The 260,256-nt window shown below is 47.9% G+C and overlaps 42 protein-coding genes, 2 long non-coding RNA genes and 3 pseudogenes across 61 annotated transcripts; 22 read left to right on the top strand and 25 right to left on the bottom strand.

The window, feature by feature from the left end:
• Positions 1-39,898: 39,898 nt before the first annotated feature.
• Positions 39,899-45,190, top strand: LOC100826009 (serine/threonine-protein kinase BSK5). Its single transcript, XM_003563401.4, has 10 exons — positions 39,899-40,289; positions 40,892-41,118; positions 41,214-41,349; positions 41,822-41,955; positions 42,068-42,173; positions 42,334-42,419; positions 42,678-42,866; positions 43,155-43,319; positions 43,924-44,037; positions 44,598-45,190. The coding sequence occupies exons 1-10, from the start codon at positions 40,223-40,225 to the stop codon at positions 44,850-44,852; spliced, it is 1,479 nt and encodes a 492-aa protein (XP_003563449.1). The 5' UTR covers positions 39,899-40,222; the 3' UTR covers positions 44,853-45,190.
• Positions 45,191-45,572: 382 nt separating this feature from the next.
• LOC100823138 (mitochondrial import inner membrane translocase subunit TIM10) lies at positions 45,573-48,065 on the bottom strand. Its single transcript, XM_003563392.4, has 6 exons — positions 47,916-48,065; positions 47,737-47,798; positions 47,570-47,622; positions 46,675-46,713; positions 46,329-46,398; positions 45,573-45,885 (listed from the first exon to the last, which is right to left on the bottom strand). The coding sequence occupies exons 2-6, from the start codon at positions 47,776-47,778 to the stop codon at positions 45,838-45,840; spliced, it is 252 nt and encodes an 83-aa protein (XP_003563440.1). The 5' UTR covers positions 47,779-47,798; positions 47,916-48,065; the 3' UTR covers positions 45,573-45,837.
• A 115-nt stretch (positions 48,066-48,180) lies between these two features.
• Positions 48,181-51,269, top strand: LOC100820982 (transcription termination/antitermination protein NusG). The gene is made up of 6 exons (XM_003563385.4): positions 48,181-48,605; positions 48,948-49,126; positions 49,593-49,914; positions 50,005-50,087; positions 50,778-50,923; positions 51,026-51,269. The coding sequence occupies exons 1-4, from the start codon at positions 48,213-48,215 to the stop codon at positions 50,083-50,085; spliced, it is 975 nt and encodes a 324-aa protein (XP_003563433.1). The 5' UTR covers positions 48,181-48,212; the 3' UTR covers positions 50,086-50,087; positions 50,778-50,923; positions 51,026-51,269.
• Positions 51,270-51,748: 479 nt separating this feature from the next.
• On the bottom strand, positions 51,749-53,715 carry LOC100834963 (protein GRAVITROPIC IN THE LIGHT 1). Its single transcript, XM_003559181.4, has one exon. It carries the CDS (start codon positions 53,597-53,599, stop codon positions 52,115-52,117), a length of 1,485 nt encoding a protein of 494 aa, XP_003559229.1. The 5' UTR covers positions 53,600-53,715; the 3' UTR covers positions 51,749-52,114.
• Positions 53,716-55,000: 1,285 nt separating this feature from the next.
• On the top strand, positions 55,001-62,372 carry LOC100842013 (protein DEFECTIVE IN EXINE FORMATION 1). The gene is made up of 13 exons (XM_003563369.4): positions 55,001-55,338; positions 56,989-57,099; positions 57,486-57,568; positions 57,779-57,896; positions 57,969-58,180; positions 58,628-59,115; positions 59,200-59,270; positions 59,753-60,009; positions 60,328-60,509; positions 60,856-61,139; positions 61,241-61,358; positions 61,504-61,686; positions 61,778-62,372. Exons 1-13 carry the CDS (start codon positions 55,196-55,198, stop codon positions 62,090-62,092), a joined length of 2,565 nt encoding a protein of 854 aa, XP_003563417.1. The 5' UTR covers positions 55,001-55,195; the 3' UTR covers positions 62,093-62,372.
• A 138-nt stretch (positions 62,373-62,510) lies between these two features.
• Positions 62,511-64,734, bottom strand: LOC100834657 (calmodulin-binding receptor-like cytoplasmic kinase 2). Of its 3 annotated transcripts, XM_010229170.3 has the most exons (5): positions 64,197-64,734; positions 63,910-64,073; positions 63,647-63,815; positions 63,148-63,530; positions 62,511-63,047 (listed from the first exon to the last, which is right to left on the bottom strand). In XM_010229170.3, the coding sequence occupies exons 1-5, from the start codon at positions 64,648-64,650 to the stop codon at positions 62,778-62,780; spliced, it is 1,440 nt and encodes a 479-aa protein (XP_010227472.1). In that variant the 5' UTR covers positions 64,651-64,734; the 3' UTR covers positions 62,511-62,777. The 3 variants fall into 3 exon arrangements, with proteins under 3 accessions (XP_010227472.1, XP_014752443.1, XP_014752444.1); XM_014896957.2 differs by having other exon boundaries at positions 62,511-63,530; XM_014896958.2 differs by having other exon boundaries at positions 62,511-63,530; positions 63,910-64,070.
• LOC106865849 lies at positions 63,292-65,019 on the top strand. 3 transcript variants are annotated; one of them, XR_002961276.1, is made up of 3 exons: positions 63,316-63,456; positions 63,602-64,483; positions 64,557-65,019. It is a non-coding gene; the product is annotated as an uncharacterized LOC106865849 (long non-coding RNA). The 3 variants fall into 3 exon arrangements; XR_001405243.2 differs by having other exon boundaries at positions 63,292-63,456; positions 63,562-65,019; XR_001405242.2 differs by having other exon boundaries at positions 63,301-63,456; positions 63,602-65,019.
• A 2,714-nt stretch (positions 65,020-67,733) lies between these two features.
• Positions 67,734-70,657, top strand: LOC100834355 (L-type lectin-domain containing receptor kinase IX.1). Its single transcript, XM_024457587.1, has 2 exons — positions 67,734-69,054; positions 69,534-70,657. Exons 1-2 carry the CDS (start codon positions 67,734-67,736, stop codon positions 70,505-70,507), a joined length of 2,295 nt encoding a protein of 764 aa, XP_024313355.1. The 3' UTR covers positions 70,508-70,657.
• Positions 70,658-73,546: 2,889 nt separating this feature from the next.
• LOC100834050 (GDP-mannose transporter GONST1) lies at positions 73,547-77,177 on the top strand. The gene is made up of 10 exons (XM_003559178.4): positions 73,547-73,924; positions 74,029-74,248; positions 74,363-74,552; positions 74,743-74,882; positions 75,031-75,160; positions 75,292-75,390; positions 75,601-75,755; positions 76,180-76,296; positions 76,403-76,500; positions 76,598-77,177. The coding sequence occupies exons 2-10, from the start codon at positions 74,040-74,042 to the stop codon at positions 76,645-76,647; spliced, it is 1,188 nt and encodes a 395-aa protein (XP_003559226.1). The 5' UTR covers positions 73,547-73,924; positions 74,029-74,039; the 3' UTR covers positions 76,648-77,177.
• A 181-nt stretch (positions 77,178-77,358) lies between these two features.
• Positions 77,359-78,082, bottom strand: LOC100828672. The gene has a single exon (XM_003563330.4). It carries the CDS (start codon positions 77,871-77,873, stop codon positions 77,544-77,546), a length of 330 nt encoding a protein of 109 aa, XP_003563378.1. The 5' UTR covers positions 77,874-78,082; the 3' UTR covers positions 77,359-77,543.
• Positions 78,083-79,285: 1,203 nt separating this feature from the next.
• LOC104581938 (AT-rich interactive domain-containing protein 1) lies at positions 79,286-82,960 on the top strand. The gene is made up of 3 exons (XM_010231127.3): positions 79,286-79,773; positions 81,330-82,036; positions 82,544-82,960. Exons 1-3 carry the CDS (start codon positions 79,417-79,419, stop codon positions 82,554-82,556), a joined length of 1,077 nt encoding a protein of 358 aa, XP_010229429.1. The 5' UTR covers positions 79,286-79,416; the 3' UTR covers positions 82,557-82,960.
• A 4,082-nt stretch (positions 82,961-87,042) lies between these two features.
• Positions 87,043-90,457, top strand: LOC100821183 (annotated as a pseudogene).
• Positions 90,458-93,783: 3,326 nt separating this feature from the next.
• LOC100833739 lies at positions 93,784-96,041 on the top strand. Of its 10 annotated transcripts, XM_014901650.2 has the most exons (4): positions 93,784-94,940; positions 95,008-95,160; positions 95,231-95,417; positions 95,796-96,041. In XM_014901650.2, the coding sequence occupies exons 1-2, from the start codon at positions 93,849-93,851 to the stop codon at positions 95,128-95,130; spliced, it is 1,215 nt and encodes a 404-aa protein (XP_014757136.1). In that variant the 5' UTR covers positions 93,784-93,848; the 3' UTR covers positions 95,131-95,160; positions 95,231-95,417; positions 95,796-96,041. The 10 variants fall into 10 exon arrangements, with proteins under 10 accessions (XP_014757136.1, XP_014757134.1, XP_014757140.1 ...); XM_014901648.2 differs by lacking the exon at positions 95,231-95,417; XM_014901654.2 differs by lacking the exon at positions 95,231-95,417 and having other exon boundaries at positions 95,765-96,041.
• A 1,153-nt stretch (positions 96,042-97,194) lies between these two features.
• Positions 97,195-99,720, bottom strand: LOC100826519 (methyltransferase-like protein 23). The gene is made up of 7 exons (XM_003563237.4): positions 99,561-99,720; positions 99,403-99,482; positions 98,388-98,521; positions 98,022-98,164; positions 97,868-97,939; positions 97,681-97,785; positions 97,195-97,593 (listed from the first exon to the last, which is right to left on the bottom strand). The coding sequence occupies exons 1-7, from the start codon at positions 99,643-99,645 to the stop codon at positions 97,439-97,441; spliced, it is 774 nt and encodes a 257-aa protein (XP_003563285.1). The 5' UTR covers positions 99,646-99,720; the 3' UTR covers positions 97,195-97,438.
• A 1,477-nt stretch (positions 99,721-101,197) lies between these two features.
• On the bottom strand, positions 101,198-102,361 carry LOC104581507. Its single transcript, XM_010229153.3, has 2 exons — positions 102,125-102,361; positions 101,198-101,982 (listed from the first exon to the last, which is right to left on the bottom strand). The coding sequence occupies exon 2, from the start codon at positions 101,980-101,982 to the stop codon at positions 101,371-101,373; it is 612 nt and encodes a 203-aa protein (XP_010227455.1). The 5' UTR covers positions 102,125-102,361; the 3' UTR covers positions 101,198-101,370.
• A 343-nt stretch (positions 102,362-102,704) lies between these two features.
• On the top strand, positions 102,705-112,775 carry LOC100832621 (zinc finger CCCH domain-containing protein 25). 3 transcript variants are annotated; one of them, XM_024458049.1, is made up of 7 exons: positions 102,705-102,914; positions 106,478-106,529; positions 106,891-108,215; positions 108,337-108,446; positions 108,578-108,765; positions 109,454-109,711; positions 112,085-112,775. In XM_024458049.1, exons 3-7 carry the CDS (start codon positions 108,043-108,045, stop codon positions 112,511-112,513), a joined length of 1,158 nt encoding a protein of 385 aa, XP_024313817.1. In that variant the 5' UTR covers positions 102,705-102,914; positions 106,478-106,529; positions 106,891-108,042; the 3' UTR covers positions 112,514-112,775. The 3 variants fall into 3 exon arrangements, with proteins under 3 accessions (XP_024313817.1, XP_003563222.1, XP_024313816.1); XM_003563174.4 differs by lacking the exon at positions 106,478-106,529 and having other exon boundaries at positions 107,786-108,215; XM_024458048.1 differs by lacking the exon at positions 102,705-102,914 and having other exon boundaries at positions 105,988-106,529; positions 112,085-112,761.
• Positions 103,296-106,368, bottom strand: LOC100833121 (probable L-type lectin-domain containing receptor kinase S.5). The gene is made up of 2 exons (XM_010229141.3): positions 104,992-106,368; positions 103,296-104,781 (listed from the first exon to the last, which is right to left on the bottom strand). Exons 1-2 carry the CDS (start codon positions 106,331-106,333, stop codon positions 103,862-103,864), a joined length of 2,262 nt encoding a protein of 753 aa, XP_010227443.3. The 5' UTR covers positions 106,334-106,368; the 3' UTR covers positions 103,296-103,861.
• On the top strand, positions 109,718-111,873 carry LOC112270192. Its single transcript, XR_002962575.1, has 2 exons — positions 109,718-110,458; positions 110,541-111,873. It is a non-coding gene; the product is annotated as an uncharacterized LOC112270192 (long non-coding RNA).
• An 801-nt stretch (positions 112,776-113,576) lies between the features above and the next one.
• Positions 113,577-118,829, bottom strand: LOC100832810 (anthranilate synthase alpha subunit 1, chloroplastic). The gene is made up of 11 exons (XM_003559174.4): positions 118,530-118,829; positions 118,211-118,404; positions 117,904-118,093; positions 117,216-117,367; positions 116,440-116,555; positions 116,093-116,339; positions 115,831-115,887; positions 115,004-115,156; positions 114,621-114,701; positions 114,300-114,386; positions 113,577-114,090 (listed from the first exon to the last, which is right to left on the bottom strand). The coding sequence occupies exons 1-11, from the start codon at positions 118,762-118,764 to the stop codon at positions 113,752-113,754; spliced, it is 1,851 nt and encodes a 616-aa protein (XP_003559222.1). The 5' UTR covers positions 118,765-118,829; the 3' UTR covers positions 113,577-113,751.
• Positions 118,830-122,574: 3,745 nt separating this feature from the next.
• LOC100825386 (non-specific phospholipase C1) lies at positions 122,575-125,810 on the top strand. The gene is made up of 3 exons (XM_003563151.2): positions 122,575-123,839; positions 124,552-124,728; positions 125,043-125,810. Exons 1-3 carry the CDS (start codon positions 122,708-122,710, stop codon positions 125,357-125,359), a joined length of 1,626 nt encoding a protein of 541 aa, XP_003563199.1. The 5' UTR covers positions 122,575-122,707; the 3' UTR covers positions 125,360-125,810.
• Positions 125,811-129,814: 4,004 nt separating this feature from the next.
• LOC104581937 lies at positions 129,815-131,149 on the top strand. The gene is made up of 2 exons (XM_010231125.3): positions 129,815-129,839; positions 129,980-131,149. The coding sequence occupies exon 2, from the start codon at positions 130,012-130,014 to the stop codon at positions 131,035-131,037; it is 1,026 nt and encodes a 341-aa protein (XP_010229427.1). The 5' UTR covers positions 129,815-129,839; positions 129,980-130,011; the 3' UTR covers positions 131,038-131,149.
• A 1,515-nt stretch (positions 131,150-132,664) lies between these two features.
• Positions 132,665-134,708, bottom strand: LOC100832498 (annotated as a pseudogene).
• Positions 134,709-144,132: 9,424 nt separating this feature from the next.
• On the bottom strand, positions 144,133-145,298 carry LOC112269979. The gene has a single exon (XM_024457555.1). It carries the CDS (start codon positions 145,201-145,203, stop codon positions 144,220-144,222), a length of 984 nt encoding a protein of 327 aa, XP_024313323.1. The 5' UTR covers positions 145,204-145,298; the 3' UTR covers positions 144,133-144,219.
• Positions 145,299-147,002: 1,704 nt separating this feature from the next.
• LOC100822205 (50S ribosomal protein L18, chloroplastic) lies at positions 147,003-149,710 on the top strand. Its single transcript, XM_003563309.4, has 3 exons — positions 147,003-147,275; positions 148,287-148,448; positions 149,369-149,710. The coding sequence occupies exons 1-3, from the start codon at positions 147,078-147,080 to the stop codon at positions 149,516-149,518; spliced, it is 510 nt and encodes a 169-aa protein (XP_003563357.1). The 5' UTR covers positions 147,003-147,077; the 3' UTR covers positions 149,519-149,710.
• A 3,852-nt stretch (positions 149,711-153,562) lies between these two features.
• On the top strand, positions 153,563-155,783 carry LOC100831892 (mannan endo-1,4-beta-mannosidase 3). Its single transcript, XM_010229124.3, has 3 exons — positions 153,563-154,229; positions 154,340-154,540; positions 154,629-155,783. The coding sequence occupies exons 1-3, from the start codon at positions 153,900-153,902 to the stop codon at positions 155,508-155,510; spliced, it is 1,413 nt and encodes a 470-aa protein (XP_010227426.1). The 5' UTR covers positions 153,563-153,899; the 3' UTR covers positions 155,511-155,783.
• Positions 155,784-158,402: 2,619 nt separating this feature from the next.
• LOC104581499 (cation/H(+) antiporter 19) lies at positions 158,403-160,962 on the top strand. Its single transcript, XM_010229119.2, has one exon. The coding sequence runs from the start codon at positions 158,656-158,658 to the stop codon at positions 160,936-160,938; it is 2,283 nt and encodes a 760-aa protein (XP_010227421.1). The 5' UTR covers positions 158,403-158,655; the 3' UTR covers positions 160,939-160,962.
• Positions 160,963-165,971: 5,009 nt separating this feature from the next.
• Positions 165,972-167,099, bottom strand: LOC100831283. Its single transcript, XM_014896456.2, has 2 exons — positions 166,833-167,099; positions 165,972-166,795 (listed from the first exon to the last, which is right to left on the bottom strand). Exon 2 carries the CDS (start codon positions 166,752-166,754, stop codon positions 166,362-166,364), a length of 393 nt encoding a protein of 130 aa, XP_014751942.1. The 5' UTR covers positions 166,755-166,795; positions 166,833-167,099; the 3' UTR covers positions 165,972-166,361.
• A 2,654-nt stretch (positions 167,100-169,753) lies between these two features.
• On the bottom strand, positions 169,754-171,261 carry LOC100830666. Its single transcript, XM_010229104.3, has one exon. The coding sequence runs from the start codon at positions 170,679-170,681 to the stop codon at positions 170,319-170,321; it is 363 nt and encodes a 120-aa protein (XP_010227406.1). The 5' UTR covers positions 170,682-171,261; the 3' UTR covers positions 169,754-170,318.
• A 4,086-nt stretch (positions 171,262-175,347) lies between these two features.
• On the bottom strand, positions 175,348-182,938 carry LOC100823441 (DEAD-box ATP-dependent RNA helicase 3, chloroplastic). Its single transcript, XM_003563144.4, has 10 exons — positions 182,485-182,938; positions 181,292-181,425; positions 180,786-181,197; positions 179,976-180,074; positions 179,148-179,372; positions 178,109-178,486; positions 177,696-177,839; positions 177,016-177,111; positions 176,295-176,683; positions 175,348-175,878 (listed from the first exon to the last, which is right to left on the bottom strand). The coding sequence occupies exons 1-10, from the start codon at positions 182,845-182,847 to the stop codon at positions 175,809-175,811; spliced, it is 2,310 nt and encodes a 769-aa protein (XP_003563192.1). The 5' UTR covers positions 182,848-182,938; the 3' UTR covers positions 175,348-175,808.
• A 3,093-nt stretch (positions 182,939-186,031) lies between these two features.
• Positions 186,032-189,129, top strand: LOC100825079 (transmembrane protein 184A). Its single transcript, XM_003563233.4, has 6 exons — positions 186,032-186,379; positions 187,164-187,237; positions 187,479-187,628; positions 187,764-188,049; positions 188,217-188,450; positions 188,601-189,129. Exons 1-6 carry the CDS (start codon positions 186,227-186,229, stop codon positions 188,916-188,918), a joined length of 1,215 nt encoding a protein of 404 aa, XP_003563281.1. The 5' UTR covers positions 186,032-186,226; the 3' UTR covers positions 188,919-189,129.
• A 309-nt stretch (positions 189,130-189,438) lies between these two features.
• On the bottom strand, positions 189,439-192,195 carry LOC100829071 (SPX domain-containing protein 4). The gene is made up of 3 exons (XM_003563246.4): positions 191,832-192,195; positions 190,297-190,456; positions 189,439-190,212 (listed from the first exon to the last, which is right to left on the bottom strand). Exons 1-3 carry the CDS (start codon positions 192,114-192,116, stop codon positions 189,683-189,685), a joined length of 975 nt encoding a protein of 324 aa, XP_003563294.1. The 5' UTR covers positions 192,117-192,195; the 3' UTR covers positions 189,439-189,682.
• Positions 192,196-193,337: 1,142 nt separating this feature from the next.
• LOC100844150 (methyltransferase-like protein 23) lies at positions 193,338-196,025 on the top strand. Its single transcript, XM_003563210.4, has 7 exons — positions 193,338-193,483; positions 193,578-193,666; positions 194,629-194,762; positions 195,057-195,199; positions 195,278-195,349; positions 195,431-195,535; positions 195,624-196,025. The coding sequence occupies exons 1-7, from the start codon at positions 193,408-193,410 to the stop codon at positions 195,776-195,778; spliced, it is 774 nt and encodes a 257-aa protein (XP_003563258.1). The 5' UTR covers positions 193,338-193,407; the 3' UTR covers positions 195,779-196,025.
• Positions 196,026-197,871: 1,846 nt separating this feature from the next.
• On the bottom strand, positions 197,872-201,374 carry LOC100830360. Of its 2 annotated transcripts, XR_002961787.1 has the most exons (4): positions 199,996-201,374; positions 199,736-199,783; positions 199,067-199,191; positions 198,361-198,378 (listed from the first exon to the last, which is right to left on the bottom strand). XR_002961787.1 is itself a non-coding variant. In XM_010229082.3 (3 exons), the coding sequence occupies exons 1-3, from the start codon at positions 201,264-201,266 to the stop codon at positions 198,350-198,352; spliced, it is 1,425 nt and encodes a 474-aa protein (XP_010227384.1). In that variant the 5' UTR covers positions 201,267-201,365; the 3' UTR covers positions 197,872-198,349. The 2 variants fall into 2 exon arrangements, 1 of the variants encoding a protein (XP_010227384.1); XM_010229082.3 differs by lacking the exon at positions 199,736-199,783 and having other exon boundaries at positions 197,872-198,378; positions 199,996-201,365.
• A 1,545-nt stretch (positions 201,375-202,919) lies between these two features.
• Positions 202,920-206,120, bottom strand: LOC100830053. The gene is made up of 3 exons (XM_010231123.3): positions 204,712-206,120; positions 203,787-204,025; positions 202,920-203,393 (listed from the first exon to the last, which is right to left on the bottom strand). Exons 1-3 carry the CDS (start codon positions 206,061-206,063, stop codon positions 203,362-203,364), a joined length of 1,623 nt encoding a protein of 540 aa, XP_010229425.1. The 5' UTR covers positions 206,064-206,120; the 3' UTR covers positions 202,920-203,361.
• A 4,877-nt stretch (positions 206,121-210,997) lies between these two features.
• Positions 210,998-213,790, top strand: LOC100837153 (probable acylpyruvase FAHD2, mitochondrial). Of its 2 annotated transcripts, none has more exons than XM_010229078.3 (7): positions 210,998-211,206; positions 211,314-211,488; positions 212,268-212,320; positions 212,638-212,700; positions 213,067-213,117; positions 213,206-213,323; positions 213,391-213,533. In XM_010229078.3, exons 1-7 carry the CDS (start codon positions 211,102-211,104, stop codon positions 213,402-213,404), a joined length of 579 nt encoding a protein of 192 aa, XP_010227380.1. In that variant the 5' UTR covers positions 210,998-211,101; the 3' UTR covers positions 213,405-213,533. The 2 variants fall into 2 exon arrangements, with proteins under 2 accessions (XP_010227380.1, XP_003563236.1); XM_003563188.4 differs by having other exon boundaries at positions 211,004-211,206; positions 213,407-213,790.
• Positions 213,791-213,896: 106 nt separating this feature from the next.
• LOC100841009 lies at positions 213,897-220,983 on the bottom strand. Its single transcript, XM_014897537.2, has 7 exons — positions 220,324-220,983; positions 218,239-218,666; positions 217,907-218,146; positions 216,179-216,674; positions 215,909-216,091; positions 214,915-215,147; positions 213,897-214,349 (listed from the first exon to the last, which is right to left on the bottom strand). The coding sequence occupies exons 1-7, from the start codon at positions 220,657-220,659 to the stop codon at positions 214,064-214,066; spliced, it is 2,202 nt and encodes a 733-aa protein (XP_014753023.2). The 5' UTR covers positions 220,660-220,983; the 3' UTR covers positions 213,897-214,063.
• Positions 220,984-223,261: 2,278 nt separating this feature from the next.
• LOC104581935 (pectinesterase inhibitor 10-like) lies at positions 223,262-223,957 on the bottom strand. The gene has a single exon (XM_010231121.1). The coding sequence runs from the start codon at positions 223,955-223,957 to the stop codon at positions 223,262-223,264; it is 696 nt and encodes a 231-aa protein (XP_010229423.1).
• A 3,166-nt stretch (positions 223,958-227,123) lies between these two features.
• On the bottom strand, positions 227,124-228,065 carry LOC100836227. Its single transcript, XM_003563269.3, has one exon. The coding sequence runs from the start codon at positions 228,004-228,006 to the stop codon at positions 227,362-227,364; it is 645 nt and encodes a 214-aa protein (XP_003563317.1). The 5' UTR covers positions 228,007-228,065; the 3' UTR covers positions 227,124-227,361.
• Positions 228,066-229,347: 1,282 nt separating this feature from the next.
• On the bottom strand, positions 229,348-230,233 carry LOC100829742 (cell number regulator 10). The gene is made up of 2 exons (XM_003559167.4): positions 230,037-230,233; positions 229,348-229,950 (listed from the first exon to the last, which is right to left on the bottom strand). The coding sequence occupies exons 1-2, from the start codon at positions 230,146-230,148 to the stop codon at positions 229,574-229,576; spliced, it is 489 nt and encodes a 162-aa protein (XP_003559215.1). The 5' UTR covers positions 230,149-230,233; the 3' UTR covers positions 229,348-229,573.
• A 3,252-nt stretch (positions 230,234-233,485) lies between these two features.
• On the bottom strand, positions 233,486-234,226 carry LOC100829432. The gene has a single exon (XM_003559166.3). It carries the CDS (start codon positions 234,161-234,163, stop codon positions 233,486-233,488), a length of 678 nt encoding a protein of 225 aa, XP_003559214.1. The 5' UTR covers positions 234,164-234,226.
• Positions 234,227-235,264: 1,038 nt separating this feature from the next.
• Positions 235,265-236,235, bottom strand: LOC100829136 (cell wall / vacuolar inhibitor of fructosidase 2). The gene has a single exon (XM_003559165.4). The coding sequence runs from the start codon at positions 236,136-236,138 to the stop codon at positions 235,503-235,505; it is 636 nt and encodes a 211-aa protein (XP_003559213.2). The 5' UTR covers positions 236,139-236,235; the 3' UTR covers positions 235,265-235,502.
• A 925-nt stretch (positions 236,236-237,160) lies between these two features.
• Positions 237,161-239,642, top strand: LOC100828835 (annotated as a pseudogene).
• Positions 239,643-239,819: 177 nt separating this feature from the next.
• LOC100828236 (pectinesterase inhibitor 3) lies at positions 239,820-240,819 on the bottom strand. Its single transcript, XM_003559162.4, has one exon. The coding sequence runs from the start codon at positions 240,781-240,783 to the stop codon at positions 240,091-240,093; it is 693 nt and encodes a 230-aa protein (XP_003559210.4). The 5' UTR covers positions 240,784-240,819; the 3' UTR covers positions 239,820-240,090.
• Positions 240,820-240,953: 134 nt separating this feature from the next.
• On the bottom strand, positions 240,954-246,147 carry LOC100831215. The gene is made up of 7 exons (XM_003563170.4): positions 245,718-246,147; positions 244,468-244,659; positions 244,086-244,358; positions 243,411-243,513; positions 242,869-242,987; positions 242,304-242,459; positions 240,954-241,658 (listed from the first exon to the last, which is right to left on the bottom strand). The coding sequence occupies exons 1-7, from the start codon at positions 246,051-246,053 to the stop codon at positions 241,062-241,064; spliced, it is 1,776 nt and encodes a 591-aa protein (XP_003563218.1). The 5' UTR covers positions 246,054-246,147; the 3' UTR covers positions 240,954-241,061.
• A 2,496-nt stretch (positions 246,148-248,643) lies between these two features.
• LOC100827931 lies at positions 248,644-250,553 on the top strand. Its single transcript, XM_003559161.3, has 4 exons — positions 248,644-249,091; positions 249,196-249,247; positions 249,333-249,400; positions 249,873-250,553. The coding sequence occupies exons 1-4, from the start codon at positions 248,966-248,968 to the stop codon at positions 250,449-250,451; spliced, it is 825 nt and encodes a 274-aa protein (XP_003559209.1). The 5' UTR covers positions 248,644-248,965; the 3' UTR covers positions 250,452-250,553.
• A 151-nt stretch (positions 250,554-250,704) lies between these two features.
• LOC100846788 (pumilio homolog 24) lies at positions 250,705-255,806 on the bottom strand. The gene is made up of 17 exons (XM_003563135.4): positions 255,525-255,806; positions 255,359-255,412; positions 254,889-254,950; positions 254,729-254,810; positions 254,515-254,638; positions 254,310-254,393; positions 254,052-254,166; positions 253,727-253,877; positions 253,389-253,601; positions 253,080-253,151; positions 252,857-252,907; positions 252,707-252,757; positions 252,509-252,616; positions 252,268-252,432; positions 251,833-251,907; positions 251,244-251,482; positions 250,705-251,117 (listed from the first exon to the last, which is right to left on the bottom strand). Exons 1-17 carry the CDS (start codon positions 255,723-255,725, stop codon positions 250,985-250,987), a joined length of 1,980 nt encoding a protein of 659 aa, XP_003563183.1. The 5' UTR covers positions 255,726-255,806; the 3' UTR covers positions 250,705-250,984.
• Positions 255,807-258,471: 2,665 nt separating this feature from the next.
• LOC100837762 (GATA transcription factor 16) lies at positions 258,472-259,845 on the top strand. Its single transcript, XM_003563274.4, has 3 exons — positions 258,472-258,855; positions 258,944-259,057; positions 259,184-259,845. Exons 1-3 carry the CDS (start codon positions 258,835-258,837, stop codon positions 259,487-259,489), a joined length of 441 nt encoding a protein of 146 aa, XP_003563322.1. The 5' UTR covers positions 258,472-258,834; the 3' UTR covers positions 259,490-259,845.
• The last annotated feature ends 411 nt before the right edge of the window (positions 259,846-260,256 follow it).

The following is a 260,256-nucleotide window of genomic DNA, read 5'->3' as shown; positions in this document are numbered from 1 at the left end:
CTAGATGTACTAATAGATTAATTAAAGAGACAACGCAAATGTATTCTGACCCAAACTATCAATATCAGCTACTACGTAAATAACGGCAAGAGAATTTTTTTAGTGTACCTTCTTGATTCTGCATGTGGACAGCATCTCAGTATGCCTTACAGGTTCTTCAAGAAAGGTTGATTCTGCAAGTACGGCGAGCTTGTCGCGAATCACTTCACCTTTTGAGGCCATTAAAAATCCTTCTGTAATTTGACGCCCTATAGCTACTACCGGTTTAGATAAATCATCTTTACAGCAAATATCAAATGGACGAATGCCACGGAAATCCCTCTCAAGACTGATGATAGCAATATTAGTATTTAAATGGTAGAATACCAATGTCCCCTTGGCATGTTGTGTCGGGGTGATGACCCCGAGTAGGGTCATAACGGCACTACTCTAGCCGAGATAACGAAGGCAAGGCTGGCATAAACAAGTATGCCGGCATCGCGGAGTATGACTAACGCTAAGCCGGCATACCCGGTGTATGCCGGTGCAGCTAACTTGATTTATGAGTTTGCAGGACAACGATGAGCACGTGGGTCTTGGTAGTAGCCGAGATCCCTCAACGGTCTTATCCTGGCCGCGCGATGCGGTGTAAAGTGGGGCCATCATCACTCCAGGAAAAGCGATCAACGCCTGTAGGCCGGTGCCAGGCGACCACGCAAAAGAAACACCGAAAGGGAATTTATGACGGAAGTCGGCAGAGGATAGCTGTACCCGTTGCCGGCTGGCAGAAAAAGTAAAGTTGCTTTGTCTCCTGCGGTGCTGCCAGGAGGGAACCAAGCCGCATGCCCAGTGGAGCCCAAGGAAGATGACGTTATACTCGGCCCACATGGCAGTGTACCATGTGCGGCCTATAAATAGAACCTTACCCCTTGGTGGGAAAGCGACAGAGGATCCTAGGGTTTTTTCCCCTTCTTCTTCTTCTTCTTCCCCAAGAATACAGCTCAAGGAGCACCATTGTAGAACTTCTTTATCCCGGCTAATGCAACAAAGCAGGAGTAGGAGTCTTACCTCTACAAGAGGGCTCCGAACCTGGGTAGATCCGGGTGTTCTTGCATGTTTTGTGCGTGTTCTTCTTCACGTCCTCCCTCCTCCGGATCCACTGTCGTCCATCGGCCCCAAGTTAAGCCATCCTATGGCATCTGCCGTGACACCACCACGACAGTTGGCGCCCACCGTGGGGCCAGCAGCGGCGCTGGCTGGAGTTTTCATTCGGACGGGAAGCTTCGTCGTCACCGGAGAACGCGTGGTCTCCGGTTTGGTCCAGAGATTCGGCTCTCTGGGCTTCATCGACAACAACGCGGGTTGCTTCAATGGCGCGCCGCTCCCCTGCGCTGGCCGCTTCATCGACTTCGGCATGCACGAGGTTTATGTGGCTATTGACCGCCCTTGCAGATACCCGGAGCAGGCGGTGATGGCCGAAGATCCACCCGCCATCTGCACGGTTCGCGGCCGGCACGCCGACTGCTCCGCTAACCGTGTGGAGGTTTTGGTGACCGCTCACGGTGCTGATACGGGAAGGGACGCCACAGGAAGTGGCGCAGTCCCAGCCAAGTCCGGCAGAACGGCGAAACTTCCCTTGGAGAAGCCGGAGAACGTCGCTGCTCAAGTCGGCGCATCGGCCCTGCCGCCGAAACCGACTCAGATCCAGGCCTCCATCGAGCGGCTGACCACGCCGGTAACGTCAAACGTTAACCCGGCTCAGCTACAGGCAGATTTGGAGGTGGAAAGGCAAAAGCTGCTAAAGGAAGCGGTTGACGTCGCCAACGCCCAGCAGCAGCTCGAGATCTCCCTTCGTGAGTATAACAAAGCTCACGGTCTTAGTTCTACTGCGTTTACTAACCCTAGCAGTCGGGGAAGTCCGTAACCGTGGCAAGAACTTAAATGCCGAGATGACAAGAGATGGCAGGGGTGTGCCAGCTGTGTCGGCAAGTTTTGCCTCGGCACTAAAGCCGAAATACAATACCCCTATCAAAAACCTCCGGGCCGCCGAGGCTGCAGCTGAGGAGTTGCCGAATCTCACGGGAGAGGCACTTTGGCAGCAGCAATTGCGCGGGAAAGAGCTGCTCCAAACGGCAAACGAGCAGAACGAGGCATACATGAGAATGCACGGCAAAGCCGGTGCATCGCAGGTCATTCACTCGGCAGCAGACGCCGGTGTCCGGGTTGACAAACAAGGACCCTCACCTGGTGGCAAATGGGACAAGAGTGTCAATTCAGGCCGGGATAAACAGCTTGAACATTGTGATCCAGCCTTGGCTGAGAGGCAAATGGTCAGGAGGATTGATGATAGCCAAAGCGGTCTGCGTCCCGGCGGTAATCGCCGAGATCAGCATGAGCGTTACTCGTTCGATCATGGACACCGACCTCGGGGTCCGGCACCCAATACTGCTGCAAGACAGCAGGGTGTCGGGCGCAACCCACTATACCGAGATGAGGATCGCCGATATGATCGTCACGATGACGGATACTCGGCCTTGGCTGACGAGGGTTATATCAGGCGAGAACGCGACAACCTCGGCCTGCTCGGCGGCAGAGTCGGCAACAGGCAGGTATCACCTCTGGACGCTCGGCATCGACTTGATCGAATATATCTGTCCAAACTCCTGGAAGAGCAAGGTCCTCCGGGACCGCGTTGCTTTGCGAACCGAATCATGAGGGAAAGACCAACCCCGGGTTTTCAACTGCCCAGGGGCACGAGAACGTATGACAGCAGTACTAAGCCAGAAGATTGGTTGGAAGATTATGTCACGGCGGTAAGTGTGGCAGGTGGCAATCGCAGATGGGCGGTGCGTTACGTACCCCAGATGCTTGTAGGACCGGCAATGATATGGCTGAACAACTTGCCCGAGAGCAGCATCAACTGCTGGATTGACTTTGAGGAAGCCTTTGTCAGCAACTTCACCAGCATTGCACTTACAAGAGGCCGAATCGTCCTCAGCAGTTGTCCATGTGCAAGCAGAGAGACAACGAGACTGACCGGGATTACCTGACCAGGTGGAACAATCTCCGCAACTCCTATGAAGGAGTAGTGGAATCGCAGGCCATACCATGGTTTGCCCAGGGATGTCGGCACGGCAGCATGCTGTGGCAGAAGTTGCAAAGAGAGATGCCGGCCACTCTATCTGAAATGATCAGGATAGTCGACATGTACGCGCTTGGCGATCCGACTCAGCCATCGCTGATGTCGGCAGAACCGCAAAGGGAGCAGCCGGTGTACAATCCCGCTGGGGCGTTCCGAAGGAATGATCATCAAGATCATCGCAACAAGAGAAGGGATGATAGGCCGGATTATCGGTATGGGCCAGCCCATGTCGCCGAAGTTCAGGATCAGCCAGATGCTGGCTTTAGTCAGCGTCAGAAGACGGAAAATCAGCAGTGGGCCAAGAAGGGAGAACATAAGAAACCCTGGCAAGATAAGCCGAAGTAGACTTTCGAAGTTATGTTGGATCAGGCTTGTTGTTTTCACACGACTAACCCCAACAAGCCGGCAAACCACACAACCCGGCAATGCAGCTGGATGCAGCGGGCCAAGAAGGGTGAGGCAAGTCGTTTACCCCCACCTCCACCCCTCACAGGCACAAACGCACAGGTCCAAGGACCCCCTCAGGCAAAGAATGCGGTCAACCAGGTGGAGGGATAGGAAATCTCAGGGTATGCCGGGAGAAACGAGTACAAGGAGTCTCACCAGAGCTACATGATTTTCATCACTGAGCCCACTGACAAGCAAAGTCAGCGCAGGCGAGAAATGGAAGTCAATGCTGTTATGCCGGCGGTTCCGAAATTCATGTATTGGTCGAGCAGGAGGTCAACTGGAACCGGGCAGACCATCCCAAGGTGATGCCCAACCCTGGAGGATATGCCCTGGTGGTCGATCCGACGCTCATTGGGCCCGACATTAACGTCAAGTTCACTCGGGTTCTCATTGACAACGGGAGCAGCATCAATATTCTATATCGGGACAAGATGCTTAAGCTCGGCATTACAGATAACATGCTTGAGCCTAGCCAGACTACCTTTCATGGTATCGTGCCAGGAGTGTCTTGTGCCCCGGTAGGCAAGATCCGCGTGGATGTCTTGTTCGGCACCAGGGAGAACTGTCGGACCGAGACCGTAGTGTTCGAGGTGGTGGACCTTAGCAGCCCGTACCATGCACTGTTGGGTAGGCCAGCACTCGCCAAGTTCATGGCTACTACCCACATTGGTTATCTAAAGATGAAGATGCTGGGACCAAATGGTACCATAACTATCACGGGCAACTACAAACGCTCAATGGAATGCGCGGCGGCCGGGTCTGCTTTGGCCGAGTCGCTAGTCATCGCTGGCGAGAAAAAGAAATTCTAGGAAGCTGTGGCAATGGCACAGGCGGCACAAGTCGGTCTGCCGGCAATGACCAATCCTCATTGAAGCGTAGCTTTTCAGGCAGCCAGAGAGACAAAGAAGGTACAGGTCGACAGCAAGTTCCCGGACCACACCGTCATCATTGGTGCCGGCTTAGGGGAGAAATAGGAAGGCGAACTCAGCAGCTTCCTCCGTAAGAATCGGGATATCTTTGCATGGTCAACTCAAGACCTGCCGGGTGTGCCGAGGGAGTTAGCTGAGCACTCATTACATGTCAGACCAGATGCGAGACCGGTGAAGCAGCCCCTTCGACGCTTCGCGGACGACAGAAGGAAAGTCATATCGGAAGAGGTATCTCGGCTTCTAGCTGCCGGCTTTATCATGGAGGTGTTGCATCCAGACTGGCTGGCAAACCCGGTCATGGTCGAGAAGAAGAAAGACGACACAACTGCTGCCAAGGTATGGCGCATGTGTATCGACTACACCAGCCTGAACAAGGCATGTCCCAAAGACCCATTTCCGTTACCTCGGATCGATCAAGTACCTCGGACCCGTTTCCTGGTGTCAAGCCGAGGAATAGAAACGAACCACGTGAAAATTGCTGCTATAGAAAGAATGAAACTGCCGAAGTGCCTCAAAAATGTGCAGAAATTTACAGGATGCCTAGCGTCACTAAGTCGTTTCATGAGTCGTCTTGGTGAAAAAGTTATGCCCATATACCAGCTGATGAAGAAAACCGACAAATTTGTGTGGACACCACAGGCAGACCTAGCTTTCCAGGAGCTGAACAAAATGATTGCTACGGCACCAATATTGACCTCTCCGATGGAGAAGGAGCCAATGTTGTTATACATCACGGCAACCAACCGAGTTGTCAGCGCCGTCATTGTGGTGGAAAGAGTTGAAGATGGCAAATCGGTGCAAAGAGCGGTGTACTACTTAAGCGAGGTGCGGTCATCGTCCAAGCAGAACTATCCACATTATCGGAAAATGGCGTACGGTGTTTATGTGGCGGCAAAGAAGCTAAAGCATTACTTTGAGGCACATCAGATCCGAGTTATATGCAAGGCACCTGTCTCGGAAATCATGAGTAACAAAGACGCGAGCGGCCGAGTCGCAAAATGGGTTGTCGAGTTAGCGTCCTATGCGCTGCAGTACGATAGACGAGATGCCGTGAAGTCTCAAGCTTTGGCAGATTTTTTAGTGGACTGGGCCGAGATGGAGTATGAGCCACCGCCCCCGAAACCAATTACTGGAAGATGCATTTTGATCGCTCTAAGATGAAAAGTGGGCTTGGTGCCGACATAGTTCTGACCTCGCCAAAGCGCGACCAACTTAAATATGTATTGCAGATTCACTTCGCAGTATCCAACAATGTTGCCGAGTATGAGGCACTTGTGCATGGGTTAAAAATGGCGAAAGAAATTGGAATCCGCCGGATCCAATGTTTTGGTGATTCCGATCTAGTCGTCCAACAAGCTTTCGGCAACTGGGACACATTGGATGCCAACATGGCGCTGTACCGGTTCCATGTTCAGAAGATCAGTGGCCATTTTGAAGGATGCGAATTTCATCACATACCTCGGGTAGAAAATGAAGCAGTCGACACATTGTCGAAACTCGGTTCAACACGACAAGCCATTCCGGCTGGGGTGGCACTAGAGCATTTACGAAAGCCATCTATCAAACCATCGCCAGAATCGGAGTCTATATTTATCCCGACGAGTTCAGAACTCGGCGCCGCTCCCATGGACATTGATAGTGGCAGCGGTTCCGGTAACCCGGGGACTGAGCGCCTTAACTCAGCAGAAACAATGGCAGTTGAGCCAATGGAGATGGACGAGCCGGATGAGCCAATCTTCACCACTCGTCCTGTGCCGGCCTGGGCGCAACCGATAATGTCCTACCTCAAAGATGGGAGTCTCCCGGAAGAGGAACTGTTGGCAAGGCAAATCCAGAGAAGAGCGAAAGCATACACCATCATCAATGGTGAGCTTTAGAAAAGGAGCATTACTAACGTCCTAAGCGATGCGTCGAGCCGGAAGAAGGGCAGGAGATACTCCGGGATATTCACCAAGGAGAGTGTGGCCATCATGCATCTTCAAGAACGCTAGTGGGCAAGGCTTTCCGCCATGATTTTTACTGGCCGAGTGCATTACAGGAAGTGGAAGACATAGTCAGGAAGTCCAACGGTTGCCAGAGATATGCCAGCAAGATCCATATGCCGGCTTCGGAGCTCAAGACTATTCCAATTACTTGGCCGTTCGCTGTCTGGTGTTTGGATATGGTAGGACCGTTCAAACGGGCGCGAGGAGGCATGACGCATGTCCTGGTCATGGTTGACAAATTCACCAAATGGATTGAGGTCAAGCCGATAAAGAAGTGTGACGGCAAAACTGCGGTGTCATTCCTAAAGGATATCATCTTGAGATATGCGTACCCGCACAGTATCATCACGGATAATGGAACGAACTTCGCGGAGGGACCTTTCGCGTGGTTCTGTGCTGAAAAGAAAATCCGGCTGGATGTTGCTTCCGTGGCACATCCTCAGTCCAATGGGCAAGTTGAAAGGGCAAACGGCATGGTTTTGTCCGGCATAAAACCCCGGCTAATCGAACCATTGGAGCGCACTCCCGGATGCTGGATAGATGAACTCCCGGCTGTGCTATGTAGTCTCAGGACGACTCCCAATCGCTCTACGGGCTACACGCGATTTTTCCTTGTATACGGAGCGGAGGCTGTCCTACCAGCCGACATTGAACATGACTCTCAACGAGTAACCATGTATACGGAGGCCGAGGTGAAAGAGGCCCGAGAAAATGATGTTGACCTGCTCGAAGAAGCACGGAAATTGGCTCTATCTCAGTCGGCCATCTACGAACAACACCTAAGGCGTTATCACAGCCGAAAGGTCAACCCGCGAGTTTTCCGGGAAGGAGATCTTGTCCTCCGACTTGTGCAACGCACAGCCGGCATGCACAAGTTATCACCTCCATGGGAATGACCCTTCATTGTGAGCAAAGCACTCCACAATGATTCTTACTATCTTATAGATGCACAAGATCCTAAGGCGAACATGATGGATCGGTCGGGAGAGGAGACCAAGAGACCATGGAATGTAGCGTTGCTCCGTCCGTTCTATACGTGAAAGCTGAGTATTTGTATCGTTGTTTCCTTATGTTGAATGTTACAATTAAGACAATGAAATTATTTGCCAGGTTCTTAAAAGAAACTCGGGGACTTCTGTGTCATTTAAATGCTTTGTTAAAATTTTATTTTGTTTGCGTAATCTTATGTCGGTCTAGTACTGTATCGGTATTGATAAAACCCCTCTATGACTTTGCTGTTGTCCGCAACCCGGCTTCATGGCAAGCTAGAGATGGGTGTAAGATAACCGAGCACACGAAAGCTGATTACGGAAACAAGCAAAGAGGCGATCCGAGATACATATTATCTTAATTCGGCCTTTCCTTTTAACTCGGTTATCGCCGAGCGAACTCTTCGAGTTACCTTTTTCGAAAGAGTGGTTTTACGACTTTGCGATTCATACGTCGAACGCCGACAAGGCAGACAAAAAAACCAAAGCTGTAAAATTTGACTAAAAGAAAAACTGAACTCAGGGACTCGGTCGGGGATTCAACAAGCAAAAGACTTCATTAAATTAAAACCAGGGTGTCTTACAAGCAGAAATATCCGGATTACATATGCGCCCGGCATTCCGGGGATCTAATTTTTTCTAAGATTTCCTAGTGACTAAGCTACGAGGAGACGGAGGGGTTGGCGCCGGAACTCGGCGCAGCATTCCCGGTGGAGGCCGACTCCACAACATCTTCCTTGGCCGCAGCTTCCTCCTCTTCACCGTCGGTCATCTCGGCGTCAGCTTCAAAGCTCGGCCCCTCCACAAACGTATGCACGTCGGCATACTGGATGAAGGAGTAAGCCCGCTCCTTACGCTTCGCCACCAGCTCCGGGTCCGTGAGGTAGCGAGAGTAGGCACGCATCGATTGCAGCACGTCAAGGTTGATGCCGTCGTACCTTGATAGTACGAACGACAACGCCTCGTTGGCATCGATGCGAGCGGCCGACTCCCACCAGTCGCTTAGCCGGGACTCCGTCTCTAACAAGCGTTTCGCTAGAGTCGGGATGTCCGTCGGAGCTTCTTCTCCCGGCCATAGCGCGCGGAAGGCCCGGATGACGGAGTTCAGCATGTCAACGCCGAACGACTTGAGCGGTCTAACCCGGCAAGCGATGCTCACCAGGTAGTCTTCCAAGTTGTACCCGAACGACTCCCCCGCCGCTGTTGCCGGCTCCCTCTTCCGACGGGCGACCCTCACGGCCTCTTGAGCATGCTGAAGGGATGTGTGGAAGAACTCTGGGAGAGACAAAAATGGAAGTGAGTCTCGGCACATTGTACTCAGACAAGGAATCGGATGAGGAATTTAAGTCGAGAAAACTTACTCGTCAACATGTTGTCGATCTTGACGAGTTCACGATGGACGACCTTGAACAATGCGATCTTCTCGGCATCCTCCAAATCCGCAACAGTGGCGCGGGTCTCTAGCTAGGCAGCTAAGTCTTTGCCCTTCTTCACCTCGCCTTCCAGTCGGGTTTTCTCCTCGGTTTGGGAAGAGAGGGCCGAGGTGAGTTGATTCACCTCGGTTCGGTGCGCTTCGACCTGTGCTGCGACCTGCACCTGCAGCCGGGTCACCTCCTCCCGGTGCAGTTCGGCCTGCCGAGTCTTCTCATCTAGTTGACAGACATATATTACAGAGCTTGATATCTAATATGGATGGAACCCGGGATACAAACGACGAATTACCTTGGACTTCGGCGACGCGCTTCAATAGCTCCGCTACTTGGGCGTTGTCCCTGGCTGTGAACAGGAGAAGGTGTTAGTTCTCGCAGAGCATTGATACTCGGACAAAAATTATTTTCTGGTCAGAGATACTTACCCTGGCTTTCGCGCTCCGTTTTGAGCTCCTCGTGCTCTGCCTCCAAATTCTTATACTTTGCTAGCAAAGTCTTGAAGATGGCGGTGCGCTTGTTCATACAGAGCTGCAAAACAGTGGTTCACAGTGAGGGTTACTGCAAAAGGAGGTTCATGCCCTGTATCTCGGGGAATAAACGTTTGAGGTATTCTAAGCTTCAGGCCGACTATTCTAAACCCGGCCTGAATCTCGGGGAATAAGTGTTTGAAGTATTCTAAGCTTCAGGCCGACTATTCAAAACCCGGCCTGAATCTCGGGGAACAAGTGTTTGAAGTATTCTAAGCTTCAGGCCGACTATTCTAAACCCGGCCTGAATCTCAGGGAATAAGTGTTTGAAGGATTCTAAGCTTCAGGCCGACTATTCTAAACCAGGCCAGAATCTCGGGGTGTCGTCGCTCGGTGCTCCGACACCGGGGGCGTGCAGCCACGTCCCCCTTTTAGGTTCAGTAGGGGCGTCTGGGGCAGAGACCCGGTTATCGCCGGCACGGCCGATGAGGCCCTACGGGGCCGGTGAGACCAAGTGCCAAGAGGGCGCGCCAGTACCAGAACAAATGCACACCCGTTTTTTACCCAGGTTCGGGCCACCCGGAGGTGTAAAACCCTACGTCCTTCCTGTCTGAACTGATATTGATTGCGGATCAAGTGTTTACAAGTTTTGTTGCCGGGCCAGTTCCCGGGCTTCCTCTCAATGTCTAAGTACTCCTTACTATTCTCTGCTTGCTGTCCACTGGAACCAACTGACCAACTCACTATCCTACCAACTGTCTGACTCGCCAACTGTCTAAAAAAGCCCCCTTGACCGTTGGCATGGGTCCTCCTTTTATACACAAGGGGATGCCACATGTGCCACGGTGCATGGGTTACAAGTGTCCAACGGGGAGGCACGCAACTCTCCCCGGTGAGCTGGTGGCATGCTTGGTTGCCACCTCCGCTGCTAGGGGCCTAAGACCCTAGGGTAGGATTGGACAACCACTGTTTCTTGGATCGGACGGGTAACTACCCGTCGGTCGGCTCGTTTACTGAGCCGCGCGCCTTACTCCTTGCCTTGGTGGGACCGCGCGTTCCGCGCCCGCCACGCGCCCGCGCGGCGCTGTCCACTGGGCCCCACGACCCGAGGCGGGGGCACGCGTCCGGGAGCCCCCAGTCCCCGCAAGTCGACCCGGGAAGCACCCGGGCCCAGCGCACCCGGGAACCTCCTCCCGGGAAGCAGCTTCCCGAGAGGTGCCCAAGCGGGAATATTCCCCGAAGCCCCGCTAGCCCCTTTCGGGCTGGTAGCTTGCCGGGAAGCACGTCGGCGCTCCCCGGGATGAGACCTTCCCAAGAACCCGGGGGAGGGTCCCACGCGTCACACAGCGGTGGTACCCCAGGTGCCACTGGTGCGACAGTAGCCCCCGGGCGTGGGCCGCCATCACCTGTTCCCGGAAGGGTCTCCCTCTAGTTGGTTGCCGGGCTACGCCCTTAACCGACGCGTGGGCCCCCGATCAGTTGCGGGCCCGCGTCCCTTCGCTGCCCCGTGTACGGCGCCGCTAAAAGCGGAGCAATGAGCGCGAGATTTCCGCCCTAACTCCCCCCCCCCAAATAGGGTAGTTAAGGCCACTCCGCGCATTACTCCCAGTGATTAGGAGTTATCCCCGCGCACCCGTAGGGTACGGAACCGGCCGTTACCAAATGACCGGGCGTCATAAAGCCTCCACTGTTGCCAACAAGGGAACAACACTTTGCCCTTTCGCCTCCATCCTCTTCTGCATCTCGCATCCCTGCGCTCCTGCCAGCTTCCGCCCTCGCTCCCCATGACGCCCACCACCACCAGGAAGGGGAAAGAGGTCCAGTCTTCGAAGAAGCCCGCGACCAGCAAGACCGAGGCGGCACTCAAAGCGGCCGCCGCCAAGGACCAGAAGAGGCGGGAGATGCGCGCCACAGTCGCCTTCTTCCGCCCCGGCTATAACGGCGAGGCGCTGCGGAAGCTCCGGCACGCCGTCGCCTCCAACTTCAACGAGCACGGGAGACGCGGATCTTCCCAGCGGGCGTCGAACACCAGGATAACGACTTCCGGGTGTTTGCACGCTTCCTCCTCTGCGGCATGGTGCCGCCCTTCTCTCTGTTCCTCCACGCGCTGATGGAGTCCTATCAGTTGCGGGTGGCGCAGCTCCACCCCACCTCGGTCTTCCTCCTCGCCACCTTCCAGTTCCTCTGCGAGGCGTTCGTGGGGGTGATGCCGTCGGTGGGGCTCTTCCGCCATTACTTCTACCCGCGCATCGACAACGCGAAGGCAATGTCGTCGGGGGTGGTTTTCCGCGCCCGCGACCAGATGAAGTCGGAGTTCATCGTTCGGTCGGGGAAGAAGATCGAAAAAGAGTGGCAGGGCGACTGGTGCTGGGTCCGAGTGGAGGACGCCCAGGAGTTCATCCAGCCGCCGACGGAGTTGCCGGTACCCCAGAACGGTTGGCAGGATAGGTACCACCGTGACGCCGACCTCCTCCCCATCGTGGAGAAGATCAAGGCGCTGCGGCTAGCGGGGCTCACCGATGTCGACGTGGCGCGCACCTTCGTCCATCGGCGCATAACTCCGCTGCAGCTACGTTCCAAGCCCGCGTGGATGTACACGGGCTCCGGGAACAGGACACGCCTCCAGGCGGACGGCATGGACTTGGAGTCCCTCGGGATATGGGTGCGGGGGATCTCCGGCGAGATCTTCCAGTCGACGGAGTTCCCGCCGGGGGTGTCCGCTCTCCATGCTAGCGTCAGGGCGCTCAGCGATATCGTCGGCGCCTTCCCGCCCTGCAACGAGTGGGGGCTGATGGACGACACCCCCACCCGGGTCCCGCACGCTCCCCCGCAAGCACCCCGCGGGAAGCAGGTGCTCGAGGAGAGCAAGGGCGGGTCCGAGCCCAGCTGGCCCTCCCTCCGGTCGCTGGACGACGAGGCGGGACAGGTGGCTGCGTCCCTGGAAGTCGTCGCCGTGGAGGACGACGACGAGGGAAGCAGCGACAGCGCGCCCCTGATCGTGAGAAGGTCGTGGGCGTTCGCGGCGGCCGCAGCCACCTCCTCAACAGCGACTTCCGCCCCGGCAGGGGCCCCCAACCAAGCGGCGGCCGCCGCGCCTGATGTGCCCGTCGGTACCCCAACGACGGGCGCGGCAACAGGGGCCGCAAGCCCGCCCCTGCCTTGGCGGTGGCCGCCAGCTCCGCAGCGGGAACCGGTCTCGGGGTGCCTGTCGGGACCCCGGCAACGCCAGCACCCGCAGGGGTCCCCGGCGCCCCGGCGACAGCTTTCGCCCCGGTAACGGGGGCCTCCGCGAGCTTGGCGCCCGGCGCCGCGGCGGCATCGCCATCGACACCCGAAGCTCTGCGGGTCACGACGACACCGCGGGCGCCCACGGCGCCGCCTGCTCGGGGGGTCTTCCGGGGTATCGCGCTCCGGTGCAACCCTCCGAAGTCCTCCTCGCCGGCGGGCGCCAGCAAGAGGGCGAGGAGCGATTCCCCGCCCGGCACACCAAGCAAGAGGACGCGCGCTGACACCGGCGGCGCCATGGATCCCGCTGCCGCGGGGGCCAGCAGCGGCGCAGGCACGTCCCTTGGTGACCCAACCCCAACTGAGACAGGGCCGGCACCGGGTATGTCTTCGTTGATTCTCTGTAACGCAATTCCTGTTAGCCAAACTCACGAACATACCTTCTCTTTCTGCAGCGAGCGGCAGCTCGCCCGCGGCGAGACCCTTGGACGCTCCCGCTGGCGCAGGCGAGGTAGGGGAGGTTGCCTTGGCAAGCCCGACGGCCACACAAGGTAACCGCCCCAGTCACCTTTGTTCGCCTTCAATAGCTCCAACCATCGCCGACCCTCATGCTTCTTCATGGTTGCAGGCACAAGTGCACCCGCGCCTGGAATAGGCACGGCCGTGGTCGACCCCGACTCGGCCGTCAGGACCGCGGGGGCGGAGGTGGAGTCGGAAACGGCTCCCACGTCCGGCCCCGCTGCGACGGACACAGCGGCAGCAGTGGGGACGGCCGCCGCCGCCGCGGCACCTGGCGACGCGCCCGAAGCCGTGGACGTGGCCGGCTCGGGCTCACCCGTCGTCAAACGGGAGGCAACCCCCGCCGGAAGCAGGGAGCCCTCTCCAACCCAGGTGTCCCGGAACCTAGGCGCGGGGGAAGTTGCCAGGGAAGGACGGCAAGACCCCCGGGAGCAAGTTGTCGACCCCGCGCCTAGCTCCACTTTGGCAGCAGGGGCTTCATCATCCTCGGGGGCTCTCCCCGGCACCGACCTCGGCACCCTCGCCGGGGTCGCTTGGAATCCTCTTATCTGGGATCCGAGCGTTTTCGAGCGGGGGCACCGGTTCCTGGACACCGTCCGGGACCAGAAGTTCGCCTTCGTCACCTCCTACAACGAGGTGAGGGAGTGCCACACCGCCGCCAAAAATCAACTCGGCGAGGTGCGGGAGGCTATGGAGAGAGAGCGGCGCGAACTCTCCCGGCTGCGCGAGGAGGCGCGCCTCGCCGAAGAGGAGGCGCGGCTGGCCCGGCAAGCCCTGGAGGCTGCTCGGGAGCCGGTAGTCCCGGAGACCGAGCTCCGTCGACAACTGGAGGTCCAGCGCACGGAGCTCCAAGGAAGGCTCGACACGATGGCGGCAACTCTCGAAGCGTCCCGGAAGGAGCATGCCGAGGTGCTCGCGACGGCCCAGGCGCGGCTGGACGAGAAGAGCGAGCTGATCGCCAACTACCGCGGCGAAATCCAAGGCCTCCGCGTCCTGCTGGAGGTGCAGGTCAAGGCTGCCGAGGACGCGGCGAGAGCGGCGGCTCAGCACGGGGCCGAGCTCAACTCCGTCAAAGGCAAAGCGGCCGGGCTTGAGGACGAGTTGGCCGCCGTCCTGGAAGAGCTCGCCAAGGCCGGCGAGGTCAACGTGACCCAGGCCTTAGAGCTTGTGAAGCTGGAGGGCCGCGTCAGCAAGGCCAAGAAGGCCGCACAAGATGCCCGACTCCATCACGGCACGCTGATCGGGCAGCGGCAGCTCGAGACGGAGAAGCTGGCGAAGATCGCCGAGTCGCTGCGCGACTTGCTGCCCAAGTTCGAGCTGCAGGCGGCGGAGGTGGATGGCACAGACGTCACGACGCTGATCCCCTTCATCTCCGACTTGTTGGAGAAGCTCGGGGCGCTCGATGTCTAGATCGCCAAGTATGGCGCCAACGAAGTCGCCAACTGCGCCCGGGAGGTTGCCAGGACAATCCTCCCGCGGATTCATCTCCGGGACCCGGAATTTCCCTTCGAGTCCCTGCTGGACGCTTGGTCCGACAGCGAGGACGAGCCCACGCACACCCAAGCAGTGCGCGAGTTCGTCGACGAGGTCGTCGAGCGGATGCAGATGAAGCCGGAGCCTGATCCCCCCGTCGAACTCCCGGCCGAAGACGGCGACAGCTAGTTGCCGCAGCCCCCAGCTATACTCGTTGCTTGCACTGTACCTCCTTCTTATTTGCTTTTCCTGCAAGTATGGCGCTTAGCGCCGTTTGGACAATGACCTTTTGATTAGTCCATGTAACCATTCGACACTTGGTCAATCAAGCTTGTTAGTTTGCTCAATTTTTGTCCTTTATTCCCGAGGCCGCCTCGCGGGGTGGTTCCCTTAGCCTTTGCATGTATGGCCTTGTGTTGCCGGGGACTCGCGCGCTCCATCTTTGACCAGACCAGGGACACGGGACAGACCCGCAGCGCCGACCTAGGGCCAAGCGGCAGGCGGCAAGTCACACCTCTTGCGGGGTAACCACTCCAAGCCGTGTCCATCCGGGGCGGACCCGGGAGCCGCACGGGGAGCGCACTCCCCCCGCAGGCGTCCTACTCACACCCCGGCCACACGCAGGTTTCGGGACCACACTCCGGCAAAGCAGCGTTAACTCTTAGTTAAGTAAACTTTTTGACAAGTTCGTTGTTTCTGATGCTGTCCAGCGGGGTGGCCCCTTTTAGCCTTTGCGTATCTTGCCTTGTGTTGCGGGGGGACTCGCGCACGCCTCACCCTTGACCAGACCAGGGACCCGGGACGGGCCCGCGGTGCCGATCTGGGGCCAAGCGGTAGCGGGGAGCCACTCCGCTTGCGCGGTAACCACTCCAAGCCGTGTCCTCCCGGGGCGGACCCGGGAGCCACACGGGGAGCGCACTCCCCCCGCAAGCGTCCCTTTTAACACTCCGGCTACGCGCGGGATTCGGGGCCGCACCCAGCGGGACAGTGCTCAGTTTCGTTCAGCTCTTAGCGAATTCAGCGTTCATGTTCAGATACTTAGCTTTTCCGTTCGGTCCAATGTTTCGCGATGCTCAGCGGTAGAGTGCAGACGGGGCACTACCTCGGTAGGAAACCATCTTGGGTACCTGTTCAAGGGAAACGATCTCGGAGGGAGGCGGCAGGAGCGAGGGGGCAGGATCGCAGCCGGCGGCAACCGCCGCCGACGATGCTACCACCACGCTCACGCGGCAACTCTCGCCTTCACGGGCGGACCCTGGATTTCAAGGACGAACCCTGGCTTAGGAGGACTCCGCCCCGAGAGCAGCCGCGAGACGGCTATAACGTCCTCGCCGCCGGCTTCGCCCCACCCCGAACGGCGGGCATGGGTGGCGAGGAAGTTATAGCCTCCCAGCGACACCTCCCGCAACTGGGGAGACCTGGGTTTTCTCTGGGGAACTCGCCCCAAGGGAGGCGACGACCTTGTTACCCGGGAGCAAAACTGCTCGAGGCCGCGGCAAGGACGCGGTGATGGGCCAGAACGGGCGACGAGCGCCGGCACCGGTGCCATCACAGTGTCCTCGCACCGACCCACGCCCGGAAAAGGCTCTCTCAAAGAGAATGCGGCCGGGTCTCTACGATAGTGCACCAGTCGGCACAAGGCACGGATGGCATGCACTACCATAGAGTCTCCGCGGCAGCCCCTGCTCCTTGCGGAGGTGTCCTACGGAGGGCAGCGACAAGGGCACTGTGGCAATGCACCCTGTCGGCGCCGGACGCTGATGGGATGCACCACCATAGTGCCTCTGCGGCGACCCTCGTCCAGGAACCGCCCCCTTGAGGGAGCGCAGCAGGGGCACAACGGTCGTGCACCCGTCAGCGCGGGACGCCGATGGCATGCACTACCATCGTGCCTCTGTGGCGCCCCTCAGGGTGGGCTCGATGGGGTGATGCAGCAGGGGCGCGATGGCAGCGCACCCGCCGGCGCCGGCGCCGGCGGGAAGCACCACCTCCGCGCCTCCGTTGCACCACCTGCCTTCACAGCTCCGAACCCGGCTTCGCTCTGAGCCGTTCCATGGTTGGGGCGCGCCTTTTATAGACGCGGGAGGGAGGCTTGCCACCGCGCGCGACGGATCCGCGCGGCACCGTGTCGCCCTTTCCCTCGAATGCGGCGCAGTTTCCGCCGCCATGCTTACCTGGTAACCGCGGCACACGTGGCGGCAACCTGTCAACTCAGAAGCCTCGGAGTGCGGTGAACCCCTTGTGTTGCGGTCCTCCCTCACCACAAGGCACCGGTGTATGGTGCGACCCGCGGGCAGTTCACAGGCACCACAGTGTACAAGATTCCTCCCTTTCCTGCAGGTTAGACTCTTACCAGATCGGAGGTGCTGCAAAAAAATTCAAAACTTACGAAAACAAGTAAGGAAACTTATGAAAACAAGTAACACAGGTAAATCAGATAAATCTCTCCTGCTTCCCAGCCCCCGGCACAAAGGGGTCGATGCCAAACTTGGATGTGAGCATTTCCTTTCCCAGGCGCAGCGACTACGCGGTGCATGCTGCGGGAGGCCGAGCAACTGCACGCCTAGCGATGCACGTTGCGGGAAGCCCGCCAACGGCACGACCAGTGATGCATGTTGCGGGAAACCCACCAACGGCATGTCCAGTGATGCACGTTGCGGGAAGCCCGCCAACGGCATGGCCCGTGCCGGAACGATCCTGCGCGGGTTTTCGTTTCGGGGCCACGGCAGCCCCTTGCTCACAACCAAGCATGGAAAGACATCTTTGTGCACTTAAAGCAGGAGGCAAGAGGGGGGAAAACACGGGAATGAACAAGGCAAAACCAAAGCTTAGGGGTGAAACACTTATCTTTATTCACGATTAACTAGCGGTTTACACACGGGGGCTGCCCGGTTACACTAGTTCGAGAGGTATGCATCGGAGGCATCACCTGAGGGTCGGGCTCTGCCGCTTCACGGGCAGAACTTGTGCAAGTGTTCAATATTCCAGCTATTGGGCACCGGCAAGCCGTCTTCGGTTTCCAGGCGGACAGCCCCCGGCCTGGTCACCTGCACTACCCGGAAGGGCCCCTCCCATTTCAGAGTCAACTTGTTCCCGACCTTCGTTCCTTGTATCCGGCGCAGGACAAGGTCTCCGTTCTCGAGCCCCCGGGGACGGACTCGTCTGTCGTGATAACGACAGAGTCTCTGCTGGTAGCGCGCGGCTCGCACAGCAGCCCAGCATGGGTCCTCCTTTTATACCCAAAGGGATGCCACATGTGCCACGGTGCATGGGCTACAAGTGTCCAACGGGGAGGCACGCAACTCTCCCCGGTGAGCTGGTGGCATGCATGGGTGCCACCTCCGCTGCTAGGGGCCTAAGACCTTAGGGTAGGATTGGACAACCACTGTTCCTTGGATCGGACGGGTAACTACCCGTCGGTCGGCTCGTTTACTGAGCCGCGCGCCTTACTCCTTGCCTTGGTGGGACCGCGCGTTCCGCGCCCGCCACGCGCCCGCGACCCGAGGCGGGGGCACGCGTCCGGGAGCCCCCAGTCCCCGCAAGTCGACCCGGGAAGCACCCGGGCCCAGCGCACCCGGGAACCTCCTCCCGGGAAGCAGCTTCCCGGAAGGTGCCCAAGCGGGAATATTCCCCGAAGCCCGCCTAGCCCCTTTCGGGCTGGTAGCTTGCCGGGAAGCACGTCGGCGCTCCCCGGGATGAGACCTTCCCGGGAACCCGGGGGAGGGGCCCACGCATCGTGCAACGGTGGTACCCTGGGTGCCACTGGTGCGACACGGGGAATAGGTGTTTGAAATTCTTCAGGACAAGCTTCATGCCGACTATTTCCTACTCGCCCTAAACCTCGGAGACTAGGAATATGGATACTATGCTGAATTTCGAAGTTGAAGTTTTATGAAGGATTGTTCATACCTCTGTGGCTCGGCCGGCTTCGAATAGAGCCACCCGGGCTTGGTACATCCGGGCCAAGATTGACTCTGGAGTTGCTGCGGGCGAAGGTCCCACCAGCGGGCTTTGCCGAGCCGACTGCAAGGTGTTCGAAGTCACCTCGTAGTGGTCGGCGCTATTCCAGTCCATGACAGATTGGCCCAACGAACCCCAGCTGTGCCCGCTGGTCGTCCGAAGGGGCACCTCTTGCGGCCTGCCAGAAGGCCGCGGGGCAACGGAACACTGGGCTGCCGGCCCTGCTGCAGGAGCAGGGCTTTTGGCCTTCTTGGCCTGGGCGGCAGTAGGTTGGGCGTCCGCCGACCGTGATGGAGACGGAGGCGGCGTCGGGGTTGGCAGAGGCCCTTGAGGTCCTGGAGGACCCGCAGCCGGCTACTGCGGTGTCTCCGCAGCTGATGGCTCCTGTGACGTCTCGACTGCAGTCGAGGTAGGAGCGGTCTCGGTAGCGGCCTCGCCTAGCGAGACCCCGGCCGCAGGAGTCTCGGTCTCGCCGACGACCGCGGTGTTGGCACTTGGGCCGACATCCTGGGCGGGAGATGTCAGGTTCCAGGCAGCCTCAGTCCCACCTGCTGCCGGGTTGGAAACCTCGGCGCGGGAGGCGGGAGCCGCCGGAATCTCGGATGCGATACACATCCGAGACTGCATGGCCGTTAAAGCCTCCCTGCAGAAATAAAAAGCTCAGTTTTCTTCCGGTAATAAGAACCATACCCGACGATCCGGGGTTTCGGCTTAGGACCACATGCGCGGTTTTCTTCCGCTTCACGTTCTGCGGAAGACTCTTCTCGGCGGGGCGCTTTGTAACCGCGCGCCTCTCCCGAACCGAAGCAACGACAGCAGCCGGTTCTGGCGCCTTAGCGGCATGCTCATCCGAGTCAGCTATTTCAGGGATAAGGAAGGAATAAGCGTTTTGAGTACGAGAATTATAACAGTTACGAGAAGATGGTAGAGACTCTTACGTTCCGTACGACGAGGTCCGGCATGAGCAATCGGCATGAAGTCCTTCGAGTCCGGATCTTCATGGTCAACGGTCAGGCGCGGGGCTGCAAAGCGTTTGTCCGGGGATTTCCCGTCTTCATTCTCTTGACGAGCGAACCTCTACAGAGAAAACTTAGGTGCCGCCGAGTTAATTCAAAACGAGGCCGGTATAATCTTATGTCGGACGAGAGTAGAAGTTACATTTAAACGAGGAACTTAGCGGGGGCGCTCGGTGCTTCCGGTTGTATGCCGGCATACCCTAGCTCCACTGCTCCGGCAGGCTGGTCTTTGCGATCGCTATGACTCGGCGCCGGACGTCAACCTGGTCAAGCCGGACTGTTGATACTTGGTCCGGGTCGAGTTGACCGCTGTAGAAGCACATTTTGTGCAACCGGCGCTGGAGCAGGCACAGCCGCCGGTACACAAAAGTTGGCGGGAGATCGTCGGCCGTCATGCCCTCCTCCTTGAGCTCGAGGATGACGGCGTGAATTTCGTTGACCTCCGGATTGCTCTCCTTCGGGTCGAAGGACCAATTCCTCTTCTCTTCCGGGGGGGGCGACTTCGAACCCCGGCAAGTTGATCTTGTCGGCCGGAGAGAAGTTTTTGACATAGAAAAAGCTCTTGAGCCACTTTTTACATGACTCAAGACCTTGGATCCTTGGGAAGGCCGAGTTACGGCGAGGGACGACGATGGCGGCACCGCATTGGGTCATCGGTTTTGCGGCGCCGGGATTATCTTTGTCTAGGAGAACCTGTGGCCGGAACATGGAGTACCGGGACCACAGGTCAACGGATGGCCAGAGGCCGAGATAACCCTCACAACAAGTGACGAAGGCTGAGAGGGTGAGAATGGCATTCGCCGGGAGATGATGCGGCTGGAGGCCAAAGAAATCGAGGAAAGTGCGGAAGAAATCGCTATCCGGAAGAGCGAAGCTGCGCTCAAAATGAGAGAGGAAGACGACGCACTCACCGTCTTCTGGAGTCGGAACGATTTCCTTGCCGGGAACCCAGCACAGGACCTCCTCCGGGACTCGTCGGGAGCGGCGGAGCCACTCGATGTCCGCCGAGGTCACATCGGAGCCTTCCCAGGCGGCGCGCTCGGAGCTGGTCCTCTCCTCCGCCTGAGCAGCATGGTCAACGGCCGGAGCACGAGAAGAAGATGCCATGAAAGGAAAGTAGATCTAGGGTTTGGGGGTTTCGGTGAAGATGGTGCTTGCGCAAGGCTCGCGCAGGCAAGCGAGTGCGGCGGAGGCCTAAGTGGTTGCGGGCAAAGCAGTGGCGGCTACAAGCTCGGAGGCAAGAAACCGCGGCGGCAGAGTTGTTCGGAGCGGGCAGACGGCGAAGTGCGCGAGGAGCAGAGAAGAGCGAAAGGGCGAAGAGAGCGAGGACTGCGAAGGGTTTTCCGCCCACGCCTCCTCCTCCTTTTATACCCGAGCCGCAGTAATGGGGTGCGCGTTTCCCGTGCAATCCCTTTAGTGGCTAACGGGAAGATTGTCTGCGATTTGGGCAGTTATGTCCGTCAAGGCACATGCTCGGTTGCTGCGCGGCGTGCCGCCGAGAATCTCGCAAGATCCGGAGATTGTGTGTGCGCATGGAAACCGAAGCCCGATCGTTAAAGGCTCTGTCGGCTTTATTGCTCGACGCGACGGCACGCTCGCACCAGAAAGCGCGATGGCAGTGACTCAAACCTTATCCTCCCGTTGCTGGCGATTATGTCGGCAAAAGTGAGCCTTAAATCGTCGGTCGTGAAGAGGAAAGAATCTCGGCTGTGAGCAGGATAAGTATGACAACCCAGAGTCCCGGATCAAATTGATCTCGACTAGGAGAACCTGAGGAAATCTCGGCATCCTTCTTGGCTGGATTCGGCCAAGCGTTGATGGTCTGTCTACGGAAAACTGTCGCAGCCCGACATCTTTCTATGTCGGACCACAACAGCTTCGGGGACTAGTGTCGGGGGGATGACCCCGGGTAGGGTCATAACGGCACTACTCTAGCCGAGATAACGAAGGCAAGGCCGGCATAGACAAGTACGCCGACATCGCAGAGTATGACTAACGCTAAGCCGGCATACCGGGTGTATGCCGGTGCGGCTAACTTGCTTTATGAGTTTGCATGACAACGATGAGCACGTGGGTCTTGTTAGTAGCCGAGATCCCTCAACGGTCTTATCCTGGCCGCGCGATGCGGTGTAAAGCGGGGCCATCATCACTCCAGGAAAAGCGGTCAGCGCCTGTACGCCGGTGCCAGGCGACCACGCAAAAGAAGCACCGAAAGAGAATCTATGACGGAAGCCGGCAGAGGATAGGTGTACCCGCTGCCGGCTGGCAGAAAAAGTAAAGTTGCTTTGTCCCCTGCGGTGCTGCCAGGAGGGAACCAAGCCGCGTGCCCAGTGGAGCCCAAGGAAGATGACGTTATACTCGACCCACATGGCAGTGTACCATGTGCGGCCTATAAATAGAACCTTACCCCTCGGTGGGAAAGTGACAGAGGATCCTAGGGTTTCTTCTTCTTCTTCTTCTTCTTCTTCCCCGAGAATACTGCTCAAGGAGCACCATTGTAAAGCTTCTCTATCCCGGCTAATGCAACAAAGCGGGAGTAAGAGTCTTATCTCTACAAGAGGGTTCCGAACCTGGGTAGATCCGGGTGTTCTTGCGTGTTTTGTGCGTGTTCTTCTTCACGTCCTCCCTCCTCCGGATCCACTGTCGTCCATTGGCCCCAAGTTAAACCATCATATGGCATCTGCTGTGACACCACCACGACATGTTTTGGTGGCAGAAACACCTCAATCCGCAATAACAAAAGTCAGCTCAACTAACCATCATCTAACTTGAAAGGAAAAAAGAAAATGGTTAGCAGGATCAACTGTTAGGTTGTTATCAATCTCGAAGTGCTCATCATGACTTCTAACCAAACTGGCTGAGGTGAGAATGACAGGCTGCATGCCTTCTATTCCAGGCCACTTTATAAGCAAGCCTGTGCATGCAAAAGACCTGACACTTCCTACACATTATAACATCAGTCATTAGTTAGTCGAGATCAAATACTAGCACATGAAAGAAACGAGCATACAACTACAAAAAATAAATACCATTGAATGAAAGAACTTTGACAACACTTTGGGATATTTTTGTAACAACGTTTCTTGGAAGTAGCGACCAAACATACTCCTCAGAATATTGAACCTCGAAAGGATACTCTTTCCAAGCAAGTAATTGACCAAACTCCTCCTCAAATGTATTGAGCAATTTCCCATTGACTGGTTAAAGAAAAAAGTGCAGAAATTAGTTATATAAAACTGCAAAACGGAGAGCTCAGCAAGACTGAAGGCAACGACTTACATTCAAGCACGAGTGGTGGTGGCATGGGATAGCCAAGACTTTCTCGCCGTTTAACTATTCTCCAGAATCCTGATACAAGGTTATCAATATTAGTTCTCAGAGGATATATATAGTGATACCATCCAGGCATCCACAAAATATTCTGGGCGCAATAATCAACAGGTAACATTCACACCTGACGGGATTATGCTTGATACACCTGCAGGCAAGGAAAATCCACGGAAGTCCATAGTTTTAGGGCTGCCATAGAACACGCTATATTTGTTATGATAAATAAACACAGCAAAACAGTCTTTCTTTATCACTTTGAAGTAATATTTTAGAAAGACAAAAAAAGACTTCGTTGTTCAGACCAATATACCATCCTAAATATGAAGCAAGAGGACTAATTTAGCAACATGGTATGTATTGATGCAGGTATCTACCAGGTAAAGGTAGCAAGAACCACATTGCTATCAGTCGACAGTTTACTGTGTGAAAAAATTTCAGCTCCAATCATATTAGTATATTTTCGCCAAAAATCATATTATAGTATCCAAAAGTGGCTTACCTTACAAGGGGAAAGTGGAACGGGAAAGGAGGTTTCAAACAAATATACATAAAGATGAAGCTCGTAAAGAAGAATACATACGTGAGTATCTGAAAATGCACCAAGCGTTCACGAAGGGCCGTCAGTGGTAGGAACAAGGAACTTCCAGCAGTATCAATATTAAGGTGGAGCCCAAGAAACTTCCCATCATGATCGACGAATGGCCCTCCAAGTGCAGCCTAGAACGAAGTTAAGTGGTACAGATTACAAGGGTACAATGGCAAAAGGAAACTCCACCAATATCATAACTCAGCTACTTGTTTCAATCCGTCCATCATGCCAAAAAAGTAAGAAAGCGATCAATAGTGTACCTCTGTGATTTGTGTGCAGCCTGCACGACCGTCTCCAGTCAAAAGCCCAGACGTTACCATCAAACGGCCGAATTCGAAGGCACGAGCAGCAGCGATTATCTTATCATTAGAAGGCAGAGGTGCCTGAAGGTCCAAATCTACAGGACAGACTGAATTCCGGGTCCCACAGGATGTGACAAGAGCAATATCTTTATCATGTAGTCCCAAGAATCCATCCATATGTGTATTATCAGGAAGGCACACGTCGATCTGCAGTGATAAAAGCATTACACCAGCACAGAATGATCACAATTAGCTTGAATGAAAACAAAGAATCAAAATGGAATTATAATGATTAGCAGTACCAACCCTCAATTTATCATCTAAATTTCTGTTCTTATTATATTCCACAACCAAACGTGTTGAAGTTACAAATCTTGTTAGCCTTAGTTCAGTTGTGCCAGGTGGTACAGCTACGCCTGAGATTGCAAATAACATCTTATCTCCTGCACAAGATCGTGAATCCAATCAATAACAACAACAAGTACATGCAAATTTGGGGATGCATAAACATAAAGCAGTAGGATCACCATCAAACAAAGCAAGAGAGACGACAATAGCAGACAAATCTGGAGTGATGTCCTTGGTGACCCCGATTGCTTGAAGTGCTTTATCAGGAGAGCCTGAATTGCCGAACTCTTTCTCTTGGAATGGAGTGCTTGAAACAACTGGATCGGGATGCTCTAAGCTGAAAAGTCGTGCTGCCCAAGCATCATCAGCAGCCTTAGCCGCTAAACATTGCTTTGCCACTAATCAGACAACATAACACACTGCAACTGTGAGTATTATTTTTGAGTTAAATGCGCAAGAAAAGGAAGAATAATAATAAGTTGAAACCAGTGACTCACCTTCTGTCGTCTTATCTATTGTTTTCTGAAGCCTAGCACAAATGCTTCTTCTGCCATCACTTCCACTGGAAAGCAAATACTCCCTTTTCCTCCTTCTAGCTATAGCTCTCTCGTCCCTACTCAACCCTCCCGTGCAATCAACCATTTGTCTTCATTGTCCTGTGAAGCAGAAAGAACATGTAAACGCTTAGCAGTGCAACTAAGGTGATCGTTACATAGGAACTACAGTAGATCGTTACTTATTATTTTCCCACATTCATTCATAGTACTATTAAATTGTATGTGTTGATGGGGAAAATTGACCTAGTCTTCAGTATATCCAAACACCCGGTGTTGTATAAAAAATCAGGAAGTGGACAAATTTTCAGCAGCCAGTTCACAGCAGCCTGTTAAGATTGCGAGAGTGGATCAAGCCAGCAAGCCCAACTGGTCATTTAGAATGAAAAAAAGAGTAGGAACGAAACAAGGAACCTCAATTACATGCCTCGATATTATACTAACCTAAAGGTTGTTTACAGACTGAAATAGTGTCCCGCCGAAAATTGGTGAAGTAAATTGCAGCTGGGATTAGAGAGGAGGTGCGTGGACTATGATGGATAAAACATGGATATATATACACGATATGGGATCGACTGTAGTTGGAGCACACACAAAATTATACTGTCTTCGAGCCACAAAGGGAACATAACTGACTCCAGTTAGATGTACACTCCCGACGAGGAAGAAGGGGAAAAAAAAGAAGCGATTTCTGGGTCACAGAGTTTGATCGGGAGCACTATTGCAACTACCACTGCAGAACAGTAAGAGAAATAGAAAATAGATACTTGCATCGTCCCCAGACCCCAGTGATTCCGTGCGCCGAATGTGCCGGGCGAGATGAGATGGTGCAGGCGAATCGACAATGGATTTGGGGGTTTTAGGGTTGAGCGGAGCCTTCCCTTTGCGAAGGGTCCCGGTGGCCCGGGGAGTAATCTATTACTAGTTAGGTGCTCCTGCGTTGCAACTGAATCAAAATATTTGAAAAAAAAGACTAAGAATAAAGTTCATACAATTGGTATCTCATCTCAGTATCGATATGGTAACATCTCTGTATCTGAATTATCGTATGGAATATAGAATCAAAATCTTGCACTACATCAATTCTTCAAGCATTCGCTGATAAGCACGGTTGTGCTAATACAAACATACATGTGAAAAGCACTTAGAACATCTCATTGCAATAATAAATTCCAAATACTTGAAGAGAGCATAATTGTCTTTAACAAATATTGAAACAGACCATAGCTATCTATTTTGACTACCTATGTCGTGCCGGCTAACAAGATGACATACCAAGCGGTGCGTGCATCCTCTAAATCATCATTTTGCACTTGAAACGAAGCTAAAATTATCAAAATCATCGTAGGGTTCTCTTAGTTTGAAGAATAGGTTTAGGGTTTCGTGGCGTCTAAGCCTCCACCTCTCCTCTATTTATATACTCAGATAGGTCAATACAATTACAATACGATACGGGTACGTAACCACACGTATACGTAATGGAGTCCGTTTCTAACACACCCCCTCAATCTAAACTATTACATACAAGATTTAGATTGGACTTGAAATGGTCTAGCATCTGTCGAGTCGCTGGCTTTGTGAACACATCAGCCAGCTGGTCATTGGAGGAGATGAACCGAACCTCGAGTGCACCTGCAGCAACCCGCTCTCGCACAAAGTGGAAGTCGATCTCAATGTGCTTCGTTCGAGCATGGAAGACAGGATTCGCCGTGAGGTACGTGGCCCCTAAGTTATCACACCAAAGAATGGGTGTACGCTACTGAGTAACGCCGAGCTCCTTGAACAACGAATCTACCCAGATAGCTTCAGCAGCGCCGTTTGCCAGTGCCTTGTATTCAGCCTCGGTACTCGATCTTGAGACTGTAGGTTGCTTCTTCAAACTCCAAGAAATCAAGTTCGGTCCAACAAACACAGCAAAACCACTCGTGGATCGACGATCGTCCACGCACCCGGCCCAGTCAGCATCAGTGAATATGCTAATGCCAGTGAAAGGGGATCTACGAAACTGCAAGCATGTATGCAACGTTCCCTTCACGTATCGCAGAATACGCTTTACTGCCTCCCAATGAACATCAGTGGGCTGTGAAAGAAACTGACACACCTTGTTCACAGCGAACGAGATATCCGGTCTGGTGAGTGTCAAGTACTGTAAACCACCAACAATGCTTCGGTACCTGAAAGAATCCTCGGTGCCAAGCAACGTGCCAGTACTTCGCGACAAACTCTCTGACAGCGGCAATGGTGTGGGAGTGGACTTGCAATTCTCCATGTTAACTCTATGAAGAAGATCCAACGCATACTTCCATTGAGTGACGGTCATCCCCCCTGAATTGTAAGACGCTTCCAATCCAAGAAAGTACTCTAACTTGCCCATATCCTTGATAGGAAAAGTAGCAGCCAACGACTTGACCAGACCATCAATAGCAACCGATGGGGAGCCAGCAATAACAATATCATCAACATAGACCAGCATATAGATCTGAACTCCTTCCCGCGAGAAGCTGAACAAGGACGTATCAGCTTTGGAGGACTCAAAACCAAGCTGCAGGAGGAGCTGACTGAGGCATGCATACCATGCACGGGGTGACTGCTTCAGACCATACAAAGAACGCTGAAGTTTGCAACCATGAGAGGGAAAACGATCCTCCTCGAAGCCAGGGGGCTGCTGCATGTAAACATCCTCTGATAGGAAACCATGGAGGAAGGCATTGCTGACATCAATCTGTCGTAGACACCAATCTCGAGAAACAGCGAGAGAGAGAACCAGGCGAACCGTAGCAGGCTTCACAACCGGGCTAAACGTGTCACCATAATCAATGCCATGCTGCTGAGTGAAGCCGCGAGAAACCAAACGAGCTTTATGCTTGTCAATGCTACCATCCGACCGATGCTTGGTCTTGAAGATCCATTTACTGCCAACAATATTGATGCCGAGGGGTCGCGGTACGAGGACCCATGTTCTAGTATCACGGAGGGCAGCGATCTCGTCCGCCATAGCAGCACGCCAGGTGGGCTCATCCAGTGCATCACGATGTGACGTCGGTGCAGCAAAGAAGGCTCGACGACGGGGATCATAACGAACCGTCCCGTCCGTGTACGTCTTCTCCTTCCGCGTGGCGTCGCGGTTACACGTCACCATCGGGTGAGCAACGGCAAGGATGTCGGGCGACCCAGCCAGAGGTGCCGCGACCGGTGACACAGCAGCAGGCGACACGGGCTGGGCCGAAGAGGCGGGCGACGCAGAAGCATCGGACGCCGGGGGCGACGCGGCCGCCAGCGATGTCGTGGGCTGGCCCAGCACAGAAGGGGCCGCAACGCCAGCAGGCGCGGGGGCTGGCGACGTGGGTGCGAGCGCGTGCCCCGAGGCATGCACGCCATGCACGTCGAGCGGCCGAGGGCTGGCCGCGCCGGGCACGTCAATCACCTGCACAGGAAGAACTTCGCCTACCACGGGCGGATCAGCGGACAGGTAAGTCAAGTCATAATTTCGCATAGGTACACTCGTAACCGGTTCATTAGAAGGAAAAGCGATGGAATCTGCAAGAGTGGACACATCAACAGAAACACCGGGTGTAGCACAAGGAAACACGGATTCATCGAAAACGATATCACATGAGATATAGATTCTACCCGTAGTGCGATCTAAACACTTGTACCCCTTATGCATGGGACTATATCCGAGGAAAACACACATCTTAGAACGAAAATCTAGTTTGTGTGAGTTATATTTGCGGAGACTCGGCCAACATGCGCATCCAAAGACGCAGAGAAAATCATAGTTCGGCTGAACATGAAGCAAGCGAGAGATCGGTGTATCTTTATTGAGAACCGGAGTTGGCATGCGATTTATCAAATAGCAAGCCGTCAAGAACGCTTCATCCCAATAATGAAGGGGAAGCGAGGAGTGTGCAAGCAGGGCAAGCCCTGTTTTGACTATATGTCGATGTTTACGCTCAGCGACCCCATTCTGCTGAGACGTATGTGGACACGAGACACGGTGAACAATACCCGTGCGCTGGAAGTAGCGATTGAGACGATGATACTCACCCCCCCAATCGGACTGAATGGCCTTGATTTTAGTATTCAGAAGGCATTCAACATAAGCCTGGAAAGCATAAAATACTTGTTCAACGTCAGACTTGTGTTTAAGAAGATAAATCCAAGTGAATCGAGAATAATCATCTATGAAACTAACATAGTACTGGTACCCCCCCGGAGGACGTACGTGCTTTACCCCAAACATCAGAATGAACAAGTTCAAGAGGGGCAGTAGAAACACGAGAAGAAGCACGATAAGATAGTTGGCGGCTCTTGGCACGCTGACAAGCATCACAAACCAAAGATGAATTATCCGAAGTACACGAAAGCTCGTGAGTTTTAACTACGGACTGAACTACATTATTTGTAGGATAACCAAGACGTTGATGCCACCGGGATGACGTGACAGAACTAGCGGAGGCATGACGCGACGACGATGATGCGCGAGCGAACGGGATGGGATAGAGACCTCCCCGCTTCTACCGGCCAGCAGGATTCTCCTCGTTACCTTGTCCTTAACAAAGAAAAAGTGACGGTGAAACTCAACAAACACGTCATTATCCCAGACAAGACAATAAACGGAGAGGATATTTTTGCTAAGATTACGAAGATGAAGGACATTGTGCAATTTGAGAGATGAACCGGTTAAAGTCGAATGACCAATATGCGAAATAGACAAACCTGCACCATTGGCCACCTGGACCTGATCCTTGCCTCCGTAACGCTCATGGACGTGGAGGCGCTCAAGGTCGCTCGTCAGATGATCCGTAGCCCCGGAGTCCATGAACCAGGGCGGGATCGAGTTGGAGGTCGTGGTGGCGGCATTCCCCGCGCGTGAATTATCTGCGCGGTAGTCCTGGTCGAAGCGGCTGCGGCACTCGTACGCTTCGTGACCCCAGTAGCCACATATCTGGCAGCGCGGCCTCCACTTCTTGCCGTTACCGCCCCCGTTGTTGCGGCCGTTGCCGCCGTTGCGGCCATTGCCGTCGTTGCCGCCATTGCAGCCATCCTGGCGGCCTCCTCCGCCGTTGCCTCCATAGTTGCCGCCATTAGGGCGGCCCTGCCCTTGCTGGCCACCATTGCCAGGAGGACGATTCCCTCCACCTTGATGCGGTGGAGGATACTCTAGCGCACGCTGGCAGCCAAGGTTGCCGTATGGGGCGCCGTATCCACGTTGGGCGGCGTTGGCCGAGGAGGACCACCCGCGCTCGGCCTGAGCCTGCTAAGCCTGGAGAGACTCGTACGAGAGGATGGCGGAGTAGAACTCGTCGTATGGGATCAACTTGTTGCCGAAGGTGAGCGTGGCAGCGATGGAGTTGTACGCAGACCCTAGCCCGATGACGATGTAATCGACGAGCTCGTCGTTGGTGACGGGGGACCCGGCAGCTGCCATGGCATCCGTGAAGGACTTCATCTTGTGCATCTACGCGGCGGCGGAGAGATCCTCCTTACGCGTGGAGGACAGTTGATGGCGGATGTGGCGCACGTTGGCGCGACTCTGGGCACCGTTCATGTTGTGGATGCTGTTCCACACCGCAGCAGCGGTCTTGCAACCGAGGAGCTGGTTGGCAATGTCGAGCTCCATGGAGCCGAGAAGATAGCCGATGACCTTGCGATCGGCAGACCACCAGCGCGCGTACTCCAGATTCGCGACGATGATGGCCTTGTCCCCCTCTCCTTGGGTGATGGTCTTCTCGGGCGCCGCGACGGTCTCGTCAAGATGATGGTGAAGGCCGGCGCCGGCGAGGTTGGGGAGAAGGAGGCCCTTCCATAGGGCAAAGTTGCCCGCCTCCAGGCGGACGGAGACCGCCGAAAACACCACCTGAGATCCGACGGAGGTGGAGGCGGTCGACGACGAGGCGATGGCCCCCATGGACTGGGAGAGGGAGAGGGCGGAAAACGACATCGCGGCCGCGGAGGAGAGGACTCTCGGCGGCGGCGGACAGATCGCGCGGCGGCGGCGGAAGGAACTCGCGGCGGCGGCGGCTAGGCTCTGATACCAAGTTTGAAGAATAGGTTTAGGGTTTCGTGGGGTCTAAGCCTCCACCTCTCGTCTATTTATATACTCAGATAGGTCAATACAATTACAATACGATATGGGTACGTAACCACACGTATACGTAATGGAGTCCGTTTCTAACACTCTTAATTGCTAGGGCAGCCAGCATTCTGTAGCTTAAGCATCAGTTCCTCAATTATGAAAGTTTTTGAAATTTGTATGAAACAACTCCAAACTGCGGTTATATTAAATATCTCACCAAGCAGTTCTTTCCTAAGTGGGCATCTAAAACTTCCTCTGATATTAATTAGAACCAATAACACCAGAGGTCACCGAGTTCAAAGTATTTTCTAACATAACTCACCTTTAAATTTAATTGGTAGATAACCAGTGCCATATAAAGCATTTGTTCTCTATTAACCTTAGGTACCATTAAGACAGAGTCACGACTGCACAACAGTAGTATTTTCAACTCTTTTCATCATCATTGACGCCAACATTCAAAGGTAAAACCTTGCAGATTCATCAACTTGATCTAATAGATATTCCTTGTAGATTTAATTAGATACCTGAGCTCACCACAGTAGCAGTCTAACAATATACCAATAGGAGTTCTGCAAGCAATGACTGGATTTTCTTCAAGTGTGGCTAGACGCTGATAGAGAACAAGCAGAACTGTCCATATCAGTTGGACAGTATGACAAAAATAGAGAACGAATAACATTCCTGAGGTGGCAACAACTAATTTAAAAGAAGTTTAGATTAATTATTATTCTCAGTTGCATTATCTGTTCTCTCTACTTGTTTCTCTCTCCTTTGTCAGAAGTTTAGGTTCTTATACTAAATTGGTAAAAATCAAGTATTCTCATATGTTCAGGTTAAAGTACCAACTCCTGGTCTGTAGCTACGCAACATGCATTTGTTTGGCCCTAAAAAAAATCTGAACAAAAAAAAAGGTGCTTGAACCTAAATCTGAACTACACCAGTACTCAGAAACTAAATCACACATAAGCATTAATAAGACCATATATATATAAGTATACTCTGAATGGGATCTTCTGTTGTCAATGTTTCTAATTTCGATCTTGGAATACTCTGAACAATCACCAAATCTAGGCATCATCAGTACAACCAGCCATAAGAACAGAGAAAAGATTTTCTTTTGTCCGGCAACAGCAACACAATTGCAATGCAATCTGTTTTTATCACCGTAGGAAGTGACAGCTGAATCCTCTCCAAAGACGGCAGTGATGGAATTCGCCGTTCAGTTAATTAGCACAATGGAACTCTCTGAATCGTCGTGGAGTTGGCTGGTTTGTGTGGGGGAGGATCATCAAAAGAGGACTGACTGACCTAGTGGCGAGGACCTTGTCGCCGACGGTGAAATTGCTGGTCTGCTCGGCGGAGGAGCCGGAGAAGATGGCCTCGATGTAGGTGCTGCCGTCGGGCCCTTGGCAGACTTGATCCTTTTAGGGCTTGAGGATATCCACCTTGTATTCCTCCTCCCGTCCCCCGCCTCCCGACTTGAAAGGGGTCTAATCGCTGAACTGCCACAGATTACAAGTGGCCCGTCGGATAGGTGTTCGGGTTGGCTTAAAGTCGAATTGGTAACGCACAAGTATATGGCTGCAAGAAGTCGTTGAGGCCAAGTAGAGATGAACAAGGGCTCGCTCGCGCAGCCGCAGTAGACGGGCCAGGGCCAATAGCCCATCAGACTTGAGGCTACCATTGCTAATCTTTCTTGTTTTGGATCGTGATGGGCCTATGGCACATAGATGTCGGCCCAATCACCTGATTCCAGCCCATTCTGAAATGCTGCAGTCCTTCGTTCGTCTCTTTCTTTTCCATGTACAGGAAACAGCCCATTCTCATCTGTCTCTCCACCTTCTTCTTCTTCTTTTCATGCTTTCAGACTTGAGGCTGCAATTTGCATTTTGTTTCTTCAGAGTTCGTACTCCACCTCGTAGGCTGTAGGCGGGGGACAAACCAAAACCCAACACGCCATCCACAATCCACACGCATGCTCGACGGAGTACTCTAGTACGTGAAAACTAGCTAGGCGGGGCGCTGCGTTCAGTACCAGATGATTACGCACGTACTACTCGCTACCAGATCATCATCTGGCACATGATGATGACGGCCGATTACTCTAGCGACCGACCGATAGACGCTGGATTTACAGCTCAGAAAGAAAAAGAAGAGGCAGTAGAAGCTGGCTGGCCGGCCGGAGGCGCGACACGAGAGACGACAGCATGTGGGGGCGTACGTTGTGTTGCCGCGCCCCCCGCCGCGACGGAAGCCGGAGACCTTTTTTTCTACTCCCCGCTTTTGCTCCATTCCTGTCCCGGCCTTCACACTGATCCGCGGGACACTGATCGACTAGTTTAATCAAGTGTCATGTCGACTTTTCTCCAGAAGCAATCTAACGTATACTTTTATGTATATATGTGAATGCCAATTGTGCATCTTTCACGACATGAGCATCTTCCTTTTGGCTTTTCCAGTGAGCATACTCGCTTTTCTCGCTCCCTGATGGGATGGGATTTAACATGACATAGTTAAGCACGATCGAGAATCTGACCCCTTTCTAGCTTAGCTGCTTGAGAGACAGGTTATATGTCATGAATTGGTTTATTTGTGCGTTGCACGCGATGACGCGTTGGGCTGCCTGGCTGGCTGGCTGGCCGTCTTGGTGTGTGTAAGGGCGATGATTTGGAAGATGCACCAGCGACTGGCATATGCATGCTTTTAATTAGGTTGTCCTCAATTCTCGCAGGATTTAAGAACACCGGAGTATGGAAAGACGGATTTGTAACGTACGTCATGCGGACCTACAATTTGAGGTTTGAACCTGCGTCAAATTTGATTTGATTGCATCATAGTAGTATAAAAACAAGTAGTCGAAGAAAAAAATCTTTCCAAGTGGCAATGTTTTCCCTATTAACCGAACAAGTGTTCGTCGGATCAAAGCGACCGTGTCCAGCAATTCGTGGCTAGTCCATTGTCAACTCTCGAAGTCGCCGTAGAAACCGCCAGACATCACACGACTACTGCTGCTCTCGTGAGTACTCCAATACATGAGCAGAGAGGGGAGTATATGCAAAACAAAAAAGGGTGGTGGCGTAATTGGCTAGTAGCGCGCAGGTTTCAATCGTGTAAAGAAGTCTCGTGACGCTCTATCCGGTGCCATGGACGGAGTATTAAGGCGTCGTCTCCTCCGACAGCGACGCTGCTGACACGACGACACTGGCAAGCGTGCGGCTCACTGTTGCCATGGCGTCCGGATTCCGTGAGCCTGCCTGCACAGACAGAACAATTCCTAGGAAAGGAAGAAAGGAAGGGATATATGCAGCGTGCACCCCAGTCCGTACCGTGCCCCGCCGGCCGGCCGGAAGAAACGATCGAAGAGAATCAGATATCGCCCCAACAGCTACCTAGCTAGTACTGTATAGATCACCAACACCTCTGCTCTGGCCGCGTCTCACGAGCCGAGATCTCACACCTTGGAGTAAAATACTTGCAGTGGTAGCGGTGCAGGGCGGCCTCGGACAAGAGAGAATATCCGGCGCAGGGAAGGGCTGAGGCCCCCTTTTGAGTCTTCTAGGACAGCTTCTGAGTTCCAGGCAGCTGAAATTCAAAATAAGAGAAAATTTCTTAACAGCTGTTAGGAGAAACCCAACCCAAATCACGTGTAAAATGGGCTTCCACGAAAAACTGGTCTCTGACCAGTTTCTATGGCTTCTCCTCACACTAGTTTCAAACTTACCCCCACGGCACACCATATTTACGATCAAAATGCCACAGCCAAGTTTTCCCTCGCGAATCGTTTTTCCCAGATGCGAGCAACCCCTCGCGAGCAGAAACACACCGCGCCCCTGCCGCCGCCCCTCCTCCCCCACCCCGCCTCCTCCCCAACGTCGGCCGCCCCGATTCCTCCCCACCTTCAGTCGCTCCACCTCCTCTCCCCCGCGTCGCCACCCCTCCCTCCGTTTGGTGAATTTTCCTCACCCCACCACCGCCCCGCCTCCTCTCCCCCGCCCCACCGCCGGTCGCCCGCTGCTATCCCCTCCTCTCCTCTCCAAGTTTGCTGAATTTTCTGGGGTTTGGTGAAGTTTGCTATCCACTACATTAATTTGCTGAAGTTTGGTGAATTTGTGGTTCATTTGCTGAATTTTCTGGAGTATTATCACAACTGCTTCTAACTGCAATTTGTTCGGGATCCTTAGCGTTCCGATCTGTTTTGGTGGTGTCCAGGATTGCTACTTGTGGTAGTATTTGGATTCTTATCACAACTGATTCTTTCTGTAATCAGATATTTATCGATGTGTTTTTCCATTATGATGGACTAGAACAATTTGGATTGTATAGAGTAAAATTTGCATAATTGTTGTACGAGTACCGTAATATACCACTTTATTTTGGTCCGAATTCGACAATAAGTCATCGTTCTAAAAGCCACAAAAAGACTCATGGTAGTTTCTCTGGACAGCAGCTTCTCTCGAAGGGCGCCTGATACACATACACGCCACCGGACGGCCAGGGAGCGCATGGTACGTCTGCGTCGCCCGCGGCGCCGTCTGCCGTGTGGATTGGAATTTTCCCACAGCCATCATTGCGGCTGCCGGCCCGGGGTTTCTCCAACTTCCGAGGCGGGTGCGAGCGTGCGTCGCGTCGTCATATTCGCTGGCTTTGTCCGGCCGTCTGCCGCCCCGTACGTGCAGTGCGGACGGACGGACGGACAGACTGGACACTGCAGCATGCGCAGGCAGACAGAAGGACGGACGCTGCTGTGCCCGCCGTGGCAAAACCCAGCGGGCACTCGGCGGGACAGGGCCAGGCAGCTGAGCCGAGGGACCAAACCCAACCAAGGCCACCGGCGCAGAGCAAGCAAAAGCACTGTAGTGCTGCTAGTAATTTCCACGAATGCATGACACCGGCGCACCTACCTCGGCCGAATTAAGGCCGTGCGTGCGTGCGTGCGTGCGCGCGCGGGAGCTGGGGACGGAACGGAACGGAAAGAGGTGCACGCAAGGCCAACGCGGCATTAACTCGCGTGCTTTGCTTCGCCCTTGTGTGATGAGGGGACGAGAGACAGGTCAGGTCGAATTGAAGGGAGGCACGGCGACGGCATGCAAACGCAACGGTGTCCGGCGACGCCATGCCCATCCCGTGCGTGCCGTGTTTAGTAGACAAGCTAGGCGCACGCACGCACGGCACGGGGCAGGGCAGGGCGGCGTGCACGTGAGCCGGACGGACGGGGCACATCATTTACGACGCCAGCGACATCCCCGGTGTGGGTGATGTTGGCGCGTGACGTACTGACGTGCGTCCCGTCGTACGTACGTACGTACTGGAGTAGGAGTACTCCGCTTTACTTGCGTCCGTCCTCCGGACAAAGCCGAGCAGAGCAGAGCAGAGAGGCAGAGATCCACAGACAGAGCAGACCAGAGCAGCGGAAGGGAAGGGAAGGAGGCAAAAGATCTCACCGTCCCGTCGTCGTGGATCGCCGTGCCTGCGTGCGTGCGGGTGCATGGCCAATGGGGAAAAGGAAAAGAAAAAGAGGCTACGCTATCTATCTATCTAGCCCCGGGTGTCCCCTCCCTTGTGCCGTCTCGAGCGCCGTGCCGCTGTTCGTCGTGCACCCGTGCGTGCTTCTGCGCATGATTACTCTTCTTCTAGGGTGGCGCACGCACGGCCGGCCGGCCGGCTCGGGCTCGAATCACACCCATCGTCGGTTCTGCAGCTAGCACACACACTGTCACGCTGACTTTGTTTTCCCCCCTGAACAAGCAGCTACGCACTGCTCCGTGGACGCGTAAATTTTCAGCACACGGCTACTATTACACGAGTCTCGTTTCCCACGGCACGAACCGGTTCTCACTTCTCAACACACACACACACATCCTGTTTTACTGCCACTCATCGATTAATTTTCCTACTTCTCCTGCGAGAAACTAGTGGAGGTACTTTAAATTCCAGATGGCTGGTGAGCCGTTGGGCAAAAGAGTCGTTGGTGTTTACAACCGGCACTATTCCCGGTCAAATAAACTGATCATGGGACTATGGGAGCATCATCGGCATGTGCTGTTTATCTGTTTAATACAGACGTGCGTTTTTTTTTCTTTTAACAGCGACCTTCCTCGTCGTAGCGCGACCCATCCCCGTGCTGCATGCATGTGCCCGGCTAGCTGACGCGCCGTCGTTTCCTTCCTCACGAGTCCACACTGCTTGTTCTAGTGCACCCCTCGAAAAATGGTGATGCATTATTGGGCTGTGGTTTAAGATCCAGGTGCATGTTTATCTGATTCAAAATTAACCGATGAAGTTACCTGGACAATTTAAGCAGATGGTGCGGCAAACTTCTTCTGGATTGGCTTTGCTTTTGGCTCAATTTTTCCATGAATTTGAAATTTAAACCGGGAGCTCTTCTGGTTGGTTTTCATGCCGACTTTGCTTTTCAAATTCAAATTCTGCCGAGCTCCTGGCGTAGTACTAATCCTCTCGGGGCTATGTGAGACCCGGGAGACATGTCATGCCGAATGAATTATAACAACGTCACATTCATTATATTACCGTTCTGTCAAAGTATACCATTTTCAGCGTGTCGAAGTCTTACGAGTGTAGTAGTACTAGCACTAATTCGAACTGATTAAATTCAAGCATCGCATTTATCGGTGAGTTAATTTTTGGTTGTTCTGATGCATAAAGTGCACGATCTAGCTGCTTTTTTTAAAAAAAAAAACATGATCTATCTTATATTCTTATTTGAGCCCGTGTTGGTTGGCGGGCCCACTTACAACCCAACGAGGCAAGGCAATTCAAGGACAGGTCTTGATAATCATATCAGAGCTACAGGAAATGGTACCAGGAGCAAACATGCTTATTTGGGCCAGTGCGAACAATCTCCTCTCCATGTTAATTACTCCTGCTTAATTTGAAGCCGCGGGAACTTAGAGTTGGCATGCGGCATGAAGACAGCCGTACTATCAAATCAAGGCGGCCGTACTCATCCATGCACTTTCCCGTGCAACGATGCATGTAGTAACACGTGCTACGAACTTGGTGTACGTTGCATCGATATAATTAAAACCGTAAATATGATTCCGACAAGTTTAGTTTCGGACTTAAATTAGCAGTGCGAGTTCTCACAAGTACACGGCCTGTAGGCCTAACGCGAACACCATCCAGAAACTATGGTCTAATTTAAGTCGAGTCGAGACTCGCGGCAAGGACCCGCGTAATCAGATACGGATTAGTGGATTACCGCTACTGGTACTACTCCACTATAGCTTGGCCATGCCAGCGTATGATCTTGTTGATCACGCTTGCCCACTACGAGCTGAACTCAAGCAGCAACGGCGGCGGTACTGGCGAAAAGGACGTGGAGCAGTGATGCAAGGCGATTGGTACTAATCCGTTTCACGTTTTGGCTTATCCCCGGCGTGTAAACTAGGAAGTAATCAACTTCAATACTCCAGTGTTTTAGCAAGGGCATGATTAATTACGACCAGGTTTGATTACGACGTCGTTGAATCGGAATGACGTACGGTTCAAGTACTCGTCAACCTTTGTGTGGCATCAATACAGTAAGTACGGCCCCGAATATCTAACGGAGTTATCCTGCCCTCTATTGTTGGCATGCAACAAATAATTTTGGAATTACTCGTCACCTTTGTATGCCATCAATATGGTACTTGGACTAGTTATCGCCAGCGTCTAAGCATGGAGTAATTAATTTCTCTGAATTACTACAACTCTGAGAAAAAATGATGTTATACCCATCATCATTCTATGCATGGCAGCAACGTGGTGCCTCCTCGAATACCTACATGTTTTTGGGGTTACTTGGACTTATCACCAATGTCTAAGCAAGTGAGTAATTAATTATCGGAGAAGTACGTATATCGCCAAATATATTACTGTGTTGCACACCAACTAACTTCGTTCATACCACCATGTTACGAATGGAGGGATTGTTTTCAAACTCAATTATGGAGCATGCATGCCTCGACGAAATTTGGAAACGTCCGCAGAAGTATCTAGAGAAGTGTTATGAAAGATAATAACGTTGATCTTTAGAGTAAGCAATGTGAAACTATCATATTGTCATGTAATAGTCGCAGAAAAGTTTCATTTTCATGCGTGCTGTGACTTTGAATTACATATAATGTCATTCATTGCTATGTTTCGAAACATGCAAATGTTTGTTACAAAGGTTCTCGAATAAATGGCTCAAATGAAATGTGGAATATCAAACCATTTAAAGGCATTTTATGAAATTCCTCGTGAGGTGGGATTCTATGTGGGTACGTGTGGCGGGGGTTCATAAAATGCATTTAAGTGGTCAGAGGTTCCAACTTTTATCACATCTATTTATTTAATATCTGATTGTTGGGATTAAGAGTTTCAAGTTTTTATTGAATGGAGTTTTTTTTTACGTGACACATCCCTTGTTGCAACTACTTGATGTACAAGCGCATGATGCATACATGCCTACAATTTTAGAAAGTTGTTAGCCGTTCCGTGATGCACGGTAACGTTCAAGTAGGTCATTTGGAAACGCAACGAATTAGTCCACGGTTTTGCTAATAGAAAGCCGTGCCTCTTGCACGAGTGGTGATTGAAAATTATGGCTATCGTGCATAAGAATTATCATAGCAAATATCTAACTTGATTCAATGACTGTAAATATTTTAGTTAACCACTTCATTTGGTTACACATATTACCATAACAATGCCCACTACACGCGCTCGTGTGCAATGTCATCACAGTGATAACTGGAATCTACTTTATTCGATAACACAAGCACCCCGTCCGATTATATTTGCAAGTATGTCGAGCAATCGATAGTTCTGTGCATAATAAAATTCATAAATACATTAGACATATCTGATTGATGTTGAGTCTCCGAATAATAACAAAAAAAACACATTTAGTTTTAAGTTTTAAACGCTACATGTAAATAACAGCCAGCACCCTATACATTTAGTTTTAAACGCTACATGTAAATAATCATCCAACCCACGAAATTGAAAATGCCGGTGCATCCCAACAGTCATACGTAACGGGCGCTTTTAAAGACAATCAAAAGCCATGGTTATCCAGCTCCAGCGGCAGCAAGGCGAGAGGGGAAGAAGGAACACGGTGCAATATAAAAGGGGCCGGAAAGGAGAGTTGGGGGGAGTGAGGAGGAGAAAGAGGAACAGGAGAGCCAAAAGCAAAGCAGAGGAGAGCGAGAGCGGAAAGCCCACCACCTTCCTTGGATCCACAACCCAACCCACCCCACACACGCCACTCCCTTCCTCTCTCTCTAGGCTCTCTCTCTGTCCTCGAGTATTTTAGTCTTGGTCTATTCGAGTCCTCCTCTCCTGCCAGTAGCGAGCGAGCGAGCGAGCGTGCGGTGGTGCTGGTGGAGGAGGAGGAGGAAGGGGAAGGGGAAGGAGCGGAGGTTTGGTCGCGGGGAGGGAGATCTACGAGGCGGAGGTCGGTGTTCGTCCATGGGGGCTCGCTGCTCCAAGCTCTCCGTCTGCTGGTGGCCGCCGCACTTCAAATCGCCGCGGCTTGGTAACGAAGCCCCCCACCATTCCCCTGCTTGTTTCCTGACCCCGCGCCCGCACACGCATTGGCGACTCTGGTTTCGGGAGGCGATTTCGGGGCCTCGGGTTTTGGATGCTCTTCCCCTTGCTGGCTTGCTGATGTGTTTTGTTTTGTTTCGTTTCGTGGGGGGAGTGTGGCGATGGCGTCGGTTCTGCTGCATTTTGGGGTGTTCTGCTTTTCCTGCGTTTTTTCCGGGGATTTTTGTGCCTTTTTCGCTTGTTCGTGTGCGTGTGCGTGTGGGTGGTTGATTTCGTGATTTGGTTTGCTTTGGTGGCGCCGTCGATCTCGCTGGAATTCGGTGTAGAGGACTCTGATCCATTCGGTTGGTTTACCTGGACGCTCAAGGACGATCCTAATAGTTGGTACTGTAGTAAGCTTTTACTGATTCGATGCGTTTGTTCCGTGTATTTCGTCCTTTTGGTGCGACGAATTCGGTTCTTGTCGCAAGCGTTTTGGATTGGAGTGCGCTGTATTTGGTTCGATTTCGTTCATGTACTCGGGTAATCTCGTCGTGTTCAACGGCTCCTAGAGCTGATCCTACGCGCTACCTGTTTTCTTCCCCTGTGCAGAGAATGGGGCCGCTGGGGAAGACGGCAGTGGTGTGCCGGTGTTCACGGAGTACAGCCTTGACGAGCTCCGCGCAGCCACCGACGGCTTCGCTCCCGACCGCATCGTGTCAGAGCATGGCGAGAAGGCACCCAACGTCGTCTACCGCGGCACACTCTTCAGCTCTGGCCACACCGTGGCCATCAAACGCTTCGGCCGCTCTGCCTGGCCTGACTCCCGACAGTTCGTGGTAAGTGTAGCTTGCTTTACCGGATGGGTGATCATCTGCAGCGTTTGGCTAGAATTTACAACATCTGATTGTGTGGCTTTGTTTTTGTTGAATAGGAGGAGGCCAGGGCTGTTGGGCTACTGCGGAGTGGTCGTCTCTCCAATCTGATCGGGTGCTGCTGTGAGAGCGGCGAGCGGCTGCTTGTCGCTGAGTTCATGCCGCATGATACCTTGGCGAAGCACCTCTTCCACTGTATGTTTGTCACTCACATTTTCCTCGTTCAAGTGTATTATATGCTAGTGTTGTTTCTGGCTTGCTAGTGTTGCTTCTGAATTGGTAGTGCCAATGTAGGTAGTTTATGTAACATTACACTCTTGTTGTTTTCTAGTCTTATTCTTCTCGGCTTCTAGGCTAACCTGAAATGGACACATTAGTTCTTATATTAGTGCTTGTAACCAGTGTTCTGTTTGGTACGCATCAAGGTGATTAGTTGTGCCTTTATTGATATGTATATAGCTGCATATAATGTGCAATTATTGATTCATGCAAGGTACTAATTACATTAAGGAGTGGTTAAACTACTTATGATAGGATCATGTACTCGGTTCACATGTGAAGAATAGTTCAGGGCTTTTGGCATTTATGGTTCTCCATAAGAGATTCTGTTTTGAGAACGATGTGGGTTTGTTTTCCATTTTGTGCTCATGGTATTTATGCTTCTCAGGGGAGACAAAGCCATTGAGCTGGCCTATGAGGGTACGAGCTGCACTCTATGTGGCACAAGCATTGGAGTACTGCACCAACAAAGGGAGGGCTCTCTACCATGACCTGCATGCATACAGGGTCCTCTTTGATGTGGTGAGTCTATACTTGTTCTCCTTGGTTGCTTGATTCTTAGTTGTTGGGTGGGGCTGTCAGCCTGTCAGACAAAATATGTAATATATTCTTGTTTTTGGTCGGGGATTTACAGGATGGTAACCCTAGACTGTCCTGTTTCGGTCTGATGAAGAACAGCAGGGATGGGAAGAGCTACAGTACCAATTTGGCTTTCACGCCTCCTGAGTACCTTAAGACTGGTAAGTTTCTTGTACGTAAAGGAACAATTTCGAACAATTTTGATGGACATTACTCCATTCCATGAAATTTTAGTGTCTACTTCTGATCAGGAAGTTCAAATTCTTGCCTTGGAGGCACATGGTTTTGTTATTTCTTTCTTAACTGCTAAATGTTATGCAGGCAGAGTAATTCCAGAGAGTGTGGTCTACAGTTTTGGTACTATCTTGCTTGATCTCCTAAGTGGAAAGCATATTCCACCAAGCCATGTAAGTTATCCTACACTCTGTTTGAGCACAACTCCGGTCTAAACAAACTACAGTATTAAGTATGGTTCTGTCTAGAAAATGTGTGCATTTGGCTATCTGCTCTTCTATCAACAGGATTGGAGAACATACCTTTCTAATAGAAGATTACAGGACTGACTTTCAGTAGAGCTTTGCAATAGTTTATATAATTTGTACATGAGCATTGGGTCTTTACAACTTTATCCAAGAAAACATTGACTTCGATTGGTTTTGTTGTAGGCCCTTGACCTTATCAAAGGAAAGAATTACATGGTGTTGATGGATTCTTGCTTGGAAGGCCATGTCTCCAGCTCTGATGGAAATGAAATGATGAGATTGGTATCCCGTTGCTTGTCATATGAAGCCCGTGAACGGCCAAACCTGAAAGCAGTAGTGTCTGCTCTTGCAAACCTACAAAGAGATGCTTCTGTAATATTCCTTCTTGCTTCTTTATATCATTGAAAAGCTGCAGTAATAACATTGTCCCACCAACTTGTGCCACTGTTTCTTTTGCAAATTCCCACTAGAGCATATGATGTTGTTTTGCAAGGAAATTGCAAATTCCAACTATCTTAGCGTCTGTTTTGATGTTATTGAGAAGAATCACTATGGTGTATCCAGTCCTATTCTGTCAAATCATTTATATACCTGTCTTTCTTCTAAATAAAATTGTGTACCTCTGCATGCTTAAATAGTTCACATTGAACCTTTGTGCAGGCTCCTTCACGTACTTTACTGGGTATTCCACAAGATACAGAGGAGAACTCAGCGCAAGTTTCATTTTCGGCTACTGGGAAAGCTTATGCCACAGCTGACCTCGAGGGGGTACATGAGATATTGACGAATGATGGATACAAAGAGGATGACATAGCAACCTATAAGGTAAGAACTTTAGAATATATTGCTTTCATGGTAACTACTTTCAAAAACAAGTTTGGGCTGACGGTTGTTGAACTTCAATCTGTGCTTGGAAAATGTTAATTATGTAGATTCCACCAATAGAACCCATTCGATTTGTTCATGAAAAAAAGAATCCACTCAATTTGGGACATAAGACGGTACACACCCATATATTTGGTTCCCTATCCCTGTGCTAGATGTAGTTTGGAACTGTCCTCAGTTGTCCAACTGTCTAATTCTGAATTGCTTTATTTGAACACTAGCTATCTGGTATGAAACCAATAAGCGAGCTAGGGCACATGACTAAAATGGTGTATGTGCTCATCAAATTTCTGAATGCCACTGCTTTGAGCTTAAATCTAAATTTCAACTAGTTTGACTATATTCTTTCTCAAAAAAAATAGTTGACTATATTAATTTTGTTTCTCTAGCCATGAAACTATAATAGAATTATAGAGCACATGCTTTCAAGACAGATAACTTACTCAGAACCAGACCTAAATTCGCACAAGTGTTGCTTTAACTGATAACACTGATGGATATTATTTGGCAATTACATATGCTTTTGAATGTTTGGTACTTGCAGGTATCCTTAGATTCGTGGCCTGGCCAACCAGCTGAGAGTCTTCGCGTCAAGAAGAATGGAGATGATGCTTTCCAATCCAAAGATTTTACAACTGTGCTAGAGTGTTATTCAATGGTATGTTTACAAATATCATCTGTTATGGTTGAATCTCATTAGTCTATACCCTATACCCTATTCATGTACCTATACCCTATTCTGCTCCCCAATTACAAACCAATATTTTTTTTCTTTTTTAGCTTGCTTTTCCTCAGATAACATGTGTAAGAAAATCATGACCCAGGTCATATTTTCTCTAATTGCTCAGTTACAAGTTTCATAGATATCGAGTCTTATTAGGTGGGTATTTCAATAACTAGGTTTGCATGTGTTCTTATGCTTGTCAGTGCGAGTCATACTTATCACAGAAGTGATGAACCAAGTTAGTTAAGGTTAGGTTTTGGGTGGTTTTAGGATTCATGAAGTGTTGGGTATGTAAACTGTAGCTGTAAACTGTAGCTGTAAACTGTGCCTGCATGTGGACAGTTAGAATCTACTCGTGACTTTCTATTACATGTATCTAGACGCTCTTTAGGCATAGATACATTCATATTTGGGCAGATTTGATTCACTTAATATGGGATGGAGGGAGTATTGGTTTATACATTACATGACCTGTGGTTTTCAATAATTTGCAGTTTATCGACACTGGTGCAATGGAGTCCCCAACTATGCTGGTGCGACGAAGTTTCGCGAACATGGTACTTAACAGGCTGGAAGATAGCCTTGAAGATGCAAGGAAAGCAGAGGGAATATCACCTGAGTGGCCAACTGCACACTACCTGCAAGGGATGGCGCTCATTGGCCTTGGCATGGAGCTTGATGGTCATGAGAAGCTAAAGATAGGCGCTGCTTTGGAAGCTCAAAGAAAGGGTAGAACTAGAACTGTATAGAGCCGCCATGGAGGCGATGATGATCTTCTGTACCTAGATCGCCTGCATTTTGGGTGTCCTCCAACTCCAACCAATGCGTTGCAACCAGTGGCAGTAGGGGCTGTTTTTTTGGTCTTCCCTAACTTGGAGTGGTATTTTCAGTGGTTTTACAAACTCCTAGGCTGGCTGTTATTACACCTCCAATATATATTTATAAGTACAAAAATGGGCCACAGCATTCCGTGGATTTGAGATTGTAAAGCGACATTACTTTAGTCTTATCTCTTCAAATTCATGTATATACAGAACCTTAAAAAAAATCTAGATTGCAACTTGAATCCTATGATTGATCAGGCATATCTTCCCTTGTGTTTGCTTGGCAAATATCTGGATTGTATCCATGCTATGAAACTGATGTGTTTGATCAGTATTACAGTTGTGCTGGATGTATGACAGTGCTTGTTTTTCTGTCTTGAGAGCTCTTGTTTTGTGTTGGTTTGTAATGGATTCATTGTCGTAACGAAATGAGAGGAACGCCCTAGGAAAAGTTGTTAAGACCAGGGAGCGACATTCTACGCATAGTTTTCCTTTCACAAGGACATCATGCATGATTATATTTATTCTTGAGACGCCTGGTTGAGTTGGCTATTATGTGAGACTCGGTAGCAAAAGGTGTAAACAGTTCAGAAGAATTTGTGTCAGCGACTCAGCGGACAGAGACTCGAGAGTTCCAGACACAGCTTTGGGATATTAAAGAACTAATATGAAAAAGGAGCAGCTTTGGCAACAAAATTGTTCTCTCGAGCTGTATCAAATTATTACAGGCGTGTGCCTCTGCTCATGATTCGGAGAGTAACGTACACATCACTGGAAAGGGTTTCCTTTTGTCCATGAATTAGCCGAAACTGATGTGCTTTACTTGGCAAGTAGACAACTTTCTAGAAACAAAATGGAGAAACATAGAGACAGTATTCTACTACAGAAAATTCAACTACTGCTTCCCCGCTCATATCTGAGGCTTGTTCCCAAGCATCTGTCCGACCAAATTAGTCACCTGAAAAGAGTTACCAGAATTAGAATGCATCAAGGAAAAACAGATGTTTAAGCTATCTACAGATTTCAGCCAATAGCCATGTTTCTATGCAAAAAGGATGGACGAGAGCAGATCTATGACACGTTCGTGGAAACATAATTAAGGATAAACAGTGCCCATCAAAACTACAGATAAATCTTCTCCAAATGGTGATCAACTGCAAAATATTGCTAAAGAAAGTTCTGCATATAGTACTGTTTTCTTCCCAGCCTAAGCCCCAAAGGAGGGAAAAGACGGTGAGAGTACACACTACTCCCTCCGTTCCATAATTCTTGTCGAAATATTACATGTATCTAGACGCTTTTTAAGAATAGATACATTCATTTTTGGGCAAATTTGAGACAAGAATTATGAAACGGAGGGAGTATTTGCTATAAAACTATATATGCTATTAGTAAACTTGCCTGCCAATACTTTGAAACACATCGATCAATGCAACTGTTCTCTCCCATATTGAGCTCAGATTCTTTATGCCTGTGGAAACAGAATAAATCTGGGGTAAATTCAACAGAACATAAATCGCTCTTGGTTGTTAATCAATGAACTACAAAAAATTAAGAGAGGCGATGGACATAATTCGCTATTGTGAGCTTGTGACCACCTTAGTTGAACTATAATATTACCCTCTTTCAGCAAATGAAAAGTCTATATATGACTAGAACATTTTGGATACTCATTCTAATTTTGTTCGTCAGTGGATAAAAGATGCATTGGCAGAACTGAGAATTCTGAGTTATGCAGACTGTGTACCTTTTCTCAATACACTTCTCAAAGCAACTATGTGTAAGCCTGCATAAGGAAAATAGGCACTGGATATCAAAATGGGCCCATAAAAACAATTCATAATTCAGTATTGATGTGGGCCAATCTAAACTATGTCCTCGCCAAAAAATGTGTACATAGACGATGAAAAGACCATGTTGACATTGTTAAAAATTTATCAGTACGACAATCATGCTAGACATTTCAAAAGGCTAGTGCAGTGCTATTACTGTACCATCTATGCACAAGTGAAACAGCAAGGTGATGAATCATTGGGCCAGAGATTTCATTTCATTGATCTAGTTTGGAATAGGAAGTACAGAATGGCAACAGATTGATATTCTAATAATACCAAGGTATGAATTATGAAGCATCCCAGTGCTTGTAAGTAACATCAGGTCAGTATCTCCAACCCATGCAATGATCTCTTTTTCCTTGAGAACTGTGACTAGTAAGGTTCTTAGAACTAGAAACACGCTATTTATGGGTTCAGAGTTCACAGAAGATCATTTCTATTAGCAGGTTCAATGATGCAATTATCCTTGTTTTATCAAACAGTTCTATTGAGATCTCTCCAGGCAGAGCATAATAGTAACAAAGCCAGTTCACAAGAAAAGCATCGTAGCACTAGACACCATGCTCATGATTGTCTACTCCAGTAGACTACTGTTATGAGTTCACAACGCCACAGGGATTAGCATAAACACTGTAATTCTCGTGCAAGCAATTCCCTTCGTCAGATAACGATACCACATTGTGACTACCAACTTCGGAGTAGTTTACTCCTTGCATCACTAGCGATCTGATCTCACAGCTCCAAATTAGCGGTAGTCCAGCAGGCACGAATTAACACAAACAGATGTGAACAATGAACACCACTCACCGGTTGAAAAGATCGACCCGGTACTCCATTTCCTTCTCCGCCATCCCAAACATCTGCCCAGTCCAAGACACACCAGCATATTAATCCTAGGTCCTAGCTCTGTAGCTCAGCACCGACTACAAGCAGAAAAATTGCACGCAAATCGGAGGGAAGATGGATGCACGTACCTGCTCCTTCTCGAGGTTGCTCGGCCCGCCTTTCGAAGCCATTGTTTCTCGCGCCGCCTCGCCTGCGAAAGACAGAACAGCGGGCACCAATCTAAGCAAGGATCACAACTATACGCGTGCGAAATCAATGGAGGTGGGTTCGCGGGGACGTAAAAAGAGGACGAGAGGCAGATGGTTACCGGGAAGGAGAGCGAAGGAGGTCGGAGATCTCGCGAGCGCGGAAGAACAGTAGAGCAGCCGCGCCTCCAATTGTTCCTCCCCCAACCTCTAGGGTTTTGTTCTTCTTTCGTGGAGAACGAGGAACGACCTTCGCGTCCTCATATGGGCTTCTTACCATTGGCCCTTTCAGCCCAAACTATACCTAGCTATGTAAAGCCCCGCCCATTCTTGTGGGCCGGTAGTAATAAACAGATTTTTTTTTAAATCGTTTTGACTTCAAGTGCTCTGGTCTCTGTCGTTGCGGAAGGCTCGAAGCCATGAGCTTGGCTTATCCACTCCTCCGGCTCCCATGCCGGTGCTCGCTCCCGCCGCCGCTCGCGTCTACCGCGGCGATGTCGGTGGTGTCGCTGTCGGCCTCCGCCGCGGAAGGTGAGCCGAGGGGGCGGGAGAGGAGGCAGCAGCGGAACGAGGCGCGGGAGCTGCGGGCGCGGGACTGGAAGGAGGAGGTGCAGGAGCGGCTGATCCACGAGCCGGCGCGGCGGCGGAAGAAGCCGCCGAAGAGGACGTGGCGGGAGGACCTCAACCTCGACCTCCTGGCCGAGCTCGGCCCGCAGTGGTGGCTCCTCCGCGTCTCCATGGCGCCCGGCACCGACTACGTCGACCTCATCACCAAGGCCATCTCCCGCCGCTACTCCGAAGTCTCCTTCAAGGTAGCAACTCCGGTTCTCTCCTCTCCTCTCCTGATAATGGAGTGATATGGATCGTTAATTTAGTTAATTGGCGTCTGTGCTGTGCGAAAACCGCATCCCTGAGCATTTTGCCGAACACTTGAGGCATAATCTGTCATGAGCAATGCCACCTTGCAAAACTCTAGAGCACTGTACTTAAATGCCACATATAGTGTAGTTATGCATAAGAATACCTGTGATGACGTTTATTTGAAAAGATGTGACTCTTGGTTGTAAAATCTCATGGTGACAAACTGACATTGTGTTCCAGTTTAGAGAACTTAAAATTTCTGGTTCTTATTAATGTAATCATACAAATTGTAGATCTACAATCCAGCAATCGAAGTCAAGAAGAGACTTAAAAGTGGTTCAATCAGTACCAAATCAAAGCCTTTGCATCCTGGGTTGGTCTTTCTGTATTGCACCTTAAACAGGGAACTTCATGACTTTCTCAGAGACACGGAAGGTTGTTATGGCTTCATTGGAGCAACAAGAGGTTCCATGTGAGTACTTTCATAATCCTTTTTATTTTATTTTATTTATTCTATTAACTGTTAACTTTGTTATTGTTGTCGCAACTTGCAAATATTCATATTGTTGATTACACAGTTAATGTCAGGTAGCATCTGGTCACTATGAATTATAAATAAAAACGATTTCACAACCATCCTTTAACTCCATGAGGTGAAGAACTTGTATCACTCAACAATTCCTGAAAACAGTCAATGTACTAATTTGAGATATCAACTTCTTTTTGAGGGAAATGGTGATTTACATTTTACTTGAAACCAATTATTTGAGGAAACAATTTTTCTGCTGTAACTTGCGCAATCTATATATCATGGCAGATGTAACAATATAAGTACTAATGAAACAACAGATCATATCTCCTGGTAGTCTCTTGTCATCTTCTCGGATCAATTTTGCACTTATTGTGGCTCTTATCATCATAATGCTTTCCGTATGCAGTAAAAGGCAGATTAAAAAGCCTAAACCTATTCCAATTGAAGAAGTTGAATCGATTTTTAGAAAAGAAAAGGAGGAACAAGAGAAGGCTGACAAAGAGTTTGAAGAACTGGAAAACTGGGATAATGTCAAGTCTTTTGGTAAACCTGTTGAAGGCACTGAACTTATGCTAATTAATAAAATCAAGAAACAGGTTAAGAAATCAACTTCAAAAGGTGGCTCCGGAGACAACACTTCTACACCTGGTGCCAGTGTTCATGTTCTCTCCGGGCCTTTCGCAGACTATAGCGGCTCTGTTCTGGAAGTGAATCGCAAAAATAAAAAGGTTAGGCTGATGAAGCTTCATCGAAGCGAAATACTTGTCTGGCTATTTTGCATTATTATCTGGTTATCTAAGAAGTGTTACCTCCGACAGGTTACTGTACAGTTGACACTTTTTGGAAAAGAGAGCTTTGTGGATCTAGATTTTGACCAAATCGAGACAGTCAATACTTAATGGTAATGAGAATTGTCTCTGCGATCTGAACATTCTGGATTTTTCTTTTCCTTTTTTCCATGAGCAATGCTATGTCGGAGTTCAACTATTTACTTTCCAAGGATTTGTAGATATTGCTGCTGTCAACATGCCTAATCTTTATCATCCGCGAATCTGCTTGCATTGGTGGTCATGAAATAAAAAGGATATCTCACCCAGGAAGTAACACATACAAATCATACCAATACTTTCATATTTTTCACAAAAGGACAAGCTGATAAATGGGAGTGCAATTTTTTCCAAGAAAGAAATAGTATAATAAAAATTTAGACCAGCCAGGGACTAGCACCTGGTAGCTTTGAGAAGATAACCGCGGGTGGGTAGCATGCCCACTCTGCTAGCCAACTGATCGAGGTTCGGTTTTCTTGTGCCTGAGGTTATAGCCTTATAGGATAGATCGATTGTTTGTTTGTTCTTATTGCTGCCCCCCTGGTGAAGTAAATCAGGTCTATTTAAGGTCCTACAGTAAGGAATTTTTACCACTTTTTTGAGAAAATATGTGGCGGCTGTCCATGATATAGCCAATTGTTTTTTTTCATGATATATTTCTCATTTTCCAGATCCTCCAAACTTTATGATTATTTCATTCTAGTTTCATTTTTTCTTTTCTTGGAAATAAAAATGTTTCTCAGTATTGTTTCATGTTTGAGCAGGCATCTTGCATAGTGCAGTATGAGAAGTTTTATCAGCTGGAGCCTCGTGGTATGAACGTCGGTATGTGCATCTGTTGAAGACCAGCTGAGCGAGCCAACAACTCGGCAAAAGTAGCTAGTTTGTGAGCCACCGCAAACATTAGCCGGTATGTTTTCTTTCCAGTTGCAAGCGTTTGGTGTTTGGAACAACCAACCAGGCAAGCTTTGTCTTCTCTATGTTTTAGTAAGTTTTGTTGAATGTCTCACAGGAGTTACGGAATGCGGGTCATATTTCACGAGGATTCGATCTGTTGAACTAGGAATTCCACAAACTTCAGCTTGGTTGCTCAGCTCACAATTCGCCTCTAGTTCTATCATGTAGAAAGCAATGTTGTGACCTTATATTTTTTTTTCTGTAGCACCATAGGTTATTCATTTCATATCCTGGCCAATAAATTTGTTTTCGATCAACTTGAAATGGGAGAAAAGAAAAAGAATGCGTGCCTTATCAGATTGATCTTCTCTGTGAGCCTGCGGATCCTCAAGATGCAAGTAACCTGGAGACCAATTTGGAGAAACGGATCCAGATGAGTTGTTTTCAGTGTGTCATTTGTCTAGGTCAAAAGCTCAAGAGAGCACAAGCTTCTGCTTTCCTCGCCTTTCCTTTTCCTGCAGTTTCTGGAGATCTGTTCTCAAAGAGATGGATCCTGGGATAAAATAGAGACGAGTCCTGCAGTCTCTCTCCACCTGAACAAATCTATCACCATCATCATCCATTCCATGCCTTTCAGGAGCATGCATCGAACAAGACACCTTCATTCCTTTTTGTCATCACCATCTACTCTTCTTTTCTTCTCTGAAGAATATTTCCAAGATAACTCAATCGAAAGATGGCACTGGGGCTTCTTGGCCACATCTCAGAATCTTGCATGTCTGCTGGGTCCTTCGCTCCTTTGCTTTCTTTAAATCCACAACTTTGCTGTATCGCGTAATACTGTAATAACAGACCGCACACAGTACATTAAATGCGTATAATGACGACCTCTGCTCCTTTGATGTCACAGTATACGGATATACCAACCGAAGGTCGGATTCTACAGTCACTCCTGCGTTTAGAGTACTGTACTATAGTCATGACTACTACGTGATCAAACATCACTGTTAGTGAGTACTTCAACACATGATCGATCATACATTTCAAAGCCTCTTTGTTGTACTACTACATGAGATCTCTTCAGAGAGGAAAAGCAACTAATAATAGCACGGAGTAGAGACCTACTAATAATGAAGGCAGCCAGGAGATGGTACTACTCAGGTGCAGTCCTTGTTCCTCCACACCAATGAGCAACGAGGTAGCACTAGCAGGGAGGAGGGTGGTGGCCCGTGGTGCCGCGGGGCACGAGGTAGACCCGGGCGCGCACGACGGCGGCGTTGCAGAGCTTGAACCCGGGCGCGACGGCGAACCCGACGACCATGCCGGCCCCGGCGCGGGGCGGCGGCGGGCCGGCCACGCTCTCCATGTACTCCGGGTGGAACTCGGCGCCGCGGCCGGCCTCGAAGTGGCTGGGCGGCGGCTCGAGCGCGAACGCCAGCAGGTGCAGCAGCCACACGGCCTTGGCGGCCCGCAGGAACTCCCCGTAGAACGGCGTCCTCGGGTGCTTGCCCCCGCCGCCGCCCCTGTGGCCGGCGCCGAGGACGGCCTCCTCGACGCGCGGCGGCAGGAGCGACGCGAACTTGGCGGCGGCGTAGCGGCCGAAGGCGCAGTCCGGGAGCACGCCCAGGAGCTCGGCGGGGTCCATGCCGCGCATGTCGCGGAACTGCGCGTGCCGGTCCCGGCGCGACGCGGCCGGGTCGAGGAGGGAAGAGAGGGAGCCGTCCAGGTAGAAGGACTCGTGCTCGAACCCGCCCAGCAGCACCCGTGTCACGTGCGCCTCCATCGCGTGCTTGGCCACCTTCGGGGAAGAAGACGCCACCGGGATCTTGGTGAGCGACCGGGTGGCCGCCGCCGGGTCCAGCCCCGCCGCGCGGATAAGGTTCAGCAGGTGCGCCGCGAACGCCCGCGTCGCCGCCCGCGCCTGCTCCGCGCACGCCGCGAACAGCTCCGCCGTCGGCGCGCCGACAACGGCTTCTGCACCATTGGGGTGCTGCTGCTTCTTGGAGGGGTGGAGGCGGCGGCGGCTGCTGCTGGTGTTCGAGGCGAGCTTCTCTTTAAGGCCGTCGACCTCGGCCTGCTTGCTCTGGAGCTGGCGCTGGAGGTCCTCGAGCGCGGCCTCGTACGGGGCTAACGCCTCGCGGAGCGGCGGCGGGGAAGGGTTGGCTTGCGGGATGCGGCCGTCGGGGGAGGCCGCTGAGCGGCGGAAGCGGTCGCGGAGGCGCGCGAGGTGGCGGAGCTCGGCGACGACGCCCGCGTCGGCCGCGCGCATCCGGTCCGGGTCCCAGGGGCAGTGCGCGCCCTGGAGCGCCGCGTACGCGCGCCGCACGCCGGACACCGCGTCGAACACCTCCGCCATCAGCGCGTCCGCCTCCCGCGCCCGCTCGCCCCCCTTCGTCTCCGCCGCCGTCTCCGCCACCTTCCGCTTCTCCTCCTCCTCCCAGATCTTCAGCTTCCGCTCTTCCTCCTCCTGCTCCCCACCCGCCGCGGCCGCCGCCGTTACCTCGCCGGGCGAAGGCCGGCATTCGTCGGCGGCGTCCCCGAAATCCGCGAAGGGGTCGTCGTCCTCCTCGTCGAGGTCGGTGTCGGCGCCGGAGTCGTTGAGGGCGTAGTTGCCGGGGAAGCGGTTGGAGAGGCAGGAGGAGGTGACCCGCTGGATCAGATCGCCGATGGTCACCGCCTTGCTCGCCATTCTCTCTTGCTTGCTCTGGCCTCGGCGCGCGGACTCGCTCTCTAGAGGGAGACTCTGCCGACTGCGTGAAACGCGCTAGTGGAGTGGGAGAAGATGCTCTGTGGATATGCAGCGCGGGCAGATGCAGACAAGGGAGTGTGAGCTGGTCCTGCTGGTTTGAGAACCTTTTTTACGGATTTAACCTCGGATGCGATTGAACAGTGGCCACCGTCAGTTCCATTTGAGGCTGATTAGTGATTAGTGTACTCTCCTATGACCTACTATCTGAGTGCTGGCCTTTAATGGGAGCACTAGGGCTTCCCTTTTACGGCCTTTAATCCGTGTTCATTGCTACAAAACTGCTTCCCTTTTACGGTTCCATTACACTCTGTAAAGATAACTCGCAAACTTCAGGTGGAAATTAACCATCCATCTCCGTGTAAATTTGAGTCAATCGAACGAGTTTCAGTTCACAGTGCATCGTGACAGATTGGAGCTTTGACTTTCTACCCCGGAGCACGTGATCGTTTATCAGTTGGTTTGAGCAAACGCTAATTAAGCTTTAGAAGAGTCCTACAGTGCAAACATTGTACAGTAACACATTGCTATATTGGATTCCCTTCGATTCACACACTTCCATGTGGATTGTACTCAAACATGTAAAGGGCACTAACTCATTGTGTGACACAATTTTATGACAAATCCATTGTCTCGATCGTCCCATGCTTTCTAAATTTGAATTATCGGCTGAGATCTTCTATGACTAGTTACAATCGATTACCCACTGCACATAATACAAGAAAGGAGACATCATGCTAAAATTGTAACAGCTATGTGTATGCGAATGGCCGTGTGACACTTAACATGGGGTCCTACTGAATAGTCGATCACCATGAATGAATAAGAAACTCGACAGAATGTCAATGACACAAAATGTAACGGCACCATGAGATATGTGTGTCACTTTGTAAACAACATTTCGAGAGTAATAGCCCAACTTTTAACCTCCTACTTGGACTTGACATCGTCAGCGTACAAAATGACAATCCCTTTCAGAAGGTGTTGTATCGGAGTACCATGCTTGTTGTTCAGTCCGTGTTGTTCCGCCGTGGGATCTGTTCTCTGGCAATATGTCTGTAATGCATGGAGAAGAAGTCAGCTGTTCCGAACTTTTTTCTTTCAGTTCTCTAAGTCAATTTGTCCGTTCTTATTTCCTGGCATATTTTTAATCAGTTTATGGTTATGCCTTTTTCTTTTTGAAAGCACGAAATGTTGCATTTAAATCAAAGTGAAAACAATTTGGCAAAAATAAATAAATCAAAGTGCAAAAAAAGCGTAGCACTTTGCAAAGAAAAAGAGAAAAATCTCGAAGAAAATGGCCCACAGCTTTACACGAACCCCCTCGTATCATCTGCCATTTCAGTCTTCCACCCCGACGAGCCTTCTCGCGTCCCTCCGAGAGTTCGTCCTCGTCCTTGTGCTCGCTCCGACTCCGACCACTCTCCCCCCTCGCAAGCCCGAGATCCCCTTCTCCGCGACCACCGCCGCCGCCGCCGTCGCTCCCGCCTCGGAGCGGCGCGTCACAAACGGCGGCCGAGAAGTCCCTAGCCTCCACAGATGCGTCCCCGCCTCGTCCTCGCCCTCGCCGCGTGCGCCCTTCTAGCGTCGGCCGCGGCCGCCGCGGTGGAGGAGACGACGAACACGACCAACAAGTTCCGGCAGCGCGAGGCCAGCGACGACCTGCTCGGCTACCCACACCTGTGAGTAAACCCTCTCGCTTCTCCCCTTCCCTCCCGGTTCCTCTGTGTCGCTGTAGATTTGGGACCGCTGCTAGATCCTTGGCACTGGAAACGATCGGATGAATATTTTTAGTTTCTGTGGTTGTTACTCGTAGGCTTGCTGCAACTGTTGAGTGCTCACCTTAACCAACCCGTGTGTGCTTCGTCCTAGGCTCACTGCAATTTTGGACCTCGACCAGCTTGTGATTGCTGTACTTATATGCCTGTCCAACGAAGGCTCGATTTTATGCTTAGAATGTCGGGATGTGCACAAATTATGTTAAATTGCTACACTTATGTATATCAATTTGTTCAGTGCTTAAATTTCTGGTTTATTCGACTTTGCTGCGTGGTATATAAGAAGTAGGCGATAGGCTCATCATATTTGAATCTGGTGTATCTGGTGTTCTATAATTTGTCACGGTATACAGTTAGGTAGGCTACTTCCATTGACGAATGCGATTCCCAATCCTGATACATGTTGGCATGGTTGTTCAAGTGTGGACCTGACACAGCAAATCACTCAAACTCTGCCTCATTTGGCCTGCACATAATCTGAACACCTGTCCTCACCTATCAAATAGTGGGATTATTGGGTCTTGGGCAAGATTTACCTAGCAGATTTGCTCATTCCATCTGATCATGTCCACTTGTCCAGTACTGGCAACTTTCCCCATATCTTATACAAGCATGAATTGTTTAAGCTCTTCTAACCCCTCTCTACACCTCCAACTGAGAGAAGGTGAAATTTCTTGCATCTTTGAGGCATAGAATCAGAACCTAGTTAGAACTTCACCAATGGTGCTTAGAATGTAGTTTCATGCTAGCTCGTAAAGAAAAGGCTGCGATAAAATATGAGTACGACACCTGAAGTTCGTAAAAGAATCATGGATCCATGGCTGGCCATACAAAATTGCCGTTATGTAACATGCATTGATCTGATGATCTCTATGATGGAACTGAAATTAGCTGTTCTACATAGAAATCACGTGTCAGTTGATATCAATCACGCTAACACTTTTACTATTAACTTGAAATTCATTGCCACGCTAATTCTAAAATAGCTGCAAAACAACAGATGAAGCAAGTTCCATATATTGTTTATTACATTTTACATCTGGCAAAGGAGTTGGTCGGGTTGTTACATCAAAATATGGTTTTCATCAAATTGTTACAGTTTAGTATTGTGGTTTGTCACTAAAGGCTTCAACCTAAGTCTAGGTGGTGGGTTTTCATTCATGACACTGATTTCAAGTACATGTCAACAAATGCAACAAGCAGACAGCTTATATCTCTACTCCTATAAAGATGTCAATTGTTGGCCGTGGTTTGTCACCTTCAGACCGCACTGCCATTTGATTAGACACAGAACATTGATATATGAGTAGGTATGGATGATTTGATTCGAGACAGCGAATGATAGTTCAAGTTGTATTTAGTTTTTGTTTAGTCCGTAGCAATGCAAGGGTGTTGTGCTAGTTGTAGTATAGTAAATTAATTAGATCAGATGATATGAGTAATATCTAACCATGATGCACATTACATCTTTTATGGGTACCAGGTAAATAATGACAGATATCTTTAAGATTGGTGTATACATTCATCGATGTAATGCCTGTAAACTTTCTGTAGTGATGAAGATGCGTTATTGAATACCAAATGTCCAAAACATGTGGAACTGAGATGGCAGACTGAAGTTAGTTCCAGTATCTATGCAACTCCATTGATTGCTGATATCAACAGGTAAAACATGCTTAAGAGATGATATAGCCTCTTTTGTCTGTAGGATCACACTGATCTTTGTCATATTGACTTCATCACCTCATGTTCCCATCATTCTTTGAAAAGTGCCGAGTTTTTCATATTCTTTTGTTAATTATTAAAGTGATAAACTTATAACGTGCTAAAAATCAAATGAGCATATCATTAACATGAACTGCCGACTGAGTAACTCTTTCCTCTGCTTGATTTCATCCTCCAAAACTACTAGCATGTCATAAATATGTTTAATTTGACTTATTACATGTCAGATGCATGCTCATTCCTTGCTTCCAACTGCCTTAGTGCATTTTATATTTTTATATTTTCATTTCAAATACACTTCAATGAACTTCTTCTTATTGTATTAGCGATGGAAAGTTGGAGGTAGTGGTGCCATCATTTGTTCATTACTTAGAAGTGCTTGAAGGTTCAGATGGAGACAAACTACCAGGTGCGATTTCACCTTACCATTTGGTATGCTACATTGGTGATGCTGACCTCTTCATTATAGATTGTAGAGAAGTTTCAATTGAATTCGTGCCCTATCAGGTCCTAGAGAAGTCTTAGTTTAATTTCTGTATCCATATAAGATATCCTTCTTTTTTAATTGGTCTCATATACTTTCATTTGTAACATCTATTTTTTAAAACATTAATTCCAGGATGGCCTGCATTTCACCAGTCAAATGTTCATTCAAGTCCCCTTCTATATGATATTGACAAGGATGGTACACGGGAGATAGTTTTGGCTACCTATAACGGTGTAGTGAATTTCTTCAGGTAACGGAACTTAATATGGAACACTCTTATTGTTTTCTTAAACCTGGAGATCTTTATTTGTTTGTTATGTAGGATATCAGGTTATATGATGATGGACAAGCTAGAGGTACCTCGTAGGAAAGTACGTAAAGATTGGCACGTGGGGCTCAATCCAGATCCAGTTGACCGCTCCCATCCAGATGTCCATGACAGTTCAATTGCGAAAAAAACTGCTTCTGAGGAATCCCACCCAGACATTCATGACAAGCCAGTTGTTGAAAAATCTTCTGAGGAAACCAAGTCGCGTAAGTTAGCTTATAATTTGTTGCCATATCCCATATGTTCACTCGTCTGTATTAAAAAACGCCTTCTCTTATTTTTTAGGTCTAGGTGTAAGGCTTTTTCTCTAGCCATTTGCACCTGGAAGGTTCTGCCTTGAAGTTATATTTACTGTTTATTGTACATTAGAGTTTAGGGCTGCTAGTTCAGCATTGGTGTTTGTTGAGTATATTTGGGGCTAGGATCTGTTATTTTATAGATTGTGCAATTGAGTTTCTACATATTAGAGTTAATGTGAACAAAGAAATTTCTAGTCTCACCAATCTGTGGATTGAAGGTCTTTAAAGAAAAATGGAGTTGCATGCACGTGCTGAACATTACTCTACTCTGTTGTGGACACTGGACTATGCATACTGTGGATGCATGAATATGTAGGAAAGATACATTTTTATGCTACTTGTATATCATTGTAGGAAGTGCTGCCAATACAGCAACGCAGGAAGTTGATTCGTTGAAACATGCATCTGAGCTACAGTCGACTGAAAAGAAACCTAATTCTACACCAGGAAATGAGAATATGGAGTTGCCGAATAATCCAAACAATACTAATTCTGGGAACACCTCCAGTTTATATACCACAACAGATAATGCATCGCATGCTCAGAGAAGGTTGCTTCAAACAGCCGATAAAAGTGATGATCAAACGGGAAATGCAGAAATCCATGGAAATGATGCAGGAACAACAGGAGAAATGACTGTTGAAAATGACGAGCCTTTAGAGGAGGATGCCAATGCATCATTTGATTTATTTCGGGATGCAGAAGATCTCCCTGATGAGTACAACTATGATTATGATGATTATGTTGATGAATCTATGTGGGGAGATGAGGATTGGACAGAACAAGAGCATGAGAAAGCGGACGATTATGTGAGCATAGATGCTCACATCTTGTCAACCCCAGTAAGTGAATCCTTTTGTTTCCTTTTGCGTGTATTTCTCGTTCATTCTAAATGGCTTGAGTTAGTTTTGACATTCTTTCTGCAGGTAATTGCAGACATTGACAAAGATGGCGTACAAGAAATGGTTATTGCTGTATCCTACTTCTTTGACCGCGAGTAAGGCTTCTTTCTCTGCTACTCAATACTCATGCATTCCGCACTTGGTTGTGACGATTTCTGGGTTGATGAGGACTTATAAATAACAACCTCTGAACATTAGAAAAGATGCTTGCAGATTTATTTGTGCTAGCTTATGTGGCACGTGTGTGTCCTTAATGCTTGCTAAGGTAGCTATGTATTGAATTTTAAAAATTAGGACCCTTTTAGTCATGGATTGGGTAATTAATTGTGGTGCTTTGTGGCCAGTCTCAGTTATATAAGGCCTTTGTTACCCTGACTAAGTTTATGCTTCACTTTTGAATGATATTCTTCTGTTAAGTTATCATGGCTCCAACAATGAAGCAAAAGGTGATAAAGCAGAAGCTATTTGTTTGGTCATCTTGGTTTGCTATTTTTTGGTTATGATTGAAATGCTATTGTCTTAATGGAAAGCATTCAACCTTGTACACTCTAGTAACTTGCTGTCCCTTTGCTGGTAGGTACTATGATAACCCAGATCATATAAAAGAGTTAGGAGGGATTGACATTGGAAAATATATTGCAAGCGGTATAGTTGTTTTTGACCTTGACACGAAACAAGTCAAATGGACAGCAGACCTTGATTTGAGTACGGAAAACGGGATCTTCCGTGCCCATGCATATTCATCTCCAGCTGTGGTTGATCTGGATGGTGATGGTTATTTGGACATCCTTGTTGGAACTTCCTATGGCTTGTTCTATGTTATTGACCATCGAGGTAAATTCTTAACTTTATAATATGAAGTGTTGTATCCAAAAGCCATTTCAAGCTGAGCTGGCATTTCATACGGTGTGTATGTCTAGTTCCAACATAATGTCTCTTGACTTGAATATACTCTAATAGCTGGTTTAGAGTAATAATCAGTTTTTATCATGCTATTTTTGATTGTTTTCTTTTGGGAAACCAGATGTAATTCACTGAAATCCTCGCTATCAAAACAATAAATTCCCACTCTAGTTTATAATTATATTTATATTTTTATGCGCTTATAAGCAAGTATCTATGTGCTCTACATTGTTGTTTTTGTCAACGTAGGTAAGATTAGGAGCAATTTCCCCCTTGAGATGGCTGAGATCCATGCACCAGTCATTGCGGCAGACATCAACGATGATGGGAAAATCGAGATGGTCACAGCTGATGTGCATGGCAATGTAGCAGCTTGGACTGCAGAGGGAAAAGAAATCTGGGAGGTGCATCTGAAGAGCCTTGTTCCACAGGCAAGTTTCACTCGTTTTTGGTTGTCTGTTCATATGCCAACATAATCCATGTATCTCGACAATTTATACTCTGCAATTGTTAGACGCGCTGAAGCTGCGCTTGCTTAGTTTGGATGAGGAGAATACATTTATGATTTTATCCATAATCTTGCTTCGATCCTTTACATTGGTATTCGACCATTCTGGCTTTTATCTGGTGGTTTTCTTTTTTATGATTGATTCAGAACATCATAATTTGGTTTTAGTTAAATGAAGATATCACATACATATTTCTGCTGCAGCCTCTTCATTTTCTGTATGATGTTGTACCTAGTTAAATCTGATCGTCGTTATCATATGCTGACAGCGACCTACTGTTGGGGATGTCGATGGAGATGGTCACACTGATATTGTGGTCCCAACTGTATCGGGAAACATCTACGTTCTTCGTGGAAAGGATGGCTTAAAAGTTCAGCCTTTCCCATATAGAGCACATGGAAGGATTATGAGTCCTGTTCTACTACTCGACATGAGCAAACGTGAAGAAAATTCACGAGGGTTAACTCTTGCCACTACGTCCTTTGATGGTTATTTGTATTTGATTGAGGGCTCTAGTGGCTGTGCAGATGTTGTCGACATTGGAGAGACCTCGTATGCCACTTCTTCTCTGCTCTGCACAATGTTTGGTGGTATTTTTTAGGTACTGTACTTGCATTTCAGCAAAATGAACTCACTTTATTGCACATTGACAGTTACACTATGGTTTTGGCTGACAATGTGGATGGCGGAGATGACCTTGATCTTATTGTTACTACCATGAACGGCAACGTCTTTTGCTTTTCCACTCCCTCACCACACCATCCACTCAAGGTAGGTGATGTGTTTCCTTGTCTCCATTTTGTTTGATGGTATTTTAACTCGAGTCAGATGGATTGCCTGGCGAACCTTCATGACATATGCTTGAGCTTGGTTTATGCATAGAGGTGAGCACAACAACAACATTGTCTGATTGTAGGAATGGAGATCATCAAACCAAGGAAGGAACAATGCTGCGTATAGATACAACCGCCAAGGTATTTATGTCAAGCATGGTTCCAGGGCATTCCGCGACGAAGAGGGCAAGCATTTCTGGGTAGAGTTTGAGATTGTAGACAAGTACAGGGTTCCCTATGGGAATCAAGGTCCTTATAACGTCACGGTATGTTCCGTCAGCCTAAAATCTCACCTGATGGACAAGCTAAATGTTTCTACTAACTTCCAACCATCTGGATTCTACTTCTTGATTTCAGGTAACTTTACTTGTTCCTGGGAATTACCAGGGAGACAGGCGCATTGTGGTCAGTCAGATCTATCATGAACCAGGATCCCAACGGATGCAGCTTCCCACCGTCCCTGTTAGAACCACAGGAACTGTGCTGGTGGAGATGGTTGACAAGCACGGGATTCATTTCTCCGACGAGTATTCACTCACCTTCCACACACATTACTACAAGCTGCTGAAATGGCTCGTGGTTCTGCCGATGCTCGGGATGTTCTGTGTCCTCGTCATCTTACGGCCCCAAGAAGGCGCACCGTTGCCGTCATTTTCACGGAACATAGATTAGTGACCTCTTTGGTGAAGCGGATCAAGAAACCGGTCCAGCTCCCAACGGGACCGCTGCACATCAGAACACATCGGGGACCTCAGTCTGCACAGAGAAATCCAGGATGCTGCTCCCCATCACTTAACTAGCCTGGGAAATGGGAAATGTAGTTTTACAGTAGAAACTGTTGAGTTCAGCGAATGAATTTTGTGACACACTTGGACTTATTTTCTAACTGATGATGTATTACACTGTTCATCTAAGCATTTTTTACTCAAGGAACTGTTGTTACATTGTTTCAGTAAGTTTCCAGATAACATCTCAAGCACATCGTTAGTAGACCAGATGTACACCAGTAAAATGAGCAAAGTATTTAGTTTGTGTTCAACTTTATAAAACCACGGGAATGTAAATCGTATAGCAACCAGATAAACTTGTGGCAATATAAGATCTAAACTATTGCAGCAATACCGCCATCTGTTTCAACGAAACAAAATCCGTCGCAATGCATATCGCAACGATCGTTTCCTTTGCCCAAGATAAATTCTCACTTTACAAGCTTTTCTTTTCTGTGCTTAGAGATGTCCACCAATCTGTCTAAATATGTACTACCTGCCTTTCGCTAGTCAAAATTTACAGTAACTTTCAGAGACTACTGGCTCTCTTCACGAGTTGCCTTTACTTGAGGCCGCGCCGCGGGCATATATCATCGGCTCACCCACTCGGAGTTCCTGTGTCCGTCGGCGGCCGGTGCTTCCTGCCGCGGCGGCTCCTCCTGCCTCCGGTGGAACTCCCTCCGCACGGTCCACAGGGTCTCCCTGCACTGCCGCATCGGCGGCCGCTCCCTCCTCGCCGGCGCCACGCACCGCTCCGCCAGCGCCAGCATCCTCTCCACCGCCGCCACCGACGCCGGGCTCCGCCTCATCCTCGGGTCCATGGCCACCACCGCGTCCCCTCCCCTGTACTTCTGCAACGCCTGCACCCAACATCGCATCCAAGTATCCAGCCGCTGTAACACAATCGTCCATCCTCCACAGCAAAATCAGGAATCGAGCGCCACCGATTAGATCTCTTACCCATTTGGTGGTGTCGCGGGGGTCGAGGTTGCGGCGGCGCTCGATGGGGGCGCGGCCGGTGACGAGCTCCACGAGGAGGACGCCCAAGGAGTAGACGTCGCTCTTGTCCGTGGGCTGGGCCGCCCCCAGGAGCTCCTCCGGGTCCACGTACCCGGCCGCGGCCCGGTCCAAGCCCTCGCCGCCGCCGTCCGCCGCCGCGAGCCCGAACCCTAACCCGCCGGCCACCTTCGCCGCCAGCGCCCCCGTCAGCAGCACGTTCGACGACCGGATGTCCCGGTGGATCACCGCCCGCCCCGCGTGCTCGTGAAGGTACGTGATGGCGTGAGCCACGTCGATGGCCACGTTGAGCCGCTGCGCCAGCTCCAATCCGGTTCCCCGAGACTCTGCATCAATTCATCGTGTTTATTTCCACAGATCAGGATTAGTTTAGTTTATCTGAATCCAAAAAATTCAGGGACTGCAATGAACTGAACGATGATCAGTTCAGATTAACACGCACCGTCCAAGTGTTCCCTCAACGAGCCATTGTCGACATGCTCGAAGACCATCAGCGTCTCGTCCTTCTGCTCGACTGATCCGAGGAACCTCACGAGGTTCGGGTGCTCCATCTTCTGGAGCGTTCCGAGGTCCCTGCCAAGTTCAGTAGACAGATTCCGGCCGCCGCCTAACTGCAACAAACAATGAACAGCAGCTGATCAGTACGCAGTACTCCGGTAGTCCAGTCCATCAGGCTCCATGAACAATTAACAAGTCATTCGTGACCTTTCTGGCACGTTTGACGGCGATTTGTGACCCGTCCTTGAGCGTGCCTCTGTAGACGCTGCCGGAACCTCCCTGCCTCACCAAGTTCTTCTCGCTGAAGTTCGAGGTCGCGTTGGAGATGTCCGCAACGGTGAGTACTTCTGAACTGTCCCTGCCTCTTCCTGCTGCAACCAATACTCGGATTTTTGTAAGGATTTCTCATGCTCGTATTGGCAAAATTGCCTTGCCGGAGATAAATGATTCGGAGTTTCAGACAGAGGTGTGCGTGGAGTCCTGGTGATAGATACCTGAATCTGTGGAGACATGGTAGCCTGCACTCCTGCTGCCCTGAGAGTGAGAATTGCCCGATTTGCTTCTGCTCCCGTGGGAAAGAGAAGTCTCCCGTTCTTCATCGGCCTTGGCTTTCCTGACCCGGGGCACGAAGCAACCGCTGAACACGCCGGCGACGCCCCGCGCGGCGACCCTGAAGGACGAGCTGCTGCTGCGAGTCGTCGAGCTCCGGCTCATCTGCGAAGCCGGCGCGCTGTACGAGGAGGCCTGGCGCCGGTAGGCAGGGTACCCGTCACCATAGGAGGTAGAAGAGGCCTTGCTGTACCCGCTTAGGCTGCTGCCGGTGATGCTGATGCTGGGCTGCCTCTTGGCTGCAGGCAATTCCATGGCGGGAAGGAACAGAGGAGGAGAAGCTTGGTTGATCTGCTTTGCTACTGCTTGTGCTGCTGTTGTTGGTGTTCCACGGATCATGCCATGGGGATTAGGGATGAGATCGATGGTGGTCAACGGCGGCTCGCCGGAGGTTGCCGGGTCAACGGGGCCTGCTTGCTTGGAGGGAGGGCCTGTGCTGCTACGCGTGCAGGCTGCTGCCGCTGCGTGGATTCTGCACCATTTGCTGATTTGTTTGACCTCAAGGAGAGTAGCGAGATAATATATCTTGGTGATTTCTTGGTGGAATATTGATTTCGTCTTGTTCGTGGAATGTTTTGTTTTGTTTTGTTGTTGCTCGTGGAATGTTTATGCCTGACTACCTGTCACTGTTTTCGGTTTGTGTTTAAAGGCAGAGCTAGGGACTTGGTCATGGTGGATTTTTGGTCTATTTGTGTGGTTTGGGAAGCAGTTTGTTGGGTTTTAATGATCAATTGTTGGGTAATGAATATATGGTAGTGAAATTTGTCCCTGGTTTGTTGTACAAGAATATATGTAGCGCGCTTAAAACAAGGATGAATGGGTTTAACTTTTCGTACGTTGGTTCTTCACGTAGTACGATATGCCAAGCAAGTAGCAGCACTGCAGCAGCCTTTGGCAAGGCAGTATGTGCTAGTATCTAATTTGGTTTCAAATGAAAACACTCCATATGTCAGTACTGAAATGGACAAAGGGCAACTGCCAGAGGGTATAATTCAGACGCCCAACTTAAGAGCCTGATTTAAAAAAAGGAAATCATGATATCAGACACGAGACCAAAAGGCTCAGCCGGACAAGCGTTTTCTCTTCGACGGCCGCCAGTCCTTGGGGCCGTTTCTAAGTTATGTCACCATCAGATTTGGCTCGTGGTTTCTCCGTAACCATAGACGGGTTTCCAGGGTTATTCTAAAAAATAGCCGGTCGCCTCAAGCTAGAGCGTTAAATTAGATTTTATGAAATGGAAGATTTCATTGCTCATTGCTTTGGTGACAGAACCAACATTGTCATTTGTCCCCTGCAATAAAAAAAACATTGTCATTTGTCGCTGGCCGAAATCTGCTTAAAAGACACGCGGGCAAATTTTCCACAAACAACCGACAGGTCAAAAGCATGTGCCAGCTTGAATTAGCGAGGGAGAATCACATGATGGAACAAATCAGGGTAATACAATTAGCCCAAGCACACAAGATACTAACTAGACATGGATACAGCCCAAGCACACAATGATTTTTTTTCTTTCTAAAATACATGCAGAGAAAGAACTGACGCAACGTAACCAGGGTTCATGAACAAACCAGGGTAATAAAATCATCCTAAAATCATTGCCTGTCTCCCCCCGGGACGCAACGTAAGCCATTCGATATCCATTGTGAAACTCAAATGGTCATGGTCGGGTGTGTGCAGATTGGTCAAGACATGCAGTCTTTGTCTGCCGTACACGCGCATGCGCTAATGCAATACTCAGAGCCTAGCACCAAGCTCAGATCCTCTCCTCGGCAGTTCATGGCAGTCATGATGCATCCCCGTATGGCCGTATCGTGGCCTGGGCCGTACTCCAAAGTCCAAACCCGTGAGGCCATAGCACATCTACTACTGGGCCAGAAGGAAAAGGGCCTGGCAGCTACATAAGGTAAAGGCCAATTTATGAAATCCCTGTCAAATTCCAGCAGCAACCAGCAAGTGAGCTCTCAGAAGTCAGAAGGAAGCCCTCCGTGTCCCGGTGGCGACCCGGAGAAGGCCGGGCCGTAGAGCTAGACTGCTGTCAAAAGACCGGTAGTTCGTTGCCTGATGTGCTGCTCCCGACACTACAGACACACCCGAGTGGCTGAGTGCCCAGCCCACATTCTCTCGCCGTACTTGACGACTCTGACCACAAATGTTAGGATGGTGGCCATCCGGACTTCCGGAGCAATGCCGACGGCGTTGGTTAAATCGACCGTGGCATCAAGCGGGTGATGCTTCTTATCTTGCTCGGTTACTCGGAGAGTGCAGCAACTTGCACCATTTATATATATACTCCGCAAAGCATCTTTAGCAAAACATTTTTTGAGAGAGAATCTAATGCAGTGTGTCGTGTATGTGAGATGTATCTCAACTGCTCACTCCGATCCATATTAATTGTCGAAATATTACGTGTATCTAGACGCTTTTTAGACATAGATACATCCATATTTAGATAAATTTGAGACAATTAATATGGATCGGAGGGAGTACTGTCCAACTTACATCGCCACTGTCTTCACCCACCATTTTAGTCTCGCTTGCATAGACTTTCTTTCTGTTGTCTTTCGACGAGGCAAGGCCGTGTTACGATGGGCTTATTGGCCCGTCTGTTTTAATAAGGCCGATGCGTGCAAATTTTTAAAGAGCAGCCTTCCTCGGACTGCACTTGTAACGTGCTGCATGTGCATGCCAACTTAGAGTCGATGCATTCTACGTCGTTTGCTGTAACCCGGAGCCAAAAATACTTGTCCGTTTCCTCCCTGTACTAGCGCGTATATAAAACACCATAAAATAATACTGTAAAAAACAACATATTCAATTTGAAAAAAAAATGTTTTGCAGCTCTCATCGTGACGGAACAGATTATAATTCGGCTAAACATTTGAGCTATGGGACATTTTCAATTTTCGAAATAAAGAGAATCTTTGATGGTTTGAGGGCCTCGTCTGGATGGCGCATCATGCATGTAGTTGCATGCATGCAGCCAAATAGCACAGTTCTCTTTCTAAGGCCGCGGTATATGCTGGATATCTGTTTTATACTTACTCCATCTGAATCTAAATTCTTGACTTAAATTTGTCCAAATATGAATGTATCTATTTTTAAAAAACATTTAGATACATGTAATATTTCGACAACAATTTAGTATCGGAGGGGAGGGAGTAAGTTTTTAGCTGCTGGGAGCGAGTCGGTGAGCTCCGTTGCTCGGGGAAAGAAAAAAAAACAAGGAGCTAACAACTACTGCCTGCTCTTTCGACCGTTCACTAATGAAATCGGGAGCCTGGTTCCTTTTATTCTAAAAAAAAAAAAGCTCTTTCGATCGTTATTTAGTCCTCTACTCGGAGTATTAAGGATGCCCGGGGACTGAGGTCGATTGACAGATCTACCTAGGTTCCTGGCCAGTTAAGCGGGGGAACGAAACAATGGCCATCCAGCTCAAGCATACTACCCATTGTCTCTGCAGCATTCTCCTGCTGGTGTTCTTGATGTCCCAAGCGAAGGCGGAGCCGTGCAAATGCCCCGACTCCGACCAGCAAGATCGCTGGGCTGACATGGGTGATCTCGGTTTACAATACCATCTGATCGACCAAGACTCCGGGCTCGTACGGACGGTTGGCTCCAACCTCCTCCGCGACCTGTCTGACTCGGACGCGAAGAACAAGAACCACACCTGGGTATTGTCTACAATCGACGGATCGGTGGCACTATTGAACCATCGCAACTCCCCCGGAGCGGAGGCGGCGTCTTTCGTCATCACCATCGTCTACCAGCCGCTGTGGAACCAGAACCAAAGCGGTATCACTTTCCTCATCCTCCCCGCCGAGGCTCTAGAGGATCTTGAGGCGCATCAGCACGGGTCAAACGGCTCACTGGCGAAGCAACTGGTGGCCAGGGCCAACATGGTTGGCCCGCTCGACTTCTCAAAAGAAGACTTATACCAGAGCTCGAGCGCCATCAACGGCGAGGTCTCCGTCAATATCGGTGTGCTGGCTAACCACGCCAGGCCAAGGTCGTCCGATGGTATCATGGCTGTCGATATCAGCTTCGCCTCTAGCTCTGACGAAAACTACCTTTCCATGTTGTACACCGTGTGCATCAAATACAACCATTTCGAGCGCCGCCTGTCGGTGTACATGGGCGTAGCGGAAGATCCCCAGCCTGACAACGCCATAGCCGAGGTGCACCTCAACATCAGCACTGTCGTCTCCCAGAACGTCTACTTCGGCCTCCTTTCCACGGTGGCGCAGAAGCTCCACATGGGCGCCGGAGGATTTCGTGCCACAATTCTGTACTACATACCCCGTGCCTACGACAACAACCGAGGCTCCCTGTCCAGGAAAGTGACTATACTATCCTCAGTCCTTGGGTCCGCAGCCGCCACGGCCGCGCTGGCAGCCGCCATCGCATACTACTTGAACTCCAAGTACCGGCAAAGGCGGAAGGAGCTGGAAAAGCTGGCGAGGTCCATGGAGCGCCTCCCGGGGGTGCCGATCCAGGTTGAATTCGCCGACATCAAAAAGGCCACCCGCAATTTCCACGACGACATGAAGCTTGGGGCAGGTGGCTTCGGCGCAGTCTACAGATGCACACTCCCCGCCGCCGCATCCAAGACAGGGCAACCCATGGAGGTGGCTGTCAAGAGGTTCACACGGCGGGGCGAGCAGAACCGCTGCTATGATGACTTCCTCGCCGAGGTCAGCATCATCAACCGGCTGCGCCACAAGAACATCGTCCCCCTCGTCGGTATGTTAATCTGATGCGCTTTTGCTAATTATCTGCCCCATTCGAATTTCCAAATGTCACCCGCCCGTCCTGCGCTTGACTAACGCCTAAAATCGAAGTGCAATTTATATTCTGCAGTACTACTGTACTAGTTATAGTTATACATGCATGGAGCAAAGTGAAAATGGTGATGGCATGATGATATGTTTAGAACATGACTGGTATATTTTAAAAATCACGCAACGTAGCTAGACAATATTTCTGAACAACATATGAATTAGTACTACCTTAAATATGTTCCTAAATATAAGATGTTTTAGGTTGGTCTTAAATCAAACTTCTTACAGGTTGACCAAAAAGTACCGTAATAATCACGGTATATGGTCTTTAACTTCAATAAGTACGGTCTAACACCAATATAATAGTTCGTCGTCTTGCAAGTCTAACGAGCATCGTAAATGGAATTTGTACTGAGAAATAGTGCATGCAACAAATTTCAGGGTGGTCTTACCACAAAGGAGAGCCGCTGCTTGTTTTCGAGTTCATGACCAACGGCAGCTTGGACCAACACCTCTTCCCCAGAGCTGCCGGCAGCGCCAACGCAGCCATCCGGCGATGGGCCACCCGGTACGAGATCGTGAGGGGCATAGCCACCGGCCTGCACTACGTTCACCACGAGTACGAGCCCGTTGTGCTTCACCGCGACATCAAGGCGAGCAACATCATGCTCGACTCGTCCTTCTGCGCCCGCCTCGGTGACTTCGGGCTGGCCTGCACCGTGGCCGTCGACAGGAACTCTGCCACCGGCGTCGGTGGCACGTGGGGCTACATCGCGCCAGAGTACGCGTATTGCGGCAAGGCGACGCGGCAGACCGACATCTACGCGCTTGGGGTGCTCATCCTGGAGGTCGTCACAGGCAAGCGGGCGCTTCTGGCAGCTGATCTGGTGGTCGATGAGGACGATGTCCATATCACGGACCGGGTGTGGCGGCTCCATCGCGAGGGGAGGCTGGGAGAGTGTGTGGATACTGTGCTGCTAGCTGCTTCTTCCGAGGACAATGACAGCGACGAGCAGCTGGCCGGTCTTGGCGAAGACACAGAACGGCTACTGCTCCTGGGATTGGCATGCAGCAACCCGAACCCATCGGACCGGCCATCAATGCCTGACGTGGTGCAGGTCATCGCCAAGTCGGCCCCGCCCCCGGAGGTGCCATCCCAGAAGCCAAGATTTGTGTGGCCGCCGCCGGAATGGGATGCCAACACAGGTGATGATAGCACAAGCACAGCGATGGCGACGACTAATCCGGACAGCAGGAGTAGAGTAAGCATGGACGAGCTGCAGACGTTGGGGATGCCGCCGACTGCGCCAGCACCCGCCGCAGTAGGACATGCCTCGTTTGAACTAGAGCACTCAGTGTATGCCACAGCGACCAGTTCTCTCCTGCCGGGGGAGATTCCGAGGAGAAGAAGATAACAACCTCGTCTCTGCTCTCGATTCTAGCCGGACAGCATATGGTCATGGTGCATCGAATTACTGGCGGCAGATTGTTCCGGCAAATTAAATTCTATCTATCTGGCCACGTGTGGCCTTTCTATTTTCCGCAGTTTACAACTCCTAGAGTAGCTTTTATTTCAAGTCATTTACTTCTTGTAAGAACTTACTGCTCCGTTTCTGCATTTTAAATGGAGTGCGGCCGCAAGTTTGCGGGCGGATGGAATTTTTTTTCCATCTATCTATCTAAATTCAGGTCTGTTTGGCGTGATTGACTGAAAAACTTCACCGTGTATGATTTGCATAACCAAATAAGGTGAAATGCTTCAATTTGGAGGATGTAAAGTCAGGGAGCACGAACAGGACAAGCACAAATATTTAAGATCAACTACATGTCAAATTTGTGCTGTCAACATGATGCAATTGCTTCAGGTCAGATTTATGTTGTAGAATTGATAGCACTATCAAGCTAACCGAACAGAAATATTAAGCCGATAGATAAAATGTCAGAACAAAAACTTAATTCCTATAGCAGTGCTAGTGCAAGTTATTTCTCAGTGCTTACATCATGTTCTGTTGACACTTTGGTCAGTACTGCATCAGTCCATCCCCTCATAGTAGACTGGAATGGCCATCACCTCACAACTGTTGATAACATGGTTTTCAAAGCGTCCATGCGGTTTAAGGCGTTGAGGGGGCGCCTCAACGCCTAGGCGCTCAAAGCGCAAAGCGAGGTGACGCTTTAGTAATTTTTTGCAAAGCACTAGGGCACAACTGATCAGGCCCAAGGCCAACTGCCGAAGGAAGGCCCAGAAAGGCTGGGAATCGAGCAGATCCATCGAAGACGAGGCATATCGCCAGAAACGGGGTCAGACTCCTACGTCTTCAAACGCAAACGCGGCTCCAGGGCCAGGGATCTGCTGCGAGAGGCCGTCGGAGCTCCGGCAGGCAGCAGCACGAAGACCGGGCACGTGCCCTAGGTGCCTGCACGGTAAATCCGCCCATGCCAGAGAGGGAGAGGCCGGCGGAGGAGGATGGGATCTGGCGGGAAGCTTCATGGCGGCTGAGAGGAGAGAGCTCCTCTCTCTCTCTTTTCCCCTCGATCGGAATTACTGGTGTGTTCCCCTCTGAGATCTCTCCCCCTCTCTCTCCCGACTCTGTTTTCCCTCCAATTTCTCTTCCTCTCCCGCCGATTTCAGTTTCCCCCGTCGATTTCTTTTTCCTGCTGACCTTCTGTCGAGAGCGTCCATAAACGAGGGAGGCGACGATTTCAACGCCTAGGCGACGCCCCAGGACGCTTTAGTTCGAATTCTAAGGCGAGAACAACGCCTTGACGTCGCTGGGTGCTTCGACGCCTACGCGACGCTTTGACAACCATGGTTGACAAACAGCAAACAGAGGTCAGGGGGAGACAATTACATTTGAATCACATACTAACTAAAAATCTACTGCGATAGGAATGCAAATTTTATTACAACATGAAAAGCATTACTCTAACAGTGATATTGTATGATACTTCCTCCGTTCCATAATTCTTGTCGAAATATTACATGTATCTAGACGCTTTTTAGGAATAGATCATTCATATTTGGGCAAATTTGAGACAAGAATTATGAAACGGACGGAGTACTTTACTTGCAAGTTGCCACCCTGAATCAGCTCATCGATCCATTTGATAAACACGATTATCCAGTAAGAACTTAAAATTACTCAACCAGGACAGCAAAAGGAAAGATGATATACCAAAGAACCTAACACTTCCTGTCCAGATCAGAAGCCAACAAGCTCGACAACTGAAAGTTGGAACCAACAAATTGGGACAATATTCGAGCTTAGGAAAATTTTATGCAAACGATTGCGAACTGAAACCAACAAGTTTGGGCAATCCCACTCTCCCATGCCCAAACTCAGCAATCCAATCGAAACAAAGCAGTAAATGTGGGCAAAATTTGACTAACAGGGGCACAAAGTTAAACTAAAATGCTCCAATGTTCGAACCCCTGTCGCACTAACCCAAATATGCTATAGTACAATCTCGCACAGAACTTGCCACATCTATAAAGCACCTAGCAAGGAACGATCTAGTGCACTGTCTTGCATAGAAACATCACAAAATTGAAATCACTCACCCCTAAAGGCAACCACCGGTGCAACTCCTCCTTCGATCTCGAGCCAGGCACCGCCGTGGATTTCCCCGCGCCTCCGTCGCCTGCTTCTACCGCTCCCGAGTACCCACAACTGGCTGTCCTAGCGCCTCGCTGCCACTGGTTGCTGCCGACCCCCGCCGCCGCCTGCCGCTTCACCCTCGTCGCCAGGAGCACAGCAAGACAGACATGGTGAAGTAGCCATTGGGCCCTGTATCTGTGTTCGCTAACATGAGCCCATGAGCCATGGCCTCGTATTACTAATGGGCCATTGGGCCTCTTGTTACATTTACTCATTTTATCGAAACATTATAAGCCATACTCCACGATAGGTTTAGCATGGTAACTCCACATACTCGGTGCACTTAAGTACATTGTTTGGTAACTCTTCAAAAACAAAGTACTCCGTAGTACATTGTTTAGTAAATGTGGCCGACATCAGTTCCATTTTCTACCGGACGGAAATGGAACCTCGGACAAGGGAGGCATACAAGCAAAACAAAGATGAAGCATCGGACCATAATCATTTCAAAAAGCCGGAATGAAGAAATATGTATTATAGCAAAAACCTTTTTTTAAGTAAATTGTCTAGTAAATGTCGCCAAAGACCATTTTCATTTTCTAATGGACGAAAGTATAAACCTTGACAAGGAAGTATACAGCGCAAAATCATGATAAAACCTTGACAAGGATGAGTAGCAAGCTACCCGTGAATTGTTACGGTATGTTTATAAAGGTAGCATCTGAGTTTAAATTTATGAATTCACAGGTGGAGAATTTCGAATTCCGGGTCAACAAAACGTAAGATGACCTGAGTGCCACTAATGTCAAACCTTTCTTTTGGGCGAATGCCTTGAGTTTGACTCCAACAATCGTCTTCCTCCCTCCTTCCACAGTCCACACACGCGCCGCGAATATGGGCTCCGCCGCACGCGTCGCGCCACCGAGCTCCTCGGCTCCCCCGCCGGCCCGCGACCTCGGTCCCTTCCGCCGCACGCCGGCTATCCCTCTCCCTCCCCCTCCCCCTCCGCGCCCCGAGGCCGCGCCCGCGTTGACCCGCACCTCCACTGCCATCAAACCCTTCTTCCCCTTTGCGTCCTCTCCAAGCCCCTTCATGCCGTCCAAAGGCATCTCCCACCTCCCTTTTAGCATTCCCCTTCCGCCTTCGCCTCCCCCCAGCACCACCACCTCCTCCTTCAGGACTGCACTCTGCAATCCTTTCCTGGCCGCCGCCGAGGTTTACTTCCAGTTCCAGGTAACAACGCCACCAGCACTTCAACTTCAGTTTGATACTTTGATGGCATTCAATTATTCATGGTTTCATTGTGTGATGCTGGTCTGCATGGTCTGGGAACGCAGGTCCGGGTTCCATGTCACTGGACCACAGCCCCACCGGCTCCTTGGTAGAGTACAACAATGACATCGAAGAGGCCAAGTCCCCCAACACCAGCGTCGCCGCGGTCTCCATCAAGGACGGCGACGCCTCTGTGTACAAGATCATCCACGGCTTCCTCAAGCAGAAGAACAACTCCATCATCAGAGTCGCTGCCCGCGTCGCCAGGAAGGCGGCATCTAACAAGTAATGCGCTAGTAATAGTAGTAGTAGTGTCACTCGGTTAATTTGTCTCGCTTGCCATCTTCATGGTTCATGGATGGAGGAATCGACTGACTGATTGCTTTGTGTGTTGTCCAGGATATCGAGGAAGACGTCCGATGTTTTCGACACCTTAATCCAGCAGCAGCAAAGCAAGTGGGGAAATAGAACTGGGCCTCTGCTCTCTGGAATTTCCTACTGCATAGCTTCTTGCAGCATGATTTTGCTCAACAAGGTGGTTCTCTCCAGCTACAACTTCAATGCTGGCATATCACTAATGCTATACCAGGTAATAAATTTGTTAGTATACCTTAGTCAAACCATTTTTTTATTTGATGTAAATATAAATGAACCATTTTGAAGTAACTGCACATGCTCACACATGTGCATGCACATGGGATGTAAATATGTAATGCTTGCATTGACAGATTATTATCAATTTATAATTGAGCTGATCATTCGTGACTCCTTTGGTTCAGAATCTTATATCCGTGGTCATTCTTCTGGCACTTGAGCTCTTCAGTGTGATTTCAACAGAAGAACTGACGTGGAAGTTGATTAAAGTCTGGATACCAGTGAATATTATTTTTATTGGAATGCTAGTAACTGGAATGTACAGGTACTTCCTGCTTCACACAATTTATATCATGACCAGTTGATTACCCTAGCTACTCTGGTCTCAAGTTCTAAATGTGTAATTCGTAGCCAAATTTTTTCTTGGAATACTATTGAGCTAACTTGGTTTCCCCCCTTGTATCATATTTCAGTTTGAAGTACATAAATGTTGCCATGGTTACGATATTAAAGAACATGACAAATATTTTAACAGCTATGGGGGAAATATACGTTTTCAAAAAGGGTCAGAACAAACAGGTTTGGGCTGCCTTATTAATGATGGTAAGTTCCTTCTGTTTGGCATCTCCTTCACTTTACTTCCAATGATTATTAGTGACTTAATTATTTTTCTGTATTAACAACAGGACAACATGGTTGCTGACCACAATACTTTTTCTTTGTTGCTTTTACAGATTGTATCGGCTGTATGTGGGGGGATGACAGATCTTTCTTTCCATCTAGTTGGTTACACATGGCAGATTTTGAATTGTTTTCTAACAGCAGCCTACTCGGTTAGTTTATTTTGTGCTCATAGTGTCACACACATTATAGACTATGTTGTAAGGCTCTTAATAATTGATCGATCAACTTAACTTCTGGGTAAAAGATTTCTTGTGAGGCATTTGAAGCCCTGAAACTAAGTAGTTTTATCAATCCATATTAGATCAACTTGACTAAAAGCCATAGGAAACACCGAACTGATATATGCTTTCTTATAACAGCTTACACTGAGGCGCCTGATGGATACAGCCAAACAGTCAACAAAATCTGGTTCCCTCAATGAAGTATCTATGGTGTTACTTAACAATGCGCTCTCCATTCCTTTCGCGGTCATTTTGATTATTGTCTTCAGTGAGTGGGAATATGTCTATCAAGCGTAAGAACCCAATATTACTCCCTATCTAACCATATATCTGCAAGCAATATAAACTCCATTTTACTCTTCTCCACTTTCAAATATGTTGTAAACTTTTTATGCATTTATTGTACCATTTATGCAAGTTATTTACGCCAACATTTTGCAAAGGCGAAAACTTCATTCTTCACTTTCAAATTAACTTGTTTAGGTATCCTAAGTTTGCTTGCAAAATAAGCTGTCTCTGTAATCAACTTTAATATGTGGTCAGGTGCACGGCTAGTTCGTCAATTTTGTCCCACTATAGTTCCTTTTTTTTGAAAGAATGTCGGGAGTTCTGCCTTTACAATTTTGCATTAACCTTTAATGGCTGCTTCAAAGGTAGAATTCATGTCTGAGTTTTTCTCCAGTTGCACTTATACATGTTTTCAAATGCTGTCTGCAGTGAAGTTATTAGAGAGCCTATGTTCTGGTTTTTTGCGACGGCTAGTGGATTGCTTGGTCTGGCGATCAGCTTTTCGTCCGTGTGGTTTTTACAGGAAACTAGTCCGACAACTTACAGGTGAGTAAACAATTAACGTGCGAGATGATACAACTAATTCCTTCGAGATGCCCGTAGAAATGTTACATGCCAAAAGATATGCTGATAATTGTTTTTCTCCATTCAGCCTTGTTGGCTCACTAAACAAGATACCCATTTCCGTTGCCGGTATCTTGCTATTCAAAGTCCCTGTGAGTGTGGAGAATTTATTCAGCATAGTTTTTGGTGAGTATCTTGTCCCATCACTGGTGATTATGCTCCATGTCACCCTGCTACCCTATGAGTGTAACTGAATTTTGTACTTGTTCTGAAACATCAACAGGTCTTTTCGCTGGGATATTCTTCGCAAAGGCGAAAATGTCCAAATCCTAGTGTGTATCATCCTAGCGTGACTGTAACATGAAAATGTCTCACGGCAAGGCTACCTATCAACTGTACAGAGATATCATCAGAGTTATGTGTATTCTTTCTCAGTTTTGTTTCAACAGCTGTGGCAGGGCAGGAGGCACTCTGCAAGACAAGCCACCAGCACATAATCTCTGCTCAAGAAATCGAACAGAACAATCATACAAAAAAAATAAGAGAAAAGATTTGGCTGATGCCAACACTTCTTTTTGACTGATACCAACACGTTGTTATTGGGTTGTTGTTCTATTGCAAGAGCTTTCCCTATTTGTCCAAGATTTATAGTTCCGAAGTGGATAAACTGGATTGTCAGAGCCAAACAATCTTTGACTAGAATCAAGATATATACTCATGCTCAGAATCTGTGATTGCAGTAACAAAGATTTTCAGTTTTGAGACCTCAGGTAGTACTAGTATTAGTATTGTTTTGGATGTGTGCATCAATCGATACAGAGGCCGAAGCATTCCTCCTAAAAAAAAGTTTTGTTTCGGTGTTATTGTGATCATGTTCTAAGATCTGGATGAATGGGCCATGAACTTATGACATACGATTAGTATCGAGATGGTATATAAGATTGTAAAAGCTCAAAATACCGCAAAATCTATTGTGTGGTATAGGCAATCATGCTTATAACATTAGTAGTGTAAGCCAAATTGAGCTGAAGAGAAAGGAAGAAAGAAAAAGGCAACAAGTGCTCTGTGATGTCATGTAAGTGAAACAATAAGTAGAAGGACATTATCACAGCCAAAAAAAGTCACTTGAGTCACACCAAATGTACATATATGCAATCTTTGCGATGCCTCAAGAATTACATCAAGCTATGACCATGATGATGATAATTGATAAGCAAGCATACATGTCTTCATCCTTTCTTGGCGAAGAGGCCGCCGAGGCTGAACCCGCCGCCGCCGTCATCGGCGGCCGGCTTCTTCTTGGAGACGGTGCCGGAGGCGGGGGAAGGCGCGGGGGTGTCGACCTTGTTGAGGAGCGGGTCGGTCTCGATGAGCAGCTGCTCGTCCTTGACGATGGCGCCCACGATGAAGTCCAGGATCCCCTTCTCCTGCTTCTTCGGCGCCGCCTGGCCCCTCGTCGCCGCCACCACCTGCGTCCTCCGAAGCCTCCGCCCGCTTCCCATCCCCGCCGCCGCCACCGGCGCCACGGCCATGCTCGTGCCGAACCCCACGGACGCCATGATCGCCGCTGCTAGCTAGCTATTTTCCTCTTTCTCTCGATTGATCGATCGAGTCTCCTCTTGGCAGTATAGAGCTCAGGGTAGTGGAGTACGTAGAGCTTTGAAGTAGGAGGCTGTGGGAGGCGGGGCGGGTGGTGGCCACAAGCGGCTTATCCGCCTCATTGGTGGCTGCTTTGCCTCGTCTTCGCTCTGGAGTCTGGACGACCGGCCGATCCCATTTTCCCCTGCTGGCAAGGTCTGGAAACGGTGATATTTTTGGGAGGGGTTCTTCTTCAGTTTTGGGGCCCTTTAATTACCTGCCGGGCTTCGGAGCGGGCCCGTATGCTGAGTGAAAATCAGCCTGCCTGCAGGATGGACAAGTCCGGCCCATGAAACGGGTCCAATTTCAGTTGTCATCTCTTCAGGCTCATTCGGATTGGGCTCGTTCCGTTAGCAGAATTTCCAGAGGAATTTTTACAAGATTTTAAGTCTCAAGACTTTTTTTTGTTTCTAAAAAAAAACTCTTAGGATTTTTTACAGGATTTTAATTTAGGATTTTTTTCTCTAGGTGTAGTACTCCCTTCGATCCATATTAATTGACTCAAATTTGTTCAAACATAAATGTATGAATAATATTTCGACAATTAATATGGATCGGAGGGAGAATTTGTTTCACAGAAACAGATTTCTAATCTCTAGCTATTTTACTCCCTCCGTCCAACAAGCATGTATCAACTTTGACTAAATTTGAATGCATCTATACACTATACACAGGCCCGCAACGAGTTAAGTCGACGTGCCGTTGACCATCAAGGAAACCACCACGAGCTTTTCCAACCCCCACATGCTCTTTTTTCGCCGTCGGTGGTCCATCATTCCCTTCCACCGCGAGGGAATATCCAAGACAACAAACCCAATGCTTTGGAACGATTCATTAGTTATTTTCTTATTGTCAGTGGGTACACATCCGAGAAGGGGATTGGAGCACACCTGGTTGGTTACTCGGCCAACCGGGAGTCCGGGACGTGAGGGAGACGAAACAGTCATGAAGGTTCGAAACCAAACACTTAGGATGGAAATAGAACTCGGATGATCAGTGTATATTTCTTCAATCTCAGCCTTCAAAATGAGACGGGTTTAGAAGATGAGGACCTTCTAGGGACAGTGCCACTGCCCTTGCGGCAGCTTCTAGCGACGATGTTGGGTTTGAGTCGGGGTACTCGGCGGTTAGGGTTATTCATCCCGGGTTGCCCACCCCAAAATGTAGTCGTATTTGTTTCGACCTTCATTTTGCCAATCTGACCGCTAATTCGTTCTTTTTACCTACTCTTGGCAAACATAAATTCTTGCTCTAAACCAACATACCAAAATTTCCCATCTGGAAGAAAAAAAAGCAAAGGCACCGCAAAGAGAAGAAGGGGAGCGTGCCTCTAACGTGCACCAACAGAACAAAACCCCGTCAGAAAACGGAGCGCAGCACCCAGGTGCCAAAAACACACCTCGCCGCAGCGCATTCCCTCGAACACCTCGGAGGCGGGGGGGCCAGGCCGAGGCGGAGCCCCCGATGGCCGGATCCGACCTCCCGTCCGGCAACGGAGGTCCGTATCCGCCGCCGCCGACCACCCCGCCGCGGGGGCGCGCGAAGCATAAGCGTGGCGACGACGACGCGTCGGTGCCGACGCCCGGCACGCGGAGCTCGGCGTCGGCGTCGGCGCGGCAGGACGTGGAAGAGGTCGTGAACGGCGCGGTGCGGGTGGCGCGGCGCGCGGCCGCGGGGGCGCTGTGGACCCCGGCGAAGAAGGCGGCGACGGTGCCGGGGCTCGACGGCAACCACGTGGAGCTGATGCGGGACGTGATCTGCGAGGCGCGCCAGGCGCTCTCCGTCGTCTTGCCCGATGACGCCGACTCGCTGTACCAGAAGGTGAGCAGCAAAGCGACGCGAGTTAGTAGTTCCTCCTCGAAGCGTGTGGAATGGGAGTTTTGGTGCGTGATGGCCGACGAGTCCTTGGGGGTAATGGGGGCGTGATTGGAACTGGCTTACTCGGGGTTCGGTGCCGATGATGCCGTTTCTGGGTGGATTTGACCTCTTGGCTGTCGGTAATCTTGCATCTACCGCTGTTCGTGATGATTAGAGTGGGCATTGCGCCATCAATTGCGCGCATTGGTCTCGCTAGGACACGGAATTGTCTGTTGTGTTTAACTGTGCGAGATTTGCGGCTGTTGCGTTCGCCAAAATAAGATCTGCGGCTGTTTTGCGTTGGCAATTGGCTCGTCCATTTTTCCCTTGTTGGTCACATATTTCTCGCGTCCTAGGATTTTCTCTGTACAGTTGCACGGTCAAGAATTGTCTCGGTAGTGCTTGAAGTAGGAGATGGAGTCACTAGTTTCATGATGGAATCTTGTTCTATTACATCATTAAATGTTGTTTATTGGATTTGTGGTAAACTGGTCACTAGTGAGATGAAAGGCTGAATTGATGTCACTGCTTTCAAGTTCTGTTGCATTATTGCTTCACTATTTGCTTCATTTTCACGGCTAATCATTTTTTTCCATTTGCCCGAAATGTGGCCGCACTCCATATTAAAGCATAACTGAGCACAAAGTCTGTACGGCGAATCATTTTGTGTCTAGATTTCTGATGGCACTGTAATAATGTATGTCAAATTGTATTGTGATCTTTGTAAATTAATAATTTCTATCTCAAGCAATGCCTCTTTTTGGTTCCATCATAGTAGATCATGATATGTAAACGTTCATGGAGGTTCATATTTGACAGGTCACGAGCCCGTGCATTCCTTTTGACGATAGCAATACAATTGACGAATCATTTTTGTAGCCCTGCCCATTTATGCCGTTGCATCTGATGATTTTACAAGTGATGGCATGTCCCCCTTATGGGCCCTAGTCACGAGAATTTATTTATGGTTATGCTTAAGAATTACATCTGGATTAGATTATTGGCTTTAAGCTTGCTAAATCACCTGCAGACTCCCATTTGTCCCAACCAGGAAGTAGAATATGTTGGCGAATTTACTTGGAATGGGATAAAAAAAAAATCATATGCTACTCAAGAATATTTGACATTGTTACTCCTTTATTTTTTGACCTGGACATTGTTACTACTTGTTTTGCAATTTGCTTTTCTTGAGGTATTAAATGTTTGCCGAGGCATAAAACTACTTTCCTTTTATCCTGTCATAGAGTATTAAAATAACGGAAAATAATCGTAAGAGACATGGTCTCTCACTCCAGCCCCAAAGACCATGTGCATCATATGACACGTGGCTAGATTAGCCCGACAGCTAATCTCAAAGCAGTCCGTGGAAATCAGGAGTGGGTAAAGGAAAATAGCAATCACGATTATAGTATATAGTTGGCTAGCCAAGTGTCGTAGATGGACGTGGTCTCTTAGGATTATTTTTCCTAAACAAACCTTTGCTCAAGCCTATGTCTAATTCACTCTTCCATGTTTGCCAGAAATATAAGGTTCACAGATCAGGCTCAAGAAGTTCTGGGAGGTTAGCATGTAAGATCAGCTACTTGTCTAGCTTTCCGGCAAAACGTGTTGGAAGAGATCCTGTCGCGCACCAAGCTTCTGTCCCTGAGTGGAAAGGTGCTCCATCTGAGAAATATACTGATGATTACAAAGCTAAAACCTTACAAAAAATGGGCACAATTGTCTGTCCGTTAAGCATGGACATTTCAGCAGCTGATGAGGCAGAGAAGACGAGGAAAGAAAGGGTGGACAAGTGTGACTGTTCTCTTCCTGGATCTGATGACTGTGTGCGAGTTCATGTAAAAAAGGCCAGGAGTTTTATCAAGGATCAGTTGGGTGAGGAAGCTTTCAAAAACTGTGGTCTTGATGCAATGGGTGAGCAAGTTGGAGAGTTATGGACAGCAACAGACAAAAGGAAACTTGCTAATGTTGACAAGTTGATTCCTCAGAATAAACATCAGAAATTCATGAAGATTGCCTTACAGCAGCTCAAACAAAAGGAAGCAAAGGATTTGGGAAAGTATTACTACAATGTTTTTCTTCCGAGAAGATTGGCAAGCTTGACCAGGGAAGAGCCTGGAAAGGGCAAAGATGTGGATACAAATGATGAAGAGAGTGATCAAGATGATGGCAACAATGAACATCAATCTAGAAAGAAGAGTAAGAACTTCAGATCTTCTTCTGAAAGGTATTGACATTGCATGATACTTCTGAAAATCCTTTTACTTTCTGCAATATATGCCTGCGACAACTCGCCAAACACAGGCTGTCACCAAATAACAAGCGCTTGTACCTCCTCTGATCTGTGATATACATGTACTAATTTCAACAAAGTTATAAATGGCTCCCTTGCAAACGGCAATGGGAAAATTTCAGGGGGTGCCAGAAGTCAAACGTATATAATTCCCTGGTCCATTTAGTGCCGGTGATAAACTATGGTCCATTTACTGTTTTAGAATATGACCACTTCATTCTGTTTTTGCACAATCCTGTCAGCGTGTGCACATTAATTGCTTACGCATGCCATTCTTGCTTGTTGTGAACTTAAATCAAACAATAGTTTACTGCGAAAGTCAAGAAATATTCCATCTCCCAGCAAAAAAATAATAATCTAATATCCACCATATCCTCATTTGCCAGGCGAATATTGTCTTTGCTACCATGCTGATTTATTAAGCACTGTTTCCTTCGACAGGTGCAGGAAGTAGAAGTCAACAGAAATGGATGGGTGGCCCAATTTTTTTGCTTGCATAGAAGAGGAAGTAGGTAACTTCAGAGAGTTTATAGATGAGTTGCGCAGGGGTTCTTTGTGATAGTTTGGAGTGGAGTCAAGGCTAACATTGGACCCCTTGCGTCTACGGATCTCTAAAGATCCCCCCAAAAAGTACATGATCTAAACCAATGTTCATGATTTTGCTTCATTTTTTTTATTGCTGTGATGTGCATCGCATGAAAGAGAGAATGAAAGTTGTATACATCTATACATAGAGGGTCCAGATATAGAACTGACCAGATATGCTGGTCAAAGTTTAGGGAATTCTTTTTGGTCTATCCAGAAATTGAAAATTTTGCAGACATGTGTTGCTGTTGGAATGTTTTTACCCCTTGTTTCTGCCATGGTGCCTATTATCATTGCGTTTTTTGAGAGATCATTATATTTACTTGAGTTTGCGTTTGCATACGATGCGCCTCCTCTAGGGTATACATAGTCGTATGTTATTCTAGCTTCAAAAAAAAAATAGTCGTATGTTATTCACTACTGTGGGCACGCAGATTAGAGACAATGATGTGTTAATTTCTTCCATGGTGATTGATGAATGACATGAACGGGATGAGGTAACTATCCGTACTATGTTCTGGAGCGCTAAATCCAGGATCTGGCTGTTCCTAATTAATCATCCATGAAAAGTGGGCCAAGTAAGGAAGAAAAGAGGAAGCATTGGAAGTTGGATAGTCACCAGCCATGGAAGGAAGCAGACCGGCGCAGGGCTGCGTCACCGCCGGCTGCCGGCCGCCGAGGTTCTCTGGCGCCCTCGACGATGCCCGGGCGACGATTTCGCCGTCCGGGATTAACCATTGACCCAATTCAGAATTGCATTTTTTCTTTTTGAGAATCCAATTCAGGATTGCAGATCGATCGCATGCTTCGGTTGTGATGGGGGGACGGACCACACATGGGCCATGGGCCATGGCTCCTTTGATCCCTGGGTTCTTCGACACGGTGTAGCTTGGCCAGCAGGGCCCAGTTCATTTTTTCTACAGCAGGGCCCAGTTCATTGTTTCTTAGGATGCACCGCTAAAAATGCATTTGGATCATCAGATCTGAAGGAATTCTCTAAAAAAACTCCGCAACACTTCATCCGCAGAGAGAAAAAAGAACATATAGCTAACTTCAGATGATTTGGGTGTACTGTATTGCAGCATAATGTAGAGGATGAATGATGTGTAAAGTTTCAGAGAACCTATGAATTGGGCTCTCTAATAATGCTTCGAATATCGGTGTTTCAGATAATGAACGAGAGGTTATAAGTCCGTGATCACTCGAGAAACAATTTTAACTCTGAGAAATACAGTAGCAGTTTGTTGGTTCAAATACTCTGTTTTCCTGTGTTTCTCAGTGAGAAGGGAACATGATTTTACGGGCTCTCTGCCTGAAAAATGTTTGAAATGATTTCATTTCAAGTAACTAAACAGCATGCATTTGTAACTAGTTTCTAAGATACAGTCTATTTGGTAAACAATATTCTGAGTTAAGTATATCATATATGTTTCCCAAACAATACTTGCAATTGTTGCAATTAATACGTACATCTCTTCAGCAACATGAAAAGTTTGAAGCTGCAAGACATAGACACTACGGTTACATGCATCGATCTAAGCTAGTACTCCGTACAAGCCTACAAGGAGAGCCTACTCGCTCAAGAGCCTCTCCAGCATCTCCGGAGAGAAGCCCGGGTCCTGGCAGGAAAAGCCGTAGATGACCTCGTCGGCTGCTTGCTCGTAAAGCTGTGTCCTCGCTGGTGGTGCGTCTTCCTCTGACTGGCAGGACTAGCCGTCGTTCTGGTCTTCGCCGGAGATGGTCTGCACGAGCCCTGCAGGGTCTTCCTCTGGCTGATCCGCTGCGGGTGCGCATGGCGGCGTGGCCAGCTGATCGCCTCCTGAGCCTCCATCCACCACCACCTCGTCGTTGGAAACGGGATATATACGAGGCCTCGAACTCTTGTTCCATTTTCTCCCAGAAGCCGAAGGGCTGATGATCGACGACGAGACCGTAGTCAGCGGCGACCCTGATCTCCGTCTCCGGCACCGGGTCGGCGTTTCCGAAGCAATATTCGGTGGTTCTTCCTTGCTCGAAGTCCAAGAACATGGGCAGATGAGCGCCCTCGGCGGCCTCTTGCTCCAACGTCACCCATCTCGTGATCGGGTACATGTTGGCGTCCTCGTTGGCCACGGCGTCCAGCTGGTCAACGTAGCAGGTTTCACTTTCAATCCGCGGCCGCACGCTGGTTGCAGGAGCCTCCGGGTGGTCGCCGGCCGCTGCCTTCCTCTTCCTCAAGTTGATGCCGGGAGAATCGGAGACGGGCACGGCAGCCGTCTTGGCAGTGCGAGGGTAGACCTTGCAGAGCCGTCTTTGCTCCTCATCTGGGAGCATGCAAATCACAGTCGCTCAGCAGCGCGTGCGTACCTGTGCTCGTCCGTTCGAGAATCTCCTAATGCGCGATGGGTCATGCACTTGGGCAATTTGCTATACAAAATGGAAACGGTGCTCTGAGGTTGTGGCATTTCAGATGTATAGTTCAACTTCCAGTCCATCCATAGGCGTATCATTCCTTTGATTTTAAAAGGTGTATATAAAAAAGTAAATTTCAAAAACAACTCATTATGTTGTGTCCGTCTTCTCGTGGAACCACACTTATCGCTAATAGCTCGCTTGGCATCCATCGTTTCATTTCATTTGGTAGAAATCAAATGAAATCCAATTTTTGATAGGATTTCATTTCGTTGAATTTGAATTCCGGGTTCAAAAATCATGTTTGTCTACCAAATGGATTCGTAGAATGAGAGACGATTCGGACAAATTAGCAAAAGTGAGTGCTCGTTGAGAAGCCTGCCTCAAAACCTCTGGTTCTGTGAAATTTACTCCTAAAGATATGATGACTTTTAAAAAGAAATTGGGGCTAGTTATAATGTGATTCTATGGAATTTGAGATTGAATTCATGTGGCCAATTCCATGCCAACCAAACAACTTGGTTACATGAATTCGAAATGAATTCTAAAATTTTATGCCCAAAGATGGATGCTAAACGAGCTGTAATTGTTTTCGGGAACCACCACCACTCAAACAAAACTTGTCATGGAACCCTAATCCGTCTGATAGCTAGACCATTTGACGAGCTTGCTGACATGTGGGGCCTACGTGTCAGGTGCCACATGTACACTTGGGCCCGATTTACGGTTTTTTTTCTACTAGAGGGACAGAGAGAATGGTGATGAACCATTAGCCAAGACTTGGGACCTGTCTGTCATTATTTAAGGTGAAGATGCTTTCAAAACAACGAAAGATTTCTTGCGGACCTTAGAATTAATCCCTTTACCTTTTGCACTTGGCAAACTAGATGATGTCCCGCACGCTGTTGCGGAAATTTTCAGTTAACATAAAGAGTATTCAAAATTGAAAACATATAATAAAATTGTACATTTTTCACTCAGTGGGAATAACTCGATGAAAGTAACATGCATGCATGTGCAAAAGTATGAGTTTTTCACTAAATATGTGTGAACAAATTAATTATGTGATAATATGGCATGCTTGCATGTTTAGAAAAATCAAGTACTGGGTTACTTCTACTTAGATATAGAAGATTGCATCTGTTCTGAAGAGAATATTCATACTATGTTCATTAGAGGAAAAAGTTCAAAATATTCTGAGTGGTTTTAAGAAAATCTGGATCTGATCAAAACGTGCAAAATTTCAAGGCAAACTTCAAATGCATTTGGACAAAAAAAAAAGAAATACACCAATAAAATTGTTGAATTTGTTTTTTCGCTGCTACTAAAGACAATTAGTTTGGACTTAAGTTTTACACACATACAACATCACTTCTCCAACATATGTATTTCTTTACGGCCCCTTTGATTCAAAGGATTTACATAGAAAGTTTGGAGGATTTGAATCCTTAGGATTTTTTCCTATACGAGTTGTTTGATTTGTAGGATTGAATCTCATGGAAAAATTTCCTAAGGAACACTACGTTTCATAGGATTTTTTCCATCCAGTCCAACCTCTTTTTCAAATCTTTGTTTTTCCTGTGTTCAATCGGACAAACATTTGTCTAACAACAATCCTGTAGTATTCAAATGTGCATGACATTGTAATTCTGCAAGTTTTTTATTCCTGGAATTTTTCGAATTCTCTATCGGTTTTTCACAGAGGTTTTATCGGATACGCCGCCAATTGTCTACTACGTGTGAGCATTGTTCTCTCAAACCCAAATATTTTCTTTTGCTAAGGAAAGTCAAAGCAAGACAAGAAACAGATCCTCAAATCTAATCCGTATTTTTTACCTGCAAAAAGCTAACGATGTACTGTAGTGATTGTCTGAGAGTTACTGTAATATAAAAGCAGGAGAGGAAAATTGACAGAGCATTGAATCATTCCTTCCACCGGTTCCATAACCACAACGCAACCTCCTCCTCAACCTGGTTGAGCCGAACCATTCCACCTTGTCCCTCGCCCACACGCAACCAAACCCAGCGAGTTCCAGCCATGGCGCCGCCGCCACGCCGCCGCGACTCGCCGCAGGAGCTCCCCGACGAGCTCATCGTGGAGATATTCCTCCGTTTCCCGCTCGATGAACCATCGTGCCTCCTCCGCCCTCCCTCGTCAGCAGGCGCTTGTACCGCGCCGTTTCCGACCCCTTTTTCCGCCTCCGCCTCCACGAGCTCCACCGCACACCCCCCGTGCTGGGCTTCCTCCACAACAGGGACGACGAGGACATCCCGCGCTTCGTCCACAGCACCGCCTCAGCCTTCCCCCTCGCCGCCCCGGACGATAACCCCAGCTGGGAGGTGGTCGTCGATTGCCGCCATGGCCGCGCCCTATTCCTCATCCACTACCAGGTTGCTAGGGAGCTCCTCATCTGGGAGCCAATCACGGGCGCCCAGCACCGCGTACCTGTGCCCGCGGCGTTCGAGAACCTCTGCCCGACCGCGGCCGTGTTCTGCCCAGTGGAGGGCTGCAGCCACTACAACTGCCATGGGGGTCCCTTTCGCGTGGTCTTCGTCTCCGCGGTCGATGAGAACGATGAGGCCAAGTTTTTCACGTCGGCGAGCGTTTATTCGTCGGAGATGGGCACGTGGGGCGAGGTGACCAGGATACACAACCGGGCCGTCTGTTTTTCTTCTCCATACAGGTCCAGCGTGCTCGTTTGGAGGTCTCTGTTCTACTTCATGGCTGACGGATCCGATATCTTGGAATATGACTTGGACAGTCATGCCCTGGCTCGATTGGAGTCACCAGACCCCTACACGGATACATTTAGCCTCATGGTGGCAGAGGACGGTGGACTGGGAGTTTGTAAAGTCTCTGATCCACAACAACTCAAATTGTGGTCATGGCAGGAGAGTGATGACGACGACACTGATGGACAATCGGTACTGAGTCGGGTCATCTACTTGGGCAATTTGCTACCAAATGGTGCTCTGCCTCTGAGTTCACTATCAAAGCGTGTGTTGTTCTTTGCCGAGGTAGCAAATGTCATTTTCGTGACCACGGATGATGGAGTCTTCACAATCGAGTTACAGTCGGAGCGGGCGAAGAAGGTGTGCGACCATCACTTCTGGTGTTTGGTTCCAGTTGTCAGCTTCTACACTCCTCCGCGGTTGTTGAACCTTAGTGAGGAAGCAGGTGGTGAGGAAGGGGGAGTGAAGGAGGAGAAAACAGTAGAGCGAGCTCATCAGCTGTTCGGTAAGGGGACCAATGCTGTCAAGGAGGGGGACTTTGATCACTCCTTCATCAACCACGACCTCAAGACCAGGTTAGGGATATGCTTTTGAACAGCTCTCCTGCTCCAGGATGTACTTACTGATGGATTGTGGGGAAAAAGAACGTCTGATTAGTTCAGTTTCCTTTTGGATCAGCTGCTGTTGTTGATTTGAGCCTTTGAGGTTTTTTTTAGGAAAATCCTTTGAGGTTTTTAGTTTGGGATATGACTTCTAATGCGAGGTGGTTACTGAGTGTTGTGTTTAGGTTTGATGTGTTTGGCGGCAAGCACGACTTTGTTATGTGAGGGATTCGGTGAGTCCAATTAGCATTAGTGTCATCCCATATCTATATTTCAGAGTTAGGACCTGGCATCTTTTTTCATGATGTGTGTATTGCGATGATCATAAAATCAAAGTGCAACCGGAACTATAGGTCTTAGCCTTTTTTGAGAAATGTTATATGCCTCTCCCATACTGGCTAGCTGGAAATTGTATCATTGTTGTTCAGTTTATTTGTATGATACTTCAGAACCGTGTTTGAGATTCTGTGGAAGCACTAACCGGTTGTCAGAAAAGGCAGTTAACAGAACATAGTTAGCACCTTGTGTCATCATCAAGAGGGTTGATGGAATTATTGTAGTTGTGCTGTTCTATCTCAGATTACAGTAACTTCCATTACCTTGTGTTGTAGCTTTTTTTTAACAACAAAACACTGGAAAACATACTCCCCTGTTGTCACTTAGGGTTCCAGGTTATGGAAAAGTTGCTCCACAATGTGCTAGCACGTTCGACAAATATGAATGTGCCTTACTATATGAGGCTCAAGAGAATGATCCTTTGGTTGATGTTTCCAGGAGTGTATCAAATGAAGAATCAGTGATGGGTACAAGCAGCAAAGATGATGCTGGGAACTCAAAGATCTCTGGTAGCAATATTATGGATGCTGCTTCACCTTCGGAGAAAGGTGATTCTGAAGAAGGTATTGTATATCATTGTCCCTTTCCTGGATCCATGGCGATGCCAGGATTATATCACTGTGTGGTGAATACATGATTTTCTCTGAAGTTTGCAGTGTTCTCCACATTTTTGTATGAAATTTCACTTGTATGATTAGTCTCTGGAGGAAGTTGTGGTATCAGGTGAGCCCACAGTTTTAACGTGCCACTGACCACTGCCGCCCCAGACAGTCTTATATGCACACAAAAATTGGCCTTGTACTCCTGCATATGCGAACTGATAGTCTCATTTGGGATTTGGAAGGAACTGCTTGCCGTTTGGCCTTTTGAATTCTCACAATCATTCCATAGGGACATTTAATCAATGTTAGTTTGCTAATAGTTCTTGTTCAGTTTTATAGTATACTCATAAAAATGTTGCTTTCGTTGCTCATAAAAAGCTTGTCTTATGGGTTTAGTATATTTAAACGCTGACTGGTGCCATATGTCAGCTATTTCCTTCTAAATCTATATATGTATATTTTTGTATCCCTTTCCTCTACATTTCAAATAGCAATGCCAGATTAAAAAAATATATACACATGGATCTACAAAGGACTGGCTTCATTCTTTTATTCTCTTGCAGTTTCCTGCCTAAATAGTGTACTTGCATAAGGTAGCTTTTCACATTTCCATCAGGAGTTTATGGTTTTTTTTCCATGGTATTGTATTCAGGGTCCAAACTGAACTCTGACAAGAATTAAGGCACCTCAAAGAAGTGAATACTGCTGAAGACATGGTCTCAAGATGGCGTCGCAACTGGGATTATTTGATACAAAGCTGCAGAGTAGGGATTAATCTCCTAAGGGTTCGTGTAGAAGGATGCTCCGTATTGGGATGATTCAGACTCTCTTCGTTGTAAGCTCAGTGATCATTTGATAAACGTTTGATAGCTGCCATGTGCATGTTTCGTCAATTGCAAGAAAACGATACTCTGTTTTCTGTAAGACTTGTTTTGTCTGCTCTTGCCGCAGTTCTGTGTTGAAAAAAAAATGTTTGCAAGGGTTCGGGTAGATTTCTAATTCTGAGACATGTGTTGTTTGCAATCAGCATTTGTATTTTGTATATGTTCTGTCTGGGACATAACAATTCATTTTTGCCCAAAGGAAATTCTCAAAACTTGCAAAGATAGCGTGCAACCTGTTATGCACTCACATCAGTCAGACTAGTATTTTTTTTTCTGAAGAGTTGAACAGAAGATGTTGCTTACCTGGATTTGCTGTGATTGATATTAACTAAATCCAAAGGGGCGAGCAATTCAGAAGTCTTGAGCTATAGACAATGTACAACTCAGTTGATTTGGGTGTACTATATGTCTATATTGCAGCATAATGTGCGTGCCCTGACTATATTGCAGCATAGTGTACAGAAGCAAAGGTGTTTAAATTTTCAGAGAACCCATGAATTGGCTCTCTAATAATGTTTCTATATCGATCGTTGATTCAGACTGTATTGAAGGGGGTTGTATAAGTCGGTGATCACAAGTCACAAGAGAGACAATTTTCACTTTAAGAAATAGCAACTGTTGGTTCAAGTACTCTGTTTTACTATTGCCGGCTCTCTGCCTGAAAAACGTTTGAAATGGTTTCATTTCATAGTAACTAAACAGCATGCATTTCTACTAAGATACGGGGTATGCGGTACAAGATATGTTGGGATATCAATATGTCATATATGTTTCCTAAAACAATATTTGCAATTGTTGCAACTAGTGTACATCTCTCCGGCAACATCATTTTCTTGAAGCTAAAAAACACTACAGCCACATTGTTGCTAACAACAAAAGGAACTTTTCCTTTACATGAAACTAGAGAAGACATGGACTGATTGAAGAAGCTAGCTACACGGGCCGAGAGCCTACTCGCTCAAGAGCCTCTCCAGCATCTCGGGAGAGAAGCCCGGGTCCACGCTGCTGGTCAAGCCGTAGATGACCTCGTCGGTTGCTGGCTCGTCTAGCTGTGTCGTCATCGTTTCTCCATCCTCCGGCTGATGAACTGCTGATGCGCATGGCGGCGTGGCCACATAACCTCCTGAGCCTCCACTACCTCGTCGTCGGGAATGGGATAGGAGGCCTCGAACTCTTGTTCCATTGCCTGCCAGAAGCCGAAGACCTGGTGATCGACGTGACCGTAGTCGGCGGCGGCCCTCTCTGTCTCCGGCACCGGATCGGCGATTCCGAAGCAATCAGCTTCCGGATGGTCGCCGGCCGCCGCCTTCCTCTTCTTGAACTTGATGCCGGGAGAATCTTCGGCAGCCATCAGTTTGTGTGAATAAGTGGAAGGACAGACCTTGCAGAGCACGAGGCGGCCGCCTCCATGCTCCGGCGAGATGCCGTACTCCGCCATGATCCAGCCGGCCCTCTCGCTCTTCCCCGACGCCTCGTTCTTCACCATGTACGACAGCTTCTGCACGCAGCCTCCCACGGCGCTCCCTCCCTCCACCGGCTGCGCCATCTTCTCCGAGTGCCAGTTCTTGGAGCCGTCGCCGTCGATCGTGCGCGACCTCCTCCCGGAGCTCTTCTTCTTGCCGGCGTAGCGCGCGGGGCTGAAGAAGTACTAGGCCGGCGGCGACTTGTCCCCTGTGCCGGTGCCTGGCGCGGGCAAGAAGGGCTGCACCAGCTTCTCAGGCTCGGCGGAGTACACGTCGGCGTCGTGGAAGAAGCGAGACTCGAATCTTGCGGCGGAGATAGACGTCGGTGAGCTCCTTGTCCGACGGACAGAAGCTGTACCCTGGCGGCACGTCGAGACCATCATCAGCGGCTGCCATCGTCGTCGTCGATCGTGCGCTCGCCGGATCGCGATCTTCTTGATCTCGGCCGCCGGCCGGCGTCGAGAACTGCTTTCGCGCTGTTTAGCTAGGGTTAATTGGCGTTAATTGGAGTGCGTGCGTATGTGGATTGAGAGCCCCGGGCGTGGCGTCATTGATGTTGTATGAAGGCTAGCTATAGGGAGTGTGGCCGAGTTGAGTTCGGGACTGGACAGACTTGCCTCACAAGTTTATGCCACTGAATTAACAGGCCGTCGAAGAACTCGTCATCTGGGGGCCAATCACAGGCGCTCGATCAGCAGCGCGCGTACCTGTGCCCGATCGCGGCCGGACGGACGGCTGCGAATAGCAAACGTCTCTCCTGCTCCAAGACGTACTTACTGATGGATCGTAGGGAAAAAGAGCTTTCTATCAGTTCAGGTTTCAGAACAATTTTGTTTGGTGAAACCTGTACGTAGACAATGGGAGCAGCTGAAGGTTTAATGCCAGGATCAGGATGTTCATCTTTCAGAAATAATGCTTCTTCCAGGAACGAAATGCTGCATGATCCTACTGCTGTAACGTTCTCAATCTGCTCTTTGATGGATTGTTGGGCACTCTTTTATGAATCAGAAGGAGTAGATTGTTGATTTCGCTAATGATCGGAGGGCTCCGAAACCTCTTTTAGTTTCTTCAACATCAACAGAAAAAATAAAAATAAGAGTGACATCTTTTTTTCATGATGTGTGTATTGCGATTGGCGTCAAATCGAAGTGCAATTACTGGAGTTATCCTTTTTGAGAAATGCTATATACCTCTCCCATGCTGGCTAGCTGGAAATGTATCATTGACGTGCGGTTTATTTGTATGGTACCACAGGATTGTGTTTGAGATTTCGTGGAAACACTATCAAGTTGTTAGAAAAGGCGATCAATGGAACATAAAAGGCCAGGTTGATGTAATTATTGTGGCTGTGATGTTCTCTCAAATTACAGAAACTTTCATGACCTTGTGTTATAACTTTTAACAATGATATTAAGTTCAAAAACAACTTTTAGGGAAACCAAACCATACAACTTGTACTCGGAAGTCTTATGTTTCCATTATACCGATAATTAAGAAATGCTTTTGCGATCGAGATGATAATCGACGCATGGATTGGATTGAATTGTGGAACTTGATAGGGCCTCGTTGTGTTGGATCACTGGGATCGGATAGCCCCAAGGTTTTGCCGTCGAGCTGACTTAATTTTACCGAAAGGTTACCGGACAAATTCAAACAAAAAACTTTGAATTCAAAATTTTCATGCAGCAGATGGCCACATTTTGAATGCTCTACCCAATATATCCCCATGTTAGGCATTTAAATTCAAAAGTTCCAAAAAGTTTGGCAATTTTTGCTCGGAAATACCTTTAGCGTTGGAACCGATAAGTGCGGTTATCAGTAAAAAAATGTTGATATGCCTCCTTAATTTCTTCTCATTTTCCATCTTGTGCTCGCCAATTTAAGGTACGTATCACCGCCTTCGTTCGGGATTACATGTCGCCTCAAAATTGAACTAAAATGTTCGATGAGAAAATTCTAAACAAGAACAAAAATTGCAGAAAAGCTCATACGGCACAAAGTAGATTTTTTTTTGAGAATAATACGGCACAAAGTAGATGGTTGGAGTATGGCAGAGTCGCGCAACAAAGTCCAATTCAACCTCAACCTGGTTGAGCCCAACCCAACCGTTCTGGTCTGCGAACCCAAACCCGCACCCAGCGACCACCACCATGGCACTCCGCCGCGACTCGCCGCCGGCCCTCCCCGATGAGCTCATCGAGGAGATCTTCCTCCGTCTCCCGCCCGACGAACCATCGTGCCTCCTCCGCGCCTCCCTCGTCAGCAAGAGCTGGAGCCGCGCCGTCTCCGGATCTGAATTCCGCCGCCGCCTCCACGAGCTCCACGGGACACCCCCCGTGCTCGGTGTCCTCCACGACTGGTACGACGAGGCCATCCCACGCTTCATCTCCACCACCGCCTCTCCCTTCTCCCTCGCCGCCCCGGACTGCCTCTCCTGGCGGGCCCTGGATTGCCGCCACGGCCGCGCCCTATTCCTCTCCAACCTCTCGGATACTCTGGAACTCCTTGTATGGGAGCCAACCACGGGCAGCCAGTGGCGCATACCAGTGCCCGGGGCGTTCCTGAGCGACTTCCCGAGCGCGGCGTTCAAGGGCTACTTCCCGGACGCGGAGTTAGAGTGGAGGACCCCGACCGCGGCTGTCTTCTGCTCAGCGGACGGGTGCGACCACCGCGACTGCCTCGGGGGTCCTTTCGGCGTGGTCTTCGTCTTCTCCGTCTCCTTCGAGGAGGACACTGACCACGAGGAGTATCTCACGTCGGCGGGCGTATACTCATCGGAGACAGGCACGTGGGGCGAGCTAACCTTGATGCACGACGAGTTCGGCAACTATACATGCATTTCCAGCGTGCTCGTTGGGAGATCTCTGCTCTACTTCATGTCGGACGGCGGGGCTATCCTGGAGTATGACTTGGCCGGGCACGCACTGGCTGTGTTTGACACACCACACTCCGACGACTATGAGAGATTTAACCTCATGCTGACAAAGGACGGTGGACTGGGAGTTAGTGAATCGTTGCATCCACAACTCAAACTGTGGTCAAGGGAGGAGAGTGGCAGCACTGATGCACGATGGTTTCTGACTCGGGTAATCTACTTGGACAAGTTGCTACCAAGTGCTGCTCTCATCAATCCAGAAGACTCGGTGCTTGTGTTGGGCTTTGCCGAGGGAGCAAATGTCATTTTCATGATCACGGTTGCTGGACTTTTCACAATCGAGTTACATTCGGAGCGGGTGAAGAAGGTGTGCGATAAGAATAGCTTCTGTAATTTGATTCCAGTTGTCAGCTTCTACACTCCTGTGCCCCCAGGTGAGCACCATGGCCCGCCGTCATCGAACCTTGGTGAGGACAGGGCAGGGAGGAGCAGAAAGTAGGAGAGCATGTGCAGCAGTTGTTCCATACTTCCGAGGAAGGGGACTTTGTCAACGTTGACATCAGCCACCCCATCGACCTTGAGACCAGGTTAGGACTTCTTGTCCCGAATGGCTCTCCTACCGTGTGACGTGCTTACTGATGGAATGCAGGAAAAAAGATCTTAGGTTTGTAGTTTGGTAGATGACTTCTGGAGCCAGGTGGTTACTGAGTGTTGTGTTCCGCGACAAGCACGACTATGCACGTTGGTGTTTGAGAGATTCAGCGAGTCGAACTAGCATTAGTCTTATTCCATAGCCATATTTGGGAGTTAGGACCTGGCATCTTTTTCCATGATTCTGGAGAAGGTACTGTAAACCATTGTCCATTTCCCCATACCTGTGGCTGTGGCGGTGCTAAATTGCTGATCCTCTTGAATATATATGGATCTACATAGCTGATTCTCTTGAATTCTTATCATTGTTCCGTAGTAGATCGTCGATGTTGTTTTGCTAATAATACTTATTAATTTTACAATGTACTAGATAGTAGATGATGTTGCAGAAAATAATGCTGTCTAAATAGCAATGCCATATAAAAAATATAGGGATCTAAGAACCACCAGCTTCATTTTTTTTCTGTTGCAATCATCTGTGTAGATAGTCAGATAGTGTACAATAAGGTAGCTTTTACTATATTATTTATTTTTCAGCAGCCATGTTTTACAGAAGTGAATGCTGCTTCAGGTGGTGTCTTTTCGTGGACGTGTGGCTTCTGAAGTCATGGCCGAGAGGCTGTTTGCACTAGCGTCAGGCACAACTCTATGGTGCAGAGCTGCAGAGTAGAGATTAGTGTCCTATAGCTCTGAACAAATTGATTGTACTAGTACATGATAATCGGTGATTCAGACTGTAATGAACGAGGTTGTATAAGTCGGTGATCACTCGACAGACAATTTTAACTCTGAGAAATAGCAACTGTTGGTTCAAGTACCCTGTCAACCCAAACCCACACGGTCATGCACCCTTCCTCCTCTTCCGAGTTGGCGTTCAAGTCCTGCTCTTCGACGGTCATGGCGCCCCGCCGTCGAACAGCCCCTTGACGGACTCGATGTTCCACGCGTGGTTGGGGACTCCCTCCAGGCACACCCGCGCCTTGCGCTGCATCTTCTTCCCGGCAGCCATGGCATTGGCCGGCCTGCGGAACGCCGACCTTGTCCAGGGAGAAAGCGTGAAGGATGCGCTTCTCAGGACAATGGGGGCGGCGGCGCCCGGCTGCAGAGCGAGAGCCAACGCGGCGTTGCGGAATCTGTGGTCGTGGAAGAACACCAGGAACTCGCCGTTGTTGGCGAGGGGGGAGACTTGCAACTCGTCTTCACGGATGTTGAAGCGCTGAGCGAAAGCCCTCTTGATCTCCGCTGGCCGGACGTCGCAGGGCCCGGAGCCGCCCGCCAACGCCGCGACTAGAGCTTGCCGCCCGAGGTTTCGCTCCTCCTGATCCGCCATGGCGGCCGCCGTCCGAGTGGCCGTGGCCACCATGGACGGCCTGCGAAGCCCAGCGTCACCAGCCGGCGCGGCCATGAGCGGGGGAGATAACCGAAGAAGAAACAGGGCGCAGGAGCCTGAGGAGGAGCAGCCGGAGCGAGACGCGGCGGCGGAGAAGGGAGCTCTTGACGGGTTGCCTCAGCTCAGCTTCCCCCAGGCCTGCTGCTTAAGTAGCAGATCCCGGAGCCAACTGCCAACAATCGTCATCAATGATCTGAGGCGAGCTGTCACCCTGGCGCAGCAGCAGTGATGGCGGACCTGAGACGCGGACGCGAAAACCCGGAGGAGGCAGGCTCCCCCAAAGCCGGCATCAATGCCCCAGCAGCAACGGCAGAGGTAGGCGCCGTCAAAGCGTCCCGGAAAGAAGCAAAGGCTAGTCCGTTCACAGAAGGCCCTTTTAATAAGCGCTCAGCTTACAGAAACTGAAGTCACTGCCTCACAGGCGACATTTAGATGTACTATTATTAAAACGATCGCATCAGGCAACTGGCCTTGAGCGGACACTGAACTCTTCACACACCAAATGCAACTATCCTGAGTGATCTTCGTTCAACACCCAGCTCAAGAAAACTGGAGCAGCAAGAGAGCATGCACAAGGCTGTGAATCACAAGCAACACACACATTGTCAGAGGGAAACACTTCTGAAGTTCTTAATTTGTTTGCCTTCTAATCTCACAGCTGTGCAATACATTCTCGACGAAAACGATGTTTAGGGGAAACCAAACCATACAAATTGTACTCAGAATTCTTATGCAATTATGTTTCCTTTCTTGTCCTAGTGTTAACGAAGGCTCATCAGAGTTCTGTCGCCGTTTAAGCAGCATATCCAGAAGCTCCTCGACATTCAGTTCTTCTGGTTGATGAGGTACACGAGATCACCCAGATGCTGCACTTCGAGGCCTGCTTTCTCGCATCCTTCAAAGAAAAGTGACTGGTCTTTGCCAATCCTTCTGCGCCAGCTCATCAGAAACATGGGGTACCTAGCAACCACTTGTACTCCTGCCAATGGGATTATGGAAATTTTTGAGCCAAGACATTCTTGTATTGATATTGCACAAGTTGTAAAAAGAAATGTTCAGGAAGTACCTGATTTGGTCGTAATGTTTGTGCAGCCAGCTCCTTGGCTGTTATGCTCGGATTCTTTCAGAAGAAAGGATAGTGTCGTTATTAGGTTTGGGTACTGTTTTACGTCTAAAAGCCACAAGGTACTTTATATTAGAGAATGCAGTAGTACGGAGATATGATTCACATAGTATAAGGTGTGTGCACTTACATAGTAGAATATCGCTGGCAATAATAATGTTCCAATTGGGCCTGAGAATTGGAAATGGATCTCCCCATGTGTCTAATAAAAGAAAATATCAGATAATAGTTTTCCCTTTCTATTTACTAATTGATGTAAGACTATAAGTAGATAGTTTTCTCACGTCCGATATGAGGTAAAGCATCCAAATTATTAACTCTGCAATTGTGAGCTATATTTTCTTCGATTTCCTTGTCATCATAATCAGAAGTTGTGATATCCACTCCAAAAGACTTCCGCACAAAAATAGCTAAAGCCCCTGTTCCACTAAGACACAATAAATCATCATACCGAGCCTTACAAAGAGATTTTACCATCTAGTTCCACAAATGGATTATACTGCTCGTCTGAACAGTATAATCGAAAATAATATAAGATGTTGCAGAAATATCCTACTGGTCATCAATGACAAACAGAACACGCACTAGGTAAACTTGTATGAACAGAAAGGAAAAAACTACAGTTCACATGGGAAAACATAGCTTCGTACCTCCCTAATTCCAGGATTTGTTGACCAACTATAATTGATGGATTCTTGACCAACCATTCAGCAAAGCAAAATGTCCCAGGCCATAGCAAATTGGCATTTAATTGATGGGATGAAAATTCTCTTATGCTCAGTTCCTGCATATTATTATTTTTCATCAAAGTGAAGAAATAAGAGGCATAATATGTTCAGACTTCACTTACATTTAGAAGATTAACATTGGGCCTAGAAGGATTGAAAAATTCTACAGTATTTGAAGCACTAATTTAGGCAAGTGCATTGATGATATTAGAATTTTCTATATACATTTGTTTCTATGAGTAAGTGCATTTCCGTAGAAATTGATGTCAAAGGGGTAAACATCGAGCGTCAGTGTGTCCAAAACGACATCTATTGCGACATGGAGGAAGCATGGATCATAGAATCACAAACATTTGGCCTTTCAAATGTGGAACACCAAAGCTCCATAACAGTCAGTGCATTGAGATTTGAGAAGGCATATTGCTAGGATCTTGGGCTAAAACCTGTGGCTAAAACTAAGTTAATATGCTCTTGTTCTTCAATAAAAATTCAGTTCAGTTCTGATAGAAATAACAGAATAAACTACTTTGTACTAGTACACGGAATGCAATTTACGGAAAATGCAAAAGCCGATAATCATCCAAAGAAAAACCTGATTTCCCTAGACAAAAAAGAAATGTCCCCAGATTACCAAGCAATAAACCCTGACCACCAGGACGCTATCACTGGTCATGCTAAATTAACTAGTCAAGAGTACAGGTACTCAGGTGCAGTTTCAGATGCTAAACATGCGCTCTTCCAAAGCATACTAATCATACATCATGAAATGGAATCACTTATGAGACATCTGGATCACTAATCAGGCATATGAAAGGAAGCTCCAGCTCTACTCGAGAGGTTCTTCGTGCTTCCAAAATCGACCAATCTTCAGACCCCCAGAGGCTGACTAGAACAATAGCTAGCAATAAAGCTCCATATTGTCTTACTAGGTGCTTACCATGCCGGGGAACTTGTGAAGCCTCTCCTCGTACTCCAACGCCTGCTCCTTCTCCCCCTCGGAGCCCGCCTGCATCTCATCTTCAATCACAGCCAAGAGAGAGTGAAATTAGAGAGGCCATCGGGAGCATATGGTGGGAGGTGGGATGGTGGGTTTACCTCGGCTGCCTCCGGCGCCGCTGCCGTCGTCGCTGTCGTCGTCGGCGTGGAAGAGGGAGGCGGCGGAGAAGAAGGCCGTCTCCATGGGTGGAATGGGATGACTGTTCGCTTGGACAGCTGCCAGCTGCTGCCGGGGAGCGGGGATTCCTACTCGGCCGGGCTGTCTGGTTCTTTCTTGGTCGGAAGCCCACTGCGGACGAGTGCGCTGGGCTGGGCTGGACAAAGCAGAAAGTTCGCTGGGCTTTCGAGGTACGCGTTGGGCTGCATGAACCAAAATACGGCATCAAATTCAAATCCTTGACTCAAACCAAAACAAAATTCAAATTCAGATCACCTACGCTTCGCCTTCTCCAGTGCCGCCATCTTTACGCTGTCGCCGACTTTGGAGACATCAGACAATAGATGTGTTCCTCACACTTCCTTCGGATGTGTCATCGCTACATATGGTTCAGAGTTGCCCAACTTGAAGATATTAGAGAACAATCTTATTTTTGGGAGGAAAAAAAAACAGTTGCCGAATTGAAGGTTTTGTTAACTTTTTGATACGGGGTCTAGATTTCTAGCATCTCTTAATTTACGGTTGATGGTGATACTGTACTAAATTATTTTCCGTGCATTCTAAAAATCAGTTCCTCCAAACCCAAAAACTCAGCTCTTAGCACATTCCTTACACATAGGAAGTTAGGAACGGAGGTAGCAAGGTTCAAAAAAAAAACGAACGGAGGTAGCAAAATTCCATTGACCCAACACACGAGGTAGCAGCAAACGGTATTCGTTTGCAAAAAACTTGATGGGCTCATGGTGTGGCACAGAGAGGCAGCAGTACTCGATCCCTGGCTACTCGTAACCATATAGTGTTATTTCTTTACCTACTAAATCTAACACCACTCGATTTTTACTACTCTCATGTATTTTTTTACGAATCTATTTTTGCGTAAATTTGAGACTAAAGTTACGAGAGGAAGAGAGTACATGCTGCTAGAAAACTGGCATGCGTGCATGGCCTAATCGAAATTCAACGCACGCCTTGGTGGATCGATCATTCAGAGTTCAGAGGATGGAGCAGGTGGGCACGGTGCTGTGTCGGCGTGTCGCCCGTACTCGAGTAGTACTGCACTACTGTTCCGGATCATCATAGTTCTTCCGCCGGCGTACCGCGGCGGAGGGCGGGAGTATGGGTGCGGCGGCGTGACCCAGCCGTAGTGCGAGGCGTAGGGAGCCGTCGCTGAGGACGGCGACACACGTTTCCTAATTGTGATCAATTAGTCCGATCGGATTTGCCTCCCTAATTCCTTCCCATTCCATCCCGTGCTTGGCAATAAAATCGTAAAACTTACGGAGCCTTGTTTCGAAGTTTCCTAATTGCGTCGGATCGCTTGGATAGCAAAATTGGCAACACTTGGCTGTAACTTTGTTGCACATCTTAAAAGACTTTACCTTACGGTCTCATCAGCTATGAAAAGCCGATTCAAGGGTAGCCACCAACATTTGACGTGACTATCTATCCTCACGGCTTGCCATCTATGTAACTCGGCATTTGGCGTAACTATCTATCCTCACAGCTTGCCATCTATGTAACTCAGTTACGCACAAAAAGTAGATGATTCTCAACATGATCATACGTAAAAAACCCATCATGCATAATACTAGCATTTAGCATTGTAAGGTTCCAATGGTCCAGACTCAACCAACATGATCCAAAAATAATATATGATTCAAGATGTTCCAAAATACTAGACTCAGCCAACATGATCATATGTTACAAAACACTACAACGAGCCGACATGAACCAAATTCTTCTTTCCATTACCTAGAACTCCTTACTGATATACCTAGACATCCAACTCAGCTGTCCTGTGTATGGCAGCGACACGAAAGCTCTTGCACTCTTAGGATTCTCAACTAAGAATGCATAGTAGTGAGCAATTTGATCGTCGGTGAAACCTGGCAAGGTGTTCAGTTGCTCATACAAACCCTCAGGAATATCATCAACTTGGGGGGCAGACTTCTTTCCAGCAGTGATTATTGCAGCAGCAAGCTCAGATCCCACACGACGTAGAGTTGCTATCAAGCCATCCTCATCATCAGGTGTACTTGTCTTGGCTCTCTTTGCTGGCTTTGCAGCTGTTGAGTCTGCACCATTTGTTGTCTTGGCTCTCTTTGCTGGCTTTGTAGCTGTTGAGTCTGCACTATTTGTTGTCTTTGCTCTCTTTGCTCTCTTTGCTTGCTTTGTAGCTGATGAGTCTGCACCATCTGTGGACTCTGTTCCACCAGTAACATCTCCATCTGAATTACCTTCTCCATCATCTTCATCTTCGTCTGCTCTTCTTTTCCTTCTTCTATACTCAATGACAACCGCAACCATTGCCATCCAAAAATATGCAACAGCAGCCCATATAGCCAAGTTTTTCTGATTGGCCATCTACAACGGAGGACAAACAATATTGAATCAAACACCATCTCTCATCTCTCAGCACAACATACAGGATGCACATCATAGCAACAAGGGGAAAATAAAAAATTATAGCAGCAGCCAAAGCAATCGGATACAAGCATCATCATACCTTCACTTCTGAAGAACAACAAGAAGAAAGAAGAGCACAGCCGCTGCCGTTCGTGTGAACCAGAGCAAAATCGTATACAAGTTCCGCCCTCTGCAACCCTTCGTCGCCGCCGCCCACCGCCGCCAACCGCCCTACGAAGCCGCCGCGAGCCACCGGCCGCCACCGCCAACCGCCCTACGAAGCAGCCGCGAGCCACCGGCCGCCATACGCCGCCGCCGTCCAAGAGGGAAGGGAAGGGAGAGAAGGACAGGTGAGATCGGGAGGGAATGGATGTGGTGGGGGCCTATATCTGGCCAACGGGCCGGTCCCCGCACCGCACGAGCCTGGCCCGCCACTAGTCGGGCTTAGCCCGGCCAGAGCACCCGGATAATCGGGCCGGGAGGGCTCACAACAGCGGATTGGATTCGGCTGCTCTTTAATGGATTGTTCCCATTTCCAACGGGCCGGGAGCGCGAGCTCGATGGCCCAGTTAAGTTAAGGAAGAAGTGAATTGATCCGCTCGCGCGCTGGGCCGGCACGTCCATTTGGAGGCCCACACGTCATTCGGAGCACGTAATCCATTGCAAACCCCATCCGAAATCCCCAAATCGACGCGACTGTTCATCTTCTCCAAATCCTCAAAATCCTACCGTGATTCTCCTTCCGGAAAAGCCCGCGCGCGGCGCGCCCGGGAGGAGGGGGAGGAGATGCGTGCATCCGCGCAACGGTGGGCGCCACGTATTCGACGTGCTCACCGTCCTCCTACGCGTCGCGTAGCTGCTCTGGCTCCAGGCGACTGCCGCCACACCAGGTTCGTGTCACACACTGACCTATTCGATGTTGGCGATTTCACTTTTCCTACATGTATGATGCCGCGGCTTGGGTCTCCAATTCCTTCGGACGTATAGAGCGATTTCGAACCCCGATCTTCCAGATGTACCGATCGGGATTGGGGTTACCAAGTTAGTTCTACTTCTACAGAATCCGGGCAGCAACTGTAGAAATGTGGGAATTGGGGTTTATAAGCGTGGCACTATCACCATCGCTATAGGTAAAGAAAACATCGTTCGTGGGTAGTACTCTTTCAGAAACATGCTTCACTTTATTTAACATTAGGCATTCAATCTCTCCTCGTAGCTGTCAGATCCTTCTTTTTTGTTGTCTTACACGTAGAGTAGATATTAGTCAACTGATCTCCGGAGGCATTACTCGTTGCTCCGTTAGAAGCAATTGAAATGTTCTTGCCCAACTAAATATTAAAGTGGTTAGTTCTTACTCCCTCCGTTCCTAAATACTTGTCGTGCCCTCCGTTCCTAAATACTTGTCATAGTTTTGACGCAACACGACAAGTATTTAGGAACGGAGGGAATACTAGCCTAAATTCCTAATGAAAGTAGATCATCAGAAATTCAACTTCCACTTCTGAAATTTATTCACCTCAGCAGACTGCAGTACTTGTGATTTTTTTTTCCTTAGAAAACATCACGGTGAAGTCATGATTCCGTGTGCAATTGGGATCAGATCAGGCATGAATGATCTGTTCCAGACTTGCAAATGAATAAGTGAGCTCACAAACAATCTGAGAACCTTAACTTCAAGTTTTACTTCAAGATATTTTTCTTCTTCTTTTGGACAGCGAGATATTAGATATACATTCTTCAGTTTCTCCACTACTTGGGCACAGCATGTGCCAGGGCATAAACATACAGTACACACTACTATATAACAGAATTCAGAATAGAAGGGTCACCTGCTGGTTTACACAGAGTACTCTTGTCGAACTCGAAACACACCGCGCGCCTGTGTCGCCGGCTGCCCCAAGCTAAGCCGCGCATGCATCTCGACAGGAATACTCGAGTCAAGATTACTCATCATCATCGATGCGCCTGTGCTGTCACCATCGGAGGACAGTGATGGCTGCTCTTCCGGTGGCGGCCACACGAATCTTGGCTTCTGAATAGGCACCGTTGGTGGCTGCGCCGACTTGGAAATGACCTGCACCACGTCGGGCATAGTCGGGCGGTCCGATGGGTTTGGGTTGCTGCACGCCAAGCCCAGCAGCAGTAGGCGTTCTGCATCATCGCTGGTGTATAGCTGCTCCTCGCCCTCAGAAGCAGTGCACACGGCATCCACACACTCTGGTAGTCTCCCCTCGCTGTGGAGGCGCCATACCCAGTCGGTGATATGGACGTCATCATCATCCACCAACTGATCATCAGACAGCGCCCGTTTGCCCGTCACGACCTCGAGGATGAGGATCCCGAGAGCGTAGATGTCGGTCTGACGAGTCGCCCTGCCACAAAGTGCATACTCTGGTGCAATGTAGCCCCAGGTGCCACCAATGCCGGTTGCAGAGTTCCTGTCAACAGCGACGGTGCAGGCCAGGCCGAAGTCGCCGAGGCGGGCACGGAAGCTTGAGTCTAGCATGACGTTGCTTGCCTTGATGTCACGGTGGAGCACCATGGGTTCGTACTCATGGTGGACGTAGTGAAGGCCGGTAGCTATGTCCCTGACGATCTCGTAACGGGTGGTCCATCGGAGGGTGGATGCACCAGTGCATCGCTGCCCGCTTCTGCTGCTGCTGCGGCTACCGCCTTTTGGGAAGAGATGTTGGTCTAAGCTGCCATTGGTCATGAACTCGAACACAAGCAGCGGCTCTCCTTTGTTGTATGACCACCCTGAAAATTATTAGTTATGAAAAGTAGTATATTTAATCGAAGGAGTTCCATATTTTTAAGCCTCGAGATCGGCCTGTAACCACATTTATCTCCAACCGTACATAGAACCTAGACTGAGAAATTGCTCTGTAATTTTGCTGGAGTTGCACTAAGAAATTCGAACTCCTTCCCTCTTGATTAAGACGGAATGAATAATCAAGGTGTGCTCACCTACGAGGGGGACGATGTTCTTATGGCGCAGGCGGTTGATGATACTGACTTCAGCAAGGAAGTCATCATAGCGGCGATTCTGCACGTCCCGGGTGAACCTCTTGACGGCCACATCCATTGCTCGGTCCATCTTGGAAGCGGTAGCTGGGAGTGTGCACCTATACACGGTGCCAAATCCACCTCCCCCGAGCTTCATGGTCTCGTGAAAGTTGCTGGTAGCCTTCTTGATATCAGCAAACTCAACCTTTGTGGGCACTCCAGGGAGCCGCTCCATGGACCTGGCCAGCTGCTCCAGGTCCTTGTGCCACCTCCGGTACCTTGAGTTGAAGTAGCACACAAAAGCAGTGGCCATCACAGCGGTGGCGGCTACGGACCCGAGGACCGAAGACAGTACAGTCACCTTCCGTGAGAGGAAGCCTCCTCTATAGTAGGGGTAGTAAGGGAGGTCCTCGACAGTCATGCTCAAGCTGAGGTTTTCAGAGAGAAGCAGATGCGTCGCTGTAGAGAGGAGGCCGAAGCTGATGACCTCAGAGACAACGCTGCTGATATTGAGGTGCACCTCGGCTATGGTGTTATCAGGCTTGGGCTTGCCTTCTACGTCGACATAGACCGACAGTACATGCCCAACACAGTCATAGTCGATCCACACGGAATACTTGGGGCCGGCAGCCACGTCATCGTAGATATCGATATAGACACCCATGATGCCAGCATCGAACAACCTCGCCGTTGTTGTGCGGTTAGCGAGCACATGGCCGATGTTGACGAAGACGGTCCTGCCACCAACGGTGGTGCTTCGGTGTGTCTGGCTGGAAAGGTTGAGTGAGGCGACATCTCTGGCCAGCAGGTGGTTCGCCAAGGAGCCGTTTACCCCGTACCTGTCCTCCTGCAGACCTACTAGGATCTCGACGGGGAGGAGGAGGAAGGCGAGGATGCCATTCCGGAACTGGTACAGCGGCTGATAGACAATGGTGATGCTGAACGACGCCTCGTCGACCCCCGCCCCGTCGGGTTGCCTCCGCCAAAGGTGTACCCGGTGATCCATGGTGGACAACACCGCGGTGTTCTCCGTGTGGGAGCCGGACTTTTTGCGGAGGGAGTTGAGGCTAACCATCCTTACGATCCCTGATTCTTGGTCGACAAGATATAAATCTTTGAATGCAGAGGCGGCGTCTTCCAGGGTGTAGTTGCTCCTCCGGCCCTGGTCGTTGCCGGGGCATCTGCACTGATTCGCCATGGCGAGCGAGAAGGGGCCTATCGACAGGATCAGGAAGAGAATACCGTAGAGACATGGGAATACAAGCTGCTTGAGCTGGTGATTGGCCATTGTTTCCCCCCACATACCTAAGCTAAGCTCTCCCTCTACTTAGTCACCAATTAAGCTTGCTTGCCTGATAGTACTAGTGAGTCGTTGGCTTATTTATGCTACGGTGCACCCGACCCGAGTCCCTGCACTACCTACTTTTTTTTTCTTTTTTTCTTGCAGCAGCAGCAACAACAGGTACGTTTGGGAGGAAATTGGGGGAGCAAGGCGTGAGGTGAGGAAGACGAGTTAAAACTTACTCCTCTGAATCTAAATTCTTGACTCAAATTTGCTCAAATATGGATGTATTTATTCTTAAAAAGCATCTAGATACATGTAATATTTCGATAACAATTTAGGATTGGAGGGAGCAGATTATGGGCGCACAACACGGAAAGAGTGACGTGCCACCAGTATGACATGCTCCCTCCGTTTCATAATTCTTGTCAAAATATTACATGTATCTAGACATTTTTTAAGAATAGACACATCCATTTTTTAGCAAATTTGAGACAAGAATTGTGGAACGGAGGTAGTACTTCGTACGTTCCATACTTCAGTAACGATCGTTGTATGCATCGGTCAATACTCAATAGAATACATCCAGAGGCCAGGGGCTGAGCACAGCCTGGATCGAGTGACAGTCGGAGAAGATTCAGCAGGCTAGATGATGTCGCCAAGACGACTAGCCCGGAATTGAAGCCCGCAGCAGGAGTAATCTCCATGAACCGAGTCGTGGGATGGGCATCTGACGGAGTCGAGGAAGGTGTTAGCGCGTCTTATGGGTGGCACAACCGAATAATAAACTCTTTTCTTAACGACTTGGTAACAAAGGATTTTGTTAAATATTGAAGACGTTGTTTGCAGTCTCTCTCGCAATGTCTCTCTTTTCGCTACTCCAACTCTCCGAGACATGCGTCACTTCGTCAGCGTTTGATTGGCCGGGCAGAGTCTCCGGCCCGCATGCTGGTGTTAGCGTTAACTCAAAACTATATATTCCCGGTGAAGTCCCGGTCTTCAGAATGCAACTGACACTATATTGAACCGAATTATATTCATTAATTAAGCAAGGAGTAAAAATGTAAAGTACTACTGTAGACAAGTGTTCAAAGGTAAACAGCTAATATGACCCAAGGGGAGAAACAATAAGGGAGGTCAGACCATCTACGAGTAGTTGCCTTCAAAGCACTTCCTGTGGACAGCCAAGAGAAGCTGGGAGTGATCGGTGTGACTTGTAACTTGTGAGGGTGTCCAACAAAAAAACACTCTAACGAAGGCATTGCTTCAGAGTATAGCTGGACATGGTGGGGGCGGGCTCGGGCCTCACTTTTCAGTCACAAGTCCAGCCCAAAAACCCGAAATGAACTAAAACGGGTATTTTAGAAAAAAATAGGTATAGAAAGTTATTTATTTATTTCAAAAATAATTATTTTAATGTTTAAAGGGTCTATTTTCGGGATTAGGCTTCAGGTTTGACCGGGTTTGCCCCAGGTATACTACGTTGGATCTGAAATAAACGGTCGGGTTGAGTTGAACCGTATCGTATGGGTCGGTGCTGCGGCCTGACGGACCGGACGCCGGCGGATGGACTGACTAGCCAAGAAGAGCCCTAAAATTTCCCCCCAAATCTCTCAAATCCGTTGCTCTTCTGAGCAAATCGGCTCAAGAATCTCCACGAGACCTCGAGGGAGGGGAGGGATCCGGCCCATCTCGTCGGCGGCGGCGGCTGTGGCGGAGAGTCGGGGAAGATGAATCCCCTGACGCAGGTGAAGCGGACGCAGGTGATAAACCAGAAGGAGGCGGCGCTGGGCCTCAGCGAGGACGCCTCGTGGCACGCCAAGTTCAAGGACTCCGCCTACGTCTTCGTCGGCGGCGTCCCCTACGACCTCACCGAGGGCGACCTCCTCGCCGTCTTCGCGCAGTGAGTAGAGTACATATCCTCCACCTCCACCTAGCTGTTCGCCTGTTTCCAGAGTTACCTTTGTGAACCTCCTCGATTTGGCAGGGGAAAGTCTTGAGCGGTTTCCGGTCTCCTTTTTCAGGTACGGCGAGGTGGTCGATGTGAACCTCGTGCGCGACAAGGCCACCGGCAAATCCAAGGGATTCGCCTTCGTCGCCTATGAAGACCAGAGGAGCACGGTTCTTGCTGTCGGTGAGGGTTCTTTTCTCTTCCTGCTTAGGTGGCTTCTCTGTGTAGTTTCAATTGGTTCCTTGATGAAGTTCTAATGTTGCTCCAAATTTTGACTGAAAGCAATGTTGCTCCAATTGGTCCTTGCATGATAGATAACCTGAATGGAGCTAAAGTTCTTGGGAGGATCATAAGGGTTGACCATGTGGACAAGTACAAGAAGAAGGAGGAGGAGGACGAGGATGAGCTGCAGAAGAAGAGGGAGGAGCGCGGCGTGTGCTATGCTTTCCAGAAAGGCGAGTGCAACCGCGGAGATGCGTGCAGATACTCTCATGATGAGCAGGTAGCTGTCCTGCTTGTGCATCGTCCAACTCGTTATTTGATAGTTGTTGGGAACGCACGCTATCAATCCATAGCTGTCTCGCTGTAATTTGCACGAGAAAAGGTTTTTCACTATACTGGGCAAAGGCCAAAGGATATTACCAGATCTGTTGTCAAGTACAAACTTAGTTTTCACCAGCATTTCACTATATTTCACTGAAACAGCCTGTGGAATATTTTCACCAGCATTTTCTCAAGAGCAGTTATGTTGGAAACTTATACTTGCACAGTAAGGCCTTTACGTTAGTGTGGTCATGATTTGATATGCACTTCGATCAGATGAAACTAATTACCTTCCAAAGCATATGTTGCAGAACTCTGTAGCATATATTTGGACCCGAGGGGCAGGGGGGGGGGAATATAAACCTTAATAGTTGGAAAATATGCTCCATTTGTGTCATTATTGCCTTGAGCTAGATTTGGCTACATGCTATAGATTATTGCTTTGGGACAGTATTACTGTTTTTTTCGCAACAACATACATGCCTGGCAAATGCATAAATCAACCAATCACTAGTATTGGATTAGTTGCGACATTCTATTGTTTCTTGGCTGGAAACCTTTTCCCTTTATACATGGCCTTCTAGTTTATCAATAACCTGGTTCAGTATTGCTAGTGAATAATTCTGATGTTTAAATAATATTCTCAGAGAAATGCAAACACTGGTTGGGGTTCTAAGGAGGATATCAACCCCAAATGGGAGCATGACAGACACCGTGATCCACCAAATAAGGGGGAGTTCCGTGGCGTCTGCTACGCTTTCCAGAAAGGTGAATGCAGTCGTGGAGATTCCTGCAGATTTTCGCATGATGAGCAGGTAGCTGTCCAGGCTCGTGGTATCTGCTATGCTTTCCAGAAAGGCGAGTGCAATCGTGGAGCTTCCTGCAGATTTTCACATGATGAAGAGGTAAGCTATCCTGTATGTGCAATGACGAAGTAGTTATCTGATCATTTTCTAGGATAGCACACAAGAAACATGCTACTTAGCTTGTGCTCATATTCACGAGTGAAGTTTTTCTCCCATAGGAACAAATTATGTTCCTAGATCAGTTATTTACTACAAAGTGAAATTCTTACCATTTCTCTGCAATGTTCCTTTAGGCAATTACTGATATTAACGTGTGCTTGTCACAAACTAGTTAGAAGCCCGTGCGCTGCTACGGAAAAACAAAATACGAGTAAAAACACAACATGTTAATATGAGCACATGAAAACAGAACAAAACAAATGTACACATGAAAAGTTCATTTGCGGGTTGTAAAACCAAAAGGAATTCAAAAATAAATCCTAGCGGAGAAGAACCTTGAGCTCCACGAAGCATATTCTAGAACTTACAATTATGCAGCAAATTAAGGAGCACGGAAGTGTTCTTTGAGAAGATGTACACTTGTTTGACCAGCTCTGAACTTCCAATCTTCAGAAGCCGACCAACGGAAGTGTTGCAATGTACTCCCTCCGATCCTACTAAATTGTTGTCGAAATATTACATGTATCTAGACATTTTTTAAGAATAGATACATTCATATTTGGGCAAACTTGAGACAAGAATTTAGGATTGGAGGAATACTTGATTTTCAGAAGATGCTGTTTGGCTTGGCGCAGATAAACATGATGAATTGATGATCAAGTACACAATTACTCAAAGTTAAAGCAGGTCAAGCATCTAAACTCTGAAGCATATAAACACAAGATGTACCTTTTTTTGCTACAACTCTGAACTTAATTTCCATCTTCAGAAGCAGATCGATTAGCTGTTTGGATTGGCGTCGATGATGATCAAAGACAAAATTACTCAAACTCAAAAGCAGACCAAAAAACTTCAGTCTGAAGCCTAACAAGTAACAACATGAGAGGAATAGTAGTAGAGGAGGCGGGGAGACAATACTTAAGACGTGCATTGCACAACAGCTCTTCCTGACGGAGCTCGTGCTCTGTGGTCAGTGGCAGCCAGGACGCGTCGTTCCCGTGGTCGAGCATTCGAGCTCGGCCTCATCGTTCACACATATTCTAGGCACAGGCGTCTGCGTGTCGGAGCAGGTCGTGCAACAAGGATGCCCAACAGCAGACGAGGCGCTCCTCGATGCCTCGCTCAAGGTGGCTGCATCGCGGGAGCACGGCCCTGACGGCATCCATGGCCGCGTCGCCGCCGTTGGTGCTCACGAATTGGGCATCTTCTTTCCCTCAAAAATATTGGGCATCTTCTGATCGACGGGCGACTGAACGCTCGTAGATGGCGACATCGGAGGCGCAGTAGCCCAACCTCCACCATGGTGGTCGATCTCCCCTTTGATTATGCCGGTCCGGGCCATTTTTTTCCCAAATTGAATCAGGGAAATTATTGTTTACCACCCTGTGAATCGATTTTGCCTTCGGATTTCAAGAAAAGAGCAGAAGATTGGGGTTGGAGACGATGTGAAGCTTCCTGAGGATGGGGTCGGCAGAGGAGGAAGAAGAGGGAGGGGGCAAGAGGGTAGAGGGAGGGAATCCGCCGCCGAGTCATGTCTCCGCCGCGCTTGCCACAGCCCATCGGTTCCCAGCCACCGCGAACTCCGCCTCCTGCTGCGGCACCCGCGCCGCTGGTGCCGCTGGTGGGCAGCCGACGGGCCACGGACGGACGGGGACGGGAGGAGGAGAGTGGCTTGGTTTCTCGTGGGGCGTGTTGGCGAGAGAAAGAGGAACGGTGGCGGGGCTCGGTGGCGTGCTGAGCGAGACGCGACGCGAGGTTCGCGGTGAAAGAAAAGGAAAAACGCTTCAGGAGAAAGAATAAAATCCGCGAGGGGGTCAGGCGGTGGACGTACGGTGACGACCGTACCATCACCACCAACTCCAATTTAATATATTGTTATAGATTATAGATTTACAGTAAGGCCTTTTCGTTGTTCTGGTCCTTCACTTGAATGAGCCTCTTACCTTCCGAAGCATATTTCATGAACTCTATAGCAGATATGTCTATTCGGAGTAACATTGCCAGAAGTTTTAACATTTGTTGTTGGAAGCACGAGCTCCATTTCTGTTATTATTGCCTTGCTTTGGCTGTATGCTAGAGATTAATGCTTTGGACTTGATTTATGTTCTTCTTGCAACATGCTGCATTCTTCACTGAATGCAGTAATCATTCACTGATATAGGGTTATAAGTGCTCCTTTTTTATTCTTACTTGGCTGGAAAAAGTTTCCCTTCATATACTTGGTTGTATAGTTCATCAGTAACCTGGTTCGGTAGTTCCAGTAAACAGCAATTCTTGGCTACTAACTTTGTTGTTTATTAATTATATTTACAGAGAAATGCAGATGCTGGTCGGAGTTCTAAGGAGGACAGGAATGCAAGACGGGACCAGGACAGACACCTTGATCCACCAAAGAGCCATAAAAAATTCCCCTCAAGTGCCGCTGACCAAAGTTTCCCTGACAGGACTGAAGAAGAGTCGAGACCAGCGAATAGGGAAGGTCAATCTTCAAGATCAGAGGTGTACAGAGACCGAGATTCTAGGGTGAAACATGGTGATAGAAGCACAAAAGATAGTGACAGGCGGCATGAAAAATCTCCCGAGAGATCCAGAGGCGAGAGACACAGAAGCGATGACAGATATATGCAAGAAAGAGAAGAACGATCTGAGAGCAAGCGGTCAAGGAACGACAGAGATTCTGGTGGCCGTTACGAAAGGAGGGGTGATGAAGAGGCAGAACGGTATGGGAAATCGTGGAGATGAAACTCGGGTTTGTCAGGGCAGCCATTGCCATTGCTGCTCTAGTCTGTTTGATGTTTCTACTTGTACACGATGAACAATTTTGATAACTCCTTTGATTTTTGGTACTAGTAAAAGTCCAGATTACATCTGCTGATTTTTTTCTTTCTGTGGATTTGAACATACTGGTTCACAGAGATGAGTTGTCACATTAATCTGGTAAATTTTGTACCGGTTTGGATAATTTTACCAGTCAGTAGAATTTCGTGGCATCTTCAGCCTGTAATTTTAGCTGAAACCATTTCATTCTGGGATAACATCAAGCACAGTCGCCCATCCCTGCGTTCTGACATAAAAAATGCGAAAGACAGGACGAGTTTTCTAAGTACTGCAGAATTAGTCCCCGGTGCAATTTGTGGCGACTGCAACTAGCAAGATAAAAGCGTTGTAACCTGACGTGAACTTTTCCTGCACGCCGCCAAAGCCTGAGGCGGGTGGTGCGCTGGCAGCCTCTACCTGCGTAAAGCTCTGTGACAAGAGGAAAAATGTAAATAATCAAACAACAAAATATGGAAGCAAGTTAGTGGCATCGTTTGTTGTTTCCTCAACAACTGACATTTCTCATCCATTCTGCACCTTTCTGTTCTTTTGAGAGTCAAACAAGAGTTTTTCATTGATCCATATCAGAATTAGAGTCTCATTACAAGATGCTTGACGGCAACTATACCCAGGCACACTCCGCAATAGAAGAGGAAGCAAATTTGTGACCTGCTCTATTTGCTTCCTTTTTGACATGACAAATCTCAAAATAATTTCAAGAGCACTAGCTGGATGATTCTTGGATTTCCGTAGGGACATAAACTTCATAAAATATGCGTAACAGCTTGAGATATGCTCCAATTTTTTTCATCAATCTCACTCCATCTCTACAAGCATATGCTTCAGCAGTCGATGCATTCGGAATGAAATCATCCATTCTGCATTTTAATCAACACTCGATTAACCTACAATCTACTGGTACTAAGATATCTCTTCACTAAACCAAAGCATCATTCTCCTGGATTCCAGATGAAACAAATTAGGCACCTTAACCAGTTAAAAAGTCCTATTTTCTGTACATTTTATTGAGTGAACTTATTCCAGTTGCTACAATTGTTTATTTGGTGCAGCAATGAACCCACAGCAAATAGGATTGGAAGGTTTCTGCCGAACTTGGAGAAGAAAAAAAAAGAGGCAAATCTGTCCTAGACGTCTAGGAAAATCTAGACTGACACTGACTGCTCATCCAGGAATGTGGATTCAGCGAGATCAATGGCGCGAGCAAGGCCGGCTGCCTTGTTTAGGCACTCCTGGTGCTCGTCGTCTGGCTTGCTGTCGGCCACGATCCCTGCTCCGGCCTGGAGGTGTGCCACCCACTCCTGGCGCGCGCTACTGTCAGCGTACGAGTACATTGTGTCGAACCGGGACCCTGTCGGGAAGACTATGGTCCGCAGGGCGAGGGCAATATCCATGTCGCCCCGGAAGGAGATCCCACCGAAGCCACCGCTGTAAGGACCACGCATCTTCCCTTCCATCTCGTCGATCAGCTCCATCGCTCTCACCTGGTGAATTTCCGAAGAAAGCATATGGGAGATTGATGAATAAATTCAATGGATCAGCATGAGTTGAAGTAGGTAAGAATCAGTAGAAAGGCCTGAAGATGTTGCGTGAGTCACACAGCTACTGCAATCTGAATAATGGTTTTTCTGGAACTGAAGAAATTATAATAGATTTATCGCCTGTCTAGACAGCCTGGTGGTTATGAACTTACCTTGGGAGCACCACTGACTGTTCCAACAGGCAATGCAGCTCGCAGGGCATCCCAACATGTAAGATCATCGCGCAGCTCCCCAGTAACCTACACAAGTGCATAGATAGAACCCCCAACTCGTGAGAATTGATAACACGATTGAGCACATGATGCTACTCCAAAATAACGAATTGGTAACACGATTCAGTAATTGATATGGTTATAAGATAGCTGATTAGCATAACTTCAGCATCATTAGATCTACTTACTCCAAAACAACTACAGACAATCAGCCACCAGTTATTGCTTAAATTATTGTATAAATGAAGCAGGATGACTTACGGTTGAGCTAATGTGCATGACATGTGAATATCGCTCAACATTCATCAGTTTCTCCACCTTTACGCTACCTGGTTTGGATACCTGCAAATATGGCAAGGTTGAACACAAGTCAGACTAGACAAAGTCAGAAGTGTAGCAAAGAAGCTAACAGTTTTCATCAAACCAGACTACTTGACATACAGATAAAATTTCACTGCATCTAACCAAGTCAGGACATTATTTATAATGCATCGATTAAACGGGTGACAATAATGTCCAGCCATAATAAATGGCTGTCAGGAGGAATATTGATGGCACATTGGCACCTATCTTTATTTGGCAATTCATCATGCACTGAAAATTGAAATGACAGGAAAAAGGAAAATAAATGGGTAAAAACAGACCTTTCCGACATCATTCCGTCCAAGATCTACCAACATAATATGCTCAGCACACTGCTTTTCGTCACTCAACAGCAGCTGTTCCAAAACCTTGTCTTCTGCTTTCGTTTTCCCTCTCCTAATTGTTCCAGCAAGTGGTCGGTTGACAATTGTCCTCTGGTAATAAAGAAGAATGATCGGCCATGTTGTTCATTTGGCACTAATATATTTTCTAGAAGACTGGATATGCAAAGATCAAAGAGATTTACAACATCTTCCTTGAAGGAAAACAAAATGGTAACTCTAAAATTGTCTATCTTGTAAAGCAAACAGATAACACGCACAATTCGAAAGTTATCATCCAATTTATGCTGCAGTTACATATCTATGCCTCTGCTGTTTTGTAGGTTGGCTTTGCTTTTATTTCGGTTTTGCTTCTGTTTCAGTTTTTGTTATCGCTTTATGTTTGGGTTTTCTTTTCTTGTTCCTGTTTCGGTTTGGTCTGCTGACACCTTGGTGGTTTGTACTTTTGTGGCTTTCTCCAGAGTTCTTTATCTTTCTTTCTAACAGACGTCAAAACGTGCATCTTTTGTATTGGAAGGACGCCACCACTAAAAACCTAGAAAACAAAGAAGAAAGGAAAACAAAAACTAACTAGGAGCGGAACAACATAGGGATGGGATGACTATACTACTATAGTGCATACCTTCTCCAGCGTTCTTACACTGCACAATGACACTGATTTATATGTGTGTTTAAGAAAAAGAATGTTTGCAATGAATTATATAACGAGATACGGAAACAAGCCCATAACTAAAGATTTAGAAGATAAGCCACCTATTTCGGCGTACCTTTTCCACCCGAGTAAGAATCTCAGGACTAGATGCTACAAGAATACACCCTCGTGCCTGCAACAATGTTACAGGAGATATACCTTATTAATTAATATGCCACATAACTGACCATGAAATTTTTACACCTATAATGCATCAACTATTCAAATCACCTGTAGATAGGCCAACAATGTTACAGGAGATATACCTTATTAATTAATATGCAACATAACTGACCATGAAATTTTTACACTTATAATGCATCAAATATTCAAATCACCTGTAGATAGGCCATGTATGGGCTAGGATTGACAATGCGCAATGCGCGATACACCTCAAAGGGGTCCGCGAATGTCCTCCTCTCAAAACGTTGGCTTAGGACTACTTGGAAAATGTCGCCTGCTAGAATGTGCTCTTTCGCTTGCACAACAGCCTTCTTGTAGTCCTCACTTGACATTGATGATTTCTGTAGTGCTGAGCCGAAGTGGCCGACATTAAGTTTAACAGAACCAGCAGAAAGAGTTGGGCTGCATAAATATTTCATGAGCTAGATCAGTAAGAAGCAGATAATTAGGAGTAAGTAAACATCAAATGTAAAAGGAGAGTTCGTCAAACTTTAGAACTCACACATTACGGCTATGCAATCTTGATAATAAAGCTTCCAGCCGATTTTTTCCATCTTCATATGCTTCATCAACTGAGTGATAACAGTCTACCCTCACCCAATGGATAACATGTGTTTTCTGCACCGAATAAAACGCAACATATGAGGGAATGCCTTCAAATAAATGGATCATATAACTCATTTGGCAGGTAAATTTCAGGGGAAAAAGGACTCAAAACAAAGTTTTTAAGAAACAACATAAATTTCATTTTGTTGACTTTCTAAGTGGGTCTTGTAAACTGTAGACCCATTTGCTCATGGTAGGCGGTGGTTAACTCATAAATGGTAAAAAAAATTACATTACCAAAAGGTGAGAACAACTGATGGCATCATTCATACTCAATGAAATCCCATACAAAAAATACACCCTTTACATAGACGAGCAACCTATTGTGATGGATATAAAATTAGAAGTTCTGAGCATGTTTTTTTTTTCTCGAACACGCCGAGCGACTGTCATTTTAGAAGTGCAAGAAGCACAAGTACAGGCAACAAAGCCAAAAAAGGAGCAACGCAGAAAGAGAAAATAAATAGAAAGGAAACAAACGAGGCTATAGAAGTTCTGAGCATGTTTCGAGGAGGCATAACTAGTTTGCAGTCTTGTTACCAATTTTGCTTCAATGCCATAAATACATTAACACACAAGAAAAATTAGACAAATATTTAGCTGCAAAGCACATTGATGTACCACTGTTTACATCATCAAGAATGTGTAACGAGATTCCATAATTATCCATACCTTTTCAACATGATCAAACACGACTACGTCATTGTAGAGGCCTAAATGAATGTCAGGGAGGTTCCTGTCATCCTGTGGCGCCATAGAAAATGGAAGCTTCTTTGTCTCAACATAACGCACTGTATCATATGAGAAGAATCCAACCCATCCTCCTGCAGGTTATTAAATACAATTTACAAACTTCCTAAAAATATAACCTGTACACAATAAATGATAACTACCACCTTTTTAGATGAAACAAGCATCCACAATGGACCTGGTCAACCCAATGTGGCATAAAATAAAAGTGCCACAACATATAATTTGATAGCAAAATGAACCCCATAAATATGTGACAAACAGGAAATCAAAATCACAGCATTGTCAATCCAAACTTCCACAGTGGTACATAAATCTTACTGCATAAGGCAACAAAGGATAATTGCCATCTTCTTTTTACATAACATAAGCATCCAAAATGGATCTGATCAACCCAGGGTGGCGTAAAGTAAAAGGGCCACTACATATATAGTCTTCATGTGCAAGTACTAATACCATAACCATGACCCACTTAAAATAGACCCCCTGTCTTGAGCAGAATATCAAATATACTCGGATATCGAAAGGTACCTCATAAATATATGACTAACAAGACATCAATATCACATCATTTTCAATCCAAACTTCCAGAGTAGTACATAAATCTTACCACAAAAGGCATCAGGGAGGCCTTCAGTAACCTGTGGATTCCACTGTTCCATGATGTCCCTGGGGATCTCCATCGGATCAGCGGCATACTGCTCCTTCTTAGACTTCATCTCATGGTCCATCACCGTCACCTGATTGGCCTTTGCAACGATCTCCATGGCAGGCTGTGCCCCGACCACGCTGTATCTCCCCTGAAAAAACGAATCGACCACATGTAAATCAACATTGGGATAAGACAGAGGCCATAGAAATTCGTCGCAGTCTGTCGCCTAAAAAAAATCAGAAACAAGCGGATAATTGGGCCGTACCACATTGGTGCCTTGGGAGCCCTGCTCGACGGACTCGAAGAGGAAGCTTGGGGCCTCGCGGTCGTCCTCCCTGACGAGGCAGCGGTAGGCGAGCACGGGGGTGAGGTGGTCGGAGAAGATGCATCGCTTGAGCGGAAGCAGGTTGTGCCCCGCCGCCGCCGCGTTCCTGAATGTGGCCTCCTCCTCTCTCACCGCTGCACGCGCGCACGAGAACCCATATTCATTCAATCAATCAGTTGGTTACCCGATCACAAAATAAATGCCGCATATGTTGTTTCCAGTATGGGACGGGGGAGCACAGGCAGATGGGAAAACTCACCGACGGGGTCAAGTTTTTGGAAGGTGGCGGCGGTGGTGGCGCGGCACCCCACGAAGAAGCGCCCGGCGGAGTGTGGCTGCGGCGGGAGCTGCGGAGGAGGGCACGGCGGGGCATTAGCGCGACAGCCGACGGCGGTGATGTGTCCGTGCGTCGGCAGCAGCGAAGGCGACGGCGCGACCCGCCCGCTCGACGGCGGCGAGAGGGGCGCGAGGCGCATTGACAGAGATGCGGGCATAGCAGCTGGGAAATGTAGGCAAGTGAAACGAGGGCCGGACTGTGTCAAACCGAAAACAGAGTGAGAGTGAAGGAGTCGAGGGATGGGCCACCGATTTATATAGACAACAACAATTAGTGCCTAAATAATACTATCCTCTGTTAATTGTCACTTCAGAAAATCTCTCTTAACTAGTCTGTGTTTTTTTTCCTGAGAACCCTCTTGATTAACTTGTGCCTAAATTTTTGTGTCTAATCATGTCTTTCTATCTAGAGAGCTAGCCGTTCGTTTTCACCCAAAAAAATTAGTATATCTACCAAATTAGGGTTTTCTCATGTCAACCTGAGAAGGTTGGTGGACCAATCAAATACAAGTTCGGACGGAGATCTCACGCTTCCTCCTTAGAGCAAGTGCAATGTTGGTCAACAACTTAGAGCAAGTACAATGTTGGTCAACAACTATAGCTAAGAGAGGAAAAGGCACTACTAGCACAACTTCTAACCATTGCATCATTGCCAGCTAAAAAAAGTTTTGATCCACCAGTTCTAGTAGTTAATTCGGTTCCAACTTTCCTTTGACTTTGGTGGGGTCCAAGGAGAGACACAAGAGCCAGCCTTTGGAGGAATTTTTTTGCGGCAGTGGCCTCCTGGTCAACATTTTTGTCAAAAATGACCCCCTTCAAAAACTATTGACAAAACTAGCCCGGCGGAAAGCACAGAAAGTTACACGTGGCTTTTCGCCAATTGCATTGGCGGAATACACTGTAACAGTATGTATACTAAAAAACTCTTCCATGCGCCCTTCCACCAATGCCATTGGAGGAAGGATCTTTTCTCCAATGGCATTGGCGAAAAGGCCACGTGTCGCTTTACGGGCTTTCCGTCAGACCATTTTTGCCATTTTCGTTAGGAAGGGAACTATTTCTGTCAAAAACTTCCGCAAGAAGGCCAGTCGAGCAAAAAATTCCCTTTGGAGGTTAGCGAAATACTTGATACTGCATTTTTTATTCTGGCCAGTGGGTCCACGAAGAGAGTCTAGCGCCAGGTCACGTTGGAGCACCTTTTCGCACCCCGTCGCCTGAAATTTCTCTAACGAAGCCCACATTGGTCTTGCTCTTATCCTCCCATCTACGCTCCCTATACTTTCAACGGTTCAAATCCCCCGAGTTGAGCCCTATCATTTATCTTCTTTTTCTTTCGACTTGCCGAACGGCCTTTGGTCTCCTCCATCCCACGACAGGCATCTAGGGTGTGCGCTCGTCACCGGGCGTCGGCGCGGTGTAGACCCCGCAGGCTCCATCCACTTCTCAAGCAGCTTTGTCATCGCCATCACCGCCAAGGAGAACAGGTAGTCGGCGTTAACGCCGCCTATGCATCGCACCAGGATTTTTAGGTCTGCGTGTGGGGAAACAAAGACATGGCAAGAAGGGAGCATGAGAGAGAAGCCGGTCACGCCCGTACAACCTTAGCAGACATAGGTGTGAGTGCATATTTTATAAACAACATGGCACTCCATGTGCCACAATACCACACAACCGAGATAAAAATCCAAAAACATTTATTCTAAAACGTAATGTAATTATTTTGGGACAAAAAATCATGCCGAGCGATGTGCTCAGAAAAAATTGTCGAGGGACAACCTTGATTGCCAGGCCTAGACCAGAATATTTTAAGAGGTCTAGCATTTGTCTAAGTGGGGACGACGGATTAAAATATAACCCTATCAATAAATTATGTATTATATTTAGAAAAAAAGACTAAGACAAAACAAACTTTGTTATCCCAGGACGTGTGGTGGACGGTAGATACAGTAGACGAATAGCGTTCTTTGCCTAGAGCCTCCGTGTATACTTCCCAACGCGACTCCAGCCATGGCCTTTAGCCCTTTACTCTTAATTCGGAGGAAGCTTCCCGTACGTATACGGCCGATTATAAATGATGTAGCGCTCGCCACACTATTTATCAGGACATGACCAGTATCGGTCAAAACCATGAGCTAAGCAGTAGAGCTAAGATTATTTAGAGCTGACCCTTGCCATTGCACTCTTCTTGCCCATGCCCTTATTCTCCTGCCCGTGCTTGCAAGTTTGCAACGTTTTTCTCTGGCGCTCTGGTCGGAAAAAAAATGGAAACAGAAACGCTCCGCACTTGGTGAACGAAAAGGAAAGGAAAAGGGAAAATTGGGGAAGAGTCAAGGAAAATGCATGCGATGCGTGGGAGGAGGGGAAGAAGCTCTCCGAAGCTTTGCGTCGGTTCGTAGACCTGACCATTTTTTTTAGAGGACGTAATAACCTGACCAAATAACCAAAGATGGCCGTAGGATGGGCCGACGTCCTCGTTGTGATTATTGGGGTGGGCTGGCAGAGTTGGCTTCGTTCGTTCTCGACTTTATTATGGGCCAGGCTTTCCTAGAAAATACACTACGGCCCAGGCCATCGTAACTTCACTCTCAAAAATAAAGCTGTTAACTACGAGTAAAAAAAAAACACTGGCGCCAACTACCTTGGGCTAGTTGACTCTGCTGGCTGAGCGACGTCAGCCAGTACCTGTGACGACGGGTGCATATCGGTTGCAGAAATAATCCTATATATCGATCTGCTTTCCCAATGTGAAGCAGGAGCCACGTACGTATCAATTGCATCTATCCGTCTATCTGATCGAAGCATGCCTGGCCTAGTAGCCTGATAATACACCGGCCGGCGGCCACACAAACGGAACCTGATATAACCAGCGGCTCCACGCGACAGCGAAGCCTGCAGGAAAGTCGCCGTGGGATGGCGATCGAGGACGAAGATCGATCGATGGAACCAAGGAGCGCCTGCGGAACGGAAACAGGGCATATGCTGTTGATTATTCCAACGGGCGCGTCAGTGATTCTCGCCCGTGCCACGGCGCTTAATTTACCGGCCGTTAATTATTCTCCACTCGTTGCGGATGATGACTGTTCAATCATGGCGTGCCGTCACTTCCGTGTGGAGCTTAAACTCGCGATGATTGATTGTTTGGAAAGATGGTACTCATACTTATCAAGGTGTAATAACAAATGGTTGTGTGCGATTATTGTAAACTCACAAGTAATTAAGCTCAGACCAACGTATATATATATATATAGATGAGTGCTCATAAAAGGGACCAAAGAAACCCATCGAAATGTCTGCTTGGTATATTTTTCCTACTCCGTACGTAGGAGTATCTGCTAAGCCAACACCATTTAAAAAGTCGGCAGCGTGTCCGTCAGGAATGCATCGATCCATTCGGTGCACCGAGACACCGACTGACCACTATTATATGCGAATGCCAACGTCTGGATGGTTGGACTGCAAGGGTATACTAAAGTAAATAAATAAATAATAAAGAGTAGTAGTACTAGCAGACATGCATGCATGGACCCGATTTGGTGTTAATAGTCGAGATAAAAAAAAAGGCAGAGAACATGGTACGGCCAGTTTACAACGTTCAAGTCTTTAACTCGTAGCACGTGTAACTGGTGAACAGTAAGACACCGTGCATAGGTCAACAAAGAGATATTTCTACTGAGTTAATGGCAGCACATCTCTCGTTTGATTCTTTTTTACTCAAAGATACTTGAGCTTGAGCCGTTCATGTGCGAGAACACATCCAAGTGTGAGGCTGTCGTGTAGTCCACGAGGAAAGCAAGCACAGAAGAAAAATAAATATCTGCAGATTCTTGTGGCATATCCTGCCCTTTCACATTAGGTAAAGAGATCACGAGGCTGGGACCCACCTGTCAGTGTTTGCCCTCTAACAGCCTAACTACCTACCGGGTCGGCCGGCCACCACGGGCCACGGGTAGTACAAGAGCGCATAGCAGCCCGCACGCAAAAGCAACGCGAAGCGAAGACTGCTTGGATTAAAAGGGAATTTTCTCTGAAAACTAAACCACTTGCCAAAACACCAATCCCTCGCTGCCGCCGCCGCCGACGACCCTGACTCCGGCGCCATCCATGGCCGGACAGCGCCGCGGGGGGCGGCACCTCCTAGTGGGGGCCCTCCTCCTGGCCCTGGTCGTCTCGGCCCACTGCCTGGACTCGCACCACGGCCGCGGGCTGAAGCGGCGCCGCCGGAAGCACGAGATCCACTCGCCGATCAAGACGGTGGTGGTGGTCGTCATGGAGAACCGCAGCTTCGACCACGTCCTGGGCTGGCTCCGCGGCCAGCGCCCCGACATCGACGGCCTCACGGGCAAGGAGTCCAACCGCCTCAACGCCTCCGACCCGTCCTCCCCCGAGATCTTCGTCACCGACAAGGCCGGGTACGTCGACTCCGACCCCGGCCACGGCTTCGAGGACATCCGCGAGCAGATCTTCGGCTCCGCCGACACCTCCGCCGTGCCGCCCCCCATGTCCGGCTTCGCCCAGAACGCGCGCGGCATGGGCCTCGGCATGCCGCAGAACGTCATGAGCGGCTTCACGCCGGACTCCGTCCCCGTCTACGCCTCGCTCGCTGAAGAGTTCGCTGTATTCGACCGCTGGTTCGCCTCCGTGCCCACCTCCACGCAGCCCAACCGCCTCTTCGTCCACTCGGCGACCTCCCACGGCCTCACCTTCAACGCGCGCAAGGACCTCATTAATGGATTCCCCCAGAAGACCATCTTCGATAGCCTCGAGGAGAACGGCCTGTCCTTCGGCATCTACTACCAGAACATCCCGGCCACGCTCTTCTACCAGAGCCTTCGCCGGCTCAAGCACCTTGTCAAGTTCCACCAATACAGCCTCAAGTTCAAGCTGGACGCATGGCGGGGGAAGCTCCCGAATTATGCGGTGATTGAGCAGAGGTACTTTGATTGCAAGGAGTTCCCGGCAAACGATGACCATCCATCGCATGATGTTGCGAGGGGGCAGAGGTTTGTCAAGGAAGTCTACGAGACACTGCGAGCGAGCCCACAGTGGAATGAGACGGCTCTGATCATCACCTATGATGAGCATGGTGGGTTCTATGACCATGTTCCCACACCGGTAGTCGGAGTGCCCCAGCCTGATGGGATTGTTGGCCCTGACCCTTACTACTTCAAATTTGAGCGGCTCGGGGTGCGTGTGCCCAGCTTCCTCATCTCGCCGTGGATTGAGAAGGGCACTGGTGAGTACTGAGTACTTATGGTGTTTTAATTCTTGCCATTCCAGTTTTCCTTTTCCCTTTGAATTTTGATGTCTATAAGCTACTTCTATGGATCAACACTAGATATAGAGATGAACTGACTTGCGAAGGTTAGCTTCTCTTATTTTGATCGGAAGACTAATTCAAAGATGACAGATGTTACTATGAGTTTCTTGTTCCTAAGCATAGAGGTATTCATTTGGTATAAAAGCATAGAAGCATTCATTTGGTATAGAAGCATATGGTGGGCTGGTTTCTGATAATACATATTGATGATCTGATTTTAAATGTTCCATGTGAACAGTTGAGGATGTATAGCACACATCATACTGATGACATGATGTAAACATCCTCTTGCATGCCTGGCAATTAGCAATCCATGTGATCATGTAGATCTAGTTGGACAAGTAGCAGTTTTACAGCCTTTGTCATCAACAGGTGGATTTGCTTGCTATTTGTTTCTAATGCCGTCTTTGCTTCTTGTTTGCCCTTTTATTAAGTAGACAAATCATGGAGCTTGAACCAATCACTTAACATCTCCATATAGAAATTATGCTGCTATATGCTCTAATGGAATACACTTGTAACAGCATAATCGTTGTTTTCTGTCCTCGCAAAAAAAAATCCTTGTTTTCTGTGATTTGATCCTATATTATTTTCTTGGTATTAACTACCTTGCTTTTAACTTGTGCAGTGATCCATGAACCAAATGGTCCGACGCCAACCTCACAATATGAACATTCATCCATTCCTGCAACAGTAAAGAAGCTATTTGGTTTACATTCTAACTTCCTGACAAAGAGGGATGCATGGGCAGGGACCTTTGAGAATTACTTCAAAATTCGAAAAACACCAAGAACTGATTGTCCAGGTAAATAGTTCACTTAAGTATGTTACTACAGTATATGCTTGAGTTATGTAATAGATGTCATTTTGTTGACATTATTCCAGCAGTGGTTAATGCAGTTCACAAAGAAAAAAGAAAGATCAGAACTTCAGATGCTGTAGCATTTTCAGTTCTTGGAGTCTAGTAGAATGCTTACAGTTGCTTATCGATTTGAGAGTGTTTAGTGTTTACACGTTGTAACATTTTCAGTTAGAGTTTACAATGCTTACTATTGCTTGTCAATGTGGAGTTGACTGATTCTACAGGGATCCTAATTATATATTCTTTTATCCAAACAGAGAAACTCCCAGAGGTCTTAAAGTCTCTGCGACCATTTGGCCCTGATGAAGATAAATCTCTCTCGGAATTTCAAGTCGAGTTGATTCAACTTGCCTCTCAGCTAAATGGTGATCATGTACTCAACACCTATCCAGATATTGGCAAGACAATGACTGTAGTGGAAGCAAACCGCTATGCAGAGGATGCTGTCGCTAGATTCCTGGAAGCTGGAAGGATTGCTCTTAGGGCTGGTGCAAACGAATCTGCTCTGGTGACAATGAGGCCTGCACTCACCAGCAGAGCCGCAATGTCCACTGGTTTATCAGCTGAACTCTGATGGATGTTCTGGATTTGGCCCACAAAATTCTGCATCATGATTTGCATTCTATCAGCTGCAGTCTGATGTAATGGATAGGTTTTAAAGATGGTTTTGTACATAGACACCATGATACTTCATATCTGAAGCTTACTCCAGCGGGTCCCCGTGCTGAGATATCAGCTCAGGAGTATCATCACCCAACATACCACTACCAGACACGAGCCAAAGATCCCCTTCTGGGATAAGCTGTAACTGGAATTTGTAATCTATGGTTGGGAAATTGTACCAATTCAGCTCTCTACTACCTGCTTGTAAAGCAGGTGAACTGCACCTCTAGAGTATTGTATGATGTATTGATGCGACTTAAAACGATCTTTCTCGCTATAGTGCTTTTGAAGGATTTGAACTGTATGCATCTTTTATGTACATTTCCTACCCATCGGGCATTATGATATGTTCTCAATCTGCAGTTATATTTTTTTTCATTCCAATAACTTTAGCTGCCTCCAAATAGATGAACCCTGGCTAGACTGCTAGAGTATCACCTGCCACTCATAAATCATGATTCCACAAACCATGTCCAATTCAGAATCATGCAAAAGGCTGTCTATGTTCAGGAATATGCTCATTTCAGAAGAAAAAAAAACTGGAGACAACTGAAGCGAGAGGAAGAACCAGGCATATTCTATGAAGAATACTGCCAGTTAGTTCACCACAAAGAACAAGTTACATATGTCCCCCATCCTCACCCAGAAAGACACAGAACATCCAAAATCAAATAAAATCTCACTTGAAAACTCTACTGAAAATCCTCATGTTTACTCTACTTTCCTAGTGTCAGCAAATTTTAGGTGCCCAAATCATGGTTTCCATCGCTTTCAATTCTCAGTTCTTGTTGATGAGGTACACAAGATAACCCAAATGCTGCACTTCCAGGCCCGCCTTTTGACATCCTTGGAGAAAACTGGTTTATACTTATCACTTGTCGCATGCAAACAGATAAGAAACGCGGGATATTTTGACAGGCACTCTGTTATGGTGCTTCAAGATACAGCATGAGCTACAAAATCAAACACTCAGGAAGTACCTGATCTGTTCTTTTAGAGGAGGAAGTACCTGATCTCTTTGTAATAGTTGAAGAGGCAGCTCCCTGACTTGTCTGCCTGTATTCTTTCAGAAGAAAGTAGAAGGTATCTATCAGGTATGGACACTGTTCATCATCTAAAGGCAACGAGGTACCTCATCAACATAATCCATCACATGTAGTAAAATGCTAAAATATGATTCGGATTTCAGAGATACTAAAGTGAACAGCTGAACACTGACTTTGTAGAATATCATTGGCAATAATAATACCCCAACAGGGTCTGGAAAAAGGGCTACACATTTCACAGTGTGACGCATAGAAGTAGACTCGATTGATTCTGAAACAGCCATTTATAGCAAATAAAATTGTTCCGGTAATTCACATGTTTGTCATGTAGTAAATGACTTGAGAAATCCCTTATGCTTAGTGCCTGCATGTCATTTTAGGAAAGGACAAGAAAATATAGATGTGGAAAATGAGAAGCACACAATCATTTGAGTTTTACCGGATGACTGACTCCACGTAATCAATTTCACAATATTAATCAAGAATGGAATCAGAACTCCACGTAATCAATTTCACAGTATTCACTCCAAACAATAGTGACTCAAATCGTCAATTCAACTACAAATAATGATCCATCAAGTGTCTGACATACATACAACATGCGGAAATATCGATCATGTACGACAAGGGCAGCAAACTAATTAATTTACAATTCTGCCATAAGCTGATCATCCCTAACACAGTAGACGATCTAGGTATCTCTAGCTAATCAACACATGAATTGGATATCCAGCGGCGCCTCCATGAGTTCTTGTGTCCATGCCGAGAGCTCCAGCTGCTCGTCTTCCGTCAGCGTCAACTCCGGCTCGACGGTTCCCGGCGTGTCCTCCGTTGTTGTCGTCCCATTGTTGCGAATCAACTCGGACATCATCTGTTGCATTTCGTCATCAAAAGCCAGGAACCTTCTGGCAGCGGCGGCGGCTCCACTTGTTCTTGTGTCAATGACGGCAGCCCCAGATCCTGCTCGCGTCCCGCCGGCATGTAAGCCGACGTCGCCTCGTACAACTCCGACGACGACGGCAAGAACCCGTCTTGTGTACTGCATGGCGGCTGTAGTTCCTCCGTGATCCACGACGTCGTGTACAGCTCCGATGACGACTGCAAGAAGCTGTCTTGTGTACTCCATGGCGGCAACTGATCCGTGGCCCCGTAGAGCTCCGCCGCCGCGCTGTAGTTCTGAGCCTGATCGTGAGTTTGCTTCGGCCGCGCGCTAGGTAGTGTTTCGGGGTGCTCGCAGGAGGCCGCCTTCCTCTTCTTGTTGGTAGACGACTCGCCGGAATTGGACACGGCAGCAGCGGCTGACGACGACTTCTTCCCGTAGTTGGTCCGGTATATCTTGCAGAGCACGAGATCGCCGCCTCCGTTCTCAGGCGAGATGCTGTACTCCTTCATGATCCACCCGAGCCGCTGCCGGCCGCGGCCCGGCCCGGACGTCACGTAGGAGAAGGTCTTGACGTGCCCGCCGACGGCGCTGTCCAAGACCGGCTTCTGGCTCTCCATGTGCCATGTTTTCCCCTCGACCACCGCGCGCTGCATCTTCTTCCCTGACGATGAATTCTGGGCCTTCTGGCGGCCGACGCAGCGCACGGGGCTCAGGAAGTACCAGGCGGGCTGCGGCTTGTCGCCCTTGTCGGTGCCCGGCGCGTGCTGGAGGCCCTCGACGAGCTCTTCGGGCTCGGCGGAGTAGATGTCGGCGCGGTGGAAGAAGGCGGCGGCGGAACGGACGGGGTGGCCGGCGATGTCGTCGTGGAGGTAGAGGTCCGTTAGCTCGAGCTCCGGCGGGCAGAAGGTCATGCCAACAACTCCTGCCGTCGGCGTCTCCATGGATCGATCCACGGTTGATCAGAATTCAGACGACGCGCGTCCGGCGAGAACACGAACGTATACGAGTTTGTGGAGATCGACGCGAGTGGGAGAAATTGAAGCCCGTATATATCGATGTCACTGTCGCCTGTGTACGTCGGCTTGATGAAGGGATCGGGGGTTAATTCGGTTTACGAATTGAAGTACTGAACGCGCGGTTTCGTCGATCGTGGCCACACTTGCGCCTGGCGATAGACGGCTGGGATTCAATCCATATCCGACTCACACACTCGATTGTTGTTTGCTTGAGTCTTACGTAGCAGCGCACGGCCAGGGCTCGGATAGGCTGATGAGCACGTGCGTCCTAGCACGTGTCTAGGAAAAAGTTAATTGTTCACAGAATCACAGCCTTGTTTTCTAATGTTGTAAAAACTTTTTTTGAAGAGTGAACTTTAGTGTTTTAACACCTGCTTTAACTTCGTTGACAAAAGTTACCCGATAGGATAACCGAATTTACTCGTGCTTACCCCATCTAATGAAACTTCTACGTATCACTTTTGACTTTTTATTTCTATTGGCCGATACCAACTTTTGCCTACAAAATGACAAAATAAATTGAAGTGTACCGGTTTTTGCGGTCATCGTGGCTACCAGAAAGTTCCGTTCGGTCACAACACGGATTTTTTGTAACAAGTTTTGAATTCAACTTTTTCTTGCAAGCAATATATTTTATCCACATAAGTGTTTAAATTGAAGAAATCAAAGTATTTTGTTTCGATCTAACTTATGAAACGGGGTTGCTCATGGTTTCGAATTTCTCATATATATGATTATCTGAGAAGTGAAAAACTTTAGTTGATGTTTGTAACTAGTCCGAACAAACTTATAGTATTTTTTGACTAATGAGACGAAACAAAGCTAATCATGGTCTCCGATTTTCCATACGATTGATAGTTTAAAAAGTCAAATTTTGGTCAACTGTTCCGACTCATCTGAACAAATCTATAGTTTCAAATTTTCCATAACTTACACTTTAAAAAACTTTTGGTCAATTTTTCTGGCTCATCCAAACAAACATATAGTCGTTTTTTTATCAACACGGCGAGACGAACCCAACCATGACATCAGATTTTCAATACGACTTGTGGTTTAAAAATTGAACTCTCGATCACCTCTTCCCAGCTAATTCGAACAAACATAAAGTCGATCAACGAGACAAGATGGGACCCAACCATTGTCTCAGATTTTCCATTCTATTTATGGTAAAATGATAACTTTTGGTTAGCTCTTCCGGATTATCTAAAAAAAACAACAGTCGTTTTCGACAAATCCAACCGTTGTCTCAGATTTTCCATCCAAATTACGTTTTAAAAAATCATCTTTTTGTCAACTCAGCTCATCCAGAGAAAAAGTACATGGTCACAGGGCCAGGAAGGATTTTCATTAACGATACTAGCACACCGATCCACATGAATTTGGTCCCGACTACATTCACAATAAATAATGAATGGCAGTGTTTAATTACCCACAGTATATGATCCGGTAATCAAATGTCTTTGCTAGAAAGATTTCAAACAAAATAGGAGTATTAATTTCTTTCCTATTACGCGCTCTCCCCTGTAAATTACTGGACTATTGAATTCTTTCCAATTAGTATTGATCCAGCCGTTTCTACTCATCAGGCATAAATACATGCCGCCGGCCGGTGGACGACATGGTGACCATGAAGAGGATGGCCACACAGCAGTTGGCCTCAATATTCCTCTTCCTCTTCCTCCTCGCAGCGGGCGAAGGCGCCGCGAGCGCTCCATCGGCCATCATCTTCAAGACCTGCGCCAGAGCGTCCAACTTCTCCGCGACCACGAACGTGGGCTACGACTACTGCGTGGGCGTGCTGACGGCGGACCCAGCGGCGGTGGCCGCCCACAGCACCCGCGCGCTGGCCGTCGTCGCCACGAAGCTTGCGCTGGACAACGTCACGTCGACGGTGCTGGTGCTGGACAATCTTGTCTACAACATCGCGAGGTGCATGGGCTACTACGGCGGGATGAACTACACGGTGACGACGGCGCTAGAGGACATCCGTGCCGGGCACGCTGAGGCGGCGGCCGGAAAATTCTCCCGTGCCGCAGCCGAGTCCGGCAGGTGTGACTCGGCCTTGTCCAAGGGGAGCGCCAAGAAGAACCCCATGAGGAAGGAGAACCACGACGCTGCGTCCTTGTCCTACACGGCGTACGGCATCACCATGGAGGCGCTGCACGCAAAACTCCTCGCCGCGCCATCGGCGACCATAACGAAGGCGTGCGCCGGGCTTTCAAACTTCACCACGCACGCGGACTACGACTTCTGCGTGGGCGCGCTCGCGACGGACCCGGCGGCCGGCGCTGCCAAGGATGCCCGCGCGCTGGCCGTCGTCGCGGCGAACCTCACCGCGGCCAACGTCTCCTCGACACTGCTCGTGCTCAACGACCTCCTCGACAGCCTCTCTCATTGCCAGAGCACCTACAAGGACATGAGCAAGACGGTGGCGGCCGCGGCGTACTACATCGGCACCGGGCGCGCCGGCGCGGCGTCCGACTTGCTCAAAGAAGCTGCCCGCCAGCCCGACAACTGCGACATTCTATTGTTCCAGGGGAGCGCCAAGAAGAACCCGATGATGAAGGAGAACGTCGATGCCATTGAACTGTCTTACTTGGCATATGCCATCGCCATGCTGGCTGGGTCTAAAAATCAAGTTTGATTAATTCTTTTGTATTCCCATCCAGGCTGGTTTGATCTTATGGCTGGGCCAACTGTCTTACAACCTGTTTTGCAACAGCAGCCATATAAAAGGAATTTCACTTTTCCTTCTATTTTAACCTTCCAAACGCTTTTCAGAAGAGGCTGGTGAATTCTTCCCACGAACTGAGGCAAATACGCTGAGAGTCAATCCTATGCAGACCTTTCATGATTTCATCCAAAGATTGCTGATGACAGCTTTGTTAAGAGTACATTTTTTCCTAATGGACAGGCTGTACAGAGGTGGATTCTTTCAGGCTGAGAGTGTAGTCTGTTTCTTTCAGGCTGGGTGCTCTCATTTGAGTTGCCTTCAGGCTTTTCTTTTGTCTATGTCTCTGTTGGCCCTTTGTAACTGAGCTATTCTACAGTACCCTGAAGTTATTTTGGACCGTTTATTTTTCTTCATCTAACGGTACAGATCAGTCAGTACTCCTTGATACTCCAAATTAGACACAGGGAGTATCAGCTCCACAGAAGATGGAGTATTGAAAATCAGGGGTAAAGACGTAAGGAAAAAAAATGTCGGCAGTTTGCTCATCCCCTTCGCCGGAGTACTGGGAGGACGGCGGCGGAGGCGCGCACTCGGAGGGCAGCGGTGGACACGGGATGAGAAGGCGGCGGCCGCAGCGCGCTGCACGACGGCGGCGGTGCGGGCTGGGAAAGCGACGCAATCTGCGAGTCTGCGACAAATTCAGAGGCTTCAATATGGAATTTTTCGAGGTCCACCTAGGATAGTAGCTCCTGTGGGCTTCTGACTCAGGCACGATGGATCTAGGACCCGGGGTCGACATCGGCGTGAAGAACTCCTCTGGCTTGACGGCTTGACCAGGAGACGAACTTGGTGAAAGTGATAATCGCCACCTGCATGAACAACCGAGTCTTTTGAATTCAAGCATATAGAAATGAATCAGAACCAAGCATGAACTATAAAATTATCAGTTAGCCGGATTCAATGGCATCATGTTTAGTTCGTAGCTGCATTAATCGGCAAAATTCTTCAGAAGCAAAATGATGCATGGTCTTCAGAACATCGGCAACGCGGGCCGAGAGGACAGCGGTGGTGGCGGACAGCGGCGGCGCGTGCGGGTAATACAGCAGTCTCGGCGCACTAGGAGGGCGGCACCGACGGCGGCGGCGGCTGGAATCGGGGAACGAGGAGAGAGACGAACGAACTCTGATTTTTTTAATAATGTGGAAATTGTAAAAAGTCGAAAATGCCCTCAGCTAATACTCCGTTATGTCTCTATGGAGTTTTGGGTACCGAAGAATCTGCCTTGTAACTTCATATAGTAATGTATTTCTCTTCTACCTAAATGAAAATCAGTGCTCGTGCTAGTTCGTCACAAAAAGAACAAAAGCAACATTGCATGATATTGATACATCCTAATGTTTTGGTCGAAATTAGGAAATGAAAACTATCCGCAGTGTGTAGAAGCTGAGGTACAACCAAGAAGGCACAAACTAGCTAGCTAAGTTCAGCATTAATTTTTCTAAACAAAATTATCGAGGTTATGTGCATGCTTATATGCGATGAATAATAGCAACTGACATGGAATTTTTGTTGGTTCAAGGCTTATAGTAAGTAGACATTCAGGTTAAGCTCTTTCTTGCATAACAACGGAGTAGGTATGAGTTCAGACTCAAGTTTACAGTTCTGCACCTAGGCATCGCATTACTTCGTCACGCAATGGTCAGAAAAAAAACATGAGCAGGAAAGTTTTCACCAGAGTAAAGATGGTGACTGAATGGTCAGCAATCACCTAAAGGCAGCTCACAAGCAACATAGTGAACATGATTCCATAGTGTGTAAGCAGGAGAAAATTGTGGAATTGGGGCAATACGGAGAAATTGCTGATTCTGCCACAGCGGAGTAGATGTCGGCGCGGTGGAAGAAGCCGGCGGCGGAACGGACGGGGTGGCCGGTGATGTCGTCGTGGAGGTAGAGGTCCGTCAGCTCGTGCTCTGGCGGGCAGAAACATGGATAGTCCTGGGAACCACCGTAGAACCAAGCTATATCTTAAGCTCCAGCGAGAGATGGCCACCGGCTGTATATATTTCTGATGAGCTTCAGAATGTTGCCGGCCGCGCGCGAAGGATCTCCGAGAATCAAACCTGCCGATCGATGCCGTAGTCGACGCTCAGCTCCCGCATGGGCGGGATGGTGTCCATGGCGAACACCATGAGGTGAGGGTACGACTCGTCCTCGTTGCCACGGATCACGAACTGGGCGAACACGTTCGGGGCGCTGCTGTGGCTGATGTAGACGGCCAAGTTCCTCCTCCGGGACACATCGAGGACGTACCCTGGCCCCGTGGTCAGCTCGGGGAACTTGTGCTGGCCCTCCTCCTTGTCCGGCAGCGCCGCGGAGGCGTCTCCCCACTCCATCCACCTCGCCGGGAACTTCCTCGGGTCGACGTAGTTGCCCCAGTCCGTCGATTGGCCGTCGTCGACGGTGAGCACGTCCCCGCTGTACTCGCAGACGAAGGCGCCCGGCTGTATCAGGTCCAGCGTCCTGACGCCCCACTCCGTCTCCTTGGACCGGAACACCTCCAGCCGGTGCTCCATGCCACGCTGCGTCACCCGGTTCAAGCAGCTCGCCGCGGGGCACCCGCACAGGGCGCCGCACTCGTACACCATGGGCCTTCCCCTGACAAGCGTCCCGTCCGCGTTGTACGCCGGGCCTCCGCCGTTCTTCAGCACGCAGGCGCACTTGCACGCCGCCGCCGACAACCTACCTGCAGCACCACACGCTGTCCCGCAACGGCAAGCCTGGTAGCGCTTCACCGGCCAGCGGACTCGGTAGGCCGGGAAATCCGGGTGGGCAATGTACTCGAAGTCCAGGGGAGAGTTATCCTGATCCACCTTGTTGCAGACGGGGACAGGGGAGCCGCTCCTTGCCCTTGGACAGGTCCAGCGTGAGGTAGCCGCGGGGCCGGATTCTGGAGGCCAGCATGTTCCTGAGCTCCCCTCAATGTAACAATTTATACAAGTGATTCTCAAATAGCTGGCCACTAACTCCACCTCTCACGTGTTCATGCATGCAGCCACCCTTACGCACACACTGACAAACTTGACCTCTTCTCAAGGCCGCTAACAGCTAACATGTACTCCGTCGGTTCCATAAAGATTGGCGTGACTTTAAACTAGCTCTAGTTCAAAACCGTGCCAATCTTTATGAAACGAGTGATGAGTACTAACTAACTATGACCAATTCTCTCCGGCTACTAGCATCTCGTGTGCTGTGGTTCATTCAGTGTATTTGACTCATCTAATACACTGAACAAAACCAGAGAAAAATACTTATGCAGATACACAATATCAAGATTAGTGCTAACAGACGTGCCGGGCCGAGATGCCGGGCGCGGGCGTGCTGGCGGACATGCTTGGCGGGGCCAGCTTGGACCGGCAAGGCGCGGCCGCGCTGCGCCGGTGCTTGACCATGGATAATGGCTCGCCGGCCGCGTTCACGGCGGGCGCAGAGGCGCAGGCCGTGGGCGATCCAGCCTGGGGCTCGCTGGCCACAGCCAAGTAAGCTGGATCGACGCCGTTGACCTGCAACTGGAAGTCGACGCCGGCCATGCTGACGCCGGCCACGCTGGGCACACTGATGACCTGCAAGTCGACGCCGGCCATGCTGGGCATGCTGATGACGAACAAGCTAGCCAATGGAGAAGAAGGTACTCATGGTAATGACCGATAACCCTTTGTAATAGTCGATCGGGTCCTGGATGTGTTGCATGTTTTCTTTGCATTATTTGTGCTGTTACTAGATCCTTGTTAAGTTGCCAAATGCTACCCCGTAAACTTCTGATAATACTTGTTCAAGTGGCGAGACACAATAGAGTGATTTTCTATGTAATTATACTGAGCTTATCAAAGTTTTTGCCATGCACCAGTACAGTACTCCTTGTTCAAGTTTTTATAGAGTACACGTTGTTGTTTACACTTGCAGTTGGAAAGAAACTTTGGTGGTACACAGACGATGAACGCCGATATATACATCTATGGCCTGCTGCTTGAGAGGACATCCGTGGGACGATTAAATCACGGAGTGACGAAGGAATTAGCGGCAATAACAGGCGTGCCACCGAGAGTAGTGCAGCGTATATGGCGGAAAGGAAAGGTTGCTGGTGCCTGGTGGGGTGCACGGAGTGATCAGCAAGAAGGTAAAGAATTGTGGACGGAAGGGAATTGACATAAATCCTGAAGTAGTTAAAGCAATTGATTTGAAGGATCGGACGACAATCCGAAGGCTAGCCAGCAAATTAATTGGAGATGGCTAAAAGCATCGTGCATCAAAGGCTGAAAGAGGGGCAGATATGGAGGCACACGAATGACATCAAGTCCACCTTGACCGATTCTAACCTTAGAGCAAGAGTTCAGTTCTGCCTCTCAATGCTAGACCCCACAAGCATGCCGGAGAATCCAACCTTTAGGGGTATGTACAACATCGTCACTATATATGGAAACGGGTACCCGATACCCGATACCCAACGGGTATTTGACCCATTAGGGGACGGGAATGGGATGATTTTTCTTCCCGCGGGTACGTACATGGGCAAGAATCCATCCCCAACGGGGATGGCGGGTACGGGAACGTTTCCTATATACCCGTCCCTGTTACCCGTTGGGAAATCCGTTATGGTGATGTGTATATGATGAAATAGGCCTAGTAACACATTTAGGCTCAAAATCAGTTAGACTCATATAAAAAGAATCCTAACCCTAACTTCCCCATCCCTAATTCCCCATCCCGACCCTTCCCGTCGCTGCGGCTGCGCGCCTGCGCCGCACGCATCCCTCTCCACTTCACTGCTCGACTCCGTCTTCGTCTCCAATGCGGACCCGGCTGCTGTCGCTGCTCGCCGCCATGGATGTTGCCCGGTGAAGCCTTTCTTCCTCCTCGACGAATTAACCGTTGATTTGTAGCGTTCCTTTACTGACCCCGTCCGGCCGTCCATCCTCAAGGGCCGCCGCCTCTACTGAGCCGCCGCCGCCGCTGGATCCGGTCGTCACCGACTCCCTGGTGCCGAATCCAAGCCCCGGATCCAAGACCAACGAAGCTGCAGCCGCATCCAAGGAGTTGGTTGATGCTCCATCTGCACCTGCAACCGAGAAGAAGAAAGCTCCCCCTGCACCTGCTGCCGACAAGAAAAAAGCTCTCCTGCCATCGTCGACCAAAGGCGCCTTCGTAGCTGGTGACCCCAAGCGGCTTCCCCGACCACCACAGGCAAAAGCTTCTGACACCAAGCGCCTGAAGATATCTGCAGCAGAGAAGACTGGCCACAAAAATTATAAATCTCCAAGGTAGTAGTTCAGTACATAGGCTTGAAGCTAATATATGTATGTATGCTTGTCAGTAGATTTCCTGTCTTCGAATTCACTTGTGATACAGTAGGAAGCAACGCTAGTTTTTGAAATTTAGTGTTAGCATAGCAGTTAGCACTAGCAATATCTGGTTAATTAAATATTTATGTGGTTAACTACAGGCAGAAAAAAATTGTCAGAATCTAGTGCAAACAGCAGCCATGCTCCTATGTCCACTCAGAACTCTCAGCATGAGTCTGAGTCGTGTCTAGAATCTGTCAATGAATCAGTAGCAATAGAAATAGATGATGATGAAGACGAGATTGAACTTGAACCACCAGAAGAGGAAGAGGAAGATGGGGCTGAGGTTGGGTCAAAGAGAAAGCTCACATCTGTTGTTTGGAAGGAGTTCAAGAGAATTAAATGGCATGGCAAAATAAAGGCAAAATGCATTTACTGTAACAGCAAGTTTGGAGGAAAAACAAGGGATGGGACTAAGCACCTTCACTGTCACTTGAAGTCATGCATTCGCAGGAAGGTTAAGCTTGGAGGAAAAAAGACACTTTCTCAAACATCATTGAGGTTTAGTGCAACAGATGCAGAGACAGTTTCTATAGAGAACTACACCTTTGATCAAGACATAGCTAGGAAGGAACTTGCTGCCATGATTGTGCTACATGAGTATCCGTTGAGCATTGTTGACCATGCTGGTTTTAAAAGATTTGTACATGCACTCCAACCCTCGTTCAAGATTGGCATCAGAAACACATTAAGGTATATATGGTGTGACTTTGTACATGTTGTTGTATTTAGTGTGCTTATGCCAATTACAACTTGCTTTCTAATTTTTTGTGCATGTATTTCATTTATTTAGGAAGTACATAGTTGAACAGTATGAAGCGGAGAGGAAGAAAGCCATTCAATATATGGCTGGAATCAAGTCTAAGGTAGCAATCACTAGTGACATGTGGACTTCTGATAACCAGAAAAGAGGATACATGGCTATCACAGCACACTTTATTGATGAGACTTGGACTCTAAGAAACATTATCATGAGGTGAGCCTAATGATTGTTGGATCTTATTACATATACATAATTTTTTTACATGATGCTCAGAAAGTTTGCCGGCCTTTTACAGGTTTATTTATGTGCCGAGTCCACACACTCATGAAGTCATTGGTGATGAACTGTATGACTCCCTTGTTGATTGGAATATTGATGAGAAGGTATCAACCATCACTCTTGACAATTGCAATTCAAATGATGCAACAATTCCTTACCTTGTTCGAAAGATTGGCAAAACTAAGCTTATGGCTGATGGAAAGTTTTTACACATGCGTTGTTGTGCTCATATCCTTAATCTGATTGTTAAGGATGGACTAGAGGAACTAAAAGATGCCACTGAAAACATTCGTGATAGTGTAGCTTACTGGACAGCCGCACCAAAAAGGGTAGAAAAATTTGAGGAGATAGCGAAGTATGTGCATGTTAAAATTGAGAAGAAGATTGCGCTGGATTGTAAGACAAGATGGAATTCAACTTACATAATGCTTAGTATTGCATTGCCCTACAAGGTTGTTTTCATGAGAACAAGCCGTGTAGATAGACAATATACTTGCTGCCCCACTGAGGAAGAATTTCAGTTTGCTGCCGATGTGACTGCAAGGCTTAAATTATTTAATGACATTTCTGTCCTCTTCTCTGGAACTGATTATGTGACTGCAAACATGTTCTTCAATATTTGTGAGGTTAGAAGTAAAATTAGGGAATGGTCATCTTGTGGCAACCCATTGATAGAAGAAATGTCATATAACATGGAAGCCAAGTTTAGGAAATATTGTACCGAAATTCAAGGTCTGATGGGCATTGCCACTCTTCTTGACCCTAAATTCAAACATCACATGCTTTTGTACTGCTTTGAAGTGTTGCAAGTGACAAACCCTGATGAAGAGGTTGCTAAAGTGAAAGACACATTGAGTGATCTGATGTTGGAGTATCACAGAGATGAGGATGTAGGTACAAGTAGCAGTACCATCAAACCCACAGCAGAGAACTCAGGATTTCTGTCATCCTTCACTGCACGTGTTGCAAGTTCACAACCATCAGCATTGATGTTTAAATTTGAACTAGATCGGTACTTGGAGGATGATATGGTGGACATACAGACCGAAGGCTTCAATATTTTTGACTCGTGGAAGGTTGCAGGAACACGCTATCCTACTTTGAGGATGATAGTTCGGGATATTTTTGCAATTCCTATTACAACCGTTACTTCAGAATCTGCGTTCAGCACAAGCGGAAGAGTACTTAGTGAGCACCGCAGCAGGCTCACCTCTCAAATGTTAGAGACTCTGATGTGTTCCCAGGACTGGATTAGAAACAAATACAAAGGTCTGTTGTTGAGCAAATTATAATTTCGTTCTCATGCAACTGAATGTTTTATAGGAAAAAATATGGAAGTAATAATTTTTTTTGTAGGAGTCCTTACTGATGAAGGAAAACCTGCTAGGTTCTGGTCTTGTCTCAATGAAGTTTAAGAGGGGCTTTAGTTAATTGTTCTGTACTCACAAAATTACATTTATACTTTTTTGCTTTGTTCCATTGCATATACTTCATTCTTTTAAGATTGCCTATTCAACATTTGTCATGCTTATGCAGGAGCTGAAACTTTGAACCCATCGCTCCAGTTCTCTTTGGCAGGATCAACAATCAAGCACTCAAGCTGGCGTGCAACTGCAAGTTCATTTTGTTATGTGCTCACACAACTGAACCACTAACTATTTATGTAATAGTCTGGTGTGTAATGTGTGATAACACTGGGGTATTGTGTTGCTGCTATGACTATGTTGTAGGTATGACTGTGACTCTTTGAGCGACGAAGCCTATGGGCTATAACTATGTCTGTATTTTGATGTTGAATTGTTGATGTTTGATGGGATTAAACTTGTTGGTCACTTGTTATCATTGCAGATTTTTATTTTATTGTGCTATTAGGCTGTGATAGTCTCGGGTTTCTATTCGGGTATGGGTACCCGGCGGGTATGAAATCCCCGGGCGGGGACGGGGACGGGAAAAATCTGTCCCTGCGAGCTCTAACGGGGACGGGATATATTTCAGTTCGCGGGGACGAGAACGTTGTGCCAGTAGCCGTGGGGACGTACCCGTTGCCATATATAATCGTCACATGACGTTGATTTATTCCCCTCTGCATGCATGCGAGGCTTCTGCAGATGACTTTTCTCTCTATACAAGGCCAAGATCAGCGCCGAAGGATCACGTGCGCGCGTGCGTGTGTTGCATGCGGACGCGGGGAGTCTGCATGACTTTTCTCACTGCGTCTCTCCCCACAAGGAAGGTTTATGTCCAAGTCATGCATGCAGGTAGGTAGGGCACCCGGCCTGTCATGCATGCGTGGCTTTATGTTATGTCCGACGCGCAGTCATACTACTCCGTACCAAACGAGTAGGCACAACTCTTCGGCAGCCAGCAACGATATGCATGCATCATGCATGAGTTGTTTTAATTTGGATGCGACCAACGACGATGATAATGACATGCTTAAGTTATGCTAGAAATACAAGCTTAAGCTCACATTCGTATGGGCCACGGCTAATCCTACGTGCTAGCTAGTACAAAATCCACGCGTTTACAGAAGCTACACGTACGTAAACAGATGCAAGCAAAGCTTAAGCTAGCAGCTAGCCGGCCGGTTCTTCAGCAGCTAAAATCAGAGATAACTTGACTGCCCTTCGTGACTTCGTATTCGTACAACTCTGGTGCCAACGCGACCGCCTTCCATTTCAGTCCCATGCATGCATGCTGGCCACGCGTCTCCTCCCTTTTCAAGAATACTAAATTGCATGCACTATTTTCAAGAAAAGTCTGTCGCGGCAGGTCACCAATGAACAAAACATATTTAAAATTGATACAGGATGGGTTTATAGGAAAATAATGTTCAAAAAAAATTACGCCAAAAGTGGGGTTTAGATACGAGACCAAATCAACGACCCCAAGTCGTATATGAGTCGCATGGTTTTGCGGCCTATCTCCTTTTACAAACTTAAACTGCCTCTCACGAAACAAAGACCTAATCTCACTCACAAGATCACCAAATTATGAGTAATCCCTCCCAACGCCACTACCCGCACTGATGACCGCCAAACAGTCGGTCTCAACAATCACCGGAAGAACACTATTGGAGAGCCAGGGTCAGTCCCTTCAATGCAGGCACAAAGCTCAGCTTCTAGCGGTTCTGAAGGCAGCCAGAGAACTTTTATGCTTTTGCATCGTGCGGGTAAACGAAGGGAACTTCGAGGTAAGCAACACACGTGGCATAAAAAGAACGATGACGAAAGGAAAACGGGAAAGGGTCGAAACTGTGTGTGCACTGTGCGGAGAGTTGTAAGCTTGCGGGACATGTGGAGTTCGAAAAACTCCTACGGGCTAAAACTGTGGGACAGGACATAACCAGCCCCGTTATGGTCCACATCCTGCATTGACTTCGTGCCGAAGAATATTGGAGTTGAATATTGTGATTATACCCCAGAAAAAAAGGATCATGGTCCAGGAAATACCAAAATATGCCTCGTGTGATACTGTGATGTCAGATGTCCCGAGAAATAAGACTAATTGTACGATGAAAAAGAAAAATCACGGGGAATGGGAAATGCCAAATCTGGAGATGATGATTTTTTTAAGTGGGAGATGATGAATTTTAGCTCAGGGCCCATGAAGAATTAGAAGATGATGGGCCAGAAAATACTTTGTGTGATGGCAGATGCCCCCCAAAAATTGAACTAACCGTATAAGATGGAAAAACACGAAAAATCCTATGCCCGGGCTACAGCGATCTCGTTATATAGGCCGCGTAAGAAGTATCGGGAGCCCCTTACGTGGGCCCTTCGGTGATGTATTTTCCCCGGCCCACCCCGTATTCTGCCTCGTATTCCCCCCATTATCCGAAGCTCTGACGGCCCAGTTGAGAACAGATGGACCAGTTGATTCCTATGTGGCCCAGACCGCTACGTAGCCAATACTGTGCGCAGTCATATATAAAGAAATTTTTTTGCTGAACTTTTTCTTTGGCCCCGGGCCCACCAAAATAATATTAAGCCAGTTACTGAACGTATAAGAAATGAAAGCTTAAAATGTTACCTTACTGGGGCGCGTGAAATATTTTGTGCCTTGCAGCACGAGCTGGGGTCAGAAGCTTAAAGCACAGGTACGCTCATTCTTTGTTGTCAACTTCGGATGATGGACTCAGGACCACCATCCGGTGCAAGTATTGCTAAAACAAATTTTTGGTACGCAAATATATATGGATCTCCTATCATATCGTTGTTGTCAACTTTTTGCAAGTTCTATAATATGTTTCTTAGCATCCTAATTTTAAGTGTTTGGAACTTAATTAACTTGTGCTTCAAGTGTTTTGGATAACTAGCTAAATGTCTGTGCTTTGCTACGAAATTAAGAATTTGTATTATGCATGAGTTGTTTAAACATGTGTCGCTCACATTTTAAAAAACTTCTGATAAATAAGAATTATGTGAAAATATTATTATTTTAAAAAAAATTATCTTGAAAGTCATGAAAACCAATCAAGCATAATCAAAGATCGTGATACGTATAGAATGAGTGACAATTAGATGATTCTGCAGCCATTAAGGGGTTGTCTTATTAGAGTGAACTCGCGACCACCAATTCAGATCTTTATAAGTGTAGAGATTTTAGCTGCACCAAAAAACTCTTCTAGAAAATTAGATTTTGTACTGTTAGGATTTACAACCAAAATGTGTCGGAAGAATCTGAATAAGAGATCAATCATATACTATAGCGTAATCCTTTTTTCCTTTCTTTCATTTCAAATAGTTTTGATGTGTGCACTGAAATTAGGGATTTAAAGGGGAGGGTTTGACCGAATTTAGTTTTTTTTTTGTCGCACCAGTGGCACCCAGAATACCACCGCTGCACGACGCGTGGGCCCCGTCCCCGAGTTCCCGGGAAGGTTCCATCCCGGGCAGCGGCTACGAGCAGTCCGGCAAGCTACCAGCCCGGAAGGGCTAGCGGGGCTTCGGGGAATATTTCCTCCCGGGAAGCCCCTTCTCGAGGGAGGTTCCCGGGTGCGTTGGGCCCGGGTGCTTCCCGGGGCGACTTGCCGGGACAGGGGGTACCCGGGCACATGCCCCCGCCTCAAGCGTGGGGCCCAATAGGCAGATCAACAGCGCCGCGCGGGTGCGTGGCGGGCGTGGGGTGCGCGGAGGAGTAAGGCGCACGGCTCATTAAATGAGCCGACCGACGGGGCGTTACCCGTCCGATCAAGTGAACAGTGGCTGTCCAATCCTACTCTAGGGTTTTAGACCCCTAGCAACGGAGGTGGCGTCCATACGTGCCACCAGCTCACCAGTGGAGAGTTGTATGCTTTCCCGCTCGACACTTGTAACCCATGCACCGTGGCATCTGTGGTATCCCCTTGAGTATAAAAGGAGGACCCTCACCAACGGTCAAAGGGTTCGATCAGCCTACAATTAACCTCTAGCATTAGCGGAGAATAGTAAGGAGTACCTAGCCAAAGGGAGAGAGTGCCCGGAAACTTACCTAGCAACCTGTAAACACTTGATTCACAATCAATATCAGCTCAGACAAGCAGGACGTAGGGTTTTACACCTCCGGGTGGCCCGAACCTGGGTAAAAAACGTGCGTGTATCTGTTCTTTGATTAGCGTGCACTTTTAGTACATCATTTCGCCGGTCCCGCAGGGCCTCATCGGCCGAGCCGGCGATCGCCGGGGCGAACCCCGACGCCCATACCGAACCTAAAAGGGGGCCGTGACCGCACGCCCCCGGTGTCGAAGCGCCGTGCGACGACATTTTTAGAGTGAATTCCATTCTTTTACCCCCTCTTTTCAATTTTTTTGACACAATCTACCTTATTTAAGAGAATTTCTAAAATTATACCTTATTTAAGCAAACTTATGCCACTAATTTCCTCTCTTAACATTTCCCCCCCCCAAATCCCACGTTTTCTGACAGGCGGGCCCACTTTTCGGGCTGAGGTGGCGTGCCACACTGGCCTTGGGGCCTGGTTGGTTCGGTTAAGTCCGATTCAGGATGGGCGCGTTCCAGTTCGGTCCGGTTCGGCCATTCAGGACGGGCGCGCTGTTTGTCTGGACCGCACCAGCTTCGGGCGCTCGGGTACTTCATCCAGCACGCGGTCAAACAGTTTGGCATTCGCGGCTCTCCCCCAGCCCGAGCGGATCGATTGCCGGGACCACATGCGACGTGATTGGCGAAGCGAGGACCGATCAGGGATTTCATTCAGGGCATGTTCAGTTCTTATGAACGAATACGATTAGTAGTTGAACATGATGATAATATATGTTTCTCACAGGATATATTTTTACAATAAAAAAATAAGAACAACAAAGTACTTTTTTTGCGAGGAAAGAACTACAAAGTACTCGCTTTTTTGCCAGGAATTTATTTATTATAAACATGGGTCGCACCTCTACGATTACTAGTAATAAGCAATAGAGATAGAGATAGAAAAGAGATAAGAAAAACCGCGTTGCCGTCTCCATCCTTATTTCAGATAAGAAAGAGCACGAGAGCAATTTGATGATGCCACTAATTGAGCAAACAAAAACTAACTAGCTAGAGAGCAAATTTCTTTTTGGTTTCGTATACCATTCGATCTGAAATGAATGTCGGTGCAACTAAAAAAAATCTTGATAGCATGGTTATCAATGTATACTGAGAAATAAAAGCCTCACGACCATGCGCAGGCACACAACCGTGATATTATTGGAAAGAACTGAAGAATAAAACTTGATTTTTGGACTCAGCTATCAGCGATGGCGTATGCCAAGTAAGTCAGGTGCCTGGCATCGTCGTTCTCCTTCATCATCGGGTTCTTCATGGCGCTCCCCTGGAACAATAGAATGTCGCAGTTGTCGGGCTGGTTGGAAGCATCGTTGAGCAAGTCGGACGCCGTGTCGGCTTGCCCGGCGCCGATGTAGTACGCCGCGGCCGCCACTGTCTTGCTCATGTCCTTGTAGTAGCTCAGGCAATCAGAGAGGCTATGGCGGAGGTCGAGGAGCACGAGCAGCGTTGAGGAGACGTTGGCCGCGGTGAGGTTCGCCACAACGACGGCCAGCGCGCGGGCATCCTTGGCAGCGCCGGCAGCCGGGTCCGCCACGAGCGCGCCCACGCAGAAGTCATAATCCATGTGCGGCGTGAAGTTTGACAGCCCAGCGCACGCCTTCGTGATGGTTGCCGATGGCGCGTCCGTCGTGGCGAGAAGCTTAGCGTGCAGCGCCTCCATGGTGATGCCGTACGCCGTGTAGGACAAGGACGCAGCGTTGTGGTTCTCCTTCGTCATCGGGTTCTTCTTGGCGCTCCCCTTGGACAAGTGTGAGTCACAGTCGTCAGGATCGCCGGCGGCACCAGATAACTTGCCGGCCGCTGCCTCCGCGTGTCCGGCGCGGATGTCCTCTACCGCCATCGTCACCGTATGGTTCATCTCGCCGTAGTTGCCCGCACAATGCGCGATGCTGCTGAAGAGGTCTTCCAGCACCAGCACCGTGGACGTGACGTTGTGCAGCGCAAGCTTCGTGGCGGCGATGGCCAGCGTTTGGGTGCTATTGGCGGCGGCGGCCGCCGGGTCTGCCGTCAGGACACCCACGCAATAGTCATAGCCCCCATACGTGCTGAAGTTGGACGCTCTGGCGCAGGTCTTGGAGATGATGGCCGATGGAGTGCCTTCGACCGCCGCGAGGAGGAGGAAGAGGAATACTGAGAACAACCGTTGTGTTGCCATCCTCATGGTCACTGTGTCCGACCGGCCGGTGGCGTGTATTTGTGCATGAGAAGAAACAACCCGATCGGTAAAAATTGGAAAGAAATCAATACTACATTAATTTAAGGGAGTAATAGTTGGAAAGAAATTAATATTCCTATTTTGTTTGAAATCTTTCCCTACCAAAAGACAGTCGATTAGCGGATCATGTGCTGGGAGATTAAACACTGTCATTCATTGGTAATTAACCACTGCCATTAGTAGTTCGGTGTGCTGGTATGGCATCATTGGTATGGTTAATGAAATGTCAATACGAAATATGGGAATGTCGTGAACGCAAAATATATCTGCACACGTCTTTAAGCAATGCTTGATTGCTATTGATAACCCGTGGATGCCCACATATGCTGGACAAAACCGCGTCGAGTCACACACACGTCGGGCTCGTTGGCAATTGGCAGCACAAGAAACGCGCCCGGCATGGATGTCTTGGACCGCGGCCTCCACCTCACATTCATCTTATTCTGCCTGCCCCATTCTCCTCCGTTCTCTTTCCGTGCCCTCATTCCCTTTCCTATGTCCTCTTCCTCCTCTCACACTTAGGGCATCTCCAACGGTCCACAGAAACTAGTGAGGCGACACATCAGCAATAGATGACGTGAAAGAAAAATCTAAGCAAAAGGTGACGGTGAAGATGGTATGGATTGTTCTCCAGGCTCCGTCCTCGTCTTGGTGCTGGCGTCACACGACTTCCTTTTCAGGAATACTAAATTGCATGCACTGTTCTACCCCTGTGTTTTGCAACCGTCCAATGCATTTGTTGCTGAGTAGGGCATCGAACTCTTCCTGCATGGCTGCATGCATAGCTTGGCGCCATGCAATAGGGATCACGTAGAGCAGCGCGAACGACGTGGTTGCAGCACAGTTGAGGTTGCATGGACTCTGGCTGCGGCAGGAGAGGCAGCTGGAGAAAAGTCTGCCGCGGCAGGTCACTAATCAACGAGAACATTAAGACCGGTTGTTGATTTCAGCAATTAGAAGGTAGGGATTGCATTTTGTTTTACTCAGAGCTAATTGAGCGGTTCTCCAATTCATTCAACATTTTGTTTGGCAGTCTACACGTCTTTCAGTATATATTGTCTTATAAGGAAAAAAGAAAAGTAGAATTCCTTGTATCTACCAATATGTGTTTATCTTTCTGCATGCATCAACGAACAGCAGAATAGCAAGATTCAATTCTCCATGTATCCCAAGATGCAATGGCCATTTTTTTAAAAATTTATATGCAGTTTGAGAACAGCGCATATTCAAATTTGATAGCAGAATGGGTATAGGAAAAAAAATGCAATTCAGAACAAATTGATACACGATGGGTTTATAGGAAAATAATGTTCAAAAAAATTACGCAAAAAATGGAGTTTTGACACGAGACCAAATCAACGACCCCAAGTAAGGCACAATGTGTATAGGAAGAAAAAATGCAAGTCAGAACATATTTAAAATTGATACACGATGGGTTTCCCATCCAAAAATGTGGATATATACTCACGTTGTAACATCGCTTTCCCTCCTTGTAATGAATTATATATATGCAGCTGAGAACAACATTTTCAGAATTGATAACACAATCGGTATAGGTAGAAAAAATGCAATTCAGAACATATTTAAAATTGATACACGATGGGTTTATAGGAAAATAATGTTCAGAAAAGCACGGTACAGCTCGCCATTTTGCCCGTCCTGTATTACGAAACTTTGTACAAATATGACTACATCTGGGGTCCTTTTTGTAATATTGTCCGGCAGCTTAAAAAACACCAGGCAGTGGATAGGATAAGGCGACGAGCCATTAGGCGCGTGAGACGACGAAGCCAAGTGAAGAGCGCGCGAGTGATTGAGCCATGCTAGCCTCGCCGGCGCTCGCCGGCGCCCACTCCATCCCGGCGTTCATGTCAGGCAACCTAGGCGTCCGCATGCCGGCCATTTCCGCGCTCCCGCACTCGCCGGCGCGGCGGTCCACCCTGGTCGTCGTCGCCAAGGCCAAGGTGTCCACGCCCCAGGCCGACCGCATCGCCCGCCATGTCCGCCTCCGCAAGAAGGTAGACATCCGCTGTTTCCTCGTCCATACGGCAATGCGCGTGCCGCGATTTGATTATAAGCGGGCGCGTGCTTATTGCGTGAAGTTCACAGGGGAATGCCATGCCGTTAACGTGTTTGACGAAATGTGTTTCTGTTGCGGCAGTTGCTTACGTCTTTAGCTGCTGAACATATGCAAGTGTATGATTTAGCACTTAATCTTTCGTTAATGCATTTAGTTTACCATACAAGTTTGTTCCATGGTTAGTTTTACAGAGAAGTGTGTGTATCGACAACTGCCATTGCAAACAGGCAGAGTCAAGGGCTTGAATGTAGCTAGGGCATCTTTAATAGGCCGTATCACTTGTATCTAATTCTATGACAGCTCTGATTCTTGGTGAGGTTTGTGGGGTGGGGGAGATAGGGTTAACTCGTATCTTGCATGAGATGCAATCTATCATCTAGTCATTTAAACTGAGTGTTTTAGATTCAAGAAGATGTGAATCGGAAAACTTAGCACAAATACAAGAAAACAGGGAGTTCAGTGGGTGATGAATTGTGATGTTTTTTTTCGTGGTAAAAGTTTATGTTATATGTGTATTGGAGTAGTTCTATCTAGTGCTGTTTCTAAATGAGTTGGAGGAACTTCAGATATGAGTTTAAGACATACCATTGTGTATGCTCTTATGGGAATTAGGTGCTTGTGTCTGCTGATATACTGATGCGCGTGAGAAGGTATTAGGTACTGAACGGTCATTCTGCAACTTAAAAATGGGAGTAAGTCTGATGGGCGATCAGCAATGTCACAATAACACAGCTTCAATGCCACACTGATGGAGTCCAATTCATACGATGTGATGTCTTGAGTATTCCTTCTTGTTAGTTCCCATGAGCTAGCAAACAAAAAAAAATGTGAATACATAAGGGTGCATAACTTTTTCCGTGGGTTCTGCATTTAGACTGTGTATGCCTAATTGCCTATGCTATTGTCCATTGAAGCATGCCTTTAGGTCATCATGCATAATTCCTTTCAGGTCAGTGGCACCACAGAGAGGCCAAGACTCAGTGTTTTCCGCTCAAACAAGCATTTATATGCTCAGGTGATCGATGATACAAAGTCATGCACTGTAGCTTCAGCTTCAACAATGCACAAATCTCTCTCAAAGGACCTTGAGTACTCCGCTGGGCCAACAACTGTAAGTTGGTTTTGAGTTACACATGTCTTTTCCTATCATGTTAAACTGATATCATCCCAAAATTATATAAATGATTGATTGACTTGCTTTGTTGTTCTATGATCCTTGTTCTATAAAATTGAACTTTATTAGTACTGTATTCAATTTAACTAGCAGCTTTGTTGGAGAGGAAACTGGTTTCGATAAGGACTTACTACGAAACTAAACTTCTATTAATACTCTCCTTTCTCCAATATTAGTTTTCTTTTACAATTGAATTATCACTGTGATTCTAATATATTCCAAGGAATGGCCGTTCAGTTAAACAAGCAGGGATTTTTGAGGGATTTCGACACTACACTTGTCTCTCTGACCCCTATTTTTTATGTGGTGACGCAACTCATAGATCATAAATTAGACTTTTGTACGAGATGACTGTATAATTGCGAGTATTGTGATATTTTCTCAATCAACCAAGTGGCCCTCAATTTAATTCAATGAGCCAAAAAACTTGACTCAGTGAGATCAGTGGAACCATAGACAAGGAGATCAGTAGCTTTTAGATAGACTAAAGTTGAAACTTGGATAATCTATGGGAACGTTGTACTGATGTATCTCTGAAGTCTGAACAATATTGTAGATAACTCTGTTCTGCTTCTGCATATGCAAAATGGAAGCTGTTACAAATATACAGTTATTTTTGCTAATTTAAGACTTCTAGCTTGGCCTGATAGCACCTGCTTCTGAGCTCTACTTATAACATCAGTGCTCTCTATTAATCAGTGGAGCCCCACAATTCATTCTTACAAAAATGTTGAATCAGTCTATTTGTAATTCAGATTAAAACGAAGACACCAAAACATGCTTCTGCAGTTGTTTCTTGCTGAAAGGCAATGCTTAGTTTCTGATGAAAGTTCAATGCTGTGATACTTGGTTTCCAGGAAGTGGCACAAAAGATTGGTGAAGTGATTGCAAAGTCCTGCTTGGAGAAAGGAATCACCAAAGTTGTTTTTGATCGAGGAGGTTTCCTCTACCACGGCCGTATAAAAGCTCTGGCTGATGCCGCTAGAGAGAACGGGCTTGAATTCTGAATCTTCTGAATGTTTGTTGATATTTCCAGGATCGGCTGTAATATTCTCCTTCTCCCCCCCTCCTGCTGAACGAAGTTCTTTTTGTAGTCATTTGAGTTGCTCTGCAGACATGTCACTCTGTAATTTCACCTGATCTTTGTATCAGTGTCGACTCAACCTCGCAAATGGAAGATCTATTTTGTGTTGTGTTAATTCTCTTCAGCCTTCTGAAACCAGCACTAGCAAATAGGGACATCCAATCATGATTGCAGCAGTACGTGATTGTGAAGTTCCAGGGCAATACACTGACAGCTCAATTTGGAACAGAAGATACTCAATGTTGTCACCATGGGATACGCCTGACTGCTGAGTATAAACGTGCTGATTGCACGGATGCACCATCTGCTATAAATGAAGGCAACATCAATCTGCTTGTCTCAAAATTATGTCTTCTGCTTCTTGCTCTTTTCTTCTCCGTCAGTGTCGAATCATATCAGGAGCAGGTCATGGTGGTATCTTTCTTAATAATGGCTATGCATTTGTGCGAAAAGGATTGCTATAAATTTCATGCTATTTTTCCGTCTGAAAATATTTCCTTTGAGTTTTTCCCTAACTTGAAACATTTTCTCGAAGTCGCAGTGTGTTGATAGATCAGAAAATGGGTGCACCGACCGCAAGATATGCCACAAATGCGTACAAATACCTCGTGCAGAATAGAATTTACTCGTATTTAGAAAACAAGTTCGAAACAAGTCGATCGGCTGGAGAAACGGTCGTTTTTGCATTAAGTTCATTGCATGATACGCTGGTTAATTTCATTTTGTTTGCTGGTGACGTCTCTTTCAGCTCGATTCGTCATAATTTCCTTTAGATCGAGTTGCTGTTGGATTGGATGAACACAACTACACAAGAAGGATCTCGAGGCAGCGCTGCTACTTTGCGTGGTTCAATTCATATGCCGTACTACGGTACTAGTATATGCCGTTGATTAAATTCCACCTGCTTCTGAAGCTCTCGTATATGCCGGAGAGAGTTTCATTTCCGTTTCTCAAAGTTCTTCCTATTTGGCAAACTCCTATTCTGTCGATAGAGACAGTTCACCCCAGATAAAGATCTCCCAGAAATAAGATTTAAGATAAGAGGATTTTGTTCAGAGTGAGACGTATCTGAGGTGTCCAGAGGTATGTGCTCCGACACGAGCGGCCCAGGTAAAAACAGACCGGATACGTGTCCTGAAAAACCATCCGTGCATGGACAGCTCTGAGCCTCTGACGATCGACAAGGTTGACACGATCCTTATTTCCTTAATTATAATTAGCTCGCCCTGAATAGCATCTTCCCGGCGCCCATGACGACGAGCTTGGCAGCAGGCAAGTCGTGTCCGGAACGAACAGTGCTGCCTTGGACAATCTGAAGAATGCATGGAAGATAGAACAAGAACAAGTTAGTACTAACCAATTGAGTTGGCTAGTCGTCTAAGTTTGGGGAGCAGTGTAGGCCGGGTCGGTTGACATCCATCGAACTGCACGAGTACACACGTAGGTGGCGTCTTGCTTCCATCACATTTACCTGAGCTGTTTTCAAGGATCTCTGCAGATGGCGAGCCTGAAAGCGACCAAATTGAAGACTTGGCTACTGTAATGCCAAATTAATTTTGCCAATGCTGCTTTTGGCTGTGGAATATATTCGTGCAGAAGAAGCCTGTTTGACTTCTTTTACCACGTCCGTCCGCTGTCGAGTAAACGTAACGAGATGGTAAGTATCTTTAAGTACTTTTTTCGCAGAAATTTCAACGTGGCGGACATTAATTCGACGGTAAGTCCCATCTCGAAAAACATTGCAGCGATTGCTAATCACGCTTCGATGATCGTCGATCGATGTAAACTGCTTACCACACCAGTTAAACAAACGAATTCCTTTTCGCAAAAAGAAAAAACGAATTCCTTTTCAGAGACTCTTGGTAAAACGATTAATTAGTGAGTAGAAGACATCCTTTAGACATCATTATCAAGAGAAGTGTCCAATTTTGGCTTCGTCTACAAGGCTTGGTCAGTTTGGATGGTTCCCGAGAGTAGCATCTCCCATATGATGTGCCGGCAATATTACATATCCTGTTTCTCTATCTGTAAACAAGAATCCAAACTCAAAAAAGAAGAAGAAGAGGAGAAGATGTGCCGGCTTGACGCGGCGGTCCATTAATCGTACACGTAATCGCAATTGCACTATGAGGTGCCAGCCGTGATGATCGTCGTCTTATTTATCTTTCCTCCACACAAGCAAATTTCAAACAAGAGTCGGTTAAGGCCTATCCTTTGCGGATGCCTAAGGGGCTGTTTGGTTTGAACTCATAATAACTTTGCCAAAAATTTGGTTGATGATTTTTTTCCCATAAATTGGCCAACTTTGACCAAAATAATGAACTAAAATTGGTATTGGAGCTTTGGCTTGCCAAATAGTTGGCTCTCATTCAAATAAGAACCAAATCTTGATCAAAGATCAAAAATTTGGTAGAAATACATAAATTCCTAGAACTACCTCGTCAGGTTTCTAAATCCTAGAGTCAAACGTTCCAATTGCTCTTGTACACACGTCTAGCTGCAAACTGAAGTTGAAATTGAAATGCACTTTGGTGGCCAGCCATGCTAGCTGCAAGTTTTAGTTAGTCTGAAATGGGCGTACGTTATTAAGTGGCAGCACACGTGTCTGATCTAGGCCGTTACAACACGATGCAAAAAAAAAGCAAATAAATTTCTCATCAAACTTGTTTTTTCAGATCATCTCGTCAGAAAATAAAATAAAAATCCGCGTTGGGTTTCTTTCAAAATTCAAAACATATAATATACGAACTGAAATGAAATTAAGATGCACTTACAAACTGAAGTTAAAAGGTGCAGTGCACCTTCTCGACCAGTCTCTCCTTCCTTCTTTCCCCTCTATCTCTCTCCGTCGACAGTTTTTTGCGGTTACGTGACAGGACTAGCCAGCTATACGATATACTACTGCTGCTACTATGTGTGTTGTGCAGAATCGATCTCGACCTTTCCGACCGCGTGCCGGCCGACCAAGTGCGTGCGTGCGTCCCTGTCGATCGATCCTGGCGGCAGCTGCTTTGCAGTAGCAGTAAGAAACGGAACGGAACGTTTGGAAATTGCACGTCGAAATTAGGAGGGCTAGCTCCAACTCAGCTCTTCCCGGCTCCGAACGAAGAACACATTTGCCGGGGCTTGACGCTGTCCATTAATTAGACACGTAATCGCGGCTACATGATGAGGGGTCGTGTCGGCGGTCACGATCGATCATCCATTGCGCGCCAAATCGCCGGTCACAAAACGTGTGGTTCTTCACACCATGCAAAAATAAAAATAAAAAGAATTCTCAAACTTTTTTCTGTGGATCATCTGATTGAAAAAAAGGAAAAAAAAAGTCCTCGTGAGGTCTATAAATCTTAAGAGTCAACGTCCAACTGCGGCTCCTCCACACGTTTCTCGAGTCGAAATGCGCTTACAAACTGAAGCTAAAATGCATTTTGGTGTGGCCATGCTAGCTAGCTAGCTGTATGTTTTGTCTCAAGTTCATTTCATTGGCGTACGTATTTTAAGTGGAAATGGACGAGTTTCTTTTTACGGCAAAAAGGGGCTGTCGTCGAGCCCGCACGTGTGTACGTATCCGACCGTACGTGGCAGGCACACACGTGTGCGGCTACGTGTCAATGGTCGAGCCACCTCGGCCGCCATGTGTACGTGACACCCGCAGAGCGCACCTTCTGGATCGATCTTGTTTTCTTAGGCTGCTCGACAGTTTTCTTGCAGTAACGTACGTGACGGCACTAGGCAGCTATGATACGTGGAATCTTTGACCTTTCCGTAGAAACGGAACGTCTCCAATTTCCCCTTGGTACGCATCGACGGCTATGCCAGGCCACGCGTCCAAAATTAGAAACGCTCCAACTCAGCTTCCCGGCCCCACGTGCCGGCGCATTGTGTCTCTGTGCAATTCGATCAGAACAATGCAGCACAGTGCTCTGCTCTGCATTAGGCTGCTCACTCATTCACGCCCAATGTTGTAAGCCAGAGTAGCACGACCAGAGTATTCTTCATCCAGAGCTCAATTATCTTGGCTACAAGGGGCCCTGGTTTCAGTTGAGATATATTCAAATACAGCAGTCCCTTTCACGGATGGAATGGGTGGATCGATGAATGCGTGTCATGCGCGCTTGCTGTGTGTTTTGTACACGTACGAAGCTGTGGTGCATGTTCTAGGCGTCCGTCCGGCGGCCGGCGGCTCCTCTATTAAGCGCTTCGCTCGCCCAGGCCTCGCGCCCAGGAATTCCATCAGTTCATCCATTCCCCTGCAACATCAACCTGCCTGCAAGTCTCGCGCTCGATCTAGCTAACGTAAGGGGATGACGATGACGTGCGGCAGCGTCGTCGTGTTCTGCCTCTTGTTATTCGTGGCCGTGACTCGTGGTGCCGAAGACGGCATGGTGCGCGTGGACGGGACGCGGTTCGTGGTAGGCCAAGGAGATAGCAAGAGAGCGGTGTACCTGAGCGGGTTCAACGCGTACTGGCTGATGATGGTGGCGTCGGAGCCGGCGCGGAGGGGCAAGGTGACCGCGGCGTTCCGGCAGGCCGCGGCGCACGGGCTCAACCTGGCCAGGACATGGGCCTTCAGCGACGGCGGCGACCGGCCCCTGCAGTCCTCCCCCGGCGTCTACGACGAGGCCATGTTCCAGGTACTCGGATTCTCGACGCATGCTGGCATCAATTCTGTGCTTCGTGCTTGCCGCTTAACGTAGTAGGAGCAGACAAATAACAAGTTGGTTGTTGTTGGATTTTCTGGCAGGGCCTGGACTTCGTGATCGCCGAGGCTAAGCGGCATGGGATCTACCTCCTCCTCTGCCTCACCAACAACTTCGACGACTTCGGCGGCAAGCGCCAGTACGTCCAATGGGCCAACGCCGCCTCAGGCGCCGGCAACCTCACCTCCGCCGACGACTTCTTCAACTCCACCATCACCAAGGACTACTACAAGAACCACGTCAAGGTACAATACATGCTACTACGTTATAACGAAAACACACATGTTTCATTTTCCATGATCTGAAAGAAAGCTTTATCTACGTGGCACGCAGAGGGTGGTGACGAGGGTGAACATGGTGACGGGGGTGCCATACAAGGACGACGCGACCATCTTCGGCTGGGAGCTCATGAACGAGCCCCGTTGCTACGCCGACCCAACAGGCGCCATGGTGCAAGCCTGGGTGGAAGAGATGGCGCCGTACGTCAAGTCCATCGACGGCGGGCAGCACCTGGTGACGGCCGGCCTCGAGGGCTTCTACGGCGACGGCGCGCACGAGAGCAAGGAGCTGAACCCGTGGGGCATCTACTACGGGACAAACTACGTGGCCACCCACAGCGCCCCCGGGATCGACTTCGCCACCATCCACCTCTACCCGGACGTCTGGCTCTGGGGCTCCACGGCGGCCCGGCAGGCCGAGTTCTTCCGCAACTGGACCGCGGCCCACGTCCGCGACACGGAGATCCACCTCCGCAAGCCGCTGCTCGTCACCGAGTACGGCAAGTTCCTCTGGGAGGACGACGACGAAGCGGCTGCCAACGGGACGCAGCGGAGGGATTATTTTCTTGGGATGGTTCTTGATGCGATCTATGCGTCGGCGTCGGAGGGTGGGCCGCTTGTCGGAGGCGCGTTCTGGCAGCTGCTGATTGATGATGATGGGATGGATGGGCTTAGGGATGGGTATGAGATCATATTCCCTGAGGACGCCCGGGCTGCTGGCATCATCAGTAACCACTCTCGGCAGCTGGCCGAGCTCGATGGGAAGTTTGATGATGGCGTTCGCCGGAGGAGGAGAAGGAGCTCGCCGAGGAAGATTGGCAGTACTTCTGGTGGCAGCTGGGACGGCGGCAGTGATATCCATCCCCATGTCCAAAGACTGCCGACTCGTTTCGTCTCCTTGTTCAAAGACATTTCTTCCCTGTTCGGTACCGTCTAGACAAAAGTGTATAGCTAGGTTCAGTTTCAGGTTGTAGTTGTACAAACTGGTGATCATTTTTGTGTGCGTGCCTTTCTTCTCCAAAAGGTTTAGTTACCTGTTAATTAACAGACTAGCTATGTGCAGTGCAAGTGTAACTAGCAGAAGAAGTACTCGGGTGGAAAGTAGAGGTCGGTCAGGATGATTGGTCAGAGTATAAAATACTGTCTTCTTCTTGTATATATACGCTGAATGTTTTGGTGAGGAAATACTGAAAACAGTTTCCATGGGCCATGTGAAAGGTCGTCCCATCTTTCTGACATAAATACAGTTCCACTTTGGACTGGCTAAATTTAGGACGGCAACCATGCATCAGAGGAGGAATACAAATAGCGACATTGACTGTTGCTCTTATAGTTTTAAGGATGCTGTCGGGCCTCCGTCCCATTATACCGTCTCTTGTGGTTTGATCTCTTCTGTTTGGGGGGACAACAGAGAGCAACCAGCAAGATCATGTACTAATATACGTACTAGCCATATAATAACGTGAGCAGTCGCCAGTCGAGATGAACCGGCAGTTCTTATATATGCCGGCGCCCACGCAGAGGAGGGGGAGCATTTGTTGATGGCCTTTTTTTTCTGATTCTTCTTCCTCGGTGGACGAAGAACGGGGGACGGGAACGACAAATGCCGGCCTGGGCGGCTGGGCTTCGTGTGGTGTCGCGTTCGGTTTGGGTTAAGACGTCTGGGCAAGTGGAAGCCCAAAGAAAGATGGGCCTTTCTAACAACCAAAATGGCTTGATTTTTTTTTTGAGAGTAAAATGGCTTGATAAGGAGGGGGGAAATGAGAGAGGACAAAACGACTGGATGGGCTGGTGCAGGCCCATAAGGAGCTGTCGATTTTGAAGATGCACTGGGCTAGCTTTTGATTCTGGGCTGAAACGTATCCAATAACGCAAACTCTGTATTCGTAACGGCACAGGGTACATTTCGTACGTACGTAGGTACATGCACCTTCCAAGTACTCCCTCCGTCCCAGACTTTTTATTAGACGTATCTTTAAACATAAATACATTTATATTTGAATAAATTTGAATTACTTAATATGACACGGAGAGAGTATAAAATAGAGACCACGTTGCGAGATTGAATTCAGTACTCACCGGTGAACCGACCGGCCTATAAATAACAAGCAAGTGAATTAAGCTAGAGCGTGTCACAAGCTCTGCCAACAATTGTACTGAGCTAATTAACGAATTAAGTCCAGAGCTCCATGGATCACTAACCTCACCGGCTATATTTGTCGTCGGGGCAAGCTGATCGAGGGGTGTGAGAGAGAAAAACGGTGGGGTTGTAAGCTAGCTCGAAGAAACAGCCGTACGTACATACTGCCCACATGTGTGAGAGACACACGTGTGGCCGGTGTGAGTTAACCTTGACATACTCTCTAATCTCTATTATCTCCCCTTAATTTTTCTTCCCCCCTCCGGCCGAGCATCTTGGTCATCTAGCTCCTCCCTAGCTAGCTTCTCGTTGTCATGCATGCATCGCCGAATGATCGATCGATGAGATCGGTGTTGGAAATAATGGCGCCGGCCGGTGGCGGCGGCGTCCGGCGGGAGGAAGCAGATGAGGAGGCGGGGGCGTACGTGCCGATAAGGTCGACGTCGGAAGGGGTGTGGCAGGGCGACGACCCGCTGCGGCACTCGCTGCCGCTCCTCCTCCTGCAGATCTGCCTCGTCGTCGTCGTCACCCGCAGCCTCGCCTTCGCCCTCCGCCCGCTCCGACAGCCCCGCGTCATCGCCGAGATCATCGTAAGAAAATACCACCGTTCTTGCATTCACTCGCCGTGATTAACTTCGTAAATAGGCTAATTTCAATTTTATTCTCTCGACATCAATTCGTCTCACTGCTCCGCGGTAACAAGCCCGATCAAAAAAAAAATCTCACTGCTCCGCGGCATGCAATTTGTTTTGCTTGTTGCTCGCATCGCATTGCATCAGCATGCGTACGTAGGCGATTTATTTGTGAACGATTATAATATACGAGCATTTGCGTGCTTGAGGAGATGCCATGTATAGTTTGATTAATTAGGATAATTAATTAAGCATGCTGCTTACCTGCCTAGCCTGAATGATCATTTGCAGTTCCATTAGACCATGGTGCAAATATCTATTGAAGCGTCAGTGTTGCTGCTAATTATTAATGATCATCTGCATCTGCTTGGAGTATATCACTTTAATTAACACTGTTTTTAAAGTAAAAGTTTGCATATTCTTGGTTCATTTTAGTTTGTACGTACTATGTTGACACCTGTTTTCTCCTACCAATTGAAAAGACAGTACAACTGCCAAGTTGGTCAAACAAGAAAAAAACTTTGCACATTCTTGTTGTCCCCCCCTGTTTTTCCTCTATTGCTAATTTTTGTGCGGAGTAATCAGAAAATCTCAGCGAGGAAGGAAAATCTCTCTGATCACTGATTCATTCTGGTACGCTACTGCAGCAGCAATAGAAGTTTATTCGAAGTAGTTCAGCTTTGGACCCTAAAAAATTCTTCCGGGTTTCTAGCTACAAACTGAAGGCACTAATTGCCTCTCTAGCTCCCCTGCCCATACTTAGCCATCTTCTAATTTTGTCTTTGCCTACTTCTGGAGCACCAGTAATCGAGTTCGGAACAGTAGTACTTTACATTATTGATTAATTAATTAAGAAGCCAAATGCACTACTAGCAGTACTCCAAATAGAAGTTTAAACTTTTACATGTTTTTGTATTTGAGAGAGGAATTTATATATCTACATAGCTACTTTAAAATCAACTCAGTGTTTTTTGATGTTGTTGTCTTTGTCTACTCAAGCTTATTTCACTTACTGACATGAGCTGACATTTAGACCCATCAAAGTAGATTTTCATGGTCAGGGTGTTACGGAGTACTAGCATCGAACTAGTGCCATCACTTATTTGCCAGAAAGAAAAAGAGACAGTAAGGATCAGTCATATCACTTGATTGCATCAAAATTCATGTACTGCTTCTCTAGCAAAGGTCGTGTACCACAATGATTTTATACTTCATTTCCTTTGATTCTAGCTAGCAGTTCAAGCTTGGAATGTTGATTTTACTGTTGCTGCTGTCCCTGAGGTCACATTAATTTGCGGTTCAATGGCGAAATGCAGGGCGGCATGCTCCTGGGGCCGTCGGCGCTTGGGCGGAGCAAAATGTTCCTGGACAATGTGTTCCCCAGGGAGAGCCTGACGGTGCTGGACACGCTCGCCAACATCGGGCTGCTCTTCTTCCTGTTCCTGGTGGGCCTGGAGCTGGACCCGGCCTCGCTGAAGCGCACGGGCCGCAGCGCCCTGGCCATCGCCGTGGCCGGCATCTCGCTTCCCTTCTCCCTCGGCGTGGGCTCCTCTCTCGTGCTCCGCGACGCCGTGGCCCCGGACGCCCCGCGCGGCCCCTTCATCGTCTTCATGGGCGTCGCGCTCTCCATCACCGCGTTCCCCGTCCTCGCCCGCATCCTCGCCGAGCTCAAGCTCCTCACCACCGAGCTCGGCCGCATGGCCATGTCGGCGGCCGCCGTGAACGACGTCACGGCATGGATCCTGCTGGCGCTCGCCATCGCGCTCTCGGGCTCCGGCTCGCCGCTCGCGTCCGTCTACGTGCTCCTCTCCGGCGCCGCCTTCGTCGCCGCCGCCGTCCTGCTCGTCCGGCCGTTGCTCGTGCACATGGCGCGCCGCTCCCCGGACGGCGAGCCGGTGAAGGAGTCCTTCGTGTGCGCGGCCATGACCATCGTCCTCGCGGCCGGGCTCACCACGGACACCATCGGCATCCACGCGCTGTTCGGCGCGTTCGTCATCGGCGTGCTCGTCCCCAAGGAAGGCGCCTTCGCGGGCGCGCTGACGGAGAAGATTGAGGACCTGGTGTCTTCTCTACTGCTGCCGCTCTACTTCGTGTCGAGCGGGCTCAAGACGAACGTGGGCACAATCTCGGGGGCGAAATCCTGGGGGCTCCTGCTGCTGGTGATCACGACGGCCTGCGTGGGCAAGATCGGCGGCACGGTGCTGACGTCGCTGCTGATGCGGGTGCCGGTGCGGGAGGCGGTGGCGCTGGGTCTGATGATGAACACCAAGGGGCTCGTGGAGCTCATCGTGCTCAATATCGGCCGCGACCGCAAGGTGCTCAACGAGGAGGCCTTCGCCATCCTCGTGCTCATGGCGCTCGTCACAACATTCCTCACCACGCCCGCCGTCACCGCCGTGTACAAGCCGGCGCGCAGGCAGGCGTGCTACACGCACCGCACCGTGGAGCGGGACGACGCCGATGCCGACAGCGAGTTGCGCGTGCTGGCGTGCTTCCATGCCAGCCGCGGCATCCCCACGCTGATCAACCTGGTGGAGGCGTCCAGGGGAACCAGGCGGAGCAAGCTCACCATGTACGCCATGCACCTGGTGGAGCTCTCGGAGCGGTCGTCCGCCATCTCCATGGTGCAGCGCGCGCGCCGGAACGGGCTGCCGTTCTCGAGCCGGGGGAAGCAGGGCGGCGGCGGCGGCGGCGAAGTGGTGCAGGTGGCGTTCGAGGCGTTCCAGCGGCTGAGCGCCGTGAAGGTGAAGCCGATGACGGCCATCTCGGACCTGGCGACGATCCACGAGGACATCGTGGCGTCGGCGGTCCACAAGCGGGCCGCGCTCATCGTGCTCCCGTTCCACAAGATGCTGTCCCACGACGGCACGGCGCTGGAGCCCCTGGACCGGGCGTACCACCACGTGAACGTGCGGGTGCTCCGCAAGGCGCCGTGCTCCGTGGCGGTGCTCGTGGACCGGGCGCTGGGCGGCATGGCGCAGGTCTCGGCCCCGGAAGTCTCCTACTCCGTGCTGCTGCTCTTCTTCGGCGGGCCAGACGACCGCGAGGCGCTCGCGTACGCGTCGCGCATGGCAGAGCACCCGGGCATCGCGCTCACCGTGGCGCGCTTCACGGGTTCTACGGCGCCGGGGGATCATGACAAGCCCGCGGCCGCTGCCGCGGCAGAGGTCGTGCCCATGGACGAGGAGGCGATTCGGAAGTACGTCGTGGTGTCCGGCTCCGTGAGGTACGAGGAGGTGGCGGCGGAGGGGAGGCAGGAGGTGGCGGCGGCGATCAAGGCGATGGGGAGAGGGAAGAACCTGGTGGTGACGGGGCGGTCGGCAAGGGCGGCGCCGGTGCTGGTGGAGAAGAGCGACTGCCCCGAGCTGGGGCCCGTCGGGAGTTACCTGGCCACGGCGGAGTTCTCGGCCACGGCGTCCGTGCTCGTGGTGCAGCGGTATGACCGGAGGAGCGACCCGACGTGTGACTCGCCGGGGGAGGAAGTGCTGGAGGACGCCGTGGTGGGCGCGCCGATGCCGTCCCCGGCGTACACGCCCACTAGGGCGCCCGCGGTGGCTGCGCCCATGCCGTCCCCGGCGTCCCCGGCGTGCTGATGAAATTAGTGAGCAGCTAACCTCAGCTAGATGTATGTACCCGATCTCGACTGATCCCTGTACGTAGATAAGATGTAAATCATTATTTTGTGAACTTGTAATCGGAATATTTGAACCGTCGGATTATTCCTGTTTCTTCCTTCTTTCTCCGTCATCTTTTTCCTCTGCTCAGCTCGACTCCAGCGGCGGTGATCTGTACGTGGCCGGTGAAAGGCTGAAAGCCACATAGCTGTCTACTATGGGCTTCTTTTGAGCGAAAGACGCCGTAATCCGAAATGTACATATGGGCTTTTGTACGTGTGCAATGACCGCTCGCGGGACATTTCGGTCGAGCACAACAAGCCCAGATACGGTCATCTTTACTTTTCGAAGCGATGCGTTCGGTACGGCCCATGGGCTAGTTACGAGCTCAAGCCCATGGGCCGTACCGAACGCATAGCTTGTTCGGGGCAATCGGTGTTTGTAGAGAGGAAAAAACGTGCTAGAAGTAATTTGGTCCCCGTGAATGAAACCCATGAGTCGCTGGCTGAAGAACGCACGCAGGGAGGGAAATTCCATCGATAACGCTGCAAAGAGACCGGCCGCCAATGGATCACCATAGGTGACAGTTTGCGGTTAATTTGATTTCACCAGTTTACACTTTACACTAGAAGGGCCGGTGATGAATTGCTAGCACGGAGAGGAGAGGAGTGGAGTGGAGGAATCACAGCAACTTGGTCGATCGATTGATTCTTGGGAGCCCAAAAGACAAGACAAGTGTACAGGAAGAGGAAACGATCGAGCAGAGCAGACACGTTTGCCTGAGTTCCTGTCCGAACATACTGCAACGGAACATCAGCCTCAAAGTACGTCTTTACAAGTGGTAGCTCACCTCAAAGTGAGTTCTGTCTCAGGCTGATCAATTTCAAATTAAGCCCACACAGACAGAGAGGCTGTTTCCTCTTTCGTTCGTTCTTTCTTTCTTGCATGCCCAGCCCAGCTTTAATTCGTGTTCAAACTTTATCTCTCTGAAGTTAGCTAACTTCCACGGATCAACCTGAGTGCCATGGCAACCAGGTAGCTCAGCGCTTCCAAACTAAAGCACTCGGGCGAAACGGATCAAAAGGAACAAACGTCGGCGTCATGCATGCATTCATGCTCAATGTTTCCGGCCGTGTATGGCACCACAGTCAATGAGTCAAGTCCACAAATCGTGTCATGATCACGAATATATCGGATTAAGCGGATATATCACATGCATGCAGATGCAGATGCAGCGCAGGCATCCATGCAGGAGGACCATCCATCTCACTCTCAATTTCTTCTCACAGTACTAACATGCAGGTGTCGACGACGATGATGGCCACTGCTGCTGCTGCTTTAATATGATACGGTTGCAATCCGACGTGATTAAACCGGCGTTTGGTCTCCTTGATTTGGCGTATGGGGTGGGGCAATCATCAACTGACAGTGACTGAACCCAGTGACCCTGGAGTGGCAGCATACGTAGCATACTTACACTAGCACTCCACTAATTAAGTAGACGCGTTTTTCTTTTCAAAGTGCTTGAATTTGCAATCCCAGTACAATTTTTTGCTCCATTAGCTTTGTTAAAAGTGCTTGAATTTGTAATAGTACAAACTTGTTAGTACTCCACTTGAAAGATTGCCTCTCTAGTATTAGCATTTTTTTTTCTCTGACAGTGGTGAGGGCGCATCGATGTAGTATCAAACTGCACTTCTGCGTCAGTTTTAATCCATGGAGTAACATCGTGGAATTATTTTATCTCCACCGTGGCCGGTAGTACATTGGTGCCGGACAGACACTGCTTGATCATAAAGTCGTTTTCAGTTTTCACGCAGCTAGCAATGGCACCAGCTGACAGACAATCTTCAGACTTGTACCCGAGAAACCAATTATGGCGATGGGATGTTCGTTCTTCCTTTGTTCGTGGAGGAAGGAGTCAGAGCACGTACAGCCTCAGACAGGGCTCCTATCCTGATTTGGGGATTTGAGGCCAAAAAACTTGGTCCGAGACTCTAAACAAGTCCCAAAATTTTGAAAGGCCCCCAAATTAGTCCTAGAGGCCTCAGCCCCATGGGCCAAGTAGGGGCTCCCGATTCCCCTCCCGTTGCTCTCTTTTCTGGCGTGAAAATTTCCCGCGAGCCCGCGTCCTCCCGCCCGTACAGATCCCCGCCGCCGCTCTCGACGATTCCCGCCACCGCCAGTGTCCCAGCCTCCCCTGTCGCCGGCGCCTGCTTCCCCGCCTCCCCTGTCGCCAATCTCGCCCCCCTGCCGCCGTTCGTGCCGCTGCCGTCGCGAATCGAGGCCGCACGAGGCACGCCATGTCGTCTGCGATTCCGCCGCCCTCCTCTGTCGCCGACGCCGCCGCTTACCATGCCCAGCCACTACCGCCTTCTAGTGGAGCTCCGCACGCTCCGCTACCACCGCAGCACCCGACGACCAAGAAGAGGAAGCCGCGGCCACGGGGACCCTCCGCAGGCATCGTAGGCACAAAGAAGGGGCGCGGCAACCCTGCGGTGGCTCTCATCTCGGGCTCGTCTGCCGTCCCCGCTGCCGACATGCTGCCGTCGCGCAGCCACCCACCACCATTCTCATCTCCTCCGGCGGCGCAGTTCTTCACTGCAGGGGCAGAAGAGGAAAGGTAAGTTCTTTCTTCTTTTTTTCTTTTCCAATTTGTGATGAGACAAATGCAAAATGGTAGATGATTTTGGGAATGGGATTGATGGTTCTCATATCATATTGATGGTTCTTCACCGCTATGTGATTGATGGTTCTCATATGTGTGGTTATGATGTTGGGAATGGAATGGTAGAAGAATGGAAAATGATAAGTTCTTCACTGCTGTGTGCTTGATGGTTCTCATATTGTGGTGATAGATGAGATTGATGCTGTTTTTTTTTGGCAAATATGGTAGATGATGTTGTATGATAGATGAGATAAATAGATAGATGTTGTTTGCAAGATATACCATGCTAGAATCATAATTGTGATTTATTGCAGTGGGTTGACTGCTACACATGTTGGGAATGAGTCATATATGCAAATGATGGATGATGATATCGATGCAGAGGACATTACATTGTCTCAACCTAATGGCAAAGTACATGCAAAGAGGTCTGGCAATTACACTCAGCAAGAGGACATTCAGCTTTGCAAGTCATGGCAGAGCATTAGCATGGATCCTATTATTGGGATGAGCAGCCGGGGAGAGCATATTGGAAGAGGATTGCGGACCATTACCATGAAAACCGTGACTTTGAGTCTGACAGGAATGCAAACTCTTGAGCATCGTTGGAGCGCCCTACAGAAGCATTGCATGAAGTTTCAAACATGCTTTGAGCAAGTTGAGCGTAGGCATCCAAGTGGCGTACCTTACAAGGAGCATGTAAGTTCACTTCCAGACCAATTGTACAAATTATTTACACTTGTTTTTTTCAGAGTAACACAATGTTGTATTTCATCTGTAATGCAGCTTATTGAAAGCCAAGAGTTGTATAATTCCACCAACCACAATAGGTCATTTCAATATGTCCATTGTTGGATCCAAGTTAGGAACAATGAGAAGTTTCAATCACTTGGTGTCACCAAGAAGAGCAAGTCATCAAGTCCATCTGAAGGTGAATAACATGGAAATGATAGGAGCAGTAGTCCAACTCCTGATTCAAAACAGAAAAGACCAATAGAGAGGAAGCAAGCAAAGGAGAAAGAAAAGGACAAGGCAAAGAATGAGAGTGAATCTGGACTTTACAAGCAAGCAATTAAAGATTTGGTTCATGTGAAGGAGAGGGAAGAGAAGTTCAAAGAAGAGAGGTGGAGGGAGACCAAGAGCATGCAAGAGCGCAAATCTCAATTGAGGAGCGAAGGTTGATGTGGGAGCAAAGAGCAGAAGGTCATGTTTTGTGATGTCAACGCATTGGAGGCGGATGTGAAGACATATGTGTTGGCAATGAGAGCGAAAATAGCAAATGCAAAGTTGGTTGAGCTCAATACAAGCTTTGGAGGTAGGAGTGCAAGCTTTGGTGGTGATGGTGGAGTCTTGGGAGGTGACTTCGGAGGTGGTGCTGGAGGCTTTGCAGGTGACTTCGGAGGTGCTACCTTCGGAGATGGCTTTGGTGGCAACGGGAGTTTTGGAGGGGCAGATGGCAATGGTGGCGACATGAGTCAGAATTTATTTTGATATTGTTGTGTTGCATGAACTTTTTATGTATTCCATGATTTTACTTTCGATGTGACGCAAAAACTATGTCTGAAATGTTGCATGACATTTGGGTTGAGCTACGTTGAAAGAGTTAATATTTATATGCTATATGTGTTGACATAATAGAGAAATAAATTTGAGGGTTGTGAAATAGGGGCTCCTGATGGAGCAAATAGCAGTTTTTGAGCCTCTACTTACGAGGGCTGGCCCCTATTTACAAATTTAGGGGTCCTGTTTAGGTGCTATTGCTGGACATGCTCTTAAACATATGCATCATCATCATCGGAAATAGCATCTCCGGAAATTGCCATCAGAAGTCAGAACCTTCTTTCAAATGTGTTCCGAACCCAACGATCAAAGCTCGGAATTTTACGCCTGCACAGGTCGAGAAAACCGGCCAAGATTCCGTTTTGTCTTGCGAGAAAGTAAGAGGTCATCATCATGGAAAAGGGAAGAAGGAGGCAATGCAAATGCAAAACCAACGGCATCCTCCTCTTTTGCTTCTCTGCATCTGCCTTTTGACCGGGACATGCACTTGAAATAAAGCTGGGACACCGCGGTGTGGCTCACCTCACCTCACCCACTTCAAGACTGACTGCAATCTTTTTAGACTTGGTCCCTGACTGACTCACTGGCTCACTGGATGGCTGCAAAAAGACACCACACATCTTTCACATCCTCATCTTGTGTGCATGAATGATTGGCACAGGATTACCAGAAAAAATATTGGTAGTTATTAGTAGAACTACTATTTTTATATGGAGTAGTACTTGAAAAAGAAGTGTGGTTTTGGCTGAATTGAATGCATGATTCTTCAGCTAGGAACGAGAGCTTGGACATCAAACGCCCCCCAAGAACAGAGGAACAGAGATGATTTATTTTTCTTTCTTTTCGAGAGAGATTGGTTCGGCAAAATACACAGATCATCCATTCAATTCAGAGTAATAAATATCAAAAGAACGCAAAAAACATGAACATGATTAATCAATCCCCTAAGTAACAGGAGCCCTGTTCATCCTCTCTAGTCAAGCAACGACGAACTCCTCAATCCATGGAGTAGAGTAGAAACCACTGCTAGCATTCACCGGCTAATTCTTTACCACGTAGTTAAGCTGAATTAACTTAGTTCGCCTTGTCTCAGAGACTCAGACAGACGCCAATCTAAGAAGCCAACAAGCGGTGCCGCGTTGGCTCACTATGCACGCCGCTCACCCGCGATCGGCTACCAGAAGCAGACGGACGCGGCGGGCTTGGAGGGCTTCCCGGCGCGGGGGAGGCGGCCGTAGCGGAAGCCGCCGAGGGAGTGGGACCGACGGCGGCGGAGCGTGGCCCAGGCGAAGCAGAGGCGGAGGCGCGCGCGGAGGCGGCGGAGCCCCGTGGCGGCGGCGCGGCGGAGGCGGCGCGCCCCGGCCCAGACGACGCGGCGGGTGCGCGCGCGCGGCGAGAGGTCGGCGTCCCGGGAGAAGTGGTAGCTCCGGAGGAACAGCTGCCGCCGCTCCACCTGACGCTCCCACCGCGCCATGTACTCCACGTACGGCCACGCCGCGGGCGCCGCCGTAGACATCGTTGTCATCTTCTCCGACGCCGGCAAAGGCGCCGCCAAACGCACTGACATGGGCGATTGGGCGAAGGGCCGCTCCTTGGCTGGATTACTCTGCCCGGGTAACTCTGTTTCTCGGCGCAAGATGCAGCTAGGAAAGAAAACGCACGCAGGCGCAGCTACGGGTGTAGGAGAATTAAGCGCGAGCGTGAAGAGGAAGAGCGGCGGTTGGCGTCGGGGATTCTGAGGCTGGTTGTGGCGAAGCGGAGAATTTATAGGGTAAGCTGCGGCGGCGGCTGGAGGAGGAAGAGCAGAGCAGGCTGCGCTGCTTGTTGCTTGGAGAGGAGAGGAAGAGGAAAGGGGCGATGGTTGGAGTGGGAGGCGGAGGGTGGGCGGCTTTTATGCTAACCTTGGACGTTTTGCTTTGCCTAAATTTTAATACGGAGTACTACTTCGTAGTATGATTTTCGTTTCTCCTGTCAAGTCTTTTAGAGGGGGATGAGGATGGATTGAAACGAGTTTAGTTTAGATGGCCAATCATGCACTTTCTGCTTGATTCGAAAATGACACTGCCTTTTGTAGCTTCTGGATTGTATTATTTATTTTAGAATTATACATTTTTTTCCTTTTTATACATTTTTTTCCTACGAAAAGGAAAAAAATATTTCTTCTCTTGTGGTCGAGGGGATCAGGGGAATATCTGCCATTCTGCATGCCCGGTGCGTTCTTATAGAAGCCACCGTGTCCATAAAACACACACACACACACACATGTTGACGCTGGAAATGTGTCAGGATTGGACGGCTGGTCAGATGGTTCTGCGGAAGCTAATCCTTTTACGAATTCGTCTAGCCAGTTCTGTGCCACTTCCTCGACGTAACATACTAATTTTTTTGAACGATTTGATGTCTCAAATTTTGACTAAATTTAGTTAAAGTTGAGACATTTTTCAATGGCGAAGTTAGGTGAGAAAACCATTGGGTTCAATCCCTATGATTATGGTGTAAAATTTCACTAATGAGTAAATCAAGAACTAGATTAATGAAGAAATTACATATTTTATTGGGTTCATTTGAACCAATCGTTCTGTAGCAGCTCCACCAGTGCATATTTTGTTGGACGGAAGGAGGGAGTAGAAATTTTTAGATGGGCAGCCCGCTAGTTACCGTGTGTTTTATCATCCCGCAAAAAACAAACAAACATGTGTGTTTATCATGCATCTAAATGTGGTGAGGACGTGAGGCATGCCATTGCCATGCATGTGTGTCGTGTCAACTTAGCAGTATTAGCACGATGTCCTGGATTGTGGGGCCCACCTTGGTGTGCTCTTTTCTTCTTCTTCTTCTCTAGTAACCGTTGGATCCGCAGAGGCCGACTTTGACACTTTCGGGTTAGTTAATAACCTCGTCTTCGTGCATGCACGCGAAAAGCCTGAAACTAGCGCGTGTAAAAAACACTAAGCAAACAGCTTTCTGCTCATAAATAAAATAAAATTAATGCGAGTCTCAGCTATATGCAACGCGCTGAAATATTGTTGCTTGGACTTCCTACCATTAGATTTGTTTGGAAGGAAGTAAGAGACGCCATTTGCGTGAAGACTAGAGGATCAGCTGCAGGGCAGGCTCGTACGGTACGGTACGTGCGTGCGTGCGTTTCCGTTGTGTTGTCGATGGATCTCAGCTCTCAGGTCAATGGCTCCTGTTTTATTATGTCATGGGTCGGTACAGCTAGACCCTTTTCTTTTAGTTAGAGCCTGGGCTCAGTCACGTGTTTGACCGTCGACAATATAACACGTTAGAGATGAGAGTGGAGATAACTCTCAGATCTTAATTCAACGGATGTGATATGTGAACTAAGATTTAAGCCATTGTTCTTAAAGATCAGACGTCCGATAAATATAGTCACATCCTAAATTGAACATGCTTCCCCGGCCGGCTAAAAAAAAAGGAACTAAACACCTCCGCTGCATCCTGCATATGCTATTATGCCATGGTTTCCCGAGGCTGGCGTATATACAACACGAACAACCAATGAGAGCGGGCAATTTAACGAGAGGACCGGTCGTAGATGGATCGCGCTTGTGCAGACGGTAATACCTTAATGTAGATGGAGTGCGAGGAATGATGATTATCCAATGATGATGGGTCAACGCAAATGGCCGAGACTTGGTCTTCGCGGCGCGCGCGCGGCTGGCAGCATGCAGCACGATCTGCTAGATATACCGTGGAGTACACTGTACACATTCTCGAGAGCAGAGACTAGATGTGGATCGATCAGTACTCCAAATTAGTACTCTTACTTTAAATTTATTTAGGATCGGAAAGAGCAGCAGCATTGTCGTCCCTACGCCCTCATATTATTTAGGATTGGAGGGATGTCAACAGAGAAGGCAAGGCCAGTGCCGCCGTTAAATGTGAAAATTTTGGTAACTCCAGATCGCAAGTCAAAGAAATCAATATCAATACGTGCTGCCGCCACTGCAGCAAAGTGTGTGAACGGCTGAACGCAACAGCTATTTTATTATTTTTATTTCCTTTTTGTCATCAGATGGCCGGGACGTTCTACCAGAACTCGCACGCCGGTTTTCCAGATCCATCACCCGGAGTTAAACTAAGCTTTGTCATTTGTCAATTTGTCAGGATTGGGAAGAATTGTGAGCACCAAGTGTAGCTTGCCAGATCCCACATGCGTTAGCTCCTGCACTGTGCTTGCACGGATCAAATGGGCATGCAACTTACCACCGAAGCAACCTTTCTGGTTGACCACAGAGGTCATAAAAATGCGGCTAGGAATCATCGTGGCAGGAGCTTTGGAACGCTGTGCCAGCAAAGATACGTTGTAGAGTCACCTCTGCGTAAGTAATCTTAAGATTGGAGTGCATACTTAGTCTATTCGACCACTTGTACTGGCAACTGATCGATTTGCAGGGTACGTAGTACGGCCTTAATTAGTCCGGGAGTAATTACACACGGGCAGATTTAAGTGCTCGTAGTAGTGTGTAACTGTAACGTCGTAGGCGGCCCCCAAAAATTCGATGGATGGATTATATATTCCACATGTCTTGCGAACAAAGGAAACTGAATAAAGATATTATCGATGTAATGATCCAAGTCAACCCTGTTGAATTAACAACTCTGTCGCCTTCCCGAATCTTGAGTATAACCGTGGACAACTGTTAATACAGTCTAGCAGTAGCTTTCTTTCTTACTCTCTATGGAGTACTCCAGCCAATGCCAGTAACTGGAACTCTGGAGAAAATATTCTGGTGTTATTAATTCTCATATTTGGAGGTGTCGCAATGCATGGCGTGTATCCATCTAGACACGCCATTTGTCAGCTGGCTAATCCGCACAAGGCATTTGTCCATGCATGCTCGACCTACCATATCGCCAGGCGCAATCTTGTCTTGCCACGCATGCACGGCCGTGTCCAAGTCGGTCAAAATGGAGCTGATCGGCACCAGATCACATCGAGGTAAGCAACGCATCATCACAACCAGCCTAGTTAAGCTGAATTAACTTAGCTCTTGTCGTCTCAGACTCGAATACTCAGACAGACAGACGCCAATCTAAGAAGCCAACAAAACAAGTGGTGCCGTGTTTGGCTCACTATGCACGCACGCCGCTCGGTCGCGGCTGGCTACCAGAAGCAGACGGACGCGGCGGGCTTGGTGGGCTTCCCGGCGCGGGGGAGACGGCCGTAGCGGAAGCCGTGTGACCGGCGGCGGCGGAGCGTGGCCCAGGCGAAGCAGAGGCGGAGGCGCGCGCGGAGGCGGCGGAGCCCCGTGGCGGCGGCGCGGCGGAGGCGGCGCGCCCCGGCCCAGACGACGCGGCGGGTGCGCGCGCGCGGCGAGAGGTCGGCGTCACGGGAGAAGTGGTAGCTCCGGAGGAACAGCTGCCGCCGCTCCACCTGCCGCTCCCACCGCGCCATGTACTCCACGTACGGCCACGCCGCCGCAGACATCGCTGCAGTCTTCTCCGGCGCCGCCACGCGGACTGACATGTGCGGTTGCGCGAAGGGCCGCTCCTTGGCTGGATAGCTCTGTTCGAGGAGCTCTGTTTCTCGGCGCAAGAAGCTAACACAAGTGTAGGATAGGAAGAGCGGCGGTTTTGTGTTGGGATTCTGAGGATGGTTGTGGCGAAGCGGAGAAATTTATAGGGGAAGCGACGCGGCGTCGGCGACTCGGCGGCGGGAGGAAGAGGAAGAGTTGGCTGATGGCTGCGCTGCTTGTGTTTGCTGCTGCTTGGGGGCGAAGGAGAGGAAGAGGAAAGGGGAGATGGTTGGAGTGGGAAGCGGAGGGTGGGTGGGCGGCTTTATGCTAACCTTGGACGTTTTGCTTTGCATGTGGTCTACGGGAGACTAATTTTTGTTTGTTTTTTAATGGTTTGATTTTCTTTTCCCCTGTCTTAAGTCTTTTAGCGGGGGATGATGAGGATGAATTGAAACGAGTTTAGTTTAGATGGCCAATTAATCATGCACTTTCTGTTTGGTTCTAAAATGGCACAGCCTTTTGTAGCTTCTGGATTGTATTGTTTCAGTTTAGTATACATTTTTCTTCCTACAAAGAGGAAAACCTTTCTTCTGTATGTTGATCTAGCGGGATATCTGCCTGTGTGCTGTGTTCGTAGAAGCCACCGTGTCCACAAACTACACACACGTTGACTGCTGGAAATGTGTTGTTCCGAATTGGACGGCCGGTCAGACGGTTCTGCGGGAGCTTATCCTTGACGAAGTCGTCTAGCCAGTTCTGTCACACTCCCTCTCAATGACACGCATTTTTCCACTTCGATGACAGTAACTAACATGTGTTTTATCATCCTGGCAACAAACATACAAACATGTGTGTCTGTCATGCATGTAAATGTGATGAGGCATGCCATTACCATGTGTGTCGACTTGCAGCACTACTGGAGTACTCTCCTTCTTCTTTTTCTTGGTGTGGGGGCCCCACCTCGGTGTGCTCTCCTTCTTCTTTTTCTTCTATTGTAACCGTTGGATCCGCAGGCCGGCATTGACCCTTTTGGGTTAGTACTAGCTAAATATATAACCTCGTCCTGGCGCATATATGCATGCGGAAAGCCTGTAACCAGCGCCTGCAAAACAAAATTAGAGAACATAAAGTAATGGGAGTCTCATCTCAACTGCACCGCACAAGTTTATTGTTGCCTGGATCCTTCATCTTCCTACCGACGGACCGTAGATTTCTTCTGGACCTAACGGAGGAAGCGCCATCGGCGTGAAGACAAGCTGGGGCGGGTTTCGTACGTGCGTGCATTTCCGTTGTGTTGTCGATGCATGCATGGTCAGGTCAATGGGTGTTTTAGTATTATTACGCCATGGCCCATGAGTCGGTACAGCTAGACCGATCGACCGAGGTCGAGACTGACCGGCAGCTAGGCGTGCATGCATGCAGGGCGAACTTACGTGCGGTATATATTCCGTTAATTAATCTTTCACAATAGAGATCTCTTCGCAATATGCCAGTTGCATGCATATCGTGAAGAGATTACGGAGTAATTAATACACCGGTCGTAGCACAGTACGTGCATGCAAATGCCGTCGCATACTGATTAAATTAACGGTTAAGGAGAGGAGATCTCGTAGATCGATCGCTTCTGCCAGGCTGTAGGTATTCCTTAATGTGGATGGATAGATGGAGTGCGACTGATGCATGGTTATCCAATGATGATGGGTCAAAGTCAAATGATGGCCGAAGGCTTGGTTTTCACGGCGGCTGGCTGCACACTGCATGCCTGCTCGATCGATCTACTTCACGGCGGCGGAGTCCTATTGTGGAGTACACTGTACATGTTCGCAAGCCCGGCCGGAGAATTATTTCCGTACGTGAGTTGTTTTACCGTGTACGTAAGTGGCACGTCAGTAGTATTCTTGCAGCTAGTCTGGCACCCAATCATTGGATTTGGGGATAAAATCCTCGAATTTCACGAAATCATATTATAACTACCACCAATTCTTGTCTAAAAGCCGTCATTTATCTAGAATTGTATTTCGCTTTACCATGTGATAAACAAACATGATTTTTGAACCCGGAATTCAAACCCAATCAAATGAAATCCTATCAAAAAATGAATTTTAGGATGCCAAACGAGTTGTTAGTGTTTGCTTCTTAGAACAGTTTAGAAGGTTGACCTATTTGGAAATCTCCGGACCTATGTTTATTTTCAACTCCCCCAAACATTTTGTCCCTTGAGAACACAGTGAAATATAATGCAACATTTACAAATTCAAAGACGATTCTCTTGTTTGGTTTCTGAAATATCAATATGTCTGACCATCACATTTCTCAAATGGTTTTGCTATTTATAAGGCGAACGAGAAATAACTATTTCTAAGTTGATGTTAACAACCGTCCGATTCAATCACTGAGATTCGTGAAGACTCTTTCAAGTATAAAAAATCTTGATGGAATGACTACGATCGTCGACTGAGCAATAACTATTTCTAAGTCTGAGAAATAGACACCACCATAGAAATCATTTGGTTCAAGTGGAATATGTATTTGGTCATACAATACAACAAACTATAATCAATATATTCCATTCCACAGGAACAAAACCGTTTCATCCCGTTTCACTTAATTTGCTCTGCAAGACCAGTGCGGCCGTTAAATGTGAAAAAATCGGTGACCTCCAGATCGCAAGTCAAAAAAATCAGTATGCGCTGCATGTTGCAAGCCGTGCGTGCCGAAGAAGCATTCATGCATGATTAACATGCCTGGCCGGTCTGAACGCAAGGCTGGCTAGCTATTTTATTTTATTTATTATTAATTTTGTCATGAACTGGGACGGTCTATCGGAACTCGCACACCAGTTTTCCAGATCCATCACCCAGAGTAAACTAAGCTTTGTCAATTTGTCAGGATTGGGAAAGAATTGCGAGCACCAAGTGTACACTGCCAGATCCAATCGTCCAATATCTCCTGTTACTGTTCCTGGACAGATGGGCATGCATCTTAGTACCACTGAAGCAACCTTTTCGGTTGACCACAGGGGAAAAAAATGTGGCCGGGAAGGCAGGAGCGTACACGTCGGAACGATGTGCCAGCAAAGATACGTTGCAGAGCTAGTCGCACTGCATAGTCTATTCGAGCACTGGTACTGGCAACTGATTAAGTACTGTATTACACGGCCACAATTAAGTACTCGTAGTAGCTACTAGGTGTATGTATGTGTGTAACGTCAAGTAGACGGCCCCAAAAAATTCGATGGATGGATTCCACATGTCTTGCGAACAAAGGAAGCTGAATAAAGATATATCGATGTAATGATCATCCAAGTCAACCCTGTTGAATTAACAGCTCCATCGCCTTCTCGAATCTTGAGTATAACCGTGGACAACTGCTAATATACTAGTAGTACTCCAGTACTAACAGTACGTAGCTTTCTTCTTACTCTCTCCCTATTTGTATCTATCTACGTAACACGTACTATATATGTGTCCATAATCCATATCAATGACAGTCACCGCAAGAAATATTCTGCTGTTATATTTCTCGTATTTTCGAGGTGTCGTAGTGCATGGTGGCATGTATCCATCTAGGGACGCCATTTGTCTGGCTAATCTGCGCAAGGCATCTGTCCACATATGCATGGTCTCTCACTTTCAGATGACTATCTGCCGGTGTCCTCATCACTCGTCAGTCGTCATACTAGCGTGTACTAACTCTCTAGTCCCCCCCCCCCCCCCCCCCCCTTGCAGAAGTTGCGAGACATGTGTTCATCGAAAACCATACGAAATCCTCGTTATTCATAGGAACAAATGGTGTGTGCTTGATATATAAAATCTACATGTTGGAGCTGCGGCACAGTCAGCACAACGCGCGGCCGGGCGGGCACGAACGGGCTCGGTCTCCTGTTTGCCTTTAATGCCCCGTGTGCAGCAGATCTGCGGATGTATGCACAACGCTCGTTCTGCACTAATTTCACAGACGGTGGAAATTGGAGCAGTAATGTCAGGCCTGACAGCGTCACGTTTCCACGTCCTTTGGTACCGAGGATTCCGTGCACGCGGATTCCTTCGTCAGTTAAAAAATAGAGGCTTCACACGCAACGGCAGCAAGCTTCCATTCATTGCTCTCGGTTCCGATTACCCGATAACAGGAACGATCTTTTCCAGATGATCCTTCGCGTGTTGTTGAGCACGTGGTGGGAGATTACCGGATTAGCACGAAATCTGGATCTTTTTATAGGGACATTTTGGGTCTCGGCCTGATGTCATATGGTTTGACGTCCTTGGCTACCATCCGACACGTACCGGTGCCAACCAACCCCCCTCGACCTACCAGATTGCCAGGTGCAATCTTGCCACGCATGCACGAGCACGACCGTGTCCAAGTCGATCAAAATGGAGTGTGTACGCTGATCGGCACCAGGTCAGATCGAGGTAAGCAACGCATCATCACAACCAGCGTGAATCCTTTCTGAATTCGAATGCATATTAAAGATGCAGCAGAAGTTTGGCCTTACTGACCGACCAACCATCAACCACCATGTTGAACCATGGCCGGTACACTCTCCAGCCCAGCCAGTCGTACACTGCATTGACCAAGCACACGCAACTTCATAACTGGTTCATCTCTCATGGATCGAAAGTACGAACCGCTGGGAACAACCGATCAAACCTTTTCTACAACAACAAAACTTTGATGTTAACCAAAAGCTGCAGAGTTGTTTGACATTTCCACATTTGAAAACAGTAATTTCTGACTAAATGGGGCAGTTCTGAATGTTCTCTTCTGTAGAACTTTACATGGTTCAAGTAGTGTTAACATTCTATTGTGAAGTCCCAGCAAGTGGCAACAAAAACTAAAGAAGAAGCGATCGATGTCCTGTAAAACCCCTATTACATAAATAATTTAACAGATGCAGCTCTCCTTTCGGGCAGATCCCATGCCAAAATCTTCTCGACGAAACAACCATGCAAAACTGTATCTTGTGCACCATCCGTGTCGTGCATATGCCGCACATGTAGATCAGATCATCACAAGGGAGACTGGCTCTCAGATGTACCTTTGCGTTGTGTTCAACTGTCCAGCTGCTTGTCGGGAGCTGATCAGACCCAAAAAGAGCGACCCCATGAGGCGGGGAAGCAGCACATCGTCTCCAACGATTACTTGTTTGGGCAGTCAGATGCTCTGTGCCCGGATTGTCCGCATGTGAAGCAAGCACCACTGAAGCTTCTGCCAAAGTAAATGGAGGGACAGTATTAGCTTAAGAAATTGTCACCAGAAAACTTGTAGTATGGTAATGGTAAAGTATTCCTTTTGAACTGTAGAAAAGGTAATAAAACTAAGCTACGATGATTCAGGGAGGCTGCACCAGTAGCCAGCTAACAAACTAGTCATTAATTTCACTGGCTAGCACTAGGTAATAAGTACAAAAGCATGAGGTGTTCATATTACTCCCTCCGTCCCAAAATAAGTGACGTGGATTTGTATAAGAATCTATACAAATCTAAGTCACTTATTTTGGGACGGAGGGAGTACTATACCACTTCAAAATCCAAATGGACTCCCTAACAACATATGCATGGATGAGCGGCCATGCATCCAGAAGAGCAATGTTCTTCATTACTTGAGTGATCTTGGAAGCTTACCTGTCCCTACTGCCAAAGGATGATGAGCGGTCACCAAAGGATGAGCCACCACGACCACCATAAGATGATGAGCGGTCACCAAAGGATGATGATCGATCACCAAAGGACGATGAGCCACCACGACCACCATAGGATGACGAACGGCCACGGGATGATGATGAACGGTTTGATCTTCTTGCACCACCTGAAAAGTCATCATCTGACCAAATATCATTGTCAGGTTTGAAGCTCCTGCCACCACGGCCAAATCCTTCACCATCAGAATCCCAACCACCCCGGCCTCTTGGGCCACTGGCCCTGGACCCCCTTCTGCTCCTAGAACCTCTGTCCGAGTTTGAGAATCGGCCATAAGAGTCAGTAGCAGGGCCATCATCTTGCAATGCTGGCAGCTGCAAGCAGAAAAATGATGTAAACAGTCACCACCACACTAGCTCATAACAAGCAATATCACATCTGAAACAAGAACAATGATAGCTAGTGCGCTATATAATGTTTGTAGCACAAGAGTAGCAGATTGTTAAATAAGGCTCGGTTCGAGGTAAAGACACAATATGTTCACGAAAAGAAAACAGTATGGAACTAGGCAATTAATTCCATTTTAGATTTTTTAGCATTATTTAACGAGAGATCCCATTATTTATGCAATAATGAAGATCCCAACAAACAATGACGTGAATGAACCATAGTAATTAGTCCAAGAAGATCGAGATGGAAAAGCTACCTTCGTGACTTTGGTTAAGGTGTTTCCAGGGGGCAGTTCCATGCTAAGCAAATTCTTTGCAATCTCCTCAGGTAAATCAAAGACTGCTCCTTGGACCTGATAAAATCAGCAATGCGTAGAAAAGATTGAAAAATTATCCAGACAAAGGAGACAATAAAAAAGACAATTTGCCTTAGAAATGTTGGTTTGGTCACTACACATGCAACTTCTTTCTTTGAAGGAAAATGGTAGACTAACGCTAGAATCATTAACTGCTCTGGATCCACTGTACAAGTAAATAAATCAAGAAGAATTTATTTTAGTGCTACCAAATAAAATGCTCCCACAGTTGTACTATTTAACTATAGCACAATTATTTGATGTACTGGAGGATGCCGTTGGAAACAAATGTCTTTGTTTCATGATTGTAGTCAATAAAACATCATCCGAAAGTTTCGCAAGTACAAATGGCAAAAGCAAAGTCAAAGAGAAAGAAAACATGAACGTGGGGTAGCATGCATAACAAGGGACTCGTACTAGTCACCAATTTCAGCATCCTACTGAACATAATTGATAATTCACATTCGGTGGAGACGACATGAATTCTAGGGAAGTATTATCAGGCTATCAGCCAACAACAGTATGCTCATGGAGGAAATGCACAGAAGCAAACAATCAGCATACTCAACAAAAAAACTCACCCTCTCATCTGCTATTAAGTATATCTTTCCAACTTCATCAGCAGCAGCTGGAGAAACATCAGATAGAAAACCAGTGACAGATCTAGGAGAAAAGAAGCCTCTGGCATATGCTGGATCTCTAGTTAGTTGCAATGTCACCGATCCCTGCATTTTTAATAGAGTGGAGAAAGTATTTGAGGGCGTCTTGCTTAAGAACAAAAGGTAAGAAAAGGTAACTGCAGAATAAAATATGTGGAACTTAGTAGTCATATAACATCAACTAGATAAACCTTATAAGTTTTAAGCCAGAACAACTGGATCAAAATGGTAGTGGAACAGGTGCAATGTTTGCTTACTTAAGTGCACAAAATAGTTAATCGCTCTAATTCATAAAAAGTCATGCACATGAGCAATCTCCTCAAGCCACTTTTTACCTGTTCATGACTGATCAGAGAACGTGAAGAAGGTGGCTGAGAAAACCCACTCAGATGTGCCAATGCAGTAGCAAGAGCATTAGGTCCTAATTCTTCACTTAATCTCTCAGCCGCTGGAATGAAGTATTGAATCGATTCTTGATGCACACCTCGCAGGGTAGCAATGACATGCTCAGCAGATGAATCCAGTACTTCTTCCATTGTTGGAGGGCCTATAAACTCAAATCTGCATCCAACATCACGCTCAAGTGATTTAACCGTCCTTCTCTGATTGTTTGTAAACATTAAGATTGCATTTCCCGCTTTCCCAGCCCGCCCAGTGCGTCCAGAACGATGAACAAATGTTTCTGGATCATTTGGCAATTCATAATGGATAATCTGCATTGCAGGAGATATCTCTATTGATTAGCCCATATATGCTAAAATCCATTTGATGTAGGAAAATGCTGAAATACATTTAGTATGTTGACAGTGTGGATAAGTGATGTAAAAAACATTACCACACGAAAATTGCATGATTAATCCATGATACCATATGGAGATGTCATAAAACGTCTACTAGCTAGGCAATATAAGTATGTAACAAAGGCATACCAAAATTGAATGTGGGGCAATAACTGAATTTGAATTCACTTTGTTAAAAGGTGAAGTTCTCGCACTGCTTTTATTTAGTTACATGGTTTCAGCACTGTAAATAATCAAATGTTAGCAATTGTGCAAGGCTGGATGCTTCGCAGAGTTTGCTATAATTATCTTGGAATTTGCACTAATTATATTTCTTTACAAAGTACTCCCTCCGATCCATAATAAGTGTCTTGGATTTAGTACAAAGTTGTAATTTGTACAAGACACTTATTATGGATTGGAGGGAGTAATAATTTGGTGAGCACAAGTAGTCAGACATTGTATGCTGCACATAAAATTCTCATCAGTCAAGATTGGAATTTGAAGATAAAAAGTTAGTGTTTCGAGGATAGATGCTTTTTGCAGCATTATGTTATCTAGAATAAGATGAACTGAAGAGGATTTGCAAACCCACCAAATCAACATTTGGTATGTCAAGACCACGGGAAGCAACATCAGTTGCCACGAGAACAGTAAATTTCCCTTGGCGAAAACCATTTAATGTCCTTTCCCGCTGATGTTGTGAAATATCACCATGCAGTGCCTCAGAAGCAATACTAGCTGTCAATGCCAATGACACCTCATCTGCATCCCGTTTCGTCCGGGTAAAAACAATGGTTTTTCCGCCCTTTGCATATACCTGGCAACAGAAGATTTTGAATTTTGAGAAACATAATACTAATCAAAATAAAGTGCTCAAATGAGGGTATTATTAAAATCCAAATTTGACAGCATTACAAACACTAACAAGGTCCAAACAATTCTTTTGGGGGACTATTAAATACTTTTCTTTCAACTTTGTATATAACCCCATTGTAATTATCACCCTTCTATATATGAAAATGACACAGTAGGGAACTTCCCTACTGTTTTTGTGTCAAAAAAAGCACAAAAAACCATTTGCATTTAAACTCGCAGTTGAGATGAGGCATGAATAGTTGCGTGTTGTAATTGCTAAACTGAGACTACCAATCTCGTCAGAGGATTCTTTAAACATAAATTCAGCTCCATGCCCACTTAAATATATGAAATTACGAAACATTTTAAGGGAAGTAGAAATTAAATTCATGAAAGAGTAATGCCAGCATACAACAGTAAACCTGCTTATGTCAACAAAATATGTATTTCTTACCTATCTGCTCAAATTTACTTTGTCCAAGAGATTATATATATAGAGAGAGGAAAATACGACAAGAGGAAAATAAACAAAAAGATCCAGCTAATAAAAACTGCATTAACATACCGTAATTAGATCACTAAGAATGGTGCGCTTCGATGTCACCGTGAGTGGGATAGCATAGAGTTTGATCCCTTCAGCAAGTTTTTCATCTTGATCACCAACCTAATTAAACAATTTGAGAGACCAAATGACCAGTTAGGACATACTAAAAGAGAGAAGAAAAGTACTGTAAATGTATATCTGCCAAGAAATCTATTTCACAATGCAGCAACAGGATTCTTCAAGTACGAGTAAACATGATCAAAACAAGTCTCCTTGTCTGTCATCTCTCACTATTTCTCTTTTACAATTGGGAAGCACCATATTTCCATTGAAGCAAATGGAAACTACGAGGGTACTGCATAATTACTGGCCAACCTTCACATAAGAAAATAAGTACATTCAACAGTAAGATCCACCAAATACACCTTTGGAGAGTTCCAAGAGCTAGGGGGTAGAAAACTTCTTGCATAGTTTGTATCCATTCACCACGACTATGAATTAAACCCCAAAACTACAGTTTACATATTGCTCAACAGAAGTAGTGTATGGTAGACAATCTCATGGGTCACATGAATCGACATACCAGGTTTAATGCCCAGAATTTGGATTAAATAGCACACTAAAAAGGAACCATCAAGCATGATCACAACAATCAACACGTATGGCATGACTAAAGCCAAGATGATACCGTAATCACATGTGAGCATGCCCTTAACTAGATGACACTGACTCATGGCCACCGATCAAGTAACCAAAAGAAAACAACCATGGAGAACGAGGTGGGCAAAGAAACAGGAAAGGAAAAATGATGTGAAAGTGTGAAGGTCATACCAAATCAATTGTCAAAGGATTATTCAAGTACCGCCTAGACAGTTTCTTCACCCAACTAGGCATGGTCGCTGAGAAAAGCATGCTTTGCCGTTCTGCTGGCAGCTGTTGCAATATTGTTTCCACATCTTCCTCAAACCCAACTGCAAGCATTTGGTCAGCCTCATCAAGGACCAGATACCTAACTTCTCCCAATTGAAGACTTCCACCGTTTATCAAATCAATTAAGCGACCCGGAGTTCCTACGACAACATCAACACCACGCGAGAGAGCATTCTGCTGGACATTATATGAGACACCGCCATAAACACACACTGTACTAAGTTTCGGTGCTGATTCCATTATTTCTTTCTCAACTTGTTTAGCCAACTCTCTAGTGGGTGCAAGAACCAAAGCTCGGGGAATACGACCTCGCCTGACAAAAGGGAAAAAGGTAGTTAGGGAATATGAATAGTTAACTGATTTTAATGGGGCACAGCATGTAGCTACGAAAAAAGATAAAAGGGTACCCAAGACTCCGCCCTTCATCCTGCTCAATTATTTGCTTGATCATGGGTATACCGAAGGCTAAGGTCTTCCCAGTTCCAGTCTTTGCTCTGGCAATCAGGTCACGGCCCTCGAGAGCTGGAATCAGTACAGCCCTCTGGAGGAAATAAGACAAATAAGCAAACGACCAAGCAAATAAGCACCTTATAAAGTAAAGCAAGTACAGTGAAAACATGTGTTGGATAGTGAACAATACACAGGAAAATCAATTTATACGACTATGTACATCATCTTTTACCCGTTACACATTTTGTTGGTCGGTGACTTGGACAGTTGTCTTACATTCATGAGTCATGACTTCAAATATGAAAGGGAAAGTGAAAAAAAAAACGGTGCCACTCTCCTCAAATCCTTATTCCACAATAGCAAATCTTTGCCAACGTTTGGTGCTATCTGTGAGAATGGAACATTTTTACTTACAACAGAATACTATAACCCTAAGAGATGTCGAACCTAGATACAAATTGCCGTTAACGCTATAGGGTAGCACTCCATTTATCATCTCCAAAACCTCCTCAGTGGCTCAACACGAGCCTGCGCTACCACAAATTGCAAAAACACCTACTAAATTCACCAAATACTACACTTAGACACCATTCCCCTCCCCGTCATCTAGTCCTTGCTCCACAATAGCAAACCCAACATTTGGTGGAACTTGTGAGAACATTGAAGTTTTGGTTTACAATGGAATACTACAACCCTAGGCGTTGTCAAACTTCGATACGAAATGCAGTCAAGACACCAGGGTCGCTTGAATAAATGTTTACTACTCCCTCCGTTCCATAATTCTTGTCGAAATATTATATGTATCTAGAAACTTTTTAGGAATAGATGCATCCATTTTTGGGCAAATTTGAGACAAGAATTATGGAACGGAGGGAGTAGTTTCCTATTTATATGCTGCACTTAGCAGCTTAGCTATGCACATTTGTCTCACTTTCCCCACTAAAAAGAGTGACACGCCATTTACCCCGGCCGTAATTCGCCTGAAAACATGCTTATGCACCACGAATTACTCAACCACACACTGAATTATTCGCCAAAATCCTACACTGACAGACAGCCTAATCAACTCGCAACTGCTTCAGTCACAATTAAACGGCTCAGAAGCCACACAAAAAAGGAACACGACGACGGAATTCAGTGCGCGAGTCACCTGGATGGGGAAGAGGTGTGTGATTCCGCGCTTCTCGAGCGTGGCGACGAGCTGGTCGGGGAGCCCGAGCCTGGCGATGGCGAGCTCCTCCTCGTCCCCCTGGAACCCCTCCACCTCCCCCGCCACGCCCCCCTCCTGGCCGTCGCTCCCGTACGCGTCCTCGTCATCCTCGTCGTCGCTGCCGAGCTGGAGGCGCTTGAAGGCGTGCTCGCTGAGCACGGAGTTGGCGGACGCGACGGCCGCGGTGCCCGCCCACCTGCGGCCGAGCGCCCAGCAGCGGAAGGCGGCGCGGAGGCGGTGGGACGGCGCGCTGGCGGCGGAGAGGGAGAGCGAGGAAGGGAGCGTGAGGAGGGAAGCAGCCATTGGGGAGGAGGAGGAGGGGTAGAAGGGGCGGGGAGGAGGAAGAGGGAGGGAGAGGGGAGGGAAGCGATAAGAAATGGAACGGATGGCTGCTCGGCTCCGGAGGAGGGTACGAGGGGAGGGTTTATATGCGACGCCTGGAGTGGATACTGGATACTGGATAGGGCCATAGAGAGAGGGGTTTGCGAGGGGTTTTTGCCTTGTTCGCAGATTTGTGGCCGACGGGGAGGATCCTCGTTCACAGGAAACGCGTACGTACTGCTCTCTCTGTCTCGCTGCTCTCCGCTGTCACAGTGGGGAAGGGAGTCCCTCGTCTTCTTGCTTCTTCGATATCTTGTGAAATATCTGCATGGCATTAGGTCAGGCTTATTTAGAGTATATCGACCCGTCTTCGTTTTGAGAGGTGCATTGCACCGCTTAGGCTTTGTTTGGTGGTGTTAGTGTATTTTGAAGTCACCGGTGTTTTGATATTTGAGGGTTTTGGTTGTTTACCCAAAACACTTAAAAACTCAAAACACTAGTGTTTTTATAAAAACATTAGTTTGAAAAGTGTTTTAATTTGGTACAAAGTTTTGTTGGAGAAACTAGGGATAATCCCCTCCAAAACTTTCCTACCAAACAACCATATGAGGTTCATAGTGTTTTCAATTTGAAGTGATTTATATCTAAAAAACATTCAAAAACTCTAGTACCAAACAGGGCCTTAGATGGGGCAAGAGGGAGAGGAATTCATTGGAGCCTCTCACAATAGGAGTCTTTTCGCACAATATCTTATTAGACACTTTGCTGACATTGCGTGCTAATAAAGGAAGAAAGATGGTGATGTCGTCTCTCGTTTTAGACACAAACTTTTTCATATGAACATAAGCCAAAATATTTATTACTTCCGTCATATGCAAGAATAGCTCTTAAAATAATTAACGCACCAAAAAGACAACAACTAAGAGGCAAGACATTTTGACGATTATTTTTTATGAACTATAACCTCCTAAGACAACGTGCCAAGAGATAATGCACTATGAGTGAAGAGTTTCATGCAGCGAACCAGATCACCCAAAAGTTCAAGCTGACGGAGAAAGGAGGGCAATCCGCTTATACTTCAACATTTCTCCTCACGTGTGGCTCTTACACGTCTAAACGTGGACCACCAGCTGGATCTCAAACTCGAGACCTCTTGCCTCTAATACTATGAAGAGTTTGATGCATCTAACCAGTTGACTAAAAAGCTCATGAAAAAACGAGTACAGTCCACTTATGCTTCAATAATGAGAGGTATAACGTACGTACGTGACGTGAGCTCATTGACACGTGAGGCCCACTTGTTAGAATATCGTATCCCATGTTAGGGTACCGTCATGATGGATAGATAACGTACACTTATGTCCGTGGTAAGAGAGCTTGCTTGTTCGTGTGACAGTGCATGTTATGGTATTGATCCTATTGTCATGTTTTAAGTGGTGCACTGATAAGCATGTGTTTAGACTCGTGAGGATGTGTTGTCTCGTCCGGAATATTGATTACTATGCTTGTCCTTGGAATGAACAATAAAACTTACGCGGAAGCAAGGAAAGAATACACTGATGTTTTCATGATCTTTCTCTCTGTTATTATTCGATCTAGGTTATTCTTTATGTATATTCGATAAAATATATGTTTGCATATGGAGGACATGTTTGCCAACCAAAAAAAAACGACACTAAAAAAATGGTTGACTGATCTAGAAGGAGTAGAAAGTTGAAGCTGGCCTCTTAAAAAAGGGAAGTTGAAGATGGGAGCAAGTAGGTGACACACCTGATAAAATTTATCCTTGAGTAATAAATTTTTAGTAAGGCCTCCAATAATAACATCCACACCTGATTCTAAACCTTCGCGGAAATGAAAATTTAACTCTATTGAAATTATCATTGAGAGTATGTTGCATATCACTATTGAATCCATGCAGATACTAGGAAAAAAAAATCTTTAATCTCATCAATGCACATAGTAAAGATCGAACACGAAGCATCATGAGGAATATCAGAAGTTCTAGTACAATTTTACGTCAATCATATTATTATGAGCATGAATAGGAAAAATATTGCTATGGAAGGATATTTTTTTTTTCAAAGGCGGCGCTCTGATACCCTTTTATACCACAAACTTTTTCCTTTAACTTTCTGGCTTCTTCGTGTCTTCGCCCTTTCTACAGGAACAATAATTGTTTTCTCCACAATAATATCCCAAACAGCATAACTATTAATAAGAACAGTGATGTCAGCAGAATAATTAAAATTCAGGTGAGTTTTCTTCAGCACTGTTCTACTAGTACACCGGAAACCAGCAGTGGTTGTTAAGCATGGGGATTACACAAGTTATCATCGCCAAGCTGCCAAGCTGGCACGTAACCAACGCATCATCTGCTTGCACTTTTCTAAACAAGATAAAGCAGCGTATATGCCCTACACCTGCAGAACGTCCAAAGACAGTGAGCAACAGGATGGCCTTTTATTAGGTCCATCATTCATCGATCCCGAGCTAATCAATCAATCAAGCCAGCAGGGAGTCCCGTTCGTTGTGATAAAAGCTGTTCTAATTGAGCTGCGCAAACAATTACTAACTCTTTAATTAGTACACTACCATGCTACTCCAACTCGTTAACATCAACAAAATAAGCACATGCTAGTACTAACCTGCTAAAACAGCTCATCTAGAACTTGCAAAAATAGATAAGTATACTTGATGGGTAATCTACTAATAGCTGCCGCACTAAACCAAATTTCAGGCTGTGACACGCGTGACGTTGACAGCTGTCGGCTGCACGGCATTGTCCACAAGAACAGGTGCCTAGTTTTGGACCGAGCTTACTTAACACATACTCCTACGTCATCAGCGCATGATGGATTCTTAACGATATCTTGCTCGTTATGCTTTCTGGCTGTAAACTGATTTACAAATCCTAATCTTCTTGTCGCCGTTCAAAAAAGGATCCATTGGGTTTGACCGCGGGCGCAGGAAATTCAGCGAAGACTTCGATAGAAAGAGATTTCAGAAGTCTCGTTTGGGGCACCTGCCTGCCCCCTGTTCAAATCCCCAAATGAAAGAAAAATCAAATCGAATCAAACCAGCGGTAAACAAAAGCTAAAGTAATCGAAATCCGATGCCATTAAACACCTCTGCCTCGCACTGTTAACCCCTTTCTCCTTCCTCCTTTCCTTGCCCAGGCAGCCTAACCACCCACCCTCCCCAACCAAACCCAAACCAGGCAGGCAGCGCGCGGGCGGTCGCGAGACCAGGGCGGCCTCCTCCTCCGCCTAGGCGTCCCCGCGGTCCTCGCTCGCTAGCTGCCGCGGCGCCCTCGCTCCGCCGGGTGGTGGTGGTCTAGCGTCGCCTCGCCTGGGCGCCGATGGATTGGGCGGCGGTGGCGTACACGGCGGCGGCGCTGCTGTGCGCCGCGGCGGCCACCGTCATCACGCTCGGACACATCTACCGCCACCTCCTCCACTACGCCGAGCCCATCTTCCAGCGCTTCATCGTCCGCATCATCTTCATGGTCCCGGTATATGCTCTGTTCCGCGCTCTAGCTCCCCCGCGTCAGATCTGTCGCTGCCCTCGCCGCTATTTCGATTTTATTTTTGTTTGTGCGGAGAATTCGTGGCTACGAGCTGGGAGGAACGAGCTCGTCTCTGCGGATTCGCGAGGGCGGCTCCCGTATTGCGTGATGTAACCCAAGGGACATCCACGTGCACGCATTTGGTGTCGCGGGGATTGTTTCTCGATCATTAGGTGGATTATTTTGCAATCTTATTAGGTTTTGATCGGTCTCCAAGGTAGTTGCGAGGAGAATTTGCGGTGCTAGTGATGCTGTGGTTGGAATTTGAAATACTCTGACGAACATGCTATCGCTGTCTGAGCTCAATGTGGAGTTTGAGAGGAGCCGGAGTGACGCATGCTTTTCCTTCCAGTTTATTCTAGATGTGCAAAGTGATCCCGTTGGATTATTACCTTTTCTTGCTGTGCTGTGTGCTCTGTCCTGAATAGGCAAATCAATTGGTCAAAGAGGCAGAGTTCTGATAGAAACGTCAGGGTGCAACCATGTGGTTATGTTATCTCCCTAGTGAAATTTCTGCTGCTATAACACTGCTCTTATGTGAAACCTTCAGTAGTCTCCATGCAGCTGCAGAAGAACTGTTCGGGCATTATAACCGTTTGTCAGCAGATTATTGCTATTCATGAACCATTTACGGTTTCACCCTAGTACCTAATTGTTTTTGTTTCTTGACCATCTTTTATGTTTGTCAAACTCCAGCGTACTAGCTCTGAAAACAAACATTGTTTTGCAGGTCTATGCAGTGATGTCATTTATTTCCCTTATCCTACCAGATAATGCAATATATTTTACTTCTATTCGAGAAATGTAAGTCATTATCTTGCAATTCAAACTCCTTTGGAACCATTATGTAAATCGATGTGTTCAATTGAGATTATAGTTCAGCTTTTGCTCACCCATTTGGTTGCTTTTCGACTTCTGTAATGCAAACATTCCCTTTTCTGATACCATGTTAAATTTCTATGGATAGGCATATGCGATTTCTGCACATTATAGCATATTCCCGTGATATTCTTATGCTCAATTTTCCTTTCTTGTAATGTTTCAGCTACGATGCTTGGGTCATCTACAATTTCTTTTCACTTTGTTTGGCATGGGTGGGAGGACCTGGTGCTGTGGTAGTAAGCTTGAATGGCCGAACCCTGAAACCATCGTGGTTTCTGATGACTTGCTGTCTGCCAGCTATTCCTCTAGATGGGTGCGTACTTGTCCTTCTGCATAATAAGTGGTTATCATAATTACCTACATTTAGAAGCCATTCCTCGGTAACTTCCTTCAAGAGCTATTTGCCGCAATCATGAAAGTCTAACTGAAATTTTGTGGCACTGAACAGGCGCTTTATACGGAGATGCAAACAAGGATGCTTGCAGTTTGTGATTCTTAAACCTATTTTGGTTGTTATTACCTTCATACTTTACGCTAAAGGAAAATATGAAGACGGAAACTTCAGCGTCAACCAATCCTATTTATACATTACTATTATATACACAATCTCATACTCGATGGCCCTGTATGCTCTTGCATTGTTCTATGCGGCATGCAGAGATCTACTTCGGCCATACAATCCTGTCCCGAAGTTCATCATAATCAAATCAGTCGTGTTTCTCACATACTGGCAGGTAAATCTAGAACAGCGATTCATATTTTTCCCTCTTCATAAGTATGATATGGAACCTCTACTCAAGTAAATCTAGAGCTATGTTATCTGTATCCATTGTGGTCTTGTAAGCAATTCTGATGGCATAGGGAGTTTTGTCCATGCAATAATTTGAATTTTGCGTTGTAGGGCGTCCTGGTTTTCCTTGCTGCCAAGTCTCGATTTATCAAGAATGCTGAAAAGGCTGCTGATCTCCAGAACTATGTGCTGTGTGTTGAGATGCTCATAGCAGCCATTGGGCACCTATTTGCCTTTCCCTACAAGGAGTATGCAGGCGCCAATGCTCGCCCTTCTGGCGGTTTCAGGGGAAGCCTTCTTCATGCTTTAAAATTCAATGATTTCTACCATGATACTGTTCACCAGGTAACCAGGATCTTACACATCCATGTCAGCTCAATCTTTCAGTTCTTTCCCAGTGGTGTTGTACTGTCTATTTCCCAATCGAACAGGCTGCATTCTCGTGCAACTGCAGCTTGCCTGTTTCTGAATCTAACCAGCTCCATTCTCATGCAGTTTGCTCCTACCTATAACGAATATGTGCTCTACAACCACAATGAGGGAGACAATGCACAAACGAAGTATACTTCAGGGAGCACCGTGCCAAGTGGAAGGGACGTAGAGTTGGCTGGTATCACCGTGGTGACATCAAATAGTCCAGTGACATCAAATGTATCATCCAACCAGGCAGATCAGGAAGAGACAATGACCACTCCAATCAGGAACAAGGTCGACCCGCCTGGAGGACTATATGACCTCACGGACCTACTCGACGTGGACTTGTCTAACTACCCAGCGAAGGTTCCTGCAATCTCTGATGTAAGAAAACAATGACAAAGTGTGATGGCCTATGTCTAGGGTGGCGATCGGGGAATCGTGATTGTCATTTGGTCATAGTAATGCTGTAAAAATGTGTCCGCGTGTATTACTTGTTTCTAGTTCCAATCTTTCCCCATTGGAGGGGTTTATTCTTGCATCAGTGCAGTGTCTGGCTGTCCCACGGTCTCTCACCTTACTTTTTACTAACTGTACAATGTTGTGAGCTGAAGGTGGATTGAGGTGACCAATAAGACCACACGGGTACCGTGCTACTCTTTCCGTTCCATAATTTTTGTCGAAATATTACATGTATCTAGACACTTTTTAGGAATAAATACATCCATATTTAGATAGATTTGAGACAAGAATTATGGAACGGAGGGAGTATTAGTTTACTGATAGAAATCTTGGGGATTCACTGTTGTTTCCAATTAGAACTGAGTACAACAAAGTATTACATTTTTCTGAGGCCTCAGGCAAGGTCAGAACTTTGTTCACGTGCAACTGTGGTTCGCCGACGGCTACAATCAGTAACTATACAAAGAAGATAAACAGGAGCACTTTGATTTTGCTATACAAAAAAAATGATAAACAGATAGATTGTATAAATTCCTTTGAAATAAGCTAAATGGCTCACAAACACTCTTCCTAAACCTCCAAAATTCCAAATTAAACTTCACTCATGGTTACACATTTCAAAGGCTGGCTAAAAACCCAGATTATTCAGTGCTATCATTTACACTTATCAGTGGAGATTTAAGAATTTATGCGAAGAAAGATCATCCGCCGCGCCGCCCTGCTTCAGCATTATGCTTGGTTTCAGCAGCAGTCTTCTCCTTTGATTGCACCTCTTTATCATCCTTATCGGCATCTTCAACCTGGGAATCTGTCATGGAATCCAACAGTGAGCTCTCAGAAGTGATGGCGCCAGAGCAAGCTTCACCGTCCTCTCCATGGAAGAACCTAGCGAGGGAGAGGGCATTGTAAGTAGAGCTCGCTTTCTTAAGGCCCTCTATCGCTTTCATTGCTGCTAGTGTGCTTTGGTACACTTTTGCGGTTTCCAAGTCACAAGATTGTCCTGGGCCATGAGTAGACACATTATTGTGAGGTTGCAGCTTTGAGGAGGAACCAGACTCGAGTACTTCTTCTTCGACCGGGAAAAGGAGTTCAAGATTAGCCTCACATTCTCGAACAAGCCTTGTTAAGGGTTCAGTGGTGAAAAATGGTTCGTGGCGAGCACGTTGAGTGAAAGGTAGGCTGAGCAATCCGCCTGTTCTTTTGTCATACTTCTTCAGTATTTTCACAAGTCCTGCATGCAGAGTCAGGAAATTAGACACAAAACATACTATTGGGAGAACACCGCACGTTGGTCGATTTGGTTTCATCTGCGCACCAGCAAAATTTAGGGAGCTGTAGGTCTGCAGAAGTATCATTTCCCCGTGGATAAGCACAAAATCTCTGCGTATCTCTAACATCTCTTCAGTGAACTCAATCTTGGATGTAAAAGCATCATTCTTCTTAGCTTTGACTCGCTCAATCCTCTCCTTGAGCACCTAAAGACAAGCAAACTCACAACCAAATATGAAATAAAATGATATATGACAACTACCTAGTTCCTAGGGCCTGACCCATATAAACAACAAACAAGAAATGCCAACAATGGATAATAATATTCACAGACTGTAGGGTTTCAAAACAGAAAGGAAATCTCTCCCCAAATGCTGATTGAAGAACATATCTAGAATGTCGCTTCATGTTGTGAGGATAACGTTCCTCTCAACACCTCACATATTCATTAGCTCTAGCAACCTACAAACATATATGAGCGCTCAACAACAGACTGTCTGTCACTTAAGGATGGAAACTAAGTAAGATTACAAGGACATACGAGAACTGAAGCCTACAGAAATTATTTAGGCAGGTCATCATTCAGTATAGGTAAGCTCAGAAGTATGGGAGGAAATCTAACTACACCCTCAGATGATAAACATTCTCTTGCTCAACCAACTGTGTTTCAATGCTCCAGACTCCAGAGAGGGTACATGTACAATATATGACTATTGTGCTAATCCAAGTGCTGTTTCAGTTTTGTTTCTCGATTAACTAGATTTACTTGAACAGAGTTTGCTACTCACCAGTTCACAACATTTATGCAGACCCGGCCTTGTAATGAACCTAATAAACAATAGTTTACACTTACGCTGCTACTTCTGTGTATATAAAGTTCAGAAAACATGAAATACGCCATCATAACACAAATAGCGAACTATCATCTTTGCATCCTTAGTATCTTAAAAGATATTGAACAATAGTCATTATCATGATGCAACATTAAATGGAGCATTTCCGGTGGCAAGCTTTACATTTTTCGTTATTTTGTGAACTGAACCATTGAACATGTCTGGGTTATTGGTTAAAGGTGACAAAATGACAGGCGCATGGCTGAAGCCTTAACGTGCCTAATTCGAGTTGATCATGTTCATCAAGCTTATGCATAATGCTAACATTTTCAGACCACCACATAAAGGGAGAGTACCTGTGCAGAATTAAATTCAGTGTAGATATAATTATACAGAGACGGCCCCTATCATACACAAAGGGAACATATCCACCTAACTTATTTAATATTAGGATCAGAAAAGACGCATATTACAATCGAGTGGCCAATTACTCCAAATCGAACCAAAGCACGGTGTAATGACGCATCACTGCCGTAGTTAGTTCAACTGAAAATGTCGATAGGCATCCTAGGCTCCAGAGATCACACACGAGCAATTTGTACTCACGATTCAACCGTTCCCCAGAACAGAAATCAGCCACGATCCAAATCCCGGCCGGTCCAGGAACCCCTAAACTTCGTTCCACGCGCGCGGATTGACGCGGGTATCGCGACGGAGACAAGGAGAAGGGGGCAGAGCGGTAGTTTACCTGGAGGCGGATGACGTACCACTCCTCCCTCTCCATGTAGAAGTCGTTGAGCTTGTGGAGCTCGACGTCGAGGATCCTGGCGAACCAGTTCCCCAGGGCGACATCGTCCCCGTATCCGAATCCCGCGGCGGCGGGGGCGGGAGGAGGAGGGGGAGGGGCAGGGTGGTCGGCGTCGGGGGGCAGGGTCTTGATGAGCTTCTTGAGGGCCTTGTATGCGAGGTACTTGTCCTTCCAGTCCGGCAGCGTCCCCTCCAGGTGGTTCCGGAAATCCTTGCCGAACTTCATGGATTGGATTCGAGGGGAATGAATGAATGAATGAATGGATTAGGGAGGGGAATGAATGCCTTGGCTGCGATGGCGAGAGGAAGAAGATGGCCAGGGGCCCAGGGCAGGCAGGGAGTGGATGATTGGGCGTTGGGTCCCTGTCCGGTGGGGCCGGACTCGGCGCCTAGTGGGACCCGTTCTTCCTCGTTGTCTCTTCCCGTTTTGGCTCCTGTCGCCGCTCGCCCGTTTCGTCCTTATCAATGGTGATGATGATGGCTTTGGATGTCGTGAGATCCCCGTAATATTATCTTAGAACGAAAGCTTACTCGCCTAAGTTCCGCAACGAAGGACATCGTTTGGTAGTATTGCAGAAGATGTGGAGAAAAAGAAAATAAAAGTGAACGAGAGTGTGATGTCGCGGATTGAAGAAAAGTTCAGCTAATAACAAGGGATTGCAAAAAGAAAATCCTATAAGAAAAAAACTCGTAACATAAATTTCACCTGTCCAGAAAAACGTGTTACTCCCTCCGTTATTAAATACAATATGTTTTAGATTAGTTTTACCGAATTCCTTAAACTTTGACTGAGTTTATAGAAAAAAATTAGAGTAAATTTCACAAACCACGCATATTGGAGCAGATTTCTCACGGAGACACCACTTTTGCTGATTTGTCCGAAAAATTACACATTTCCAGTCACGATGTAACGACAAGCCCAAGATTGAATTAGGTTTGGGGGACATGATTTTTAGAATGTATGGAGAATAATTTAGTATCACGATCAACCGTAAATTAAGAGATACTAAAAATCTAGACCCCGCATCAAAAAGTTACAAAACCTTCAATTCAGCAACTGTTCCAACAATAAGATTGTTCTCTCATATCTTCAAGTTCGGCAAGTCCTAACTATATGAAGCGACGACACGTCCAAAGGAAGCGAGAGGAACACATCTACTGTCTCCAAAGCCGGCGACGGTGCAAAGGCCGGGGCACTGGAGTACGCAAAGCGTAGGTTATTTGAATTTGAATTTTGTTTTGTCTTGAGTCAAGGATTTGATTTTTTTTTTTTTTGCGGGTAGTCAAGGATTTGAATCTGATGCCGTATTTTGGTTTTTTTTTATGCCGTATTTTGGTTCATGCAGTCCATCGCGTACCTCGAAAGCCCAGCGAACATTCTGCTTTGTCCAGCCCAGCTCGCTCGTCCGCAGTGGGCTTCCGACCAAGAAAGAAGCAGACAGCCCGGCCGAGTAGGAATCCCCGCTCCCCGGCAGCAGCTGGCAGCTGCCCAGGCGAACAGTGATCCCATTCCACCCATGGAGACGGCCTTCTTCTCCGCCTCCTCCCTCTTCCACGCCGACGACGACAGCGACGACGGCGGCGGCAGCCGAGGTAAACCCACCTTATTCCACCTCCCAGGTTCCCACCATGTGCTCCTGATGGCCTCCTAATTTCTGTTTCTCTTGGCTGTGAACTTTGATTGAAGATGAGATGCAGGCGGGCACCGAGGGGGAGAAGGAGGAGCAGCAGCAGGCGTTGGAGTACGAGGAGAGGTTCCACAAGTTCCCCGGCATGGTAAATACCCAGTAATAGGACAACTTGGATTTTTATTGCAAAGCTATTGTTCTAGTCAGCCTCTGGTCTCTGAAGAAACAGATCGACTAGGAAACGACGCGTACTGTTTCTGTCATTGGTAGATTTTGGATGCACGCTTTACCTCACGAGTAGAGCTGGAATCTTCATGTTAGATTCCTGATCAGTGATTCCATTTCCAGATATCTCATTAGTGATTCCATTTCCAGATGTCTGATTAGTATGCTTTGGAAGACTGCATGTTTAGCATCTGAAACTGCAGATGAGTACCTGTACCTTTTTTTTTTTTGGATAAGAGATGAGTACCTGTACTCTTGAGTCTTGACTAGTTAAGTTAGCATGACCATTGACCAGTGATAGTGTCCTGGTGGTCAGGGTTTATTACTTGGTAATTTGGGGACATTTCTTTTTTGTCTAGGGAAATCAGGTTTTTCTTTGGATGATTATTGGCCTTTGCATTTTCTGTAAATTACATTCCGTGTACCACAAAGTAGTTTATTCTGTTATTTGTATCGGAACTGAAATGAAGAACAAGAGCATATAACCGCTACTTAGTTTTAGCCTAAGATCCTAGCAATATGCCTTTTCAAAACTCAATGCACTGAGTGTTATGGAGTTTGGTGTTCCACATTTCAAAGTCCAAATGTTTGTGATTCTGTGACACATGCTTCCTCCATGTCACAAATGTCGTTTTGGACACATTGGTGCTCCATGCTTACCTCTTTGACATCAATTTCTAGGGGAATACACTTATTCATAGAAAGGAATGTATGTAGAAAAATACATTTCATGATGGATCTAATATCATCAATGCACTTGCCTAAATTGGTAGTTCAAATACATTTCATGATGGATCTAATACTGTTGATATTCTAAATGTAAGCGAAGTCTGAACATATTATGCTTCTCATTTCTTCACTTCAATGAAAAATAATAATGTGCAGGAACTCAGCATAAGAGAATTTTCATGCCATCAATTAAATGCCAATTTACTATGGCCTGGGACATTCTTCTTTGCTGAATGGTTGGTCAAGAATCCATCTATTATAGTTGGTCAACGAATCCTGGAATTAGGGAGGTACGAAAGCTATGTTTTGCCATGTGAACTGTAGTTTACTAGTTTTTTTTCCTTTCTGTTAATAAAAGTTTATCTAGTGCGTGTTCTGTTTGTCATTGATGACCAGTAGGCTATTTATGTAACATCTTATACTATTTTCCATTATACCGTTGAGACGAGCAGTGTGAATTAAGCTGTCTAGTTACCTATACTTCTTATCATTTTAAGAAATAAAAAATGTTTGCAGTTCATTTGTTGAACCACATGGTAAAATCTCTTTGTAAGGCTCAGTATGATGATTTTATTGTGTCTTAGTGGAACAGGAGCTTTAGCTATTTTCATGCGGAAGTCTTTTGGAGTGGATATCACAACTTCTGATTATGATGATAAGGAAATCGAAGAAAATATAGCTCACAATTGCGGAGTTAATAATTTGGATGCTTTACCTCATATCCGACGTAAGAAAACTATCTCCCTGTATCAATTATTGTAAATTGAAGAGGAAAACAATTTTCTGATATTTTTCTTGAACTTAGACACGTGGGGAGATCCATTTCCAATTCCCAGGCCCAATTGGAATATTGTTATTGCCAGTGATATTCTACTATGTAAGTGCATATCTTATTCTCTGTGAATCATATTTTACTACAATTGCAGTCTGCTAATACAATGCACCTTGTGGCTTCTAGATGTCAAACAGTACCCAAACCTAATAACGACACTATCCTTTCTTCTGAAAGAATCAGAGGATAACAGCCAAGGAGCTGGCTGTACAAACATTACAACCAAATCAGGTACTTCTTGAATATTTCTTTTTACAACTAGTGCAATAGCAATATAAGAATGTCTTGGACTCAAATGTTTCCATAATCCCATTGGCAGGAATACAAGTGGTTGCTAGGTACCCCATGTTTCTGATGAGCTGGCGCAGGAGGATTGGCAAAGACCAGTCACTTTTCTTTGAAGGATGCGAGAAAGCAGGCCTCGAAGTGCAACATCTGGGTGATCTTGTGTACCTCATCAACAACAAGAACTGAGTGTTGAGGAGCTTCTGGCTTAAACGGCGGCATTGAACTGGCTGAATCTTTGTTTACACCAGGACAAGAAAGGAAACATAAGAACTCTTGAGTACAATTTGTATGGTTCGGTTTCCCCTATACATCGTTTTCGTCAAGAATGTATTGCGCAATTTTTTTACCGGAAAATTGCAAAATCGTGAGATTATAAGGCAAACAAAGTAAGAACTTCAGAAGTGTTTCGAAGGCAAATGTTTGTTGCTTGTGATGCGATCAATGTTACTTTATGCAGCTGCCTTGCGAAATTGGATTTGCTGATTCAAAAAACTTGCTCAATTTAACTCTGAAGATTTAGAGGTCAGGGGACGTGGGCGAGAGACAGGAGGATCCATCCATTATTTGACGAACAGCCCATCCAGGAAAGTGGGCCACTTGGGCCGTGGCTGCAGTCTTGTCCGTTAATTCATCGGGGTTGGCCACATTGACGGATTGATGGATCGTGGCTTGTGAACGAAGTCTCCCTGCCTATAACTTGACGGGCCGGGACGTGCGCCGGCCTTCGATTCTAGCTCCCGCGCCAAATTAACCCTAAACCTCTCGGCTCTCACATTTTTCGTCGTGTCACCCGCTCGACGCCTCTGCTCGATCAAGATCAAGATCGGCCGATCGGGAGCACGCGAATCGACGACGACGACGGCCGTGCTGCCGGGGTGCTCCTTTAGCCCGACGGAGATCGAGCTCACGGACGTCTACCTCCGCCGCAAGATCGCCGGTGGCCACGACTTCCCCGTCGAAGCAGCTGGCTTCTTCCACGACGCCGACGTGTACTCCGACGAGCCAGAGAAGCTGGTGCAACCCTTCTTGCCGCGCCAGGCACCGGCACAGGGGACAAGTCGCCGCCGGCCTGGTACTTCTTCAGCCCCGCGCGCTACGCCGGCCTGGTACTTCTTCAGCCCCGCGCGCTACGCCGGCAAGAAGAAGAGCTCCGGGAGGAGGTCGCGCACGATCGACGGCGACGGCTCCAAGAACTGGCACTCGGAGAAGATGGCGCAGCCGGTGGAGGGAGGGAGCGCCGTGGGAGGCTGCGTGCAGAAGCTGTCGTACATGGTGAAGAACGAGGCGTCGGGGAAGAGCGAGAGGGCGGGGTGGATCATGGCGGAGTACGGCATCTCGCCGGAGCATGGAGGCGGCCACCTCGTGCTCTGCAAGGTCTACCCTTCCACAGTTCCACTTATTCACACAAGATGACGGCTGCCGAAGATTCTCATGGCAGCCGACGAGGTCATCTACGGCTTCAGCAGCGTGGACCCGGGCTTCTCTCCGGAGATGCTGGAGAGGCTCTTGAGCGAGTAGGCTCTCGGCCCGTGTAGCTAGCTTCTTCAATCAGTCCATGTCTTCTCTAGTTTCATGTAACGGAAAAGTTCCTTTTGTTGTTAGCAACAATGTGGCTGTAGTGTTTTTTTAGCTTCAAGAAAATGATGTTGCCGGACAGATGTACTAGTTGCAACAATTGCACATATTGTTTTAGGAAACATATATGGCATACTGATCCCAACATATCTTGTACCGCATACCCTGTAACTTAGTAGAAACTAGTTACGATGCATGATATTTAGTTACTATGAAATGAAACCATTTCAAACGTTTTCCAGGCAGAGAGCCGGCAATAGTAAAACAGAGTACATGAACCAACAATTGCTATTTCTTAAATTGAAATTTCTCTCTCGAGTGATCACCGACTTATACAACCCCCTTCAATACAGTCTGAATCAACGATCGATATAGAAACATTATTAGAGAGCCAATTCATAGGTTCTCTGAAAATTTAAACACCTTTGCTTCTGTACATTATGCTGCAATATAGACATATAGTACACCCAAATCAACTGAGTTGTACATTGTCCATAGCTCAAGACTTCTGAATTGTTCGCCCCTTTGGATTTAGGTAATTCTCCCTCCGTCCCATATTAAGTGACTCAAATTTGTCCAAATATGGATATATCTATACCCAAAAAGTGTCTAGATACATGTAATAGAATGGCACTTAATATGGGACGGAGTGAGTATCAATCACAGCAAATCCAGGCAAGCAACATCTTCTGTTCAACTCTTCAGAAAAAAAATACTAATCTGACTGATGTGAGTGCATAACAGGTTGCACGCTATCTTTGCAAGTTTTGAGAAATTCCTTTGGGCAAAAATGAATTGTTATGTCCCAGACAGAACATATACAAAATACAAATGCTGATTGCAAACAACATATGTCTTGGATAGCCTCAGCCTGCCTCTAAGAATTAGAAATCTACCCGAACCCTTACAAACATTTTTTTTTCAACACAGAACTGCGGCAAGAGCAGACAAAACAAGTCTTACAGAAAACAGAGTATCGTTTTCTTGCAATTGACGAAACATGCACATGACAGCTATCAAACGTTTATCAAATGATCACTGAGCTTACAACGAAGAGAGTCTGAATCATCCCAATACGGAGCATCCTTCCACACGAACCCTTAGGAGATTAATCCCTACTCTGCAGCTTGAGACGCCATCTTGAGACCATGTCTTCAGCAGTATTCACTTCTTTGAGGTGCCTTAATTCTTGTCAGAGTTCAGTTTGGACCCTGAATACAATACCATGGAAAAAAACCATAAACTCCTGATGGAAATGTGAAAAGCTACCTTATGCAAGTACACTATTTAGGCAGGAAACTGCAAGAGAATAAAAGAATGAAGCCAGTCCTTTGTAGATCTATGTGTATATATTTTTTTAATCGGCATTGCTATTTGAAATGTAGAGGAAAGGGATACAAAAATATACATATATAGATTTAGAAGGAAATAGCTGACATATGCACCAGTCAGCGTTTAAATATACTAAACCCATAACACAAGCTTTTTATGAGCAACGAAAGAAACATTTTTATGAGTATATTATAAAACTGAACAAGAACTATTAGCAAACTAACATTGATTAAATGTTCCTATGGAATGATTGTGAGAATTCAAAAGGCCAAACGGCAAGCAGTTCCTTCCAAATCCCAAATGAGACTATCAGTTTGCATATGCAGGAGTACAAGGCCATTTTTTGTGTGCACATAAGACTGTCTGGGGCGGCAGTGGTCAGTGGCACGTTAAAACTGTGGGCTCACCTGATACCACAACTTCCTCCAGAGACTAATCATACAAGTGAAATTTCATACAAAAATGTGGAGAACACTGCAAACTTCAGAGAAAATCATGTATTCACCACAGAGTGATATAATCCTGGCATCGCCATGGATCCAGGAAAGGGACAATGATATACAATACCTTCTTCAGAATCACCTTTCTCCGAAGGTGAAGCAGCATCCATAATATTGCTACCAGAGATCTTTGAGTTCCCAGCATCATCTTTGCTGCTTGTACCCATCACTGATTCTTCATTTGATACACTCCTGGAAACATCAACCAAAGGATCATTCTCTTGAGCCTCATATAGTAAGGCACATTCATATTTGTCGAACGTGCTAGCACATTGTGGAGCAACTTTTCCATAACCTGGAACCCTAAGTGACAACAGGGGAGTATGTTTTCCAGTGTTTCGTTGTTAAAAAAAAGCTACAACACAAGGTAATGGAAGTTACTGTAATCTGAGATAGAATAGCACAACTACAATAATTCCATCAACCCTCTTGATGATGACACAAGGTGCTAACTATGTTCTGTTAACTGCCTTTTCTGACAACCGGTTAGTGCTTCCACAGAATCTCAAACACGGTTCTGAAGTATCATACAAATAAACTGAACAACAATGATACAATTTCCAGCTAGCCAGTATGGGAGAGGCATATAACATTTCTCAAAAAAGGCTAAGACCTATAGTTCCGGTAATTGCACTTTGATTTTGTGATCATCGCAATACACACATCATGAAAAAAGATGCCAGGTCCTAACTCTGAAATATAGATATGGGATGACACTAATGCTAATTGGACTCACCGAATCCCTCACATAACAAAGTCGTGCTTGCCGCCAAACACATCAAACCTAAACACAACACTCAGTAACCACCTCGCATTAGAAGTCATATCCCAAACTAAAAACCTCAAAGGCTTTTCCTAAAAAAAACCTCAAAGGCTCAAATCAACAATAGCAGCTGATCCAAAAGGAAACTGAACTAATCAGACGTTCTTTTTCCCCACAATCCATCAGTAAGTACATCCTGGAGCAGGAGAGCTGTTCAAAAGCATATCCCTAACCTGGTCTTGAGGTCGTGGTTGATGAAGGAGTGATCAAAGTCCCCCTCCTTGACAGCATTGGTCCCCTTACCGAACAGCTGATGAGCTCGCTCTACTGTTTTCTCCTCCTTCACTCCCCCTTCCTCACCACCTGCTTCCTCACTAAGGTTCAACAACCGCAGAGGAGTGTAGAAGCTGACAACTGGAACCAAACACCAGAAGTGATGGTCGCACACCTTCTTCGCCCGCTCCGACTGTAACTCGATTGTGAAGACTCCATCATCCGTGGTCACGAAAATGACATTTGCTACCTCGGCAAAGAACAACACACGCTTTGATAGTGAACTCAGAGGCAGAGCACCATTTGGTAGCAAATTGCCCAAGTAGATGACCCGACTCAGTACCCATTGTCCATCAGTGTCGTCGTCATCACTCTCCTGCCATGACCACAATTTGAGTTGTTGTGGATCAGAGACTTTACAAACTCCCAGTCCACCGTCCTCTGCCACCATGAGGCTAAATGTATCCGTGTAGGGGTCTGGTGACTCCAATCGAGCCAGGGCATGACTGTCCAAGTCATATTCCAAGATATCGGATCCGTCAGCCATGAAGTAGAACAGAGACCTCCAAACGAGCACGCTGGACCTGTATGGAGAAGAAAAACAGACGGCCCGGTTGAGTATCCTGGTCACCTCGCCCCACGTGCCCGTCTCCGACGAATAAACGCTCGCCGACGTGAAAAACTTGGCCTCATCGTTGTCATCGACCGCGAAGACGAAGACCACGCGAAAGGGACCCCCAATGCAGTTGTAGTGGCTGCAGCCCTCCACTGGGCAGAACACGGCCGCGGTCGGGCAGAGGTTCTCGAACGCCGCGGGCACAGGTACGCGGTGCTGGGCGCCCGTGATTGGCTCCCAGATGAGGAGCTCCCTAGCAACCTGGTAGTGGATGAGGAATAGGGCGCGGCCATGGCGGCAATCGACGACCACCTCCCAGCTGGGGTGATCGTCCGGGGCGGCGAGGGGGAAGGCTGAGGCGGTGCTGTGGACGAAGCGCGGGATGTCCTCGTCGTCCCTGTTGTGGAGGAAGCCGAGCGCGGGGGGTGTGCGGTGGAGCTCGTGGAGGCGTTGGCGGAAAAAGGGGTCGGAAACGGCGCGGTACAAGCGCCTGCTGACGAGGGAGGCGCGGAGGAGGCACGATGGTTCATCGAGCGGGAAACGGAGGAATATCTCCACGATGAGCTCGTCGGGGAGCTCCTGCGGCGAGTCGCGGCGGCGTGGCGGCGGCGCCATGGCTGGAACTCGCTGGGTTTGGTTGCGTGTGGGCGAGGGACGAGGTGGAATGGTTCGGCTCAACCAGGTTGAGGTGGAGGTTGCGTTGTGGTTATGGAACCGGTGGACGGAATGATTCAGAGCTCTCTCAATTTTCCTCTCCTGCTTTTATATTACAGTAACTCTCAAACAATCACTGCAGTACATCGTTAGCCTTTTGCAGGTAAAATATACGGAGTAGATTTGAGGATACTTCCTCCGATTCATAATAAGTGTCTAGATTTAGATTTAGTACAAAGTTGGTAGTCTCTCCGGCCGAAATTACTTGTCGAAATATTACATGTATCTAGACACTTTTTACACATAGGTACATTCGTATTTGGACAAATTTGTGACAAGTAATACTGATCGGAAGGAGTACAAACATATGCTGCCATATTCGATTTGAGAGGACAATTAGTGCTCACACGTAGTAGATGATAGGCAATGTATCCGGTGAAAACAAACGCGGAGAGTTCATCTAAAAAATATATGTGTTAGAGAAATGATGTTATATATGTGTAAAATTTCATATACAAACTCAATTGTCGGTTAGCTAAAGCCTATATCTTTTGCGCATTGAGTTTCTCTTATTTCACAAATTACACTCCTCCACTCAGCGTTATTATCTGACTCTCGACCACGTCCCCTTATTTTCTCTCTGACTCATAAAATTTAATAATTGTTTGAAATATATTTAAAAACAAGCATGAATAAAATTTGACATTCTGATCAAATCCAGATTTCTTAAACCACTTAGAATATTGTTTGAACTTTTTCCAGAACAACGGAGCATTGACGAAGACACAGCTTGACGAGCCAGCGGCCGGCGAGGTCATCTACAGCTTGCCCTGCCCGGACTTCTCGCCGGAGATGCTGAGGAAGTGCATGGACGACACGATGCCGTGGCCATCGCTTACATCGCTATCACTGCTCTTGAGCACGTCGATCTATGTCTTCTGTAGTTTCGTGATCCACCACAATGTAAAAGCAGAGTTCTTTTTTTGTTAGCAACAATGTGACGTGACTGCAGTGTCTTGTAGCTTCAAAGAACTTATGTTGCCGAAGAGCTGTGCTAGTTACAAGGATTGAAAGTATTGGTTCATAAACATATTCGTTTTTACTTATCCCAACATAATTTTTTGTGTCTTAGAAAATACTCTTCGAAATAAGTGACGTGGATTTGTATAAGAATTTATATAAATCTATGTCATTTATTTGGAAACGGAGGGATCCATATTAATTGTCGAAATATTACATGTATTTAGACGCTTTTTAGTCGTATATATACATCCATATTTGGACAAATTTGAGACAATCAGAATGAGTATCTCTCGAAGTTAGAATTGTCTCTCGAGTGATCACCGACTTATACTCTTCGGAAAAAAAGGATCACCAACTTATACAACCCCTTTCAATACAGTCTGAATCACCGATATACGAAACATTATTAGAGAGCCCAATTCATAGGTTCCCTGAAACTTTAAACACCTTTCCTTCTGTAGATTATGCTGCAATATAGTACACCCAAATCAACTGAATTTAGCTATGTTCTTTTCTCTCTCTACGGATGAAGTGTTATGGAGTTGTACATTGTCTATAGCTCAAGACTTCTGAGTTGCTCGCCCCTTTGGATTTAGGTAATATCAATCACAGCAAATTCATCTCTCTTTTAAAAAATTACAGCAAACTCATACAGGATCAGGGCTAACCATATTCCAGGTATGCGCTGTAATGGGCGGTACATTACCACAGTTTGTGTGGTGGATGAACAAAGTGACTTCATTTCAAACATTTTTCAGGCACAGAGTCGGCAATAGTAGAAATCCTGCTCCCTTCTCACAGAGCAACAGAGAAAAACAGTGTGCCTGAACCAACAACTGCTATTTCTCATCGTTAAATTTGTCTCTCGAGCTATCACCGACTTACACAGCATCTTTCATTACAGTCTGAATCACCATTTATCATGTAGCAGTTGCAATCAATTTGTTCAGAGCTATAGGACACTAATCTCCATTCTGCAGCTCTGCACCATAGAGTTGTGTCTGACGCTAGTGGAAACAGCCACCCGATGTCTTCAGAAGCCACACGTCAACGGAAAGACACTACCTGAAGCAGCATTAACTTCTGTAAAACATGACTGCTGAAAAATAAATAATGTACTAAAAGCTCCCTCCGATCCTAAATTCTTGTCATTGTTAAGTACACTATCTGACTATCTACACGGCTGATCGCAACAGAAAAAATGAAGCTGGTGCTTCTTAGATCCCTATATATTTTATATGGCATTGCTATTTAGACAGCAATTTTTTTTTTTGCAACATCATCTACTATCTATATTGTAAAATTAATAAGAAATATTAGCAAAACAGCATCGATGATCTACTACGGAACAATGATGAGAATTCAAGAGAATCAGCAATCTAGATCCATATATATTCAAGAGAATCAGCTATTTAGCACCGCCACAGGTATGGGGAAATGGACAATGGTTTACAGTACCTTCTCCAGAATCACTTTTCTCCAAAGGTGGAGCAACATCCTCAACATTGCTACCAGAGATCGTTGAGTTCCCAGCATCATCTTTGCTGGTTGTACCCTTCACTAATTCTTCATTTGGTGCATTGTTGGAAACATCACCCAGAGCATGGTTCACCTCCTGAGCTTTGTGGAGCAAGGCATGTCCATAATTGCCGAATGTGCTAGCACAAGCTGGAGCAACTTCCCCGTAACATCGAATCCTAGGTGAAAACAAATGCATAAATTTGCAATGTACCATTGTGAAGGATATAGTTTACGGCATGAAAGCTGCTGTAATCTGAGATACAACAACACAGGTACAACTATTCCATCAACCATTTTGATCGGACGAGGTGCAAACTATGTTATATTGAGTGCCTTTTCTAACAACTGGCTGGTGTTTGCACAGGCACAATTCTGAAGTATACCATACAAATAAACTGCACGACTCCGAGACATTTGCAATTAGCCGGTACCTACTGGAGACATACAACATTCCCCAAATAGGATAACACTTATTACTCCAGTAATTACACTTTGATTTGATGCTCATCGAATACACACATCATGGAAAAAGATGCCAGGTCCTAACTCCCAAATATGGCTATGGACTAACACTAATGCTAGTTGGACTCGCTGAATCCCTCAAACACCAACGTGCATAGCCGTGCTTGTCGCGGAACACAACACTCAGTAACCACCTTGGCTTCAGAAGTCATCTACTCCCTCCGATCTATAACAAGTGTCTTGAATTTAGTACAAACTTATACTAACTTTGTACTAAATCCAAAACACTTATTATGGATCAGAGGGAGTACCAAACTACAAACCAAAGATCTTTTTTCCTGCATTCCATCAGTAAGCACGTCACCCAGTAGGAGAGTCATTCGGGACAAGAGGTCCTAACCTGGTCTCAAGGTCGACGGGGTGGCTGATGTCAACATTGACAAAGTCCCCTTCCTCGGAAGTATCGAACAGCTGCAGCACATGCTCTGCTACTTTGTGCCGCTCCCCTGCCCTGTCCTCACCAAGGTTCGATGCCCGCGGGGCAGAGTGCTCAACTCGGGGCACAGGAGTGTAGAAGCTGACAATTGGAATCAAATTACAGAACCTATTCTTATGGCACACCTGCTTCACCCGCTCCGAATGTAACTCAACTGTGAAAAGGCCAGCAAGCGTGATGATGAAAATGACATTTGCTCCCTCGGCAAAGCCCAACACAAGCACTGAGATTGATGAGTCTTCTGGATTGATGAGAGCAGCACTTGGTAGCAACTTGTCCAAGTAGATTACCCGAGTCAGAACCCACCGTGCATCAGTGCCGCCACTCTCCTCCCTTGACCACAATTTGAGTTCTAGATCCAAGCATTCACTAACCCCCAGTCCACCGTCCTTCGTCAGCATGAGGTTCCATCTCTCAAAGATGTGGGAGTATGGTGTAGGGATGTCGGGGTATGGTGTTTTCAACACAGCCAGCGCGTGCCTGGCCATGTCATACTCCAGGATAACCCCTCCGTCCGACATGAAGTAGAGCAGAGATCTCCCGACGAGCACGCTGGAAACGTCTGTATAGTTGCCGAGCTGATCAATCGAGGTCAGCTCGCCCCACGTGCCTGTCTCCGATGAGTATACGCCCGCCGACGTGAGATACTCCGCGTGGTCAGTGTCCTCCTCGAAGGTGACGGAGAAGACGAAGACAACGCCGAAAGGACCCCCGAGGCAGTCTCGGTGGTTGCACCCGTCCGCTGAGCAGAACACAGCCGCGGTCGGGGTCCTCCACTCAAACTCCGCGTCCGGGAAGTAGTCCTTGAACGCCGCGCTCGGGAAGTCGCTCAGGAACGCCCCGGGCACTGCTATGCGCCACTGGCTGCCCGTGGTTGGCTCCCATACAAGGAGTTCCAGAGTATCCGGGACCGGGACCTCGGAGTTGGAGAGGAATAGGGCGCGGCCGTGGCGGCAATCCAGGGCCCGCCAGGAGAGGAGGTCCGGGGCGACGAGGGAGAAGGGCGAGGCGGTGGTGGAGATGAAGCGTGGGATGGATGCATCCTTCCAGTTGTGGAGGACGCCGAGCACGGGGGGTGTCCCGTGGAGATCGTGGAGGCGGCGGCGGAATCCAGGGTCAGAGACGGTGTGGCTCCAGCCCTTGCTGACGAGGGAGGCGCGGAGGAGGCACGATGGTTCGTCGGGCGGGAGACGGAGGAGGATCTCCTCGATGAGCTCGTCGGGGAGGGTCGGCGGCGAGTGGCGGCGGCGTGCCATGGCGGTGGTGGTCGCTGGGTGCGGGTTTGGTCTGGGTCTGCGAAGAGAACAGAACGGTTGGGCTCAACCAGGTCGAGGTTGGATTGGACTTGGTTATTATTGCGCGACTTTGTTACTGTGCCGTATGAGCTTTTGTGCATTTTTTTTTTCTTGTTTAGAATTTTTCTCGTCAAACATTTGAGTTCAATTTGAGGCGATATGTAATCCCCAGAGAAGGGGTGATATGTATGTTAAATTGGCGAGCACATGATGGAAAATGAGAAGAAACTAAGGAGGCATATTCAGCGTTTTTGTTACCGATTACCGTCGGGCAACGGCATTTACCGAGTCTCACGCTGAATGTATTTTCCGAGCAAAAATTGCTGAACATTTTGAAAAAATATTATTTAAATGCTTAACAAGGGGTAGAGCATTCAAAACGTAGCTATTTGTTGCATGAAAATTTTAAATCCAATTTTTTTATTTAGATTTGCCTGAAAACCATTCGGTAAACGTAAGGCTGCTCGGTAGCCAAAACCTTGATCCTATTCAATCCTGGTTCCACTACAATTAGGAAACTTTGAAACAAGCCCCGTCAAGTTCCACGATTTGATACAATCCATGCATCGATTATCATCTCGATATCAAAAACATTTTTTAATTATCGTTACACGGAAACATAAGAATTCCGAGTATGACTTGTATGGTTTTGTTTCCGGTAAACATCGTTTTTGCTGACTGCTTGATTGCTAGCACATTGTGGAGCAACTTTTTCATAAACTAGATGATGTCACGCACGTTGTTGCATAATTTTTTATTTAACATACGTGAGTGAAATTGAGTAGCAACGAAAGATTATTTAAAATTTAAAACATATAATGAAATTGTATGATAGATATAATTTTTGGCGGGGATAGCTCGTATGATAGATTTTTGGTGGGAATAGATTGATGGAAAGTAGCATGCATGTGTGTGAAAAAAAATGTGAGTTTTCCACTACATAAGTGTGAACATTAATGATGTGATGATGTGGCATGCTTGCATGTTGAGAGAATTCAAATAGTGGGGTTCTTCTACTTAGATATAGCAATTATGTGATGATGTGGCATGCTTGCATGTTGAGCAAATTCAAATAGTGGGGTTCTCCTACTTAGATATAGAAGATGTCCAGTATCAATTTTTATAAAGTTGACCCCACTGTTTTCATTAAATGTTTGCAAGATGCACATGCAGCATGTCCATGTCACCACCTTATGGCCTAACGTCGGAAAAAATATCCCGTTCCCACCCCATCCCATGCATCATTTCCAGTTCTCTGTTCGTCCGTCGCGGCTCGATCAGCGCCGACCGGTGCCCTCCTCTCGCCGGCGGAACGGCGCCGCTCTCCTCTGGCCATCGGATAAGTCCCGCCGACGGGCCAATGGAATGTGGGCCTAACACATATAAATTGGGATAGATAAAAAGCATCATCGATACAAAATAATAATTAAGGAAAAATCTATTAAATATTTTTTCCAACATCTAAAATAAAAAATAAAATCTATTAAATATTTTTTCCAACATCTAAAATAAAAAATTGCCACGCAAATTGAAATGCAGCAAAAAAAACACATACATGTACAAAATCACCAGAAATGTAGAAAAAAAACCATATATGTTACATGTGCAAGCTCAATACTTTGGTATTGCACACAATGTTAATAGAATAAAATAAATCAACAATGTACACAAATTAGCAATTTTCACACCTCAGACACACAGAAAACACCCGCCTGACCAGCTACAGGCATGGCATGAAAATTCCAGTGTCAAGATAACTGGCTCAATAAGCCTGATAAAGTTCTGAAGATTAACCGAAAACACTTGAAACAAACAGTTGACAGCCAGGGCCTAAAGCCAACACGAAAGCACCACTCTGCAATGCAATTACGCAACCATATATCAAGCTCCAACTCGAACTTCGATTAAAGAGCAGATTGAGAACATTACAGAAGCAGGATCATGCAGCATTTCTGTGATTGGCGCCCAGAGGAGGAGTTAATTCTTCCGTATCCAGTCCCGAACTCAACTCGGGCAGCGGCCGTGGCGGCAATCGATCGACGGCCTGTTCGTTAAGTGGGATATAACTTGTGAGGCAAGTCTGTCCAGTCCCGAGCTCAACTCGGGCAACCATCCTTCATATAACGTCATTGCCACACGGCCGGGGATCTCCACACGCGCACGCTGCAATCCGCCCATTAATCCTAGCTAAACAGCGCGAAAGCAGTTCTCGACGCCGGCCGGCGGCAGAGATCAAGAAGATCGCGATCCGGCGAGCGCACGATCGACGACGACGATGGCAGCCGCGGATGATGGTCTCGCCCTGCCGCCTGGGTACAGCTTCTGTCCGGCGGACAAGGAGCTCACCGACATCTACCTCCACGGCAAGATCAGCGCCAGCCAGGAATTCGCCGCAAGATTCGAGGCTCGCTTCTTCCACGACGCCGACGTGTACTCCGCCGAGCCCGAGAAGCTGGTGCGGCCCTTCTCGCCCGCGCCAGGCACCGGCACAAGCGACAAGTCGCCGCCGGTCTGGTACTTCTTCAGCCCCGTGCGCTACGCCAGCAAGAAGAAGAAGTCCGGGAGGAGGTCGCGCACGATCGACGGCGGTGCCGGCAAGAAGTGGCACACGGAGGAATCGCAGCAGCCGCTGAAGGACGGAGGGAGCGCCTTCGGTGGCTACGTGCAGAGGTTCTCCTACGTCGTCAAGAACAAGGCCAAGGCCAAGGCGCCGTCGTCGGGGAAGAAAGAGGAAGACGAGAAGAAGAGGGCTGGGTGGATCATGATGGAGTACGGCATCTCGCCGGAGCATGGAGGCGACAGCCTCGTGCTCTGCAAGGTCTACCCTTCCACTTATTCACACAAGACGGCTGCCGAAGATTCTCCCGCCATCAACTTGAGGAAGAGGAAGGCGGCGCCCGGCGACCACCCGGAGGCTCCTACAACCAACGTGCGGCCGCGGATTGAAAGTGAAACCTACTACGGTGACCTGGACGCCAACTACGACATGGCCGACGATGGCAACATGTACCCGATCACGAGATGGGTTACTTCGGAGCAAGCGGACGCTTACCTGCCCATCGTCTACGAGCAAGGAACGGATGGCTTCGGAATCGCCGACTGTACCAGCTTTGATCCTGCACCATCTTTCAGGTTCTGGCAGACGGAGGTCTCCGGTGGCGATCTGGCCACGACGCCATATGCACCAGCAGCTCAGCCGGAGGAAGACGCTGCAGAGATCATCACGGGCCAAGACCAGAACAGCGTCATCGATCATCAGCCCTTCAGCTTCTGGCAGGAAATGGAACAAGAATTCGAGGCCTCCTATCCCATTTCCAACAGCGTGATGGTGGATGGCTCAGGAGGCGATCTGGGCACCACGACATGTCAGCCGGAGGAAGACGCTGCGGGGCTCGTGCAGACCATCTCCGACCAAGACCAGAACAACTACGGAGCACTGACGACGACGCAGCTTGACGAACCAGCGGCCGACGAGGTCATCTACGGCTTGCCCTGCCCGGACTTCTCGCCGGAGATGCTGAGGAAGTGCATGGACGAGACGACGCAGTGGCCATCGCCTACATCGCTATCACTGCTCTTGAGCACGTAGATCTATGTCTTCTGTAGCTTCGTGATCCACCACAATGTAAAGGAAAAGTTCCTTTTTTTGGTTAGCAACAATGTAGCTGTAGTATCTTGTAGCTACAGAAAATTTATGTTGCCGATGATATGTACTAGTTGCAACAATTGCAAATATTGGTTGAGAAACATATATGATGTCTCGTGCTTATCCCAACATATGTTTTACCGAATAGCCTGTATCTTAGTATTTAGTTACTATGAAATGAAATCAATTTTCAAACATTTTTCAGGCACAGAGCCGGCAATAGTAGAAATACCACCCCCTTCTCAACAGTCAACAGAAGCAGAGAAAAGCAGAGTATACATCTACCAACGATCGCTACTTCTCAAAGTTAAAATTGTTTCTCGAGTGATCACCGACTTACACAACCTCTCGTTCATTACAGTCTGAATAACCGATTATCATGTACTACGTAGCAGTTACAATCAATTTGCTCAGAGTTATAGGGCACTAATCTCCACTCTGCAGCTCGCCAGCTCTGCACCATAGAGCTGTACTGCTTGTGTCTGACGCTTGTAAACAGCCTCTCGGCCATGTCTTCAGAAGCGAGAAGACACCACCTGAAGCAGCATTCGCTTCTCTAAAACATGGCTGCTGAAAAAAAAAATGTAGTAAAAGCTTCCTTATGCAAGTACACTATCTACACAGCTAATTGCAACATAAACAAAAAATGAAGCTGGTGCTTCTTACATCCATATATATATCTTCAGACAGCATTTTTTCAGCAATATCATCTACTATCTGAATTGTAAAACTGAATCAGAAATGTTAGCAAAACTACACTGACTGATTGATCTACTAAGGAGTGATGATGAGAATTCAAAGGAATCAGCTATGTAGATCCATACATATTTAAGACGGCCTTGCTCTTTAGCACCGCCGCAGGTTTGGGGAAGTGGACAATGTTTTACAGTACCTTCTCCAGAATCACCTTTCTCCAAAAGTGGAGCAGCATCGTCATAAGTATCTGTATCTGTACGGCAGTAGATTCAGCAAGAATTCGTGGGATGACTTGGACGACGATTTTCGAAATTAGTTCAGATCCTATACAGAAAAGAAATTAAACAACATGCTATACCATTTTTTGTTTAGCGACACAACACGCTATACCATTTTTTTTTTAGCGACACAACATGCTATACCAAATAACAAAGTCTTGAATTCCTTTGAGATGGAAGTAAAAAAAGGCCAGGGCCCACGAGGCTTCTCGCATGGGCCATTGGGCCCGCTCTATGCGCTCCAGTAGGCTCGTTTATCGCCGGAAGCCATGCGTTCCGTTTGAGCCTACCAACGCCAGTTGCCAGTTGCTTGTCGTCTCCAACCTCGAGGTCGCTCGCGCCCCATCCCCAGCTCGGAAGTCGCGGCTCTCTCCCGGCCATGGCGGCGGCGGCGCAGAGGCTCCTCGCGGCGAGCACGAAGATCGTAGGTGTGGGACGCAACTACGCCGCCCACGCCAAGGAGCTCGGCAACGCCGTCCCCAAGGTCCGATCCTCCCCCTCCTCCGATCCTGAGGGCGCCCCTTTCTTCTTCCCTCGCGGTCTCTGATCCGGACGCCGGCGCGCTGCGTGCGTCCTGCGGGTTGATTGCAGGAGCCGGTGCTGTTCCTGAAGCCGACCTCGTCGTTCCTCCACGCGGGCGTGGCCACCGCCGCCGTTGAGGTGCCCGAGCCGCTCGAGTCTCTGCACCACGAGGTCGAGCTCGCCGTCGTCATCTCCAGGCGCGCGCGCGACGTTCCCGAGGCATCCGCCATGGACTTCGTCGGAGGTAACTAGGGGCCACTGTTAGGGGATGTCGCGCCATCCATACGCGGCGGTTGCCTTCCATTCTTAAGAACTGTGTTTCAGCAAGTGATCTGACAACAGAAAACTATCAGCCGGGGATTCGTGCGACATGAGTTTTTTCCGAAGTTGGTACTGTACTTGGTAGCAATTGATATAGTTTTCCCCCCCTGAAAAATCAATTAGGATATGCCCCATGCTGAAATCAATGTTGGAGTTTGAACTCCTCAATTGGAATGGTTTGGATTTAGCATGGAGAGTGCGGGCAATGATTTGTATAAGTTCCAAATAAACATTAGTTCTTCATATTTGATAGTCCCGGTGAAAAAATGCTATGTGGAGTTTGGAATGCGAAATATATTCATCTTCGTCAGCATTCGACATGCTTATTCAATACCTGTTTCCCCATGGTCAGGCGAATGAATATTCCTTCCTAGCACATTAAATTCATGGTCTAAACCTCAGTTTCATGTCCTCAATGTATTTTCTTCTGGGATCTTAATTTCGGAATACTCAAGGTGAAAACAACTTGACTTGACATCTATGTAATCTGAGACCTTCATGAGTGTTTGACTAATATGTAGTCTTGTTTGATGGGTTTTTCCTCTTCCTTTTACTACTTAAAAAGTGATCAGGTTGGGGTTCACTCTGTGTGCTTGTTATTCGTAGCAAGCATCAACGATGCTAGTCAATGAAAAGCTATCCAGATATTTGTGCTGCAACATGCTAAACTTGACATAACTGCTTACATAATCTGATTTCCAGGTTATGCGCTGGCTTTGGACATGACGGCAAGGGACCTTCAGTCCGTCGCTAAGGTGCGCACTAATAGCTATAGTCTCATTTGCTCCTCTTCTACCTGTTGTTTACCGTTGGTTTCTTCTGCCATTTCGTGATGGCAGTGAAAACTAAACAGTTAGGTAGAACATTCAACTTAAGAAAAGAAAATCAGAAAAAACGTACACGTTCTGGTCTTAGGAGTTTCTTCTTTTGAATGGCCAGGTCAAGTTTCAGCTTGCACAAGTAAACTCAGCAACAAATTAGGAAATTGATAAACTCATGGTGTGTTTGTGCTTAGTTTAACATATTTTTTATCGCAAACTTTCTTGTGTTACTTAACCTATGAAACTTTTAGTCTGCAGGTCTTCCTTGGACTTTGGCTAAAGCACAGGACACCTTTACTCCAATTAGCGCCGTGGTAATGCCAATATTTTTCTTACTCAAAGACTTGTGTAACAGGCGGCTTGTGAGCTGCGACTTCTTTTATTCCTCATGCGTACATATTTGTTTCTGAAAAATATACATAACTATCGTATTAAACCTAGTCAGTGAAAACCTATGGAATATGTATTAATCTTCTGATGATAATTCACATGACATAAATTATGCTGGAGTACTAGTAACTAAGGCGATAACATGAAAAAAAGTTGGAATACTTGTGAGCTTGCAGCTTCAGTTATTTGATTGTTCTCCGTAATCCATTGATATATGTGATTCCGCTATTGTGGTTAATATATGATTTCACTTTTGTATATTTGCTATTGATGGTTTCTCCATTAAATAGGTTCCGAAATCAGCTGTCCCTAATCCTGATGATCTAGAGCTCTGGTTGAAGGTAATTATACAAATATGTCCCGAGGTTATTTATTGCAAACTGAAGTAACACTATATTTCCTCCTAACGACAATGAGCATCCATTCCAGGTTGATGATGAACTTAGGCAGAAAGGGCCTACAAGTGATATGATATTCAAGATTCCTTTTCTGATCAGTTATATCAGTTCAATCATGACATTGATGGAGGGTGATGTGATATTAACTGGTAAGACATATTTTGTATGCAAAACTGTTTTAGTGTACTGAAGTATCTGTTTGTGGCTTATTTTTAGTGGGTGTCCTCTGAAGGTACTCCGGAGGGTGTAGGTCCTGTCCGAGTAGGACAGAAGATCAAAGCTGGTATAACTGGCCTCATTGACGCCGAGTTTGATGTTCAGAGGCGCAACCGGTCATTTTCTGCCTAATATAGGTGAAATCAGAGCGCGTTCCTCTTCTCATCACCACTTCGTTGAGCAACTTCAATTCCGGCAACAGTTCTGGAGTCCCCACTGTTTGTTGTATTTGTAATCCTCGGAATATCTCTGGTCAGATGTCCGAGCACACTACTGGTCTTTGTTGTTGCACCTGTATCTTGTGCCTTCATTGACGGAGGCATATGCTCTCTCTTTCTGCAATATACTACTGAAAAGACATTTTTTTGTGTTAAAAATAATGGTGAAGATTGGGTGCCTAGATATTCATTTCACATCAGAAACCTGTGTGCATTTTTTTATGGAAACAACATCTCTGCAAGCCTGACCCTAAAAATAACATATCTGCAAGCCTACATAGGCTCATGTTCTCTCTGTAACTGAGTATATTTGAGTACTAAGCCTTCCAAGTTGCATACAAAAGTATCTCACTGTCAAATAATCAGTCTCCAGCGCAAAAAAAATAAAAAAAAATAAAAACAGTCTTGGCCTCAATTTTTTTTTAATCAGTCTTCTCGTAGAATGACCAATTGTCTCACAATTTCGATAACCTAGGAGGCATCGAGGGATCCGTGTTGAACTTCTTGATGTACTCGTAGATGTGGTCGCTGATTTCCTGTGCCCTCTCCTGCTGGATGAAGTGCCCAGCACCCTTGATGACCACCACCTCCTCAAGCATGGGCACGTCTCTCTTGAGCCCGCCCTTGTGTATGTAGCTTTTCACTCCTGGGTGATGGTACGCCAGGTCGCCGTCCCCGACGATGAACTTAGTTGGCACTTGCACTTTAGCGCCTGTCCATGGCGCCATCAGTTCCCAGTTCCTGTGCATGCATGTTCAGATGTTACTTTTTTTTTTCCTTTTTTTCTCTAATATGTAATCTACTAGCAGAAATAATCTACAATTCAAATCAGAATTTTATGTTTATGACAAATGCTATTCAAAGGAAGATCTGAAAATCATGGCAAATGTTGCTGGCCTTGACTAACTCGAGAAGATCTAATGCAGTCTATGTAGGCTGTGACTGCTTATGCTCAACACATGAGTAAGATGGTGTGGGGAATTCCCAATCATAAATTCATAATACTAGTAGGCTATCATAAAAATATCAGCCAGACATATCTACTTCCAAGTTCCGAGACAGAGAAATGAATTCAGGAACACACAGGACTATGCAGGTAAAATGTTTTCAACATTATATCAGATGGCCTACGCTCCATCTCTCTAGTAGCATGTCGGTTACTTCAGAAAACAAACGGAGTAGTCCATTTGGAAATAGATGGTTTAGAAGTTTCACATGCGCAGGTTCTATGATAATGTGACATGTTATGAATTGTGAAGAGGATGATTCGATTTCTTGGTAAAATAAATTAAAAATACAGACTTACAGGTCTAGGCAGCGGTAGTAATTAATGCCACCGGCAAAGCCAGTTTTTGCATATACACTCGCTAGGTAACTGACATCCTCCTCGGAGAGCCAAGAAGGCAGTGTTATTTTCTTGTTACTTGCCTGCATTTTCACAAGGGACATAGCAGAAGAACCTGTGGTTTGAACAGTTATTGCCATTTTGAAGAACCTCTTCAACTCAAGACTAGCAAATTCTTCTTCAATTCCAGGTTCCTGCAACCAAATGTGACACTCATAAAGGCAGGCTTCGTAGTTTGGGAATCACTTGTCTGGAACTTGGATTGAAAAACATGGACTTCTATTTGAAAAAAAAAAGGGAGCTGAAGTTGAATGATGATGCAGAAATGAAACTAGCCCAGATTGTGGCTCACTGGCTCGAGTCATTGGTAAACAGCTCACATGCTACTATTGCTAAAACAACCTATTCATTGATCCATGCCAATACATGTAGTATGTCAGTAGAGTGTTCTTTTTTTCTTTTCAAGAAGACCACCTTGAAGTCATGAACTGCAATTTGCCGTTAAACTGAGAAGGGACCTCTAGACAGGAAACTGGTGCCAAGCTAAGAACAAAATTTTACAGGTGCAAACAAAATTAGACATTTATTAGACCCACTGAAAGATCAACTGACACGAAAATTTGACACACCATCCAGCACAAGCACAAAAAAGGACTTCAGTCTCTCTCTTGTCTACTCTTTCGACCTGCAACCATATACGCAAATATAGCCATTTCTTATCTGAACTGATCGAGTTACTAAATTCAACATCCCACCACGAAATGGAGAAACAAAAACACCATACATACCAAGTTCAGAAGTCGCTAAGCATTTCCACAGTTAGGCTACAATTTGAATAGCTTGGTAGTTCGTGGATGCACACATTCGCAGCAGGGACCTAAAGTTGTGACCCATGGATTGCTCACAAGGAGGAGGACGGGAGGAGGTCATAGGAACAGAAGCAATTCCGCCGCACCTGGAACTTGCAGACGTAGTACTCGTTGCCGTAGGCGCGGCGGAAGTATTCGACGGGCTTGACGGATCTCTGCCTGGGCATGAAGGCGACGCTGAGGTTGACGAGCGCGCGCACCCGGTCCGGCCGCAGCAGGCACAGGTTCCACGACACGATGGCGCCCCAGTCGTGCCCCACCACGAACACCTGCTCCGTCACCGCCGCCAACGCAACGGCCGTCAGTCAGGTCACCAGGATCTCGCAGCTCGGGCGATTTGGGGATTAATTGGTTACCTGGGGGAGGTGGAGGGCGTCAAGGAGGGCGACGAGGTCCCCGACGATGTGGAAGACGGTGTAGGAGGACGGGTCGGGCGGGGCGTCGGTGCCGCCGTAGCCGCGGAGGTCGGGGGCCACGCACCGGTAGCCCCGGGACGCCAGGTGCGACATCTGGTGGCGCCACGAGTACCAGAGCTCCGGGAAGCCGTGCACGAACAGCACGGCTGGCGCGGAGGCGGGGCCGGCCTCGGCGACGTGCATCGTGATGCCGTTCGCCTCCACCGACCTGTGCCTTATCTCCGCCGCCGCCGCCGCCATGGTCGTCGGCTCGTGACGCGACGCGTGATTTGCTTCCGGGAAGTGGACTGAACCTGAACCGAGGTGAGCTGGGGGGCGAGAGCGAGAGCTTACGTGTCGGGTCCGCTTGGTCTGTGGAAGCAAAGCAAGACACACGACACGTTCCTTCCCTGTTCCCCATCCTACATTTTTCTCCGAAGAGAAAAGTATTTTAAACCTTGACTTTGCATCAAAGTTTGAATCGGGATTTAACATTCCAATACCTGAATTTCGAACTTGGTCTTATTAATCCCGACTAATTAAGACCCTTAATCCTAGAAATTGTATTTGGTGGGTCGTTTTTGCTAACATGGTTCTGAGATTGATGAGTAGGCTTACAAATTCTCGTGATTCGTGTCTATGTTGATGATGGTCTTATCGAGTTTGCCGGTTTTAAAGAGCTTGTCACGTTCTCAACTTGTATAGCACAAGTAAAGATCATTTCTAACCAATTGGTCACTGTACGTACAATGTGACGGAGCTCAGCAACGTCGAAGACGACAACCGCGATTCCCTATAAGACAAAGATGAGCGGTGGTTACTTAGCAATCCTAACGCCACATTAGCGAGTCCAATCCACCAAACGGATTTTCTAGTAATAAATGCCTTAATTAGTCAGGATTGCTAAGGTTAGGGTGCGAAATCCAATGATTAAGAGGTTAGAGTCTGATTCAGACTTTGCCTAAAAGATCGGGGTTTAAACTAGAAATCCTGACCAGGATCATCCTTTTCCTAGTGTTCCAAACAGTTTTAAGGACATAATTGACCGGGATTAACAAGGTCAGAATTCCGGTTTCAAGGATTAATAAGTCATGTTCATTTCGAACTTCGTCTACAAGTACGTGGGTTAAAAATAGACTTCTTTTCCTCTTAATGGAAGGAACAAAAACTAGCGTTTGGATGCCGCATGGGAGCCACCGAAGAATTGTCCTTGGATTATGGGTGGATCATAGTCCGCGCGCAGCGTCTCTGAATCCCATAAATTCGCACGCGATTTGGGGATCACCCGTACGTACGTACAGTACTCTTTTTTGTTTGGCGAGCGTTAATTGGCATGGCCACGAATCGCGTGCATTGGCATCTGGCATGGCACTGCTCGACGTAGTACGGGTGTATCGGCATGGGCACGAATCGAACACATCATAAGTTCCAGGTTGAAATCACACAAGAACGTAGTCCTCGATCGACTACGAAAGAAGAATATGAATTCACAGGCCACGCAAACAAAGACAAACTCGCAATGATCAGTGATCAAACTAAGCACATACAGTACTACTAGTAGTGGCTACTGACAGACATCGTGCGTACATACATAGGTGATCCGTTGCGATACATTAACACTCCGTAGCAGTACGTGAGTTCATCTGACGAGAGGAGTTGATCATTGATGATGATGAGAATATTCAGAACTTGGCGATGAAGCTGTAGATGTGTTCGCTGACCTCCACGGCCTTCTCCTGCTGCACGAAGTGGCCGGCGCCGGGGATGACGACCACCTCCTCCAGCAGCGGCACGTCCTCCTTGAACCCGCCCTTGTGGATGTAGTCCTGGATCCCCGCGTAGTGGTACGTCAGGTCCCCGTCCCCCACGATGAACTTGGTCGGCACCACCACCTTGGCGTCCGCCCACGCCGCCGCCATCTCCCAGTTCCTGCAACCCCGACACATTTGCCACCACGTGTTACTCTATTAGTTACCTGCCCATTGTCGAAATCTTGAGTAATTCACTGGTCAGTCAGTTGCCTGTCCATGTTGCGGTAGTAGTTGATGGCGCCGGTGAAGCCGGACTTCTGGAAGGCGGCGGCGAAGTAGTCGATGTCGGCATCCGTGAGCCAAGCCGGGAGCGGCGGCGACTCGCCGCTCTCCTTCTCGGCCGCGCGCTCGCTGAAGCGGTTGCAGAGGATCCTGGTCATGAGCTGCCTGGCGTGCGCCGGCGCGAACTCCGCCGCCTCGGCGGCCCCGGGCTCCTGGAAGCGGCAGATGTAGTATCCAGGGCCGTAGGCCCGGTTGAAGAGCTCGGTGGGCTTGACGGCGGCGGGGCCGGCGCGGATGAAGACGTGGCGCATGAATGCCACGCTGGTGTTGACGAGCGCCGCCACCCGGTCCGGCCGGAACAGGCACAGGTACCACGACAGGATGGCGCCCCAGTCGTGCCCCACCACCAACACCTGCTAGTTCAAAACAGAGGATCGTACGAGCAAATCAGTTCAGAATTTTCGAATGAACCGTATCGAAGAACTCGTGCTCTTCTGATGTTTTTGCGCCTGCTAATTAACCTATCATTAGTTAATGTAATCTCGAGGAATCTATCTACGGCAGGAACTTTGGGATTGGATTGGATTAGTTTGAAAAATTTCAACGACTTCGTCTGCAGAGTAGACTAAGCCGACTTGAATGTACAGTCATTTTAATTTGTACCTTTTCCGTTTCTAAATATTTATCATGATTTCAGTGCAACCACAGCAAATATTTAGAAACGGAGGAATTACACTAACTTACAGTTAGTCTTGAGTTAGTCTCAATGGTGAGATACGCACACCAATCTCCATACAGATCGCTGTTGCTTCACCAAACCAAAGATCAGAACAGTAGCAGGACCGAATAAATCCACGTGGGAGATGGGATGGGACTTGGGACAAAATGGTGTGCATGCCTGGTACGGTATCATGCACACGCTACTGCTTGACACAGAAAGATGCCAACCTTTTTTTCCTACGGGCTACTCACCTTATCTCGAACTTCTGTTATCAGGGTTTTTTGACCAATTTGAATGTATCTATACATTAAGTCATGTCTAGATACATCCAAATTTTGACAAACTTAAAATATTTTTTGTTGGACGGAGAGAGTACAAAATATAGACACATGAGCTAGTATCTCAAACTAAAAATTTAGGCAGAATAAATTTGATAATTTGCAATGCATATTGCGTAAATGTAATTTTACGCATAAATGGTAGGTTGAATTAGTCTCTAGAAATTGTATTTATTCTTTTATTAAGACTGATTTTGTGACCATTAAGGCAATATTATGCAATATTTGACGTTCAAAGCTGGTATTTTTCGTATTTAAGACTGATTTTTTTTTCAAATGACGAACAATACCTCTATTGTGCATGACCTAGTATTTACAGATTTTTCGATATATAAACCCCTCCAAATTTTTTTTATTGTGATGTGCTCTTTTATACAAACAGGAAAGAAGAAGAAGAAGTAGAAAATACTCCCTCCGTTCAACAAAAATATCTCAAATTTATAAAAATTTAAATGTACCTAGTCATAACTTAATGTATAGATGCATTCAAATTTGGTGATCACAGGAGCTGACTCATTTGGTTTTGAACTAGACAATTACAGAGAACAACAACAGGGCAGCTTTCCATGACGTGACGGATCAGCCAGCCTCTGACTGGCTAGCAGCAAGCGGCACTGCGGCAGCAGAAGCCGCCTGTCTATAACGACGACCGAATAGTACGAAAAACGGCAAAAAGGAGAAGGAAAATACTAATTTCGTTTCCCTTTCTCCGCTTTCAAGCTGTTCGTCGGTCGCACCCCGTGCCATCCATGAATGTCACATTCTGGACGGGCGAGAGAGATCTCTCGACGGATACCTTCTTCTTCCTCTCTCTTTTTTTAAAAAAAAACAAAAGCTTTCTCAATGGCGTCAATGGATAGGGATAGCTACACACACCCGCGCCGTTCCCCAAGTAAACTCGATCACACGCGATTTGGTCAAAAAGAAAAAAAAAACTCGATCACACGCGAAACGTGAGAGCGATAAAGGCATGGAAGAAGAAACTATTGCTTGCCTTTTCCTGCTGTACGATACCTTTGGGAGTCGGAGGGCGTCGAGGAGAGCGACGACGTCGCCGATGAGGTGGAAGGCGGAGTAGTCGCCGACGTCCTGCGGAGCCTCGGTGCCGCCGTAGCCGCGGAGGTCGGGCGCCACGCACCGGTAGCCGCGTGCCGCCAGGAAAGACATCTGGTGGCGCCACGAGTACCAGAGCTCCGGGAACCCGTGCAGGAACAGCACCGCCGGCTTCTTCCCTTCTCCGCCGCCGTCCTCCGGGCCGGACTCCGCCACGTGCATCGCTATGCCGTTGACCGCCTCCACCGTCCGGTGCCTGATGACTTCCTCCTGAGGCTGCTGCTGGTCTTTCTCCATGCTTGTTTGCGGTGCTGCTGGCCGCTTTTGCCTCTTGTGGCGATTCCTGGCTGTGCTATTTGCGGTGCTGCGATGATGGGAGGTCCGGTGGTATTTAAGCTGGTGTTTGTTCTTGTTTGGGACGTGGAGGACGATCGACTTCTTTTTTTTTTTAAACTTTTGCGACCTCGAAGGAAGGACGATCCTGCACGTGAATGGCTTCAAATTTTATTTTTTTTGAGATGATTGGCATCAAAGTTGATAGAGTGTGTGAAGAGGGCAGGAGCGGCTAGCTTTGCTCGGGGATGGGATGGTCAGAGAGTCAAAAGTACGTTTGTTTGTGCAGCGTGGAATTCTGACGCTCCCGTTTCGAATCAGAGGCCAGAGCGCGTGCGTGCGTGAGGCCGGCCGGGTTTCTGTGCCAAGATTCGTTTCCAACGTGCACTTCTCTACAGATACGATTTCACCGGAGTACCTTGTTTCTGTAGCACTGTACAGTCCGTACTCCGTAGTACTCGCAATGCGCTACAGTCGCCTTGGTAGTTCGAGTAAATGCACCACTTTGTTCCTTCCTCCTTCACGCGCACGTCACACTACTATCTTGATTCTTGAACAGAACACCTCCCTCTGCCTAGCTTGTACTACTCCGGTACGTATCTTGTTGTGTTAACTGATCGATTGCGGCCTGCAGCACATGGGCGAACGGAGTCTCCTATCCTATCCCAGCGAAGCGACACAGAAACTTGTGATTTTCTTTTAGCGAAAAGGGTACTTATGATTTATTTATTTTTTTGAGCGAATGGGAACTTATGATTGTACTGATATCTGTCTCGGCCCAGTGTGACTTACTCCCTCTGTTCCTCAAATTACTGCGTGTTTGGCAAGGCTCAGTGAAGTTGAACGAGAGTTTAATCTCAATTCCCTTTCTCACTTCACAATCATCTGCCTTCCTCACTGAATAGAAATTGAGAAGTTTTACTGCTTAATTCCTTTTCCCCTTCCCCTATAGACTCCCAATACTCCTAGCCAAACAATAGATTTAAAGTCTTATCTCTTTTAATTCCCATTTCCTATCTTTTAATTACCCCAACCAAACGAGCTGTTAAGGCCTATATTATTTCCTTTGACCGGATGTTTGACCAAAGATTACTCCATCAACGTGTGATTTATGTGATATAAATCATTGTTGTTGTTCTAGAAAACAACAGGAGTAAGGGGGGCCAATGCTCGATGGCATAAGTGCGAGAATCGTATGTAGGATGTGTACGCCGGCCTTATAGAGAAGGTCGCCGTACACTTGAACAAGTTGACACGTCGATATTTTTTTTTAATAGATTCAGTCGACTCTACGGGCACGACTTAGTCCTATGTTAGGAGAGGCTTCGAGGGGGTCGTTAGCCGGGTGTTTGGGCTAAACTCGTCTTCCCAAATCACCTATGGCGAGAAATCTCTAGAGGCCGCCTCGGACTTGGGCCGAACTTATCTTCCCAACTAGCGAGGTTGGAATATCCTCGAGACTCTAATCCGATCCTTCTACTTCGAGTCGAAGTCGTACTAGACGGTCCGGAACCTCAAAACTAGGCTTCCTAAGTCGCGCCTACGAGGTCGAGTCGAGACTAGGCTCGACCCAAGCACTCGAGAGCGGGCTCCTTAGATTGCTCTAGCTCTCTCCCTTTTGATCTCATTCTAATGGAAAGTGAATGATACAAGCCCCCCATGAGGGAGTATTTATAGCTTAGGGGTCTATAACAAAAGACCATGGCTACTCTTAAGAGAAGGAGAAAGTGAGGGCAAAGTAGTAAACGCATCCCTACACTTTTTTTGGCCCCTACTCAAGCTCTTCTTCTCCTTTGACCATGGCATAGGAGGCTTGACCCGTTGACTCCTTTGACCGGCGTCTAGTTGGCATGGCTATGTCTCGTTGGCAATTTGACCGGTCTTTGGGATTTATTAACTTGGTTGTCGCCATGTAGGATTATGGTTGGGCCCATGTAAGGATTTTATTATATTACAACAATCATAATGATAAACAAGTACTTTTCAATACGAACCAATGATATCAATTTTATTTTAAAAATATATATTAATAGATTAAATCTTGTTCAAAGTTTCGGTCAAAAAACAATATACAAGTAGTTTTTAGCGACGGGCCAGTTTAGCTGGGCTGTGATCAAGTTCCCGGAGTACTTTTAGACGGAACCTTCCCAGCTCTATTTTCTCTCCGGACTCCTCCGAGTATTTCCTCTAAAAAAACACCGATCAAATGTCCCACGTACTGTGTTTTCAAAGATACAAAACGTTTGCTCACTTATGAAGCTATGGAAAACTCGTGACAACATCCTAAGCATGCATGATGAAAATTGCCTTTGATCTGCCGTACATCTTATTACCTGCTCTAAACTACAAGTAGGAAATTACCCAGCTATATATAGCAGCCTAGTCTTCAAATGCATCTGCCGATGAGGCGCGATCAATGCATATATATATATATATGTCTACGTACTCCGATGAGCAAGCCGGCCGGCCGGTCAGGGGGGGAAGGGGATCGAGCAAGATTGCACGGCCGGCGATGATCGAGCAGCTCCACCAGAGCGCTTGTATCCGATGAGATCTTGTTAAGTCGTCATATGATCATGAGAATGATGCTGCCGACGATCATGATGAGCCTCTCGAGCTCCTTGGCGCGCTTGGTGATGACGACCATGGCCTCCCCCGTGAACTTGGCGCAGCTTCCCCAGCAGATGCCGAACCCTTTGGCGGCGTCGCCGGCCATCTTGGCCGCCTCGGCCTTCTGCCCGCGCTTGAGCGCCGCCACGGACGCCGTCAGGTTCTTGACCGACAGGTCGACGAGCACGGTGCAGTCGCGGACGCACATCCGGAGCCTGGTGCCGTTCTTGGCCCCCGCCGCGTTCACGTACCCGAACGCCACCAGCGTGGTGCCCGCCGAGATGGCGGCGCGCGCCGCGGCCTCGGCCAGCCGCCGCGTGTCGTTGGCGCGCTGCGGGTCCACGGCGAAGGAGAGGACCCGCCCGCAGAGGTCCGGGAAGAGCGTCAGCCGGCAGACTTTCTGTACCTGCTCCGGGATCGGCCGGGACTCGTACCCCGGCCCCTCCCACGGCACCGGCGGCATCGCCATCGGCATTGGCGCAGGCGGCACGAGCGCCTTGGAGGGCGGTGGCAGCACGGGCTTGGAGGGCGTCTTCGGAGGCGGGATCACGGGCTTGGAAGGCGTCTTGGGCGGCGGCATCACGGGCGGCTTGGGCGCCGTCTTGGGCGCGGGCGGTGTCATGGGCTTGGGCTTCGTGAGAGGAGGTGGCATCACGGGCTTGGATGTGGGCGGAGGTGGGCGGAGCACGGGCTTGGGAGGGGGCGGCAGGGCGCCGGCGGTGGGGGGTTGGGAGGGGAAGGAGAGGAGGAAGAGGAGGAAGAGGAGCGTGGCAGGGGAAGAAGCCGCCGCCATGGTTAGTGACGATGCCGATCGATCTCGAGAGAGAGACACCGCCGGCCAAGTGATTACTAGGGAAGAAGGTATTAGCTAATTAAGCCGGCGAGTTATACTCCACACACTGGGGCTATGTGTTGGATCGTATTGTACGTGTAAGCCAGGACGCGCGGCGCGGGAGTCGGGCTGGGGTTTGGGGGTCGCGATTCTTCCTGCACCGTGCATGTAAATCTGTAGAGGCCATGGCCCGGGTCATTTGCAGCTCCGCTTCGTACGCGTTTGACAGAACCAAGTTTTAAAAAAAACAGCTCACACGACCCTTGTGTCTGGCCGGTACACCGGGGATTGATCCCTTGGTGCATCGGTGATCGGTCGGGTTCGGCATTTCAGCAATACGCACCACGCTCCGCGTCACGGATTGGACACACCATCCATCCCACCTCCGGTCACTTAACAGTCGACTCACGGCAGTGGTATATTCGTACCCCATGCAAAACTTGAGTGGTAAATTTGGAACAGGAAATTTCTGAGTGGCATTTGAGCATTCGGGCAAAATTCGAGTGGCAAATATGGAATTCTCTCCATTTTGTAATACCAGTGTCCACCGGTGCGTGAGTTTATGGACTTTGTTGCCACTATGCCACTCCTTGCTGCGATGCAAAAAGGATCCCACCAATGCCCTCACTTCTAATTAATTTTTAAATCTTCTATTCAATTGAGGTGTTACTGATTAAGATTTTAGATTCCTCGAACGTGGAGAGAGGGTTAGATGGATGTCTCGACACACGTCTTGATGTGGGGTCACTAAAATGCGGGCCTCACGGATGGAGGGACCATATTTCAAGGTCCCAGTTCACCTTGACACGTGTCGGGGAGCCCAATCTGGAGAGAGGGGTGGTTGTGCTAAAGTGAAGATATCGCTTGATTGCTTTTTTTTCATCAATTTGAAAAAAAAATCATGAGATACAATTGAGTTGCATGTCTCGATCAAGTTCGCTGTAAAGGCTAAGCCCGTGCATTTGGAAATGGTTTAGTAGAACGTCTAGGCTTCTGTACAAAGCGTTTTTTTACCAGCGGGAGCCTGGCCTTTCATGTAACGCCATGTGGCGCTGGTCCGGCCCCACTTCTAAAGCCACTCGCTGGTATATTTCATTGGTATATGATATGTGAATGCTATATTTTTTTTGGTATATGATATACAGATAAAATATGAATTAAGAAAACATGTGGGCCCGGCTGGACGTCAGGTGGCAGCGCCACCGCTAGGTGATGGACCCGTAAATATGACTTTCCCGACTTCTCTGGCCTTTAGATGTGGGGTCGATAAATATTGTGTCTTGATCTGAATACCTCTCGGTTCTAAGGTCATATTGAATTATAGTTAGTACACCGATTCATTCAATAGTCCAATCCGACGGGAAAAGGGGCTATCATATCTCAACAAGTTGTAAATTTCTAAATTATTATTATTTTGTAGATATCGGTCCTATTGGTAGCCTCGGGTAAATTTTGCATTCTGGCAGGAAGCGGTATAGCTTAAACATTGGTATGAAACTCTGAAGAGTGACTACAATCTTAGCATTGGCCCGCTCACAAATAACCTATACAGAAAAGGTTTCATGCCTCTGGAAACCATGTTCACCGTCACACACTGGATCCATGTTTCGTTGTTGTCAAACTTCATTTTTGCAGGCATTCTTTTGTAAGAGACCGGTGCGTCACACGATTCAAAGTTTGTACTTGTTTCATAGCAAAAACGTCGGCAGTCCTCACCGCTTTCAAAATCCCTGCTTGGGTGCTGCGCCGGATCAACAAGCTTTTGTGCACCTTTGTCTGGGCTCGACGCCGAGCCCTCGACCCTGCACCTACCTGCTCCCTCCCCCTCATCAATTGGGCTACGGTGTGTCACCCCCGGGCCCTGGGGGGTCTTGGGATCCCGGATCTCGCCCGGGTCGGCAGGGCGCTTCGGCTCCGCTGGCTATGGTTCTCTTGGACAAACCCCTCCTGTCCTTGGGTGGGCTTGCCCCCTCCCTGCGACAACGTCAACCGTGCCTTGTTTCGGGCCTCCACCAAGATCGAACTCGGGGACAGGGTCAAGGCCAAGTTCTGGCTGGATGCTTAGCTCCCGGACGGATCCTCTCCTTGCCAGCGCTGGCCAGGCCTGTTTGCCCTGGTGACTAGGAAAAACCGCACGGTCAAGAAGGAGCTCTCTTCCGGGAATTGGATCCGTTCCCTCCTGCATTTGGCAACTCCGCAGCAGCTCCATGCCTTCATCGAGCTCTGGGGTTTTCTCCAGTCCATTGACCTCTCCCCCCAGGAAGACCGGATCTCCTGGCGATGGACCTCCTCGGGAGTGTACTCTACGGCTTCGGCCTACTGGACCCAGTTTCACGGCTCCTTCCCCCCTTTCGCGCATGGAAAGATTTGGAAGGCAAATACGGAGCCTAAATGCAGATTCTTTGCTTGGACGCTCGCTCATGGAAAAATCCTCACGGCGGACATTTTGGCGATTCGGGGTTGGCAGCACACCCCAATCTGCCAACTTTGCAACATTCTCCCGAAGACGGCCTTGCACCTTTGCCGGGACTGCAATTTCACCACCGACGTACGGGGCTTCATTCTTTCTTGGAGTAATGCCTCTCCCAACGCCGACGTCTCCTCCCGGTCCGTCAACGCTCACTGGGACCTCCAGCTTGAAGGCCTCTCTAAGAAGGCGCTGCACAAGGCGAGCGGCGATCTCATCTGGTGGGGGGTTTGGAAGGAGAGAAACCGTAGAATTTTCCAGGAAAGGCTTTGTCGGCCCTTGCGGTAGCCTATCTGGTTTGGGAGGACATTCAGAGTAGAATTTGGATGTGCTCTTCTGACCCGGGAGATTAGCCCTTGGGGGAGCTCGTTTGCTCCCCCACCCCCGCTCTCTCTCTCTGGTACCCCTTTCGGGTTCTCTTGTACAATACTCTCTACCTTTCTAATCGAATGACGAGATCGATCGTCTTTTTCCTATAAAAAAAACAGAGCAGGTTTCTTCAGATAATGCAAGGAGACAAAAGCCAATCAATGGGAGATTCGGTTTTATTCCTTTCTTTGGAGGCCAGAGCCAGGCTCTCACGAAACAGTTCCACCACTACAGTTAACTTAAAATGAAAACTGCCTTAAAAAAGAAAAGAAAAACAGAATGAAAAGAAACTACGAAAAAAAAAGAGCAAATTAACCGAGAGCCCCGGCGATCTGGTTCCATTCTCTGAAGAACCCCTCCTTATTGAGCCGACCGAATCTCGCATCGATCAGTGCAGGGGCGGGGCAGGCGGGGCGCCCGGCGCCGGCTTGGGCTTGAGCTTGCTGATGAAGCTGACGGCGATCCGGAGCATCTTCTGGAACTCCACGAGCGTGGTCTCCAGCACGACCCGGACGTCCCCCGTGAGCGTCCTGCAGCTGAGCGTGCAGGAGGACACGTCCACGATGGCCCTGTTTGCCAGCGTCTCCGCCACCTTGTGCGCGTGCATCTTCATGGCCGCCGTGGCGCCGTGGAGCTTCTTCATGGCCGACTTCATCGTCACCGTGCAGTTGTCCAGGCACTTCTTGAAGTCCGGCACCGTGTTGTTGAACCCGGGAAGCTTGCCTTCGAAGATGGTGCACGCAACGGCGCCGGCCTCCGTGGCGGCCTCCATGGCCACGGCCACCAGCGACGAGAAGTCCACCTGGCCTGGTATGCCCGCGATCTGGGCCCCCCGCGGGGAGGCTGAGGCTAGGGCCGTCTGGATGTCGATGAGGCGTGGGCCGAGGTCGCGGACGCAGTGGGCCGGGAACGGGCCTTCCATGCAGGTGGTCACCAGTGGGCTCGACCCCGGCGGCGCGCGCCCGGCCGCGGCGCCGGAGATGAGGAGGACGACGATGAGCGCCGCCGGCAGCGTGCCCGTGGACGCCGCCATTGATTTCCTTGGCTTAGAGTTGTTTCCTCTCACTCGCAACAATCGATCTTTGTCCGTGGATCAGCTCTGTGTGACTGCTGGAGGGGGGATCGGAAGCTGGGATTTATATGTGTGGATCTCACTGTGAGATGCATGCATGGCTCACTGGGTAGATGGTCGAGGGAGTGGTTCTTGGTGCTCTTCCTGGGTGTCTGTGGCTGGGAGGTTTTTCCGACGGTGGATGCGCGCGCCCATGACCGTGGCTCGGAGAACAGCAGGAGCGTCAGGACGTGAGCGCGAGTGTCCCGGGCGTACGTCTTGTTCTGTTAAACTGCTCTGGCTTTGGCGCGCTTTGTTCCTGCGGTAAGCGTGACCGCACGTACGTACTCCGTACGTGTGAAAGGTTAATATGTGAAATAGTAATTTGCTTTAAAAAAATATTCACCAAAAAAGTAGTTAGGGAAACTCGTGTTAAGATGTCAATGCAAGAATTATGGAAAAAATTCGAAAATGTCCCCCTTGCCAGGGTTTTAAGTTTCGGAAATCTTGAAAACCATTTCAATCATGTTTCACAAAATTATAGAATTTTGATAAAATTTAAATTTACTCCGAGAGCAAAAAAATAATGGCACCCGGTAGAAAAGAAAAAGATAAACTCGGCTCCGAATAGTACTAATGCCATCCAATTCTGTTTACTTTTTGAACGTTAAGCAGAAGTGGTCTGATACTCTGATGCACTCATGTCGTTTCCTCTCAGGGGTGCAGAGAGTACACCCCGAGCAAAGTGGCCCGTGGCCCGGATGCGAGGATTTTTATTTTCTTTCTTTCCTCTTCTAGTCTGCAGTTAGAGTACAAAAATACGGCGTAGTTGTTGAGACAAGTGGTATTAAAGGGAAAATTTGAATTGCCAGACTGAATTATCATACTCGTAGTTTACTGTGATGGCAACCGCGGCCTGAGGAAGGGGCGCCAATTAAGCTTACCATTTTGACAAACTTACACGACGATGTCATCATCCAAAAGCTGACCTCCCCACTTGAACATGGCGTCGCGTGTACTAGTTCATCATCCGACCCGTCAGAAACTAGGAGCGTATTAATTTGTTTAACAACTAGTACTAGCCTACCAGTAGTGCTTATCTTGCGTTGCGAATTGTGACAGGCATAATCAGGCTGGTAGCTCCCGTTGACATTTGTCCCGGCCCGTCGCCACCGGAGCAGCTAGCTCATGTGGCCAGCCAGGCCGAACCGGTAAACTTACGACCTCGAACCCCGCCCACGGCCGGCGACGAGACGAGGAAATAACGAACACACCACAGGTCGGGAACTAGCTCTCTGGCTGGAAGCATGGCACGGACACAAGTAGTACGTTTGATTTTTATTTTTTTTATTCCAAAAACCGCCGGCGACGAGGACCGTCGGCGTAACCAAACAAAATACTCCGGTGAAATTGACACAAATGCAGAGTGAAATTCACACACACACACACACACACACACACACACACACACACACACACATAACAAAACATACAAGACCGGCGAACAAAACACACGCCGGAGATCCGGCGATCGATGACCAGCTTCAGCCTAGCGGCCGCCCATGTGCTGCACGCCGGGTGGGACGACGCCGGCGCCGGCGCCGTTGCCGCCATTGGCGCGCTCCATGTTGAGGTGCCATCCGATGTCCGGGTCGAAGCCCCGGGCCTTGAGCTCCTTGTACTGCTGGCAGAGCGCGCATGGCTCGCAGCAGAAGTGGACGCAGCAGTCGCAGCAGGGCGCGTCCGGGAGCGCGTACTGGGCGCGCATCTTGGCCCGGTAGGTGCAGGAGTAGACCCACTGGCAGCCCGTGAGCGCCGCCAGCAGCGCGTACAGCGCCCCGCTCGCCCCGCACGACGTCGCGCCCCTGTCCACAATCTCCGCGACGCGCCCGAACGTGATGCACGGGCACCAGCAAGTCAGGCAGCCTGCAAATCGGACCAAAACAGAGTCAGAACAGAGTTTGAGTTCCCGTCCAGGAGGAGGAAGATGGCGTGTGTGTGTAAGTGCTTACAGAGGCCGCAGTCGTCGAAGCAGTCGAAGAGGCCGGAGGACCAGGCGGAGGCGGCGGGGGCGGGGGCGCCGCCCACGGGGATGCCGGTCACCGGCTCCGCGGAGGGCTTCATCTCGACGGATTGACTTTGATGGGTGAGAATGGAAAGATGAGATGTCTTTGTGTTGATGAATGTTTTGTGCTGGGAATGGGGCGGAAGCGCTTATATATAGCGCTCGGCCGGCGGGGACGGCGAGCCGCCGGGCCGGGTATGAACGCTTGCCGTTGTCGTGTTCTGTATATGTTAAGCGGTAATCCATCTCATCTCGGTTTGATCGGTCAAAACAGCGTTTCATTGACCCGAATGAGCCGTCAGCTTTAGAGCACGTAAAATGCGAAATGTCTAAGTGGTTGTTTAAAAAAATTAACCGGGTGTTGTTAAGCATTGATGCTTATTTAGACTAAGCAGATGCCTAACTTGACACCTCCTCTGTATAAATAATCATTAGTGCTTAAAAAAATGTTTAGTTTATTTTCGTAAGCACCTGTCTAATGCATTCTACGTGCTCTTAGGTGCGTCGCTCAAGGTGACAGACAGCTAGCTGCCTGGAAGCCAGGCTCATCATTATTTTTCTTTTTCACGTTACGACTGCTCAAACTTCTACTCCGATAAGTTACAAGGATTAAGAAGAGGAGGAGGGTAGACACGTTCATGTCTGCACACGTTAACGTGTTGATTTTTCCTATCTAGCTAGTCGTGAGAGAAATGGATAATGGTAGTACGAGTAAACTTTTTTTTTGCGGGAAACCATACTATTATACGCGTTAGTTGGAGTAATTAATTAGGCAAAGTCCACCGAGAATATAGAACGGGAACGAGACTTGATCTGCGGATGGGCGCATGTGCTCGATCAATCAGCCGGCCGTCCGTCGGGACCGAGAGTTTCGATCGCATACTACGTGCGAACCCTGTTCCTTTCATTCCTCGATCAATGGCTTATTTGTCTGGTGCATGCATATCTAAATTACTCATGTAGGAGTATATGATTGCTCACTCTCACGTCTCAGCACACCTCTTAATTATTTCTCCAGCCAACTTTAAAAAAGAAAAAAAAACTCGACATGTCATCCTGACTCTTTTCTATTAGGATCTTTTCCCAAACCGATTGTAAATACGAATTGAACAAAGGAGCAGTTCACGCCTTCACAGAGTCTTCACATGCACTGGCACAGTCTTTCTGCACAGATGGCTAAAGACTCCGGCACTCGGTCCACGGTTTGATCTTGTTACCCTCTGTCCGTTCCATAATTTTTATCTCAAATTTAACAAAAAATAAATAAATATACTTATTCCTATAAAATATCTAGATAGAAAGGGAGTAACTCTCACAATGACACACGTCCAAATTAACATCACTCAATCCACAACTGCAACACCCACTCGTACACGCCAGTCCTGAATGCATCAACTTGTACATATATTTATACATACACATGCAGCTTTCTGCGTTCTTTCCTGGAAACGTACGTTACATGGTCCCACGCACTGACGCACAAGAGCCACCCACACTGATCCTATCCTGTCCTAATCCCACCGATGGCGACCAAGCTCAACAATGGCTAGGACGTACTGTACGTACGTACGGTATTAAGGTCCAGAAAACAGAGAAGAGCAGAGCAAACCATAATGGACGTATGTGCAGCATACCTCGATCTTCTCGTTGATCGATCGATGCAGCAGCCAGCAGTACTAACAACCTGTCTCACCTGTGGCCGGACTTACCCATGCATCATGCATGTCCCATATATCTTCTACTGGTCAGAATATGAGAAATATTGTTATTGCTGGCGCTAGAAAGGAACACAGTATATTTTCGGAAAGAGTCGATAGTCGCGACGGCTAGGTAGCGATGGCAGCGAGGCTATTCCACGCGCATCCTGTCTACGTTGACATTTAGCTTGAAACGTTTCTGTCGACAATTAATCTGACACGTATGCCAAAGGAAGAAAGCCCAATCATTGCCCTGAAAATATTGGAGTTCGATTCAATCGGGTCATGAATCCATTCGGTCACAAAACGGTCCATCTGATCTGTAACTATCCAAAAAATATGAACCGTTTCCTTCACCGTCGTCCGTCAAACTTCTCATAAAATTTGTACCCCCAGGATGGCATTTATATTAGGCCTACTAAGCCGGCTAGACCATTGGATTGCATGTATATTAGGCCTACTAAGCCAGTTGACCCATTACCTACACCGAATCTATCTATATCTATATCTATATACCAATGTATAAAATACGGCTCGTTCCAACTTTTTTCCTCTTTTTTTTTCGTTAAGCCCCCGAGACCCATCTCGTCCGAACGCATGCAAACCTCACTCCTTCGTCCGTTCCAGACGGCCGAGCTCCCCTCTCCTGGCGCAGGTGCAACGACAGATTGATCCTGCGATGCAGCATATATGGTCCAGCATGCGATGCCTCATTCCATCCGAGAGCCGGCGGCTCTGGCCTGCAGGCTCCATCTTGTCAGACACCGTTTAATTTCGTAGAAAACAGGGGAACAGGTTCATTCTCTCATCCTCGGCGTGTTGGTCTGGCCAACGGGAGCTGCTACGACAACGCGCGCTAAGGGGGTTCAGCCGTGATTATGAGGGATGATTGAGGAGGGAAAAAGAAGGAAATGACTGTGGGATACGGTTCAGAGCACCTGGACGGGTCACGGGCCGAGGAGGCATCGTCGAGGGCGGAGATTGCGGCGGCCGGCGCACGTGGGTGCTACTTTTGGCAGAGGAGGAAGACGGGCACGAGCGCTCGTGCGAGCAGGGGCTGGGCGCTTTCAGGGAAGCTGGCCCAAGAGGGAGAACGGGTGTGGCCTAAGAGGAAAAATAAATAAAAAAATAGAAGACCCAAAAGTGGCTTGTCTGGGCCGTGGCAGCGCACGGTCATTCTGCTATAAAAACAAAATGTATGTATGATCGTGAATTTATAGTACAACCACGGACCAACATTAAATTCGAAGTATGCGTTCCAAATAAAAGTCGTGTACTCGTGTACTCCATAGAGAGTACAAAGAGACGGGAGGATCTCTGTCAAATGGCGACGATTGTCGAGCTGCGCGACGGAGAAACAGCCACTCACACATGAAATCCATAGTTGCATATAAAATCCACGGGTGATTGTAGTCTCTTCCTTCGAAAATTGGCGAGCAAGCACGAAGCATCGTTAACAATGTTCGATCCGGATGATTTTCTTTTTCTTTTTCTTTCAGTCGACCGGTTCTTCAATAATTACGGACAATTAAACTCGCTGCAAACTAAAAGAAAGTAGCATCACTGATCGATTAACCTATACAGCTAACAACAAAAGACACTTGGACGACCAAAGAAAAAAAAGAACACATCAAGAAGTTAATTAATTACCACGTCCTAATACGTCTAGCCGACGGGTCGTATACCATCATATCTGATCTCAATCCGATTCCGACGAGGGCGCCGGTGCCGGTGCCGGCCCCGACGAGGGCCCAAGTTCCGGTTCCGGCCCCGGTGCCGGCGCCGGCGACGGCCCATCGCCCCCGCCGGGGACGAGCTTAAGCAGCGCACCAAGAACCCCCATGATCTTCTGAAACTCGTTATCCTTGGGCAGCAGCCCCGTCTGCACGGGTGCCGGCAGGCCCCCACGGCACAGATCACAGTTGAAGGTTAACCCATCACTCTCCGCCGTCTCCACGTAGTCCCGCGCATCTTCGAACTTGGCGTCCCCCATGGCCTTGGACTTGCTGGACTTTTTGCCCTTGTCGACGTCGAGGCGGGAGACGGCCTCCTCGACGTCGGCGACGCAGGCGTCCATGCACAGCCACTCGGGCCCCTTCACGGTGACCGCGTCAAGCTTCGCCCGCGCCGAGGAGCCCATCTCGGCGCCGGCCTTGGCTGCCGCCCGGATCGCGAGCTCGGCCAGCCCGCGCGCGTCCGGGGCGGATTTGGAGTCTGGGATTGATGCCAGGAACTTGGCGCAGAAGGCTGGGTCCGGGGATTTCAAGCAGGCTTCCTTTGCTGGGAGGCCGCCGGAGACGAGGACGATGGGTGAGGAGAGTAAGAGGGACATGAGGAGGAGGGAGGCGGTGGGTCTGCTCCGGCGACAAGCCGCCATGATCGGTGGCGCGGCTCGTTGTGTTCTTCGGAGAGTGGTGAGGAGAGATGAGTGGGAGCGAGGGCGAACGGTATGTGCATGCATGTGTTTGGCAATTGTGTGGTTGGGAGTGTTTTGTGTCAGCGGGGTCTCGTGTTTTCGAATTAGTTTTATTTCTAGGGGAACGTTTTTTGAATTCGTTCGTCGTGGGCTCGTGGCAGGAGAAGGCCCGTTCTCGTCAGGTGCGTGCGTTTGCGCGCGCGTGGGCCGAGAGGAAACCAGCCTCTGGAATTGCCCGGCCCAAAATAGCCAAATTAAATTGGAAGTATCTTTTTAGTTTTTTTTAATTCAACGATCTGACTTTATTGATTCATAGAAGAAATTATTATTGTAGATCAAACAATCAAAACGAACATAAACAAGAAAGACCATGATAAAACTAAAAAAGTCCATCATGATCCATCCTTCATATATATCTTGACGTTTCTTCGTGTATTCGTTCATGAAATTTCAGAACTCCATGCTTGCACAAGATAGACTAACCCCATAGATTTTTAAAAGCTGCACAAGCCGCCGACCTTAAACAGTGAGAACCTTGGATCATTGAACGGCATATAGCCGGGGACACGTCCTTGCAAAGTAAGTTGTGAAATTGTTGCTTCAACGATGAATCGATATGGAAAAAGACCAAAAGATGAGCTGCGAGAACTGCTGACTCCATAGAGTAGCCACGATGGCCCCTCAATTTTTTTTATTTTTTGTCCCTCAACCGTTGGAACGATGGATACAAACAAAAATCAGTTTATAGAAAACAAATTGACTCGGGGGTTAAAAAGAAAATTGATGCCACTTTGACAGGTTGGCATGGCAATTATGGAGCCAAAACAATTATATGTTGGCACTAATACCGCTTTCGATGGGTGAGGAAACCATTGATCTCCGGTTTCAACTGTTAGAGCATGAAAAATGGAAATATAACGGGGGGAAAGTCGATAGACCATTTTCATACTTTTCAACAAGTTGAGGACAAAAAATATACTTTTATCCGTATGATTTATCGGTGCCTCGGTCAAATGTGTGTAATGTGGATGTGCGGACGTTAATTTTCGCTATAACAATCAATCACGTAAACGAGCCAGGAGAGCTTGTTATAATTCGAAACAAGACAAGATGACAGATTAAAGAGATCGCTATATATATTCACCCACCAATTTATTCGCAACAAACAATTAATTCTTCCACAAAACAGAAAAAGAAGAAGCACTACAGCAATACAACCAACCTATCTGACAAGTAACAACAACACACAAATATAGGTACGCTCGTCACTATCACGAACACATAATCTTATGGATCGATCTCAAGGCACGGCTGCAGCAGCCGGCTCGGGCGCGGACGCAGGCTCAGACGAAGGACCATCGGCAGCAGCGGCGGCGGCGGCCTTGCCAGTCATCTTGATAAGCTCGTTGGTGACGGCCATCATCTTCTCGAAATCCGTGTTCTTGGCGAGCACGGTCGTCTTGACGGAGGACGCCGGGGTGTCGCGGCAGCTCTCGTCGCAGGACCAGAGGTCCTTCTCGGCGGCGTCGAGGTACTTTGCGACGAGGTCGTACTTGGCGTCGCCGATCTGGCCCTCGGAGTCGTCCAGGTGCGCCACGGCGTCCTCGATGTCCTCGGCGCACTCGTCCAGGCACTGCCACAGCGCGTTGTCCTTGACGATGTCCAGCTCCTTCCGCGCGTAGGCCCCCGCCGTCGCGCCCACCCGGGACGTCGCCCGGATCGCGATCTCCGCCAGCCCACGGGCGTCGGCGGTTTTGGTCTCCGGGATGGCGGAGAGCGTCGTGGTGCAGAAGTCCGGGTGGGACGTCTTGGAGCAGATGGCGTTGATGTCGACCGTGGCGGCTTCTTTGACGATCGTTGCGGCGGCGGCGGCGGCGAGGATGAGGGGGAGGAGGAAGAAGAAGAAGGTGCCGCTCGTGGTGCGGCGCGTGGCCATGGTCGATCGGCTGGCGAGCTAAGCTAGGTGATTGAGGATTTGAGGGGAATATATGCAACTTATATATGTACGCCACGAAGGTTGTACGTAGTGGCAGGGCTGGATTGCTTGCTTGCAGGCAGGCATGATGGGTAAATAAGGCCGCTCGTCGGGGCGTGTGGTCGGGAGCGTTTTGTGAACGTGGTTCTGCATGCATCGATCGAGCGTCGAGACTCGCCGGATCCAGTTAAGTCGGCGCACAAACCGGCGGCCTTTCCGTTTCGTATGGTGGCATTCCCTTTCCTCGCCTAGTACAAATTTCACAAAAAGCACATCTTTGAAAGTACTGGCCGGCAGATCCCCAATATACTGTGTGGAATTTTTTTTTTGCCGAGAAAGGCAGGAGCTCTGCCATGCAATATTAGAAGAGAGAAACCAAGTATGTATACAATACACCGAGGTCAAAACAACACGAAGAAGGCCAAACAAAAAGAGAAAGCGAACCACCCCATCGGACCAAGCACAGTTGTCCGACAAGGCAAAAAAAGCCTCACGACGCGTTCAATAGACAAAAAGCAAGTCTATGAGCATCAATAGCGTGACGCGCTAGAGAAGCGACGACGAAGACAGGGACGGCCACTGCCTGAAAGATACGCCGGTTGCGCTCCTTCCAAATGTTCCACATCATGTAAACGGCCACACCGTTAAAATCACTTCTTTTGTTCTTGTCAATTTCCTTAGAGGCTTGAATCCACCAAGCGAGAGTGTCGTCGTAATCGGTGGGCTTGACCAGCTGTAGGATATTGAAGTTGTAGTGGTCCAGAACATTTCCCCACACTTGGCGAGCGAAGGGGCAACGAAGGAAAATATGGGTCCCTGTCTCGTGGGGCTCATTGCAAAGAGAACAACTTGGAGTGTGTGGCCAGCCCCTAATGGCAAGGTTATCAGCGGTGAGAATCTTGTTCTGAGCAAGGAGCCAAGCGAATAATTTGCACTTATTTTCAGTCTTGGCCTTCCAAACCATATTGGTGTGTTGGGCTTGAATGGAGCCAAGGAAGTGGGCCTTGTATGCTGAGCTGGAGGTGTAATTTCTATGGAAGGTCCAACGCCAGGAGATGGAATCAGAGGTGTCTGGCAGCAGAACCACACCTTGAAGCCTCAACCAAAGTGAGACAAACTCATCAAGTTGCAATGCATTGGAGATCTTGCCCCTAAGAGCGTGAATCCAAGACCCGCCAGTGATATCACCATGAACAGTGCGGTCACTGTGTGGAGTTTTATTGGACAAAAGATTTCACTCGATGGGTTTTACAGTGGCTAAGAGGATTTTAAAAATTGTTCGCGTGCATTGTTGGCGTGGTCTCGACTTTCGAGTTTCCAGTGGCACAGGCGTAATTCGGACTTTGGTAGTGGCACAGACGTAAATGCACCCAAAAAATGCCTTCACATCACATCCATCCTTTTTCTTCTACTTGATGAATGATGTTGCCTTTGACCATCAAGGATTTTGCCAACTTTATCGTTGGCATGTAGGATGAGAGTCTACCTATATAGGGGAATTGTACCCCAGCACTAATATTTTGACTGCGGTCTGATCAGACGGTTCAAAACGAAACAAGGATAACATTTGCATTTGGGTTCGTGTTATTTTTTCAAGGCATTTGCCTCGTGATGGACCATAATATAACAGATTTTTGTCATAAAGAGTAAAGAGGTATCCTCAACCACTCCCTATGGATCTACGAAATCCTATCCCTTAGATCAACAGTTGAACCACATTGAAATGTTCTCAACAGTTGAACCACATTGAGAAATGTTCAGTGAATGGAATCCTTCGTCACTCTGAACTCCGTACCTGAACCAATACACCATTAAAGATGCAGCTTTATCCCCAACGTGGTCTCATCCATGATCCATGTGCCTAGATTAAATATCAACCCGTATCCTCGCATGCCCTTTGCTGCATACTACTAATAGTTCTCGGCGCTGGCCAACGACATCATCGCGCGAGCGGTGTTCGGGCCGGGCAGGTGCGTGAAGCAGAGGGAGTACCTACGGGAGCTGGAGAAGGTCACTGCGTTGGTGAGCGGCTTCTCCCTCGTCGACCTGTTCCCGTCGTGGAAGCTGGTGCGGCTGCTCGGGTCCGGCGAGCGCCGGATGAGGAGGAGCTACGGCCGCATCCGGCGGATCATCCAAGGCATCATCCTTCAGCGCAAGGAGGAGGTGCGTGCTACTGCAGGCTCCTCCCACGAGGAGGATTTCCTGGACGTGCTGCTCAGGCTGCAGGAGGAGGAGGACTCCTTGGCCTTCCCTCTCGCTTCAGAGGCAATTGGCGTCATCATCTATGTGAGTGTTACTGATTCGCTATTCATTGTTCCAAGCTTTCAATTGCAGTTTGTTTCATCTACTTACTTTCTTAGGATATCCTATATATGCATTTTGATCTGCTGCGTGCTTGCTTAATTTCTTAGGGTACACTGTGTACATTTTGTTTCATTATTTAATCCCTCGACTCCTTTTTCAGCGTATATACTTATTTGATATTATATATATATATATTCATACATCTTATTATAAACTTCGTCAAACTTAGCTTTAAGAAGATAGACTTAGGATAAAACCAGAACATCTTATGCACACGAGAACATATGGAGTACTTCTTTTCTGTTGTTACTTATATGTTCACATTAGTTGTACGACATGGCGGCCGTTGTTTTCAGGACGTGTTCGCAGGTGCCACCGAGACCTCCAGAATAACTATAGAGTGGGCTATGTCGGAGCTCGTGAAAAACCCTCGAGCTATGGCCAAGGCACAACTAGAGGTCCGAAAAGTTTTGGGTCAACAGGGAGGTGTCATCACCAATAATGATCTTGGTGACCTCCACTACATGCGAATGGTCATCAAGGAGGTCTTAAGGCTGCATCCTCCTGCTCCTCTGCTCCCATGAAGGGCCAGAGAAGATTGTGAAATTATGGGCTATAAAATTCCCAAGGGCACCGATGTAAATGTTAATGTATTCGCGATTTCACGGGATACTAGGTATTGGGATGCTCCCGAAGCTTTTGAGCCAGAGAGGTTCGAGAATGGCAACATAGATTACAAGGGGACACATTTTGAGTTCACCCCCTTCGGAGCCGGTCGACGGCAGTGCCCTGAAATGTTATTTGGTATGTCCACCGTTGAGATCACATTGGCCAACCTTTTGTACCATTTTGATCGGGCGATTTCGTATGGCGTTAGCTCGGAGTCGCTCGACATGTCGGAAAAGTTTGGGATCAACATGTGTAGGAGGTACGACTTGCAGCTGACAGCGATCCCATATGTGCACTCCAAAGCTCTCTAGATATGGAGATGCGCGGATTACATGTCTTTTTTATGTAATAGTTTGGTTGTGTGCATGTTTGATGTCTCGACAGCCCCTTGATGTCATGTCGTTAAAGAAGCTTGGGTATATTTTTTATCGTCTCAATGCATTAATAGCCCATTATAATAATATATAAGAGTGAACTTGATTTTTTTTTTAATCTCCTACTTCCACCGTCCAACAAAAGATGCCTCAACTTTGATTAAATTTGAATGCATCTATACACGACAAACTTCAGACATCTTTTTGTTGGACGGAGGGAGTAGTTTGGTTTTTGTGACACATATTGACCCTAGCAGGATCTCTCTCCATTTAACCTAATAGTGACACAGTCAGATTCTGATATTGCTACAGATTCTGTATCAGGAAAAAATCCGATCAATGGGCTAGATTACACAGATATTGCTTTGGATTCCGACAGAGTCAGAGGAGGATGTGCTGAAGCAGGTCATGCCCGCCCAGCTAGAAGAACGGGATGGAGGAGGAACAGAACAGGGAGGGGAATGTCGGGAGAGAATGTTTTCTCGCGCATATTCCCAGCAGATTTACAAACGCAACAACATTGCATCACACATTACGAGTGCAATTTTCCGGTATCAGTATATTTCTCACGCGGCTGCAGGGTAAGGCCTCGGCAGCAGGCGGTGGTGCGCGTCGGCGGCGGCGGCGGTGAGGGAGAGCGCGACGGAGCAGAGCTTGCGGAGCTCGGCGATCCGGTGCACGATGGACGGGTCGGCGGCGCCCTCGGCGGTGCGGCAGCCGTCCAGGCACGTGTCGCCGTCCGCCCTGGCCGCCTTCACCCACCCTTTCACGCGCGCCACGTCCGCCGCCGAGACATAGCCTCCCTGGCTGTGCTCTGCCAGGCCCAGAAGCGCCGCCCTGGACCGGGTGAGCTCGGCCACGGCGGCCTGGAACTTGCCCACGCACCGCTCCAGGCACTCCATCGGCATCCCGCCGGGCTCCGACTCCAGGCCCCGCACAAGGGACACCGCCGCCGCGCCGCTCTCCGCCGCCAGCGACACCGCCGCCGCCGCCAGCGCCGCCACCGACGGCGACGCTGTCTCTGTCTCTGCCGGCTTCGACGACAGCGCCTGCACGCAGAACGCCGGGTGCTTCGTGTGCTGCCGGCACGCCTCCTCCACGGTGGTCACCGCGCCGTTGGCGGCGCACCGGAGAGGGATCGACACGGCGGCGACGGCAATGGCAAGGAGGAGCACGAGAGGACGGGCCATCTCTGTGATCCTTGGCGTGATTAGGAATGAGAACTCCTGTAATGGAATTCCTTTGTTCTGATGGAGCATTTGGAGGTGTCGTTATAGAGCGTGAGGCTAAGCGTGTTTACAGCTGCATATGCCGAGCGTACGGACGGCGTCCACGTCACCCGGTCAACGAAAGGGTCTCAGCATTGACCGGCTAAATTTAGCTACAGTATTAAAAATAAAAAAATAACACAGGCAGGTGTCAACATACAGGGCAGATCAAGATTTCTGTTAGGCTCAATTTGTGTTCATCCAAACTATGTATATTTCCATTGACATAAAAGAATTGGATAACCGTAACCGAGTTCAACAAATAGTTTTCACAAATCATTTGGTGCTGTACTTACAGTATCCTCGCTCTGAAGCTGTTCCAACAACGACTCCATTGTGCTTATGTAACTAGTCATGTAATGTTCGTCTATCATGTTTGGGGCAAGCCTTATTTTGCTGTACAAATCTCTCGGCGTCTCGTAGATGCTCACGATCTCGTTGCTGCTGGTGCCTTCACCAGGATTCGGTTCCAGCGGGAGCTGCGCGACCATATGAATGATTCTGCCGGGAGGGAAAAGTTGGCGCGAGCCGGGACCAGATGGTGGTTCTTTTTGCTTCTCTTTACCAGCACCATTCTGCGTCAGGGAAGGTGCTTCTTCCTTTGTTTCCAAGGATGCTTCTTCGGTGTCCAATACTTGGTTACTATCTACATCCCCTTGTGATGCACAGCATGATTCAGTAACAGTTTTGGCACTGGCAAAATCGTCCTTGTCAACCAGTATGATCCTTTCTTCAGAAGTGGCGACAGATACGGCTGAAAAGTCATGTTCTAGATTTGCCGCTACATCTGCACGTTGCTGGCTACAGTCAATGTTCAGCCTGTTTGCTTCAGGCGTTATGATTTCTGGTGCTTGTTTCAGTAAGGGCTGCATGACATAAAGAATAAATTGTCAAAACAGAGTGGCCATGCTATAACACTAGCGCTAACTGAATTTGATCGGTACACTACACTACACTAGTTTGTTTAGTACGTTGGTAAATAGGGCCTCCTGAAACCTGAAGAAACTCAGACAGGAGCAGAAGTGTGTATGGTACTATGGTGCAAATTATTAGGTCAAGCACCGCCAATAATTCGGAAAGCTTGCATTGTCAACAAAAGGATAAGTATCGGCACAAAACCTACCGAATGCTAAATAAAAAACAGCAGTGTTACAGGCCCACTGCTGTTAGTGGTATCAGTGCTGATTGGGACGGGGTACCAGACAGAACCAGTGGATACCAACTGTCACTAGTATAATAAAACCACTTGTTCATCAAACTGATACTTGTGCTAGACTACAGAAATTGCTTCAAAAAGATCTAAATAAGTTCCCCAAATTTCGCATGTGAAATTATCCTTGAGTTAGTGTAAGTTCCCATAGACGAAACCATGTACTCCCTCCGTCCAACAAAAGATGTCTCAAGTTTGTCAAAATTTGAATGTATCTAGACATGACTTAGTGTATAGATGCATTCAAATTTAGTCAAAGTTGAGACATCCTTTGTTGGACGTAGGAAGTAGTTTAAGTTACCTCAGAAATGCTAGGGTCAGAATCTGCAGTCTTGCCCACTGAATGAGAGATGGACAGCATGTGAGACTTTGCTAAAGCTACACGCTGACTTATTTTCGCGAACAAACTAAGGTGATCTTGATCCTGCAGATCATCCAGCTTTGATGATACCATTACCTGCAGCAATGAGACAAGAAAAATTACATTGATGAATTGTGGGGAATTGGATGTCATTATTCATGGCCAACGTTGCTTTCTATGAATTAGTAAGGTTATCTGGTAACGAAACCAGGTGGACAGAAGGTAATCATACAATGTAGATTGCCGATGAAAATGAGTTCCATATTTCAGTTGTTGTTAAACCTTTGCTACATCAGAATATCAATAAGTATAGCATATTTTCAAAAAGAAGGAAAACACATGTAATATATACTGAAATATTACGGGATAGCAGTGATAGCAGTGTGTTACTTGTGAAATATTTTAGTGTTTTTGTCTTGTGTCAACAGCAAAATAATTCCATGTCTGTGCAACAATTTTTTTGTATGTTGCTGTACACGACTCTGCCCATCACCCATCAGAATACCTCAGATCGCAGGCTCTCAAAGGCAACTTTCGAAAATGCTGGCACCATATCATTTCTGTTGACAAGAGATGTGATGAAACCTTTGCCTGATTCCGCCAGTTCCCATGTCATACAGGCAGCTAAGTAGAACAAAAACAATACTTCAGAGTTGAGAAATTATTTCTTTACAAAGACAAGAATTATGAAACGGAGGGAGTACTTAGCACACTGCTACTTAGCTTAGATGATAGAATATCTCACAAATTAAATGCAGTTATTTAATTTTGTGTTCATACATTGCTCAAGGCGTAAAGATATCTTTACTATATCTGCCACATCACCATCACAGGTAAGTAATGCTAATTTTTTTCAAAAGACTTTTTCTGCCGAAGAGGTATTGTGTGACTACTAACTTTATCACCATTTAGCAAACATCAAAAGGACTAAAATTTACAACTTAGCGCACAAATCAAAGGAAATATCTGATGTGAATACAATGACAAGCAAAAAGTTTCATTTCATGTGTTCAACAGGATATAAGAAATCATGTAGACACCACTTACGAGGAGCAAACGCTAGACATGTGCATGATGTAAAATCATAATGCTCATGAAGAATATACGTCAGAATTGCTCCAATACCTGCTCCCATTGAGTGCCCAATGACCTAGCACAAGAAAAAGGTACAGATTGTGTTGGATTGGATCATTTCAGAAATGTAAACATGGTGAGAAAGGCACGGAGAGATTCACATGCTTTTAAACAGTTCCAGTGATATTAATTCAAAGAAAACCTTATTCTTTCTAGTTATCTGCACAGGAATAAACTAGCAGCACGGGACAAACCGTCTTAGCAGGCACACACTAATGCATATCAGTATGAACATCAAATTTTACCAAAAGCATACCAACACTTCAATCCATATCAGATCGGGCATAGATCATATAACTGCAGCAGTGTAAAGCAGTGCTACCTCTCTCGAAGCAGACTCTTTGCTTCAATAGTTTAACTATAAATGCTGCAATGCAAATATCAAGCAGCTTACTGCAAGATCAAGGCTTGTCGGTATTATTTTACATCAAAGTATAGGATAAATTCAGTAAATGTAACAGGGAGGAGTCCCACAGTTTTTCCAAGCTTATATGACTTGTGTTTCCCTATTGTGCATCAACCTCCAATTACTAAAACTCGCTAATCAATACATTCATCCGCAAGGTATATAAAAAATAACAAAATTACCTTTAATTGGTAATCAGGGAATTCTCGTACTGCACTATGAAGAAGGGGAATGGCAAGGTTAGCGATCCAACGAGCTGCAGCAAGCATTCCATAATGTGCATATCCTAAGATTACATTGTCGATCTGCCCTTCATTTAAAACTATATGGTGAAAAGGAACTTCAACAGAAGCTGCTGCTGTCAGGCGCTCCTTAGTGCTGATAGCACCGCGAATGAAAAGCAGAAAGCATTTCGAGTTTTGGTCACGCACAATTGCAAAAGAAGGACGCATAAGCTGCATGAAGTATAGAGTCAAGAACGCGTCAAAACATAGGGAACATTACACAGAATAACCAGAGTATCTTAAAGCACGAGATGAGAAGAATATGGTGATACTTACTCACCCTCGCCCTACACTTGTGGATGAGAACGTCTTTTTGACTGTACCCACCAAACTTCAGAAATTCAGAAAATCTTTTCTTTGAGTAGAACATGCAAAGCTTCAAGTACTCAAGAAGATATGCTACTTCAGTATGCACCTCGTGACCTTTTAGTTGAAGGCAGTCATTTCCACTATACTCATGCTGCAAATTACCCTAGAGCACATGCAAAAAATAACAATAGTTACCACATTTGCATTCGCATATGCAATTCGTTCAAGAGCAATACAGAAGCACAGTGCTATGCTTTTCAAAGTTGAATACACTTCCAGCGATAATGCTACTAGTGTGGCCACATTTTTATGCAACAAAAAAAAAGATGCTTTAGTTATGCCAACTGGAGCTGTTGTCAAAATAATCAGATTGGTATAGAGTACTCCCTCCGATCCTAAATTGTTGTTGAAATATTACATGTATCTAGACACTTTTTAAGAATAGATACATCCATATTTGAGCAAATTTGAGTCAAGAATTTAGGATCAGAGGGAGTAGTTTTTTATTCATATAATGTACGTGGATCTGTTATGTAAACGATTGGAAATGTCTCTTGCCAATTCAGTATTCGTTATACAGGCAAGGCAATGCCCCATAGGAAAACCGATGGATCAGATCTTACAGATCCATGAGATTTAACCATGTTTACCAAAACGATGTCAACTCGGGCAGTTGGGCCCAAGTAGGCACATCACCAACTCACTATGATAGATAGACACATAATTACCAGGATCCTAGTCCACTAACCGTACGAGATGAAGACAATGTAAGACACTGACAGAAATCAAACCACTGCTTTCCCCGAATTTAAAATAGTAAATTTAACCTTCCTTGCAAGTCAACTCAAGTCAAAACTTAGAATGGTCAGATATCTTGCCTTGACACCAAAATTTTCAGCAAGAAGTGAAATGGCAGCAACTAGCCTAGCAGTGGACCAGAATCAAACCACTGCTTTCCCCGAATTTAAAATATACTGTAGTACATTTAACCCGCATTTATTTACCTTACAGCTTCATGATCAGCGACTTACCTTTGGCCATCGATCGAACTGATCCCTTTTCGTAGTGTAATAAGTAAAAACAAAAAAGCAAAGCAAGCACACGCGCGCACGAACGAACAGCTGAACAGAGTCGCACAAGAGCACTTCAGTGATGCTATGCTACCACTCAGGGGGTAAGGAAGCTAGAAGAAGAAGGGCGCGAAAGAGAAATCTCGCGAACCTGGCGCTTCATGTGGCTGTTGATCCCGAAGATGAGGCCGTGGAGGCCCCACCGGCCGACAGTGAGCTCCCACGCGCGGCGCGCCGTGCGCGCCGCCACTGCCGCGGCCTCGCAGCACGACGCCGGCGGGCTGTGCGGCCACTCCTCATCCTCCTCCTCTGCCCCGCCACCCGCGCTCCCCGCCTTCGCGTGACGCGACAGCAGCGACTCCTCCTCCGCCGCCGCCGCACCCTCGGCGCCACGCGGCGGCTGCGGGCGGCAAGTGATGAGCAGGTACACGACGAGCGCGGCGCCCGAGGTGGCTGCGGCCGCCGCCGCGGCGACGGCGGCCGGCATCGGGATTCGCGGGGGAGGGAGAACAGCGTGGGATTTGGGCGATCGCGTCGGCAACAGGAAGAGGCGTTGAAGTGGCGACGAAGAGAGCTCTGCTTTGTAGAGGGGTGGAACTGTAAAAGATGCAGTAGCTTGCAAGGGCCCTGTCACAGAAATTTCGAGAAATTACTGTAAACAACTCCAACTAGGCCTTTGTGTTGCGATCGCCTAAATCGCTTAATTTATGGGAAAATTTATATCCACGTCTCAAATCCGGCCGATCTGCGTTATCCATACGTACATCCAACGCTTTACGATTTCCCAATATTTTGTTGTATCAACTTTTTCCTCCCTGTCCACTGGGCCTCCTAATCTTCGTGCTATTCTATTTCTCCCCGTTCATGGAAAATCAATGGATTAGTAAGACCCACATGAACCAATCAACTTAGAAGGAGCCTTCGGTCTCCGCCGGTTTCCTTCGTCTCTAACTGACGATCTAGCTTGATAGACTTTTTTTTCAAACGACCACAGAAAGGGACCAGATTCTATTATCGTAAAATAACAGAACGATCTGGCCTTGAGAGATGGAGGGATTCCATTATAAAGTTGGTGACTCATGTTGCTTTTCAAAACTTACGAGAGGTCAGTCCGGCTCGTGCGAATTCATCATCAAGTACATGCAGGAATGTCAAGATGAGGATGATAAATTTAGAGACGTTGATTTTGAAGGAGTACGAATCTAGGATGAAGATTTTAGTTTTGTTGTTTATGTCTGTCTCGATATTTTCGGTCCACCACCTCACGTTCGATACACAAAATCCCTCCTAAAAATAACTATAACCAAGAAACGACATAATAAAATGCGCTGGTAAGCAATAAATCCAATGCATCGATTATCCCTAGCTCGTTGTTTTCAAACGTGTACACTTTGCTAAAACGCCCTTGCGGAACCCATCATTCACATCGCTCACAGGTGAAGGACTCCAGCCTCCAGCCAATTGGTCAGCCCGATCCACATCACATCGCTCACAGGTCACACGGGCCCAACACGGTCGGGAGAATGATTGCTCGCAAACCAAAATCCAAACGAGTTTTTTCCTTCACCCGCAGAATTCTCGCCGCGTCTGCCTCCATCGACTCCGGATCCGGATGAGGAACGGAACAGCGATGCCTCGTGGGAAGATGCCGCCGGCAGCCCGGCAGCAGTTGGAGCCTGACGTGGTGGGGCCCCGCTTGCAGTGGCCGTCTTTTTTGTCCTAGGTCATACTGTACGTACTCATCCGCTGCTCGGTATATCCTCCTGCTTAGATCAATGTCGCGTCCTGCCGGGGAGCCGTTGGATCAAAGCCACGGACGGACGGGCGAGGATATTCAAACAGAATTCAAATTCATGTAAAAAAAAAACAAGACAGTAGCGCTGCGGTAAAATTAATTGATCTGGGAGAGGCGCAGAGTCAAGAGGAAATTAATGCCTTCAGAGTTCAGAAAAGTTTGATTGCATTTACTAGTTAGCTAGACGTTGGATCAGAATAAAATTAAATTTAAGCATGATGAATTAGCCCATGGTGCCTTATGACACTAGACTCCGACGATTGTCTTTCCAACATTCTACGGTCCGGACATTGGATCGGAAGCGATCGAGGGAACGCGTAAGTACGTCCGTACAGGACAAGTCTGCATCGGTAATCGAGGTGTCGATCACATGATCTGTGTCACCTACGCTTGCTGGCTGAAAGTCTCGACGCATTCTCTTTGACTGCATTTTCTTGTCAGGTAGTATAGCAAAGACTAACGAGACATTGCTGCCAGGTCTCACGGCTCAAGGAGCCGCTAATTAAGCATCGTACGTACACACTGCTAGTTTAGACGCTACACGCTAGCTAGTAGCATGACATTTTGATTCATGTCACACAGAAAAAAATTTGACGAAGAACAATGCACGCACAGGGATGACAGAAGCAGACGAAGAAAATGGGTGTCGCATGACGACAGATGGAGCGAGACAGAAATGAACTGCTATTTAGAACCTGACCGAGTCTGTATGAACCACTCCGTAGTTTTTAAATGCGCAGAAAACAGTAGCTGTAGGTTTTTGAAAAGAAAACAAAAGAGATGTGTAAAATTTCTCAACTAACGAAGCAAACAGCAAAGACAAGCAGATACTAAAATACAATAGTGTCCTCGTACCGGCGTCACCCGTGAAAGGATTAAGTTTTCGAAGTAGCTTCTTGGATACACATTACTCGTCCCGGCCGGCGTCAATCTTGTTAGTCTCTTCAATATTTATCCAAACTCAATTCTGCGGTACGTTGCTGAACCCGTGTGGTGTGCGGAAGTTATATATCTTGCCATAATTCTGCCGCGGAGAAAATATACATGAAAACACGAAGAAATTAGCTAGTTAATAGGCAGAAGACAAAGAAAACAAACAAAAACAGCCGTATGTATACAAGAAGTTCTTGAAACGTGCAACGCAGCGTTACCGCGGAGTTTAACACGATGTTACTGCGCGTTTAGAAAGGGATCAGTGAGGCGGGAAAAATGGAAATTAGCACCGGACGGGATTACTTGCTCGGTCGTGCGGATCTCGAACATTTGTCCCCACGTACTGGAGTAGCGGCCGGTCCGTTTCGAAAACCTCGCGCAAGTCGCATGCGCCCCCGCGATCCCCGCTCTTCCCGGCCACGGCTCCACACTCCTTCCTTCCTCCTCCTCGGAACCGCCGCCACCCCACCTCCCTCGATCCCCCACACCACTATCCAGCCCACGCCGTCGCCGGCCGGAATCCTCTCCTCGTCTTACCACCCCCCCGGCCAGTTCAGTACTCTATCCATGTGTATATAAGCGCAGCGACGACCGGCGATGCGACCGATCGATTACTAGCTAGTGTCGCACGCAAAACCGCGCCGCCGTCGATCGATCGGAGGAGCCAGACAATGGCGGGGGTCAAGGCGCAGGTGGCCCGGGAGGTGTGCGCGGCGTCGGCGGCCTTCGCGTCCTGCACGCACCATCGACGCCGCCGCGCCACGGCGCCCTTCGTCGACTGGTACCTCGTCCTCGCCGTAAGCACACGCCCTTGTCTCGTCTCGTCTCCCTCCCGGGCCCGGCGGGGGCTCCTCCCTCTCACCGAACGTGTGTTATGTAACGTGTCGTGTTTTTGGCCCAGATCGGGGAGGCCGCGTCGGAGGAGGCCATCCGGCGCCGCTACAGGCACCTCGGTACGTACGTGCTCGACACGCGGCCACGCCGTTTGCGTTCCGTTGAAACGATGCGTGATTTTCACCCTGTCGATTATATATGCAGCGCTGCAGCTGCACCCGGACAAGAACAGGCACCCAAAGGCAGAGCTCGCCTTCAACCTCGTCTCCGAGGTATATAATCAACGTACTACTGCTACTGCTGCAGTGCTAGCACGCATGCGCATTGGGACATTCGACAGTACTATTAGCACTTTGCTTTTCATGATGATTTCTGGGGCCGGGGTTCATTCGGAATCTTTGCCCTTTTGGTTGTCGCTGACGCCTTTCTGCTGCTCCTAGCTTGCAAACAGTGCGTGTTGGGATCGGTCCGAAACTCGCGGGAAGAGATTATTTGGTTACCTTCAATCCGTCAGTTGCTTGCTGTAATTGCCAGTACTCGACCGACCGTGTCTTTGATACGTGCAGGCGGTTCGAACCCGAGAACCCGCCAGGCACGTAATTTCGGCATTTTTTGCTTCTTTGCACACAGGGAGAAAACGAATGCTCTTGATATTGCGCTTTGGTTGTTATACGCAATTCAATCAAATCTACAGCAAGTTGGTCCGCAGGTTCTACTATCACGAGCAATGACGTTGTGTTGCAGGCGCACGCGTGCCTGACGGACAAGGCGCGCCGGCGAGCGTTCGACGCGGAGCGGGCCACGGCCTTCTGCGCCGCCTGCCTCCAAGACCGCTCCAGAACCACAAGCACCGCGCCGTCTACTCCTACTGCTACGACCAACAGCAACAAAGCCTCCACAGCGCCCTCGCCCGCACAGCAGCAGCAGCCGGCGCAGCGCTGCCCCGTCCCGAAACCCCGTTGCGGCGGCGGCGGCGGGGGGAGGATGTCGGCGCAGGCGCTGCGGGAGGTGCAGAACCGGCTGCGGGACGAGTGGCGGGTCATCGACGGCTGCCTGCGCGCAAACAACAGCAACAGCACCAGCGCGCGGAGGCAGTCGTTCCCGCTCTTCGACCCCTCCGACCACCGGCGGCGCATCCCCGACTACCCGCACGCCCGGCCGTCTCCGCCGCAGCACGCCGGGTTCCCGCCGCCGTTCGAGCGTCAGGACCAGACCTTGTGCAGAGGCTTCGGCGTGGGAGGAGGTGCTGGGATCTGCGAGTCGCCGGTGTACCAGGTCAGAACCGCGCCGGAGCGCGCCGCGAGGACGAAGCGCCCTTGGTGACATGTGGTGCTTAGGATCCACCGCTACCGCAGAATTCACTTGCTTCTTTCTCTTGTGTTCTTTGTGAAAAGGATCGCGCTCAGATTTACATTTGATTCTCTTCTTGTTCAGCAGTCGCTAATTAAGTTTGGCTTTCAGCTCAGTGCTACTTAACAGACAAAGATTCAGAGAATGTCTCGTTTGGATCAATGGGTTCTGCATAACGGGTGACATTTTCTGGTAAAAAGAGTTTTTCATCTGTTAAAAGGAATAGTAGAATAATTTTGCTGCTTAGTTGAAACGAACAAAATTGGAGCACGCTTGTGTCTCAGTAGTCAGTACAACAAATATACACCAAAATAGATACGAGTACTAACATTTTCTCCTTCATGCTACAAAGGGTTGTAGGACCATTGACAATCAGCTCGTTGGTGCACACTAACTTATCATACCAAGCCAAAGTGACAAAATATTATCTATTATACACCCAAGCATGGATGCACGCTTCACTTGCTTGCGTTCTTCGTGACGGCAAAAAGGCCCGTGGAGAAAGCTCACTTCTTCTCCGATGCTTTATGGTCTGGGATTTTCAGTATCCCGCGGTCAATCAGCGGCTGCAGCTTGGATTTTGCAACATCCCTCACCATGGAATCATTGGATTCCAGATATGCAGTGAGCACTTTGGAACTGCAGTAGTAACGAAGTTAAAAAAGGAGAACTTATCAGGCAGAACCAAAGCATACCAAAGATGGCTAAACTGACTGCACAGTACGGAGTAGTATGTAATTTGAGTGTCTAGTAGATATCAGTTACCTGTGTCCCTCAGCATATAACTCGCACTTCCCTTCAAGAGCTATTTCCCAGAGGGTAGCCGCAAATGCAGGACAATCAACTACCAATTTTTTTATCATGCGGCTGGAATGGTAGTTATCAAAGGCGTGTTCAATATCTTCTGTCCTTGGGTGTGCTGCATCAGAAGCTATTGCATCATGGAGTGTGAGGATCCTGTCACTGATGCCCTCCAGTACATTATCTTTTCCACCGACAGATACCTTACAAAGTCGCAACACAGATTTTCAGTCAGCATAACAGCAGAATCTCTAAAGAAGCAAAATATATGCAACGATAATGGTCGTGCATAACCATCTTAAGTCTATTAACCATTTGTTTATGTGGAAAATAAAGATGACAAACAATCTTTTCACGTGAAGATCTATAATGCAGACCACTTGTAAATGGTAACGGAAAATTGGGCTAAGAGTTGAACAAAAGGTCATGGAAACACAAGGATGGACAAAGCATATTTATCATATGGACATTCTTTCGTGACGAATACCATAGACTAATGAATATTATGCCAACATACTGACAGTAGTGGTTGAGAATGGGTTAAGGAGATTACCTCATATAAAAATCCGTTGCCAATGTTTGATCGAAGTAACTCTCCAACATTCTCAACACAAGTCTGGACAAGAGCCTGCACATAAAAAGGAGCGCCTACGTTATATTCTATAGAGCACATTATGAACAGGAAAAAACACGAAGCTTGAAAAAAGAGTGCTCTAGGTAGGAAAAAACAACAAGGTTGTTCACCAGTCTATTTCCCAACCTCTTTAAACCACGCGAAATTCCCTTGGTGACAAAAATTTTTCTCTTACGGATTCTGTGACTAAGTCATGTTGCAATTTGAAGTTCTGTGAGTCATGGTTACCCTTAGATCACATATTACCACTATTGCAAGAATCAATTTAGTTTTCATGAGGTGGCAAATAGCACAAGCTCTAATAGAAGTATAGAACTGATGTTGAAGAAAGCTAAATACATGTTAGAATATCACCTCAGCAAGCTCACTTTTCATCAACAATTCAATTCTCCGTTGCAATGGGTCCTTTTTGCTGTCAGACGCGACCAGTGTGTCTTCTGAAGCACCATGATCTTTATCAGCTACAGCATCCACCTGATTCTCCAAGTTAACTTCAGTAGCATTCTCTGATGCTTCAACCTGAACAAAAAAGAGCAAATTTCTGGCACATGCTTCTCTTCAAAGTACTTAAAAGTTAACAGAGGAGCTGACTTACATTTGAAATAAGGGAAGGCACGCTGTAATTCAGATAAGCCAAATAAGCCGGAGGTAGATAGCGTGAGCAAAGTGGGCGAAGTAGCTGCAGCAATGGGTGTCTCCCATTCTGTTCCGAGAAGGAACTCCATCAATAATAGCTTATGTGCAATCAATAAATTTAATTAAAAATATATCAGAAGCTAGGTATTCCTTTTACCTTATCGAATATGAGTTGCTTTAAGTGCTTTGTCAGATCTTGAATTACAATCTACAAAATTTGAAGGAAAGCAATAAGCATCATCGCTTAAGATTTGCTTGTAATGGCACCATGATACTGAGTTAATTTAAGATATTGGTGCAAGCTAACCTTAGTAACAAGTTTTGTGTCATCAACAATGGAGAGAAGACAAACAAGGAACTGGAGACAAAAGACATGTTAGTAAACCTGACGACAAATCACTTGCAAGCATAAATGATCTGAAATTTAGTGTGGATCAGGAGAACCATTATATAGATCTAAGCATAAAATTCACGCAATATCGTCATATTTTTGAACAATAAAATATATTGCAGATACAGACATCACTTACAAGGCATCCATACTCATTGAGAGCAAGCTTCATAATTTGCCCCTTCAAGCTTTTAATAATCTTCTTCCTATCCTGAAGTGCATTACCATGTTAAATGATAACACTGCACTGGAAATAAGCAGGACGGAAAAGAAATAATGAATATGCAAAATGAAGCATAAGTAATACTGGCTTTACTTTGCATGATATTTTAGTTACTGAATCAATATAAAAGACAAGTGGACAAAGATAAACCAGGCGAGCGCTCGCAAAACTGTATGTAAGATACTATAAGAAATTGTAAGGAGAGAAAAGAAACAGGTAAGGTACCTTTGCACTGCCATGCTTTAGGCAAGCAAGCGCTAATTTTAATCCCTCCCTTGAGTACATGATCCGGATGAGACGTGGTTCTGAAGATCTTTTCTTCTTAGCTTTTGTTTTGGTTGGTAATTCAGGGACACCTGATAGTTCATCCCCATCAATCACAGATGAACCTTGAGTAAGATGGGGGATTAACTGGCGAATCACGTCCATGGCTGATGTCTAGAAACACATGCATATATATATTAGATAGTGTGAATGAGCAATGAGCCGAGAAAACACTTTACCAAAAAGGGGATTTTGAAGTGAAGATAGGCCAACCAAAAACATCAGTAAAACACAATTACCTTATCAGCAATTGTTAAATATTCCAATATGACCGTGTGCACTATGGAATACTCAACAATACCTTTCTCCAGAAGGGGCTGGATAACAATAGTCATGTACTGCAGGACAGATGATTTCTGTAATCCAAGCTTGGAAATAGTTTCTAACAAACTGAAAAGGCAAGTCAAGTTTTAGGAAATTACACAAGATTATTAACTGCAGGAACCAATATCAGGATAACTACAAAGATAACGTTCCCCGTTCCAAGTTGAAAAATTGGACAGAAAGAAATAAAAAGGGGAGACTTCAAAGCAGATACGTGAGAGGAATGTATAGCATGCTAACCTCTGTGATTTTTGTTCGGTCAGGCCCTTGAACAGCTGAAGCTCAGTGGAGTACAATTCCAATAACAAACTTCTTTTCTGAGATGGGGTTGCTCGCTGAAATGCGCAATCAACAACTGGAAGAAAGATTACATCTCAATGTGAGATTACCATGGACTCCATGGTACAGAAAATGGAAACACATACCTGCCACGTCGATACATGGCGAGTTCCTAACAATTTATAAAAATGAGAAATAGCAGAAGCATCTAAAACATACCTGCTGCTCCTATTGTGTGACGAAGAAGTGAGGCGACATGACCGTGAAGAGAAGAGATGAACCAATGGAACTGTTTTTTGGTGGCTGCAGTCACAAACAAGAGGCATGTTAGTGAAGCTAAGGGCCATCAGACAATCGAGCAACATTATCATGTATGAACACTACGTTTTGGAGTAAACCCATGGAGCAACATAGAGAAATTTACCAAGCTTTATGAGTTTCTTTACAAGGAAAACAGCATATTTCTGACGACAAAGAGTGAGCAAATGTGGCTGCAGGGCAACAAAAATAGCATCCCTCTCCGACTGAGAGCACCACTTCACACATGTCTGCAAAAAACTAGTGGCCATCAGAACAAGCATCAAAACACCATAACAATGTATGCACAAGTTGATAGAGAATGTATATGCTCGACTTACTTGTAGAACGCGTGCAGTTACATGGGATCCAGCAATCTCCAAATATTTCCCGTTCATTTTGCTAAGAGCCTCAGTTACTAGCCTGCACAAATGACAGATTCATCGACACGAGAACTTGAACAGAAGCGACAACTTGCTAGACTTCAACAGTGACACTTACTTGGACCTATCCTCTTTGCTCACATCATGACATCTCATCTTTTCCCATCGTACCGTAAGTTCCTGCCAATAATTAGGTGTACCCAGGAAATCGAATTAGAGCTGGCCAAAATATAGTAAGCAAATCATCATAAACAGTGGTGACAATGCAAGCAGACACCGATACTAGGATCAAAGACAAGTTTAGTTTCAACTATCAGGTTGGAACTCGGGTTTATCGCATGATGATCCTCACAAGTAGTGCAGCAAGAATTCTACTCCAAAACAGAAAGACCGGAATATGTAAATACACAGAGGTAAAAATATTGACGGTATAGGCTAATCGTTCAATTATTAAGGGATGAAAACGCAACTAGAGTCATGCATGTTCTGCAACACATACGAAACAGTTGGACATGATCAAACCGACGACGCGGAGTTGGACATTCATGTTGAAGCATATGGTGCCAAAATAAAAAAATAAAAAAATACCTTCTCAAGGTCGTAATTCGGCTTCCTCTTCATCTTCCTCGACTCCGACATTTCCTGTTAAACAGTCCAAAGTGCAAACCATACCAGTTTCAGCTCAAACAGAAGCCCACGCTCCAAACTGAAAGCTCAAGCTCCAACGGTATCAGCAGAGAAGAAGCACCGATACCTTGGCAGCGACGCGCTTCTCCTTGGCGGTGACCGGCTGCGGCTTCTCCTCTGCCCGGCCGCCGCCACGCGCCACGGAGGCGTCATGAGGCTTCTTCCACTTGGTGGCTTCGCCGGCGCCCTTCGCCCCAGGCTTGGGCTTCCCCGCCGCTGCCTCGCGCTTCCGCTTGTTAGAGCTCTGGACTACGCCGCCGCTGGCCATGGCGAGTGGCGATCGGAGGAACTGAGGAAGACGAGGCGGAGAAGGGTTTACTGGTGGTAGTAGCCGGAGGCCGCCGGACGGCCGGATAGGTTTTTAGGGTTTATACGCTTCTCCCCTCATTCGGGCCTTTGCTGGGCTTACGACAAACGGACAAAGGTCTCAAAAGCCGTACCAGCCCACGTGATACGGCCTAGCCCATCGTGCAGCGACATTTTCCTTCTAGAAGCTCTTATTTGGGCCCGGCCTACACGGTTCCCACGGCCCGACGACCAGTCAAACCTTGCGAGGGGCAACACCGTCAATGCACATCGCGGGAGCGCGGGAGGGGGCGCGGGGGGTTTTCCCTTTTCCCGCCGCTGCCGCCGTCTCGCGCGCCAACGAACGCCCCGAACAGCACACAGCGAGCGGCCTCACGGGGCGCGTGGCGACCGTGCGGTGGTGCGATCCCGTGTGTGGTGCGTCGGGTCCGCTCAGCGCTTTTGGTGGGGGTCCAGCGTCCGCGGCTGATCCGGTGCGGCGCAAGCGCCCGTGTGGCCGCCAGGGGTCACGGGCACGCACAACACGCGACACACACAGCTGCCGATCAGCCGATGCCGGTCGATCTGGTCGCGGTGAGTGAAGTGGAAGAAAACGAGAGGCGGCCGCCGCCGCCACGGGTCGGATGATTTGGTGGGTTTTTTTCTCTTCTTTTTTTCCATTCCCTGCTGTGGGCTAGGAGTAGCTAGCTACTCCGCAGTGTGCTGGACCGGAGATTTGCTCGATCGTGCCTCCGTACTGGCAGTGTGTAGCTGCTGTTGGCGGCGACTCGACGAACTTTGCTGTACTACTGCTTGCTTGGAGCACAAGAAGCGGTAGCTTACATTATCTTCACCCTTTCTTTCTTTATTAGTTTATTTCTTTCTTTTCAAGGGAATTTTTGGGAGGTCGAAGTTGACAGTCTTGAGTAGTAACTTGATGTTGTCGAATTGCAAATGAAGTTATACGTTCCTTTCTGTATGAAAGCTAAATGTGGTTGAAAATGAGTCGACCTTATTTTCTTACCAGATGCTTCCAAACTTGTTTATTCTACACGTCAGTTAATTTGGAACGGAGGGAGCAGTAGATTTTACTAAAACGTATAGGTAGCCAAAATACTGCCTTGGTTGCTAATAATACACGGATGTATTGTCGATGCAATCAACTGTCAGCGAAAAAAAGTTTTAACCAGGACTCAGGCAAAAAAAAAGGTATATGTTACAAGTTCATGTTCTATAATTTTGTGCGATGATGGGATTGTCATTGTTACGGTTAAATGAAAGTTAGCGGCCGTCGTGTCACCATATCTCCCTCGAAAGAGGCTCGAAACTAGTTCATTACTGTGGTGGTGGTGTTACGGCAGAGGCCATACGATGGCTTGAGATGGGGCCAATGGACGAAGGAGGATCCGGAGGAGGGATGGCGCGGTGTAAACCATGCACAAAAGTAATAACACACGGCGTTTACCCAGGTTCGGAGCCCTCTCGATGAGATAAAGCTCCTACTCCTTCCTTCTTTTTATTAGCCGAGATATGGAGGGCTACAATGGTGCTCCTTGAGTTGTATTCAGAGGAGGAGGAAGAAGGAGAACTCCTAAAATGTTTAAGTGAGGAACCCCTCTCACAAGAGGGGTGGAGTTTCTGTTTACAGGCCAAAGGTGTCACACTGACATATGGACCAAAGGCAAACCCTAACTACCACCGGACCCATCGGGTACGCCCATGGTCCCCTCCGGATTGTTCGGGAGGGGACAATGCAGCTTTGTGCTTTACGTACTGCCAGGCGGCGTGTAATGTAGCCGTGCTCTGGCCTTCGTCATCTGTCCTTCTACGGCGCGTCACTGTGCAGTCGCCCGGCAGAGCGACGTGAGCAACGACTGCTTTTCCGTCATAAAGGGAGCGTTGTTTTACTTTGCGCCATGGTGATCAGGATAGGACCGTTGGCGTATCCCGGCCCTAGCCAAGATCAGTTAGTCCGTGCTTATCCTGCAATCACATAAGACAAAATAGACATGCCGGCACACTTTTGGTACGCCGGCCGATTATTAAGTTGGCTTAACGATGCCGACGCACTTGCTTATGTCGGCTTTGCCTCGCTATCCTGATTAACACGTGTCGTCATGACTCTACCCAGAGTCATCCCCGACACTAGTCCCCGAAGCTGTTGCAGTCCGACAATTACGGAACATAGAAAAAGAAAGTGAATACGTGCATATCGATAAACTTAGATGTCATATGAAAATAGAGAGTGTATTGTTTGGAGCCACCCAGGTGGAGTTGTTACCACCGAGAATTGCAATGGACGCTGGATGGTTGTATTTCATGCCCAAGAATTTCGACGTGTCTAAAACCAATGCACCAAGAGCAGAAGAAATACGGTGAACGCTTCGCCTAATTATGTACGCATCGGATCATGTCAAACAACGTCACAACTTTAAAATCCAGTCAGGACGTTGGTCAGAATCAACGCTTTGACGTTTATTCGTTTGTTGGAAGTATCAGCACACGTTACCGTTAACACAGATGACAGTCACGCAGAAACAAAACAAAGCCCTCTCACGTGGAGTATCATCCACCCATCTCATCCAGCGCCCGCGTTCTAAAACCTTCCTAAAATCCTGTTACTCACAGCCCGTAGGCCGTAGCCACCCAAAACCTGAAAAACGCTCTACAGACGCCGGGGGACACGTACTACATATACGGCCCCAAAATCCACCCCCCATTTCCCTCCACGCTTTTCTGTTTCCCTCCACACCCTCCCCCCCATTTCGAGATCCAAATCCAAATCCCTCCCCCTTTTTCTTCTCCTCCCCCCCACCCCCATCGTCTCATCCGCCATTCACCCCTGCAAATCATCCTTCCCGCCTCTAACCCCTGCCGGGTTCTGAGCGAGTGCGGATCGTGGCGTTAGTGGCCGAAGGGGATTAGGGTTAGTTGTGGTGGCTAGATCGGCCGGGGGAGCGGAGATCTGCCGCGGATCGGAAACCCCTAAACCCCAGGCGTCGTCCCGATCCGCGCGGCGTGGATCGGTGGGTTGGTTGCCGGAGCTGCGTGGAGAGGCGGTGGAGTCGGATCGGACGATCCTGGCGCCGGAGATGGATTCCCCTGTCGAGAAGGTGAGTCCCGCGATCCGTCGGTTTTCGAGCTCGATCCGCTGCCGGAATGGTGCTGATCTGCTGTTTCTCTCGCTCGATCTGTTTGCAGGGGAGCGGATCGCTGGATCCCGACGACCGCACGGCCTCCGGCGAGCCCAAGGCCTGCACCGACTGCAACACCACCAAGACGCCGCTCTGGCGCGGCGGGCCCTGCGGCCCCAAGGTGAGATCCGATCTCTTACGGCTCTGGGTTTCCCCGATCTGTGCATTTCGAGGTTGTTTCGTGGTTACTGATCCGGCCGATCTGACTCTTTTTTTGTTTCTTTCTCCCTTTGGTTGGTTGGTACAGTCGCTGTGCAACGCGTGCGGGATCCGGTACCGGAAGAAGAGGAGGGAGGCGCTTGGCCTGGATGGGCCCAAGAGAAGGGAGACGGCGGCGTGCGCGCACACCGCCGGCGAGGGCGCGGAGCAGCCGCCGAAGAAGAAGACCAAGAGGGAGCGGGAGGAGGTGACCGTGGAGCTCCGCATGGTGGGGTTCGGAAAGGCGGCGGTGCTCAAGCAGCGGCGGCGGATGCGGCGGAGGAGACGCCTCGGCGAGGAGGAGAAGGCGGCCATACTCCTCATGGCCCTCTCCTCCGGCGTTATCTACGCCTAGAACCAACCAACCAACCTAGCAGCAAGCAAGCAAGAGAGAACATGATCCCGTCATGCCAGAGAGATGTGGCGTCTCTACCAGCTGGTTCTATGCTTAGTTTTCCCCCCCGGCTAATTAGTTCGATAAGCAAGTCAATAATGAATGATGCAGTAGCTTGTGTTCTTCCTGTCGACTTTGTTCTTGCCCATTAGTTGTAATGTTACCTGTAGTGTTCCAGTAGCCTGTAACGTTGCAATGTAAGAAGAGAGCTTATGATCATCTGAGTAGCTCCAGATCTGTGCAAGTATCCCCTTTGTTCAGCTGAAAAAACGGCTCCTTACCAGTGTTAATGATGAAAGCATGCTTGTTTCCTTTCAGTTACCGCTTGGGATCTGTTGATGCTGAAGTGTTTAACCTTTGTTAGCTTGAGCAGATATTTCAGCCTGGTTAGTGCTGAAACAGTGAGGTCACTATCCCATGCTATTTCCTGAAGGGGCAAAGTCAGCACTTGGTCAAAGCACACAGGTACACACTCTTTTACAGCTCCAGGGTCGTTGCTACTACCACTACCGCTGTCGCCGGCTACAAGTTGTTGCTCTCACACTACCAAGAGTGGAACGGAATGATGCTGTGCTGCTCTCCAGTGTGATGCCTGCAGGCCGCAAAGGCGGTGAAAGGTCACATGGAAGTTGCTTGTTCCGGAGGCTGCATGAAAACTCTTCTCATGGGGAACCTGTGATTGCTGCTGCGTGCATCTTTGCCTGGCCTCGGATGAGGAAGATGCTTGG

This window comes from Brachypodium distachyon, chromosome 1 (assembly GCF_000005505.3).
Source record: "Brachypodium distachyon strain Bd21 chromosome 1, Brachypodium_distachyon_v3.0, whole genome shotgun sequence".
In the NCBI taxonomy this organism is placed as follows: Eukaryota; Viridiplantae; Streptophyta; class Magnoliopsida; order Poales; family Poaceae; genus Brachypodium; species Brachypodium distachyon.
This window is presented reverse-complemented; position numbering and strand designations above follow the sequence as displayed.

Excerpts from the sequence above, each read along its gene's own strand:
- LOC100834657 (XM_014896957.2), bottom strand. The coding sequence starts at position 64,650 with ATGATCCGTGGAACACCAACAACAGCAGCACAAGCAGTAGCAAAGCAG. Across the intron at positions 63,816-63,909 it reads CCGTCAAACGTGCCAGAAAG|TTAGGCGGCGGCCGGAATCT; the intron begins GTCACGAATGAC and ends TGTTTGTTGCAG. Across the intron at positions 63,531-63,646 it reads GTTGAGGGAACACTTGGACG|AGTCTCGGGGAACCGGATTG; the intron begins GTGCGTGTTAAT and ends GAATTGATGCAG.
- LOC100833121 (XM_010229141.3), bottom strand. The coding sequence starts at position 106,333 with ATGTGGGGGGAAACAATGGCCAATCACCAGCTCAAGCAGCTTGTATTC. Across the intron at positions 104,782-104,991 it reads GAACATCGTCCCCCTCGTAG|GGTGGTCATACAACAAAGGA; the intron begins GTGAGCACACCT and ends AATAATTTTCAG.
- LOC100830053 (XM_010231123.3), bottom strand. The coding sequence starts at position 206,063 with ATGGCACGCCGCCGCCACTCGCCGCCGACCCTCCCCGACGAGCTCATC. Across the intron at positions 204,026-204,711 it reads CCCGTCGACCTTGAGACCAG|GATTCGATGTTACGGGGAAG; the intron begins GTTAGGACCTCT and ends GTTTTCACCTAG. Across the intron at positions 203,394-203,786 it reads GAAAAGTGATTCTGGAGAAG|GTAGTGTCTTTCCGTTGACG; the intron begins GTACTGTAAACC and ends ATGCTGCTTCAG.
- LOC100826009 (XM_003563401.4), top strand. The coding sequence starts at position 40,223 with ATGGGGGCTCGCTGCTCCAAGCTCTCCGTCTGCTGGTGGCCGCCGCAC. Across the intron at positions 40,290-40,891 it reads CTTCAAATCGCCGCGGCTTG|AGAATGGGGCCGCTGGGGAA; the intron begins GTAACGAAGCCC and ends TCCCCTGTGCAG. Across the intron at positions 41,350-41,821 it reads GGCGAAGCACCTCTTCCACT|GGGAGACAAAGCCATTGAGC; the intron begins GTATGTTTGTCA and ends TATGCTTCTCAG.
- LOC100846788 (XM_003563135.4), bottom strand. The coding sequence starts at position 255,725 with ATGGCCAGCGGCGGCGTAGTCCAGAGCTCTAACAAGCGGAAGCGCGAG. Across the intron at positions 253,152-253,388 it reads TAAAGCATGGCAGTGCAAAG|GATAGGAAGAAGATTATTAA; the intron begins GTACCTTACCTG and ends AATGCACTTCAG. Across the intron at positions 251,483-251,832 it reads GCAACGGATTTTTATATGAG|GTATCTGTCGGTGGAAAAGA; the intron begins GTAATCTCCTTA and ends CGACTTTGTAAG.
- LOC100828236 (XM_003559162.4), bottom strand. The coding sequence starts at position 240,783 with ATGCTCCATCAGAACAAAGGAATTCCATTACAGGAGTTCTCATTCCTA.
- LOC100828672 (XM_003563330.4), bottom strand. The coding sequence starts at position 77,873 with ATGGCGTCCGTGGGGTTCGGCACGAGCATGGCCGTGGCGCCGGTGGCG.
- LOC104581938 (XM_010231127.3), top strand. The coding sequence starts at position 79,417 with ATGGCCGGATCCGACCTCCCGTCCGGCAACGGAGGTCCGTATCCGCCG. Across the intron at positions 79,774-81,329 it reads CCGACTCGCTGTACCAGAAG|AAATATAAGGTTCACAGATC; the intron begins GTGAGCAGCAAA and ends CATGTTTGCCAG.
- LOC100833739 (XM_003559177.3), top strand. The coding sequence starts at position 93,849 with ATGGCACTCCGCCGCGACTCGCCGCCGGCCCTCCCCGATGAGCTCATC.
- LOC104581499 (XM_010229119.2), top strand. The coding sequence starts at position 158,656 with ATGCAGGGCGGCATGCTCCTGGGGCCGTCGGCGCTTGGGCGGAGCAAA.
- LOC100837153 (XM_003563188.4), top strand. The coding sequence starts at position 211,102 with ATGGCGGCGGCGGCGCAGAGGCTCCTCGCGGCGAGCACGAAGATCGTA. Across the intron at positions 211,489-212,267 it reads CGCCATGGACTTCGTCGGAG|GTTATGCGCTGGCTTTGGAC; the intron begins GTAACTAGGGGC and ends TCTGATTTCCAG. Across the intron at positions 213,324-213,406 it reads GGGTGATGTGATATTAACTG|GTACTCCGGAGGGTGTAGGT; the intron begins GTAAGACATATT and ends TGTCCTCTGAAG.
- LOC100831215 (XM_003563170.4), bottom strand. The coding sequence starts at position 246,053 with ATGCCGGCCGCCGTCGCCGCGGCGGCGGCCGCAGCCACCTCGGGCGCC. Across the intron at positions 244,660-245,717 it reads ACAGCCACATGAAGCGCCAG|GGTAATTTGCAGCATGAGTA; the intron begins GTTCGCGAGATT and ends CATGTGCTCTAG. Across the intron at positions 243,514-244,085 it reads TCCCTGATTACCAATTAAAG|GTCATTGGGCACTCAATGGG; the intron begins GTAATTTTGTTA and ends TTCTTGTGCTAG.
- LOC100829136 (XM_003559165.4), bottom strand. The coding sequence starts at position 236,138 with ATGGCCACGCGCCGCACCACGAGCGGCACCTTCTTCTTCTTCCTCCTC.
- LOC100829742 (XM_003559167.4), bottom strand. The coding sequence starts at position 230,148 with ATGAAGCCCTCCGCGGAGCCGGTGACCGGCATCCCCGTGGGCGGCGCC. Across the intron at positions 229,951-230,036 it reads CTTCGACGACTGCGGCCTCT|GCTGCCTGACTTGCTGGTGC; the intron begins GTAAGCACTTAC and ends TCCGATTTGCAG.
- LOC100831892 (XM_010229124.3), top strand. The coding sequence starts at position 153,900 with ATGACGATGACGTGCGGCAGCGTCGTCGTGTTCTGCCTCTTGTTATTC. Across the intron at positions 154,230-154,339 it reads ACGACGAGGCCATGTTCCAG|GGCCTGGACTTCGTGATCGC; the intron begins GTACTCGGATTC and ends ATTTTCTGGCAG. Across the intron at positions 154,541-154,628 it reads ACTACAAGAACCACGTCAAG|AGGGTGGTGACGAGGGTGAA; the intron begins GTACAATACATG and ends CGTGGCACGCAG.
- LOC100841009 (XM_014897537.2), bottom strand. The coding sequence starts at position 220,659 with ATGGAGAAAGACCAGCAGCAGCCTCAGGAGGAAGTCATCAGGCACCGG. Across the intron at positions 218,667-220,323 it reads ACGCCCTCCGACTCCCAAAG|CAGGTGTTGGTGGTGGGGCA; the intron begins GTATCGTACAGC and ends GTTTTGAACTAG. Across the intron at positions 218,147-218,238 it reads TACTACCGCAACATGGACAG|GAACTGGGAGATGGCGGCGG; the intron begins GCAACTGACTGA and ends TCGGGGTTGCAG.
- LOC100834355 (XM_024457587.1), top strand. The coding sequence starts at position 67,734 with ATGGCCATCCAGCTCAAGCATACTACCCATTGTCTCTGCAGCATTCTC. Across the intron at positions 69,055-69,533 it reads GAACATCGTCCCCCTCGTCG|GGTGGTCTTACCACAAAGGA; the intron begins GTATGTTAATCT and ends AACAAATTTCAG.
- LOC100827931 (XM_003559161.3), top strand. The coding sequence starts at position 248,966 with ATGGCGGGGGTCAAGGCGCAGGTGGCCCGGGAGGTGTGCGCGGCGTCG. Across the intron at positions 249,092-249,195 it reads ACTGGTACCTCGTCCTCGCC|ATCGGGGAGGCCGCGTCGGA; the intron begins GTAAGCACACGC and ends TTTTTGGCCCAG. Across the intron at positions 249,248-249,332 it reads GCGCCGCTACAGGCACCTCG|CGCTGCAGCTGCACCCGGAC; the intron begins GTACGTACGTGC and ends TTATATATGCAG.
- LOC100825079 (XM_003563233.4), top strand. The coding sequence starts at position 186,227 with ATGGATTGGGCGGCGGTGGCGTACACGGCGGCGGCGCTGCTGTGCGCC. Across the intron at positions 188,050-188,216 it reads TGTTTCTCACATACTGGCAG|GGCGTCCTGGTTTTCCTTGC; the intron begins GTAAATCTAGAA and ends TTTGCGTTGTAG. Across the intron at positions 188,451-188,600 it reads ACCATGATACTGTTCACCAG|TTTGCTCCTACCTATAACGA; the intron begins GTAACCAGGATC and ends ATTCTCATGCAG.
- LOC112269979 (XM_024457555.1), bottom strand. The coding sequence starts at position 145,203 with ATGAGGATGGCAACACAACGGTTGTTCTCAGTATTCCTCTTCCTCCTC.
- LOC100820982 (XM_003563385.4), top strand. The coding sequence starts at position 48,213 with ATGAGCTTGGCTTATCCACTCCTCCGGCTCCCATGCCGGTGCTCGCTC. Across the intron at positions 48,606-48,947 it reads ACTCCGAAGTCTCCTTCAAG|ATCTACAATCCAGCAATCGA; the intron begins GTAGCAACTCCG and ends TACAAATTGTAG. Across the intron at positions 49,915-50,004 it reads TGAATCGCAAAAATAAAAAG|GTTACTGTACAGTTGACACT; the intron begins GTTAGGCTGATG and ends TACCTCCGACAG.
- LOC104581507 (XM_010229153.3), bottom strand. The coding sequence starts at position 101,982 with ATGGCCAATCAGAAAAACTTGGCTATATGGGCTGCTGTTGCATATTTT.
- LOC100823441 (XM_003563144.4), bottom strand. The coding sequence starts at position 182,847 with ATGGCTGCTTCCCTCCTCACGCTCCCTTCCTCGCTCTCCCTCTCCGCC. Across the intron at positions 181,198-181,291 it reads GATGAAGGGCGGAGTCTTGG|GCGAGGTCGTATTCCCCGAG; the intron begins GTACCCTTTTAT and ends CCCTTTTGTCAG. Across the intron at positions 177,840-178,108 it reads CTCTGATCAGTCATGAACAG|GGATCGGTGACATTGCAACT; the intron begins GTAAAAAGTGGC and ends TTAAAAATGCAG.
- LOC100842013 (XM_003563369.4), top strand. The coding sequence starts at position 55,196 with ATGCGTCCCCGCCTCGTCCTCGCCCTCGCCGCGTGCGCCCTTCTAGCG. Across the intron at positions 57,897-57,968 it reads GGTGTAGTGAATTTCTTCAG|GATATCAGGTTATATGATGA; the intron begins GTAACGGAACTT and ends TTTGTTATGTAG. Across the intron at positions 60,510-60,855 it reads TGAAGAGCCTTGTTCCACAG|CGACCTACTGTTGGGGATGT; the intron begins GCAAGTTTCACT and ends ATATGCTGACAG.
- LOC100834050 (XM_003559178.4), top strand. The coding sequence starts at position 74,040 with ATGTCACTGGACCACAGCCCCACCGGCTCCTTGGTAGAGTACAACAAT. Across the intron at positions 74,249-74,362 it reads AGGAAGGCGGCATCTAACAA|GATATCGAGGAAGACGTCCG; the intron begins GTAATGCGCTAG and ends TGTGTTGTCCAG. Across the intron at positions 76,501-76,597 it reads TTTATTCAGCATAGTTTTTG|GTCTTTTCGCTGGGATATTC; the intron begins GTGAGTATCTTG and ends AAACATCAACAG.
- LOC100844150 (XM_003563210.4), top strand. The coding sequence starts at position 193,408 with ATGGAGACGGCCTTCTTCTCCGCCTCCTCCCTCTTCCACGCCGACGAC. Across the intron at positions 195,200-195,277 it reads TGCTTTACCTCATATCCGAC|ACACGTGGGGAGATCCATTT; the intron begins GTAAGAAAACTA and ends TCTTGAACTTAG. Across the intron at positions 195,350-195,430 it reads TGCCAGTGATATTCTACTAT|ATGTCAAACAGTACCCAAAC; the intron begins GTAAGTGCATAT and ends TGTGGCTTCTAG.
- LOC100826519 (XM_003563237.4), bottom strand. The coding sequence starts at position 99,645 with ATGGAGACGGCCTTCTTCTCCGCCGCCTCCCTCTTCCACGCCGACGAC. Across the intron at positions 99,483-99,560 it reads CGGCGCCGGAGGCAGCCGAG|ATGAGATGCAGGCGGGCTCC; the intron begins GTAAACCCACCA and ends CTGTGATTGAAG. Across the intron at positions 98,165-98,387 it reads CAAATCCTGGAATTAGGGAG|TGGAACAGGGGCTTTAGCTA; the intron begins GTACGAAGCTAT and ends ATTGTGTCTTAG.
- LOC100831283 (XM_014896456.2), bottom strand. The coding sequence starts at position 166,754 with ATGTCAGTGCGTTTGGCGGCGCCTTTGCCGGCGTCGGAGAAGATGACA.
- LOC100837762 (XM_003563274.4), top strand. The coding sequence starts at position 258,835 with ATGGATTCCCCTGTCGAGAAG. Across the intron at positions 258,856-258,943 it reads TGGATTCCCCTGTCGAGAAG|GGGAGCGGATCGCTGGATCC; the intron begins GTGAGTCCCGCG and ends ATCTGTTTGCAG. Across the intron at positions 259,058-259,183 it reads GCGGGCCCTGCGGCCCCAAG|TCGCTGTGCAACGCGTGCGG; the intron begins GTGAGATCCGAT and ends TGGTTGGTACAG.
- LOC104581937 (XM_010231125.3), top strand. The coding sequence starts at position 130,012 with ATGGTGACCATGAAGAGGATGGCCACACAGCAGTTGGCCTCAATATTC.
- LOC100830360 (XM_010229082.3), bottom strand. The coding sequence starts at position 201,266 with ATGGCGCCGCCGCCACGCCGCCGCGACTCGCCGCAGGAGCTCCCCGAC. Across the intron at positions 199,192-199,995 it reads AACCACGACCTCAAGACCAG|GAGTGTATCAAATGAAGAAT; the intron begins GTTAGGGATATG and ends TGATGTTTCCAG. Across the intron at positions 198,379-199,066 it reads GAAAGGTGATTCTGAAGAAG|GGTCCAAACTGAACTCTGAC; the intron begins GTATTGTATATC and ends TATTGTATTCAG.
- LOC100834963 (XM_003559181.4), bottom strand. The coding sequence starts at position 53,599 with ATGGCGAGCAAGGCGGTGACCATCGGCGATCTGATCCAGCGGGTCACC.
- LOC100822205 (XM_003563309.4), top strand. The coding sequence starts at position 147,078 with ATGCTAGCCTCGCCGGCGCTCGCCGGCGCCCACTCCATCCCGGCGTTC. Across the intron at positions 147,276-148,286 it reads ATGTCCGCCTCCGCAAGAAG|GTCAGTGGCACCACAGAGAG; the intron begins GTAGACATCCGC and ends AATTCCTTTCAG. Across the intron at positions 148,449-149,368 it reads ACTCCGCTGGGCCAACAACT|GAAGTGGCACAAAAGATTGG; the intron begins GTAAGTTGGTTT and ends CTTGGTTTCCAG.
- LOC100825386 (XM_003563151.2), top strand. The coding sequence starts at position 122,708 with ATGGCCGGACAGCGCCGCGGGGGGCGGCACCTCCTAGTGGGGGCCCTC. Across the intron at positions 123,840-124,551 it reads GTGGATTGAGAAGGGCACTG|TGATCCATGAACCAAATGGT; the intron begins GTGAGTACTGAG and ends TAACTTGTGCAG. Across the intron at positions 124,729-125,042 it reads ACCAAGAACTGATTGTCCAG|AGAAACTCCCAGAGGTCTTA; the intron begins GTAAATAGTTCA and ends TTATCCAAACAG.
- LOC100823138 (XM_003563392.4), bottom strand. The coding sequence starts at position 47,778 with ATGGCTTCGAAAGGCGGGCCGAGCAACCTCGAGAAGGAGCAG. Across the intron at positions 47,623-47,736 it reads GCAACCTCGAGAAGGAGCAG|ATGTTTGGGATGGCGGAGAA; the intron begins GTACGTGCATCC and ends TGGACTGGGCAG. Across the intron at positions 46,399-46,674 it reads GAGAAGTGTATTGAGAAAAG|GCATAAAGAATCTGAGCTCA; the intron begins GTACACAGTCTG and ends CTGTTTCCACAG.
- LOC100830666 (XM_010229104.3), bottom strand. The coding sequence starts at position 170,681 with ATGTCAGTCCGCGTGGCGGCGCCGGAGAAGACTGCAGCGATGTCTGCG.
- LOC104581935 (XM_010231121.1), bottom strand. The coding sequence starts at position 223,957 with ATGCCACCTCCTCTCACGAAGCCCAAGCCCATGACACCGCCCGCGCCC.
- LOC100832810 (XM_003559174.4), bottom strand. The coding sequence starts at position 118,764 with ATGCCCGCATCTCTGTCAATGCGCCTCGCGCCCCTCTCGCCGCCGTCG. Across the intron at positions 118,094-118,210 it reads GCTCCCAAGGCACCAATGTG|GGGAGATACAGCGTGGTCGG; the intron begins GTACGGCCCAAT and ends TCGTTTTTTCAG. Across the intron at positions 117,368-117,903 it reads CCTCCCTGATGCCTTTTGTG|GAGGATGGGTTGGATTCTTC; the intron begins GTAAGATTTATG and ends AATAACCTGCAG.
- LOC100836227 (XM_003563269.3), bottom strand. The coding sequence starts at position 228,006 with ATGGCGGCGTCCACGGGCACGCTGCCGGCGGCGCTCATCGTCGTCCTC.
- LOC100829071 (XM_003563246.4), bottom strand. The coding sequence starts at position 192,116 with ATGAAGTTCGGCAAGGATTTCCGGAACCACCTGGAGGGGACGCTGCCG. Across the intron at positions 190,457-191,831 it reads GGTACGTCATCCGCCTCCAG|GTGCTCAAGGAGAGGATTGA; the intron begins GTAAACTACCGC and ends GCTTGTCTTTAG. Across the intron at positions 190,213-190,296 it reads CAGCTCCCTAAATTTTGCTG|GACTTGTGAAAATACTGAAG; the intron begins GTGCGCAGATGA and ends CTCTGCATGCAG.
- LOC100829432 (XM_003559166.3), bottom strand. The coding sequence starts at position 234,163 with ATGGCGGCTTGTCGCCGGAGCAGACCCACCGCCTCCCTCCTCCTCATG.
- LOC100832621 (XM_003563174.4), top strand. The coding sequence starts at position 108,043 with ATGAATCCCCTGACGCAGGTGAAGCGGACGCAGGTGATAAACCAGAAG. Across the intron at positions 108,766-109,453 it reads GATACTCTCATGATGAGCAG|AGAAATGCAAACACTGGTTG; the intron begins GTAGCTGTCCTG and ends TAATATTCTCAG. Across the intron at positions 109,712-112,084 it reads GATTTTCACATGATGAAGAG|AGAAATGCAGATGCTGGTCG; the intron begins GTAAGCTATCCT and ends TTATATTTACAG.